Source organism: Heterocephalus glaber, unplaced genomic scaffold (genome assembly GCF_053883595.1).
Source record: "Heterocephalus glaber isolate CG9 unplaced genomic scaffold, H.glaber_assembly_v1.0 deba00001504, whole genome shotgun sequence".
Classification (NCBI taxonomy): domain Eukaryota; kingdom Metazoa; phylum Chordata; class Mammalia; order Rodentia; family Bathyergidae; genus Heterocephalus; species Heterocephalus glaber.
The window spans coordinates 26,637,192-26,925,549 of NW_028258324.1; the positions used below are offsets into that span (position 1 = coordinate 26,637,192).

The 288,358-nt window shown below is 37.0% G+C and overlaps 2 protein-coding genes across 9 annotated transcripts; one reads left to right on the forward strand and one right to left on the reverse strand.

The window, feature by feature from the left end:
* The first annotated feature begins 16,118 nt into the window (after positions 1-16,118).
* On the forward strand, positions 16,119-168,010 carry Rnf13 (ring finger protein 13). Of its 7 annotated transcripts, XM_087186329.1 has the most exons (12): positions 16,144-16,274; positions 19,362-19,469; positions 63,761-63,890; positions 71,978-72,058; positions 79,268-79,393; positions 98,756-98,843; positions 101,918-102,064; positions 115,898-115,988; positions 128,781-128,886; positions 134,603-134,696; positions 162,882-162,962; positions 163,253-168,010. In XM_087186329.1, the coding sequence occupies exons 3-12, from the start codon at positions 63,777-63,779 to the stop codon at positions 163,615-163,617; spliced, it is 1,293 nt and encodes a 430-aa protein (XP_087042455.1). In that variant the 5' UTR covers positions 16,144-16,274; positions 19,362-19,469; positions 63,761-63,776; the 3' UTR covers positions 163,618-168,010. The 7 variants fall into 7 exon arrangements, with proteins under 7 accessions (XP_021108673.1, XP_004834497.1, XP_087042459.1 ...); XM_021253014.2 differs by lacking the exon at positions 19,362-19,469 and having other exon boundaries at positions 16,119-16,274; XM_087186330.1 differs by lacking the exon at positions 101,918-102,064.
* Positions 167,238-175,080, reverse strand: Pfn2 (profilin 2). 2 transcript variants are annotated; one of them, XM_004834444.4, is made up of 3 exons: positions 172,820-175,080; positions 170,653-170,845; positions 167,238-168,600 (listed from the first exon to the last, which is right to left on the reverse strand). In XM_004834444.4, the coding sequence occupies exons 1-3, from the start codon at positions 172,949-172,951 to the stop codon at positions 168,503-168,505; spliced, it is 423 nt and encodes a 140-aa protein (XP_004834501.1). In that variant the 5' UTR covers positions 172,952-175,080; the 3' UTR covers positions 167,238-168,502. The 2 variants fall into 2 exon arrangements, with proteins under 2 accessions (XP_004834501.1, XP_004834502.1); XM_004834445.4 differs by having other exon boundaries at positions 167,238-168,922.
* Positions 175,081-288,358: the final 113,278 nt, after the last annotated feature.

The following is a 288,358-nucleotide window of genomic DNA, read 5'->3' on the forward strand; positions in this document are numbered from 1 at the left end:
GTATTGGTTTTGTATCCTGCAACTTTACTGACTTTGTTTATTAGTTATAAGTTTCTCAGTAGAGTCTCTAAGGTTTTCCATGTGTAAGATCATGTTATCTGCAAACAAAAGTAATTTTACTCATTTGTTTCTGATGTAGAGGTCTTGTATTTCTTTTTCTTGCCTAGTTTTTCTGACTAGAACTGTCAGTACTATATGTTGAATAGAAGTGGTGTATTAGTCACTTTCCCATGGCTGGAACAGGATACCTGACATGCACAATAAGGAGGAGAGGTTTATTTTGGCTCATGGTTTCAGAGAGCTCAGTTATGGTTGGATGGTTCTGGGCAAAAACAGTGTGGAAAAAGGCCATGACAGAGGGAAGCTGCTCAACCCATGGCATCCAGGAACCAGAGAGTGGGAGAAAGAAGGTGAGAGGCACACAAGAATGCACCCTTTCAGATCACAACCCTAGTGACCCACCTTCTCTAACTAGGCCCCACCTTCTAAAGCACATGCGGCTATGAACTCATCAATGGATTACTAATGATTATACCATCCTCATGATCCAGTTACTTTCCAGAAGTCCCTCTCTGAACATATGAGACTTTTAAGGCCCATTTTAGATCTAAACCATAACAAATGGTGAGAATGAGAATCCTTGTCTTATTCTTGACATTTCAGGAAAAGCTTTCAGTTTTTCAGCATTGAATATGATGTTAGCTGTGGCAGCTTATCATGTAATATCTTTATTGCATTGAAGTACATTACTTCTATACTTACTTTGTTGAGAGGATTTTTAATCATGAAAGGTTGTTGAATTTTGTTAAATTCTTTTTCTGCATCTGCTGAAATGATTTTGTCCTGTTAATGTGGTGTGTCACATTTACTGAATGGTGAACCATCCTTGCATCCAAGGGGTAAATCTCCCTTGATCATGGTGTATGATGCTTTTAATGTGCTGTTGAATTGGATTTGCTAGTATTTTGTAGAGTTTCTGCATTTATATTCATCAGAGATATCAGCCTGTCATTTTTCTTTTCTTGTCGTGTCTTTGTCTGGCTTTGGTATCATGGTAAGATGGGCTTTGTAAAATGAGTTTGGAAATGTTCCTTTCTCTTTTATTTTTTAAAAAGAATTAGAGGATTGATATTTATTCTTTTAAAAATATTTAGTAGAATTTACCAGTGAAGCTACCAGGTCCCGGGCTTCTCTTTGATGGGAGAGTTTTGGTTACTGATTTCAGTCTTCTTACTTGCTATTGGTCTGTTTCAATTTTCTAATCCTTCATAATTCAGTTCTGGTAGGTTATATATTTCTAGGAATTGATTCCTTTTCCTGGGTTATCCAATTTGATGGTAATTTTTCATAGTGGTTTATTATGATGCTTTGTATTTCTGTGGTATAATTTGTGATGTCCTTTCTGATTTCATTTGAGTCTTCTCTCTTTTTTTTAAGTATAGCTACAAAGATTGATCAATTTTGTGTATCTTTCAAAAAAACAGCTCTTTATTTCCTTGGGCTTTTCTATTATTTTTCTAGTCCCTATTTTATTTATTTTTGCTATCATCTGGTAATTTTCTGGTTTCTACTCTTTAGGCTTTTCTTTTTCTTTTCTCATTCCTTGAGTGTAAAATCAGGTTGCTGAGATTTTTCTTTTTTCTTCAGTAGGTATTTGTCTCTATATCCCATATATTTTGGTATATTATATTTCCATTTTTGTTTGTACAAAGACATTTCTTGATTTCGCTACTTTTTTTTTTTTTGCTTTATTTGCTTAGGAGCACATTGGTATTTTTTTTGCAAGATACTTAAATGATTTTTATTAGAGATGATAACCAATGAACTATTAGGTTTTCACAGGTAATCTACATTATAATGTTAGAATAAAAGGAAAGTGCAACAGCAAGACTTGATTTACCATGATTTAATGTGTATGCAGCATTTTCGAAACATCTATTCATAATGCAATATAAAAAAATTAAGAGAAAAAAATTTCCTCATGAAATGAAGTTTAAAAGTTTTTGTCCTTGTTTTTTTTTTAGGTAAGTAGGAAGTTATCTTCTGAAGTATTCTACAGTTTAATTTTTCACATATTTGTGAAGTTCTTAGTTTTCTTCCTGTTTTGGTTTCTAGTTCCATATGGCAGGAAAAGATGCTCAATAGGATTTCAATCTATTGAGACTCTTTTTGTAGCCTTACATGTGAACAGTCCTTAAGAATGTGTCATGTGAACTTTAGAAAAATGTGCATTCTGTTAATGTTGATGGTTGCTCTGTATATGTCTATTAGGTCTCTGTGGTCTGAAGTGCTCATTCTCTAAGTTTTCACTCTTTGCTATAGGGGAAATCACACCCAGGGAGTCTCTCTGGACCCAAAGCTATGCCTTGTATAGGGAGGGGTGATCTGGGTGAAAAGTAATAATTATTCTTTGTAGTGCATTGATTCTTTTTCTCCCCCCCCCCCGCCCCCAGTAGCATGCTGGAACTTCTCTGCTGGACTCTTGGACTCCCACATGGTACTCTTTTGTGAAAGTAGTTTTCAAAAGAACTGTGTCTGCAGGGTGATGACAGCAGAAAGCTTGTATTCTGCCCCATTGCTTAAATTCTTTTATTGGTACATTTTAGGTAAACAATACATTTACATTTATCATTGGGTGCTTGTACCTGTACATGCTGTATCTTGGTTCTTATTTTTTCCCCATTCCCTGTGCTCCCTTCCCTATTTACAAAGACTTTGTTTCCATTTTTTCCTTTTCTCATAATTTTTCCTTTCCCTTCTTTTCTTTCCTTTTCCCCTCCCACTTCCCCTACCCCTTTGGACCTTTTCTTCCTATTTCAAATTATAAATTATTCATTTTAATTATTTTAATCCTTCTTTACACTTTCAGTTTCTCACACTAGAGAAACTATTCGGTATTTACACGTGTGTCCTATTTATTTCACTTAAGCATATGGCCTCAATATGCATCCATTTAGCTTCTCATTCTTTATGGCTGAGTAGTACTCCATTTTATAAAAAAATCACATCTTCTTTATCCAGTTTCCAGTTGATGGGCGCTTGGGCTGTTTCCAAGCTTTAGCTATTACAAAGTGTGCCTCTCTAAACATAGGTGCACATATATCACTGTCATATGATTCTTTTAATTCTTTTGGGAAGATCCCCAGCAGGGGAATAGCTGGGTGAAATGGGACCTCTAGTTCTAGTTCTTTGAGGTATCTCCATACTGATTTCCACAGTGATTGCACCAGTTGGCACTTCCACCAGCAGTGGAGCAGGGTTCCTTTCTCCCTACACCCCCTCCAGCATTTGTTATTGGTTGATTACTTGATAGCAGCCATTCTTTCTGGGGTGAGGTGCAATTTCAGTATTGTTTTCATCTGCATCTCTTGAATGACCAGTGTTGTTGAACATTTTTTCATGTTTATTTGCTGCTTTTACTTCTTTGTCTGAGAAATGCCTGTTCATTTCAGATGTCCATTTTTGAAGTGGGTCTTTGAATTTGGGGGTCTGATTTTTTTGAGTTCTTTATATATTCTAGATAGTAGTCCTTTGTCTGAGATACAGCTGCTAAATTTTTTTTTCCACATTGTAGGTAGACTCTTAGCTCTGTTGGTGGTTTCTCTTGCAGTGCTGAAACTTTTTAATGAGAAGAGATCCCAGTTATTGATTCTTATTTCTTTTTTTTTTTTTTGGTACCGGGGATCGAACTCAGGTCCTTGCCCTTGCACACCAGGCGACAAAACCACTGAGCTAAATCCCCGGCCCCCCCCAGTTGTTGATTCTTTGTGTCAGTTCCCGTGCTACTGAGGTTTTGTTCATAAAGTCTTTTCCTATGCTGATGTCTTCAAGAGTTCTATCTAACTTATCTTCCAGCAAGTTTAGTGTTTCTGTTTTAATATTTAGATCTTTAATCCACTTTGATCTTAGTTTAGTGCATGGTGATAGATATGGGTCTAGTTTTAATTTTTGGCAGGTTGTAATCCAATTTTTCCAACACCATTTATTAAGTAGGCTATCTTTCCTCCAATGAGGGTGGTTGCCTCCTTTGTCAAAGATGAGGTGGCTGAGTATGTCTGGAGTTGTTTCTGCATCTTGTAATCTATTCCACTGATCCTCAGGTCTGTTTCTTTGCCAGTACCATGCTGTTTTTAATCACAGTAGCTTTGTGGTATGGTTTCAAGTTGGGGATTGTGATACCCTTGCCATGCCACTGTTGCCTAGAATTGCTTTTGCTATTCTAGGTCTCTTCTGGTTCCAAATAAATTTTTGGATTGTTTTCTCTAGTTCTGTGAAATATATTGTTGGAATTTCAATTGGCATTGCATTAAATCTATATAGCAGTTTTGGAAGTATGGCCATTTTCACTATATTGGTTCTTCCTACCCAGGAACAAGGGATGCTTTCCATTTTCTTATATCCTCTTTGATCTCTTTTTTCAGAGTGCTGTAGTTGTCAGTGTAGAGGTCTTTTGCTTCTTTTGTTAGATTGATTCCTAGATATTTCATTTTTTGGATGCTATTGTAAAAAGGAATTGTTTCCCTAATTTCTCTCTTAGTGAATCTGCTATTTGTGTATAAGAAGGCTATTGTTTTTTGAGTGTTGACCTTGTATGCAGCTACTCTACTGAATCTGTCAATTAAGTCTAGAAGTCTTTTGGCAGAGCTTTTTGGGTCTTCTATGTAAAGTATCATATCATCAGCAAATAATGACCATTTAACTTCTTTCTTTCCTATCTTAATTCCTTTTATTTCTTTCTCTTTTCTAATTGCTGTGGCTAATGTTTCCAGAACTATATTGAACAGGAGTGGTGATAGTGGGCATCCTTGTCTTGTTCCTGATTTTAGCATGAAAGTTTTCAGTTTTTGACCATTTAGTATGATGTTGGCTGTTGGTTTTTCATAGATAGCCTTAATCAGGTTGAGATAAAGACCTTCTATTCCAATTTTCTGTAGGGTTTTTTATCATGAATGGGTGTTGGACTTTGTCAAATGCTTTTTCTGCATCTATTAAGATGATCATATGATGTTTGTTCTTGGCTCTGTTAATATAGTGTATTACATTTATTGATTTATGTATGTTGAACCATCCTTGCATCCCTGGGATAAATCTGACTTGGTCAGGCTGTATGATCTTCTTGATGACCCTCTGTATTCTGTTTCCCAGTATCTTGTTGAGGACTTTGGATCTATGTTCATTAGGGAGATTGGCCTGTAGTTCTCTTTTGGGGTTGGATCTTCCCCTGGTTTTGGAATCAAAGTAACACTTGCTTCCAGGAATGAATTTGGAATCCTTGCTTCTCTTTCAATTTCCTTGATGAGTTTAAAGAGTAATGACATTAGTTCTTCTTTAAATGTCTTGTAGAATTCAGCAATGAAGCCATCAGGACCTGGGCTTTTCTTTGTTGATAAATTTTTTATTACATTTTCAATTTCACTCATTGTAATTGGGGTGTTTAGAATTTCTATATCTTCTTCATTTAACTTTGGCAATTCGTATGTATCTAGGAATCTGTCCATTTCTTCTGTGTTTTCCATTTTATTAGAGTACAGGTTCTCGAAGTGTGTATTGATGATCCTCTGGATTTCTGCTGGATCTGTTGTAATTTCATCCTTTTCATTCCTAATTGCATGGATTTGGGCCTTTTCTTTCATTTTTCTGATAAGGTTGGCTAAAGGTTTATCGATTTTATTTATTCTTTTGAAAAACCAACTCTTTGTTGAATCTATTATTTTTAATACCTTTTATTTCCTTCCTATCACTGTCACTGCTTTTTATTGAGCAATTATGTTTTCTTTATTCACTTTTTATGTCTACTGGTTTGGAAATTGTACTCAATTTCTTTGTTCTCTCTGCCATCTCATTCTTTTTTTCTCAGTTTGATTTACATCTTCCTAAACATATCCTTTATGAATTTTTTTTTTTTTTTTTTTTTTTTGCAATAGTGGGGATTGAACTGAGGACCTTGGGCTTGCAAGGCAGGTGTGGTGCCACTGAGCTAAATCCCCAACCCTCCTTTATGAATTCTTTCAGTAGAAATTCTTTAGTGATAAATGCTGATTTCCCCCAAAAATCTTTATTTTGCCCTCACTTTTAAATGCTTGATTAGGTATACAATTCAAAATTGATAATTTTAATGATTTTTAGCACTTGAACATATTATTTCATTGAATTATAGTTTCTTTTATTGCTATTGAAAAGCCAACTGTCATTCCTTTGTATTTTACCTTTTTCTTTCTGCTTGAGAAATTCTTATTCTTTTATCTTCTTTCAATTTAACTACAACATGCTAAGATATGAATGTATTCAAACCTCAGTTGTTGAACACCCAGGGGAACTGTTGAAATAAAAAATATGACCAGGAAACTGTTATTTTTTTCAATCATGGTTGTCTTAGAAGTTGAATCCATGTAGAATGTTAACAGATAACAATTATAAAGTTTCACAAACAAAACCTGATATCAAGATTTTAGCATAACAATCATGATGATATTAATATAACTTTTAGGTTTTGTTATTATCTCTGAGATACATTTAATTATTCATTTTAGTGTAGAATAACTTTTTAGTCAGTTATCTTTATCTAATTACAAAATAGTAGGGCTGGGAATTTACCTCAGTGGTGCCATGCCTGCCTCTCAAAGTGCAAGGTCGTGAGTTCCATCCCCAGTAAAAAAGAAAAAAAAAATTAAATGGCATAAAGAAATATTTACTTAAATTTGTTATCTTTTGTTAGTGCCATTTAAAAAGAATGTACTTGTCTAAAGATGTACTTTAGAGGTTATTAATGTCTAACCTTTAATTTCTAGAGTGGCATTACCTGGACTGCAGAGTGTTTGAACATCTCTAAGTGTTTTTTTTTTTTTTTTTGTACCGGAGATTGAACTTAGGTCCTTGCGCTTGCGCAGCAGGCGGTGAAACCACTGAGCTAAATCCCCGGCCCCAGCTCTAAGTGTTATAACACATATATGATATACACATAACAAACAAAAAGCACAAACCTTGAAACAGTGTCTGCATCATCTGGCTGGCTGTCTCAGGTTGGACTGGCATGCACATTTCATCACAAATAGCTGGAACACAAGTAAGGAATAGCCAGATACTTGAACCCAAAAAGATTATCATCATAAATAGCTTTAGCTAGAAGTCAGCAGTATGTGTTTTTAGTTTTGTATCTTTGAAGGCCTGTACATTTGGGAAACACAAATACAGTGTTATCTTATTTCATGAACTTAATTTGTTCCATGATTCTGGGGAAAGATGGCTCCATTCATATTCATGCAGGGGAGATGTCTGTAGTCGTGTTTGTTACCCAATGTGGAGTTCATGAATGGAAGCAAAATTTTGCTGAACGCTTCTATTTGTGAACCTAACTGTTCACAAACTGAAGTGTTTGTGAACTGAGGTATTATTGTATAACATTTAATATACTGTGAGGTTAGCAATAATTGGTATCACAGCTATATAGAAATCTTTATATATATTTAGTTTCAACTCAATACAAAATTTAGATTCCTTTAACAGGTTTTATAAGGTATTAACAAGATTAAGGACATCTTTATGGCTCTGATATGTTTAGGAAGTAGTGTTAATGACTGCAAATACATTTATTACTCAATATGCAAGTGCACCTCATTTATACAATAACAAAATGTTTGTTTAATCAAAACCAATAGATGTAGATCAGGTTTAAATGTCAGGACCAAATTTAGAGATGTCAAATTTTGATCATTTTATATGTTTAAGGTCTAAACATATATTGTATAAATAGAGCATTTATTAGTTACTTTGTATGTAAATTTATGTAGTCTTAACTCTACAAACTTAACTTTAAAGTTTAGAGTCACAGTATAGCTTGTTTTAGATATATACATATATATGTCCAAATATATGTTATGTCATAAATTAAGATAATAGTTGTTTATGTAACCAATCATGAACTGATTGCTGAAAAGATGTTGTAGGTCAACATATGAATGCTCTTTAACTTTTAAAACTCACTTTTTTTTTTTTGGTACTGGGGATCAAACTCAGGACCTTCTGCTTGTGAGCCAGGCAGTGGAACCACTGAACTAAATCCCCAGCCCTAAAGCTCACTTTTTAGTAAGCAAAAGTCTAATAATGAGAACACAAGAAACTTATTTTAGTAAAATATAGAAACTTTTGTTTTTAAATCTAGCTTTGTAGGCTTAACCAAGAGCATTTCAATATGTTATGAAAACCTTCTTGTTGGACCGGGGATTTAGCTCAGTGGTTTTGCCACCTGCTATGCAAGCATAAGGACTCCAATCCCCAGTACCAAAAAAAAAAAAAAAGAAAACCTTATTGCTTTAGACATAGAATGCTTAACGTTTTAATTATAGCCAACTTAAACATATCTTAATGATTGCTTTAGATGACTTATGAGAATCAAATCATAACACTTAAACACTTTACACAATACATATGATCTTTAACCAAGGAAAAATTCTGAAATTATTGTAGACAATAATAGACATTGCATTTATAAAACCAATCTTTTGATATTATCTCAATCAGCTAACAAACTGGATGGAAATATGTTACCAACTTTAAAGACATATTTATATCTATTTTGTTAACTTACTGGTAACCCTGTGAACAAAGGCATTTGGGCGATGAGTGTCTACTTATGTATATACCAATTAAAATAGAATATATACTTGAAAATTGACACACAGAAACAACATATACAACAACTCAATCTTATATAATCTTTTTTTTTTTTTTTTTGGTACTGGGGATTGAACTCAGGTCCTTGCACTTGTGCAGCAGGCGGTGAAACCACTGAGCTAAATCCCCTGCCCCAATCTTATATAATCTTTATGCTATCAAACTTAAAATCTTTTATTTGTAAGTCCTATGTAAGTCTCGACACTATCAGTCCTGATCTGTTAATGTTTTAAATAAGCTTGGCTACCTTGAAAACCTATATAGATGTTTTTTCCATGGAAATCTCAAAAAGACCCCCCCCCAAAAATTGTTGAGCTAAAAAAATTTTTCTTAAATGAACCAGCTACACGTGCTTTAGCTGGTTATTAACACACATTAAACAGAGAGATGGACAATCACATAAACACACAAAATAATTATTTTAAATCAGAGTGCACTCTCAGATGTATTTGACCAAGTTGAACTACATTAACACTTACAGTTTTTAGGTTTGTGACTATAAATGGACTAGTCAGAACTTTTCTTATAGGTCAGTTAACAGAGATCTCTTGTAATAAAAATCAGAAAGAAAGTAAGAACCTTTTTACACCTGTGAAAGCAAAGACTGTTTTTAGGAAGGACCCTAGGCTGATGATTTATCTGACTGGAATAGCCAGCTATACAGGCTTCTCATTTTTGTTTCAATAACCACAGTTGTTTGATAGCCACAGCTGATGGCCAAAATGGCTATTTTGATAGCCACATGTAACTGTTTCTTATAAAGGGACAGACTGTGAAAGGTAATTTCAACTATTTTATTTTCAGGGGCATCCTCAGGCCAGGTTGGGCGCAGAAAGAGACTAGGTGACACTCTTTGGAGCTAAGTGTGTATTCCAAACAGTAGGGAAAGAAGGCCTGCCAGGGCTCCAATTTGCTCTGCTGCAGACAACAGTTTCTTCCTATTTTGAAAACAAGACAAAAGAAGGCATCCCTGGCTATCCCTCCTGCTCTGTGCCCAATCTAAAGACCTTAGATTTAACCCTATCCAGTGCCAGTGATGATAAACTACAGATGCAAGGAAGTGGCCAAAACTGGGTTAGCCTCTCTTACTGTACACCTGGGCCCCCTTCCTTGTGAATCTGTGACCCTTGGACCATACTTAGCCAAAGGCTTTCCTTTTTCAGAACCTTGGTTAGCATATCTTTGAGAATGGTAGCTGACCTGGCAAGATGTTCTGGGAGAGAAATCATGGCAAGAGAGAGGCAGTCCTCTAGGGAGTAAAGTTGTGGCCATCCTTTACTACCTGTTTCTGTTCAAATTTGTAAGGGTGCCTAGATGTTTTTTATTCTATCTAGGAATTTTTTTCTTTTTAAATCTGTGTTGTAAAACCAGTCAGTTTGATTCATGGAGCTGCATTCTTGAAGGGAGAGGTAAGTAAAAGGAGTTAATTTCCAATTCCAAATTCCAATTCCAATTCCAATAAATTTGGACTAAAACTTTTACATTTATTCTTTAAGAGTTTGAGGAGTAAATCTAGACCAGTTTTTAAGAACATGCCCCAGATATATGTGAAGATCAGCTTCACTCTGGAAGGGCCGCAGGGAGGAGGAAACACCCCATTCCAGAAACTTGGTCTTGGGATTCAGCAGCCACGGAGAATTGCTATGGACAAAACACTGTTGTGATAAATTGTGTTATTTCTCAGAGGCAGAGCAGTGGAGAAGGGACAGACGAATGACTTTATGCACAATGCAAGAACTAACTCCTACTCACCTCAAGGGCAGAAAGACAATCAAGACCAAAAGCTTTCCCAGGATGGATCTCCAGTCCTTAGCAAAACATCCCTCCAAAGACAAAAGTTAGGATTGACTCCAACTGCATTGCCAAGCAGAAAATTAAGCAATAATCAAAGAACCCGAGCGAAGTTCTCTTCTGCCTGTCACACGAGAAGGCTCTGCCTAGGTACCAGGTCAACCAGAATCCTCATCTGTGCCTTCCTGGATGAGCATGAATTCCGATTCCCTTCTAAATAAGGGAATGGGGCTATGTAGTCTATAAAGGAATGCCTACCTTTATTTCTCTCTCTTTTTTTTTTTTTTTTTTTGGTACTGGGGATTGAACTCAGGTCCTTGCGCTTGTGAAGCAGGCAGAGGAACCACTGAGCTAAATCCCTGGCCCCCCCTTACTTCTCTTTCTAGGGGTTCAGGAGTTTCCAATTGGAAAGGAAAAAAGGATTTTCAGGATTGCAGAGAGAAGCACATTATCATTTCATGACACACTAATAACCATCCCTTACAGAGGGGAACTTCCAAAACCTGTCCCATAGCCTCTGGTTGAATCCTCAGACATACCTGCGCAAGCTGCAAAACAATTAGAAAATTTAAAAAGCCATTCCACTGAGCTGTCTAAAATAGGACAACAAGCTATTTCACAACTGCCAAATAAGTCAAGAAAGGAATACAAGCAAATTCAGCAACCAGTGTAGAAGTAAGCCTAAATGAAGTATGCACCAAAGCCATACAAAGCCTTGACAACAAAAATAAAAATGTCTTGTCAAAGAAACCTAAATATGGAGATATCACAATCTTCCTTGCTCTCAACTTTTAATGCAGTTCAAGCAACCAACAAAAGGTATAAGCAATCAGCAAACAATGGATCACAATTTTTGATTATCTAAATAAATCACAATCCAGAATTCAGTCAAAATATTTAGGGGTGCCATGAAACAAAATCAAACTCTTTCCTCCTTCCAGTTATCACAGTGGGACCTCCAAAATGATAAAGGAGAAATATAACTCTCAACCTGCCAGATGTCAGACATGCCCTTTGTGTCTTCTGAAAACAGAGAATGAATTCCAAGGGACAAAGGAGGTTAAGAGTAGGAAAGGTTTATTGAGAGAGAGCTCCTAAGAGATAGGTGGGGTCCCTAGTAGGTTGTCACAGAGGCCCTTTGTCAGGGGTAATTTATACAGCAAAGTCACAATGTGGGTACAATGTGGGTCAAACTATAATCAACCTATAGCATTACAAGTATAGCCACTTAGCTAATGTTGATCCAGCTGGGAAGTGGGGCACATAGCAAGGGTATATGGCTGACATCATTAACCTTGGCCCATCTATGACTTCTAAACAGGAACACTTTGGGAAGGGATGGGTCCAGGTGTTCTGGTGCCCCATCTGGGTGCCCTAATGCATATCCGGGCTTAATGAGCTGGGTGGTACTAATTATAGTATGGTCTCAAGTTCTGCTTATCCCTTAGGAAGTATGCAAGCCTAGCCATTGTGACTTTATCTTGAGACCTTGCCTTCTTCAGTGAGCCTCCAGTCACAATCTTTTTCACTGACTTCCTTGAGAGCCCAAGGAAGCCCCCCTCTTGACTGTATATTAATTTCTATCTACCTTAGCTGCCTATAATACTTGAAAGTATGAGACTCTATAATTACTTTTTTAAAAAAAGTTTTGAGACAGTGTCTCAGTATGTAGTTCAGGCTGGCTTTGAACTCATGGCGATCCTCCTGCCTCAGCCCCACCCCCAGGTCCTGGGACTACAGGTGTTTGCCACTATACCTGGCTTTTATAATTAGTTTTAAAAAAAGTGCAATGCACTGCTATCTGTACTTTTAAGGAAGATTTAAAAAATTCTTAGATACAAAGCTCAAAAACCTTTTCTCCTTTTATTTGTTTTTATTTTTCTGGTACTGGGTATTGAACTCAGGTTGTTTTTTTTTTTTTTTTTTGTGCCAGGAACTGAACTCTGGACCTTTAGCTTGTGAGGCAGGCCAGGCTGTGGAACCACTGAGCTAAATCCCCGGCCCAGGTTATTTGTTTTGACAAGGAGATAACTGATGTTATATTAGTAGCATGTGATCTATTGGCCCTTCGTGTTCTTTTTGTTTGCTTTTTTTTTTTTTTTTTTTTTGGTACCGGGGATTGAACTCAGGACCTTGCGCTTTCGAGGCAAGGACAGTGCCACTGAGCTAAATCCCCTGTGGCCTTTCATGTTCTTGAAAACCATAAGCAAGTATGTGTCAATCTCACTGCCTAACCCAAGTTTAAAAGATTAGTACATTTTTCCAATCTTTCTTCTTCCAATTTACCTTCACTTGATATAGTTGGAGAGAATAAATGTTTCTCCAAGGTGTACCAAAATTAGTCTGCCTACCTGCAGTATGCATTGTCCTCATTTTAACTGACAAAACTATACCTATTATGAGCTGAAGAGCAGATTGAAAGCTGAGGTAGTCTTCTGTACTCAAGGGTGGCTTTATTTAAGGAAGTAAGTGATTCTTTGTGCTCTTTTTTTAACCTGTAAAATGAGGACCTTTATAAAAACCTTTTTGACATCACGCAAAAAACCTGGTTTAATATAGAAACCAATTTGAGATAATTTAATAAAGAAAATGCTTTTAGAGGGCCGGGGATTTAGTTCAGTGGTTCTGTCTCCTGCCTTGCAAGTGGAAGGACCTGAGTTTGATCCCTGGTACCAAAAAAAAAAATGCTTTTAGAGACAGTATGTTTATATTAATTATAGTAGCCTTCATAGTAATAGTCCCAACCCTGATTTTTATTTATGAACTTCTTAAAGGCAGAACTATACAATATTTAAGTATTGAATATCTTAATGAAAATTTAAGAATACATAGAATATATATTCATATGATACATAGAAAATGAAAGTACTTTTGATGGCACAGAAAAATGCATTTTTCAAATTTGATTTAAAATTTTTTTTTGTATGGTGCTTCAACTTTATTTGAATAGATTCAAATTTTAAACAACACAAAAGAAAAACAATAGGGAGAGTCTTTTTCCCATTCCTGTGTCCCATCTACTCTGATCTCTAGAAGCAAAGTTAAAAGCTACATTTAATGGTATTCTGATATTCCATGTTATAATATAATTCTGTCTTTTTAAAAAATGATGTTGGAGGGGCTGGGGATTTAGCTCAGTGGTTTCACTGCCTGCTGCACAAGCGCAAGGAACCGAGTTTGATCCCCGGTACTGTGGGACTACATAACCTTTGTTCCTTTTTCTCCAGCCCCATTGTGATTAAAATGTGAGTTAATGGATGGAGATGCTTGTTAGTCTAGGGACGCTAGATAGGGATCTGTAACAGACCTAGAGTCCCAGATAGTCTAGGGACGCTAGATAGGGATCTGTAACAGACCTAGAGTCGCAGAGTAAACTACTCAAGTCTTTGTTTACCCGGAACTGATATTCCAGGCACCACAATTGTTAGAACAAGCTGCAGATGTCTGCTGACCATCAATATGTGACAGTCGACCACTAACCTTTGTCCCCTTTTCTTTAATATGTTAACTTCCCCCTCAACCCCCTATAAAAACAGCCTCGGATTCTGAGCCAGTTGCCTCTCTAAGCTATTTTGCTTCGGGAGTGCCGTCTGGCCAGACTAATAAAGGTCTGTTTCCCAACTTGTCCGGTGTGTTCCTTCCCGGGTGTTTTTCTGCTGTAGTCAGCTCCTTGGAGCGTTTGGTAAGACTCCTGGTCTTACATTCTGAAGGCACCGCTGGGATTCCTGGGTGTGCTTCACTAGTCAGCTCCTCGGAGCGTTTGGTAAGGGCCCCGGTCTTACAGCACCAAAAAAAAAAAAAGGTGTTGGAAGACCTGAAGCCAGAAAAGGCCTATGAAAAACTACTTAGTACTTGGAAAAGGGCAAAATAACCCCACTCTTGTTAGATGTCAGATGTTTCAAGTTCATGATCTCCCAACATTGAGGAATGAAGTAAAAAATCAAAGAAGGAAGTTTGGAGAATTTTATTGGAAATAAGAAGAAGAAAAACTCCTGCACTTCCAGGAGGGGTCCCGAGTAGGTTGCTACCAAGGCTCTTTGTCATGGGTAATTTACCTTATTTCCAATAAGCAAAATCACAGCATGGTACAATGTGGGTCAAACTACAATCAACCTTTAGGATTATAAGTACAGCTGCTTAGCTGATATTGATCCAATAGGGCAATGAGTTGTGCAGCAAGGGTACCTGGAAAGAACAAAGGCATTTTTTGTAGGACTTGGTGGTACACTCCTGTAATCCTAGATTGGGGAGGCTGAGGCAGGAAGAATGCCACAAGTTTGAGGCAAGCTTGGGCTACATAGTGAGTTCAAGGCCAGGCTGTACTACCTACCCAGACACTGTCTCAAAAAAAACCAACAAAAAATAATTAATGCAACAAAACAAAACAAAAAAACCCCCAAAACAAACTAAAACAAAAACAATCGCCCCCCCCCCCAAAACAAAAAGAACAAAGGCATTTTTGGAAAGGGAGGGGAGTATGAATCCAGATGTGTCTATGGCTATCTATGTGTCACCCATTTACGTGTCTGATGCTTATCTGGGCCCACTTGACCAGGTGGTGCTAATTATAGTATAATCTCAAATTGTTGTTTATCTCTAGAGAGGCAAAAGACCTCCGTCTCTTCTGATTTGCCTCCAAACACAACTCTGATATCTTTTTTTGTGCTGACTTCCTGGAAGGCCCAATCTCTCTCTGACTGCGTTTCTATCTAATTTAGCTGACTACAATAATAAGGCCAGAACCTGTGTCTCCTGCCATTTCAGTTCAGGACCTCGAAGTTTTTTGTTCTAAGCCACACTGACTTTGTAAACTGGCAAGTGTGGTTAATCCAATTGGTAATTTAAAATTCAAAGTAGTATGATTTAAGATTCGGACAAGGAAGAAGGCTGCTGACCAGAAGAGCGATAGGGGATAAGGTTTTTGGTTCATCAAAAAGAGGTAAGGGTTTTGAAAGAGACTGAATCATAAAGTCTGACTTGTTCTGAGCCCTGGGGATAGCGAGTGTCAGGCCCAGAGTGCTGATGTCAGCATCATAACGAGTCAGGCCTTAGGGCATTGGCTTTCAGACCTAGGGAGGCTCGAACCTCTCCTCGCGCGACCAGGACTTCGAGGCGGCGTTCGCCTTGGTCTCACCCATCCGGATCTCAACCCGGACACTGTGCAGAAGGAACGAGACCTCGCTTTCACCTCTGTAGTCCTCCGTAGCCCGCGGAGTGTGGTGCAAAGAAGAGGCGAGTGGGCGCCAGAATTAAGCACGCCTAGTGGAGCGAAAAGGGTCTCAGGATATTTGGGTCCAACAACCGGAGCTGATCAGGACCACTGGCCCTGGCCTTCGGTCCCTAGCTCTAAGGTCCACGTCCTCCGCTTCTGGGGCACAAGGCCAGCAGCAGGGGCCACAGCCAATCTTCTCTGCTAATCAGCCCAGTTGATATTAGCTCACTCAGCTGCGCTCCAGTTCCCCAGCAGGCCGCCACACCCTGCTCTTCCAGTCCCTTCCAGCGAAGACTGATCACGCGGCCAAGAACGAGACTCGCAAACTGGGCAAATCTCCCAGCCCTGCTGGAACAAGCAGGGAGACTCTGCGTGAGAGTGGGAAGGAGCCTGACAGGCAGGGCTTCGGCCCAATGGATCGTCTCTGCCTTCTTGTGCGGACCAATGAGGCCCGTGGGGCGGGACTTCCGCCTCGCCTTCGTGTTGTTCTCAGACTCGGGCTGTGGGGGTCGGTGCAGATATTCAATCATGAAGTCAGGCTAGGGTCTTCTTCCGCAGCAACGAGGCGGGCGAGCCTGTGTCCTGGGGCCCAGCCCTCCAGGTAAGAGCCTGTCAGGCTCCGCGGCGGCTGGGCAGGGGTTGTCCCCGGGGGGCCTGGCCCGGGAACACACCCCCCTTGCTGGCTCTGGAGCTCGCAGTCTGAGATCTGTGGTGCTCCTCTCCAGTGTAGAGCGGAGTGAATTAGGCTTTTTTTGCAAAAGAAGCAAAATGCCCTGCTCTCGGATGACCGAGTCTCCCCCACACCCGCATTCCGTCAGTCTGTATGTGACCGAAGTTGCCGAGTTATCTGTTTCGCTTCTCACTTTCTCATTTTGAGATGTCAGGAGTCTGGGAAGATGGTTTGTAAGCTTTCTCTTAGACCAGTACTTGCCTCAAAGTCCTCGGTTCAAGTCACTTGACTTTAGTTGTGGGGGTTGTTTTGTCTTTGGGGGTAAAAAACAGAGCAGTCGCTTCCTTCTTGCTTACCCCACCCCCTTTTTCTTCCTCTCAAAGCTCAGATTGCCTCCTGGGACGTGACCCTGCAGGGGGCCAGATACCAGGTCCCTGCCCTCCAAAAGTCAGCACCTCTGCCAGGAGGCTAACTGGGTTGACCTGCATTGATGAAAAAACTCAGTCCCAGGGAGAGAGTGGGCAGACACCAAGCGATGGTATTCTAGAAGCAATCACACAACTTTGGGGGCAGCCACTGCATGTTATCTGGGTGCTTTTGTAAATTCCTCTATTTCGTCCTAATCTGGCAGTAGTAAATTCCTGATACTATCTTTTCATCCTCAGTTTCAGCACCGAGGGCAGCTGCTGCAATCCTTTATTTTTGCCACAAACCTGCCTGGCTCTGCCAGTGATGCAGCAGGACTCGTGAAAACTAATGCATTGCTTTCAACCGTGATGTGTGGTTCTCCAAGGAGAATTTGTGCACTTTTTGATACAATGTAAAGTGAGTGCGCCTCCAAGGAGTTCCAGTAGAGAAGCAAATCAATTCAGGATTTAAGGAAGGACTTTCAAGGGTTTAATCTGTTTTAAGGGCAGTTTTTAATGGCTCGAGAGATAGCTCCTTGTTAAGGTAACAAAATTAGACTGTGGTGGTTAAAAAGGAGTTAAGTATGCTGTGCTGGGCTCTGTAGGGATTCATAAATGGATTTTGGAATCAACTTAGTGCATTGAGAAACATTAAAAAGAAAAACTATCAGGATGTATTTTTACTAATGGTGTAAAAATACATTTCATTTCATGAAGCTTTTGTATCAGGTTTTAAAAAATATATGTATCAAGAGGAAGATGTGAAGCTTATTATGTATTATGGCAAAGACAGATGTTTCAAAACACTAGATCCCAAATTTGAGAATCTGGCTAGGGTCAGCTGTGCCACTTAGGAATTCTGTAATCTTATCTGTAAGGGAAGAGTTGTGAAAATTAAACAAAATAAAATATGTTTGTTGCATAATTAAGCCTCAAAGTTTTTTGTTTGTTGTTGGTTTCCAAGTGGTTGGACAGAAGCAGTCATTTCTGTGTAAAGAATGGCAACTTTGGTGTCATTGTCAACTCACAATTTCTGTGTAAGGAATGACAACATAAATATATGTAGCATTTATTTACTTCTCTAGTGTGAAGTCACCTTGATGTCTTCATGTGTAATGTAAATCATGTGGACAAAATCTTGATTTGGAAAGTTTAATACTGAAGGGTTTGGGATAAATTCTCATTTGTTCTTGTTATTTATTCCAAGCAGTTTGGAGAGCCGTAAATTTTTGCTACCATTCAGATTCTTTCCCTTGATATTTTCTGCATTCCAAAGTAACATAGTTTTTATCAGTTCTCAAGACATTTAATTTTACTTTCTTTTTTTTGTTATGGGGGATCCAACTCTGGACCTTGTGCTTGTGAGGCAGGCAGCAGAACCACTGGTCTAAATCCCTGGCCCTAAGACACTTAATTTTACTAGATGATTTTTTTTTTTTTCTTTTTGGTACTGGGGATCGAACTCGGGACCTTGTGCTTGCGAGGCAGGCGTCGGAACCACTGAGCTAAATCCCCAGCCCAAGACACTTAATTTTAGCAAAGTGAGGGTAGGACTAGAAATATGACTAAAGGGGTAGGTTTTTGTCTCTGAGTTAAGCTGGGTAGCAAGGCACTTTATGTTTGATAGTTCTTGCCATAGAGATGTATGAAGTGAATTTGGTTTTGTCAAATATTATGGTATGCATACTTCATGTTAGTGTGACCTAAAAATGGTTGGCTTTTAAATAAAAAGTACAATTTTGAACATTTTAAGATGTGGAAGGTACAATGAGTTTAAGTCAAAGTATTGTTTTGTACCTTTTGACATGTTATTACCATATGGTATTGCATAGTTTCACATGACATAAAAAGGGGAAGAAACTTGGTAAGCATTGTTAGTTTTCTCAAAAGGAAGGACACAGAATTAGTAGACAAGTGAATTTCTTTTAAGAAAGCATAGGGCCAGGGATTTAGCTCAGTGGTTCCGGTGCCTGCCTTGCAAGCGCAAGGTCCCAAGTTCAATCCCTAGTACCAAAAAAATAAAGAAAGCATGATAGTAAATCATAGTTTAAAAATTCATGTGTTCTGTAGGTATTGAGTGCATATAAAAGGATAGTGTTAAGCTTTTGAACAGCTTTTACACTGCATAAAATTGATTTGAGAACAATGACAGAATGATTGGTATTGTCAAAGTTTATCATAGCATATAAATAACAACAAAACATTGATAATAGCTAACATCATGATCCAAATACATTTCTAAGTACTTTATATTATCATAATTCTCGTAGTCATTAATGTGGTAGATGGTAAGGGATCTCACATACATAGCTTGCTGAGTTCTCACAGGTATTTAGTGGAGTAGTTGGAATTCAGACCTATGTACCTTAACTATATAAAGCCCATCCCTCTTCTGTTATATTTTACTTAAAAATACAGAGCACTGTTGGGCTATTTTGTATTCTTTACTTGCTGGGTCACGTTAATGACTTCGCCTGCTTGATTTTGGGTAAACACTTCCTCAATTGACTGTTTCCTCATAAGTGTTTGGAGATTAGAGTAATTTGTAAAGCACTACACGGAATACGGAATATGTTCAGTACATGATATACCCTAGCCTTTATCTTTTCAGTGAGGAGGTGGCCATTTGAAAGACTGTTAGCAAATGGAAGATAGAAGAAGAAAGTTCCACATAAGAACAGTGCCCAAGCAAAGGTATAGAAAGGTACAGAAAACAAAGGTAAGAAAAGCAGAGTACATTTGCCAAGGTTATGTTTCAGGAACAGGCTGGTAAAGATAAATGGATACAGATTATGGGGAAATTTAATTGCCATACAGAGTATTTTGTATAAGATTTTTAGTTGAGAAGAACCTCTTTTTATGAATGTTAACCTATGAACAAAAGTTCAGTGAAGAAGTAAAAGCCCGGAGGTAGGAATTCTATGGAGTTTAGTTACAACAGTTGAGACAAGATGTGATGATTGTAATGAAGGATACAGATTACATTGATAGTGACACTGGGAACTGACATGAGTATGGGCTTAAGACAAATTTTTTGGAGGATAAAGATGCTCTTAACAGAAGTATGAATACATGATGAACAGATTTTGGTGGAAGGGGATTTAGGAGATGAGAGAATGAGAGGAAATTTAGTTTTGGAGTTATTCAGATGTTCACCAGGGTAAAATGAAAAATGGAAGCTCTGGCTATTCTATCAAAAGGGAAGAGACCATCTGCTCACACTGTGAGGAAATGGTCTACAGTAGTCATGCCCCTGTGACTCCTGAAATTTCTCAAAACTGAAAATCCTTTAATAAGGACGCACTATTATTTTTCCCGATAGTATATTTTGTACTGAGGGAACCAGTACAATAGGGCACCATATGAGGGAATAGGGGATATGTGGGATGATAGTGGGAAGGGAAAATTGTGTAAACCTACAAGGCTCCCAATTATTATTTCAGAAGAGAAATGGTAAATTGGAGGCTAGACATATTTACTTTTTTTTTTTTTTTGCGGGGGGTCTGGGCGGGTACCAGGGATCGAACTCAGGACCTTGTACTTGCGAGGCAGGCATGGCACCACTGAACTAAACCCCCAGTCTCAGATTTATTTTTTTATCTCCTGTTCATTACCCTGAATTGATTAATAGCAAAACTTTTAAAATCAAACTGTGTGAGATTGTTATGGTGGTGACATTGTGGGGGTACACACCAGGAAAGACTGTATTCCCGTTATAGCCAAGACTGGGATAAAAGGAGAAGGTACATGGTTTGGTGGGAAGAGTAGAGATTCTTTTGTCAAATGATGATGATACCAATTTTGAGAGTTGTTTTGAAAGTTATAATTAATATATGAAAAAAATTCCAGGAATGGGGTAGCTAGTAATTGAAATGTTTTTATTATCATCATTATCTTAACAAATGGGTATGAACACAGGATCCTAGGACCTATGGTAAGAAAGAAAGAAAAACAGCTGGAGACCCCTGATACTTGAAAAAGGGCTCAGGACTAAGGAGAAGAAAAGCTTGTAGCCTTCTTTTTTTGCTAGATTTTTTAGGGCTTTATGTAATTGGATAGGACCTGATATTAAATTAAACAGCAAAATCTACCCATTTCTGAGTTATTTTTATTTCTTTGTCATGTTAGGCCTAAATAACTGGCCAGTCAAACAAAATACTGTGTTGAACAACAAGGAAACGTCTATGTATTCTGTAATACTACAATTGGAAATATTACTTGGATCCTACTACTTATGTGTATTTCTATAGCATTAATTTACCAACAAATATTTATTAAGTCCTTTCCCTGTTGGGGCACTGTTCTAGGCACTTAATGGTACATCAGTGAACTGAAGAGACACTGGAGTTTAGAGGAAGAAATAAGGCATGTTTTCATTGTAGAAAGTAATTAGATATTCTTGTTCTATTATTTAGAAAGTCATACTAAGCAGTTACTAAGAGCAGATACCAGATTGTGACTAATTGTGTAGAGCACTTGGAAGGAAGGGACTATGGCTTTCTTATTCATATTTATCTCCTCCTCTCCCCCTTCCTCTCAGTGGAATGGCTTATTTTTGCATACTGCCATTCAGTATAATAGGTTGAATGTTATATTGTTCTGATATCTTCAGATTTATTTTTATTTCCTCTTTATCACCCCAAATTGATGAATAGGAAAACCTTCAAAATCATTTGCTCAGTAACTGTAGATACACATTAAATGTTTATGATGCAGAGGACAGAGTTATGTTATTCCAAGGGCTAGATCTTGAAGGATTCTGTTTAACTGCAGCAAGTGTTTAGGATCCATGTACTCACTAAATTGAGGGTAGAGAAAAAGTGAAGGGTGCTATGAACTGCATTATTTGGTAGTCTATGAAGTTGGAATGGAAATAAGGTTATATTGTTGTCCAGAGCATTAATATTAGGGAATCTGGGTGTTACCCAACCTGCCTATTACTAAACTAGGTTACTTTGCATAAATAACTTCACCTCTTTGTGTTCATTTCCTCATCTGTAAATGAGGTGGTTAGAGTTTTCCAATTAAAAAAAAATCCACTTTTAAGATTACTCATAAAATAACTGTTATACTAAGGTTTCACTTAGGAATATACAGTAGAGCTGATTATGAACTTCTATTGAATAAGCATTAAGTTAACTTTACACTTTTAGTTATTAAACTTAGATGTTTAAAAAGCACACAAAATTAGAGTTATGCTTGATGCTATTTACTTATAAGACTGCTTTGTAATTTTTTTTTCTTCCCGGTACTAGGGATTGAACCCAGAGCCTTAGCACTGAGCCACATTCCCAGCCCTTTTTATTTATTTATTTTGGGGTAGGGTCTTGCTAAGTTACCCTGACTGGGCTCCAATTTACAATCTTCTAACCTCAGCCTTCCAGAGTGCTGGAATTATAGGGATAATTTTTTTAATAGGAAAAAATTTTAAAAACAGAGCAAAATATGTAGTTTCATTCTTTCCGTTAGGTAGTGGAAAAATAAAACATAGTATTTTAGGTGTGAGCAGTGAATAGTTAGTTATTCATACTTCCGTGTACACCACAGTCATTTATCTCTTACTATTTTACTAGCAGCTAGTTATACAAATTAGGAAATGTATTTGCTCATTAATATAAGAGAACTTCTGGTCAGCCACAAAAATTTTATTTTAAGGAGTTAGAAATTTGGTGACATTTAACTGATTGAGTGTGACTATAGTCAGGTTCAGTTGCAAATGATCAAGATACTCAGTTAAATTTTACAGAGGAAATGAGTTTTCACTGGGAAATAATCCCAGTAGGAACTGGTGATAGAAGAATATTTTTGAGTGAAGTTATCAGAGAGAAAGTAGGAGTTGAACTTCTTTACTTAGATATAAAACACTAAAAATTGAGGACTAATTTATCTAAATCACGTTTTTGTAATTCACACATTTTTGTAATTTACATTTTTGATCTTTAGAAAGGAGGAATTTTGTAATTTATGCATTTGTCCAACATAAATTATAGGGCCGGGGATTTAGCTTAGGGATTCTGTCACCCACCTCACAAGTGCAAGTTCCTGAGTTCGATCCCCAGTACCACCAAAAAAAAAAAAAAAAAAAAAAAATCCCCAACATAAATTTTAAATATTTCTTTTTTTTGAAAAAAATTTTTTGAGTTGAATTCACATAACATAAAAGTAACCATTTAAAGTAAATAATTCAGCAGCATTTAGTACATTCTCAGTGTTGTGCAGCTACCACTCCTGTCTAGTTTCAAAATATTTTTATCACTCTCAAATAAAATCTCATACCCATTAAGCAGTTACTGTTCATTCCCCAATGCCAGCAGTCATATCAGTCACTTATCTGCTGTTTCTATGGATTTATTTATTCTGGGTATTTCATATAAATGGAATGGTACAGGATATGGCCTTTACTGCCTGGCTTCTTTCATTTAGCAAAATGTTTTCAGGGTTCACTCATGTTGTAGTGGGTATCAGTGCTTCTTTCCCTTTTATAGCTAAATAATACTACAATAGGTATACTGTTTGTTTATTCATTCATCCATTAATGGATGTTTAGGTTGTTTCCACCATTTAGCTATTGTGAATGGCATTGCTATAAACATTCTTGCACGATAATTTGAGTACCTGTTATGATTTGGGTCTAGATGTCCCTCCAGAAGCCTCATGTGGTCATATAGCCTTGATCTAGAGTGTGTGAAGGTGAAATTGATTCATGATGCAATGCTAGGCTCAAGGTGCTAGGATTAAGGATGTGACTGCTACCCCCCCTAAGTAGTCTGAATAAGATAAAAGGGGCAGGGAGATGCTGTGAAGGTTCTCTTGTTACCTTTGCTACCTTGTGCTCCGCTGGTGGCTGTGTTTCTCCTCTGTGATGCCTGTTTGCCATCCCACCCTTGGAGCCAGCTGATTATGGACCAAAACCTCTAGGAACTGTAAGCCAGAAAAACCCCTTCCCCTCCAACTTTGGGTGTTGAGTATTTTGTCTCAGCAACAATAGAAAAGTAACTAACACAGTGCCTGTTTTCAGTTATTTTGGGTATATAGCAAAGTAGAATTGCTGAGTTTTAAGATACTCTATTTTAGGATTTTGAGAACCTGCCAAGCTACTTTCCACAGGGGCTAACCCATTTTATATTCACTAGGCAATGTGTGAGGGTTTTAATTTCCTCACATCTTTGGTAACACTCATTATTTTCTATTTTTTTTTTTCTGGTACCGGAGATCGAACTCGGGACCTTGTGCTTGCGAGGCAGGCGGCAGAACCACTGAGCTAAATCCCCAGCCCCTATTTTCTATTTTTTAAAAAAAATTATTATTTCCATCCTTGTAGCTATGAAGTGATATCTCTCTGGTTTTGATTTGTATTTCTCTGTCAACTGATGATAGTCTTTACTTGCCGGTTACTTGTATATCTTTCTTGAGAAGATAGCTATCCAAGTTCTTTGCCCCTTCTTAAAATTGTGTGGCTTGTCTTTTTGTTATTGAGTCATAAGTGTTTTTATGTACTTTAGATGCTAGAGCCTTAGCAGATATTTGTGTTTTCTATCATTTTTATTAATTTTTTTAACCTTCTTAGGATGTTTATTTATTTATTTATTATTTTTTTCCGCTACCAAGGATTGAACTCAGGACCCTTTGCTTGCAAGGCAGGAGTGGGCGGCACCACTGAGCTACATCCCCAGCCCTTTTACCTTCTTGTTAATGTCTTTTTTTAAATTTTTGTACCAGGGATTGAACTCAGAACCTTGCACTTTTGAGGCAGGCAGCAGAACCACTGAGCTAAATCCTTGGTCCCTTGTTAATGTCTTTTGATGCATAAAGTTTTTAGTTTTGATGAAGTCTAATTTATTTTTATTCATGATTTTGGTGTTATACTTGAGAATTCATTGCTCAGTCCAAGGCCATGAAGATTTAACCCTGTGTTTTTTTTCCAAGTTTTCTAATTTTAGTTCTTATATTTAGGTCGCTGAACCACTTTTTTGTGTGGTGTAAGCTAGGGTTATAGCTTTATTGTCTTGTATATGAATATCCAGTTGGTCCTCGTATACTTGTTAGAGACTATTTGGTCTTGGCAGCTTTATTGAAAACCAGTTGGCCATAGATATATGGGCATATTTCTAGATTCTCAGTTCTGCTCCTAGTTATCAGTCTTTTTGGTGGTGCCATACTGTCTTGATTATTGTATATTTGTAGTAAGGAAATTCTGAGATCAAGAAATGTAAATTCGATGGGTGTGGTGGTGCATGCCTGTAATCTCAGCACTCTGGAGGCTGAGGCAGGAGAATCATCCTTAGTTCTAGGCCAGCCCCGGCTATATTGTGAGTTCAAAGACAGCCTGAACTAAATAGTGAGACCCTGTCTCCGAAAAAAAAGTAAATTCTTTAGCTCTACTCTTCATTTTAAAAATTGTTTTGCTTATTTAAAGACCCTTTCAATTTTGTATGAATTTGAGGATTGACTTTTCTATTTCTGCATTAAAAGCCATTGGAATTTGGTAGGTAATAGATGAATCTGTGGGGGTTCTTAACAATATTAAGTCTTAACAATATTGAGTTTTCTAATATGTGGCTTTGTGCAAAGGCTGTTGCCTCAATCCTCAGCATTGCAAAACAAAACAAAAACAAACCATATAATTGATTTTTGTATGTAACATTAATTGTTTTTAACTGTCAGTTACTTTCTTTTTTTTTTAACCTATGTGAGCTGGATCACATAGGTAAATAATAAAGTAGAACTAGGTGTGGTGGTGCATGCCTTTAGACCTAGCACTGGAGAGGCTGAGTCAGGAGGATCACTGTGAGTTCAAGGCCAACCTAGGCTACATAGTGAGTTCAAAGTCAGTCTGAACTACATAGGGAAACCCTGTCAAAAAAAAAAAAAGTAGAAAGTGAAATACTAACCAGTTTGATATGTATAATATCTAATTATCTTGAATACAAAGAGTTCTGAGGTGTCCTTGTAATATAGTGCTGAATGATGATCTTACTATACTTGTATCATGTTACCTTACATAGTATGTTATAAAAGAAGATAGGTCATTTTGTTTTCTTTAAGCTTGGAGAAATGTTCTGATCCATACTTTAAAACTGTATTTATTCTTTTGTGATCCAGTTCTGAAGTTATGGAAAAAGACTTAGGGATAAACAGTAGTTATCACAGAGTCTGATTCAAATGTCCATGAATAATAAAGAGAAGATAGGAGCAGAAGCTGATCTGAACCTATAAATGATCATTATTTACCTTTCTTAGTTTTCTTTGAATTAAGTTTTCAAATATTTAGCCTTAACATTTCATCATCATAGATGTGAACAACCTTGTAAGTAAGTAAAGAAGCTCAAATTTGTATAATACTTGATCTGGGAAGGATGGGATCTCCTGACACAGACTTTTTTAAAATTGTACTTCCACTATTTAAGTGGTATTGTAAAGCAAGTTACCTGAAAATAAGAGCAAATACTTTAAAGTGCTTGATATGTTTTAAACACTCTCGGAAGCACTTTATTGATCTAGATCTTATTATTTTTATGAAAAGACAGTGGAGTCTACTTCACAGAGTTGTGAAGAAGAAAAGAAATAATATATTAAGTACTTACAACTGTAGTGGAATAAGCATTTGATAAACAATAGCCATTTTTATTCTTTGCAACTTCACCTAACATCAACAAAGATGAGAAAAGGATAATCAGTGCAATGAAAATCACACTTATGTGGAAATGTAAACAGGAACAGTCTTTCTGGAAAACAATTTGGTGATTATGTATAAAGCCTTAAAATGTTCCTTTGGTATTGTGATTTCATACCTAGGAATCTATCCTTAGAAGATAATCACAAAGGTAGAAAGAGACCTGTATTTATTATAGAACTATGTGTGGTTGCAATAGTTAATTACTATTGTATAGTAAGAGAATAAACAGTCATGATTTAGCCAAATAATTGAGTACTATGTAATTATTAACATGGTGCTTAAGAATTTTAATGACAAGGGATAATGTTTGATAATTTCAAGTTAAAAAAGCATATAAATCATAATATACAAATGATGTAAAATGTGCATGGACAAAAAACTATCAGTTATGATTGGGTCAGGGAAGCGGAATCATTGTGAATTGTGTGAGTTATATGGAAAAGGGTTTAGACTTTTAAGAAATTATGCCAATCCATTAAGATAGATCTGTCAGACCTGGTGTGTTGGGTGAACTTGGCCATTACAGGGGAGTTAGATGGAAGGAGAGCTGAAAGGGAGACAGAACAAAGATATAGTAGAACCTGTGAGAATAAAATGCAACACACAAGGACAAAGACTTATGTTGTGTTTAAATGTGAAAATTGTGAATAATCAATGTTTTCTATATACCTTCCAAACAGCGTTATTTTTAGTATTAGAAAAAAATCATAAAAATTTTATTAGATAGCAACATAATAATATAGAAGAGGCTACTTAAAATAGCATTAAGTCAGTGAAATAATAGAACCAGGATTAGAACTCCAATCCTGATATTATAGCTCTCCTTAAAGCCATTGCAATTAAATTTTGAAAGCTAAATTCAGTTTGGTTCTGAGAGAAACCACAGTAACTTTTAAATCTGGTAAATTTTCAGTCATCTGCACTACCTAGACTCATAATTTATTTTAAATGTTGGATGATATTTTATAATTGATCTAAAAAAAATCAGTTAAAAATACTGCAAAGCTTTTTTTCTGAGTCACTTGAGAGTAAATTGTTGTCCCAGTGCTCTATAATGTCCAAATACTTTACTGTAAGATTCCTACAAACAAAAATATTCTTCTTAGAGAGATGGGTGATTTCAGGGAAAGGAAAAGAAAAGTACAAGATGGGACTGGGAAATCTTGTTCATAAAATAAAGTTTTGAAGAGTGATGGAAACATGTAAAGAAAAGACACAGAAGCCAGCTTTAGTGAGCCCCCACTGGTCAAACTGAGGACAGTTGGATTTCTGGCCTTGAATTCCTGGCCTACATGATTGTCCTGCCTCAGCTTCCTGAGTAGCTAGAACTATAGGCGTGCACCACTATGCTAGTCTTTCATGGAATTTTTTTTTTTTTTTGTACCGGGGATCGAACTTGGGTCCTTGCGCTTGTGAGGCAGATGGTAGAACCATTGAGCTAAATCCCCAGCCCCATAGAAATTTTTTTAGGGGGGACAAACCTAGGTCTTTACACATGCTAGGTAAGTACTCTGCTACTGAGGAACATCCTCAGCCCTGCATAAAACATTTAATGTTAGTCTTTTTTAAAAAATTAATTTTATTGGTACATTTTAGGTATACAGTATGACATTCATCATTGGAAACTTGTACCTTTACAAAATCTGTCTTGGTTCTTATTTTTTCCCCATTCCCCTGCCCTCCCTTCAACTGTTCCATCCCTCTGTATTTACAAAGACTTTGTTTCCATTTTTTCATTTTCTCACATTAATTCCATTCCCTTCTTTCCTTTCCCCTATCCCTCCTGCTTCCCCTTCCCCTTTGCCCCTTTAAATCCTATTTCACATTATCTATCTTTTCGTCCTTATTTACACTTTCAGTTTCTCACTCTAGAGACACTATTTGGTATTTACACATGTGTGTCCTATTTATTTCATTTAAGAGTATGGCCTCAATGTGCATCCATTTAGCTATAAATGTCTAATTTCTCATTTTTTATGGCTGAGTAGTACTCCCTTTTATAAAAAAACCACATTTTCTTTATCCAGTCTCTAGTTGATGGGCAATTGGGCTGCTTCCAAGTTTTAGCTATTACAAATTGTGCTGCTATGAACGTGGGTGCACATATATCACTGTGGTATGATTCCTTTAATTCTTTGGGAAGATACCCAGCAGGGGAATAGCTGGGTCAAATGGGACTTCCAGTCTTAGTTCTTTGAGGTATCTCCATACTGATTTCTACTGTGGTTGTACCAATCTACACTCCTATCAGCAGTGGAGCAGGGTTCCTCTTTCTTCACAATCCCACTAGCATATGTTATTGGTTGATTTCATGACAGCAGCTATTCTTTCTGGGGTGACATGGAATCTCAGCATTGTTTTCATTTGCATCTCTCGAATGACCAGTGATGTTGAACATTTATTCATATATTTATTTGCTTTTCCTACTTCTTTGTCTGAGAAATGTCTGTTCATTTCAGATGCCCATTTTTGGATTGGGTCTTTAAATTTGGGAGGTCTGATTTTTTAAAGTTTTTTATGGATTCTAGATAGTAGACCCTTGTCTGAGGAACAGCAGGTGAAAATTTTTTCCCACATTGTGGATTGTCTCTCCACCCTGCTGGTGGTTTCTCTTGGTGTGCAGAAGCTTTTTAATAAGAAGAGATCCCACTTGTTAATTGTTTGTTCTAGTTCACGGGCAACTGGGGTTTTGTTCATAAAATCTTTTCCTACACCAGTGTCTTTAAGAATTCTACCTAACCTCTGTTCCAGCTGGTTCAGCATTTCTGTTTTAATATTTAGATCTATAATCCATTTTGATTTTAGTTTAGTGCATGGTGAGAGATATAGGTCTAGTTTTAATCTTTGTCAAGTTGAAGCCCAATTTTTCCAGCACCATTTATTAAAGAGGCTATCTTTCTTCCAGTGAGGGTGTTTGGCTCCTTTGTCAAAGATGAGGTGGCTGAGTGTTTCTGGAGTTGTTTCTTCATCTTCTAATCTGTTCCACTGGTCCTCAGATCTGTATCTTTGCCAGTACCATGCTGTTTTTATCACAGTAGCTTTGTAGTATAGTTTCAAGTTGGGGATTTTGATACCCCCTGCCATGTCTCTGTTGCCTAGAATTGCTTTTGCTATTCTAGGTCTCTTCTTGTTCCAAATGAATTTTTGGATTGTTTTCTCAAGTTCTGTGAAGAATACTGCTGGGATTTCAGTTGGGATTGCATTGAATCTATATAGCAGTTTTGGAAGTATGGCCATTTCCACTATGTTGATTCTTCCCAGGAGCAAAGGATGTCTTTCATTTTCTGATGTCATCTTCAATCTCTTTTCAGAGTGCTATAGTTTTCAGGGAAGAGGTCTTTGATTTCTTTGTTAGGTTGATTCCTAGGTATTTCAGTTTTTTGGATGCTATTGTGAAAGGAATTGTTTGCCCTATTTCTGTCTCAGTCAGTCTGTTGTTTGTGAGGAGGAAAGCTACTGATATTTGCGTGTTGACCTTGTATCCAGCTACTCTACTGAATTTGGTTATTAAGTCGAGAAGACTTTTTGTGGCATTCTTGGGGTCTTCTATATAGAGTATTATGTCATCTTCAAATAATGACAATTTGACTTCTTCATTTCCTGTCTTTATTCCTTTTATTACTTCTTGTCTAATTGCTGTGGCTAATGTTTCCAAAACTATATTTAATGGGAGTGGTGATAATGGACATCCTTGTCTTGTTCCTGATTTTAGTGTGAAGGATTTCAGTTTTTGACCATTTAGTATGATATTGGCTGTAGGTTTTTCATAGATGTCTTTTATCAGATTGAGGTAGAGACCATCTATTCCAATTTTTATAGGGTTTTTTAAAATCATAAATTCATGTTGGATTTTGTCAGATGCTTTTTCTGCATCTATTGAAATGATCATATGGTTTTTGTCCTTGGCTGTATTGATAGAGTGTATTACATTTATTGATTTGCATATATTGAACCATCCCTGCATCCCTGGGATGAATCCCACTTGATCAGGGTGTATGATCTTCTTGATGATCTTCTGCATTCTGTTTGCCAGTATCTTATTAAGGATTTTTGCATCTATGTTCATTAGTGAGATTGGCCTATAGTTCTCTGTTTCAGTTGGGTCTTTCTCTGCTTTGGGGATCAAGGTGATGCTTGCTTCCAGGAATGAATTTGGGAGTATTGCTTCCCTTTCAATTTCACTGAAGAGATTGAACAGTGGTGGCAGTAGTTCCTCTCTAAATGTCTTGTAGAATTCAGCAGTGAAGCCATCAGGACCCGGGGTTTTCTTAGTTGGTAAGTTTTTAAATACATTTTCAATTTCCTTGATTGATTTTGGGTTGTTTAGAATTTTTAGGTCTTCTTTGTTCAACTTTGGTAATTCATACTTATCTAGGAATCTGTTCGATTCTTCTGTGTTTTCCATCGTATTAGTGTGTAGGTTCTGCAAGTAGGTATTGATGGTCCTCTGGATTTCTACTGGGTTCATTGTAATTTCATCCACTTCATTCCTAATTGCATGGATTTGGGCCTTTTTGTTCCTTTTTCTGATAAGTTTGGCTAAGGGTTTGTCAATTTTGTTTATTCTTTTAAAGAACCAACTCTTGGCTTCGTTGATTTTTTTGTATCATTCTCTTAGCCTCCATTGCACTGATTTCTGCTCTGATCTTTCAAATTTCCTACCTTGTATCAGCTTTGGGTTTGTCCTGCTCTTCTTTTTCTAGAAGCTTGAGGTTCAGCATTAGGTTGTTTAATTGGGCTGGCTCTGTTTTCCTAATATGAGTATTCACTGCTATGAATTTCCCTCGTAAGACTATTTTCATTGTGTCCTATAGATTCCGATATGTTGTATTGTCATTGTCATTTAATTGTTGGAACTGTCTGATTTCTTCTTTAATATCCTCTGTGACCCAATGGTTATTCAGAAGTGTGTTGTTCAGTTTCCATATGTTTATGAAATTCTTGCGATTTCTTTTGCTATTGATCTCCAATTACATCGCACTATGGTCTGATAATATACAGGAGATAAGTTCAATTCCTTTGCACTTACTTAAACATGTTCTGTGAGTGACTGTGTGGTATTTTGGAGAATGACCCATGTGCAGCTGAAAAGAATGTATATTCCTGATTTTGTGGGGTGGAACACTCTGTAAACATATGTTAAGTTCATTTGTTCAAGAGTTGCTTGAATCCTAGTATTTCGTTACTTATTTTTTGTCTATTTGATCTATCTTTTTGTGACAGTGGGGTATTGAGGTCCCTCACTACTATTGCATTAGTGCTTATTTGATTTTTCATGTCCTTTAGTATTTGTTTTATATAGTTGGGCATACTAGTGCTTGGTGCATATATATTTATGATTGTCATCTCTTCCTCTTGGATTGTTGCCTTTACAAGGATGTAGTGTCCTACTTTGTCTCTCTTAATCAGTGTTGGTTTGAAATCTACTTGATCTGCAAAGAGGATAGCTACTCTTGCTTTTTTTTTTTTTTTGGTTCCTGTCACATGGAGTATTGTTTTCTATCCTTTAACTTTCAGTCTATGAGTTTCTTTTTGAATTAAGAGTTTTTCTTATATGTGGCATATTGTTTGATCTTGCTTCTTGACCCATTCTGCCAGTCTATTTCTTTTGAGTGGTGAATTGAGACTGTTAATATTGGTGGTTATAACTGATATGTATTGACTTATCATTGTTGTGACTTTTTCTTTTTGTTGGATTCTCCCCCTTTGCATTTAATTTCTTGTCATGCCTGATGGATTCATTCTGCTGGGTTTCCTAGGGCTGTGATCCTCGTTGTGTTTTCCTAGGATATTGTCTAAAATTTTTTGGAGTGCTGGTTTGGTATTCATGAAGTTCCTAAGGTGCTCTTTGTCATGAAAGTATCTTAGGTCTTCATCAAGTTTGAAAGATAGTTTTGCAGAGTACATCAATCTGCGTTGGAGGCTGTTTTCTTTTAGGGCTTGGAATATGCCACTCCAAGCTCTTCTTTCCTTGAGGGTTTGCATTGAGAAGTCTGCTGTGATTCTGATGGGCTTTCCTTTGATTGTGATTTGTTTCTTTTCTCTCACTGCTTGTAGAATTTTGTTCTTCTGTCGGGTTTCTGGAATTTTAACTACGTGTATATTTATTTTTATACTATGTGTATATTTATATATATGTGTATATTTATATATACTACGTGTATATTTTATACTATGTGTATATATTTTTTTTTATCAAGGCTAGTTGGAGTCCTATATGCCTCACTTATCTGTATGTCAAGTTCTCTTCCCCTCCTTGGGAAGTTTTCTGCCATCACTTCTGTGAACAGTTTTTTTATGTCATCTTCACTCTCTCCTCTTTCTTCATTGACTCTGATCAGTCTTATGTTGTTCTTCTGTGCATCATCTCGCAGCTGCTAGGTTGATTTCTTGTGGTTCTTTACTGTTTTATTTTTTTGGTCCCAGGGATTGAACTTGGGACCTTGAGCTTGTGAGGTAGGCAACAGAACCACTGAGCTAAATCCCTGGCACCCCCTTACTATTTTAAAGAAATTTTTCTTTACTGGTCACTAATTGCAATCTTAACTTCTATATCTGAAATTCTGTCCTCACATTCACTCATTCTGCTTCATAAACTTTCAGTGGAGCTTTTAATCTCCTGGAAATCTGTTTGCATCTGTTTTATGGATTCCATTTGTTTCCTATGTTGGGATTCCGTCATGTTCCTCAGCTCCTCTATTTTTTCATCTGTGTCCTCTCTAGATTTATTAATCATGTCTTGCACTGTGGGCACAATTTCTGCTGTTACATGAGAAATTATTTCTGATTTCATTTTTTCCAGATCCGTTTTTGTTGCCAATTCAGGGAGTCCAGATGGTGGAGTATTAGATTGTTCCATCTCATTTCCCTTTGGGGTTGCTTTAGGTGATCTGGGAGTCTGGTTTTGAGAGTTGTTTAAGTTTTTTCTCATTTCAGTGGGGTGGGGGATGTGTGCTGCTGACCCCTCCCTGCGAGGCTCACCTGGTGGGCACTAGGGGTGGTAGTATGGCAGCCCAGAAAGTTCACCTCTTCGGCACTGGGGCGGTGGCACGGAGGCCCAGAAAGTTCACCTCCTCTCATTTAATGTTACTCTTAATTTTTTTAAACTTAGTTAACCAGTGGCTGTATTCAGAGCTTCCATAGAAGCTGTTATCAAGAGACTATATGTATTTATTCTAAAACCTAAATCTCTTAATACAGGTCTGGAACTGTTTATACATTCATAAAATAAAGATCTGTGTCTTTGAGGAATACATATGGTTGTGGCAAATATGGAGACTAAACAGTCATAACAATTAAAATTATAGTATGATAGAAAGTAATGAGTATTTTGATAAAAGCAGCAGAGAAAGTAAAGAAGAGTGAGGCATGGTATGTATATATATATAAGTTATGAACACTTGGCCAGAGGAAAGAGTGGTGTATTGAAAAGAAGGCCAAAAATATTGCCATGGGTGATGTTTTAAAGAAACAGTGGTTATATTCAGTGGTAATTAATGGTATAACTTGATCTGTAGCTCTCTAGTCCTTTTTTTTTCCTGTGCTGAGTTTAAAAAAAAGTTGTCTATCATTACATAATAGACCTAATTTTATGCATATACACCCACATTTTTTGTGGGTCATGGCAGTGCTTAGCTTTTTTTCAGGAACTGTACATAAATTAAGAATAAGTAATGGGGTATGAAGATGATGAATAAAGGAATTGGTTCATTTAGTCAGTTAGACTTTAGTATTCATATATAGAAATTGAGTCCCCTTTAAATAGGGAAACTGAAATGATTGTACAAACTATTTTTCCTTGCATTGCTTTGTTGTATTTTAGCCATTGTTTTAAGGAATGGAAGGGAAAACGTTCACATCAGATGCTTAAAGGAGTGCCTGATACAAAATCAGTTTTTCTAGCAATGTTGTGTTATAGTGATGGGGGTGATTTGTGTGAAGCATCATAAAGTAAAATATTCTGAATCCAGGAGATTGATACTTTAAAGTGCACTGGGCAGAACATTTTTTTTTTTTTTTTTGGCCAGAACATTCTTGATAACCCATAAAACCAAAATTTTCTACCATGTTTCCCTAAACAGAACTTAATATTCTGATAGCCATGAAAGCAATTTCTTTGTCAATTGTCTTTTTCTTATTTGCCATGTGGCTAACTGCTGGGATTAGCAATCTGTAGCACTGATGACAATAGTAGTTTTTAAACAATTATGAAGTGCGTTTTTGTTAGGAATTTCCCTTCCTTCCTTCCTTCCTTCCTTCCTTCCTCCTCTAGTTTTTCACTCTGTCACTATCCATTGACTTGTAAGACGTTTGTAAGTAATGACTTGGTATGCCACTTAACCAATCTTTAGTTGAGAACAGTGTTTTCCAAATTGGACTTGATCATAAAGATTAACTAAAGGACATTAAAAAAAAATCAGTAGGCTCTCCCAGGGGAGTGACCTGGGAATATTTATTTTTGTCTGAGGCCTTAGGTGATTTGTAATACCCTGGAGTAAAGTATATTTTCCAAACTTCCTTGGTGATAAGAACTATCTGGAGTACCTTTTAATTAAAAAACAGTACATTTTTTAAAAATACAGGTTACCAGATCCCATTTCTTATTTAGTGGATGAGAAGCTATAAATTTGGGGTTGAGTCAGAGTCTGGCTTTTAATATTTATTTATTTATTTATTTATTTATTTATTTATTTATTTATTTTTGGTACCAGGGATGGGAATCGAACTTGAGACCTTGTTCTTGGGAGGCAGGCAGTGGCACCTCTGAGCTAAATCCCTAACGCATTATTTACTTATTTGTTGATGCACTTTGTTTATGTGATCTTGGTGGAATTCTGTTTGGCAGCTTTCCAAATCGTTTCTAGGTTGTCATAAAAACAAAATAAAACACTGACTGGTTGAATTATTCTTAAATATTTTTCTTTTAAAAATGACTAGATATCATAGATACAAGGAAGTGCATAAAAGATTTGTATAAGTTTAAAAAATAGTTGTAAAGGAAACTTCCATCTCACCAGAGCCTGGATCAAGGAATAGAATATTGCTTTCATCCTAGAAGTGCCATTTGCCTGATCATACTCGTCTTTCTTTTATATATTCACTATCTTGATTTCAAGATGATTACGTACTTCTTTCTTTGGTTTTTGTCTTTTAAATTTGAATATTTATGTCACTATAATTTGTTTGAGTTTTTATATATTTTATTTATTTATTCGTTCATTTATCTATTTTTTTGAAACAAGGTCTCACTTTGTAATGCAGGCTGGCCTTAAGCTCACTATGTTGCCCAGCCTGGCTTTGTACTCTCAGTAATCCTGCCTCAGCCACTCGAGTGCTGGGGCTGTAGGCATGTACCACCATGCCTGGCCTGTTTTAATTTTTTTTTTCTTTTTTTTTTTTTGGTACCAGGGATTGAACTCAGGACCTCACGATTGCCAAGCAGACACTGTGCCGCTGAGCCACATCCCCGGCCCTGGCCTGTTTTAATTTTTAAAGAGCTTTACTTGAGGTGGATTATATTGTTTGCAGTCTTTGTGACTTCTTTGATTAGTTTTATTTTTGTGAAATTCATTCATGTTAGTCATTCAGCTGTTACTCAGTGTCATTGGTGTAGAGAATTCTATTATATGCATGTGCCATAATATATAATTCCATTTTAATAGATAATGCTCAGTAATGTTTACTATCGAAAAAGATACCTATTGCCTATTTCCGAGAAAAGGCATACATTTTTTTGAAAAACAGGATATGAGTCCTGTTACTTAACAGTAGAAATATTCTTGATTCTATTTTTTTTTGGTACCAGGGATTGAACTCAAAACCTTGCAATTGCAAGGCAGGCAGGGTCACCACTAAGCTAAATCCCCGGCCTCTTGATTTTATTTTTGATGGAAATAGTGAAATACTGTTTCCGTGGCAGATAAAAGGCAACTTGACTTTACACCAAATGTTAGAAGTAGTTAATATGAGTCCCCTGAGGTAGGAAAGAATTTTATGTTTTGGAGAAACCTATTTTTCAATCATTTAAAATTAAAAATTTGTTTATTTTATTTATTGAAAAAACCCAATTTGTAAAATAGTCATGTAGCAGAAAAAAATTTTCTTTGGTTGATTGCAGTAATAATAGTAAAAATTTTTTTTTTTGTACTGGGATTGAACTTAGGACCTTATGCTCGCAAGACAGGCGGCAGTACCACTGAGCTAGATCCCTGGCCCAGTAGTAAAAATCTTAAAGCTTAGTTTTAGAGTGATTTCATGGGAGAGGAATTAACTGGGCATCTTGTTTTTGGTTAGAAAGTTAAGCCTTGTTTTTGTTTTATTTTGTTTTTTCATGCAGTACTCCTACTGATGACGACTTTTAATCACTCTTAATAAAAGCTTTAAAAATTATGCTTTATAGGAATTTAAATATAGTATGTGTTAGTAGTTCTAGTTGTCAGGACTACTGGAAATCATGATGCTTTATAATGAATAACATGAAATTAATGACATTCTGGTATTGTATGAATTGAGAACAATATTCTGGAGGAAATTTTGTAGTACCATATATGTGTAATATACTGTGACTATGATCACAGTTGTAGGAAAATAGCCTGTTTAATAAAATATGGCTGGCTGTTACGGATTTTCTACTAAAATAGTTAATGAATTATTCATTTATTTTTTCTGTCAGTAGTTAATACAGTATACATTTTTTGATGCTTATTGTAGTATAACATACATTTATTGAGAAATTAAAATTGATATCCATTAAATATTTTTGTAAGTTAAGAAAATATAATTATTTTAGTGGAGTATTTTGGTCCAGTTTTTGAAAGCCAGTGATGCTCTGGCATGTAGCTTTCTTGTAGACATGGTTGACTGTTTCATGAATGTTAATTGGCACTGAGACAGTTGACATCAGACTGTCATCTTTGGAATTTAATGTTATTTAGAAATGAATTTTCTGAATGGAATGTCAGTGAAGTTATTAAATGCTTTTGCCATTTTAAAATGAAGCTTGAAAATGTAATTTTGTTACATGAGTTTAGTACTATTGCCATAGATTTAAATGTAAAGTTAGGATTTACTGTAATGCTTGGGGAGTTTTTTAAATTTTGCAATTATCACACCAGAATTAGATGAAGAACTGTCATCTGTGCTGATAAAGCCAGGCAAATAATCACATGTGCCAGCCCGGGTGTTTGTGTTCTCACGAATGAGTCCAAGAGAAAAATCAAAACCACAGGTTTGTTTCTGTTGAAAAAAATTAGTAAAACTAAGAGATGTTTAGTTAGGCTATTTTAAGAAAAAAGAGAGGGATGGGTGTGTAGCTGAGCAGTAGAGCTCTTACCTAGCTTGTAAAAGGCCCTGGGTTCCACCAGCACTGCAGAGGGTGGGGTGGGGGATAGGGGAGGGGGAGGGAGAGGGAATACTGTTGAAAAACAAGTTGGTTTTATTTGTGATTCTAGAGTAGGATAGCAGCCTGGGCCAAAATGATTCAGAATGCCCACACCACCACATTTGTACGTTATATCCATAACCAGAGAAAAGGAAGTGACACACAGAAAACAGAAGTATAGAAGGCAATTCAGTTGGTTACGGCTTACCACATACCTTATGGTTTGAACAGTTGGCCACCTGAGATTAGCTGAAACATTACTTTTTATAAGGCTAGTCTATTTTACATATCAAGTTAGGTAAATTCTCACTGTATAGAAAAACCTATAGGCAAGACTTGAAATAGGTAGCTTTGATGAGGCTCAACTAAAATCAGAAATGAACTATCAACTTTAAAGATTATTGAAGAGTGGGCCAGGGATTTAGTTCAGTGGTTCTACTGCCTGCCTCACAAGCGTGATGTTCAGAGTTTGATCCCTGGTACCAAAAAAAAAAAAAATTATGGAAGAATATTATGAACTCTTGTATGCCAAGAAACTAGATAACCTTGAGAAAATGAACAAATTCAAAGAAATACACAATCTACCAAGACTAAATCATGAAGAAATAGAAACTCTGCTTATATTTTTAAGTAGTAAAGAGATTGAATCAGCAATTAAAAGGGAAAGAAAAAGCCCAGGACCAGATGGCTTTCTAGCGAATTCTACCAAACATCTAAATGATACCCATCCTTCTTAAGGATGGTCCTTTTCTTCTGGAGCTTAAAAGGAGCAAAAATTATCCTGATACCAAATCATACAATGATACTGCAAACAAAAACAAAAGCAAAAAACACTTATAGACCAGTATCTATGACAGTTGATGCAGAAGTCCTCAACAAATTACTAGCAAATTGAATTCAACAGCATGTTAAAGGTATTGTACATCATAGCCAAGCAGGACTTAATCCTGGAATATAAGGATAGTTAAAAAAAAACCAAAACAAACAACAAACTAGCTTAATGTAATGAAAAGGGAAAAGCATATGACCATTAAGATTGATGAAGAAAAGACATTTGACAAAATTCTTGTATAACATAACACACTCAACAAACTGAAAAGGGAAGGAAAATTACCTCAATATAATAAAGACCATCTGTGAGAAAATCATACCTAACATAATTAGTGGTGAAAGATTGGAAGTTTTCCTTTAAGATCAAGAGCAAAAGGAGGATGCCCACTTTTGCTACTTCTGTCATCACTGTATTGAAATCCTAGCTAGAATAGGCAGGAAAAAGAAAGCCATCCATATTGAAAAGGAAGCTTTGAAAATTAGATGACATTATCTTACATGTTGAAAACCCTAACGATTACACACACACACACACACACACACACACACACACACACAGAAAGGAACAGAATTCAGGTAAGTTGTGGGATACAAAATCCACAAAAATCAGTTGCATTTCTGTACACTAACAATTGAAAAAGGAAATTAAGAAAACAATTCTATTTACAATAGCAACAAAAAGAACACTTAGAAATAAGTTCAGCCAAAGAGGTAAAAGAGTTTTATATTGAAAATTATACACCTTTCCTGAAAGAATTTAAAGAAGACATATATAAATGGATAGATATCCTGTGTTCATGGATTAATAGACTTAATATTGTCAAGATACCCATATTACCCATTATAGTTTCTATATTCGTTATAGTTCCTGTTAAAATCCCAGTGATTTTGTTTTTGCAGAAATAGAAAAATCCATCAAAAATTTCACATGGAATCTCAACAGACACCAAATAGGCAAAACAATATTGCAAAGAAGAACAAAGAAAACATAGGAAAGCCAGGCGTGATAGCGCATGCCTGTAATCCCAGGCTTGGGAGGCTGAGGCAGGAGGATTGCCATGGGTTCGAGGGCAACCTGGGCTACATAGTGAGTCCAAGGCCACCCTGAGCTACACAATGAGATCCTGTCTCCAAAAAAAAAAAAAAAAGAAAGAAAGAAAACAGGAAAAATCTTTGCAGCATTGGATTCTGCAATAATTTCTTGCATAGATAAGTTGGATTTCATGAAAATTAAAAGCTTCTGTACATTGAAAGGCAGTATTCATCTGTAAAATCAAGACAGTCTACAGAATATTTCCTGCAAAATGTATTTTGCAGTCATGTATCAGTTAAGGGATGGATATTCAAAATGTATAAAGAACTCCTCTGATTCAGCAACAACAAAAGCAACCTGATTAAAAATGAACCCAGGACCTGAAGAGACATTTCTCCAAAAAGACGATACAAATGGCCTGAAAGCACATGAAAAGGTGCTCATCATCAGTAATCATAAGGGAAATCTAAATCAAAATCCTAATGAGATACCACTTTACACCCATCAGAATGGCTGTATCAAAAATAGCAAATGACATGTAGGGAGAAGGGTGTGAAGAAATTGAAACTCTTATGCGTTGCTCGTGGGAATGTAAAATGGTACAGGCTCTATGAAAATGGTGTAGCAGTTATTAAGATAATATTAAACATAATTACTATATGATCTAGCAGTTCTACTTCTGGGTGTATATTCAAAGAATGAAAAACAGGAACTCAAGCAAATATTTGTTTATAATAAGTGAAAGGTGAAAGCAACTCAAATGTCTATTGATGGATGAGTAAATAAACAACATGTGGCATACACATTCAATGTAATATTATTTGGTCTAAAAAGGAAAGAAATTCTGACATATGCTATGACATAGGTGAATCTTTAGGACATTATACTAATGAAATAAGGAAGTCACAAAAGGACATACTGTATGATTCCAGTTATATTAGGTACTTACAATAGTCAAATTTTTAGAGACATAAAGAATAGTGATTGCCAGGGCCCGGAGGAGGGGGAATAGGTAATTAGTGCTTAAGGAGTACCAAGTTTCAGTTTGAAAGATAGGAAAATTCTAGACGTTGATAATTGATGGTTGAATGGCAATGAAAATGTGATTAATGTCATGAACTGTACAGTTTTAAATGCTTAAATTTGTCAATTTCATGTTATGTATATTATACCACATTAAAAAATGAGGATGAAGCCCTTCAGAAAATACCTTGAAGAGTTAAAATTATTTATTCACTGCATTAAAAACAATATGCAAATTCTCATTTATAGAAGAGTAGTGAAATAGCATAATGTATCATAATGTAATCTTCACATAGACTTAATATGTATTATTTTTTCTGAAGTACTGTGAATTACAGTTATCATGACACTTTGTTCATACTTTATTAGGCATCTCCAAAAATAAGGACTTTTCATATAACCAGAATATGGTCATTATACCTAGGAAAATTAATAGTTGTTTTATTAAAAGGTATAATATCCAGACTATTGCATTGTTCCTGTTGTTCCCAAACTGTCTTTTTATTGTTGGTTTGTTTGAACTGTATGTTGCATTTAAATTTAATGTTTCTTTTTTTTTTTTCCAGTACTGGGGATTGAACTCAGGACCTTGCACTTGCGAGGCAGGTGTGGGGCCACTGAGCTAAAACCCGGGCTAAATTTAATCTTTCTTATCTCTCAACTTCTAACAGTTTCATACTATTTCCCCATTTATTCCCCTTTACTGTTTTTGTTTTTTCTGTTGAATTTTATAGAAGCTATGGCATTGCCCTTAAGCAAAACACTTACCTTATGGTGTCTTATAACTTATTTTTCCATTCCATTAATTCCTACAAGCCTAAAGTTAGAATAAAGTTAAAACAAATTTGCAAGAAAACATCTTAGGTGAGTTATAGTATAGACTGAAAAGAAGGTAGAATGAGAATTTGACAGTTGAAAAATTCTTTTACAGGGCAGGAAGCTGGTTTCATGTAAAATGTTAAATAATTAGAATTCTGTCAAATAGTACAGAAAATTAAATGTGATTAAGGATGGTGATAATGAATGGTCTTTAGAAATATACTTGGTTTTTCTTTTTTTTTTCTTTTTTTTTTTTTTTTTGATACCGGGGATTGAACTCAGGACGTTGTGCTTGCAAGGCAGCGACTTGAGCTAAATCCCTGGCCCTACTTGGTTGTTCTTAAAGATTTCTTGCATGTTCTCTACTTTGACCTCCTTTGAAAATAGTATAACTTTCTTTTGATTATAGGCATATTCAGAATGAATATGTTCTATCTTTCGTAATATGAGGGTGACAGAAAGGGAAGGGGAAGTGGAATAACCTGGAGAAAGAAAAAAGAGGAAGGAAAGTAGGAAAAGAAGTAGGTTTTGTAATCAACAGTATTCTGTAGGTTTTTTGTGTTCTCATTTTCTAAGAACAATTCTTTTTTTTTTTATTGTCTGAAATCCTTTTTTTTTCCCCATTAAGTTTATTGGTACATTTTAGGTATAAAATACATTTACATACATCATTGGAATCTTGTACCTTTACATGAGTATCTTGATTCTTATTTTTTTTCCCCTTCCCCTGCCCTCCCTTTCACCCCCTCCACCCTTCCCTATTTGCCAAGACTTTGTTTCTGTTTTTCTCCTTTTCTCATATTTTTTCTTTTCCCTTCTTTCCTTTCCTCTACCCCTCCCACTTCCCTTGCTCCTTTAGACCTTTACTTCCTATTACACAATATCAGTTATACATTTTTAAAATTAAAATATCAAGACCTAGGAGACATTACCACAGATTTTACAGAATTTAAAAGGATATAGAAAGCATATTCAAAAATCTGTTTTGAAATAAATTTGACAACTTCTAAGAAGTACCTTGGAAGACAAATTAATGAAACTAACTCTGGAAGAAATATAAAATTTGAATAGCACCTATTAAAGAAAGTATATTCCTAGCTTGGAAACCTACCTGTATGACAACAGCAGGCTTGTATACATTTTAACTGATAAATTATATCTAACATTTAAAGCAGAAAAAAAAAGGAACACTTCTGCCCTCATTTTAGGAACTCAACATTGTGCTAATCCTAAAACTGGATAAAGGTAATAGAAGAAAAAAGTATGAACATAGATAGAAATTTGTTTAACAAAACAAACTATTGGAAGTCAGATCTGGCAGGATGTAGAAAGTGGTTTTCTTATAGGGATGGCAGTGTTGGTTCAGCATTGGAAGATCCACCCCTAAAAGTCATCATTTTAACAGAGGAAAGGAAAAAGCCATATGATCTTGTCAGTAGTTGGAGAAAAAGTATTGAACTAAATTCTACAGCTGTTCATGGTAAAAGCTATCAGGAGACTAGAAGTAGAACAGAACCTCAGCAGATTAAGACATGTACTCCATACTTCCAGTGAGAACGCCTTATATGAATGGAAGAGATACAATGCTTTCTCCTTAAGGTGGGGAACAAGGGCAGATATGCTTACTCTTCATCTGTCTATTAAACTTTGAAACCTAGGCCCAAACCAAAATAGTCTAGCAATAAAATGACACAATTAGGATGGGATTGGCAAGGTAGAAGCAAAATCTTTGTATGTAGATGAAATGATCACCTACAGAGAAAATACTAGGAAATCTCTAGGAGCCCCTAGAACTTGTATTTGAATTTAGCAGAATTAGAAAACACAAGGTATATATAAAAATTCAGTTTTATGTATACTTACTATAAATGAAGAATTGGATATTGAAATTTAAGTTATGTAGGAGTACAAAGGACCTAGAAAAGTAAAAAACAACAACAACAAAAACAGTGTTGGAAGACGTTTAGTACCTAATTTTAAGACTTCTTCTAAAGCTACAGTAATCAAGGCAGTGTTGATGTAAGGAAAGACATAGATCATTGAAATAAAACAGAGAATCTAGAAATAGAACCACACATATGGTCCACTGAGTTTTGAAAGATTATTTAACATTAACATTTTATAGAATATAAACTCAATTCAGGAGCCAAGGAAAAGAGTGTTTTCAGCAAATGGCACTAGAATACTTGGTATTTGTATGTAAAAAATTAACCTCAGCCCTTTATTTCCATACATGAAAATAACTTGAAGGGATCTATGAACCTAAATATGAAAGCCTAAAAGTATAAAACTTTAAGAAGAAATTATAAGGGAAAATGTTTATGAATTTAGGGTAGGCAAGAACTACTTAGGATACAAAAAAATATGATGTATAAAAGAAAAAAATTGATAAATCAGATTCCATCAAAATTTAGAACTTTAAATGACATCATTGAAATGAAAAGTAGTCCTTAAACAGACCATATTTACAATGCATATAACCTATGACCAGAATATATAAAGAACTCTTACAGCTCATTAATAGATAACCCAATTAAAAAGTAGACATAAGATGATAAATAGCCAGTACAGCACAAGGAATGGTGTGCAACTCTAGAATCAGAAAAATACTAATCAGTACAATAACAAGATTGAATTATACACTCATTAGGGAGAATGAAGTTAAAAGTTTTAAAAGCCTTGTCATGACTTTTTCTTTTTGTTGGATTCTCTCTCTTTGCATTTAATTTGTCACTCCCAACGAATTCATTCTCCTGAGCTTCCTGGGGTTGTGATCCTCACTGTCTTTTCCTAGGATATTGTCTAAAATTTTTTGGATGCTGGTTTGGTATTTATGAAGTTCCTGAGGTGCTCTTTATCATGAAAGTATCTTATTTTTCCATCAATTTTGAAAGATAGTTTTGCAGGGTACATCAGTCTGGGTTGGAGGCTGTTTTCCTTTAGGGCTTGAAATACATCACTCCAAGCTCTTCTTGCCTTGAGGGTTTGCATTGAGAAGTCTGCTGTGATTCTGATGGGCTTTCCTTTGTATGTGATTTGTTTCTTTTCTCTCACTGCTTGTAGAATTTTATTCTTCTGTTGGGTTTCTGGAATCCTAACTATTATATGCCTCTGTGTAGATTTATTTTTTGATCAAGGCTAGCTGGAGTCCTATATGCCTCACTTATCTGTTTGTCAAGTTCTTTTCCCCTCCTTGGGAAGTTTTCTGCCATCACTTCTTTGAACAGTTTTTTTATGTTGTCTGCACTCTCCTGTTTCTTCATTGACTCCAATCAGTCTTATGTTATTCTTCTTTGCATTGTTTAGCAGTTGCTGGATTGATTTCTCATGTTCCCTTACAATTTTAAAGCAATTTTTCTTTTCCTGGTCACTAATTGCAATCTTTTCTTCTGTATCTGAAATTCTACTCTCACATTGGTTCATTCTGCTGCACAGACTTTCGATGGAGTTTTTAATCTCCTGGAAATCTGTTTGCATCTGTTTTATGGATTCCATTGTTTTCCTATGTTTGGTTTCCATCATGGTCCTCAGATCCTCTATTTTTTCATCTGTGTCCTCTCTAGATTTATTAATCATGTCTTGCAGTATGAGCACAATCTTTGCTGTTATCTGAGAAATTATTTCTGATTTCATTTTTCCCAGATCCTCTTTTGTTGCCAGTTCAGAGAGTCCAGGTGGTTTAGTATCAGATTGTTCCATCTCGTTTCCCTTTGGGGTTGCTGTAGGTGATTTGGAAGTCTGTTTTTGAGGCTTGTTTACATGTCTTCTCATTTCCATCGTGGGGGGGTACTTCAGGTGCCCGTGCGGCTCACCTTCTCTGCCCTAGGAGTGTGGAATGGCGGCGGGGGAGCCTTCTAGGTGATGGAACCGGCTCACCTTCTCTGCCCTAGGAGCATGGAATGGCCTTAAGAACAATTCTAAAAAAAATATCTTCATGATGAATATGTTCTGTTTGGGGATGATGAGGGTTACAAGAAAAAATATTTTATGGTATTCTTTTAAAGAGGTTACAACAGTTAAATGAAAGGCTAATAAGAATTATAATGAAGAAGAAAGGTACAACACTCTGTGTGAATATCAGTGATTAGGGGTTTTGATTGACATTCACACTCTCACTATCAGATAGGCCATAACCTGGCATCAGGTTCACTAGCTTTGTGGGAACACAGACTGGGAGCACAGCATTATACCTTCATTGAGAAGCATTACAGTCATTCAGGTTAAGTTTTCATAACTCAAGAAAGAGTGAAATGAATTGTAATGGACAAAATCAAATGTGTGGATTTGAGTCACCCCAGCCAAGAAAAAGCTGACAGGGTGTCTGAAAGGCATTTCTTCCTGTAATAATCATGAGTAGTTTTCTCATTCACTTTCCTCAATCACATCTACTTTACTCAATGGTCATGCTTATTCTGAAGGAAATACACAGCACAGGGAATCAGAGGCATTTTTTTTTTTTTTTTTTTGTACTGGGGATTGAACCCAGGGCCTTTTGCACTAAGCTACATTCTCAGCCCTTAAATAATTTTGAGATGGGTTTTGCTAAATTGACAACTTGCTTAGGCTGGGCTCAAACTTGAGATCCTACTGCCACATCTTTCCAGAGTGCTAGGATACAGGTATGTACTGCCATGTCCAGCTTTGTTTTTGTGACAAGCTTCTAAAATTTAGTTACATTCTTTTCAGTGTAAATGCTTTTACCAATTTGGAAATCACTTCTACAGACTAATGTTGCCTACACAGTTGACAGGTCTGCATTTATCTTAACATTGTGGATAAAATTCTAAGAGAAGATACCAAAGGATTTAAGCTTCTTAACCTTTTTCCTCAGAAGGCTTCTTGGAGAAGGAAACCAACTAAAAAAAGAAAAAAGCAACAATAAATAGCTTTATGCTTTTTCGAGAATGTGTTAACAACTGTGGCCCTTTTTCATAGAAATTGCATATATTTATACATACGTAAAATTTTGTATGCAGTTTCATAGAACCTGTAACTTTTCCCCAAATTCTTCTTTGAAGGTAAAGGAGAGTGTGTTTTAGGTTCTGGATAACACGAGTGAAGTTAAAGAGGCAGCAGGGTACATTCTTGGAAATAGGTGATCAGAACAAGAGTGGATATAGCAAAATGAAATTGTTTGGGTTGGACAGACTTTTTTTTTTAATTGGTGCCTATTAATGACTCATACAAAATATTGGGTTTCAATGTGATATTTTCATATATGTATATAACATATTTTGATTATGTCCATCTCTCTCATTATCTGCCCCCCCCCACTTATTCCCTTTTTCTTTCTGATTGTCTCCTTTCTACTTTCATGCCTTTTTCTTTGAATCCATGTGGTACTGCATGATGGATCTGACAGGATAGATTCCAGGCTCTTGTGTACGGCAAGCTAAGCATTTCAAGTGTACATCCAATGTTAAAAAGCAGCTACATTTCTTGAAGATAACAGGAAGATGTGCTCAGGGAGGGTCTGAACAGAAAAGTAGAGCTAAAGTAACAGGGAAATAAAAAACACATCACGCAGATAAATCAGGATTTTGAATTTTAAAGGATGTGCAACCCCACTCCCCCACCTCTCATTGGGTCTCTGGATATGATCGACACGGTGCTGAGTCATCGCAGGGGCATAATACACACATGTGTCTCAGAGTTCACCCTGATTAAATTATATACATGAGTTAAAGTCCATGTTTGTGAACTTTTTTTTTGGTGCCGGGGATTGAACTTGGGACCTTGCACTTGCGAGGCATTTATGAACTCTTAACAAAGGAAGTTCTGGTGGGGAAAAGGTTACTGAAGGTCAGGCCACAAGATGTTACAGGCATGTGCTCTGGACTGGAGCTTTAGAGATTTCCTGGGTCATTATTATTTTATTTTTTATTTTTCTTAGAACAGTGGAAAGAAGAATGGCCCTGGGATGTTCCCCAAATTTAAGTGGGTGGATGTGAGTAGTCTCCCAGTCCCGATGGTGCTACTTGTACTACATGTACTAGGGAAACAAGTGATACTTATCTTTCAGTGTCTGCTTTATTTCATTTAACATGATGATCTCTGGTTCAAATGAAATAATTTTGTTTTTCTTTACAGCTGAATGCTACTTAATTATGTATATATTCACATTTTCTTTATCCATTTGACTGTTCATGTGAATTGTGCCACAATAAACATGTAGTATGCAAGCATTCCTATAGTAGGTTGGTTTTAATTCCTTTTGGTATGTACCAAGAAGTGGTATAGTTGGATCATGTGGTAGTTCTGTATTTAGATTTTTTTTTTTTCAGTGCTGGGACCTTGTGCATGTTAGGCAAGTACTCTACTACTGAGCCAAATCTTCAGCCTACTAATTTAGGTTTTTGACCAACCTCTATACTGATTTCCATTGTGGCTATACTAATTCACATCCTCACCAGCAGTGTGGAAGTGCATCTTTGCCAGCATTTATTGATTTTTGGTGTTCTTTTGAAATATTTTAATTTTTTTTCTGCACTTTGAGACGAGGTCTTGTTTTGTAGCCCAGTATAATCTGAAACTCACTATGTAGCCCAGCCTTGCCTGGAATTCATGATCCTCCTGCTTCACTGAGCCTCCTGAGTGCTGGGATTACAGGGGTATGCCACTATGAATGGCTAAATATTTTGAACATTTTTGCATGTATTTATTGGCCATTTGTACTTTTTGAGAAGTATCAGTTCAATTAATTTATTTGTCCATTTATTGATTGGGCTATTTGTTTTTTGGTATGAAAATTTTTAAGTTCTTTACCTATTCCTGTTTTTGAGGAATATATGGAATGCAGGATCTCTGCATCAAGTTTAAATTTTTTTTTTAGACAGGGTCTTGCTAAGTTGTTCAGGCCAGGCTCAAACTTTCGATCCTTCTACTTCAGCCTCCCAGAGTGCTGGGATTATAGGTTGATGCCAACATGTCCAGTTACATGTCCTAGACTTTAGCCCTTTATTGGAAAAGCAGGTGGAAAAGATTTTCTCCCAGTCTGAAGGCTGTTCCTTCACTTTGGTTTTTTTTTTAATTTTTAAAAATTTTTTTTATTTTTTGTTTTTCCTTCACTTTGTTGATTGTTTCTTTTGCTGTGCAGAAACTTTAATTTGAGGTAGTCCCATTTGCTGATTCTTTGTATTATTTCCTGTGCTATTAGGAGCTCTAATCAGGAAGTCTGCCTGTGCCTATGACTTTAAAGTGTTTTCCCTATGTTTTTTTCTAGCAGTTTCAGTTTCAGGTCTTAGAGCTAGGTCTTTGACCATAGGTCTTTGATCCACTGATATTTGTACAGTGTCAGATAATATTTAGTTTCTCTCTTCTACATATGAGTATCCAATTTTCCCAGCAGTATTTGTTAAAGAGGCTGCCTTTTCTCCAACATATGTTTTTGATCCCTTTCCTTAAGAATCAGATGGCTGTAGTTGTGTGAGTTTGTCTTCTCTTCTATTCCATTGGTTTCCATGTTTATTTTTATGCCAGTACCATATTGTTTTTTTTTTTTTTTTTTTTTTGAGACAGGGTCTCACTATGTAATTCAGGCTGACTTGAACTCATTATGTAGCCAAGGCTGTCCCTGAATTTGCTGCAATCCTCCTGACTCAGCCTCCCAAGTGCTGGGATTACAGGCATGTGCCACCACACCCACCTCATACTGTGTTTTATTACTGTAGCTTTCTAATGTATTTTGAAATTGTGTATTGTGGTACCTCTAGGCATGCTCTTTATGCTTAGGGTTTCTGTGGCCATTCTGGACCTTTTGTGTTTCATATAAATTTTAGGATTTTTTTCTACTTCTGTAAAGAATATCATTGGAATTTTGATGTGGATTGCATTGAAACTGTAGATTGCTTTTGTTAATTCTGCCAATCCATGCACATAAATCTTTCCATCTTCTAGTGACTTCTTCAGTTTCTTTCTTCAGTGTTGTATAATTTTCATTGTAAAGGTTTTTTCACCACCCAGTTAGGTTGATTCGTAGGTATTTTATTGTGAATAGAATTATTTTCCTGTTTTCTTTCTCAGTAGTTCATTACTGATATATAAAAAAGCTATTGATTTTTTAATGGTTATTTTGTATCCTACTATTTTCTGTATTTGTTTACCAACTAAAAGTCTTCTGGTAGAGTCTAAATATAGGATCATATTATCTGCAAATAAGGATAATTTGATTTCCTTCTTTTTTAATTTTTTTGGTATTGGGAATTTCACTCAGGAACTTGCACTTGCCAGGCAGGCCCTGTGCTGCCGAGCTGCATCCCTGCCCACTTTCCTTCTTATTTGTATTACTTTTGTTTGTTTCTCTTGCCTGATCATTCTGGGTAAAAATTCAAGTTCTGTATTGAATAGGAGTAGTGAAAGTAGATATCCTTGTTTTTTTCTTGGTTGAGGAGGAAGTGCTTTCAGATTTCCCTGTTTGGTATGATTATGACTATGTATTTGTTGTAAATTTTATTTAATGAGGTGTTATCCTTCAATACCTAGTTTCTTCAGGGCTATTATTATGAAATGATGTTGAACTTTGTTGAAGGCTTTTTCTGTGCCAACTGAGATAGATGATTATGTCATTTTTATCCCTGATTTATGTGGTGTATTACATTTATTGACTTGCATATATATATGCATATATATATATATATATATATATATATTTTTTTTTTTTTTGGCACCGGGGATCAAACTCAGGACTTTGCATTTGTGAGGCAGGCGCCAGAACCACTAAGCTAAATCTCTGGCTGATTTGCATATGTTGAACTGTCTTTGCATCCCTGGAATGAAACCAACTTGCTCATAGTGTATAATCTTTTTAATGTGTTGTTGAATTTGGTTTGCAGGTATTTTATTAAGGATTTTTATGTCTATTTTCATCAAGGATCTTGGTCTATAGTTTTTGTTGTGTCCTTTTTGATTTTGGTATCAGGGTGATACTGGCCTTGTAGAATGAGTTTAGAACCATTCCTTAACTTTCTGTTTCATGGAATAGTTTGAGGAACATTGGCATTAGTTCTTTAAGGGACTGGAAAATTCAGCAGTGAACCATCTAGCCCTGGACTTTTTTGTTGGGAGGCTTTTTATTGGTCCTTTAATCTCATTGCTTATTGTTGATTTTTTTTTTTTTAATATCTTCTTGGCCCAATTTTGGTAGGTCATACGTGTCTTGAAATTTATTCATTTCTTTTTGATTCTCCAATTTACTAGAATATAAGTTTTCAAAAGCCTTCTCAGTGATCCTTTGGATTTCATTGATATCTGTTGTAACATCCTCTTTTTCATCTCTAACTAGGTATTGACTTGGGTTTTCTCTCTCTTTTGGTTAGTTTTGCCAAAAGCTGGTTAGTTTGGCTGAGAGCTTATTAATCTTGTTTATCTTTTCAAGAAATAGCCAAATCATTGTTTCATTGGTCCTTTGTTTTGTTCTTTTAGTGTCATTTCATTAATTTTAGCTTATATTTATTATTTCTTTGCTTTTGTTGGATTTGGTTTTGGTTTGTTCCTGTTTTTGTGAGCCCTTGAAATGCATCAGTAGGTTCTTTATATGAGAACTCTTATTTTTTTCACGTAGGTATTCACAGGTATAAACTTCTCTTTTAGAACTGTCTTTGCTGTACCTCAGAATTCTGGTATGTTTTGTTTCTGTTGGTCCTAGGAATTTTAAAATTTTCTCTCTTGATTTCTTCAGTGATCTGATTGTTCAAAAGTAAATTGTTCAATATCTGTGTGAATTTGTATAATTTTTATAATTTCTCTCCTTACTGATTTCTAGTTTCATTCCATTATTATCTGATAAGATGTAAAAAATTACTTTAATTTTTTTGTATCCAGTGGGACTTGATTTATGGTCTAAAATATGATCCATTTTGGAGAATGTTACATGAGCTGCTGAAAAGAATGTGCATTTTATAATTGTTGGATGGAATGTTCTATAGATGTCTGTTAAATTCATTTGATCTCTGTAGATTATGACTGTTGATCTTTTTTGTTTCTAAATGATTTATCTATTCTTGAGAGTGGAATATTGAATTCACTCACTGTTGTTGTATTGGGGCCTATGTGTCCTTTTTATATTGACTAATGTTTGTTTTATGAAATTTCAAGCACTGAAATTTGGTGCATATATATATTTACAGTTGTTTATCTTCTTGATGGATTGTTACCCTTACAAATGTGTAATGACCTTGTCTTTTATAAATAACTTTGTTTTGAAATCTTTGTTGGATATGAGTATACTTACTCCTGCTTGCTTTTGGATTCTATTTGCACAGAATATTGTTTTCCATCCTTTCACTTTCAGTCGGTATGTGTTTTGCTGGTGAGATATGTTTTTTGCAGTTAGCAAAGAGTTGGGTCTTATTTTGTAATCCAATCTGCCAATCTGTGTCTTTTAATTGGAGAATTAAGGCTATTTATATTTAGAATTATTACAGAAAGGTATATGTGAATTCCTGTCATTTTGTTATTTACTAATATTTGATCCTTTCCCATTTCGGAATAGCTTATCCATTCTTCCTCTTTAGTGTATAAGATTACTTTATATATCTTCTGCAATACTTATTTTGAAGTCATGGATTTCTTTATTTTATGCTTATCTTAGAAGGTCTTTATTTCTCCTTTAATTTTGAGGGATAGCTTTGCTGGATATAGCAGTCTAGGTTGGCAATTATTTTCTTTCAGGGCTTGAAATACATTGTTCCATGTTTTCTTTGGCCTTTGGAATTTGGGCAGAGAAGTCTGTAGTTTTTCTGATAGGTTTGCTTATAAAACTGATTTGGCTTTTTGCTCTTACAGATTTCAATATTCTTTCCTTGTTCTGTGCTCTTGGCATTTTAACTATAATGTGGCATGTGGAGGTTCTTTTCTGGTGATGTTTTTTGGGGTTGTAAGTGCTTCTTGTACCTGGATTGGACAGATTCGTTTGTTTTTTTGTTTGTTTTTGTACCAGGGATCGAACTTGGGTCCTTGCACTTGCACAGCAGGAGGCGAAACCGCTGAGCTAAATCCCTGGCCGATTCTTTTGTTTTTTGAGGCAAGGTCCTACTGTGTAGCCTAAGCTGGCTTTGAACTCACAGAGATCCTCCTGCCTCAGCCTTCCTAATGCTGGTATTACAAGTATGTGCTACCATGCCAGGCTTAGACAGATTCCTTTTTTTGTTTTGTTTTTTGGTATCAGGGATCGAACTAGACAGATTCTTAAATGTAAAAATTTTACAGCTTCTTGCCTCTTTTCCAACATTTACTTCTGTTGGCCAATTTCCTTCCCTTCCTCAATACTCATTTATTTTGCCTCTTGACTTTTATGAAATCAGACTCTATTTTCTCTCTACTTTGTCTCTCTGCCCCTTAAATATATTCTTTAGAATTCTCTCTCATTTTCCTCTCTTTTTGATGTTTACTCTTACATTAAGGTGAAAACCATTTTAGTTATCGTGTATTTGTTACATGATCCTCCATCTCTCTTTGCTTTATGTGGAGCACCAGAGTATTTAATACTGACTGTTTAAAAGTTGTGATCAAAATATACAGTGAATGTTTAAATTAAATTTATTACAGAAAAAACACATTGTCGTCCCCTTCAGAATACTCCCCCTTTTCAAACATACTTATCCCATTATTCTTGCCACTTTCTGAAGCAGTTCTGAAAGTCCTTTTTCATGCGCGTCTTTATGAGGTCTAACAAAAACTATGATAAATGCTGCTGCCAAGTATCAGCACAACTAGACACTCATGCATGTCCATTGGATCTTTTCACAAATACTGAGTTAAAATTAACCAGATTGTACTCACTCTTGTTCCTATGATCCTGTATTTCCTGTTCCATCTATTGGCATCCCCATCTAAAATCTTCTTCTTCTATATTCCAGTGTTATTTGAGCCCTTACTTGCATAATTGTATTTATTGCATGGAATTGTCTTTTTGGTCCTGTGATTCTCCTTGTAAAGATAAAGGAGTATATGTACCTAAAACATTTTGCCTCAAAATCACACTGTTAGTATATGACAGTCCTGGTACATAAACCTGGCTCTATCCTGTATTTCTTACTGAAGTTAACTATAGTATCACCCACTTTGACGACTTTAAGTTAAAAAATAAACCTAAGTGTATATCTGTAGGTTTAACTGAAAGTATATTAATTATGATGTTTATAATAGACACAAGTGAAATATCTACAATTGGGATTTCCATTCAATGCATCATAGAATATCCACAAGGAATACCATGTGGCTACTATACATTAATTCTCATCTGTTGTTTTTATTTTCTATAAACTGATCATATATGGAAACTCAATGTATGAAAGAGATTAAGAAAGAAATAGTGTTTGAAAGTTATGGAAGCTTCTGAGTGTTTTATGGGCAGCTAGCTGTCTAGTGTGGGTCTTGGGGGGATGCTGTGGTACAGAATTTGAAATTAAAAATTTTTTCAAATATACTATATAAAATAAAGTAGGAAATATTAATAATGCATTATATGGAAAGAATACAGTTAGCACAATAATATGTACTGTGCACCCCTGATTTTTGTTAAAGTTGCTGAATTCATACTTGAATATATGTAGTAAAAAGACTGGAAAATTAGACATCTATTCCTCATTTGAAGATTATGGGTGATTTATTTTTCCCACATTTCCTATAATAAACATGAATTAGTATTGTTAAGAGTAACTATAAAAACAGAACTCCAAACCAAACACCATAGCACATGCCAGTAATCTCAGTACTTTGCGAGGTTGGGGCAGGAGGATTGCAAATTTGAGCCCAGCCTGGGGAACTTAGTGGTTTACACTGTCACAAACAAGTGAACGAATGAACAAAGAAACAAAGGGATGGGGATATAGCTTAGTGCAAGGGCCCTGGATTCAATGCCCAGTCCCAAAAAACAAAACCAAACCACCTCCAGAATGTTATTTTAAAAGGTAGGGTTGAGGATGTGGCTTACTGGTGCTGCACCTGCCTGGAAAGCGCAAGGTCCTGAGTTCGATCCCTGGCATGAGGGGGAAAAAAAAGCAGTAAGTTCCAAAGAAGTTTAACCAAAGCATACTTCATATTCTTAACTGCCCGCCCCTCATACACAAGGCAAAAGAAAGAAATAATCCATTTACTGTTGTGCTATAATCATTGGTTTGGAACCCTGAATACCCAAATAGGCAGAGACCATATTCTGTTGTTTGAACATAAACCTTGGATATTCATTGTATTCAGTTAGGCTTAATGGTATGACCTTTAGAGATGCTCTGCTGAGTTTGAATTCTGGCTTTGCTGTTATTCATTGTTTGATTTTGGGCAAAATCAGTGTCTGTGTTTTCTCCATTTATAGAAGTTGTTAGGATTACATGAGTTAAGTCAGTAACATGCTTACAGCAAACATGCCTGCCATTTACTAAATGATTAATATTAGTTGTTTTGGTTATTATTTGTCTTTAGAGTCATATTCCTCCCAACTCTCTCTTGCCCTTTACTACCTCAAAGTTGCCTGGCAATTTCAGAAATTTAGAAGGAAAGTCACAATTCTTGTTAAGATTCAGACTCCCAAACAGGTCGCTGGTCAACCTGATAGATATTTATTCTTTATAGTAAAATAATAATAATAATAATAATAAATAATAATAGTAACAATATATTATTTTGTAAGATTTTGTATATTTTTATGATTTCTAGCTAGATATTGTCCATATTTAGGGATTCACTCAGAGTGATTTACATACAGGTCTGAGCATATGGCTTTACTCATGACAGTGATTTATTATAGCAGAGGGAAACAAAGCAAAATCAGGAAAGGGAAACGTCATGTGGGATAAAGTCCAGAATAAATCTAAGCCCCCAGGCATCCTGTCCCAGTGGAATCATACTGGATGTGCTTAATTCCTCCAACAGTGAGTTGAGTTAATACATACAGGGTGTCTACCAGCAAAGCTCATTAGAGATTTAGTGCCCAGGGTTTATACTGGAAGCTATTCATGTCTAAACCCCTTTGCCTAGCATGTACCAAAATTCCAGACTCCCAGAAGGAAAATAGATGTTCAACATAAGTCATATTGTTTACAAAATTTATAACAAAATGATGGGAGCCATCCTGAAATCTAAATTCACAGATGCCAGCCAAAGACCAACTTTACAAATGTAAATAGGTCTTTCTAAGGATAGCAGTCTTAGGCTTGCTTTATTAACTCTTTTTTGCACAGTGGAATGTTATATGTATTGTATTTCAAAAAACTAATGTCAACAAATTTATAGTATTAAAACAATTTTATTGCAATACTGTTTACACACTAAAAAATTCAAAGTGTACAGTGCTGTGGTTTTCAGGATACTTATAAAGTTTTACAACCATAGCCACAATCTAATTTTAGAACCTTTTTATCATCCTTCCTCCAAACCTGTACCAATTAGTAGTTATTCCTCATTCCTACCTATCCCCTTTCTCTCCTTCAGCCCCCAGTCAGCTGCTAATCTATAATTTATTTCTGTCAAACACATCTATACTTTAATACTATCTTTGATATTAATGACCATGTCAGATGTCACTTCAAAAATTATTCACAGATATTTCACTTTCAGTGTGTGAGTCAAAGATTCAGAGTTTGAGTCTACATGGTAGCTTCTAACAGAACAATTATCAACTGCAACAGAACATTTATCAACTGTAATCACTGTCAAAATTGATATTGCAAATTGGTGGTATTTAGTGAAATAATTCAAATATCACTATTCATCGATAAACTCAATCAGTTGTGTCTTATACTTTCAAACAAATGAGAACAAAGTTTGCAAAGACAAGAGACTTTACCAGTTAAGCATCCTTAATAAAAAAAAAATCAGTAATTTGGAATGCTCCAAAACTAGAAACTTTTTGAGTGCCATAAACTCATAAACAAGTTTCAGTTTTTGGAGAATTTTGGATTTTGGATTAGAAAGGGCTAAATGTTAACCTAGCAAATACCAAGTTGTTTTGGACTTTGGAGTTTTGAATTAGAGATGTTCAACCTCTATAATAACGAGTAGCTATTTTTTTCATCCTTTAGTGTGGATATAATATGCATGTGTAAATTTACGTGTGTATTCATGTTAAATCCCAAAGGCTAACATTTTTACAAATTATAGAAATTTTTAAATTTTATAGATGTTTCTATGTGTTTTTAAACATTATTTTGATTGAAATTTTGTTTTTCTGAAAATTGGCTGGTTAGTCTGAGTACTGTGGGAGATTGTTTGCTTTGTGGTTAAAACATGGAGCTTATTGTCACCATGAGTTATGTAGGTACTTTTGAAAAATTTTTATAGTACATGTTCACAATACATAATGATTACATTTACCATGGGGAGTTGGTACATGTACATGACACATCATAACATATAACTCCCTCCCAAGTTATGTAAATACTTACATTGAATAATCTCTGATGTTTACCTAATATCCAAATCTATATAAATTCTTAGGCTTTTAAAAAAATTTATATATATATTTATTGGTACATTTTAGGTATAAAATACATTTACATTTATCATTGGGTGTTTGTACCAGAACATGATGTATCTTAGTTCTTATTTTTTCTCCCATTACCTGTGCACCCTTCATCCCCCTCCACCCTTCCTTATTTACACAGAGTTTGATTCCATATTTTTTTCTTTCTCATAATTTTTTCCTTTCCCTTCTTCCCTTTCCCCTTCCCCTCCCACCATCTCCAAACCCTTGGACCTTTTCTTATTTCAAATTATCAGTTATTCATTTTAATAATTTTCATCCTTATTTACACTTTCAATTGCACACACTAGAGAAACTATTCTGTATTTACACATGTGTGTCCTATTTATTTCACTTAAGAGTATGGCCTCAGTATGCATCCATTTAGCTATAAATGTCTCTAGTTTCTCATTCTTTATGGCTGAGTAGTACTCCATTTTATTAAAAAACCACATCTTCTTTATCCAGTTTCCAGTCAATGGGCACTTGGGCTGTTTCCAAGCTTCAGCTATTACAAACTGTGTCGCTATAAACATAGGCACACATATATCGCTGTGGTATGATTCTTTTAATTCTTTGGGGAAGATTCCCAGTATGGGAATAGCTGGGTGGTCAAATGGGACCTGTAGTCCTAATTCTTTGAGGTATCTCCATACTGATTTCCACAGTGGTTGCACCACTCTACACTCCCACCAACAATGGACAAGGGTTCCTTTCTCTCCACAACCCTGCCAGCATTTGTTATTGGTTGATTTCTTGATAGCAGCCATTCTTTGTGGGGTGAGGTGGAATCTCAGTGTTGTTTTCATCTGCATCTCTCGAATGACCAGTGATGTTGAACATTTTTTCATATATTTATTTGCTGGTTTTACCTCTTTGAGAAATGTGTATTCATTTCAGATGCCCATTTTTGAATTGGGTCTTTGAATTTGGGAGGTCTGATTTTTTAAGTTCTTTATATATTCTTGATAGTAGACCTTTGTCTGAGGTATAGTTGCTAAATATTTCTTCCCACATTGTAGATTGTCTCTTAGCTCTGTTGGTAGTTTCTCTTGCAGTGCTGAAGCTTTTTAATACAATGAGATCCCAGTTGTTGATTCTTTGTGCTAGCTCCCGTGCTACTGAAGATTTGTTCATAAAGTCTTTTCCCATGCCAATATCATCGAGAGTTCTACCTAACTTATCTTCCAGCAAGTTTAGTGTTTCTGACTTAATATTTAGAACTTTAATCCACTTTGATCTTAGTTTAGTGTGCAATGATAGGTTTTGGTCTAGTTTTAATCTTTGGCAGGTTGAAATCCAGTTTTTCCAACACCATTTATTAAGTAGGCTATCTTTCCTCCATTGAGGGTGGTTGGCTCCTTTGTCAAAGATGAGGTGGCTGAGTATGTCTGGAGTTGTTTCTGCATCTTCTAATCTATTCCACTGATCTTGAGGTCTGTTTCTTTGCCTGTACCATGCTGTTTTTATCACAGTAGCTTTGTAGTATAGTTTCAAGTTGGGGATTTTGATACCCCCTGCCATGTCTCTGTTGCCTAAAATTGCTTTTGCTATTCTAGGTTTCTTCTGCTTCCAAATGAATTTTTGGATTGTTTTCTCTAGTTCTGTGAAGTATATTGTTGAAATTTCAATCAGCATTGCATTGAATCTATATAGTAGTTTTGGAAGTATGGCCATTTTCACTATATTGGTTCTTCCTGCCCAGGAACAAGGGATATCTTTCCATTTTCTTATATCCTCTTTGATCTCCTTTTTCAAAGAGCTGTAGTTGTCAGTGTAGAGCTCTTTGGCCTCCTTTGTTAGGTTGATTCCTAGATATTTCATTTTTTTAGATGCTATTATAAAAGGAATTATTTCCCGAATTTCTCTCTCAATGAGTCTGCTATTTGCATATAAGAAGGATATTGGTTTTTTGAGTGTTGACCTTGTATGCAGCTACTCTACTGAATCTGTCAATTAGGTCTAGAAGACTTTTGACTGAGTTTTTTGGATCTGGTATGTAAAGAATCATATCATCAGCAAATAATGACAGTTTCTCGTCTTCCTTTCCTATCTTTATTCCTTTTCTTTCTCTTTTCTAATTGCTATGGCTAATGTTTCCAGAACAGTATTGAACAGGAGTGGTGATAGTGGGCATCCTTGTCTTGTTCCTGATTTTAGCGTGAAAGTTTTCAGTTTTTGACCATTTAGTATGATGTTGGCTGTTAGTTTTTCATAGATAGCCTTTATCAGGTTGAGATAAAGACCTTCTATTCCAATTTTCTGTAGGGTTTTTATCATGAATGAGTGTTGGATTTTGTCAAATGCTTTTTCTGCATCTATTGAGATGATCATGTGGTTTTTGTCCTTGACTCTGTTAATAGAGTGTATTGCATTTATTGATTTTATGAATGTTGAACCATCCTTGCATCCCTGGGATAAATCCGACTTGGTCTGGCTGTAAGATCTTCTTGATGACCCTCTGTATTCTGTTTCCCAGTATCTTGTTGAGGACTTTGGATCTATGTTCATTAGGGAGATTGGTCTGTAGTTCTCTTTTTGGGTTGGGTCTTTCCCTGGTTTTGGGATCAAAGTAACACTTGCTTCCAGGATGAATTTGGAAGCCTTGCTTCCCTTTCAATTTCCTTGATGAGTTTAAAGAGTAATGGCATTAGTTCTTCTTTAAATGTCTTGTAGAATTCAGCAATGAAGCCATCAGGACCTGAGCTTTTCTTTGTTGGTAATTTTTTATTACATTTTCAATTTCACTCATTGTTATTGGAGTGTTTAGAATTTCTATATCCTCTTCATTTAATTTTGGCAATTCGTATGTATGTAGGAATCTGTCCATTTTTTCTGTTTTCCATCTTATTGTCATATAGGTTCTTGAAGTAGGTATTAATGATTCTCTGGATTTCTGCTGGATTTGTTGTGGTTTCACCTTTTTCATTCTTAATTGCATGGATTTGAGCCTTTTCTTTCCTTTTTTTGATAAGGTTGGCTAAAGGTTTATGGATTTTATTTATTCTTTCAAAAAACCCACTCTTTGATTCAGTGATTTTTTTGTATCATTCTCTTAGTCTCCATTGCATTGATTTCTGCTTGGATCTTTATAATTTCCTTTCTTGTATGAGCTTTGCGTTTGTTATTCTCTTCTTTTTCTAGGAGCTTGAGGTTCTGCATTAGGTTATTTAACTGAGTTCTCTCTGTTGTCCTAATATGGGCATTCACTGCTATGAATTTCCCACATAGAACTGCTTTCATTGTGTCCCATAGATTCCTGTATGTTGTACTGGCATTATCAGTTACTTGTAGAAACTCTCTAATTTCTTCTTTAATTTCCTCTGTCACCCATTGGTTGTTCAGGAGGGTGTTGTTCAATTTGCATGTGTTTGTGGCAGTTTTGCAGTTTCTTATGTTATTGATCTCCAATTGTATTGCAGTATGGTCTGATAATATACAGGGGATAACTTTGATTCTTTTACATTTACTTAGATATGTCCTATGAGCTAGCATGTGATCTGTTTTGGAGAATGACCCTTGTGCAGCTGAAAAGAATGTATATTCTAATTTTGTGGGGTGGAACACTCTGTAAACATCTATTAAGTCCATTTGTTCAATAGCTTGGTTCAGTTCTAGAATTTCATTGTTAATTTTGTTTCTAGTTGATCTATTTGTGATAGAGGGGTGTTGAGGTCCCCCACTACAATTGTATTAGTGCTTATTTGGTTTTTCATGTCCATTAATATTTGTTTTGTATAGTTGGCAGCATTTGTATTTGGAGCATATATATTTAGGATTGTCATCTCTTCCTCTTGGAATGTTCCCTTCACAAGTATGTAGTGACCATCTTTGTCTCTCTTAATTAGTTTTGGTTTGAAATGTACTTTGTCTGCAAATAAGATTGCTACGCCTGCTTTTTTCTGGGTTCCTGTCATGTGGAGAACTGTTTTCCATCCTTTTACTTTCAGTCTATGGATTTCCTTTTGAGTTAGGTGTGTTTCTTGTATACAGCGTATTGCTGGGTTTTGCTTCTTAATCCATTCTGTCAGTCTATTTCTTTTGATTTGTGAATTGAGGTCATTAACATTGATAGTTATAATTGAGAGATATTGACTCATCCTTATCATGATGTTTTACTGTTGTTGGCTCTTTTATTTCTTATTTTCCCCCCTTTTGCTTTAGTGTCTTACCTTGCATGGTGCCTTCTCTCTGCTGGGCCTCACGGAGTTGTGCCCTTCATTGTCTTTTTCCAGGATATTGCTTAAAATTGTTTGGAGTGCTGGTTTGGTGTTCATGAAATTTCTCAGGTGTTCTTTGTCGTGAAAGTATCTAATTTCCCCATTGATTTTGAAAGATAATTTTGCCAGATACAACAGTCTAGGTTGGAAGTTATTTTCTTTTAGGGCTTGAAATACTTCACTCCAGGCTGTCCTTGATTTGAGGGTTTGTGTTGAGAAATCTGCCATGATTTTGATTTGCTTTCCTTTGTAGGTGATTTGTTTCTTTTCTCTAACTGCCTGTAGAATTTTGTTCTTCTGTTGGGTTTCTGAGATCTTGACTATTATATGTCAAGGTGTAGATTTTTTTTGGTGATGGCTGGTTGGAGTTCTATATGCCTCACTTATCTGTATGTCCAATTCTCTACCTCTATCTCGGAAGTTTTCTACTATTACTTCCGTGAACAGTTTTTTAATGTCAATTATACTTTCTCCTGTTTTTTTGTGGACTCCTATTAGTCTTATGTTATTCTTCTTTGCATCATCTAGCAGCTGTTGGATTGATTTCTCATGGCCCCTTAGTATCTTTAAGAAATCTTTGTTTTCATGGTCCTTAACCACAATCCTGTCTTCTATATCTGATATTCTGTCTTCAGATTCTCTTAGTCTTCTCTGCATGCTTTCATTGGAGTTTTTAATCTCCTGAATATCTGTTTGAATCTGTTTCATGGATTCCATTTCTGTCTTATGTTGGGCAATCATGTTTTCCATTTCTTTCTTATGCTGGGCATTCATGGCTTCCAGCATGTTTCTGATCTCATCTATTTTCTTATCTGATTCTGCTCTAGAGCTTCTAATCATGTCTTGCACTCTGCTCACCATGTCTGTATTTATCTGGGAGATTATTTCTGCTTTGAATTTTTCTAGAGCCTCATGCATGTGCTTTGTTACTTTCTGTGCTATCAGTTCAGGGTGTCCAAGTGGTTGCTTATCAGACTTTTCCACCTCATTTCCCCCAGAATTTCCTTTTTGTTGCGTGGAAGCCTGCGTTTGTGCCTTGCTTAAGTGTCTTCTCATTTTTGTTTTTGGTACTGTCCTTGGTTTAATTCCTGGGTTGATATTTCAAAATTGCTTAACGTAGGTATCTTTGTTGCTTGTGTTTAAAAACCCCTGTGGAATGATTGCTTTTCAGAGGTGTCTTCCAGATATAGCTTGTGTTTGGGTTTTGAGACTCTAATGACTCTGAGTCTATTTTATTTTCCTTATACCAGGAAGGAAAACTACTTAGATCAATCACAATATGTTAGCCCAAATGACATAGTCAGCAATACCATAGCATCAAGCACAGCTTAGAAAATGACAATTTGTGGTAGTTATTAATCTATCACTTTTAACTATGTGAGTTAAATTAAAACCGAGGACCAACCCAATATAAGTTTATAATGAGTAAACTCTTCAATATAGCATCTTTCCCCTTCGGGGTGGGGAGTTAAAAGGAGTTGGGGAGGGAGGGACAGGTAGAAAGAACAGTTAAGATTAGTAGTGAGTCCAGAAGACACAGAAAGATCACACAAACTCTAAGAAGTTGTTAAAGGCAAGAGAAAAAGGCAGAATGAAAGAACAAAGATGTGAATAGAATCGACTAACAGCAACAGGGAGGCTAGATACCAACTTACTTTCCTTTAAACCTAATGATAATCAAGAGAAGGAAAAAGAGAAGAAAAAAACAATAAGGGAGAAATCTGAATTCAGTGCAGAAAGGAGCAAATGGGGAGATGAGGAGCAATGTTGGACAGCGAGAGAATGAGTGAGTGAGAAAGAAAAGATAAAAGAAAAGAAAGAAAAGTAAAACTTTGAAGAGTAGAAAAAATGTAAAAATTAAGAATTAAAAATAAGAGAAAATTTTTTTTTCTTTTTTGCAAATAGCAATAGAAATTATGGGGCTCCTTCAGGGTATGTCTCTGCTGTCACGGTAGGCACCGTAGGAATCCCTGTGCATATACGAGTCAATGAGTTTCAGCAAGCCTGCTGCAGACCAAGTACAGTGGTCTGATGTGCCTTTACTGTAGAGATTCTCTTTACTTTTCCACCGAGCTTCCGTTTTCATCGAGGAGCCTGAGAAGCCCTCTTTCTGTTACTAACTTCTGCTCTATTTTGTGTCGCTCAGGACAAGGGTCTTTATAATCGCCTGTGCCTCTGTAGTATGGGACCAGGTAGCTGCCTTGGAGGCGCCCGCGCGGCTAAGCGGACCTCATTGTGGCGCGGCGGGGTGGGGCCCAGGACGGCCTGCAGAGCTTCAAGCAGCTTGTCTCACCTGGCGGGTTGGTCGCAGCTTAGAGAGGGTCAGATGGGGGTGGGGCTGCAATACGCCCCTAGGACCTCACCGTGCCGAGGGCGGGGCCCGGGACTACCGAGGAGCTTCAAGCTGCTTGTCTTACCTTTCTTAGGCTTTTGAAATAAGTTTTAATCTCACTGTTAACACATATTTGTAATTAAAAAGGGTATTTTTGAACATTAGGGAATCAAGGAAGCAAGTGACTTATTCTCAGGAAGAAGCTGCCATTTCTCATTGTTATTCATATTCTTGTCTCCCAGGTGACTTTCCAACAAGATGCTGCTCTCCATAGGGATGCTTATGCTGTCGGCCACACAAGTCTACACCATCTTGACTGTCCAGCTCTTTGCATTCTTAAACTTACTGCCTGTAGAAGCAGACATTTTAGCAGTGAGTACAGTAAAATTTATTCATGTCAAAAATTCTGTAAAGAACAACTTTAAAAAGTCCTGAATGATGGAATCCTATGGGACACTTACTTATAAACATATCAAAGAATATACACACAATTACTAGAAAGTGGGGTACCTTATTCACTTTTTTCTTGCTTAATAGCCAGTGTAAGATCTCATGCACAATAAGTACCTGATTAATGATGTTGTTTTTGAGAGTGTGCATGCACACAAGTGCTCGTTTACAGATGCTTACATGCTTGTGTATTTAATATAGAATCCTAGTTTTTCATAGTGTTGACTATTTCTAATGACTGTAAGATCTCAGTAGTATCTCTATTGGTAATAATAATTTAGAAATTCCACAAGATGTCCATAGAAAATTTCAGTTTAAGATTAATGAGTGAGATGAGCAGTAGTGTGTTATCTTAGGTTTGACAGTGAATAGAAAAGTTTTTAAGAAGATTGCCATCCAAAATCCTAATAGATTTCTCTTGGCTATGTCTTACCCTCCTTTACTACAAGAAGTGTATTTCCTATTTCTTGTTCTATGAAGGTACAAAAGGAGGAATTAACTTTGTGTGTGTGTGTGTGTTTGTGTGTGTGCATGTGTGTGCAACTTCCTTATATTCCAGGTCTTAGCTAAAGATTTATTGTTTTTACTGTCTGAGTGTTGCTGCTTTGCTTGGTGATATTAGGTAAGAAATAGAAGGACCATATTATTGCTGATCGAAGCATGATGTGGTCCTTAGATGTGCTTCTGCATAGTACAGTACAACATTCCTGGCAGATTCTGGGATAATTGTAGAGCTTGGGAGAGCAGTTTTTATACTATAGCTTTTGAAGGCGCAGAAGTTCTGTTAGTCCATGTGAGAGTTTTCCCTCTGTCACCGTCTTTAGTAGAGAACTGGTCAATTAGGTTTTAAAATTGATTTCCTAGTGTAGTCTGGTTCTTTTTGAGGTAGAGTGGATATAGTTGAACCTTTAAGGACTGAGTCTGTTGCTACTTAAATCTCTCCTCTAACTTGGTCTGCAAATGTAATAGTCTCATAATAACTTGTGAAATGAGTTAAAAGACTTATGAACTGAACGGGAATTAAAGTTCTCCTTGTCTCCCTTCTCTCCTGTGACTTCTCTCTCTCTCTCTGTCATTTTTAATGCTTTTCACTCTTTTGTCTTCTTTCTTTGATACCTGAGGTAGATTGTTATTCTGTGGTCCAGCTATCAGGTGGATTAAGTGATTGTTAGTGATCTGCTTTGGGGTTCTAACCAGTTGTATGATTTTGATAAAATTGCTTTAACTGTATATCGGTGACAAACCGGTGGCACACATTTGTTTTTAAGACAAAAAAATGTTAATATATGAGTTTTTTTCTAAACTAAAACCTCAGTATTCAGGTTTAATTATAGCTTTGGCACATCGCAACAAATAAGTAGGTTTTGGTTTGCAGTTTGGGCACTCATCTCTAAAAGGTTCACTATCACTAATAAATGCCTTAGCTTCTTTATTTGTAAACTAGAGTGTTGTGATAATGAAATAAGATAAACTATTTAAAATGGTATCTGACATATAGTAAATATCTTACATATCATTTTTATCTGCATTATAATTATTATTCTGATCATCTTGTGCTCATCCCCTCAAGAAAGTATGAGACCACTCAAGCTGTTGTTTTTTTTTTTTTGGTACCAGGGATCAAACTTGGGACCTTGTGCTTGTGAGGCTAAACACTGAGCTAAATCCCCGGCCCCCAAGCTGTGTTTTTTAAGACAAAACAAATGTTAAGTACTGTATAGAGGAAAGTCAATTCTGTTTGCCAGCAGTGTTCCCTGGGCCTCATGCAGATAAGTGTGAAATGTATTGAGTTGATATTGTCTAGTGAAGGGACCATCAGCATAGGAGGTGCTTGCATCCGGTCTCTGTTCTGACACTAAAAGAGAGAAAGCTAACATGAATGCAGAAATAGCTAGAGGAGAGTGGGCTGTGAAAACATAAAAAGAGGAACTAAAAACCAAGACAGAGGAACTGAATACGACACAGTCATTCACTGGAAGTGAGTCAAGAGGTAGAAAATATTAACTCTTCCTTTTAATTGAGTAAAAGAATTCTGAAATCTGAGTTTACAGTAATATAGATTTAAGTAAGTTGGACATTAGGTTGATTCTATTTCCAGTTAGATCAGAATTGGGATGCTACTTTTAAAAATACAAGCCAGTTTTTATTGTGCTATTTGTGTGCCAGATTCTTTTCTTTTTCTCTTTTTTGTTGGCCATTAAGTTCTTCCATTTATTAATTTCCAGTGTTTTTCCAGTTAGTTTGTGATTTCGAAGAGGCTATGGAGCTGGTAATATAGTGTGTTACTGACTAGTCAATAGAGCAGGGGTCTCCAACATCCAGTACTGTAGTCTGTTGGGAACTGGACCACATAGCAGGAGGTGAATGGCAGGTGAACAAGTAAAGCTTCAGTCATATTTACAGCTGCTCCCTCTTGCTTCCATTACTTCCTGAGCTCCACCTCTTGTCAAATCAGCAGCAGAATTAGATTTTCACGAGTCGGAACTCTGCTGGGAACTGTGCATGCTAGGGATAGAGATTGCATATTCCTTATGAGAACCTAATATATAATCTGAGGTGGAGCTGAAGCACTGATGCTAGCTTTGGGGAGTAGCTGCAAATACAGGTTAACATTAGCAGAGGGGTTTGACTACACAGACAATAATAAATTAGTTGCTTGCAGACTCATGAAAATCCTATCAGTGAATGGCAAGTGGTGATTAAGCTGCATAGGGTGGCAGGTTTTATAGTGGCAAGTGACTTGTAATTTGTTGTATAGCTTCATCTGTTGGCAAGCTTGAAGTCAGAATCTGACACTTTTTTTAGTTCACACATGGCCCGCATGTTATTTTATCACTTTGATCTGTACCTCTTTTCTTAATTGTCCAATTGTTTTGGTCACTGTGTTCATAAGCCCACAAGCTAACCCAAGGCAAAATGAGTAAAAAACAAATGTCACTGGAGAACTTCTTTGAAAAGGTGGACAGACCCAATGATGAGACAGCAGAAAACTCTGAGACTGCCAAGAAAGACAAAGGTGACTTTAAAAGAACATACCAAGAGTCCTACTTAAATTATAGTTTCATTGCAACAGGTGACTCACATTCTCAAAGCCTGCTTGTATAATATGTGGTGACCAGTTATCCAACAAAGACATGAAACCTTCAATTCTTATCCATATGGAGACCAGACATCCTGCATTAAAACAGAAGGCTTTGGATTTTTTTAAAAACATGAACGTGAAGATAATGTTTTACATGAAGTAATTGTTGAAGGCCACCACCACTTGATGAAATGTGTCTGTACTGACAGCATCATTCTTAGCGGTTAGCTCCAATGATAAAGCTTAGAAGCCTTTTACTGTTGGTAAAGAGTTGATCTCGCTGGCTGCCAAGGACATTTGTCATGAACTTATAGAAAAGGGTGCAGTTCAAAAGGTGGCTCGTGTTCTTCTTTCAGCTAGTACCATAACTAGATGAATTGATGAAATTTCAGAAGATATTGAGGCACAGTTGTTAGGATCAGTGAGTCATCATGATAGATAATCCAGGCTGACAATTCTGCTGATGTTGACAACAAGGCAACAATGCTTGTTTTATTGTGATATATTTTTCAGGAAGATGTGCATGAGGATATGTTATGTGCACCTTTTTGCTAACCAATACCACAGGTGCAAAACTATTCAATTCTTTGAATGATTCCATGCCAGGAAAACATAACTGGTCATTTTGTATCAGTATATGCACAGATGGAGCAGTTGCCATGACTGGACAGCTTTCTAGTTTCATTACTAGGGTCAAAGAGGTTGCTCCAGAATGTGAGTTTACACAATATATTATCCATAGAGAACTGCTGGCTAGCGAAAAATATCACCTGAACTTAGCAGTGTTTTGCAGGATTTGATTAAAATTACCAACCACATTAAAGTACATGCCTTTAACTCCCATTTATTCATGTAGCTCTGTGAGGAGATAGATGCAGAGCACACATGCCTTCTTTTATACATGGAAGTGAGATGGCTTTCTAAAGATAGATTACCAGAGTTTTTGAGTTATGAGATCCACTCTAGAGATTTCTTTTAGGAAAACTACTGCCAACACATTCCATTGACAGAATGGGTTGCAAAACTTGGTTACTAGTTTGACTTATTCAAACTGCTCAGTGAATTCAGTCTGTCACTTTAGAAGAAATGATAACTATATTCAAGTCAGCAGATAAAGTGGCTGCATTCAAAGCCAAAATGGAATTACAGGATGATGGAATGATCATGGAGTATTTTGACATGTTTCAAACATTAACAGATTTTGCAAGAGACTGAGCCAGGCCTTTCTTTCTCCCACCTGGTGAATGATCACCTATCTCATCTTTCAAAAGAGTTTGAACATTACTTCCTAACCACAAAAGATCTCCAGAGTGGGAAGGAATGAATTTTTGACCCATTTGTGAATAAGCCTGGTGAATCAACTTTGTACATGGTTAAAGAGTATCAAATTCTTGAGAGTGCAAATGCTGGTGACCTTGAAAGCATATTTGATACAACTTCATATCTCCATACATTCTAGATGAAAGTCAGAATAGAATATCCTGAGATTGCCACTAAAGTACAGAAAAGCCTGGTTCCATTTTCTTCATCTTATTTTTATGAAGCAGAGTGACATCAACCAAAATGAGATTATGGAGTAGATTGGACCTAAGCAACATACTTCAGGTGTCACTGTCTCCTAGCACTCCCAGATAGGACTGTCTAGTTGCAGGAAAGCAAGCTCAGGGTTCCTATTGATTCTGCATTATAATGAGTTGTGTAATTATTTCATTACATATTACAATTTAGTAATAATAATAGAAATAAAGTACACAGTAAACAAAATGTGCTTGACTTATCCTAAAACAATCTTCTACCACTCCCTCTCGCTCCATGGAAAACTTAACTTCCATGAAACTATGTATATGCCATAAAGGCTGGGGACACTGCTGTGGTAGATCCTGAGTAACTGGGAGGTAAGACTGTGTCTTATTAAACTATGTTTCTAGTGGTTGCTATCCATTATACAATAGAATATCAGTAGATGTTTGAGCTGATTAATAGCCTTTCCTTAGAGATTTAGTTCTCTCATATTTTCTCCTAATAGCATTTGTTCCTTGGTTCTTTCAGATTTACTCTTTTTTTCTTATCTCATTGTTTTTCTTTCCTTTGACCCCCAAATAAATGTGACATTATTAATTATATAGATTTATAACTAGAAAAATAGATTTTTAGAATTGGCAGGGGAGCCAGGCACATATCTATAATCCCAACACTATTGGAGGCTAAGGTAGGAAGAGTACAAGTTCAAGAGCAACCTGGGTAACTTAGTGACTTAGCAAGAGCCTATGTCAAAATTAAAAAAATAAATAAAGGGCTGAAGATGTAGTTCAGTATAAAGGCTCTGGGTTTAATCCCCAGTACCATAAACAGAACAAAATAAACAAAGAACCACAAAACTTAGAGGCCCTTAGGTTATAAGTGACTAGTTAACTGAATTGTGTCCATGATCTTATTGGGAAGTATATCTCAGTATTTTTTTTTTTTGGGTACTGGGGATCGAACTCAGGACCGTGTGCTTGTGAGGCAGGTGCCTGAACCACTGAGCTAAATCCCTGGCCTTATCTCAGTACTTTTTACTTTGTTTTATAGCGCCAACCCAATTTTGGTTGATGCTATATCTGCTTTTTGATATTATTGCCTGGATTTTTCAGAGAGATTTGTTTCTAGATAGTGGTTGTAAGGTCAGCAAGCTGAGCCACAGAGAAGCACCTTGTGGTAGTGGTATGAATAGACTGGATTATAAATGATAGTAGTCAAGAAGTCCAGTAATGGATTTACAGAGTTTCAGCTCTACTACTACTACGTAGTTTTATGGCCTTGGTCAAATTACCTAGCATCTCAAATTACAGTTAATTTCTTATAAAAGTTGGAGGGTATGGAAGACAGTGTAGTCTCCGTGTGTGTGTTTTGTTTTTTTTTGGTGCAGAGGATTGAACTCAGGATCTTGTGCTTGCAAGGCAGATGCCGTGCCACCGAGCTAAATCCTTGGCCACAGTGTAGTCTCCTTGTCCTTCCAGTTTACTAGAGAAAATTATTTTCAATATTCTGTGGTCAGTTTGTAAAATGAAGATGATAGTAATAGTGGTATACATTAGCAGTCCCCAACCTTTTTGGCACCAGGGACCAGTTTTATAGAAGACAGATTTTCTATGCATTGGGGCAGGGAGATGGTTTTGCGATGATTCAACTGGATTAGATTTATTGTGCACTTTATTTTTTCCTTAGTTTGTCTCCATATATCTAGATCAGTTTATTTTATGGTGATGTCTTTGAATGGAAGGAGTAAAATAACCTCACTTTCAATATGAAGCTGATCATAGTTAATTGAATCCATTCACTTTAATTGAAAGATACTTTAATTGAGATTAAATGTTAAATTGTAGTGATAGATTTAAAAGCGCTTGATGACTGTAAAGCACTTTCTAAACAATAGAACACACTGCAAATATGAATTGTTTTTGCAGTGAGAAATTAGCCTGAAGCAATTCCCACATACACTTGATGGTGTTCAAGTGTGTTGCCCTACTGATTATCACAGAATGGATAGGTTCAGGGTCAAATTCAGATGCTGAATCACAGCTTTTTTGAATTAATTGCAATCATACAGTGAGAAACAAAGATACAGGAGGTTATGTGAAGACAGTAGAGGGTTTCATTGTGATGCAAGATGGTGCTACCTGAATCTTGTGTGTAGTTTGTCGAATTTCTGCTGCTTCCTCTGCTTAAGTATGGTTACCAGGACCTGAGTTGAGGGTGAACCAGGAAGACTTGCTCTGTTAAGAGATTTAGACATTTGTTGTTAAATTGTGGTGCTCTTTATCTTGATCCTTTTGGCAGATGCTGTGAGATTCTACAATGGGACTCAGCAGTAGGTGTTTAGGGATGACACAACTATTAATTTGGAAGTGTTACCTAATCCATGCTTTGTGAATATTTAATGTTTACTTGATCAGTCCATCCTTTTCTATCAATATTATGGTTAGTATTGGGTAATAGTCTTATTTTGTTACATCCTTTTTATCTATATTCAAAAAATTTTTTGGTTTTTCTGTTTATGGTCTACAGGTTATGCACAGCTATCTTACCTCCTAGTATATCACAATTTTCATCTGTGCTTCAAAAGTTAGTTGGTTACTATCAATGCTTGGTTTCATCTATCTTCCTTATTTCTTTTGTTCTCTATGTAGCAGATTGAACATTATTAAATGATGCAGTGAACTCCCCTCATAATTATATCATTAGTTTTATCTTCTAAAAGCACAGGGAATGTTTATTTGCTTTAAGCAAAATACTGATAAATACTACAGGATTAAAATCAATGTGTGGAAGGAGGAAAGTTGTTAGAGTTTGAATATCTACGGGTTTCTCTGTGTATGTATTTAATTGAGTTTAGACTTTTCATTGTTCTATTGTGGATAAAAATATTTAGTTTATATCAAAATCAGTAAAGCCTTAAAAGTATGATTTGATGGTGCTTCTTCTCCTGTGAAAAAGTAATTTTTCATAGCTAGAGACAGAAATCCTATAAATCTTTTGTATTAAATCAAACCCTTAAAATACAGAGAAAATACAGTAGAACTCTTCTGCTGAAAAAAAGGTATGTATGGAAAATGCCTGGTTAGGAAATTATTTGTGTTAAACTCAGACAAACAGTAGGTTGTTTAGTGTTACAGAATTACTGTTGCTGTTTGATAATAACATATGAAATAAAAATCAAATTTAAACATTTGTATGTGTTATAAATTGTATATAGTTCTTGCTGTTTTACTGGATACACATTTATAAATGGGTTTATTATGATAAACTACATTAATAAATCAGGATTATGAAAATGATAATTTATATAATTTAATACATTTTAATGTTTTAAACATTTTAAATTTTTAAATGTTTTTAATGTCATGTAAATTGGCTTTAACTTGATTATTTTTAATTTTACATTTAGTATAATTTTGAAAATGCATCTCAGACATTTGATGATCTTCCAGCAAGATTTGGTTATAGACTTCCAGCTGAAGGTTTAAAGGTAAGAAAATAGTAATATGGTAAAGGCACAAGGTATTTAATAAGATTTTTCTTTACTTATAGAGTGAAAACACTTCTTACCATTTTATTATTTATTATCATAAAACTCATGTGTCGTCATTTGAAAGAGGTAAAGAGTACTCAGAAGGTATGCATGTGACCCTCCAGCACATACACACAAAAAGGTATGAAGAAGAAAGTGAAAACCACAGATGGTTGTATTTTTCTGGCCTAGCCATTGTTAAAATATTGGTATATAATATTTCAGACCCGTTTTCTGGGATATGTGGTTTACATTTTGTAGATGGATGTTCATAAATATCTTTATGTAAATTTTACATTTACAATAAATCTGTATTTAACACTAATAGGAACTTTCTACTTTATTTCAAATGTTTAAGGTTAATTTTGTTCACTTCCCTTTTGAGGGCTTACTAGATGCTCTGTGTATTGGGAAGTTTTTCAACTCTGGTTGGATCATGAACTATACCCAGCCTTGTGTGAGCTCCAGGTATTGTCTGTGTATTCCTTTCCAGTGGTTCCTTCCTTAGTTTTGGTAGTTTCTTTACATACACATACATATCACTATTCATTCAAAGATTTGAGTGGATCCCTTTACATCTATCTGGAGTGCCCTTTCTCCTCTTTACAACTCTATCTCTCTCAGTATTCTGCCCCACAAAACCTAGTTACCTTGACCTCCACAGCCTCTGAACTTTGTCTCCTCAACTCAGTGAGACTACCAGTCTGTTTTGGGTTCCTCTGCCTGATAGTAAGACTTGGGATCTTTCAGCAGTAAATTGAAGTACTTGTAAGGTTCATGTCATTTGTTTTTCTCTTCATAGAAATCTTTGTACTGCTTGCACTATTGCCCAGTGTTTGAAAACTAATGTTACATATGTTTTTGTTTGGTTTTCTAGTTGTTTAAGGCAAGAGGGTAAAACAAGTCTCTGTTATTCCATCATGACCCCAAAGTATAAGTTATCTTAGTAATAGATAAATCCTAATTAATTATCAAATCCTTTTAAAACAAATTACTGAAAAACTTTCACTTGAGGAAATTATTAAAGTGAATGATTTTAGAGTTGCCTATTGATGATGTGAATATTTTTCCACTTTTTTCTTTTTTTTTTTTTGGTACCGGGGATCGAACTCGGGTCCTTGGGCTTGCATAGCAGACATCGAAACCACTGAGCTAAATCCCCGGCCCAAACTTAATTTTTTTTTTTTTGTTTGGTAGTGGAGATTGAACTCGGATCCTTCCGCTTGCAAGGCAGGCGGCGGAACCACTGAGCTAAATCCCCGGCCCCCACTTTTTTCTCTTTTAATTTCAGTGAACTTAAGTATAATAGTCTGGGATTTTTTTTATTGTAAGCTTTTGCATTCTTGGAATATTAATATGAAACAAATTTATTTCTAGTGCTTTTTTGACTTTTTCAGAAATAATTTAAAAAATTATGTAGTTGGCCTAACTTACACTACTGACTCTGTAAACGTTTTAAAGTTACCTTTTAATGCTTTTGAATTATTAGTAGGCTTTTAAGAATTATATTTTTAAATAATCTTTTATTAAAATGTGACATTTAACTTACTATGAAAAATATATAGCCAGAAATTACTGGGAGAAATCTAACAGAGTACACGAAGTGAGATGTAACTTTGAGACACTACACATGTATGGTCTAATCTGTGAAGAAATGAAAACAATCTTTTAATCCCATTAAAGACTTTTTTTTTTTGGTATCGGAGATCGAACTCAGGACCTTGCACTTGCAAGGCAGGTGGCAGCACCATTGAGCTAAATCCCCGGCCGTAAAGACTTATTTTTAAGCTATTATGTACTTTCAAATTTCTATCCTATTCATTGTTCAGTGATGTACAGAAAGGCGTGGAAAATATAGCTATAAAATTTGCAGGTGGATATGAAGTTTGAAATAATTCATATACTAATTTTTGCTGTTAGATCTTAAAATATAGGAGAATTATAGTTAGCAGCATATGTCAAAGTGCATCAAAATAACTGTGGTGTGTTTGCTAGAAACCTGATTCAGTTCTACAATGTATCAATAGACATGTGATGTCTAGAACAGGTTAAAAAGTGATAGTTCTCCTTTCAATTAACAATAGTTGTGTTTAGTTTTTGTTACTAAACTGAAATATATAGTAAAGTGTTAATAACCAAGTCATATACCACTTTTTCTCTTACTGCCTCCATAGTCAGAATTACTGCATTCTCTACAGATGTATCATATGTAGTTTGTACTGTATCATATTAGGTCTGTTAATTCTTAACAGGTATAAATTGCTTAGGAAGGAACTCGATCTTATTCACCCATCCTGCTACTTAAGCGAGACCCTCATGAAATGATCAAGTGTATTCAGAAAGACAGTGTTAAAGCAACTTAATATTATCTGAGTAAAGTTTAAAAGATTATTTTTTCTTTTTGGTGCTGGGATCAAACCTAGGGGCTCAGCCATACAAACCACATACTCTACTACTGAATTACACCCTCAGTTCCCAAAGGATTTTAAAAAATGCATAAAAGAAGCAACATCCACAAATATTTGTAGAAAAGGAATTAAATGTGATTTGTGTATGAAAGTTATTGGCAGGTTTGTAAGAATGATCTAGTAAATAAGAGAAAGGAAAGGGGCTGAGGATGTAGCTCAGTGGTGCTGTGTCTGCCTGGCAAGCACAAGGTCCCGAGTTTGATCCCCGGTACCAGGGGGAAAAAAAAGAATGTACACAGGTTGTGGGTATTTTATTTACTTACTTATTTTTTGGTACCAGGGATTGAACTCAGGACCTTCTGCTTAGGAGGCAGGCAGTGGCACCACTGAGCTAAATCCCCAGCCCCTGGTTGGGGGTATTTTTAATATTCCAGAAAGCTGTTGAAATAAATAATTTGTCTGGGCCATGTGTGGTGATTTTTCACCTGTAATCCCAGCTACATAGGAGGCTTAAACAGGAGAATTGCAAGTTTGAAGTCAGCCTAGGTAATTTAGCAAGATCCATCACAAAAATAAATAAAAAGGGCTGGAGTTTATGTAGTTTAGTGCTCCCTGGGTTCAATCTCCAGTGCCACAGTCCATTAGTCAGTCAGTCTCATATTAGAAAACCTTAGTTGATAACAAAGACTGCTTACTTTAACTCTTTTTGATCTGTTTGAAGGTAAAAATTATGACAAAAAGGTCCTACTGACATCATCATTTGAATTACTGTATCTCAAATTTTGGAATCAACTTTGATTGTCTTTTAGACAAACATTTGGGTTTATTTTTATATTTATTTATTTGTTTTTTTGGTACCAGAGATCGAACTCAGGACCTTGCACTTGCGAGGCAGGCAGCGGAAACACTGAGCTAAATCCCCGGTCTGGTTTATTTTTATAAATATTCACTTCTCTTCTTGTTGCTCATTTTGTTCCTCACCTAGTTTTTTTTTTTTTTCTTTTTTCTTTTCCTTTTGTCTTGAGGCAGTACAGCATAGTGATTGAGAATATATGGAGGTTGACTTCTAGGATTGCATGCTAGCTGTGTGTAACCTTGGAAAGTTACCTTTTTGTGACTTAGTTTCTCACCTGTAAAATGGGAATGATAATAGTATTAGTTCATATTAGTTCATAGTTGCTGCAAAGATGAATTCAATTAGTATATTGAAAGGGCATAATGCCTGACTCACGACTCTGAGTGCCATACTCAATAAATGTGGGATTATTGCTTGCTATTACTACAGTTATTATCATTTAATAATTTCAGTTATTTACTCATAAAACGGGTTAGCACTTTTCTCACTGTCTTCCCATTTGTACTTTTAAACTTTTACTTTCAGCTTTTTTCTTGACAGTATTGGTGTAGTTTAGTTTAGTTATGACGTGTAGGCAGTCAGAGCAGCCTATCAGTAGGTAGGGTCTAGGGTCCATAGAGTTGTTAGGGTCAATAAAAGAAAATAGCCCATAAAAGAAAATAGCTCATCGGGGTTAAGAGGTGATTCAAGCAGATAGCTAGGCTTCTCAATGTAAAGGAAAACACAAGAACGAAGGATAAAAATTAAAATAAAAGGTGAGATAAGGGCCTTTCCTTCTGGGAAAAAGCTATACTAAGTTATTTGACAGCTCCTCTGGGGCTGGACTTGGAAACATTTAGAAATTCAGAATAACAGGTTTCATTTGAACTCAGTCTCTTATGAACCAGCTAAATAACTAATTTTCTTCAGACCTTAAACCCACAAAGCCACCCTTTTAAAACAAGTCTCCACTGCTCTGCTCATCAGTATGAGGCCAGAAGAGAGCCAGTTGCCCTTCTGGAAATCCCTTGTGCTGGATGCCCACCACAAGTTTGCTTTTTCTTTTAATTTCCAATAAACATCCTCCTAACTCCGTCCTTTTGCCTGCAATTTTATTCTTCAACTGTGTGAGACAAAGAATTTGGATTTATACAAAATTGACTGTTTCATTATCACTATATATATATATATATATATATACATATATCATGTTATTGAATTATCTCTTTATGACCTTCTTAACTAGTGTAATTTAACAACACAAGTAATTGTTTTGTAACATTTACCTTGAACTAAATATTTTCTAGAGCACTAAAGCAAGATTATGTTAAATGTGATTTTATGTTATGTTAAATGTGATTTTTATGTTTAGGTCATTTGACTATTCAGTTAAAAATAGATAACCTGAATCACTTTGGAAAACTGCTTAGCAGTATTTATCAAAGCTTGATAGCCTGTCAGTTAGCTTGAGAGCCTGTGATTCCAATCTGTGTATGTCTTCAGTAGATATGTACATGGGTTTACAAAAAGGCTTATACTAGAATGTTTATAGTAACACTATTTATAATTGCAACAAACTAGTGCTTATTGACAATGGATTAAATTGTGATATAGTCACAAATTGGAATATTGCTATATAGAAATGAAAATGAATGTTCTACAGGGGCTATCTATCTATCTATCTCTAGTATTATGGATACTCAAGAGTAGGGAAGCCTCACAAATCCAGCACTGAGAGAAAGAAGTCTAAAAGAGCATTTACTACACTGTATAGTTCTGTTTGTGTCAAGTGTAAAATTAGGTAAAACCAAATTTAAGTGATCAGAAATCCAGGTAGTGTCATTGGGGATGGAATGGGAATAATGACTGGCAAGGAAAATAGAGGAAGTTTCTGGATCATTATTGTGGTGGATTAACTAATGGTCAACTTAGAATGCCCAAGTGGACTGAGTCAGCGTAGTTCTGGACGTGTAAGACCCACCTGAGAATTGGTGCCAAAGGCATAAAAAGAGAACTGGAGGGGAAATTTGTATGCTGTTAATTTTCCTGGAGGAGCTTGCTGCAGCTGGTTTTCATGATACGAACTCGGCTGTTCTCATTGTCAGAAGAGCTCTAGGCCTCCCTGTCACTGGGGATGGCTGCTGTTTTCTCCAGAGGAGCTCTGTTCTTCACCTTGGGTGTTGCTTCCTGGCTCCAGTGCAGATCTCTCAGCCTGGTGGCATGGAGCCTTCACCTCACAGGTGCAGGCTTTCTAGCTATCACCACTGGTCTTTGGGCCTTCCTGGTGCAGATCCTTGATGCAGACAAGCATGAAACATTGCCGTGGGCTCTAGGCCTCTGGCTAAACTTAGGAAGGACGTTGCCATGGGCTTTAGGCCTTCAGCTGGACTAGAGGGGGGCATTGTTGTGGGATCCAGGCCCTTGGCTGGATTCTTCAGGTGTCTAGTGCGTGGAAAGATCTCTTGCACTCCTCTGCATTTGACTTTTGGGGTGAATATTATAAACTAATCCTATAAAGTATGTGTCCTGTATTAAATCTATTCCCTTGCAAACTCTTAACTACAACAATTATTAATGTTTTATTGCCTGATAAAGATGTGCTCAGTTTGTGAAAACTCACCAAGCTCAAAATTATGTTTTGTGCTCTTTGCTTTATGTGTATTAGAGCCCTAAAAGCTTTTCAAGGAAAATCAGCGTGTTTATATATCATAAACGTATTATACATTTAACTGTATGGCTGATCATGTTGAGACACCATCCTGCCGGCACTATTATTTTTCAGTGTCCCTGCTTAATTATCAGGATTACAACAACAAAGACGAGAAAGTTGGTCCCTGAGTCTCCTAGACATTTGTAGTTTTCTTAGAGTTTTTACATATTAGAATAAAGAGCCTGTCAAAAGCATGGATGAAGAAGATCCTTGATTGTAGAATAAGCATCGTAGAATAAGGAAGGACTGCCCCCAGGAGTGACAGGGCAACACCGTCTTGGGTACTTTTAGTTTAGAGACCAGAGAGTTTTGCCAAATTAATTGACAAAGTTCATCATGCTGCTTGGCAAGCTTTGTGGATGAAATAAAAAAAATTTGTGTTTAGTTTTAAGTAACTCACATCTGAGGGAAGGATAGGAATTAGTAAGCTACTTTAGCAAGTTATTTATTTTAGAATCATTCATAGGAAAGATAATATTTAATACTTTAGGACCTTATAAAATTCAATCAATTTAGGGCAAAAAGTTTGTTTTGAGGATTTGTAGCTTATCTGGATTTGATTTTTATGTTTTCTTAAGTTTAAAAATAATATATGCTTGTTATAATAGATTCAACAGTACAGAAATGACTAAAAAAGAGAAATTATCTCCCATTCTCACTTGTAGGTTCTTTTTGTTTGTACCATATTTCATTGGCTCCAATCTGTGTTTTATTATGCCACAGTTTAACATCTCTGAAATGGGGATGCATCTTTTTTGTTTTTGTTTTTTGAAGCAGGGCCTCACTATGTAGTTCAGGCTGGCAAGACCCTTGTCTCATTATAAAATATAGAAAAGGATTGGGGCTCTAGCTCAGTGTGAAGGCCCTGTGTTCAGTCTCCTGTGCTGTGGAAAAAAAGATTTTCTTGGTTTAGGAATGTCAATCATTGTGGAGAAATACATCACAATGTTAATAGTGGTTGTCTTTTTGCATGATTTTCCCATGTGTGATTAAAAAGAAAAACAAACATTAATATTAAAACAACTTATTTTAAAGAACTGAATGCTTATGAAATCAAATACTACTTTAGAAGTTCTGAGATTGTGAACAATTATAACTGCCAGATAATGCATCTAGCATAATGTGAAACACATAAAGCAAAGATGTATACAGTAGTAAATTGATTGATTCATTAAGTGAACAGAGTGATAACTTCATTACTAATTCTTTTTCAGGGTTTTTTGATTAATTCAAAACCAGAGAATGCTTGTGAACCCATAGTGCCTCCACCAGTAAAAGACAATTCATCTGGCACTTTCATCGTGTTAATTAGAAGACTTGATTGTAATTTTGATATAAAGGTACTACTTTTTTTATTTTTAAAATTATTTGTTTAATTTTAATTTTCCTTTGTTTCAGAAAAGATTTAAGGTAGTGTACAGAATTATTCAGGTGAAAAATGAAAAAAATGAGAAAGCGATGGTGAAGGCAGAAAAGATAGGAGCAAGTTTACTTAAGTCTTACACATTTGCTGTTTGCTACACATTTACTTTAAACTACTAAAGTATCCAGTATAAAGAGAATCAGAACCATCACTTTTATGATTTTTCCTAAGAGTAAAATAAACAAGTTGGGAGTAGGATATAAATCATCACTATTGATTCTAAGAATTTTCAGGTATTTGTTGGGTAAGATGCCCAACTTGATGAAAATTTACATAATCTAATCTAGGAATGGAAGCTTCAATGGTCAGTTTTATTTTAATGCCTTAACCTTTCCAGTCCCAATACAACAACTAATCCTTACCTATATCTATGCTGACATTGTAATCTCTCTTTTGTAATATGTTTATTTTGTCACTGCATCGAGTTTTGTCTTCCTGAAGTGGGCTAAACTGCCATTTCAAATAGTAAGCAAAGTTCACCAAGCCAGATGTGGTGGTGCATGCCTGTAATTCCAGGGTGGGAACTCAGGAAGTGAGGCAGGAGGATTGCGGTGAGTTCAAGGTCAGACTGAACTATGTAGTGAGACTCTGTCTTAAACAGTGATAACAACAAAGTTCTCATAGAATCTCCCTTACTGTTATTAATAGGAAAATTTCTTAGGCCAATTATGTCAAGTAGAGTTTGAATAAAGAAAAATCAATACAAAGTAAAACAAAAATGATTTGTGGATCAGGCATCTCCTAGGACCAGAGCTGATTCTGAGCACTCTACTCAACGACATACCAACATGATCAATTAGCATTTATAGAAAAATGCAAGTAAGGGATAGACAAAAACTTCATTAGATATAGTCAGTCAACCGGGCAGTTGCTTATAGCTTAGTTAATGGGTTACAGGGCCTCCTGCCATTCTCAAAAGCTCAGTACTGTGTGTAAACTGCAGATTAGTTGGTCTTTTGGGCCCAGTGCAAGAGCTTAGTTGAAATCAATTACAGTTTTATTTAACTCTGTTTATTATCAGTGCTACTCTAAAGGGATGGTTTTTACAAATCTGCTTTTGGGCTGGTCTTGGCAGAAGAGCCACACTGGGTCTTGCATAGAACAAGCTTTGATGGTACTTTTTGTAGACTACCTCAGTGCAGTGTCTGACACATATCTGTCAGAGTAGACATGGGATATTATGTCATGTACTTTCCATAGCTTGATCATAGTTGATTACTCTCTTCAATAGGAAAGGTTGCCCTCATTCTTGCTGTGCGTGAATTTGTCTTTGTTACTTTCATTACATGGAATAAATGATACTTCCACAATAAACTCATTAAAAAAATAGTGAATGTTAAGGGGTTTGAAACTGTAGAGCACTGTGAATGATAATATCATTACTGTGGTATACTAATCCCAAATCTAAACTCTCAATAACCTTTAAATGGGAAATAGAGTTTGAAATAAAATTTAGTTAAGATTTCCTGCTCCTTAGAGTTGTTTATATAGTTTGAATTAAACTTCTATATTTGATCCAGAACTGAACTATAATGATTACAGGTTATTCCAACCGAAATAAAATATTATCCTAATATTTCATTAATTTCTTACTGCTAAGAAATTTAAAATATAGTAATTCTTTTGATTCTGAGATTTATTTCTCTATTATGCTGTGTAATTTCTGGCTCAATATAGTATTTGGTCACAAGAGATTAGATACTTGGTTGTTACTTGGTTGTTATTGTTGGGGACCAGCCACAATATACATAGATTGGTGGGGGTCCTGCAGTTCAGGCCCTGGTGTTAACTTGTCTCAGGAACAGAGAAGTACACAAAAGACCACATACTTCCTGGCTATGTGAGAAAGCCAAAATCATAGCTCCTGAGGCAAGATAACATCTACTGAGGACAATATAAAATTCAGGGGGGAAGGACCTTAACTTGTTCCCTTTGAGATGCTAAACTTGCTCCCTGTTTTACTACCCTAATCTTATTGCAGTTGCTGTTCTTGGTAGAGTATACTACCCTGTCCCCTGTGCTTCTTGCTGGCTAAATAAAAGTGGGCCCACCGTGGAGTCATTGAGCCTGTTCAGTAGAGGCAGATTCCTCCCAGTCCCCCTTGCATCTTGAATATTGTTTCTGTCTCTTTTATTCATTATCTTTCTCCCTACAGGTATTTGGGGGGTTTGATCAGCTCCTTACAGTTATAACTTTGCTTTTTATGTGAGGACAGAAGGTGGTTCTCTTTGAAAGTTAGGGAAATAACTGTTATTAAATATTTATTCATTTAGCAGTATTAGGATTGAACCTAGAGCCTTTCCACTGAACTACATGCCCAGTCCTTTTTGAAAATTTTGGGACAGGGTTTCATTAAATTACTAAGTTGTCCAGGCTGGGCTTGAATTTACAGTCCTCCTGCTTTAGCCTCCTAGAGTGATGGGATTACAGGTGTGTAAGACCATACCCAGCTCATTGAATATTTATTTTTGAGGATGAACACACAGGAATGAATAGGTAGGCTTGATCTTTCCTATGTTTTTAGTGTGTCATAATCATAAGTCTGAGGACTTCTAATGGAGTTTTTTAAAATTTAACCATTACCGTACCTCATGTCTTTCCATGTCCTGCCTTAAATTTCATGCTACAGCCACATCATCTACTTGAAGTATGCCAGGTTGCTGGGCTATGCTGACTATTCCTTTGTGCCTTTACATTATTTTCTCTGTCCAAGATAATTTTTACCAGCCATTTATCTGATTGCTTCATTATTTACATGCTGCCTGAACATATCTGCAGCTCTGAAGCCTTTACTTTTCTCTCCTCCCCCTCTTTGGTAGAGTGAATTATTTCATCAACACAGCACACTTTCACTTTGCATATAATTCCTTCATTGGTCTTTATCACTTTGTTATTTTATTATATATTTAACTTATTTGTGAGCATATGGTATTTAGAGTTCAAGTCTTAATAACATTTATATATCCATTTTGTCTCATAGTATATAAGGGGTGATCAATAAAGGTTTATTAATCTATATAAGAGTAAGCTTTCTGCTTATGTGCATTATGTATAAAAATCAAATAACAGTAAGGAATCTAGATATAATATACTCCACTGTAAAGAACAAATAACAAAGTTAAAAAACATACAACAGATTACAATTTTATCCATTAAGACTGTGCCTGTACAGTGAATAGTCTTTTTGTTTGTTTTTGTTTTTATCAGCACTGGAGATTAAACCCAGGGCCTCATGTAGGCCAGGCAAGCACTTTTAACACTGAGTTACATCCCCAGCCTCACAGTGAAGTTTAATTGGAAATTTTTTAACATTTTCCTTTCTTACTTGAGAATGGCCTGATTTAAACTTGTTTACATGTGTTTTTTTGAAGGAAAACATTTATTGGTACATTTTAGATATACATAATGATATTTTTTGTTTCTTGTTTTGTTTTGTTTTTTTGAGACAGAGTCTACAGTCTGGACTCCAGGTTTGCCTAGAACTCATTGTGTACTCCAGGCTGGGCTCAAACTTGTGATTCTCCTGCCTCAAACACCTGAGTAGGGCTATTTCAGGCATGCACCACCGTACCAGGCTCACCTGTACATATTTTTAAAGAATACATAATGCACATAAGCAGAAAGCTTACTCTTACATAGTTTAATAAACCTTTATTGAAGCATTTTTATGCACAGTGATTCTAATGAAGGTCTGGAAATAGACTGCATACATTAGCGTTCCATATTTACAATTTATTAGCAATGTGATCTGGGACAAGCTATGTTAATTCTGTGTGCTCAGTTTCTTTATCTGTAAAACAAGAATTACAGTATTCTCTACATCATAGGATTCTTTTTATTTTTCATTTTATTGGTACATTTTAGGTATACAATATAATGACATTCATCATTGGAAATTTGCACCTTTACATAAACTCTCTTGGTTCTTATTTTTTCCCCATTCCCCTGCCCTCCCTTCAACCCCTCCATCCCTCCCTATTTACAAAGACTTTGTTTCCATTTTTTCATTTTCTCATATTAATTCCATTCCCTTCTTTCTTTTTCCCTACCCCTCCCACTTCCCCTTTGCCCTTTTTCTTCCTATTTCACATTATCTATTATACCTTTTAGTCCTTATTTACACTTTCAGTTTCTTACACTAGAGAAACTATTCAGTATTTACACATACATCATAAGATTCTTGTGAGGAACAAATAAAATAATAATAATTATAGGCCTGTGCCACCATGCCCAGCAACTATAATCTTTAGTTAAAAATCTTTGCATTTTCCAAGCTTCCTAATTAATTATTCCATACATTTTAATATTAGGTATATTATAGAATCTAATAATTTGCAATGTATATACAATACTTTTTCAGAATTACAAATAATTATAACTTTGTAGATAACTCATAGTGGTTCATGAAGATATCTCTATAGTTTTGTATGAATATGTGACCTAAACAAATAGAAAATGACGTATTTGCTTATTCCTTATGTAGCTCATTAGAATTGAGTACCGAGGAAAGCTTAATTCAGCACTGTACGTAATGCTACTATTGATAATAGTTGCAGTGTTATTTTTTTGTGCTTTCTCTTATACAAAGAAACAACTAAATTATTTTACACAAACAAGAACTGGCTGTTTCTTTCAAAGTTTTCCCTGGAAAAAGGTACCCTTTGCACTATAGACAGTAAACAGAAAAGAAGGAATAAAAATTAGTCAAAATTTTTTGGATGATTAATGGTGTTGTCTATTTCAGAATTTACCTTTTGCTTTTCTTTAGATATTTTTCAAAGATAAATATACTGGAATTTAAGAAACCTGATTTTTCTTACTTCTTCCTTAAAAGTTAATGATGGAGTAAAATTTGTTTGCTTCTATAAGGGAAATGGTAGATTTTCTCTATACAAACACTCAAGTGGTTTGACTCAAAGATAGCCATTAAGACAGCACAAATGCAATTAGCAATTCTTGGAGGTTAGAGAATTGCATCGCAATAAAGAGAGCATTGTTAAAACTTTTTCTCTCTTGTTGAGAGAAACACATTTGAATCTTTTAATCTATCTTGCCCTGAAAATATGTGGAAAAACTTATATTCATATTCAGCCTTTAGATATGTAGAATATTCAGAAGGGCTTTTACTAACACTGACAAAAATTGTGTCCTCTGAAAATTTAAGCTTTTAGAGGAAAAGCAAAACAATGCTATTTTGTTTGTCTTTATACAGTGCTGTTCTTTACTGTGACAGAAACGTAATTGTTTAGAAATGTTAGTTTTTGGTGAGGGTGAGCATTTGAGGTTAAAAAACATTGTTGGATCTTTGATAATACATTAAAGCAATGTTAAATCTTTAAATTAGAAATATGACTGTGAGGAATTATGAGGAAGAGATCTAAAATGAAGTATCTTCTATTTGAAACAGTTCCTGATTTCCTCTAACACAGAATTGATTACTTCTTTTGTATGCTGTGTACTTATTTAATTCCATGTTGGTCTCTGTAATCTCTGTAAGAGAAAAGATACTGTTATAGATTGTATAGCTCTAGTAATACATATATGCAGATCAAAGGATTTTCAACATAATTTTAGTACATTAGGAAATAATATCATTGGAATCTTTCATTAACTTTATGTTCATTTTATTTAAGGTCCTTTGAAGTATTTCTAAATCTATGTGTTAATTATCCCATTTTTCTCAGGGTCCAAATATTTCATAAGAATTGAAAAAATTTCCACAAACATGTTGTAGATTATTTTTGTGTGTGAAATTTAATATTCCAAACTAGTCCTCCAGTTTTTCTTTGTAAGCATGCCTTTCATTGTCCCCTCTCAGGCCTCAAGGCAAAGACATTAGTGGACATTCTAAAACCATGCACTCTACTTCCATTTCAGTATTACTAAGCAAGTATATGTCACTTCAGTAGAAATTACAGTGGACCCTTGACTTACGAACTTGGTCAGTTTCTGAGGACTGGTTGTAACTCAAGATAGTTGTAAGTCAATACAGCTGATATCTGGATGTTTACCTGGGTATGCACTATAGGTAATAGGCAGATGAACCTTCCATTAACCTAATTGACTCGTTCATATGTCAGGCTGGTTATAACTTGAGGGTCTTCTGTAAACTAAATTACTATCTCAAGTCATTTAATATCATTATTTAATATTTCCTACTCTCTTCTGAATATTCCTACAAAGTGATTTATAATCTTTGCTATTAATCTATTTCAGAATTATGTTTTTTAAATGTAGTAAAAGAAATGTGTTCAAGGGCCGGGGATTTAGCTCAGTGGCACCACGTCTGCCTTGCAAGTGCAAGGTCCTGAGATTGATCCCTGGTCCCGGGAAAAAAAAAATGTGCTCAAGAATTCTCAAAAGATGGAAGCTGGGCATATTGGCACTTGCCTGTAATCCCAGTGCTCTGGGAGACTGAGATAGGAGGTTTGCAAGTTCAAGCCTATCTTGGACAGTTTAGTAATTTAGTGAGCTCTTGTCTCAGAAAGTACAAAAAAGAATGAGAATGGAAGCTCGATGCGAAGGCCCTGTGTTTACTCCTTAGTACCATGTGCACATGTGTGTGCATCCCCCCCACACCCCAGAATTCCCAAAGGATGGAAACATTTCTACCCATATAGGGTTCATTCAAACAGCTTTGTGTACTAGTTCATTCATTTAGTTATCAGAGTACATTTTCTGGAGGGAATCTATGGAGGTCTATATAAATGTAAGTTGGAAGCTGGTTGCAGTGGGGCACACCTGTAATTCCAGCACTCTGGAGACAAGGCAGGAGGATTGAAGTTTGAGCCCAGCCTGAGCAATATAGTGACTTAGCAAAACCGTGTCTCAAAAAGGGGGAAGTTGGGATCGTTGTTCAGTGCAAAGACTGGATTCAATCCCCAGAACTGGGGGCAGGGCGATTAAGTTGGACAGTAAAGTGAAGTTCCATCATCTGATACTGCTAAAACTGCCAAAATCCAGCATATAGCTAGATGATTAGAAGAGGCTAGGCTCCAAAACTACCCAGTATCTGTATTATTCCATGTTTTTGTTGTTTCCACTGGTTATCTTTCTGAGTTCTGAAACATACTATTCAAAAAAGTATACAAAAGTATATACTGTATATTCAATTTAAAGAATAATAAAATGAATATCTGCATATTACTACTCAGTTTGAGAGATTTGTTAGTTTCTAATATGTAAACCTGTCCCCCACCCCATGGTATTAGAGATTAAAGCCAGGGCCTTGCACTGTGCTACATCTCCAGCCCTTTTTTTTATTTTAGTTGCTAAATTGCCCAGGCTGGAGTTGAACTTGAGATTTTTCTGCCTCAGGCTCCCGTAGTGCTGGAATTACAGGCATGGTAGCCCATACCTGTAATTATTTTAATCAGACTTCATTAGACATTGTTATCAAGTAATTCCTTTAGCTTTAGATCTTTTAGATATTATTAGATCTACCGATCATGTTAAACTACTATCAATATTTGATTTTCATAATGAAAGGGCTTTCTATTTGAACTACTTCTGTATTGATTTCAAATGCTTTAAATAAAGTGATGTTACATTTACTATACAGTAATTACAGTGATTGCATATTAAAACTACTCAATGTAGTTATTAAAACTACCTTGCGATGGGAAGATTCTTTGCTGAGGCCAGATCAAACTCTAGCAAGTACTGTGTATTTTATGTTTCTTTACTGTGGATTCTTTCTTTTTCTCCAGAATTCTGTTTTCTTTCTCATTTACTTGATTATAGCTTAAAATCTGTAGGTATCTCTTTTCTAACTTAAGCTTCTTGGGAATATTGGTTACATTTTGTGCAGTTCTGTGTATTGAGTTTTAAGTTCAGTGCCTAGAACACCAGGAAAAGTGAACCAGCGGTAGAGGAGACGTGTACTACTTAGATCTGTCGCTGGGTGGCTCTGAGCATTAAAATTCTCATCATCGCTGCTCCATTACAGTTATTTTTCAAGTGCAATTTGAGTTGCTGTCATCGCTGGAATTTCATAGTAGGCAGATAGCGAGTACAAAGAGTTACCCTTTTGTTGCACACAAAGTTCTTCCGAAAGCTTATTTTCAGTGTGAGTGGGTTGAAATGGAGACTTACAGTGTTAGGTTGAGAAATAAGATTTGACTAGAATATGAATTCTGTCAGTATCCAAAAATACACATACTTTGATCAGAGCCTTCACTTTAATATATACTTTAGTATACATAGATTAAAACAGAATATTTTACAAATATTCTTTTTAGACTTAATTGACATTCTAATATTTAGGCATCTTATTAGAGTCACTAATAATAACTGGTGAACTTCATTACAAAGTGCATTTTTTTTCCTATTTAGAGCATCTTTACCTTTACTTCAGGATAAACAGGTATCAGAAATAGATGCATATACAGATTATTCAGGTTTTCTTAGTGTTACCAGCAAAAAAGTTTTATGAACCTAATTTTTCTTTAAGTAGAATAATTCTTATCAGGTTTAGTCCTTTGTTTTTGTACTGCAAAACAGAACGTGGCTGTAATGATTGTAGTCTACCAGTTATTAAGCATAGTGAGAAACAGGAAGTAATATGTGACACTTAACATTAAGGACACAAAGGCAGTGACAGCCTATTGAAACATGTTCATGATGATTGAGTAACTGGAAAAGGTCATTTCATATTTGGTGCCCTCTGCTTGAGAAAGCTAGGAAAATGCAAAATGTATTAATAATGTTTTTTCCACAAGGACTGAAGTAAAACTGTTAAGGTATTTTTTTTAAAGGGGAACTAATAAAGAAATTTTGTTTTGTGGCTTACATCTTTCTGCATAGGGCTGGATAAACATTTAACTTAATTTCAGGTTAATTTAAACAATTCTTTATGTGAGAAATATTTTCCTGGGATTGAGATATATACCAATAAGCAACATTGTTTCTTTCCTTAGGGAGCGTAAGGTCTGACATTCAGGATGCTTAAAATATTACTTTATTAGTTTTCTTTTATTTTTCAAAATAGAATAGTAGTTTTTCTAGTAATTAATGTTTTATAAAAAAGTATAAAAGAAACAATCTCATTAACTTTAAAGTACTCTTTTAAAATCTGAATTATCACAAATTAATTTTTTCCTATTGTGGTTTCCACTTAACGGTAAGTCCAGCAGGATTTTATCTTTTTGAGAACATTGTGAAATTAATTTATATTATTTCATTCATGAACTATGCCTATTGAAAATTATTCTGTTTAAAGTTAATTATGTGAAGCTGACCTAATTGAAATGTATCAGGTTGTCAAAGGTACTTGCTAGATATTAAAAAATAATGCCCTTAAAACAAAAATTTGTGGTTTAATTTATAAGGATAGAAACATAGGTATCCTACTGAAATTAATCCATTACTTTTTTGTTTTAAATTATTTTAAAATCCCATATTTTGTCTCTACTACAGCAACATTCTCTTACGTGTCCACAACTGCTACTAAGGAAATTTAATATTGATAACTATTTTTACATAATGATTTTAGCACATTTAAACTTTCTAATTGTCTCCAAAATACTCCTTCCTTACAGATGTTTTTTTAAACCATTTCAATATTGAAACATGAAATACACATTGAATTTAGTTGTCATGTCTCTTTTACTCTGCTCTTGATCCTTTCTCTCCCCTTTTATACTTTTGTGTTTATGTTTAGTAATTTCTGTTGTTTTGTCTTTAGAGTAACTGATTTTTTCTTCTACAATGTCTCTTTTAAGCTCATCCAGTAAACTTGTCATATTGTAATAGTTTTTATAGAACTTTCATTATCTATTCATATATGTTTATCTCCCATTTCTCTGAGCATTAATGTTTATAATTTCCTTCCGTTCTTTGAAGGATTTATAATTTGATATATTCATATATTATGATTACAAATTATACTTTATCATAGCTGCTTTAAAGTCCTTGTCTACAATTCCATATCTATGCCATTTCTGTTTAAAGTTGTTTGTTTGTTTTGTTTTTTGGTTCCGGAAATCGAACTCGGGTCCTTGTGCTTGCAAGGTAGGCGGCAGAACCACTGAGCTAAATCCCCGGCTCTATGGCATTTCTGGATTGTTTTTGTTGACTGATTTTTTTCTTCTGATTATGGGTCACATTTTCCTACATCTTTGTAATTTTCTAGTAAATTTTGATTGGTTGCTGGATATTATGTTGTTCTAAGTCTGTGTTTTGTTGTCTTTAAAGAGCACTACATTTTGTTTTGGCTGACAGTGAAGTTACAGGTGAGCTGAGTATCTTTTGAGGCTTGTTTTAGAAGTTTATTTAGTTGATCGAGAGTAGTCTTCATTCGAGGAATATCACTGTAGCTACTCTCCTGATCTGTGATCTTTCCAGTGTGTCCTCTGAATGCTGTGAATGTTGAAGGAAGTTTCTCTCTTTGGCTGGTGAAGACTTTAACTTTTCTTGACTGAGTTCTAGGAGTTGTTTATTTTAATCCCCCAATAACTTTCTTCCCCTGGTGGCATTGTTTGTCCAGCCTCACAGAATCTCATTGTATGCATGCATGTCTTTGTATTTAGCCAAAGACTCGGGGACTCTATCCAGATTTCTGAAGTAACGTTTCAGCATTTTATCCTCCTCTGTGGTACTTAAGCTATTCTGAAAATTCAAATTTAAGCCACCTGAGCTTTCCTGAATTCATTGCCTTTGTATATGTGCTGCTGAAGCAAGCACATGAACTCATTGCCTTTGTGTAAACTGTTGTGCTCAGTCTTGCTCTGCTGGGCTGTGATCCAGTCAAAAAAGACAATTTTGGAGATCACCTTGTTTTCATTATTTCAGGGAGCCTAGTCTTGTGCTGATTGTTCAGTCTTTAAAAACAGTTTCATTAAATTTGTCCAGTTTTCTAGTTGTTTATAAAGGGAAGAGAAATCTGTATCAATTGCTGGGTCATGATCTAATGCAAAAGTTTCCCCACTCTTTGTCTTTTAGGACATTGATATTTTGGAAGAATCCAGGCCAATTATTGTTTTATAAAATGTCCCCTTGTATTTATCTGATTTTTTTTCTCCATATTACATTCAAGTTAAACACTTTTTCCAGGAATGTTAAGTTTATTCCTAGATACTGTTTTTGTGGCTATATATATGGGATCTTTTCTCTAATTTTATTTTGGATTGTTCATTGCTAGGATGTAGAAAAGCAATTGATTTTTGTACATTGTCCTTGTGTGTTGCCACATTGCTGAACTTATTTTAGTTTATATGTAGATTCTTTAAGATACTGTATAGAAAAGATGGTGTCATTTGCCCACAGAGATAATTTTATCTTTCAACCTAAATACCTTCTATTTCATTTTCTTGCCTAATTTTCCTAGCTAGAAGCTTTATTCAATATTGAATAGGAATGTGAAAGTGACTTCCTTGTCTTTTTGATTTTTTTTTTTTTTTTTTGAGATAGGGTCTGACTGTGTAGATCAGGTTGGCCTTGAACTCTCTGTGTAGCCTGGGCTGGCCTCAAATTTGGAGCAATCCTCTTGCCTCAGCCTCCTGTGTGCTGGGATCACAGGCCTGTGCCACCATGTCTGACTCTAATTTTGAAGAGACGTATTCAATCTTTTACCCTCAAGTATGGTATTAGTTGGGGATGTTTTTGTGATGCTCTTTATCATTTTGAGGAACCCTCCTTTGGTTTCTAGGGCTTTTTTGTGTTTTTTTTTTTAAATCATGAAAGGATATTGATTTTCTCAGATGTACAATGTTAGCTGCATTCTGTGAGGATTTTTTTTTTTTTCCTGTTACTGAGAATCAGACCCAGGAACTCTCTACCACTGAGCTACAGGCCTAGTCCCTTTAATTTTTTAAATTTAAGACAGGGTCTCATTAAGTTACCTGGTTGGGACTCAAACTTGCAGTGCTCCTCCCTCAGCTTGCATTAAGGCATTATTATAGGTATGTGCCGCCACAGTCAGCTATCCTGTAAGCTTTTGTCTTCATCTCAAAGTATTCAAAATTTCTTTGTGCTTTTTTAAAAATCATTTGTTATTTAGGAATGTGTTGCTTAATTTTAACATACTTGTGAAGGTCTCAGTGATGTTGATTTTAATTTCATTCCATTATACTTGAGAAATATACTTTGTGTGATTTTAATACTTTTAAAATTTTAAAGTATTGTTTTATGGCCCCAATGTGTTTCATCTTAAAGAATGTGCACTTAAGAAGAATGTTTATTTTGCTGTTGTTTGGTGGAATGTTCTATAGATGTCTGTTATGTGTAAATGATTTACATGTGGCTCAAATAATCCTGTTTCAGTATCGATCTTCTGATGAGTTGTTCCATTTTTGAGAATGGAGCATTGTAGTTTCCAGCTATTATTGTTGAATTGTGCATTTCTCCCTTTAATTCCCTGTTTCTGCTTCAGGTATTTTAGAGGTGTATCATTAGGTGTATATAGTTCCTATGTCTCTTTGTCTTATTACTAAGTCTTTGTCTTAAAGTTCATTGTTGTAATATTTGTGCGGTGTATTTTTTTTTTCTTTTACTTTCAGCCTATTTGTGTCTTTGAATTGGGTAAGATCACTTACAGACAACATGTATAGATCATTCTGCCAGTTTTTGGCTTTTGATTGAGATGCTTAATCTATTCACATTCAATGTAGTTTCAAGATAAGTTCTCTGTGTTGTTTTCTATGTATTTTATGTTAATTTTTTTTGTTGTTATTGTTCTTTTGAGACAAGGTCTTGCTATGTAGTTCAGGCTGGCCTTGAATTCACTGTGTAGCCCAGGTTGGCTTCAATTTGTGGCTATCTTCCTGTCTCAGCCTCCCAAGTACTGAGATTACAGGCATGTGCCACCACACCCGGCTTACTTTTTATTTTCTTTATTTCTGCCTTCTTATGTGTTAAGTAGGTATTTTCTAGCATACCTTTAAACTTTATTTGTTTCTTCTAGTATGTTTGTAAGTTATTTTCAGAACGGTTCCCCTGGGTATTATAATTCTCATTTTTATTTGAACAATGTAAGTAGGCTTAATACTAATTCAATTTAAATAATACACAAAAACTTTATTCCAATACACTGAATGCACTTTCTCTTTGGTTGTTCTGTTATTTTCTGTAAAATGCATCTTTAAATGTTATAAGCCAATCAACACATTATTATTTTATGTGAGTGTTTTTTGAATCAGATAGAAGAAAAGAGTTATAAGCCAAAATGTCTTTATACTGTTTTCATAATAACTATGTAGTTATATTTACTAATGTTTGTTTCTGTTGATTCAGATTATTTTCTCCCCTCCATTCATTTCATCCTCTAATATTACTTGTAGGGCCATTGACAAATTCGGTCTCTCTTTTTTTTATCCACCAGTGCCTTAATTTCACCTGCATTCTTTGAAGGAATGTCTAATTGGATATGGAATTCCAGACAATTATTTCTTCTACTAGTTTTTTTGTAGATTCATCTAAGTAGATGATGATGTCAGCTCACAAATTCTGTTTTACTTCTGTGTTATTTTATCTGTGTGCTTGTGCACACTTCCCTTCCCTCCCTCTGTCCTTCCTCACACACCTTATTGCATTGGCCGAGTGATGAATACAGTGTTAAATAGAGGCAGTGAGAGTGAATATACCATGTTGTAATTATGAAGAAGATAACAGTCAGTCTTTTACTAGCAAATAGAAACTTATCTGTAGGATATTTTGTAGATAACAGTATTAATGGAAAATATTTTAGAATAGCAATTTAAGATATGAACCTGATTTCATACTTGGCCAGGAAAGTAGATATGGAGCAAAAATACTTTAGTCACTGAAGGCATCCTATGTCTAAATTCAAGTTTAAGAAAATTTAGTCATTCTCTTAGTGATGTTTAAGATTCAAAATACATCTTAAGATAGTTGTATTTTTAAAATTTATACTTAAGCCAAAGTACAGTAGGTGAATTTCCCTAATACTTATTATTTTTTTCTACTTCTATTTTTGTTACTTGTTTTAATAAAGAAAATTAAAACTTATAACTAAAATTTTAACTAATATTTTAGCTTTGTTAAAAAAAATTTCAGCAACAATGAAAACTAATCACAATGACCATAACTGTAATTAACACTTATTTGGTGTGTGCCAGGCACTAAGTGCTACTTTAAGTACTTTATGTGCATTAAATTACTTAATCCTAAGAACAACCTTTAAATTGAGTATATTATACTAATTTTATAGAAGATTTTTTGCCTAAGTTTATAACAAAAGCAAGATTGTTTTGAACATCTTTTAATATATCATGTGTCTTTTTCTTGCTCCCTTCTCTGCATATGAAAAATTTCTTCCACCTGTTTCCACTGTTAAGCCTTATTTCCTCACTATGTTGAGGTATAATTTAAGTCTCATAAAATATGCCATAAGTATTTTACCCCACGGCTTTTTCATCCTCTAAGTTTCTACAAACTCTATCCCAATATTTTAACAACTTTCTTCTTGATATGTACAGTTTTGTTTATAAGTTTATTTTTTCCAAAGGATTTTAGGATTAATATTATCTGAGTCTTAATGCTTTCTTAATTTTACTTTTCAGACATTTGTAAAATACTGACTAAGACTATGTATCCTCAAAAATAAGACCTAACTGGAAAATAAATAATCAGCTTTGAAAATTAGAGATCAAAAGTGCCAGCTCTAATCACCTTCCCCTACCTGCCATTACAGAGTGGCCAGGGAGCAAGAGAGTAGTGAGGTATAATCTTCTGCAGGACACTGGGCATCACCATGGTAACCACCAGCACCTGTTTTCCAGTTAGGTCTTATTTGGGAGAAACATGGGATCAGTAATCCTGGATCTCATCCTGCTCCTTTGGGAAACGCTGTTGTGTTAGCTTTTCACCACTATTACAAATACCCGAGATAATTAGCTTATTAACAGAAAAGGTTTATTTTTACTCACTGTTTCAAAGACTTCCGTCCATGGTCTTTTAGCCCCTTTTCTTCTGAGCCAGTGCTGAAGAAGTAAATCATGGCAGGGATGTTTGGTGGCGCAAGCTCATGGTGGCTGGGAAACAGAGAGGAAGAGGAAGAGGAAGAGACCAGTGTCCCCAGACCTCTTTTGAGGGCACCTCCCACCCCAGCAACCTAAGACCTCCCTCTAGGCCCCACTTCTTATTCAAGTTTCTGCCACCTTCTAATAGTGCCAAACTAAGAAACAAGTGTTTATTTAATACATGGGCCTTTGAGGGACGTTCCAATCATAGCACCAGTGCTTCTCTGCTTAACCAGGTAGTCTTCAAACCTCAGTTCTGCCTAAGTGTGACTTTAGGCACACTTGTTTTTAAACAAGTGTGAAAAGAAAATCCACATTGTAGAGTTATATTGAATATTGGAGTATAAGTGTCTATTAGATGGAGGGTTTTGTTACATAGCTTTTGTTTCAGGAGCTTTGTTATATTATGTTTTATCAATGGTTTCTGATGGCCATAGTGGCACACACCTGTAATCCCAGCACTTGGGAGGGTGAGGCAGAAGTATTGCAGTGAGTTTGAGGCCAGCCTGGCTACATAGGGAGTTCAGAGCCAGCCTGAACTGCAAAGTGAGGCCCTGTCTCAAAAAAACCAACCAATATATATCATATACAGATACAATTTCCCAATGATGAATGTGATCACAATGTATACCTAAATTGTATCAATAAACCTAATGAATAATAATAATAATAATAATAAACAACCAAACCAAACAACCAAACAAGAAAATAGTTTCTCCAACTCCTCATGTTGACGTGTTTTTTAATAGATCTTTGTTCATCCTGGGTGTGGTGGCATGTGTAAACCCAGCACTCTGGGAGGCTGAAGCAGGAGAATCACAAGTTCAAAACCAGCCTGGGCAACTTTGTGACTTAGCAAGACCCTGTTTCAAAAAATAAAAACAAACAAAAAACAGGCTGGGGATATAGCTCAGTGTGAAGGCTGTGGGTTTGATTCCCAGTAACCCCCACCCCAAATCTCTGTTTATGATCATCTTGCTAGCAAAGTTTCTTCTTTCTTCTTATAAAGTGTGTTTTGTTAGTGTCAGTATTATGAATTTGTTCAGACTAGAAATAAGATGAACTGTTGTGTCATTGTGCCTTTCAGAACCTGTCTTATTGACTCTTCTGTTAGCAGCCACTATTTACTGACAGACTGGCTGCTTATAATAACAAGCTAACCATTCCCTATTTCTTAAAAGTCTTGGTTAGATGCCACCTGGTCTTCATAATTCAGTTGCATCTGATTTGCCGATTAGATGTAAAATATTCAGCACATTTAGTATAATTTGAACTAATAGCTCTGATCAGTCTCCTTAAAAAGACAGATTGGCAATACATTTCAGAAGGCTTTTTAATGCAGTTTTCAGTTTTGATGGCTGTTTTGGATTTAGGTTTTTGTTCACAGTGCATGCTTTTTATTCATGAATCTTTGAGTTCTTTGCATCTCTCTGACACCATGTATTTGAGGTTGCATTCTATGAATGTGAATCCTTGCACATGATTACTAGATGATTTAGGTTTTATTTCTGCCTCATGTGTTCTTAAAAATACCAGCTGCTGCTTAGTTGAAAATGTAATTTAATTTGACTGACACATGAGTTTTATAGTTCTTAAACATGAATATCCTTTCCTTGTTTGTATTCATAAGACTATTGGTCCATATGTTAATGTGTTCCTTGATTTAATTTTATTTCTTTATTTTAAAAATCAATAAAAACAACAACAAAAACCTTGCAGAAAGCCATGCTTGTTAAGTTTTGAAAACATGCTTCTATTTTTTTTTGAGTTCACACTTAAGCTTACAGAATTCCTTCCTATTTTAGTAGATTCTCAAATCTTCTATTTTAGAAATTTTGTTATTTTGTTAGCAGAGACTAGCTTTGATAGTGATATAATTTTATATTACATTTATGAAACAGTTGTGTTTTGGATATATAAAAGAAATATTTCTCCTCAGTTGCTTGGTACAGTTTTAAGAGCCCAGTGACCCAGCTTGTGGTGGAAGATGCCTGTATCCCTAGCACTCTAGGAGGCTGAGGGAGGAAGATAACAAATTTGAGCCCAGCCTGGGCAATTTAGGGACTTAGCAAGACCCAGTCTCAAAATAAAAATAAACAAAGGACTAGAGATGTTGAATGTCTTGGGTGTAATCCCAATCCCCAAAACAAAAACAAAAACCCAAACCTAATGGTCAGATTCAGTTACACATAGCATATTGTTGTAAATTCATTCACTTATATTAATCATCTGTGAGTGGGAAAACATCTTATGAAATTGGTGATTACTTTGTCTCTTCTTGCTGGAAAACTTCACAAACAACTACAGGAGATTTAAGGACCTTCTGAAGACCATATGGCATAATACAGTATACATAAATAAATGACACTATATAAGATCTTGAAAAAAAAATTTATAAATAAAGATTGATATATTCTAAGCAAGGAGCAGTTACTATGGCTAGAAACACCATGTGGAATAGGGCATGGGAGAGTTCAGGCTGTATTCATTCAGATGATGTGGAATTAGAAGGCCTGGTAGGCATTCAGAAGCCAAACCTGTTTCAAGCAGAGACCATAGTATGAGTAGATGCATGGAAGCAAGAAAGCATTTGACCAGATCGGACATCCATGAGCATGGAGAGCTCCTAAACGATAATGATAGTTTCCAGTTCCTCTGTGAGTTCTGCATTGTGCCCAACACACAATATCTTACTCATAATGCAAACTCAACAAATATTTGTAGAATTGAACTACAGTTTTAACTCTTATGGTTCCTGAGACCACTTCCCTCTGTGTCCTAACATGTTACTTTTGTGTTCTCATATATGTCCCTCTACAGTGAAAAAAAAGTTAAATGGTATACTTTCAGTAAAGATGTGCTTTAAAATAGTTAGCTTTAAAATGAAATTTAAAACTTAAGTTTTCTATTACCAGGAAATAGCTTTTAATACTAATCTCATCATATTTCTTAAGTTGTGTCTGTGACAGAATACGCTATGGAAATGTGCTTGGCTATGGAAAGGAACGTTTCTCTTCAGTTACTTGTTTAGCTTTTTGGGAATAGTTAAAAATGATCGTTAAGCTGGGCCTGGTGGCTCACCCCTGTTATCCCAGCACTCAAGAGGCTGAGGCAGCAGGATTGCTGTGAGTTCAAGGCTGCCTGGGTGACATGGTGAGTTCAGAGTAGTTCATAGTGAGTTCAGTGTATTCAGCCTGAACTGCATAGCGAGACCCTGTCTCAAAAAAAGCTAAGTGAAGTCTTTACTGCTATGGTAATATAATGAATAGGTAAGTTTATATGTAATAAATAAGAAATAAAGGCTAGAAACTATAATATTCTTTTAAAATGTATTTTTCTTAATGCCTATTAATTTTACAAAATATTGTGTGATGCTTTCATACATGCAAAATAAGTGTGGTGCTTTCATACATGCACATATTTTAATCGTATTCATCCCCTCATTCCTTTACATTCTTCTCCCACCTCCACCTTATTCCCTTCCCCATATCCAGCTATATTCTTATGGTGCAAAGGTTATTATTTTGCAGAAATAGAAAAGGTTAAAGAGCTATATAGAAGCACAGTAACAAACTTCAGGCTGGAGGTATTTTTAATTTCTTCAAAGCTTTCAAAAGGAATTTAGAGAAACCCTGCTGATCAAGCTAATAATAAATTGTTTGTATTTGACACATTTCTATGTGTTAGGAATAATTTTAAGCATTTTAAAGTATTCTTTATATGTGACTAAAACATTGTTGTCATTTCCATTTTAAATTTAGGAAACTGAAGATTAAAAATAATTTTCCTGAGTTTATTCCATTAATAAATAGCAGAGGTTGCATTTGAATCCCCAGAGTCTGATGACTCCTGAGCCTGATCACAGCAAGCCTCTATTTTTGAGCTAGACAGATTTTGTTTTGTGTTTTTGTTTTTGAGACAGGGTCTCACTATACAGTTCAGGCTGGCCTTGGACTCACTATGTAGCCCAGGCTGTTATTCCTGCCTCAGCCTCCTGAGTGCTGAGATTACAGGTGTGCAACACCACACCTGGCCTAAACAGATTTTTAATGTTTGAGCTTGTGTCCCTGTCCTTCATTGGCTTCTGATTTGACTTAACACCATGAATGAAATCAGGAATATATCTAAAGAAATCTTTGATAATGAATTGTAAACATCTGTGTGAAGAACACCTGAAAGTTACGTCTATTATGTACAAAATCTAGTTCCAGGTAAATACTATACACTCATTGATATTTATTGAGGTTGAGGGGTATTATGATGAACCACTGTCTTCTTTATAAGTATTTTCTGATTTGTAGGTTTTAAATGCACAGAGAGCCGGATACAAAGCCGCTATTGTTCACAATGTTGATTCTGACGACCTCATTAGCATGGGATCCAACGACAGTAAGTACAGGTATCACTTTTCTTCTCTCCTGTTCGTCAGATCATTTGAAACTAAAAATGAACAACAGTTTCCTTCTCTCATTGTCTGTTTAAACAGCAAAATTTCTTCTCTACCAAATACTTCCGAATTCTTAATTCTCTTGGGATGATTTTATTTAAAATATAGGCATGATTGACTGGTTCTTTTCTGAACACTTAAGGTTTTTTTTGTTTTGCCAATGTGTTTTATTTATTGATATCTTGTTAAAAAAACAAAGGAAAACCAAAGCTTTAGAAATAATCTGAGTTAAGAATGATACAGAAAAAATTTGTAATTGATTTACAGATTCACAATATTAAATTTTAGAATACACAAATATGCTAAGTAGCTACTGTGATCTCGTGGAATTTCAAAGCCATGTAACTTGTGCTGTCTCATATAAGTTGTTTATTGACATTAATGTCATTGATATTAAATTGATATGTCTATAATTTTTCCTTTGAAATGACAATATCTTTCCTTGGTCTCTACTTTTGTTTTTCTTTTAATACATATTATAGTATCACTTGCTACTAAATTCCATCAATTTATATATCCAAGGTAGTGGCTGGAACAAAGAGTAGCCATAAAACTATGAAATGATGTACACTGAAATGTATTTAGGATCCTAAATAACTATGTCCTTGATAACAGATATTTTATATTTCTTGACAAAATGTCTTCTTAGGCCTGAGGAAATTTTTAAAAATTATTTGTTCTTTTTATCCTTAAGATAATGAAGCAAAATTATATTAAATGAAATGAGTTCCTTAATTATTTCTTTATTTATTAAATTATTAGTACCTATTAATCAGCTTTTCCCAATCTCTCCTCCTCCCTACTCTCCCCAGCCTCTGCTAAAAACCATTCTATTCTCAGGGCCGGGGATTTAGCTCAGTGGTTCCGGCGCCTGCCTCGCAAGCGCAAGGTCCCGAGTTCAATCCCCGGTACCAAAAAAAATAAATAAATAAACAACACACACCATTCTATTCTCAACTTCTATGAGATTTGTCTTTTTTGTGCCTGAGTAATTTCACTTAATGTAATGATCTCCAGTTCATCTATGTTATTAGAAATTGATAGGATTTTATTTTTTATATGGCTGAATAGGATTTCATTATGTCTATGAATCACATTTTCTTTATTCATTCATCAGTTAATGGGCACTAGGTTGTTTTGATTTCTTGGCTATTATGAATAGTGCTGTAATCAATATGGAAGGGCCAATGGTTTGTCAATACATTGATTTCATTTCTTTTGGATATAACCCAGTAATGCAATTGCTAATTCTATTTTAACTTTTTGAGGAACCTCCATACTGTTTTCCATCATGGCTGTATTAATTTACATTCCCACCTACAGTATGCACTGATTCCCTTTTTTCCATACCTTCTCTAGCACTTGTCTTCTTGTCTTTTTGCTATTAGCCATTCTGACTGAGGTGAGGTGATACCTTATTGTGATTTTGATGTACATTTCCTCAATGATTAGTGATACTGAGCATTTGTAATATACCTGGTTGGCCATTTGTATGTCTTTTTTGAGAAATGTCTCTTGGATTTATTGTATATTTTTAAATCTTTTTTTTTTTTTTGCTGTTTTTGAAGTTTTTGATATATTGTCAATATCAGTACTTTGCATATCAAAGATATTGATATCCAGAAGGGCATTGATATTTAGAATGTATTTATATATGTTCACTCTGTTAGATTGTTCCTTTTGGTATGCAGAAGGTAGTGTAAATTTGATATTTTTCTTCTCTTTAAATATTATCCTTTAAAAAATTATCTTAGTTTATACGTCAGAAGTGGGGCTGATTCAGTGAGTACCTGATTATGTGGTTCAGAAGGCTTTGGAACTGGTTCACTGAAGGAGTTCAGAAAGTTTGGAGATGCTAGCTGTAGAAGCAGCCCCAGAATGCTATAAACTGAGCTTAATGAGAGACTCTGGTGAGAGCTCAGAAGATCAGAATGCTGACAGTAATGCAGCTGGCAAAGATCAGAGAAAAGACTACTTTTCTCTCATTGTTGAGACAAAATACCCAATTCCCAAAGTAGAGGGGAAGGGGTTTATTTGGCTTACAGTTCATAGAGGTTTCAGTCTATAGTAGACTGCCTCCAAGACAGGGGTGGCAAACAGACATCACAGAGGAGAAACAACATGGCATGCACAAGGTAGCAAAGGCAACAAGAGGGTTTGACAGCATCTTTCTTCCCCTTTTATCTTATTCAGACTACTGGGATTAGGGCAGTGCCAAACTAATCACTCATCACGTGTAATGGTTTAGTAATCAGACATCCTTAACCCCAGCATCACATATTCCAGATTCAACTACTTCTGAAAAAGAAAGTCCCATCTCATTTGCGTGAGGTTTTGCGGGGACATCTAAACACAAACCATAACAATCAGTAACAAGGATCCCAATTGACAATTGAACTCTAGACTATGTTTGTTATAAATTTGTTGGCATTTTGCTCATGTTCTGAAATTTTTTGGGAAAATGAGGTTAAGAATGGTAGACTAATTAATCTGGCAGAGGAAATTTCAAGACAGCCTAATGTTGAGGCTGTGGCATGGGTACTGTTGGGGCTTTTAGAGAGCTCTATGTTGAAAAATCCTTAAGAGAAAATGGCACAGATGAATGATTTAAAAAGTTTTAAATTTGGCTAGAAAGTTAGAGCCTGCAAAGTTGGAGCAGAGGAGAGCCTGATTGCTGAAAAGAGTAGCATTAAAAAGAAACCAAGTACTTTGGATTGGGACAATAGGAAAAATGGCTTAAGGGCATGGGCAGCAAGAATGCATCTATCAAGATTTAGCTTTTAGAAGAGAGAGCCCCAGGGCATAGTGGTTGAGAAAGGTGACCTAGGAAATTGGCTTCCTGGGATTCTGTTCACAGTGGCCAGCCATCCAGGAACTCAGAGGCCCCTGTAGCCATAATGCAATAGGGCCTGTCAACTGCTGGAATCATCAGGAAACCTTGGTGCCATACGTATGGTACTGCTTTTATAGAAATACAGTATGCAAGAGCTGTACAATCATGGAGGCTTCTTCCTAGATTTCAGAAGAAGGCCTATGAGGCCAGGCAGTGTGCTCCTGGAGAGTGAAGTGCATGAAGCTGTGAGAGTGAAGCCAAAAGTACGGAGGAGACCTCAAGAAGTTGTGGAAGCCAGGAACATGGAACATCTGAAGGAAGTCACAAGGAGTAAGCAAAGCTAGCCAAAGGGAGAGGCCAGGAGGGCTACATCCAGCAGCAATGCAATAGGGGCAGGGCTTCCCAAGCCCTTTAGAGCTCATATTGATAGGGAAAAGCTTTAGATAACTTAGTAGATTGAATATTAAGTTAGTTGTAGAAGCAAAATAAGTAATGTATTCCTTTAAGATTTGCTTTTCCCCTAACTCTTGTTGTTTAAGGTGATGGTTATCTGACTCTTTAACCTGTAACTTCATTATAGATAACATTTTAACCTAGAGAAACAAAGTTGCAATGCCTGGGTAAATTTACAGTGTAAATGTTTTAACTGTCATGTGTTTGTGACTATAATCATTAACAGGAACTACTTGTAAATAGGAACTGGAATTATATTTACTCATCAAAGACCACCAGGAATGAGATCATGGGTAAAAAGGATATAAAAAGGAGAAACTGAACAAAGAGGGGTGTAGACACTGACCAGACCAGTTTCTGGCAGTCCTGCCTGCTTGCAAGTAGAACTTTTATTATTTTACGTGACTTCTGTGTCTCTGTATATTTCTTTCTGTGATTTTCTGGAACATTTGGTTCCCTAACCAAGAATCGGGAATGAAATAGTCCTTTTGGGCATCGCCCCAAGCCCCCCTGGAGGGAGCGACTCTCTGTCTCCTTGAGAGGAAAGGCGCACCCCTGGGACCAATTTCCCAGGCTCCCCAACAGGACACGGAGACCCGCTCCCCAGTTGTGGATCACCTGAACCTGAGATGGAGGACAACAGAAGGAGGGCTGATGCTGTTGGTGTCTCATCTGTCTCTTTCCTTTGCTGGGTGAGAAACCCCAGGAAACCCCCTAGTCATTAACTTTCGGTTTAACTTTGGGCAAATACAGTGCAGGGGCCTGATCACCCCTTGTGCTTTGCCATTTGGGGAGGTAGCTCCTCCCATTTGTTTTGGCTCACGTTGTGAATTTTGGGCAAATACAGCACAGGGCTCTAATCACGCCTTGTGCTCTGCCATTTGGAAAGGTAGCTCCTTCCATTTGTTTTGGTTCACTTTGTGAACTTTGGGCAAAAATAGTTCAGGGGCCCAATCACTCCTTGTGCTTTGCCATTTGGGGAAGTAGCTCCTTTCATTTGTTTTGGTTACAGTTAGGGGGTCACCGGGAGGGAATGTAATAGCCTCTGAGTGAATGTGTGAGTGAAAGAGTTATGGTAGGAGAGTGGAACGAGCTGCGAAACCTTATAGGCAGACTCATCTGTGGCACCAAGACAGAGAGAGGAAGCATTTACGCTTAAAGAGTCCTCCCTGAGTTGCGGAGCCTGAGTGTGGTCTGTCCTGCGATTCTGTGGTTGTGTTTAACAAAGGCACAACGGTGAGCTTACACAACACCCCACCTTAGCCTGAATGGACCTTAAAGTGGCTGAGAGGCTTGTAGCCAGGCAGGTGAGCGAGTGATCACTTCTCATAAGTGGTTCCCACCTTTGTTTGTCTTGCATCTCTGTACAAGGATATCCATACACACACCAACACTCTGATTGGCCAATCCTGGGGACAGAAACATCTCATCCTACTGTTTTGGAATGCATGCTTAAGAATTTTAAGAAAGATCTTACTGGAAATTATGGTATTAAGGTGAAACTCACAAAACTTAGAACCTTTTGTGAGTTAGAATGGCCCCTGTTTTGCTCAGCTTGACCAACTGAGAGATCCCTAGATGAGGGTCTTGTCTGGTCCGTCTGGCTAACAGTCACCGCCCCTGGACGGGAACATCCAGATCAATTTCCCTATATTGATTTATGGCTCAAATTGTGCCACAGAAAGCCTCCTTGGCTTCATATGTGCTCCCTGGAAGCAAAAAGCAATATCCTGGTCCTCCGTCAGAAAGGGGATGATGCTAGAAAGAAACCAGTCCTTTCAGTCCTGGACCGAGAGAATTTAGACTTTCCCCCTCCTTTTGAGTTGCTAAATTCACAGGTGCAGAGGAGGTGGGGACAAAAGCATGAGAATTGCTTGGCTTTAGAGCACCAGAGGGTGCATGCTGTGGTCAGACTCAGGATTAAATGGGGCTTACACTCAAATTGGAAAAACTAGAAAGAGAAAATAAGTAATGGATTGAAAACAGATAAGAAAGCTCTGAAGATCATAAAACAAAGCTAGAGAAAGTATAACTGTGCTTTACTAGACATAAAGAAATTTTACAAGAGAAATCAAGCAACAAATTTTGCTAGTTGATAAATGTATCTGTGTTTCAGTTTGAGTTGATGTTTAATTGGTGTGCTTAAAATATTTCTTGTACATTGCAAATTCTTCAATTGTAATTATAGGGTTAACTTGCTCTTTTCTGTACTTTGTTGATAAAAAGTGAAGGTTACTGCTTAGCCAACCAAATTTAAAGTGTAACAATCTGAGAACAGAAAAAAGGGACACTTTAAAATTTTAACAGCTAAAGACAAGTTTGCGATAAAAGGTCTATAGTAAGTGAGATAAAAAATATATACATTAAAAAGCTATAAGTAAAAGAGATACAATTTTGATATAAAAAATTTTGTGTTTGTCTTATTAGAAAGATAAAAAGAGATATATAAGACCAGAAGGCCTAGGTATGTCAAAAAGATGTGCAAAAGTGATTTATCAAGAAAATATGTATGTTTGCTTGTTGGTTTCAAGTTTGTTATGAAAAGTTTAAATATGTTTACATTGGTTGTTGTCAAAGGGTTAAATTCTAAATACGTTACTATAATATGTATACATTGGTTGTCTTCAAAGGGTTTAAGAGCCAACAGGTTATAAAAGACCTCCTCTTTTATAGTGAGTTAAAAGACTGTTGGGAAGGGCCAAGGCCCTCCTTGAGTTCCTGCAAGACATGGGGTATAAAGTCTCATGAAAAAAGCACAAATTTGTCAGACCAAAGTGCAGTGTTTGAGATTTGACTTAAAAAAAGGACAAAGGAAGCTAGGTCATTTATTCTCTGCCAAGACCCCTCCAAAATGCTTCAGTTATTTGATTCCATCTTTGCTACCCATCGTTCTAATTGGGAGAACTGTAAAGAACTTTGTAAAACTTTGTTAACCTCTGAAGAAATGCAGAGAATTTTAGGAGAAATTAAAAAGATCAATGCTCTTAAAATGCTGGCAGGCACACAAAATCCAGACGCTTGGCATGAACAGCAATTTCCAGTGAATGAGAAGCCCAATTGAAACCCCAACACCCCAGGAGGCCAGGACAGCTTAAGCAATTATCAGACGATGGCCCTCCTGGCAGGGATACGAGCTGCGAATAAAAACCCTACAAACATGATTAAAGTGCTAGAAACACAGCAGGAGCCCAATGAGAGCCCTGAGAGATTTTATGAGTGGCTCTGTGAAGTTTACAGAATGTACACACCTTTGATCCTGGTGCTCCTGATAACCATCCGTTAATCAATACAACTTTTGTGACCCAGTCAGCTCCAGATATTAGAAGGAAAATTCAAAAAGCAAGAAACTTGGGAGGGTTTGAATATAACACAATTGCTGCAATTGGCTAGGAAAGTGTATGTGAACAGAGAGTCAGTGTGAGAGAAGGAACCAGTTAAAAGGGAAGATGAATGAGATAAGAGGCAGGCCAAATACATAGGAGCCAAGATAGAGAAAGAAGAAGAAAGACAGGGAATGAAATCAGAAGAAAAGCAAAAGAAAGGCTTTAAACGTAAGGACTTAGATTTTGACCAATGTACATATTGCAGAGAGAAAGGACATTATAAGAACAAGTGCCCAAAGCTCAAAGAAAAGAAAAAGCAGGAATTAAAGGAAAGAAAAGATACTGGCACACTGTTACCTGTGATAAAAGACAGTGACTGACACAGACCGTGCTTAATGCAGTTAGGCCCCCATGAGCCCATGGTCAATATAATGATTGGGCGCCAAAATATGTCCTTTATGGTAGACAGTGGAACAGAGCTCTGTGATTTACTGTTATGCAGCCCGACCCAAAAACAGTGCTGGGAAGGCACAAAAGGATTGTTGTTACACTTACAGGAAACTGGATATAAAGTATGGAAGAAAGCCCAGATTTGCATACAACATGTTAAATGTGTAAGTTTTCAAATAACGCAGGGCATGCGTTATCTAGGAAATAGAAGAAAACAGGCTATTAGTGCCATTCCTGAACTCCAAATAAAGAAACAACTGAGGGAGTTTCTTGGGGCAACAGGCTTCTTTAGAATTTGGATTCCTGGTTTTGCAGAGATCACTAAACCTCTTTATGAAGCCCTAAAGGGAAAAGAAGAAAATCATTTACTTTGGGCTATAGAACAAAAAGATTTTAAGTAACTAAAACTGACCTTAGGAGCCACCCCTGCTTTAGGCATACCACATGTAAAGCAGCCTTTGGTTCTATATATGACTGAAAAGAACCATGTGGCCCTTGAAGTATTAACCCAAGAAGGAGGCCCATGGAACCAACCAGTGGCATACTTGTCTAAGAATTTAGATCCAGTAGCAAAAGTGTGGCCTCCTTGCCTTCAGGCCTTAGTGGCCTCAGTTTTATTAATCCAACAAGCAGACAAGCTAACTCTAGGTCAGGAACTGACTGGGCAGGTTCCACACACAGTCTTGGAACTGTTGAACACAAGAGGGCATCAGTGGCTCTCAAATAATAGAGTTACCCAGTACCAAGCCCTTCTCTTTGAGAACCTCCGTTTATTGTTTATTCCTATAAAAGCTTTAAATCCTGCTACCTTCTTGCCCATGCAGACAGGCCCTCCTGATCATAACTGCTTGAGTGTCACAGATGAGCTCTTTTTCAGTCGCCCTGACCTAAAAATGACACCCTTGTCCAATGCTGACCTCGTTCTGTTCATGGATGGGAGCAGCTTCGTGGAAGATGGGGTTCATCATGCTGGATATGTGATAACCATGAAGGATGAGGTGATCCTAGCTGGTGCTTCTTCCTATTGGCTCGGTCAGCACAACGTCCTGAGCTCTGGGGACTCATACAGGCACTCTGATGGGCAAAGGATAAGAAGGTAAATATATACACAGATTCTCGCTATGCATTTGCTACATTGCACATCCATGGCATGATTTATCAAGAACAAGGTCTCACAGCAGAAGGGAAACAAATCAAGAATAAACAGGAAATTGTACAGTTGCTAGAGACAGTGTGGGAACCTAGCAAAGTCGCAGTAATACATTGTTCAGGACATCAAAAAGGCAAAGATTTCATTGCACAAGGTAATAATGAAGCAGACATGGAAGCCAGGAAAGACAATGCACTCAAAGCGCTGCTCCCACCATTCTGGAGGCTGGTGATGTAGTGCACGGCTGAAGAATGGGAGCACCGACAAAGATAATATGAACTATTGTGCTATGCCAGATCACCACTCCTCTAAGTTTCTTTGTTTTCAAACTGCGGGTATTTAAGCCTAGTGATGAAAAATTTGATGAGCAATATGTGACTTTTAAAACAGTAAAATGGGAACTGGAAGGCTATTCATTTACAATGTTCTTTGATGCCTGCCCAAAAGAACATTATGGGGGACCTGGGGTAGCTTCTGACTGTGAGGGCTATTCTAATGAGAAATTATATTGCAAAGAGAAAACAAAAATTTGGATCAATGGCTCCCATGTAGGATGAGCCACTGGCAATTGTGACAGTTGTGAACAAGGTCAATGTAATCCTATATCTGTGTATATGCCAGCCCCATGGGACTCTATGTGGCTACAAGGAGTAATGTATCAAATTTATATAGGAGATAAATCCACCGCTAGGCATGGACCCCAAAGGACAAAATGGTGGACATTACAAATTAAAAATATATGGAAAATTGTTCCTCCTGAAATAGAAAAAGCCCCTGCTCTCCAAGAAATTCAAACTATATTACAAAAAGGAACCCAGTAGTGATGCCCATCCTAGCTGGTCTTGCAATTGCAGGAAGTGTCACTCTAGGAGCAACTGCCATTGGCCTAGGACAAAAACAATATATTTCATTGGGATAAGAAATTAGAAAAGATCTTGAGGAAATTCGAGATGCACTTTAGAAACCCAACTAGATTCACTGGCCAATGTCATATTACAGAATAGGCGAGCTCTCGATTTGCTCACAGCCCAGAAAGGAGGGACTTGCTTATTTCTTGTTGAAGAGTGTTGTTATTATGCTAATAAACCTGGTGGGTAAAAGAATCACTAGACAGACCAAAAGATCGGATCAAGGCTCTTGATAATGAATTTGGTACAGAAGAGCTGTCCTATGGAATTAATTTTACTTGGGCAGGATGGAAAATTTGGATAGGACCTCTTCTGAGTCCCCTTCTTATTATAATATTAATATTAATATTTGGTCCTTGTGTCATCCAGTGGATTTCAAAATTTATACAGTAGTGCATTGCTGCAGCTCAACACTACCAAATGCTAGTGTTAAGAAATGTAGATAAACTGGATAGAACTTATAATGGATAGAAGAATTATCCCGAAGTAAACAGAGGGAGGAATGATAGGGAAAAGCTTTAGATAACTTAGTAGATTGAATATTAAGTTAGTTGTAGAAGCAAAATAAGTAATGTATTCCTTTAAGATTTGCTTTTCCCCTAACTCTTATTGTTTAAGGTGATGGTTATCTGACTCTTTAACTTGTAACTTCATTATGGCTAACATTTCAACCTAGAGAAACAGACTTGCAATGCCTGGGTAAATTTACAGTGTAGATGTTTTAACTGTCATATGCTTATGTGTGTTTGTGACTATAATCATTAACAGGATCTACTTGTAAATAGGAGCTGGAATTGTATTTACTCACCAGGAATGAGATAATGGATATAAAGGATATAAAAAGGAGAAACTGAACAAAGAGGGGCGTGGACACTGACCAGACCGGTTTCTGGCAGTCCTGCCTGCTTGCAAGTAGAACTTTTATTATTTTACCCGAATTCTGTGTCTCTGTGTATTTCTTTCTGTGATTTTCCAGAACAATGTTTCACACCAGCTTGCCTCAGGTGCTGGGTATGGAATTACAAGATTTAATGTTTGCCCTGTTGGTTTTTGGTCTTGATTTGGTCTGATTTCTTTTTTTTTTTTTTGGTACTGGGGATCAAACTCGGGACCTTCCTGTGAGGCAGGAGGCGGCACCACTGAGCTAAATCCCTGGCCCTGGTCTGATTTCTTTCTACCCTAGGTTCCTCCCTTTTGAATGGGGATATTTATTTGGTGCCATTATATGTTGGAAGTGTTTAACTTTCTTTTGAGTTTTACAGGGGCTCACAGCTAAGAGTTTGCCTTTGCATCTCAGAGGAGACTTTGGACTGGACTTCTTAGCAGTGCTGGCACTATTAAAACTCTGGCAACTCTTAGAGATAGACTAAATACATTTTATATAAAGGGATATGCGTGAATCTTTTGGGAGCCAGAGGTGGAATGTTATGGTTTATTTGTAGATGTCCCCAAGAGCGTCATGTGTTCATAGGCATGGCTTTTAAAAGGTGATTGAATTATAGGGGCTTGATAGCTAGTTGCTCTTAGGAGGTGGGGCCTGGTTGGTAGAAGCGGGTCACTTCTTTTGACTCTGCTTCCTGTCTGCCATGCCATAAGCAGCTTTCCTCTGCTCATGCCATCATCCTGCCTTGAGCCAGCTGACCATGCACTGTAAACATGAGCCAAAATAAACCTCTGCTTCCTTAAGTTCAGGTGTTGTTTCTCAGTGATAAGAGAAGTGAGTAAGACAACATGCTAGGCCAATAACTTTTGTCATCTCTATACACTACAGCTAAATGGAAAACACACATACTCTGGCCTGAATTCTAATTCAACTTCCACTTAAATTAGCTATGTAAGTTTAAGTGTTACTTACTCTTCATGTGTTTTGCTGAAGGCCTGAGCCCAGGGTTTAGTAAACCCTCAAGACCTTCTCAAAGGCTAAGTAGGTGTTGGGTTGACCAAATTGATAATCACTTACATACTGTTATTATTTTGACATATTTTCAATGGAACTTTTTTAAAGGTGAAAATGTCACTTCCTTTTAGCACATACTTTGTGGTACCAGAAAAACTTTTTGTGATAATCATGTCAGCTCCTAAGGAGAATGTACTAAATATTAAAAGTAGCACATAACCTTATAATTGTGCTGTTGCCATGGAAATGTTCCAACTAAGTTGTTGTATTTCAAAAATTACTGAGAATTTTGGCTCTTGACTTTTAGTCCTTGGATTACTTTCTGTGATATTTTGCTTTGTCCTGGTGTATGTATGTAGTTAAATATTTCATATATCCAAAGCCAAATACTGTGAAGATCTTTACCATTTTAATTTTTGCTGTTACTTAGTAGGGGAAAGGGTTGCATAAATTCACTAGAAGGGAGTTTATCTATTCCTCTTTTCAGGACTTAGTTCCTCCCTATAAAGGAGTGATGGTGAATCTTTTAGAGATCGAGTACCAAACTGTAACCTAAAACTCACTTATTTATCACTAAGTGCTAACACTCCAGTTAAGCTGAATACCAATTAAATCTCATACATTAACATCTTTAGGGGGCTGGGGATTTAGCTCAGTGGTTCCAGCACCTGCCTCGCAAGCACAAGGTCCCAAGTTGGATCCCTGGTACCAAAAAACAAAAACAAAAACGAACAAAAAACATATTTTGTTTTAAAAGAAAAACACAATAACACACATGCCATAGGTTTGCCACCACTGCTATAAGGAATATCATTGTTTTCCTGAGTGGAGATTCTATGTCTAGAAACAAAAGGAATTTTTAAAAACCCCTTGCTGCCAACAGTTCACACAATAAATGTGCCCATTTTTATTTCAGTTTGGGCACAGAATAGGTTATTTCTATGAGCCATTAACATTATTTTAAGGAGGCAAGAGAATATAGTAGGTAAAACACTAATTTCAGAACCGGGTAATGTAGTTTTATTCCAGATTAGTGAACTAGGCCCAGTCCTTGAGAAGGTTTATTAAGCTTCCTAAATCCATTATTTTCATCTCTAAATATGGGAGTCATTTAATTTTTTTTGGTACTGGGGATCGAACTCGGGTCCTTGTGCTTGTGAGACAGGCGCCAGAACCACTGAGCTAAATCCCCGGCCCCCAGAGTCATTTAATTTTTTATCAGGGCTGACAAGGGTATAAATAGCAAATAAGAGAATTTGGGTGAGAAAACCCATGGCCCAGTAGGAGGATCCTAGCTATGGAGCCAGATGATGCGAGTTTGATTCCTGGCAGGGCAGATCCTTAACTGTATAACCAAAACAGGTTATCAGTATCTTGGGATTTGTTTCTCCTCTTTCCCCCTTGCTTTCTTCTCTTAGCAAATAGCTTTTGATAGCCTATTCTGTATTAACAATGTGTAGGTACTGTAACTCTACCAAAGAAGGATATAGTCATAGGCTTTGCCTTCATATTTTTCATTAAGGGAATAGAACACAACAGTTAAGAGAGTTCTTTCTAGAAGCTGCTTACTATGGTTTGAGTCTCAGCTCCATCACCTAGTAGCCATGTGATCTGGTAGCTGGGTGTACATTGCTTAACACCTCTGGGGCTCCATTTTCTCATTTGTGAAATGCACATAATAATAGTACTTACCTTACTGGGTTCCTGTGAGGTTTGAATGATTTAAGACCTGTGAACATTTTAACTGCCTAGTTCTTAGTGATCATTTAAAAGTGGTTCTGTAGCTGGATGTGGTGGGGCATGCCTGTAATCTCAGCACTTTGGAGGCTGAGGCAGGAGGATCCTTTGAGTTTGAGGCCAGTCTGGGCTACATAGTGAGTTCAGGGCCAGCTTGAATTGTGACCCTGTCTCAAAAAACAAAAACAAAAAAAAGTATTTCAGCTGTTATTATTTTTTATCATTATTATTATTGTTACATTCTAGAGTGGGAGAGAAGAAATGAACACATAGTCAAATAATTGCACTACTACGTGAAGTAGTAATGAGTGCTATGAAGAAAAATATTTGAGGCTAAGGGACTATACAGTGACAGGAATGTGGGACATGTGGCTATTTTAGATAGGGTGGTCAGAAATGGCTTTCTGTAAGGCACTGAGATTTGAGCGTAGGTTCAAAGTGAGAGACTGTGTCATAATGATTTCTGGAGTGTTCAAGGAGAGGCAACTGCATGTGGAAAGGTTTTAAGATAAAGCAAACATGATGGTTACCAAGGCATGGCAGAAAGCCAGAACCTGGAGTAGAATGAGCAAGGGAGAGAGAGTGGCAAGGGATGACGTTGGAGAAGGAGCCAGGTGTCAGATCATGTTGTGCCTTGTAGGACATGATAAGGACTTTGGAATTTATTCTAAATATTTTTTAAACAGTGGTGTAAGGGATTGCTTTGGCAGCTCTTTGGAGTAGATTGAATGTGAAACATGGGCAAGAGAACAGCAGACTGTTAAGAAAGTTGCTGCAGTACCTGGCAAGAGTGGTTGATGTCTTGGAGTCTCAGCGGTAAAAGTGATAAATGGTAGGATTCTAGATATATTTTGTAGTAGACAGAATTTAATATAGGAGGTGAAGGAAAGGGAGAAGTCAGGAACGATTTCAGGTTGCTTATCATGAGAAACCAGGTCAGAGATGAGGAAGAGTAGAGTTGGTTTAGGGAAAAAAGATATTTAGAGTTTTGTTTAACAAACAGTAAGTTTGAAGCACTGTTAATCAAATTGAGATATTGAACAAGCAGCTGGACATTTGGATCTGGAGAAATTTGAGCTGGCCATTGAAATTATCATTTATCTGTAATATGATAGTACTGTTTGGTAGTATATGTTTCACAGAATTGTTTTATCAGAATTAAAATTTAGTGTTTATAAAAGTTTTTTGTGAATTAGAACATCTTCATTTTTTATTAGTGTATGGTTATAATACATGTTTACAATCCTTGTGGAGAATTGGTACATGTACATCTCAGTTCCTTTTTCAGCCCCTTTCTCTTCCCTTCTTACTCATCCTCCATTCATCTCTTGATTCCCTTTCCTTTTTTTGTACTTGTTTGCAGTACACGATATTTGCATTCCTTGTGTGGAGTTGGTATATGTACATAATACATCTTAACTCCTTTTTTCAGCCCCTTTCCCTCCTTCTATCTATCTCTCTTTTTTTTTCGTACTGGGGATCGAACTCAGGACTGTGCTAAATCCCCAGGCCCCTACCTCTATCTCTTGATCCCCTTCCCCTTTGAGAAAAATCTACTTCCATACTTCCTACTATCTGTCTTTATTTTGCTCTTTATTTATACTTTGGGCTTCTCATATAAGACAAATGATGCAATATTTATGTTGTGTGTCTGATTTATTTCACTTAACATTATTGTCCAAGGTGCATCCATTTTTCCACAAATGACTCAAGTTTATCATTCTTTATGGCAGAGCAGTACTCCATGGTGTAGAGTTAAAGACATCATTCTATAAGGATACATGCATCCCTATGTCTATAGCAGCACAATTCATAATAGCTAATTCTTAGAGGTGGAGGTAGCCTGTATGTCCATCAATAGATTAATGGACAAAGAACATCTTTTTTTGTGGGGAGAATCAAACTCAGGACCTTGCACTTGCGAAGCAGGGATGGCACCACTGAGCTAAATCACCCAGCCCTGAACATCTTTTGTTTTTAGTACATAAATAATGTTGCAGTTTCCAAGGTGGCTGTTCATATTTGCACATATATAGTGTTTTCCCCTTTCCATTTTAATCTTTTTACTAGCATGAGGAGTTTTCTACATCTCTTTAGCTATCATAATTTGAAAGAGGTTATGTTATTTCCAAAAATTATAAGCCAATAGTAATAAGCCAAAAGTTTCTCCTTGAATTTATCAGAGTGTCTTGAAAGAAGAAAGTATCTTACAAAGAGTATGTAATTTCAAGTTTTATTGTCAAAGTAAAACTTATATATTATAAAGAAAAATCTTTCAACAAGATAAAAATATCTCCCTAGAATATAAATAGTCCTATAACAATACCTCAGTTGCTACTACAGATGATGGTTTTTATTGACATGACAGGATATCTGAAGTGTATCCTGAGTGGGAAAAATTTTTTTGTTTTTCTATTATTATATCATTGATCCAAAAATAAAATGTTTACTGATCCCATTGACATAAAAAGTGATTAAGTATTCCTTGACTAGCCATTTTTGTTCCTGCCCTCCTGGGGTGTGTGTGTGTGTGTGTGTGTGTGTGTGTGTGTGTGTGTGTGTGTGTGTCTGTCTGTCTGTCTGGTGAGGGGAGGGCCTTATGTTTGTGAGAATGAATATTTAGATTTGTGTAAAAAAAAAAGGTGAATGAAAAAAAATTTACTGTAATATATACCAAGGATATCAGGATTTAAAACTTGTCTTTTTAAAGACTAACAAAACAAAACAGATCAGTGGTTTAGGGAAAAAGATCAGTGGTTGATGAGGTTAGCAGGAGGAGTTGACTGTAAAAGGAAATGAGGTTTTAGGGGATGCTGTACTAACCTACATTCCCAGCAACAGTGTATTAAGTGTTCCTTTTCCAACAAATCCTTACCAGCAATTGTTGTTTTTATATTCTTGGTAATAATAGCCATTCTCACTGGGTGAGATGGAATTTCAATATAGTTTTGATTTCCATTTCTCTGATGGCTAAAGAAAATTGAATATTTTTCATATACTTACTAGTTATTTGTGTTTCTTCTCTTGAGAAGTATCTGTTCAGTTCATGTATTAATTGATTATAGATTATATGATGAGTTTTTTTGTTTTGAGTTCTTTATATACAACATTCTAGATAACCCTCTGTCAGAAGAGCATCTGGCAAAGATTCTCTCTCATTTTGTAGCCTGTCCCTTAAGAAGCAGAAGGTTTTTAATGTATTCTCTTATGCAGAATAAAAAAACCCCAGAGAAATGAAAGTAGAAGAGTGACTATTAGAGAAGAGAAAGGGAACAAGGGAGAGGGAGGAGGGAAGGTCAAGGGGAGGTGGAGTGTTGGGAATTATTAAAATATGTTACATGCATGTACAAATCTGCCAAAATGAAACCCATTAATTTGTAAAAGTAATATGCACTAATTAAATTTTTTTAAAAAGAATTTACATTGAAGGAAAAAATGTAGAATAAATTAGTTGTGCACTAGCAGTTGGTTAAGTAATGAACTATGAAGTCATACATTTGAAAGAAAAAAACCCTGTTTTTATTTCTGTTCCTGAATAATACTGAGTAATGGGTAATTTTTACAAAATTCTTTTTTGGCGGCCTTTGATTTGGGTTTTAATTATGGGAATAAGAGTTGAATTTCTTGAGATTACAGTCAAAACAGAAAGTTCTACCATGAACTCCTAGTCTAGGGGGAAGTAGAAGTTTACACAGCTATGTTATCTCTTGCCTTTTAACAACTCCTGTTAGCCTTTCTCTTTGGGAAGCCAGAGAGGTGTGGTGTTATTTTTTAGACTGGTATAAACTGGTCTTACGTTCTTGGCTTATATTTCTCCTGGAAATGGGTATGTAAAAGAAGCTTTTTTTCTTTTTTATTTAGGAATTATGTGTGGGAAGAAAATCTAAAATTTCTTCCTCAGCTTCCTTTTCTAACAGTTATATCTATAGAGGAATAAATCAAATGGAAACATTAAATATAATTATGTCTCAATCTTTTAGGACTATTGAGGAAATGGAGTGAGATAATGTATACATGTAAAATATTACCTTTTAAAAATCATAAACGTTAAAGAAAAATCATAAGTGTTATATTTCCAAACTATTTTGATTAATATAAATCTGTAATCTAAAAAAATAAACTAGTAGACAATGAATGCCAATTGTAATTGTTTCCAGTTGCATTTGCTGTTATTATGAAGAAAGATAAGTTGATTGTACATTAAGAATTGGGTTTTACAAATAATTTTATTATTCTTTTATATAGTTGATGTGTTAAAGAAAATTGACATTCCATCTGTCTTTATTGGTGAATCATCAGCTAATTCCCTGAAAGATGAATTCACATATGAAAAAGGGTAAGTAATGAATATCAAAAATCATCATGTAATTTAAAATTTATTATATTTGGGTATATTTGGTATGTTAGTTGTAATCAAGATTATGTTTTAGAATGAACTATTGTTCTAAATTATCTCTTTAAGTCATTATGATTTTAAGAGTTACTAAATTATATGGTTTCTTCTATGTATGATTATCTAAAATATATTCATGCTGGAAAGAGTTGCTAATGTTGGCTCCAGTGTTGTTAAAAAAGACAAAACTTCCCATTTTATAATTTAAGAACAATGAAATTTATATTTTGTTTTTATTGTATTTACAAGAAATTTATTTTATAAACACAGAATCCAAAATGCAATTTAAGTAACTTTTACAATGACAAAAAGTCAGTTTTTGGTACAGGGCATACCTGAGGCCCTGATTCAGTCCCTAATTGATTGGCAAAACCAATCAATTTTAAATTTTATTTGCATTAAGAACTTCTGTATGACACTTCCCTATGCCTAATCTCATTAAAGACATAAAAAATAGACTAAAATTAAGGCACAGCTTTCTCATCAGCAATGCAGCGAACATTTCAGAGCTTCTTCCATGAAACAGATTCACAAAACATAGGAATAATAACAAAATTAAAATAGAAGCAGCTAATATTTGTTAAGCATTTAGCAAAAAGAGAGCAAAATTTTTTTTGTTTTTGGTATCAGGGATCAAACTTGGGACCTTGCGCTTGCGAGGCAGGCAGCGGAACCACTGAGCTAAATCCCCAGTCCGAGAGCAAGACTTTTGTATTTGTTATCTGTTTAATTCTTATAACCCTCTAGAGGTTATTACTGTTATCATTTATTATCTACATTTACCAAAAGAAGAAACTGGCATTATTAATCCAATTCTAATTATTTAGTGAGGGCAGAGGCCATGAATATTTGAGTTTAAAAATGCATAAAGAGGCAAAAATTTTTTACTTATTTTTATCTTTCTCCTCATACAGTATTGATAATTTAAAATAACTTTTCACATACTATATGCTCAGACCATCTTTATTAAGTTAGGGAATATAATTTTGGATGTTGTATTAAAAACCAGTTATACAAGATAGTATTTTGTCAACTGCGTTTGCATACTTAGTAGATAGGAAAACTAATCCTTGATTTTATCTCAATATTGTTCTTTTATTAGAAAAAAATCTATATTTTATAAAGAATCTTTTTGATTTTAACTGTAAAATCATACCTTTTTACATTAAAAAGTAATACATGCTGGTAAAATATCTAAAACTTCAGAAATAGAAAACATTTGAAGTGAAAGTCCCAGTGATTCCATTCTCCAGTGCAGCTATTGTAAGTCTTTAGTTTTCCCATGTTTGATTACTCACATTAATTAACAGTGATTGTACACAAAATGGAATGATATAATATATATTATTTTGTAAGTTGGTTTATTTACTTTATATGGCTCTTTCCACATTAGTACAGGTTCACAAAATCTTCTATCCCATTTTGGGGATACATATATTAAAGAACTGGAAAAATGACACTTTTGGGATTTCATTTTTCTGACACCAGTCTCAATGTTTTTTTAAGATACGATCACCAGAAATTGTCCTTTTTCTTTTGTAAGTTGAATTATATCAAGATGGCTCAGGGTGCTGGATGAGGTACCTGCTCAAAACTCTGCAACCAGCGCCTCTGACGAACTTGCTTCTTCCCTGTAGAATTAGTGATGACCTGGCCACTCCCTATTGTAAGGCTCCACAGATTTGTGCAGTGACTTCTACGAAGAAACCATCCCTTTTGGTGTCTTTTGGTGGAAGCTGCTACTTGCCCTGTGGGGGTGTTTGTTGTAGCACACAGAGATTTGGGGTGTCGGGGGCCCTTGCTTAATGATGCTGACCACTGCCGTGAGTGCATTAAGAATAGGATTACCAAGGCCCACCAGCCCACGGCTCGGCGGAACGGAGCTGGGCGGGGCCGAGAGGGGCCGAGCGGTTGCAGGCTGACTGGGACCTGCTTGCTCCAGCTTGTTGCACCAGCTTGCCACCCGGACAGGGTGAGGAGGACCCCCCCCCGCCCTCGGGCAGGCCCACCAGCTGACGGCCGCACGGGCGCCTCCAACAACGCCCCCCGACCCCCGACCCTGGCCTCTGGCCTTTTAGCTGTGCAGCTACTTGGTTACACACTGCAGAGGCACAGGGGGACATAAAAGCCATTGTCCTAAGCGGCAGAAGTGAACAACAGAGAGAGCACCCATCTCAGGCTCCCTAATGATAACAAGCCCACTGGAAAAGTAAAGGGAATCTCTGCAATAAACGCACACCTGTGATTGGTAAGTTGGAGGGATCACCAGCTCCCATTGGAAACTGGACTTTCTTCAGGGAAAAGCAGCTGAAACCTGTAGTAGAAACTTACAGAGTGCAACCCTGCAGGAGGACAGGGAGCTCAACTTGGAACTTGCAACCAGAAATCTGCCTGAATCTCATGGGTCTGGGACTAGCTTACTGAGACTCATTGGCTTTTAACTGCACACTGCTGCCCATGTTGTCTATTGTAACAGCAGAGACATACCCTGAAGGAGGCCCTTTATTTTTTAAAGGTGATAGATTAATAACTACCACAAATTGTCATTCTCTAAGAGGTATTTGATGCTATGGTGTTGCTGATTGTATGACTTGGGCTAAGGTGTCGTGATTGATCTAAACAGTTTTCCTTCCTGGTATAATGAAAATGAGATAGCCTCAGAGTCATTAGAGACTCAAAACTTAAAGACCAGGTATATCTGGGAGACACCTCTTAGAAGAAATCATTCCATAAGAGTTTTAAATACATCAACAAAGATACAATAAACAACTTCAAAATATCAACCCAGGAACTAAACCAAGGACAGTACCAAAAACAAAAATGAGAAGACATTTAAGCAAGTCACAAACCCAGACCTCCACCCCACAAAAGGCAATTTCTGGGGGAAATGAGATGCAAAAGCCTGATAATCAACCACCAGGACACCCTGAACTGATAGCACAGGAAGTAACAAAACAGATGAACGAGGCTCTAGAAAAATTCAAAGCAGAAATAATCTCCCAGATAACTACAGCCATGGTGAGCAGAGTAAAAGACATGATTAGAGGCTCTAGAACAGAAACTGATAAAAAAAATGGATAAGCTCAGAAACATGCTGGAAGCCAGGAATGCCCAACATAAAAAAAAAAAAAATGGAAATCATGATCACCCAACATAAGAAAGAAATGGAATCCATGAAACAGATTCAGACTGATATTCAGGAGATTAAAAACTCCATTGAAAGCATGCAGAGCAGATTAAGAGAATCTTAAGATAGAATATCAGATATAGAAGACAGGATTGCAGCGAAGGGCCGTGAAAACAGAGATTTCTTAAAAATAGTAAGGGAACATGAGAAATCAATTCAACAGCTGCTAGATGATGCAAAGCAGAATAACATAAGACTGATAGGAGTCCACAAAAAAAACAGGAGAAAGTACAATTGACATAAAAAAACTGTTCACAGAAGTAATAGTAGAAAACTTCCCAGACAGAGGTGGAGAATTGGACATACAGATAAGTGAGGCATATAGAACTCCACCCAGCCATGATCAAAAAAAATCTACACCTAGACATACAATAGTCAAGATCCCAGAAACCCAACAGAAGAACAAAATCCTACAGGCAGTTAGAGAAAAGAAATAAATCACCTATAAAGGAAAGCCCATCAGAATCACAGCAGACTTCTCAACACAAACCCTCAAATCAAGGAGAGCCTGGAGTGGAGTATTTCGAGCCCTAAAAGAAAATAACTTCCAATCTAGACTGTTGTATCCTGCAAAATTATCTTTCAGAATTGATGGGGAACTTAGATACTTCCATGACAAAGAACACCTGAGAAATTTCATGAACACCAAACCAGCACTCCAAACAATTCTAAGCAATATCCTAGAAAAAGGCAACGAAGGTCACAACTCCATGAGGCTCAACAGAGGGAAGCCACCAGACAAGGTAAGAAACTAAAGGGAAAGGGGGAAAAAGAAATAAGAGCCAACAAAAGTAAAACATCATGACAAGGATGAGTCAATATCTATCAATTATAACTATCAATGTTAATGGCCTCAATTCACCAATAAAAATACGTAGACTAACAGAATGGATTAAGAAGCAAAATCCAGCAATATCCTGTATACAAGAAACACACCTAACGCAAAAAGAATTTCATAGACTGAAAGTAAAAGGATGGAAAACAGTTCTCCACACCACAGGAACCCAGAAGAAAGCAGGGGTAGCAATCTTATTTGCAGGCAAAGTAGATTTCAAACCAAAACTAATTAAGAGAGACAAAGATGGTCACTACATCCTTGTGAAGGGGAGAATCCGAGAGGAAGGAATGACAGTCCTAAATATATATGCGCCAAATACAAATGCTCCCAACTATACAAAACAAATATTAATGGACATGACAGACCAAATAAGCACTAATATAATTGTAGTGGGGGACCTCAGTACCCCACTATCACGAATAGACAGATCATCTCATTGAAAAATTAATGGTGAAATTCTAGAACTGAACCAAGCTATTGAACAAATGGACTTAATAGATATTTACAGAGTGTTCCACCCAACAAAATCAGAATACACATTCTTTTCAGCTGCATAAGGGTCATTCTCCAAAATAGACCACATGCTAGCTCACAGGACATGTCTAAGTCAATGTAAAAGAATTGAAATTACCCCCTGTATATTATCAGACCATAGTGCAAAAAAATTGGAGATCAATAACATGAGAAACTGCAAAACTCCCACAAACACCGGGAAATTGAATAGCACCCTCCTGAACAACCAATGGGTGACAGAGGAAATTAAAGAAGAAATTTGACAGTTTCTACAAGTAAATGATAATGCTAGTACAATATACAGGAATCTATGGGACACAATGAAAGTAGTTCTACACGGCAAATTCATAGCAGTGAATGCCCATATTAGGAAAACAGAGAGAACTCAGATAAATAACCTAATGTGGAACCTCAAACTCCTAGAAAAAGAAGAGAATAACAAACCCAAAGCCTGCACAAGAGAGGAAATTATAAAGATCAGAGCAGAAATCAATGCAATGGAGACTAAGAGAATGATACAAAAAATTAATGAATCAAAGAGTTGGTTTTTTGAAAGAATAAATAAAATCCATAAACCTGTAGCCAACCTTATCAAAAAAAGGAAAGAAAAGGCACAAATCCATGCAATTAAGAATGAAAAAGGGGAAGTCACAACAGAACCAGCAGAAATCCAAAGGATCATCAATACCTACTTCAAGAACCTGTACTCTAATAAAATGGAAAACACAAGAAATGGACAGATTCCTAGATACATATGAATTGCCAAAGTTAAATGAAGAAGATATAGAAATTCTAAACGCCTCAATTACAATGAGTGAAATTGAAAATGTAATAAAAAAATTACCAACAAAGAAAAGCCCAGGTCCTGATGGCTTCATTGCTGAATTCTACAAGACATTTAAAGAAGAACTAATGCCATTACTCTTTAAACTCATCAAGGAAATTGAAAGGGAAGCAAGGATTCCAAATTCATTCTTGGAAGCAAATGTGACTTTGATTCCAAAACCAGGGGAAGACCCAACCCAAAAAGAGAACTACAGGCCAATCTCCCTAATGAACATAGATGCAAAACTCCTCAACAAGATAGTGGCAAACAGAATACAGAGGGTCATCAAGAAGATCTTACAGCCAGACCAAGTCAGATTTATCCCAGGGATGCAAGGATGGTTCAACATACATAAATCAATAAATGTAATACACTATATTAACAGAGTCAAGGACAAAAACCATATGATCATCTCAATAGATGCAGAAAAGGCACTTGACAAAATCCAACACCCATTCATGATAAAAAAAAAAAACCCTACAGAAAATTGGAATAGAAGGTCTTTATCTCAACCTGATTAAGGCTATCTATGAAAAACCAACAGCCAACATCATACTAAATGGTCAAAAACTGAAAACTTTCACGCTAAAATCAGGAACAAGACAAGGATGCCCACTATCACCACTCCTTTTCAATGTAGTTCTGTAAACATTAGCCACAGCAATTAGAAAAGAGAAAGAAATAAAAGGAATATTATTTGCTGATGATATGATAACTTTACATAGATGATACTTATGATACTTTACCCAAAAAACTCTACCAAAAGACTTCTAGATTTAATTGAGAGATTCAGTATAGTATTCCTTTTACAGTAGCATCCAAAAAAATGAAACATCTAGAAATCAGTCTAACAAAGGAAGCAAAAGACCTCTACACTAAAAACTACAGCACCCTGAAAAAGGAGATCGAAGAGGATATAAGAAAATGGAAAGACATCCCTTGTTCCTGGGTAGGAAGAATCAATATAGTGAAAATGGTCATACTTCTAAAACTGCTTTATAGACTTAATGCAATGCTGATTGAAATTCCAACAATATACTTCACAGAGCTAGAGAAAACAATCCAAAAATTCATTTGGAACCAGAAGAGACCTAGAATAGCAAGAGCAATTCTGGGCAACAGAGACATGGCTCGGGGTATCACAATACCCAACTTGAAGCTATACTACACAAAGCTACTGTGATAAAAACAGCATGGTACTGGCAAAGGAGCAGACCTGAGGATCAGTGGAATAGATTAGAAGAAGCAGAAACAACTTCAGACATACTCAGCCACCTCATCTTTGACAAAGGAGCCAACCACCCTCTTAACCTCAGTAGCACGGAAACTAGCAGAAAGAATCAACAACTGGGATTTCATCTTATTAAAAAGCTTGTGCACTGCAAAAGAAACCACCAACAGAGCTAACAGACAACCTACAATGTGGGAAAAAATTTTTAGCAGCTGTAACTCAGACAAAGGGCTACTATCTAGAATATATAAAGAACTGAAAAAAATCAGATCCCCCAAATTCAAAGACCCAATTCAAAAATGGGCATCTGAAATGCACAAACATTTCTCAGACAAAGAAGTAAAAGCAGCAAATAAACATATGAAAAAATGTTCAACATCACTGGTCATTCGAGAGATGCAGATGAAAACAACACTGAGATTCCACCTCACCCTACAAAGAATGGCTGCTATCAAGAAATCAACCAATAACAAATGCTGGCAGGGTTGTGGGGAGAAAGGAACCCTTCTCCATTGTTGGTTGGAGTGCAGACTGGTGCAACCACTATGGAAATCAGTGTGGAGATACTTCAGAGAACTAGGGCTGGAGGTCCCATTTGACCCAGCTATTCCCCTGCTGGGTATTTTCCCAAAAGAATTAAAAGAATCATACCACAGTGATATATGTGCACCCATGTTTATTGCGGCACAGTTTGTAATAGCTAAAGCTTGGAAACAGCCCAAGTGCCCAGCAACTGGAAACTGGATAAAGAAAATGTGGTTTTTTAATAAAATGGAGTACTACTCAGCCATAAAGAATGAGAAACTAGAGTCATTTATAGCTAAATGGATGCATATTGAGGCCATACTCTTAAGTGAAATAAATAAGACACACATGTGTAAATCCCGAATAGTTTCTCTAGTGTGAGAAACTGAGAGTGTAAATAAGGATTAAAAGGATTAATAACTAATTATTGATACTTTGAAATAGGAAAAGGTCCAAAGGAGTAGGGGTGGTGGGAGGAGACGGGGAAAGGAAAGAATGGAAAGGAAAAATTATGAGAAAAGAAAAAAAAATGGAAACGAAGTATGTAAATAGGGAAGGGCGCACAGGGAATGGGGAAAAAATAAGAACCAATGTATATCATGTACAGGTACAAGCACCCAAGGATAAATGTAAACGTATTGTATATCTAAAATGTACCAATAAAAGAATGAAAAAAAAAAGAAAAGAAAAGTTGATGTCCTTCCTAATTTTTGTGCTTCTAATTGCTTTTTTAAAAAATCTGTTTTCATTGGTAATACCTTCAATATCATGTTAAATATTAGTATAGGTAGCAGGTATATGGTAGTGGATATGTTTATCTTATTCCTCGGATGAGTGAGAAATCTTGTTTCTTCTTTAATATTCTGGCTTTTTATTCACAAATTCCTGCTTTTTTTTTTTAACTTCATTCTTTTTAAGCTACTGCCCTGTCTTTTAGCAACCATTAAAATAATAGCACAGCAATCCATTATTTAGGTATCCCTTAATTTACTTAATTTATAAAACCACTAGTCACAAACACAGTCTATAATCCTGGCTTCCATCATTTTTTTAGTCCATCATTTTTTAGGCACATGACCTTAACAAAAATTTATCATCTCTGAGTCTTAGCCCCCTCCTTCTTTAAAAATAGTAATAATAATAGTATCTACTCCATATAGCATTGCTGTGAGAATAAGCACATTAATAAAATTCTTGAGAATAATACCCAGTATGCAGTAAATGCTTTATAACTGTCCTTATCCTTCTTCAAGTTTTTTTATACTGCAGAGTGCTCTGTGGTAATAATTTTGACTATATGTTGGGTGTTGTACAAATACTTCTTTAGTAAAAGCATCTGAAAGTGGAATTTATAGATTAAAGATAAATGGTTTTAAGTTTCAGTAAACAACTGTCACATTGCCCTCCTGAAAAAAAGGGTAATTATTGGTAATTTTAATTACTTGCTAGTCTAATAAGAAGAAAACTTGTTGGCTATGTTAGCATTTCTTTATTCAAAGGCAATATTTTTGTAAGTTATTTTGTGTCCTTTGTCTACTTTGGTCTTTTAGAAGCTTGAACTCTGTATTTTGCAACTTTTTAACTAAGAAAGGTAAATATGGATGACATACAACTTTTCCAGATTATAGCCAACGGGAAGAACTGTTCTGATCACACCGAGTAGTGAAGTGCACAGGAGAGATTGCTGTAGTATGCCCTTTAGGAGATCATTTTATCTTCATGGACAGGGAGATAATTTTATGGAGATGGGAAGGGAATCGGTGATGGAAGAAATGGGAGGTTGGAAAGGGGAAATAAAAATTATTAATATGAGATATCTATATGTACCAATTCCCCAAGATGAATATAATAATGTATTGGAAATATATATGAATAAAAAAAAAAGCGAAGAAATAGAACAAAGAACCTTGAGGTTTCCTACAATTCAAAAGTCTTTATGTTCTTTCTCATGGTGAAGGACTCTTAGTTTTTCATATTCCATCCCTAACACTGGGCACCATGGTTTATCATAATAAATATTCAGTAAATGGTGGTGAAATTAAACTGATTTTATGTTACTTTGTGACTCCTTAATAAGACACAGCCGTATACAGGCAGGAAAACAGGGTGTGCCACAAGTGGGAACACAGGGCTGAGCACTATGTCTATCTAGTGGGAAGTATAGGATGTTTGGTGAGATAGCTATGAGCTTTGTCTCAGAGGGGCAAGTGAAGTAGTCAGTTGAAATAGTTCTGGTATCCCCAACAGTTGGGCTGATCAGTTTGTTGCTTCCGAAGTTGTTCTGTAGGATTGTTATGGTTTAGATCTAAAATGGCCTCAGAAGCCTCATGTGTTTGGGAGGTGACTGGGTCATGGGGACACTATGCTCATGGATAGTTTAGTCCACTAATGAGTTTACAGCTAAATGTGCAGTTAGGAAATGGGGCCTGGTTGCAAGAGGTATGGGTGTGGCCTGGAAGCGTATACAATATATCTCTTTCCCCAGCTCCTCCCTTCACTCTCTGCTTCCTGTCTGCCTTGCCTCGAGCAGCTCAGCTCTCCTCTGCCATGCCCTTCTGCTGTGCCATCTGTCTTGGAGCTAGTCAAGTATGGGCTAAAAACATGAGCCAAAATAAACCTCTCCTCCTTAAAGTTGCAGGTGTCAGGTGTTATGTCTCACCACCCAGAAAGTGACCAAGACAAGGACAGAAGACTGTCTGGTGTGTGGCTGTACATCCACTGAAGTGCAGTAGTTTGATTGGTAGGGGTTGATTGCCAGAACAGACAAGAAGGCCGAACTTCATGTATGAATAGAAGAATTGAGAAATTAGATGGGTTATTTTCATAAAGCTTAGACCTAGATACTTGGTTTGAAATTAGTGTGGGAACTCATGCAAAGGAGATTAAAACCTTATTTCCTGGGTTACTTAAGACTGCTTCAATGATCAAATCTTAATTGCGGAGCTCATGTAGTATACTGTATTTAAGGGTGGACATGGAGGAAGTATGTTAAAATACTAAAGTTGTTCAAATACCTCTGTTTTAATTTTTTTTTTTTTTGGTACCATAGATTGAACTCAGTACCTTGCACTTGCTAGGGAGGCATTGACACCACTGAGCTAAATCCCTGGCAACCTCTGTTTTAAATACTGATTAATCTGGGACTAGACAAGGGTGAATCTGCATGCTCAGCTGTGGGAGACCTCACCAGACAGAGGAAATAGAAATGAATCCAGAGGAAATAGAAATGAATCCAAAGGACTGATATTTTTCTGTAGTCCTCCGCCCTGGCCCTGTTATCAGCACTCTCACTATCTCTGTCTACCTTACCACTAGCAATTTGGTTAAGAAAAAGTACTGAGCTTTTAATTCAAGATACTTAAAATCTTTTAATCACTTGTAAGCCATTTACTGTCCTGATAATATATCTTGACAGTAAACTAAAATGATTTGAAATAAGGTAGGCAAGTCAGACAAGCATTAATAGGTCATGTAGAACATTTGATTTATAAACCAGGCCAGTGAATTCTAACAGTGCTTCTGAAAAATTCTGAAATTGATGCCACTTTTATAATAATAAACACACAGGAGATTTCTACTAAACTGTTAATTTCTAATTCATGGGGACTTCCTGATTTGTTCTTTTAGCTTGTTTTTTCTCACCAAGCCGTTCTGTTCATTTCTGAGCAACCCTGGATTTGTTTCATAGGATAGTGTTTGTTTAACTTGTATAGACTGAATGTATTTTAGGAAGTCTTAAACATAAAAAGAGCAGGAAAAAACAATATAAGAGATACAAGCTTTTCTACTTCTGAGATATTATGAATCTACAATTTATTAAATTCAGGTTATGCAGTAATCTGGCTCCTAAATCTCAGCAATGTTAATTTATAACACTGGTTGGAATGAAGTAGGGAATTTTCAGAGAATTAGCATCTCATAGAATGGCCTTTATACTTTAGAAGGGTGATTTAACAGTGGTTTCAGAGAGTTTGTGCTAGGAACTGGGACATATTTACAGAGCTGGCCTCTTGCTGGATGAGACAGTATCAAATAGATAAGCCCAGGCCCGCTGCTACTTTACCTTTTGTACATTGATGATGTATCAGTCACTTTAGTATTTTAAACAAAACTGTAAAAACTGCTTGTGAAATCCTTTATTATCTATCATTCTGCTAGAAAGCCACTGATGTAAAAGGATCATTTATATTCAAGCAGTCCTGTCAGTTTGGGGAAAATATTTAAATTACTGGAGAGAAGTTGCTGGTATTATCTTGCGGTTTTTTGGGGGTTTTTTTGGTACCAGGGATTGAGCTTGGGACCTTATGCTTGCAAGGCAGGCAACGACACAGCTGAGCTAAATCCCCAGCCCGGGTACTTTTGATGAAGATTAATAGAGCTCCTTGGATTAAGATTAACAAATAATAGCATGAACATTTAAAAACAGCTTGGGAAGGGCCAGGGATATAGCACAGTAGTGCCACCACCTGCCTCGCAATCGTGCAAGATCCCGAGTTCAATCTCCGGTAGCCCCCGCCCCCGCCGCCGCCGCCGCCCAAAAAACAGTTGGGAATAGAAATAATTTACTTTTGTGTTTCTTAAGTACTGTGGGATTGTAAGCACCTCTATGATGGGAGGAGTCATATGATTCTATTTTGCTTTACCCTCAAAATTATTATTTTACCTTGAATCTTTGTATTATGAAATACCTGGCTTTACTATGTTAAAAAAATCACCACCAGCGGATATAATAGGGTTGCTGATATCTTACTAGTCTTGTAGAACAGTAGGCTTAATAGATCAGTCATATTACTGAACATTTTACAGATTCTCCCTTAGATTATAGAGATTATGAAAATAAAATTTAATACCATGTAAAATTTGACCATGCAGCACAGTTTACTTATTTTGATAGCGCAGTTTTTATTTTATAGATTTCCATCAATTTTTGTAATAATAACGTTACAATTACTAATGAATGGTTAGTAACAAATGGAATAAGGCATTCCTTCCCACCTTCACAATGTACATATTCCTGTAGTTTATTTCAGGGAAGCAGTAGAGAGCCTAGAGAATAGAGAAAAAAACAACTCTCGTGAATTCCTTGACCAGTTTTTAATTCCCCATCTCATAGATGAATGCAGAATAAGAGGCTATTGTTTATTGGTACATCAAGTACATGTAAAACACATAGGAAAAAAGGATTTTTTTTTTATCAGTAATGGCTCTAGAGTTTTTCTCTAGAAGGAAGAGATAAACAATAATTTGGTTGAGGTGGGGGTTCTTGTTGACATGCTACCATGGTATTACCATTGTTTTATGCTAATGTTGCATATACAATATAATTTTTCCTAGATTATGTGATTCAGTAAATAACCTCTAAGATAGACATAGTAATATTTGGTCTTCTTTACCACTTTGAAGAATATCTTTTAATTATATTTGCAAGTTATTTTGAAATAAACTTGATATAAAGAACATATCTTAAATTATTAGAAGGTACATATTAGAAACTGAGATATATATAGTGTATAATGTTTGCATATCTTTTTTAAAAAATTATTTTTGTATTTAGTGAATATCATAATTGGACCACTCTTACTGGTTCTCAGTTACTAATTTTTGTTCTCTTCTAGGGGCCACATTATCTTAGTTCCAGAATTTAATCTTCCTCTGGAATACTATCTAATCCCCTTCCTCATTATAGTGGGCATCTGTCTCATCCTAATAGTCATTTTTATGGTAAGTAAATTAACTTTTATAGTTGGAAGAAAAAAGCATGGCTAGATCTAAAAATCAATGTATTGGGTGAGAGAAGCCTTATAGGAAAGAGTACATATTGTATGAGTCCATTTATATGAAGTTCTGGAAAAAGCAAAAATGATAGAGTAGAAAATAAATTCGAACAATAATTGCCTCTGTGGAGCTGGGAGGAGGTGAGGGATTTTTCTAGGAGGGGATGAGAGAACTTTTGGGGGTGACACTCATGTTCTGTATCATGGTAGAGTTTGGAGTTGTACAAATGTATGCCATTTGTCTGAATCCATCAAATTGTATACTTAAGTTTTATGTATTTATTACCTCAAAAGACAACAAAAGAACTGTTTTAAAAAAACCCCACTGAACTCTTGACTAATGATACACATGGTGTAGCATTTTGAGGAAGTATACTATTGGTGGCAATTTTGTGTTTGTTTTTGTCTATTTGTTTCATTTAAAAAATTTCACAGGAATTTATTAATTCTAAGTAAGTAATGTTCAGGGCATTTGCATTTGTTTAATTGATACAAAACCTTGCAATTCAAAATAATTAATGAAGAGCCTAAAATTCTGCAATAACTAGATTTTTTAAAAAAGGAATATTGCTTTTTAAGTTATTTGATTTAACATTTATTTATTTTTTATTAGTACATGTTTGCAATACGTACTAAATACATTCACTGTAGGGAACGGGTACTTGTACACATGGCATATTCATTTTACTTACCCATCCTCTCCCTTCTGTCTCCTCTCCTTCAATCTCTAGATCCTTTTCCCTTCTAGCACCCTGTTTCTTATCATATTTAATTTTACTCTTCACACTATTTATACTTTGAGTTTCTCACGTAAGAGAAATCACGTAATGTGTCATTTATTTCACTTAGCATTCTGGTCTCAAGGTGCATCAATTTTCCTACAAATGACTTAAGTTTATCTTTCTTTTTTTCTTTTTTTTTTTTACTGATCAGTTAAGCTTCTTTATTGAGAAGATATGATTGACATAAAAACTGTACATATTTAATGCATACACCTTAATATGTTTAGGGATAAATACAATTCCGCAGAGATAGTTTATCCCAAGACCCTAATTGCTGATTATTTACTGACTGCCTGTAAATATGACAATAAATTTGTTTTTGAAGTACCGTTGTCTTTTTTTTTTTTTCTGTTTCCAATGTATTATTTATTTTGTGTGGTACCAGGGATTGAGCCCAGGGCCTTTGCACTGAGCTAGACCTTAGCCTTTCTTTCATTTTTCAATTTTTTTTTCCATTAAGTTTATTGGTACATTTTAGGTATACAGTACAGTTACATCATCATTGGGAGCTTGTACCTTTACATGATGTATCTTGGTTCTTATTTTTTCCCCATTCCCCTTCAAGTTTATCTTCCTGTGTGAATGAGTAGTACTCCATTGTGTATAAATACCATATTTTCTTTATCCATTCATCTTTTGATGGGCATATGGTCATTTCCAAGATTTAGCTATTATGAGTTGTACTGCTATAAACATGGGTATGTGTGTATTGTTATAATATGATATCTTTAGCTCTTTTGAGAAGATACCTAGTATAGGTATTGCTGGATCCAGTGGAATTACTACTCTTAGTTTTTTGAGGAATCTCCAACGGATTTCCATAATGGTTGTACTAGTTTACATTCCCACCAACAATGTAGAAGGGTTCCTTTTTCTCCACAGCCTTGACAACATGTATTATTATTTGATTTCTTGATGGTGGCCATTCTTTATGGAGTAAGATGAAAACTCAGTGTTGTTTTAATTAGCATTTCTCTAATGGTCAAAGATGCTGAACATTTTTTCATGTACTTATTGGCTGTTTGTACTTCTAAGAAATGTCTATTCATTTTACTTGACCAGTTTTTGATTGGGTCTTTTATTTTTGGAGATCTAATTTTTGTGAGCTCTTTATATATTATAGGTTCTAGTCATCTGTTGGAGGAACAGCTGGCAATTTTTTTCCCCATTCTGTAGGTTGTATTTTCATTCTGTTGATTTTCTTTGCTGTGTAGAAGCTTTTTAACTTGATGTAATCCCATTTGTTGATTCTTGGTGTTATTTCTTGTACAATTGGGGTTCTATTCAGAAGGTCCTTGCTTATGCCTGTGTCTTCAGGAGTTTTGCCTATTTTGTATTCCAGCAGATTCAGTACTTCTGTTTTAATATCTAGGTCTTTGATCTATTTTGATTTTATTATAGTTTAGGGTAAGATGTATGGGTCTAGATTCAATCTTCTGCAGGTGGATAACCAGTTTTCCCAGTCTTCTAACTAGAGAGATTTATATAGTAGAGACAGAGTTTCTGTAACTTAACTGATCTTCAACATGCAGCACAAAAACAATAGACATATGAGAAACCATAGCAACAAGATGCCTCCAAAAACCCTCAGCTCCTCAAAAGCTAATCCCACAGACAGTGAAGTAGAGGAATTTACAGATAAAGAACTAAAAAACCAAATCGTCAAAGTGTTTGAAGAGCTTAAAGAAGAAACACATAAGAAATTTCACCAGGTATTTAGTGAGATTAAAGGGAATTTCATTAAACAGATAAAAGATTTTACTAATAAAATGTTTGATGAGCTTAAAAAAGAAACAGTAAACTAGAGCTTATGAAAACAAAGCAAGCAGAAATGGAAGATATGAAAAATTCAATAGAAAGCATGGCTAGCAGATTTGACCAGTATGAAGACAGTATGTCATAAATTGAAGACCAGGTGGATGTAGTAGATTATAAACTCAATGATACTCTAAGAATGAGAAAAAAACATGCAAGCTAGATCCAACAGTTACTAGATGACACAAAAAGCAATATCAAAATTATAGGAATGAATGAAAAATTAGAAGACAGTTCAAAGGTATAAAAAATTCATTCATTGAAATCATTGCAGGGGGCTGGGGATTTAGCTCAGTGGTTCCGGCGCCTGCCTTGCAAGCACAAGATCCCGAGTTCAATCCCTGGTACCAAAAAAAAAAAAAAAAAAATCATTGCAGGAACTGGTGAGAGATGCGGTTCAGCTTTATTTTTATGCATATAGTTCCCCAATTTTCCCAACTCCATCTGTTGAAAAGACTACCCTTTCTCCAGTGCATGTTCTTAGCAACACTGTTGAAAAATGGTTGTATATGCCTGGATTTACTTCTAGGTTCTTTATTCTGTTTAGGTGGTCCAATGTCTATTTTTAGGCCAAATACCATGCTATTTTGATTGCAAACAGCTTTTGTTTCATTTTTGAAGTCAAATAATGTGTCTTACTTTGTTAGTTTTGCTCCAAATGGTTTTAACTATTTAAGTGGTTTTAAGGTTCCGTATAAGTCTTAGAATTGTTTTTTCTAGTTCTGTGAAGAATGCCATTGGTAGTGATAGGTAGGGACTGCATTGAACCTGTAAGTTTCTTTGAGTAGTATGGACATTTTAACAATATTAATTCTTCCAATCTCTGTCTTTGTTGTCATTATCACAGCTGTCTCCTAATTTTTGCTTTAAATTCTGTTTTATTTGATACACCAGATTTTCTTGTGCTTAATATGTTTATGCTATATCTTTATCCATCTCTATTTTTTACTTTATCTTGGCCTTAATGTGTCAGTTTTAATCTTTTTAAGTAGCATAAAATTGGATTTTTTCTTTTTAAAATATGATACACTCTTGTAATACACTGGTGAGCTTAATCAGTTTACATTAATTGTAACATATATTTGGGTTAATTTATATTATTTGCATTTTATTGATTGTTTTTGTCTTCTGTGAAATTTGTACTAACTTTTACTTTCTTTTTCTTATATTTATGCTTATGTTATATTGCTATTCTTTAATGGTTACTGTTAAGCTTCTAAAAATCTATTATTGAGATATGATTGACATATAAACTATACATATTTAAATTGTACAATAGAAGTTTTGACATGTATATATATATACACACACATACTGATGAAACTTCCTACCATAGTAAACATAATTTAATGTCCATCACCTCCAAATGTTTCCTTATGTTCCTTAGTAATCCCTCCCCTTTTGTCTTTCCAATTTCTCTTCTATGTCCCTCTTTCCCCCATCCCCAGTTACAAATCTGATTTTGTTCATTGTAGATTAGCTTGCATTTTCTACAGCTTTTTATAAGTAGAATTGTAAAGTATGCACTCTTTTGTGTCTGACTTCTTAGCAGAATTGAAATTCATATAAATCATTGAGTATATTGATTATTCAATCCTTTTATTCCTGAATTGTATTCCACTGTATGATTATATCATAGTTTGTCCATTAACCTGTTGATGGACATTTGTGGTTTTTTTGAGCTGGATAAGTATATCTAGGAGTGGGATGTGCCAAATGATGTATTTTAAATTGTGTAATAAACTGCCAAAGTGATTTTCAAAGTGGTTGTACCAGTTTTACAGTATTACCTTAGTAGTGCATGGAAGTTCCAGTTCCTCCATTTCCATGTTCACACTTGGTATAGTCAGTCTTTTAAATATAATTATTCTAATAGGTATGTAGTATGTAATTATTATTTCAATTTGTGTTTTCCTCTTCACTAATGATGTTGAGCATCTCTTTATGTGCTTATTTGCTATTTTTATGTCTGCTGTGGTGAAGTTACCTGTTCAGTTTTTTTTTAATAGGATTGCTTTTTTTTTAAATTGAGTTCTGAGCATTCTTCATTCTGGATCCCTTATGAGCTATGCAATTTGGCAATATTTTCTCTGAATTTATGGCTTGTCTTTTTTTTTTTTTTTTTGGTACTGTGGATCGAACTCAGGACCTTGCGCTTGCCAGGCAAGTGCTGGAACCATTGAGCTAAATCCCCGGCCCTGTGGCTTGTCTTTTAACAATGTCTTTTTCAAAATAAGGTATTCTTAGTTGTGTTTTTATTTTCATATATTTTTCATAATAGTATCTTGTGAGGATAGAAGTTCTTACCTTTTTTTTTTTTTTTTTTCAATTCAGTACTGGACTTTGAACCTAGGACATTAATACTAAGCTACATCCTACCTCCTGCCTTCTTTTTTGAGGCAGGTTCTTTCTACTAAGTTTCTCAGGTTAGGCTTGAACTTGAAATCCTCTTGCCAAAGCCTCTGAGAGTGTGAGATAGTTCTTAACTATGACATAATCAACTTTGTTAATTTTTTTCTTTTATGGATGATATTTTTGGTATTTGGTTCAGGTGCTTTGGACTTTTCCCTTTCATTCTTTCAAGCCTGGCAATTTATACTTTAAAGTGTTTTTTATATTTTATTTGACATTTATTTGAATATTTATAGTAGAAGTATTTTGCCTTAGCTCTGTCTGTTATGCTGCTAAAACTGAAAGCACAATAAATATTATGTGTGTTTGAAAATTTTATTAGTTTTTAACTTAAATCTCAACTTCCTGTTCTCTTTGTCCCATTGGAGTCTTGGCAACCGTAACCTACTATTTTTATTTTACAAACAGTTATATGAAATTTATAATGTCTTCTATCAGTAAATTATAGGTAATCAACGTCATTGAATTAAAAATTCAAAGGATAATATCTGTTAACTAATCACTTTTAATTTAATGCTTTAATAACCTAATTGTGATTAGGATTTAAATTAAATTGGTTTACAGCAGCGATCTAGAAACTTAAGATATTTGATAATAGCTCTTTTTTATTTACATGTTCAATATCTAATACCTTTTTTTCTCTTTTATTTTTAGATCACAAAATTTGTCCAGGACAGACACAGAGCTAGAAGAAATAGACTTGGTAAAGATCAACTTAAGAAACTCCCAGTACATAAATTTAAGAAAGGTAAGTAAATATTTTTGTTTTCCAAATAATCACGGTTAGTTTATTTCATACTACATGATGATCATACTCTAATACTGTCTTCTGAGTTCCTGTCATACACTATGCCTAATAAGTCAGTTAATATGAATGAATGTCCATGGGAAATGGCCTTTTGCTGTAGCCTTGATAAGGCAGGAAAAAGGTGCATAGTCTGCAGCAAATTTAAAAGCAGCAATGCAAATAACAAAAAGCTTTCTATTATCACTGAAATAAAAAGTTTTAAATAAGGTAAGATAAATACTTCTCTACACGAGGGTAGTCTGCTCCTACTGACATTTTTCCTATTCTGTCTTGCACCATGTACTATTACATTTTATTGCATTAACTAAAATCATAGGTAGCTATTATGGGTCTGTGTGGTATAGGTGTCATCTCATTTAATTTTCATACTTTTATGAAATGGCCACTATTGTTATAGGAAATAGAGGATTAGAGAGTCTTAGAAGTTTAGTGTCATAGCCAGTATTGATATTGAGGAATGTGGGTCTAATACTATAGCCAATATAAATTCCTTTCTCCGTGCTTACTGAGCTTTTAATATAGGTACATGCTTATCAAATCCTTCTAGGTAGTACTTCCCAGACTTTGTAATTTCTTTTTTAGTTTTTTTTCAGACATGGTCTTGCTATGTAGTTCAGGCTGGCCTTGAACTCACTGTGTAGCCCAGGCTGGCTTCAAACTCATGGTGATCTTCCTGCCTCAGCCTCTTGAGTGCTGGGACTACAGGTATGGGCTACCACACCCAGCTTGTAATTTTCTTATACCAGTAAAAATGTTTGGTTTTCTAATTCAGCAGAGAAAGAGTATAGGGATTGGGGAAAGAATATCATGGTAAACAAATAGACAAAGACGTATAAAACTGTATTGTGCTGTTATTTTATAGTGCAACTTGTTAAAATTTACTCACAGATCAGAACTAATAGGAAGATGAACTGTAGGAATCAGTTTCTTTTTTTTGAGACATGATGTCGCTATGCAGTCCAGGCAGGCCTTGAACTCAGTATGTAACCCTGGCTGGCCTCAAATGCATGGCAGTCCTCCTGCCTCAGCATCTTGAGTGGTGAGGTTACAAGTGTATGCCACCATGCCTGGTTTAGGAATCAGTTTCTGATGCTTTATTTAGTGTGTGTTTGTTTTCAAATTTCTTAAACACAGAAAAAAAATGTTTTAAATGATGTTGAGATTGCATTGGATTAAAAAGTATAAGTAAAGTTGGCTTTTCCTTTGAGTTAGATGAGTTTTCATTATAGGATTTTGAACAGGAGAGATAGCATCTAAATTAACCATCAAAAGAATCTTTCTATTGCTGCATTTAGAATAGGTTATAGGGGGTTAAAGATACAAGCAGAGAGACCAGAGAGAAAGTTATTGTAGTAATCCAAATGTGGTATAAATTTGGTTTGGGTCAGAGTAGTAGTGCTGAGGGAAGTGAAGAAATCTTGAAATTCTACCTACATCTGGAGGATGCAGTACACTGAATTTATTGATGGACCAAATGTATGGAGAGGAAGCAAAGATGATTTCATATTTTTTGATCTGAACAATAGGAAGGATGGACCTTCTGCTTAAGAAAGGACCTTAACCAGAAATAACAGGTAATTGTGGTAGAGAAAGCTTGGAGGGATAATATGAGATTGGTTTTGAACCTTGGAATTTTGTATGTCTACTAGATATTATAAGTGAACCTGGAAATTTAAGAGGGGTGTCTGAAATAAGAAGTATTGGCATAAATATGTATTTCAATTATGAGACTGAGTAAGATCACCAAGGGCATGAATATAGATAGAAGAATACCAAAAATACCCTTGGGTATTATCAGTATTAAGTAGAAAGAGAGAAATCAAGTGGCAGCAATAGGGACTGAGCAGAAATAACTAGATAGGAGAAAATCCTAAGGAGTATGGTTTACCACACTAAGCAATAAACTAAGCAATAAAGATGTATCAAGGAATAAAGAGTGAAAACCTGCATCAGTTCTCCTGAAAGATGAGTAAAATAAGACCTGAGAATTGTTTACATTTTGCCCATGTCATGAGACTTTGCAGGAGACTGATATTAAGGGCAGTGGACTAATTAATCTGGTGGAAGCAATTTCAAGGTAGCCCAATGTTTAGGCTGTGGCATGAGTACTGCTGGCTGCTTTTAGCCAAATGTATGGTAAAAATCAGGAGAAAGGAAAAGAACTGAATGATTTTAAAAGTTTGCTGTCTCACCAGAAAGGAAGCACTTGCAAAATTGGGGAATAGAAAAACATGGCTGATGAAAAGATTTGCAATGAAAAGAAGCCACACGATTTGCATTATGACAGTAGGAAAAATGGTCTGAAGGCATTTTAGGAGTCAGCAAGACCTTATCCATCATAGCTTTAAAGATGCAAAAGTATAAATCTTGTATTTGAAGAGAATCCTTAGACCCCCTGCTGTAGAAGAACTGACTGAGAAATTGGTTCTCTGGGATTCATTTCACCATAATCAGCCATCCAAGAACTCAGAGGCTACTGCAGCCATAGACCATGGTCCCTGCCTACTGTCAAGCTGGTGGCCGACCTTGATGTCATCAACCATTGGTGCAGGTTTTATAGGTATGCAGAATGCAAGAGTTACAGGGTCATAGAGGATTCCACCCAGGTATCAAAAGAAGACCTGGTAGGCCAGGCATAGTACACATGAGAGGATGATATATGAAACTCTGAGAGTAAAGTTGAAAACGTGATGGAGCCCTCAGGAAGTTGAAGGTGCCAGGAACATAGAACATCTGCTAAGAAAAGTCATAGGCAGCAAGGGGAGCCAGACCAAAAGAGAGAAGCCATCTGGGATACAATAGCAAGCCCATGGGCCAAGCCTGCCCAAGCCCTTTACAGCTCACTTTCACCACAACCTGCCTTAGATCTTGGAGAGGGAGCTAAAGGATGTATTGTTTGTCCTGCTGGAGTTTGTTCTTGCTTTGGCCCAGTTTCTGTCTTTCTTTCTTTTTTTTTTTTTTTGGTACCAGGGATTGAACTCAGGACCTTGTGCTTGTGAGGCAGGCAGCAGCACCACTGAGCTAAATCCCTTTGGTCCAGTTTCTTTGTACCCCCATTTTCTTCCCTTTTGGAATGGGAATGTTTACCTTGTACCAGTGCATGCTGGAAGTGTTTAACTTTCTTTGTAATTTTTATAGGGGCTCACAGCTAAGAGTTTACCTTGAGTCTCAGAGGAGACTTTGGACTTGGACTTTTCAGCAAATGCTGAAATTGTTAAGACTTTTGCAACTTTTAGAGATTGACTGAATGCATTTTGCATAAAGAGATGTGCATAAGTCTTTTTATGGCCCAAGGGGTGGAATTTATGGCTTTGATCAAGAATGTCCTCCAAAGGCCTTGTATGCTCACAAGTAGGACTTGTGGAAGGTGATTGGATCTTGGGGCACTGTACTTATCTGTAGATAAATTCATAGCTGACTGTGCTATTTAGAGGTTGGGCCTGGTTAGAGGATGTAGGTCATTGGGGGCATGGCCTGGAAGGGTGTATTACTGTCCCCAGTTCCTTCTCTTGCTCTCTGCTTCCTAACTGCCACGGGGTAAGCAAATTCCAGCACTGTGCTATTCCACCATGTCATTTCTACCATGGAGCTATTGAGGCCCTGGCCAAGAGTCTAGATCACCTGCAAGGCAATACAACACAAGATAAAAGAAAGACACAGAAACAAGACTTAAACAGATAGTGGGGAACTGGGATGGGCCCTACTGAACCTGTGGCAATGAGGCCAAACGTGGCAAAGACCACAAGCAACCAGATCCATCAGTACTTATTGATTATACAGGTATGGGTAAGAATAGGATAGAGGGACTTATATGGCATCTGGTAATATCAGCTGACATAGGCAAAGTTTGTAGAAAGGAAGATTGGGCATACTTGCAGAAGGAGCAGAACTGACCAAAGGTCAGTTATAGTTATCTAGTAAGTTACCAAAAACAAGAGATGGGCAGCTCTGGGGATGGAATTTGAATTGGAGCCATGTGGTCCTCGACTACAGTGTTATCTCACTAGGATCCATGCAGCTTCACAGAACAGGACTTAGATCTTCATGGCAACCGTTGGTGCAGAAGCTGTACTTGCCTGTGGTGCCATCTGATGTGCTCCTGTAAGTCATGTAGGCGTCAGTCCACCTCCGAATACATTATAGGCAATTATGAGGGGAAAATGCTTGCTCCATATTACAGTTTTCTCTGACTTTGATCACCATGGTCTGCCACATGGAGCCAGCCAGCCACGGATTGAACCCCCTGAAACTGTGAGCTGAAATAAACTTCTCTTACTTTAAGTTATGGGTGTTAGGCATTTTGTCCCAGTAATGTGAAATAATTAATATAGAGATATTAATATTTTTCTTTTCTTGTAATATCTTCACCTTGTTATGGGATTAGGGTAATATTGGTCTGATAAATGAATTATGGAAGTATTATTCCCTTTCCTCCTATTCTCTGGAAGAGATATTAGAGAATCATTTCCTCCTTTAGAGACTGCACCTGGAGCTAATGTTTCTCTTTTACATGGTTATTAATTATTGATTCAAGTTCTTTTGGAAAATTGTATCTTTCTAGGATTGGTCTGTTTAATCTGTGATATCAAACTTATAAAAATGAAGTTGTTCACAATACCATGGTACCTCGGTTCACAAACTTAATTTGTTCTATGATTTTTTGAAAAGATGGCCATGTTTATGTATGTGTGGGAAAGATGGCTGTGGTATGTTTGTCACCTGATGTAGAATTTTCAAACACAAACAATTTTGCCAAACGCTTTTGTTTGCAAACCAGATTGTTCACAAATAAAAGCATTCATGAACCAAGGTACCATTATATTCCTTTATTATCCTTTCAATGTCCATAGGATCAGTAATGATGTGGTCCCTTTTTCATTTTTGATATTCGTAACTTGTATCTTCTCTTTCTTAATCTGGCTAGAGGCTTATTTATTGATTGATATTTTAAAGAATCAGCTTTTGGGCTTATTGATTATCTTTATTCCTGTTTATACTTGCATTTTCTATTCTAATTTTCATTATCTTCTTTTGCTTACTTTGGATTTAATTTTCTTTTTTTCTCTACTTTCTTGAAGTTGAAAATTTGATTATTGATTTTGACCCACCTTCCTTCCTTCCTCCCTTCCTTCCTTCCCTCCTTCCTTCCCTCCAAACCAGCGATGTTGTACCATTCAACTACATCCTCAGTCCTTTTATTATTTTGGGACTGGATCTTTCTGAGTCACAAAGTTGCCCATCCTGGGCTTGAACTTGCTATCCTCCTCCCTCAGCCTTCCAGAGTGCTGGGATTATAGGCTTGTGCCATCATGCTTGGTAACTTTAAATCATATATTGTAGGAAACAGGGAAAGGGGATGTTACTAGAACCTCTGCAGTAAGTCCTAGTCTCCTGAAAGCCATGACAGCACAGCGAATTAATTTATTAGACAGAAAAGATAGAAAAAATGAGACTTAGAGAAGAAGCTGAGCTCTGGGCCTTATCAATGCTGCTTGCGGTACCTTTATTCAGTACATCAGGAGAAGCAAATGTAACAGATGGCTCAGGGCAGAGAGTTCAGTACATCCGGAGAGTAACAAATGTAAAAGGTCACCCAGAGGGCAGCTGTGGCAGTGGTGGCAAAAATCCTAGAACAATGAGGAACTATGCAGATGAAGATTTTATTCCTCCTAGGATATTTTTGGCTGGTGTAATCTTGTCCTGGAGCATCACATTGCTGGACCATTGAGGTTTTAGCTGTGACCAGAGGCCAAAATGGAGTTATGTCTCGAAATGCTATAGCTGGCCTGTAGACAGGAGAACTAGGCCTAATCAAATGATTTTCCCCCAAAATTATGTAGAATTGCTCCCAACAATATATATTCGTATGATTCATATTAAATCATATATATGAATTTATATATATTCAATGCTTTTAAATTTCCCTCTAAGCACTACTTTCATTGTATTTAGCAAATTTTGATATGCTGTATTTTCATTTTCATGCAGCTCAAAAGATTTAAAAATTTCTCAAGATTTTTTTCTTTCACTCATTTGCTATTGAGAAGTGTAGGCCCCCCCGCCGCCCCACCCAGAAGTATATTTTTAAATTTTCAAGTGTTTTAGGATTTTCCAACTATCCTTCTTCATTGTTTCTACTTTAGTTCCATTGTGGCCTGAGAGTTGACATTGTATAATTCCTGTGCTTCTAAATTTGTTCAGGTGGCTTCATGCCCCAAAATGTGGTTTCTCTTTGTGATTGTTACATATGAATTTGAGAAGATGTATGTTCTGCTTCTTGTTCAATGAAAGAGAGTATGTCCCAGTTATATTCAGTTGACTGATGGTGCTCTTCAGTTCATGTAGGTCCTTACTGATTTTATGCTTCCTGGATCTATATAGCCATTTCAGATAGAGGGACACTTGACATTTCCAGTGATAATGATGTACTTGTCTATTTCTCCTTTCAGTTCTATCATTTTGCCTTATATATGTCAGCATTTTGTTATTAGGTGTATATACATTGAAAATTTTTGTATCTTCTTGGAGAATTGACCCTTTCCTTCATCATTATGTAATGCCTCTTTTTATCCCTGATGATTTTTTTTTAATCTAAAATCTGTTCTGTGTGAAATTAACATAGTTACTTGGGGGGGTGTTAATGTTAGCATGATATTTTGTGATCCCTTTAATTTTAATCTATATATGTCTTTATCCTTAAAGAGACTTTCTTTAGATAACAAATAGTTTGTTCTTATTTTTTGATCCATTTTGACAATCTGTCATTTAATTTGTGTTTTTAGAGCATTGGCATTTGAAAAGACTATTGATATAGTTGCATTAATAATACTATTACATTTGTTACTATTTTATATTTGACACCCTGTTCCTATTTTTGTCCTCCACTCTTTTTCTGCCATTGCATGCTTTTTCAGTTTTAATTCAGCATTTTGTGATTCTGTTCTCATGTCATTTATATTTTAGGGGGTTGCTTTTATTACTTCTTTAGTGTTTACTTGAGTTTGTACTATATATTTACAGCTAATCTGAGTCTACTTTCAAACAACACTGCATTGATTCATGGGTATTACAAGTATCTAATAATAACGAAACATTCCTAATTCTTACCCCCATCCCTTGTATCATTGTTGTCATTTATTTCACTTGTACTCAGGCATATACATATGCAAGTATAAATGATTGAGTATATTCTTGTTATTATTATCTTGAATTATTATTTTTAATGCAGAAGATCAGTTAAGAAAAAATAAAAGATTTTAAAATCTTACCTTAATTTATTATTTCTCCAGAGTTGCTCTTTTCTTGATGTAGATGCAGATTTTTAACTCACATCATTTCTCCTTAAAGAACTTTTGACACATAATGGAAGTGAGCTCTGTTGACAGTTTCCTCTATTTTTTGTGAAAAAGTTTTTATATAGTTTTTGTTTCACCTTTTTGCTTAATATTTTGTGATTAAAAACACATTAAATCACCATCTTAATGATTTTTAAGTGTACAGTTTATTAGTGTTAAATATATTCACATTATTGTGCAACAGATTTCTAGAATTTATCATCTTATAACACTAAAGTTTATATACCAACTAAAGATTGATTATTCTCTCTCCTCCTGCCACCCTGGGTAACCACGTTTTCACTTCCTGTGTCTGTGATCTGAGTACTGTAACTATTTTAGATGAGTGGAATCATATAGTATTTGTCATTGTACAACGTTTTTTTTTACACAGCATAATGCCCTCAAGGTGACAACATTTCCTTATTTTCTAAAGTTATATAATAGTTCATTATATGTACATACTACATTTTATCTGTCTATTCATTTGCCAGTAGACATTGGGGTTACCTCTTGTCAATTATAAATAAAGCTGAAATGAAAATATCTCTTTGAGATCCCACTTTGAATCTTGTTGGAGAATTGCTGGAACATATTATAATTGTATTTAAAATTTTTTTAGTAACCTTCTTACTGCTTTACATAATGGGCTCACCACTTTATAGTCCCACCAACAGTGCTCAAGAACTCCAAACATCTCCATATTCTCATTAACAATTGTTATTTTCTGTTCTTTTGACAGTAGCCAGCCTGATAGGTCAGAAGTAACTATCTCATTGTTATTTTGATTGGCTTTTCATAATGATCAATGATGATGAGTATATTTGAGGTGCTTATTGGCCATTTATATATTTTCTTTGAGGAAGTCTATGCTAGTCACTTTCCCATTTTTATTTTTTTAAAATTTTTAATTTTTTGGTACCAGGGATAGAGCTTGGGACCTTGCGCTTGCGAGGCAGGCAGCGGAACTACTGAACTAAATCCCCAGCTACTTTCCCATTTTCAAATTGGGGTTTTTGTTGTTGTTGTTGTTGTTGTTGTTTTTGGTAGTGGGGTTTGAACTCAGAACTTTGCGCTTGTGAGGCAGGCGGCGGCAGCACTGAGCTAAATCCCCGGCCCTGTTTTGTTTTTTGAGACAGGGTCTTGCTATATTGTTTGTGCTGCCCTTGAACTCACTATGTATTCCAGGCTGGCCTCAAACTCATGGCAATCCTCCTGCCTCATTAGCCCTTGAGTACTGGGACTATAGGCATGTGCTACCACACTGACCCTGGGCTACTTTTTATTTTTAAGTTATACAAGTCCCTTATATATTTTGTACATTAACTCCCTATCAGACATATTATTTGCAATTATTTTCTCCCATTCCTTACATGCCTTTTCATTGTTGTGTCTTTTGGTGCATAAAAAATAAGTTTGACATAGGCTTACAGTATTTGTCTGGTTTTTTTCTTTTCTTGGCTAGTGTTTTTGGTAGTATAGTTGGATCATATGGTGGTTCTTTTTTTTTTTTAAGGGACGTCCATACCGATTCCATAATGGTTATACTAATTTTATCTCCACCGGCAGTATAGAAGGGTTCCTTCTTCCTCTCCTATATCCTTGCTAGCATTTATTGTTATTTGTATTCTTGATGATAGTCATTCTGACTTGGGTGAAATGGAATCTCAATGTAGTTTTGATTTGCATTTCCCTGATAGTTAAAGATGTTGAACATTTTTTTTCATATACGTATTGGCCATTTGTTCTTCTCTTGAGAAATGTCTGTTCAATTTATTTGCTCATTTGTTGATTGGGCTATTTTTTGGAGTTTTTCAGTTCTTTCTGTATTCTAGATATTAAGCATCTGTTGGAAGAGTAGCTGGGAAAGATTGTCCCCAATTCTGTAGGCTCTCTCTTCACTCTGTTAGTTGTTTCCCTTGCTGTGCACACTTTTTAAGTTGTAGTCCCAATAGCTGATCTTGCTATCATTTCAGTCCCATTAGTTGATCTTGCTATCACAGGACTCCTGTGCTATTGGAGTTCTAATAAGGAAGTCTTTACCTGTGCCTGTGACTTCAAATGCTTCCCTTTTGTCTTCTTAGAGCAGTTTCAAAGTTTCAGGGAGTATACCTACATCTTCAATCCATAATTGATTTTTGTACAAGGTTAGAGATAGAGATCTAATTTTAATATTCTACATATGGATATCCAATTTTCTGAGCACCATTTGTTAGAGACTGTCTTTGCTCCTGTGTATGCTTTTTGCTCCTTTATCTAGAATCAGATAGCTACAATTGTGTGGGTTTGTTTCTGTGTACTCTGTTTTATTCCATTGGATTACATGTCTGTTTTTGTACCGGTACCATGCTATTTTTGTTACTATGGCTTGGAACTCAGGAATTGTTATACCTTTATCATTGCTCATTTTGTTCAGGATTGCTTTAGCTAATCTGGGGCTTTTGTGCATCCATATGAATTTTAGGATTGTTTTTCCAGTTCTGTAAAGAATATTATAGGTATTTTGATGGAGACTGCATTGAACCTGCAGATTTCTTTTGGTAATGTAACTGTCTTAACAGTATTCTGCTGATCCACGAACACAGGAAGACTTGCTATCTTCTAGTGTCTTTTTCAGTTTCTTTCTTCAGTGTTCTGTAATCTTTAACCTCCTTGATTAGTTCGATTCCTAGGTATTTTGTTTTTTTAAGCTATTTTGACTGGAATTGTTCCCTGATTTCTTTCTCAAGTAGTTCATTATTGGTGTATTGAAAAGCTAGTGATTTCTTAGTGTTAATTTTATATCTTGCTACTTTGCTGAAGATCTAGAACTCTTCTGATGGAATCTGGTGGGTTTTCTAAGTGTAGGATCATATCTGCAAATAAGGATAATTTGACTTCTTTTTCTGTTTATATCCCTTTTGTTTCTTCCTTTTGCCTAATTTACCTGACTAAAATTTCAAGAACTATATTGAATAGGAGTGGTGGGAGTGGACATCCTTGTCTTGTTCCTGATGGTAGAAGAAATGCTTTCCATTTTTCCCCATTCAATACTATGTTTGCTATGGTTTTGTTGTATAGTCTTTATTGTGTCAATAAAGGTCTAGGTCTGTGTCAACTAAGTCTTCAATACCTAAGCTTTTATCATGAAAGGATGTTGAATTTTTTCAAAGGCTTCTTTTGTATCAATTGAGATGGTCGTATGATTTTTGTCCTCTATTCTGTTAGTGTGATGTGTTACATTCTTTGATTTGCATATATTGAACCATCTTATAGCCCTGTAATGAAACCAACTTGATCATAATGTTTGACCTTTTTAATGTATTATTGAATTTGATTTGCAAGAATTTTATTAAGGAGTTTTTGCAACTGTATTTCCCAAGGATGTGGGTATATCATTTTCTTTTTATGTGGGATCCGTCTTACTTTTAGTATCAGAGTGACATTGTCCTTAAAGAATGAGTTTGGAAGCATTTATCCTATTTCATGTTGACGTTCCTTAAAGGTCTGGTAAAATTCATCAGTGAATTCATACGTTCCTGGCTTTTTTTGGTTGGAAGACTTGTTCTTACTGCTTCAATTTCATTTCTTATTATTGTTTTTATATCCTCCTGGTTCAACTTTGGTATGCAATATGTATCTTAAAATTTATGTATGAATTCTCTAATTTATTGAAATAAGGTTTTGAAAATAGCCCCTGATGATCCTCTGTATTTCAGTGGTGTCTTTTATAATACATGTTTTATTATTGTCTTGGTTCTTTTTCTCATTGCTAAGACAAAATACCCAACACCCAAAATTAAAGGAGGAAAGGTTTATTTAGTTCTTAGTTTGTAGAGGTTTCAGTCCATAGTCAGTTGGCTCCAAGGCAGGGTGGCATGGCAGAGGGGCATCACAGAGGAGATACAGTTCCTGGCAAAGCAGGGTAGGCAGAAGGCAGCAAAGCAGGGAAGTAGCAGAAGCAGCAGCAGCAGTGAGGCAGAAGCCTCTCCTTTTTATCCTTTCCAGGCTACCCACGTTTTGGGTGGTGCCACCCACACCCAGGTTAGGCCTTCCCATTATCCACACCCAGAACTATGCTTAACGAATCAGTGGACTAATTTAGTAATTAGGCACTCTTAATCCCACCATTGCACAATTTAATCCCTGCATCACACACTTTAGAACACAGCCACCTCTGAAAAGCCCCACTAGTGAGTGCATGAGGCTTTGTGGGGACATCTAGGCACAAGCCATAACAATTATTTCTAAATATATTTATTTGAATCTAGTTTCTTTTGGTTAGTTTGGCAAAAAGATCATCAAACTTACTTATCTTTTCAAAGAACTCTATTGAGCCCTTGTTCTTTTAGTATCTATTTCATTAATTTCATCTCTGATCTCTATTACTTCTTTACTCCTATTGGGTTTCATTTTGGTTTGCTTATTCCTATATTTTTCTTTCTTTCTTTTTAGTTTTACTTTTTATTTTACTGGTACATTTTAGACATACATGATGATAACATTCATCATTGGGAATTTTTAACTGTACATGATGTATCTTGCTTCTTTTTTTTTCATTCCCCTCCCCTCTTTATCTACAAAAGCCTTGTTGCCATTTTTTTTCCTTCCATTCTTTTTTTTTTTCTTGTCTTATTCCTTTTTTTCTAAAACCTTGAGATATGATTGGGTTATTTATTTGAGCCCTCTGTGATTTTTTTATGTAGGCACTTACAGCTATAAACTTTTTTCTTGCAACTGCCTTTGCTGTATCACAGAGATTCTGATATGTTTTATTTTCATTTTCATTTGATTCTTGGAATTTTTTAATTTCCCCATTCATTTCTTCAGTGACCCACAGATCATTAAAAAATGAACTGTTCAAATCCATGTTTTTTATAGTTTGTCATTTCTCTTGCTGTTCATTTCTAGTTCCATTGCATTGAGATGCAAGAAATTATTTCAATTTTTTTTTGTATTTGTTAAGACTTGCTTTATAGCCTAAAATATGATCTATTGTATCAGTCAGTGTTTATTAGAGAAACAGATATAATATGCAGTATAAAAATATATAAGAATTTACAAGATTGGCTTACAATGGCCACCCACAGAGTTGGATGTAAAAGAGTGCAGAGGGTCTGTCTACATACCGGAGACCGAAGGATACAGTCAGAGGTCTGGAATTCACTGCAGTGTCTCATGTTAATCTGGATCAGGAGGCCCATGGGGTCTGGGATGGAAGGCTGAAGGGTCAGTGCTTGAAGCTGAAGAGTCTTTGCTGAAAGACAGGAGATAACATCCCAAGGTGAAGACAAAGACTGGAGCTCCTCAAAAGAAACAGAAGCAGATCTATCCTTCTTCATTTCTCTTTTATATCATTCAAAGGATAAGTTTCCCTAGGGTGAATCTTCTATACCTTAAGGTATGGAATTGCCGAGCCAATCTAGTTGAGCTTCTCTTACTCAAATTGACACAGTCAGTGATCATATCTATTTTGTTGAATGTTACATGAGCTGCTGCTGCAAAAAAAGTATATTCTGTAGTTGTTGAAGAGAATGTACAATAGATGTCTGTTAAGCTCGCCTTGACCTATGGTATAATTTAACAGTGTGTTTCTTTGTTGTTGTTGTTGTTTGTGGTGTATGTGTGGGGGTCTGGATAGTATATCTCTTGGTGGAAATGAAATATTGAAGACACCCACTATTGCTCTATTGGAGTCTGTGTTCCTTTTGTGAAGTAGTGTTTTATGAAATTGGATACTGCATATATATATGCATATATATATATTTAGAATTGTTATATTTTCTTAGTGGACTATTCCACTTACCAATATGTATTAGCCTTTTCTTCTGAATAATTTTGTCTTTAAGCTCTGCTTTGGTAGATAATTGTCTTTAAGTCTGCTTGCTTTTAGATTCCATTTGCATGGAATATCATTTTCCATAATGCCAATTTTGTCATAAAGGAGCATTGTTGTGAGTATACAATACCCACATATATTCTTTAGAATATTTCTATTGATGAAATATTTAATTTTATGAGTTTTGTTTTGTTTTGTTTCATTTTGTTTTTTTGGTACCAGGGATCAAACTCGGGACCTTGCACTTGAGAGGCAGGTGCCGGAGCCACTGAGCTAAATCCCCAGCCCTTTATGAGTTTTATTATATTAAACAATGAGTACTTAACAGGAAAAATATCAAAAAATAAAGTATTGAATTTTTAATATTGAGTGTCTATAAAAAGCATCAAAATTTTCAACATTGACTGTTTTTTGGTGTTCAAATTCTTAAAAATAACAGTTATAAATTCCTATATGAATTACAATGAAAATATCAATAGAAATCTAGAAAAAAAAATCTTTCATTATCACACCTAAAGCAGTCTTCACACATGACGACGGCATGTTCCATACGCATATCACTTACACTGACAGCACATATGTTTTGCTTTCTTGGCCTTTTTATAGGACATACTTGACGTCTTGCTGTCAGGAAGTTCTTTTTATGTTGTACAATGTGTAGTTAATAGGAACATAAAATATCAATAAAATAAAGTCCTAAATTCTTAATGTGTATTGTGCATTTAGAATAAGCACAACATTTTCACATTAGCTGTGTAGCTGCTTACAAAACCTAAAAGATAACATCAGAAATAAATTCCTATACAAACCACAATGAAAATATCAATAGAACTCTACAACAAAAATAATCTTTGCTTGAGTTGTCACACCCAAGGCAGTCTTCACACATGACAACTGCATGTTCCATGCACATGTGTCACTTACACTGACAGTAGATGTGCTCACTTTCCTTTCCTGTGTGGCAGGCTGTTCTTGTCACCTTTCTTGTCTTCCTGTTTTGTCAGGAGCTTTCTACTATATTATCCAGTGTGCACTTAGCAGGAAAATAAGATATCAATAAAATAAAATAAATATGTAATGAATGCTGAGAATAGACATCAACATTTGCACATCAGCTGTTTACTTGCTTACAAAACCTAAAAGATAACATCAGAAATAAAAACTTATGTGAACTACAATGTAAATAAAAACAAAAGTCTACCACAGAAATAATCTTTGCTTCAACTGTCACACCCAAGGCAGTCTTTGCACATGAAAACTGCATGTTCTATTCACAAGAATCACTTACACTGATAGCACATATGTTTTATTTTCCTGACCTTTTCTGCAGGGCACAGTTGACATCTTTTTGATTTTTCTATTGCCATAGTAAGTCTTTGTGATGCCGAGCCTGCCTTTTCAACTGTCAGCTCACCAGTGTGATCCACAATTTTTTTACATAGTTTCCTGGGCAGAAACATTTTGTTTTTCCTCTGCTGTAAATGATGTCTTATAAGTTCCAGTCCCAAACCTCTTAAGAAAACTTCTCTATCATATTTTGTACTTACTATTTTCTTTGTAAACTATAAAACTATTTATGTGTGAATATGTTTAGGATTGAGTAAAATACAACTATTGGCCAACACTTTGTGTTTTGAGTGACATCATAATTGTTGCATAACTCATCAACAACAACTACTTGGCCTTTGGTTTTGTTGTAGAAAGTTACCATCTCAGGCTTCTGTTTTGTGAAGGTTTCCCTATCTGTATTTTCATTGTGGTGCAATATTAGCAGTACCAGTTTGTTTTTCTTTGCCATATACAAGGCCAGTGTTATATCTTCCTGAAATTCAAAGATTGTACTATACAGGGGCTGGGGATTTAGCTCAGTGGTTCTGGAGCCTGCCTCACAAGTACAAGGTCCTGCGTTTGATCCCTAGTACCAAAAAAAAAAAAGATTGTATTGTACAATTCTCTGTTTTGAAAGTGCAACATTTCATTTGGAAATTCTGCTTTGTTCTTACCCTGGTCAACTTGTGCTCTGTAAGCAAATGTAACATCAATTAGAAACTGGTAAACCAATTGTTGAAGTCACATTCTGATTAGTTTGGGAGATGGGAGCAAGAAGTCTATCCGCAACATCATTTGCTTTATTGCTATATGAATAAGGACCTGGTGGCTGAGTTCCAGGATAAATTTCTAAATTGAAAGCATAATAAATCTTCACACCTACATGGGCATAAATTTTTATGCCATATTTTGAAGAGAGTTTTTGGCATATCCTGCCTGAGCCACAGTGTCTATGAAATGCTTCAAGGTGTTCATAAATAGTCATAAATTCAGATGATGTGTAAATTGACAGTGACCCACAAATCTCTCAAACAATGAGTGGATAGCAGCCAGATTATCAGTTCTTTTTCTTTCTTGGCAGTGGTTTTGTTATAAAACCTCAGGCAGATTTGAAGGAAACCAAATCTCCTCAGTGTCATTGTTATTCTACATACCTCAAGCCCACACACATTGCTTTTCCGTAAGTCTTTTACATTCCTGTGATTATCAAGAGAAAGACCTGCTCAGTACAACGGAACTATGAATGCTTTTAGTTCAGCTAGTGAGTTGTCATAATCAATATTTCTTTCTTTTTTTTTTTTTTTTTTGGTTCCTGGGGATCGAACTGAGGACCTTGCACTTGTGAGGCAGGTACGGTGCCACTGAGCTAAATCCCCGGCCCTCAATAAATACATTTTTGTATTTATTACAAAATGTATGGCTGTTGGTGCACACAGAATGTTTCACTTGTATTTCAGCATTTATGTATTTCACAACATCTTGTACCATTTCATCTGTTACAATTTCCAACATCGAAAGGCAGTGTTAGCATTCCATCCAATAGGTTTCACCCCTGCTAAGATCTTCACTATATTTTCAGTCCTAGTTCTAACATTGGATCATTCCATTTGGTCATGTGACCATTTTGTACCATTTCAACCAGTCAAATATGTACTCACATTACTGTTTTCTTTGTTATCTGAATCTAGGAGGTCTGCGTTCCTTGTGTCTGTATCAGTTGGTTCTTGCTCCATTTCACTGTCACAGGAACTTTGGCTTACACAGCCAACATCAAAGTCATTATCACCTTCACCACCCATGCATGAATAACCTGATAATTCACTTTTTTGATCTCCTCCAAAACTTGCAAACCTGGTTTTACATGTGACATTGTCCCCATTTCACTGAATTGGGCTACTTCTGCCAGAAAAATCAAAAGAAAACTTTTTTAAAAAAAAAAAATCTTAAATGCACAGAAATTTAGCAATGAGCGTTTCATGGGTAAAACTCACCTGTTGTTGCTTTGGAGCTCCTGTATATACCTTGCTCTTCATCTGCCAAGTGGGTGAATGCACAGATGGGTTTTTGCTTTCCCCAGGGACAGCTACTGTGAGTCACACCCACATTCTATTATGATAAATACATGCTTTCATAACAGAAGAATGAATGGGTGTATTTTACCCACTGTGATGCTCAGGTAAACATACACAAAACCTGTTAGATGCAGCACTATATGGGTAAAAATCCCAGTTGGACCCTTTTTTTTTTTTTTGATGCTCGGAACCTTGCGCTTGCCAGGAAGGTGGTGGAACCACTGAGCTAAATCCTCAGCCAGTTTGACCCTTTTGCACATGTGCATACACCTTCCCAATGGTTGTACCAAGTAGATAAACACAAAGATTGCTTCCTGTATCCCCCAGGTGGAGCTACTCAGACACATAGCCACTATTATGGTAAAGTACAAATTTACAGTAGAAAAGTATGGAATGCATTATTGTAACCTAATGTTATGCCTGTAGGGTTTAAATCCATTATGATGAATGTAATCATTATGTATTGCAAACATATATTAATAAAAAGAAATTTTTAAAAATTTCTTACTATGGGAGTGTGATAATTTCATCAGCCTTGTCATTCTATTGGGGAAGATTTCCAAGATTTCTGTTCAGTCCTTTTTCAGAATCTCTTTCTCTTGAATAACTCCTTTATACCTTGCATTGTCTTCCTTAATTTATTTAGTTGTTTATTTGTATGCTCTTTGAAATCATTAATCATTGTTAAAAAATCAGTCTTTTGAATTCTTTGCGAATTTATCCATTTTGTATCTTTGCATTCAGTTAGTGATGAGTTATAAATCCTTGAAGGAGTCATGTTGTCTTGATTTTTCATTACTTCTTGTGGTTTTTTTAATGTTGAGATTTGTGCATCAGGTGGAATAGAATCTCTTACACTCTTACATGAGGGTCTTCTTAGTGTCCAGCCTTCTTTTGAGGGCTTGATCCCTAGTTCTACTCAAAGAAAACAAGTGGAGTAATGTTAACACAAAGACAAACTAGGTGTTAAAATATAGTAAAAACTGAAAGCAACAACTATATCACTGTTAACAATAGAAAAGAAAGGAGCAATAATAATAAAGTTAAGTAAAAGGCTAAGTATTGATAAAGTTTAAAAGTAATGCAGTAATAATACATGGAAGGGACAGGGATAGGGAAAATGAGTGAAAAGGCAAAATTTAAAATAAGAAAACAAAAATAAAATGAGAAAAAGGAGAAAAGATACCTAACCATCCAATTAAAGAACAAAAATCCTAAATAAAGTTAGATAAAAGAAAAAATAACAAGTAAAAGAGAGAAAAAGAAAAAAAGTAAAAGAAAAGTAAGTCCAAAAAATTCTACACCAACACGTTTAGAGTGGTAACGTTTCTTTCTAGGATCCATAACATTGGAATCCACCAGGTATAGGGGAGGGGTAATGGGCCACAATGGGTCTTGTTTTTTTGGCTGTGCTATATGAATGCAGAGTTCTGTCTGTGCCTTTCCCACCAGGCTTGGCCAATATCTTGTCTGCCTCCGGGCTTCATTCATTCCACAGGCTTTTTATTATGTTTCCAACTGTTCACTGGGAGCCACTGTTGTCCCCAACTACCTTTGGGCCACATGGGCTGGTTAAGGCCCCTCTTCTTACACTTGGGGGATTGGCAAATGTTCAAGCAGTAACATATTCCCAAATATCTTAAGGGCAGAAAGCAAACATATCACTAGGTTCCATGTTGGAGGGAGCAATAGCGAAAATCAACAGTTTACTGTGCTTAATCTTGGTACTTTCAGACTCAGTCCCCTTAGAAAAATCACATGTGACATGCCTTTTTCCTCACCACAGAGTTGTTGCCAATCCTGATGCCCTCCACAGCTTGAGCTCTTCCCTACTATAACTTTTCAAGTCTGAAACTGACCCTCTCCCTCTCTATACCCCTCTCTTGTGGCTGTCTCTAATCCAATCACTGTGGCAGAGTTTCACCAGGAACCTTGAAGTGTGGTGGTTTTGATCCCTAGAGTAACTCTGCCTCAAACAATAAGCCACCTCTGAAGATGGCTCCTGGTTACATCCCTCAGTGATACTGTAAGAACTGCTGTGGCTTTCTTCTCCAAAGTTAGTATGCTGTGACTATTAATCATGATTGTAATTTGACTGGATTAAGATGCTTATCAGATTAGTAAAGTGAACTTGGTATGTCTATGGGGGAGATGTGACCTTGAGGACTATATCTGTTCTCTAGTCCCTTCCTCTCTTGCGCTTTCCCCTTGTGCTGGTTCCTGGCCACCAGGAAGAGAGACGATTTCCCTGATCACGCCCTTCCACCATGATGTTTCTGCTTTGTTGCCAGCTGATCATGGGTTAAATCTCTGAAACTCTGAACCAAATTAAACCTTTCCTCCTTAAGTTGCAGGTTTCAGATATTTTGTCCACCAAGAAAACTAAGCAATACACCTACCATACAGGAGGGGTCACTTTTAGATCAAATCCTCACACTGGATTTACAGCTTGCAATATCCATGGGTTTCTCCTATGTCTGGGGCTGCTGGTCTGCTCTTCATCACTGGGTCTGCTGGCCTGTTCTGGGCTTAACTTGTGCTTGCAGAGTTATCTGCCATCTACCTTTGTTTCTTAATATCATTTTTTAATGTTATTGTTTATTTTGCTGTTAGTATTGCTTTCACTGCATCTCATAAGTTTTGGTATGTTTATCTCTACAGATATTTTCTAAATTCCCTTCTGATTTCTTTGAGCCATTGTTTGTTTTAGTCTGTGTTATTTAGATGTTAATGGATTTTCTTGGTTTCCTTCTGTCTTTGATTTATAGGTTCATTTCACTGTGGTTGGAGAACATACTTGTATGATTTCAGTCTTCTTAAATTTGTTAGGAGTATTTCATGACCTAACATACGGTCAATCTCAGAGAATATTTCATATACACTTGAGAAAAATACTTATTTTGTTGTAATTGGGTGAAATGTTTTGTGTGGTGGTTCTATTGTATTTTTTCCCCTTTTGGTATTGAGGATCACTCCTGGGCCTTTGCAGTGAGTTACATCTCTACCCACCGCTTTTTGTTTGTTTGTTTTTGGTGTTTTTTTTGTTCTGGGGATTGAACTCGGGACCTTGTGCTTTCAAGGCCCGTTTTGCTTTTTGAGACAGGATTTCTCTAAAGTTGCTAAGTTGCCCAGGCTGGGTTTGGACTTGTGATCCTCCCTCACCCTTCAAGAGTGCTGGGATTACAGACATGCACCTTCATGTCTATTCAATTCTTGAAAGTGAGGTGTTAAAGTCATCCATTATAAATATGTTGCTTCCTATTTCTACCTTCAGTTCTTTCAGTGTTTGCTTCATATATTTGGGTGTTCTGAGGTTAGGTGTGTATATATTTATCACTGTTATATTTTCCTGGTGAATCGTTCATTTTATCATTATGTAATATCCTTCTTTGTCCATCATACAGTTTTTGCCTTCAAGTCTATTTTATCTGACTAGTAATAGCCACGTGCCCTGCCCTTTGTTTTCCATTTGCATAGAATGTCCTTTTTGACCCTTGCACTTTTAGATTATATGTGTTCTTAAATATAAAGCATTTCTTGTAGGTACTATATATTGGGTGTTGTACTTTAGTCTCTTCAACCAGTTTGTCTTTTAGTTACTGTATTTAATACATTTACCTTTAAAATTATTACTGATAGGGAAGGGCTTGCTGTTCTGTTAAATTTTTTCCATCTGTAATTTTTCTCTATTTTCTTCTTGATGTATTTGGAATTTATTAGTTATTTTTTCATATTTATTTTGTTTTTGTTTTTTGTTTGTTTGGGGTTTTTTTGGTACCAGGGATCGAACTCACGACCTTGCACTTGCGGGGCAGGCAGCGGAACCACTGAGCTAAATCCCCGGCCCTGTTGGTTATTTTTTGTAGTGATATGTGTTGATTCACTTCTCATTTCCTTTCATGTATACTTCCTTGCTGTTACCCTCATAAAACATTACATAAAACATGTTAAAGCTCTAACAAAACTATGTTAAATTGATAAAGTAACTTGATTCACAAAAACTCAACTATATTACTGTCTGCCTCTCATTTTATGTTATTGATGATGCAAATTGCAAATTACCTCATTTTACATTGTATCCATTGCCATAAATTCATTATTTTTCAGCCTTTTAAATATTTTTATACCAGATTTATATGTGGTTTACTCACCTACATCACAACGGTATGGATTCTGTATTTGTCTTTATATTTACCATTATCAAGGACATCATTTTGTCATGTGGTTTTGTCCTCCTGTTTGTCATCTTTTCATTTCAACTTGTAAGACTTCTTTCGGCCTTTCTTGTAGCGCAGGATTGATGGTGATAAATTCCTTTAGCTGTTATTTATCTGGGGAAGCCAGTTTTTTTTCTTTTTTGAGAGATAATTTTGCCAAATAGTGTTTTTGATTGGTATCACTGTCCCCCTTTCATTACTTTAAATATATAACACCACAGCCTTATAACCTGCAAGGTTTCTTGCTAAGTCAGCTCATAATGTAGTAGGAGCTCTCTTGTATGTGGTGAGATGCTTTTCTTGCTCTTTTCAAGAATCTTAATCTGTCACTTTTGACAGTTAATTATGATGTGTTTTAGTATCAGTCTCTAGACTTTCTACTAGTTGGAGTTCTCTGAGATTCTTGAATCCATTTATTTCCTTAGATGTGGAAACTCTTCAACCAGTATTTATTCAGAAAGTTTCTCTGCTCTTTGCGTTTTTCTCCTTCTGAGATTCCCATAATTTTCATGTTTCTCTGTTTGATGTTCTCCCTAAAGTCCATCAGGTTTCTCTCTGTTTTCCCTAATTCATTTTTCTTTATGTTCCTCTGCCTCAGTAATTTTGAAAGTCTCACCTTCAAGCTGATTCTTCTTCTCAAATCCCTCCAAATTTTTTTCTTTTTTTGTTACTGGGGATCGAACTCAGGTCCTTGCTCTTGCGAGGCAGGCGGTGGAACCACTGAGCTAAATCCCTGGCCCCTCCAAATTTTTTTTTTCAATTTATTCATTGCATTTTTGAGTTCCAAAATTTATTTGGTTCTCTTTGTTTCTTTTTTACTTTTTTTTTTTTTTTTCTGGTTCTGGGGATCAAACTCAAGACGTTGCGCTTGCGAGACAGGTGGTAGAACCACTGAGCTAAATCCCTGGCCCTACATTTTCATTTTTAAAGTGCATCGCTTTCTGAATTTTTTTTTTTTTTTTTTTTGGTACCGGGGATCAAACTCAGGACCTTGCGTTTACGAGGCAAGTGACGGAACCATTGAGCTAAATCTCCAGCCCCGTTTTCTTAATTTTTTTGGCTTTGTTCTCTTTTAACTTTATAAACATACACTTTTCAGTAAAAAATACATTTGACTTGGTTGTATTTTTGTTTTGTAACTTTGGGGTTCTTAGGATAGTTGACATCTAAAGTAAAAAAAAAAAAAGTACATTTGTTATGCATATTTTGGTATACTCTAATGATTTTGACAAAGTATACATAGATGTTAGAAAACACTTCCAATTTAGTTGTTGCACTTTTCTCATTGTTGCATCTAACTGAAACTTGCTGGGAACTGTAGAACACTTCTGTGGGTATTCATTACTTCAGTTGGAGTCATGGTACCAACCCATGGAAGCCTTTAAAACAAAGAAAGGGAAAACAACAACAAAAAGCTCCTGTAGGCTTAGAACATAGGGAATCTGTAACATTTGTATTATAATCAAATCCGCATCACTGCCACCCCGCAAAGAATAAAAGAAACTAATGACTGACTACTTCATTATCTTAAAAAGAATTTGTCAATATTTGCCAATGAACCAAAAAGAATCTGACATTTGTGAATATATTCTGTAGTCGTAGCCTACAATCAAATCCACAGAACCTTTAAGAACTAGCAACTTTATGCTCTTACACAACTTTAAAATCTGCAAAAATTAGCATTCTAATGTTTACTCCTCTTTGGAGATATGATAATTTAAAATTTCCTCTTGCTGATCTTCACTTTTACATCTCATTCATAAATGTTTGTGATCAATACTTAAATGATTTCAAGTATTATTGACTTATCTATTGCTACCACAAAGTAGTACAGCATTTTAGTTGTTTTCTTGCTTATGAAACAGCCAATTTCCTTATAAGTTTCATCATTACTCATTATTCTTTTCAAAAACAGCTCAAATGAAACTATGGTTTCCTGAGTTTTCCTGCATCATTCTATTAATGTATTTCTCCAAATCTAGCCATAAGGACCGGTTATCACACAGCATTTCCTAACAGATTGAAATCCTTATGTTTTCAGTTAACAGCCCTCTATGAAGGCACTCTTTCTGGGAACTATCTCATCCTATCAGTATGTGAAGCAGTTGGCCCTCCAAAATATAAATGATAAAAAATAGGTTTCATATCTGATATTTTGTTACCAGGCATTTTTCCTTTGTAGCTTAATTATTGAGATTTTATAAGATAACACATATAGGAGAAAGATTTTTCAATTCAGAGGCTGGAAAAAAACAATGTAGCATTTTATAGTAAATGATACTTAATTTTTATCTTTAAGGTAGTTGTTAAAAACTTTTTTTATAACTACACTTAATTGCCTTTCTTCTAACCTTGAAAGTTTGTCTAGAGTTTGAAATTAATCAAGAATTCTCAAGCATTTGACTTTAGAAATATTTTATCCTGTTGCCTTTTATTCATATTCTTTGGGAACCAGTATGGGGGGATGGATGATAATACTCATTTATTTTTATTTGCTTGAAAATACTGCTATTGTTTCTACCACTGGCAGATTCAGTGAATAAGTGGCAAGGCACTTTTTCAACAAAGACAGTAATTTTTGCTTTGAAGTTCATTGAATCCAATAATACACAATCCCTGGGCATATGTTCCTTGTGAAATCTGTATTTAGTCCTGAATGTTCAATCTATTTTGTCTTTTATTTTGAGGAAATTTATTCTTGGTTGACTTAAATGTTTGGGTTACCTTATTATAAAATTGAATAATTAAGTTCTGCATCAGTTTTGTCTGCACTATGACATTATTTCAGACTACCTCACTTTTTGAGTCTGTAGAAATGATTCCTCTTTCTATATCTAATTTTGTGTTCAAATGTTATTACAGCTTGGCCAAATGCAAGCCTCCACCTAAATTATTTTCATATTTGTTAAATGATGGGCAAAAAGTAGACTGGTAAGAGATGAGGTGAGAGAGGAGGTTACATCATAGGCAGGTATAAGAAGGACATAATGAATTCAGATTTTATTCTTAGTGAGATGGGGAGCTGTTTAAATGGGAATGACATGATGTGATATACAATTTTGATTATTCTGGGTACAAGAGAAAAATGTGGAGCAGGAATAGGAGACTAGAGAAAAGGCTCTTAGAGTAATCCAGATAGGAATGAGTAACTGAGGAGACAGATTCAGATATATTTTGCAGAAAATGTTTAGAAGACTTCAGAAACTGAACATAGATGCTAAAGAAGCATCAAAAATAAGCCTGGGCTCAATACTCACTTTATGCTACTGCTGTGGCTGCCTAGGACTTTGTGTGACTCCTGTTATGAGGAGCCTGTGCTTTTGCTATAACTGATAAGCCAGGTTTTAAGGCTTGAAATGTATGAGGTGAAAACGGGAGAAACAGGTTTAGAGGGGAAATTCAAAGTTCTGTCCAGCTACATGACATAATTGTAACATTTTCACATTTATGAGACGTTAAAAGTACTTTCAGGAAATTATTCTGAAACTTTTAGTAGTAACAATGCCAATACAGTCCACAAAATATTTCCACATTGCTTCACATAGCAGACATGAATCTCCCTCCTCCCTCAACTTCTACCCATCATATCCACTAGTGAATTAGCAGTTTGGTTAGCCAAGAGGGGTTTCTAAACTCAGTGCTATTGACATTTAGATGGGATAATTCTTTTGGGGAGGGCTTGTCCAGTATAGGATGTTTGGCCCACTACATGCCAGCAACATGACCTCCCAGTTGTGAAAACCAAAAATACCTGTAGTTATCGCCAAATGTCTTTGGGTGACAAAATCATTTCTATTTATTTGAGAACCACTGTCTTACACTAACCAACAGAACTTTTTAGCACAGTGCTATTAGGAACAACTATCACTGTGCACTAGTTAGAGCCTTTTGTATTACCAGAACAAGCAGAAAATAAATTTCAAAAACCTAAGGTTATAAAAAGAATATATAAATGTTTTTAAATTATCTTTAAGTTAAAGTAAACATAATCTACTCAATAGTCATTTGATGCTAGACCAGCCTTTTGAGTATCTACTGAATGGATGTCCAACTTTTTACAATGCATGATTCATTTTCTACCATTTTTAGTTTCAGGTACTTCAAAGTGGGACAAAAAATGGATTTTGCCATCATTCTTATTTTTTAGTGAAATGTTTATCCAATCTTCTAATTTCCTCACTCATGCCTAATTTAATCGTATTTTGGCTGGAAGTGAGTTATTGGGGGAGCAACTAGCTTTTAGTGTTTCTAATGCATTCAGCTTAGCTTTAAAAACAAACCAACCCTTCTCTTTTATACTCACAATTCAGGGCTGCTGAATATTTAACTAAAGTACATAACTTCCCTAAGAACAAAGGTTCTATAAAGACTGCCACTAGCTAATTGTAAACCATTTCATCTGGTGAACAGGAGAGAAATGGGGTATTAGAGAGATACCACAGGCTTCCCTATACCATGTTATAAGCCAGTATACCCTGTCAGGCTAGTTTTACCAGGTGGAAACTGGTTAAAAGATACTCTGTGTGCCAAACACTGTGTAGTCTACTTTTGCATTATCTCTTTTAATCCTCACAACTGTAAGACATAGGTATGTCAACATTTTTGCTTTCCCTCTAAAAAAACATTCCCTGAAACATAAAGACAAGTATCTTACAGAAGGTTACATAGGTAATTAAAGAAACAAGACATAAACCCCAAGCATTCCTTATTTTAAAATTTTTATTAGTACATGTTTACAGAACATGATTACATTCATTGTAAGGAATTGGTAAATGTACATAGCACTTCTGAATTCTTTTTTCCCCCTTGCCCTCCAACCACCCCTTTTTAAAAACTATTTTTGCCAGGATCAGATTCATTTATTTTTATAAGTCTTTATCAAGTTAATTAGCATAAGCACAGATTAACAGCTAGACTAACAGCAAAAGAAAAAAATCAAACAGATAAGACAGTAATAGTAAAGCAAGGTACACTTTTAGATACACTGGCCATCCTGGATCACAATAACATTTTTTTTTTTGCTTTTTTTCCCACTGTCTTTTATTTTGCATTATATTTATATATTGGATTTCTCTTATAAGAAAAGCCATGGAATAGTTAAACTTGTTTGATTTACTGAACATTATGGTCTCAAGGTGCACACATTTTCCTACAAATGACTTATTTATTCTTCTTTATGGCATAGTACTCCATTGTGTATAAATACCATAATTCCTTTATCCATTCATCTGATGGATTTATAGGCCTGCTTCCAAGATTTAGCTATTATGAACTGTGCTCCTATAAACATGGGTATGCATGCATTACTGTAATATTATGACTTTGGGAATACACTGTACCTAGAAGGGGGATAGCTGGGTCAAACGGAATTTCTATTTTTGGTGTTTTGAGGATTCGCCATACTGATTTCCATAGTGTTTGTACCAGAGAACCCCAAGCACTCTAACATGTGCTTTACCATTTCATCACTAGCCCAAGGTGATCAGGGTTAATTTTCTACAGAGTAATGGGTTCTGGTCTAGTCCATGATCACATACTGTATCTTTGAATTTTGACTTGTCTTCTTCAAAGTGAATACTGTACCAAGAATTATGAGAGACCAATATAAATCTATTACTTGGAACAATTCAAAAGACTGATAAGAAACTCAGTGACTCAAAAGTCTTGATTACACACATTTAAAGATAAGCCAGGCAAGTATTATTTATAGTTTCCTATTTTCTGTAGTAACAAATTATCACAAACTCAGTGCCTTAAGAAGTACAAATTTATTGTTTGTGCACAGGTTAGAAGCCTGACGCAGGTCTCAGAAGGCAAAATTCAAGGAGTTGGCAGGGCTATATTACTTGCTGGAGACTATCCGAGAATCCATTTCCTTTATGTTTTCCAGCTTTTATAGGCCACCTCCATTTCCTGGCTTGTGACTTCCTTCTGACACCAACACCATTCATCTAGTCACCTCTCTGATGGTGAAAAAGACCCTGTGACTACACTTGGGCCCATGTGTATAATCCAGGCTAATCTCCCTACCTTAACTCCTATTAACCATCTATTTTTAGTAGACATTTTTACAAAGTGATGAGACTGAAAGTTCGATTTCTGAGAACAAATGAATCACCTGTGTAATTATAGATCACTATAGATATATGTAGTTTAGTATTCTAGTAGTCGAATCAGTCTTACCACTTTCCACACAAGATCATAACATATATGTTTTGTTACTGCATGTGTTTAATGATTGATACTGTGTAATCCAAGATGCTGAACAAAAATTAATAATTTTTATTAAAGTTTTCTATTTAGGACTCTTCCTGAATGTGTTTTAAATGACTAGTGTTCATTAAAGGGATTATTTCAAAAGAACTATCATTCCCATCTTCTTATGTCTCTCTATCCAGACAGTGGCTTTATTTCTGACATATCTGGGTGGGACAGGCAATGAATTTAACTCACTTTTGTTCCTTGGCATTTTTGTAAGTTTTTACCTAACACTGATTTAATGGAAAACACTTAATTGAAAGCAGTCATGGAGGTATCTAAGCCACTATTAAGTAAAAGAACTGCTGTATTTAAAACTGTCATGTCCTGTAAAAACTTAATTCCAGAAACTATGAGTTAATAAGCCTCTATGATAATAAAGGTGATAAATTCAATAAGACAATTAAAATGGCAGATATTAGTAATAAATATCATTTACTGACTACTGTACCTGTGTGCCCCACCCTTTGTATTATTTCATCTTTAGAACCCTGTATAGTCGTCACAAATGAAGAATGAATAACAAAGGCACAGTAACTTGCCAAGTACCACAGAACTCTCTAAGACCAATGTGTTTCAGTTCAAATGTTTTTTTATTCATTAATATATTAAAAACATTTAAGTATGATCTAACATCCTTACTTATTTGAAAAAAATGACCCAGAGCTGGGGGTGTAGCTTAGTAGTAATGCCCTTGCCTATTACGAAGGAAACCCCGGGTTATCCCATGCTGGGTCATCCCCAGCATCACAAAATAATAATGATGAAATAAATGCTTTGAAAAATTTAAGTGATTAAATTTTCAAAACTAGCATTTGAGTACAATTATGTAAAACATGAACATAATTATGATTATTCTTAAAATATTTTGCAGAGTAAAAATTTGATATCCACTTTTAAATGCTTTAGATAGTTACTTAAAACTTCAGGTCTTTGAACTTAAAACAGTTGCATAGCTCACTGAAATCCAAGAGAAAACAAAAGGCAGCATTTAAAGATAAATAATCAAGAGATTTAAGTAACTGAAGAAATGTAAACAAAATACTTGACAAGTTGAAAACCTTTTCTACAGATTTTTATTTATGCTTTTGTTATAGGAGATGAGTATGATGTATGTGCCATTTGTTTGGATGAATATGAAGATGGAGACAAACTCAGAATCCTTCCCTGTTCCCATGGTATGAGTAATTACATACTGCTTTGAATTTACAAATATAGTAATTTATATTTAGGTTCAGTATTACAAGGGAAGAGAGAAAATAGTCATTAGCACACCATAAGCTAGACTCTGTGCTAATTAATAGTCTCATTAAAGGGCAGGGGTGTTATTTATAAAAATGTACAAACTTTTCTTCTCTTGTCCCTACATGATGTATACAGATCACAGCACTGAATAAATGTAAGAGATTAAATAGAATGTTGTCAACAGTTTACTAACTGAAGATGTATACTTACTTTGCTTCAACAGCTTATCACTGCAAGTGTGTAGACCCCTGGCTAACTAAAACCAAGAAAACCTGTCCAGTCTGCAAGCAGAAAGTTGTTCCTTCTCAAGGTGATTCTGACTCTGACACAGACAGTAGTCAAGAAGAAAACGAAGTGTCAGAACACACCCCTTTGCTTAGACCTTTAGCCTCTGTCAGTGCCCAGTCATTTGGGGCTTTGTCAGAGTCCCACTCACATCAGAACATGACAGAATCTTCAGACTTTGAGGACGATGACAATGAAGATACTGACAGCAGTGAGGCAGAAAATGAATTGAATGAACACAGTGTTGTGGTCCAGTTGCAGCCTAATGGTGAGCAGGACTGCAACATAGCAAATACCGTGTGACTTTCAGGAGACAGGTTTATTTCCCTTTGAAACATTTATTTAGGTATATAATGATTTTTTGCTCCTTTTAGAGACTTCTGTAGAAATACTTATTTTTTAGTGTTCTAATTTAATCAGATTATGAAAACAGGCTTTTATCTGGTACTTATATGCAGGACTATACTTCATTTACTAATAAGTAATAACAGACTGGTGCTGTAACTCAGGCATCAAGGATGAAAATATAACCAAAACATTTTTTAAAAATCTCCATATAGCTCACGATTAAGACTTAGATTACAGTATGCAAATGTTTTGTTGTTTTACACATGAAATCAGCACCGTGGCTATCTAGCATGAGCTAAAGCCAATGCTCACAGATCCCTACAGTCACCTAAAAATGAGTTGGAATATGTTCTGGTATTTCCCCAAGTTGCCTTCATTAGTGAGAAGCAACAAGGTATTTTACCATTTCTCCTCCTATCAGCACCACATAGAAAACTCTGTCTTCATTTCTCTTCCCAGTCTTAATCCTGATATGAAAGATCTGTAACTGGTGCAGATTTCAAAGGGTTTTATTACTAGTGTTAAGTATGAGTATGATTCAACAGGTAATGTCTTTGGACTTACCAGATTTCAGTATCCTTAAGGGTTTTGTGTTGTGATCAAAGCAAAAAGAAAATGCTGCATAAAAATACCAAACTTCAGCAACTGTTAATACTCAGATCATATACCTCTTAATAAGGAGCATCTTGTGCTAATCAGCCCTGCTAACCTATGTACAGAGAAACTGTTCGAAGTATTGGATTTGAAAATAAGTGCTTCTGTTTAACAGAATTAATGTACAGAAATGATGTATTATGAAAAGCTAAATTATACACCATTTTAACTATGTAGAAATTATAGAAATGTATACTCAAACTAAGAATTTTTATATGGCCTTGTATGAGGGGAGTCTGAATGTTAATAAAAATTTTCCATTTAAAAAACTAGTAAATGTTCTACTGTACTGTTACCACATAGCTTTATATGCAGACTGTAAAGGTGTAATGATTGTGGTAAGATAAACACGCCACCTCACAATTTTATACACAGTAACCACTCACAAGATTTAGGTTATCTATGGAAAGAAACTACAAAAAACAAAGTCAAGGCTGTAGCCAAAATATTCCAAAAATAAACATGTGTTATAGTACCTTGTTGTACATCTTTAGTCAATATATATGCTGACATGGAAAACTGAATAAAATCACAATACAGAACAGTAAGCATAAGTGGTATATAATCCTGTTAAAAAAAAATAAGTACATGTACCCATGCCCTAAGGTGAATGTAAACATATACTAAAAACATGTACTGATAAAATTTTTTTTAAATAATGCAGTTTTTAAAATGTAACATTAAAAGAGGAAATTGCACCTTCTAGACTTTCTTTTTAAAAATTTTAATAGTCAGGGGAAAAAAGGTATTTCCAGTTTGGAAAATAAAGTTGAATTCAACATGACACTCGTCCTCCCACCCCAGCCCCACTTTTTAAGATAAAACACTGGCATTAGAAAAATACCAGTTTACCATAGTATTAAGCAGAAGTTGGAATGTCACAGAACTGTATGGCCCAAACCTTTTTGGTCATTTGCATAATTTCATTTAACCTAAGGATATAAAGACAAAACACTGAGTTCAGTGCCTAGGGTATAAATATAATAAATACTAGCTTTTTAAAGTAACTTTTATAAAAAGGAAAAGTGAAAAGTCACTATGTGTAGCTATATATTAAATGTATTCCTTTAGTCCTCAGTCCACATTTCAGGTTAAGGATTTGGTTAAGTTTTTTATTGATCAAAAATTATTTTGAGTTGTAAAAACTTTTGTGAAGTATCTTAACTGCACTGGCTAGTATTATCTGTTCTCAGTATGCACTTAAAATCTGTAATTTCATTGTAAAATTAAGTTTTGAAAAGGACAGTAAAATTAAAATCCAATAGTTGAAACTCTTAATTTAAAATTGTTCTGATTATGAAAGTAACACTGTTTAAAACACTGGAAATCAAAATATAGTTACCTGGAAACAGCCCAGAAATAAACTTCCGGCTATACTGCCTTTACACTATCCTCATCTACAACTCATTAGTGAGCATTTTCTTGTGACATTCTTCAGAGGCTAGTTTTGACCTATGGACAAAATCAGTATTCAACTCACTTCCCTTAAAGTTTAGCCCTGCAGAAGTTTTCCAATATTACTTAAGTAATGTTGTATGATGGGACACTCTAGTTAGTATACAAGTTTGTATAACTTCATATCCTTAGAAAGCAAAGTATGCATCCATGTATTTGTTTTTCTATTAAAATTGTGTGGGGATGTCTCGATTACTTTCACTGTTTATTATTTTGGTGATACAATAACCCTCTATAGTATACTCTAACCAACTCTCAACATACATCTCTTACTAATAATAAGTTCATTCATTTAATGAATGACCATTTTGGTCACTGCTTAATTATCACCTTAATAGTTCATTATAACTAATGTGTGAATGTATCCATTACTGCAAAATTGAAATCAAAACTGCATCAACAAATTTTTATTTGTCCAACCTTTTGTCCTTAACACAAATCTTTTAACAGGACAAAAAGCTGGTACCAGTTTTCTATTGTTTAAAAGTTTCTAGGGTATGTTCAAATAAAGTAGCCCTAAATCTCTTATCTTAATATAGTTTAGTAGCCTATATGTACAATCAAATAGAATACACTCAAAGAAAACAACTTTCGTTACATACAGTGTATTTTATAATTTTTTTTTTGGTACCAGGGATTGAACTCGGGTCCTTGTGCTTGCAAGGCAGGTGGCGGAACCACTGAGCTAAATCCCCAGCTCTCATACAGTGTATTTTAAATAAGAAAAAGAGTAATTCCTATTCCCTAACCCACTCTTTCTCAAGGGTAGCATGCAGCCCACTTAAAATGAACCAGACTGACTTAGTGATTGTTTCTAAAAAGGGATTTCCTGGTTATAGACTCATCTCACAGAGTGGAAGTCAAGTCTAGAATTTGTATTGTAACCAGTTCTGAGTTTCTTCTTGACAATTCATGGTAATGATTTGCCTAAATAGCCCTAAATTTACGTATTTAGTAACCTTTACTACATACTAAGGTATTTATGAACACCAGTAGTAAACTAGTCATGCTCAACATGTTATTCCAAAAGCCAGAATATGTAAAAGCAACCAAATTCCCTTAAATGCTGCCTAAGCAATGTCTTCTGCTCTTATATGGGTGAATCCCAGCAGGCTGACCGAAGCCTGCCAACACAGACTCCAAATCTAAAGCCATATAAACAGTTCAACACTGAAGAATCCACAGTAGTACAGAAACTCTTCCTAGTATTAGGGCCTCTTACTGCTCACTACATTTCAAGATCTCACATGTAGAGACCAACAGAGGAAAATATTTTCTAGCAGTGAAGTCAGTTTTCCTCACATGAGCCTAAAATAACTAAATGCTACTTTTAGTAGATCAAAGCCTATTTTAAAAATTCCCAGGTTCTTAATTTTATGCTTGAGATTTCTGACCTACTCTTTACCTCCTCTCTGGATCAACTTAACAGTAAGCAGACAATTTACATAAACAACAGGAGTCTAGAGTATTTGGTTGGAATAAATTTATTTCATCTGTCTGTAAACAAGGTGTTTAATAGTTATGGCATTTTTTTAAATGCATATTAAATCAGATGAGTTAGACTGTATCCCAGATGTAACAAAGTGCAGGGAAAGAAATGGACAAATCAGCAACAAGATTTGTTTTTAAATCTGTACATTATCCACAAGGCCCAAACAATAGAAGCAAATACTAGAATGTCCCTAAAGTAGTGCCATTCGAAAGAAACCCTTAATAGGTCAGTTAAAATCCATCTCACAATAGCAACAGTTCATTTTAACAATAGTATGGCACAGAATACATATGAAAAAAATTCATTACAAGACAGCCAAGTCCACAATAATGCAACTTCATATAAAAACTTAAGCTGCAAATAAAAATTGGTCCTATGAAGAACAAACTGGACACACTCCAGTATGGTTATGTTGGGATACCTAATGTCCATAATGGCAGCCTTTATAATTTTACTAAAGAGTAGAGCTGGTGTGCAAAGAAAAAGACAGGAACAAAAATCTGAGCTGTTGCAATGATGGAATGTCCCTGGGGATTCAATCAGTATGGTTACTACAAGGTCATGGGAGGAAGTGTCTTTTGCTCTTGTTTTGTAGTTGCACTCTTCATATGTCCTATAGACGCTATTAAAGAATGTAAAGTGCAACCACAATACTAAAAGCAAACTACTGCAGCTCTCAATAACTCATCAGCAGAAGGGGTATTAATTGGTTAAATAAACCAGGCACTGCATAAAAAAAAAAAAAAAGGAGGATGGAAGCAAACCAAATACCTTATATGCAAAGGAAGGGTTGAGAAAAGAGCAAAGGAAAGATGCATGCACTTTTTCCTCCCAACCATGCGCTACAAAAGGAAGACTAAATGAGCCAAGTAAATGCTCAAAGTGCTGAAAAAGACACTGATCAAATTAGAGATTGTACAACTGGCACCTTGCTTAATATTAACTTATTTTAGTAATCAATATCCCATTAATTGCTAAGACAAAGTGATGCCCAACTTGGCATGCCCCCTCCCCCTAATTTCAAGGTATCATGCAAATCATTATTGTGCTCCAATTATGTTGCCAAATAAAGGTTGGTTACATACAGTGGTTAACATACAAATGATCCATTGGGCAAACAGGAATCATGACATTAGAAAATAGGTAAAGAAAACTAGCTACCATCTATAGTCTGGTAGCACTGTGACCAGAATTGGGGTGGTGATGAAGACAGTTGCTAGGTAGATGGGGAGAGGCTGCTTACACATCAGACCTCCTCAGGTATAAAGCGAGTTCAAATGCTTTCTTGTTAAGTGTGCCTCCGTGGACACCTTCCTTTCCCATGACTATAACCAATGCTGGAGTACACAAGGAAACAAAACAAAAATGAACAGAATTATTTAAGGGGGGGAGGGCAGAAAGAAAGATACCTTTCCCCACCAACAGAGGGATACAAAGGAGACACAGGTTCATACCCCATCACCCTGCATTGCTAATAAAGTTTCCAGAATTAAGACTTAAGCTTACAGCTAGGAAAGTTTAAGAGCAATTTTCCCCTAATACTTAACAGTCTGCCTAGCAGCTAGAACCCAGAGTCTCTCAAGTATTTTGCCATTGAGTATGCCTTCTTATTCAATCCGCCTCCATGGACCCCTTCTTTTCCCATTACAAAGACCAAGACTGAAAGAGAAAGAAGAAAAGTGTTTCAAAAGAAGTGTTAATCAAGAAAGTCACATAAGTTTTAGCAGACAGATCCCTGATTAATAAGTTAACATTAAGTTAGTTTTCCATGAACTGTCAAGCACTGAAGTCAATTAAGTCTCCAAATTGGAGAACTTCTAAATTAGTAATACACTAAAAACAATACAGTTAACTATTGCAAATTGGAAGCTCTGTCATGCAGGAGCAAAGTTCCACACAATTATTTTTTATGCTAGCTATGGGGAAAAAAAGCAATAATTTAAAATTTTAGGGGAAAAATTCTAATTGATATGAAATGGATTATTTATCCCAAAAATATGCTTTAAAACAAGGCCCTAATTTACATATTCTCCCCAAATTTAGTATGCTTGATAAGTATAAAATAAGTCTTATCAATGAGACTATAAATATGCTTGTTACTTTCAAAGGAAAATGAAAATCAAATTTAAACATCATTTGAGAAAAGGCCAAGTTAGAAGTATTTAAGTAAAAATAAATTTAAAAAAAAGTATTTAAGTCTCACACATACTGCTATTTTCACTTTGCTAAATCTTGCTTTTCAATTGAGTCTAAAATCCTGAAATGGGCTATTTCTAATGCCAGGTTCTTTTATGATGCAATTCAAAATCCTCAAATGTATGTACAAGTGTATATTAGATTTTGTGTTCACTGCCACTAGATGTCAGTAGTGCTCTATGACATGAAAATCAGTCTGGTTTCACATCATGTGGTTAATGCATTTTTTTAGCATAGGTATCTCTGAGAACAGCTAATGTTTGAGACTTTTCTACTATTCCAAGAAGTCATCTAATTTTGCTATAAATATCCATAAACATCCACTCACACTAGAATAAAAGTAGCCTTTACAATAATCACAGGGAATTGGTAAAACCAGAGCATGAAACTGCAGCTTCAAGTCCCTTCACATAGTACCTCTTAAAATTAGAGGTACCAAGTTTGCCAAGTGAGGGTACAGAAGCCCTATTTTTAAAATATTTATACAAGTTAATACATTAAATATACTGACAGGTCAATTAGCATAATAAACCTCAGCCTCAAGTTTCTTTTGAAAAAATGAGAGGTCTTTGGTGGAGTAAGAATTTCCATAATGCCGACACCAGACTTTTTGAACCAACTATGTATAAACTAAATGTAATTTCCTACTTCTCAAATCTACATATTAGACAGTCTTTGAAAATACTGTAATAAATGGACAACTTACTCCAAAACAATAATCTTATTATCCATCTCATCTCTAGCAATATTCCTAATAGAAAAAAAATGAATCAACTTAGTTTTCCATTATGATGAGCAATTAATTGGTTTAAAACCTAAGCAAGAAAGGGGGAAAAATCCAAAAGTAAAGACTAACAAAGGACAAAAATAAACAATTTAAATTTAACAGTCCTATAAACCACAGAATTATCATTTGACAAATCAAGCAGCCTGAGACAACTTTTTAGTTCACTAAGGCTGAAAATAAAGAGTTGATATCAATGTTCTATGAAGTCCAGATGAAAGGCACTAGGCTGTGTGCAACTAGTGTGAAGTAGGTAAATCTGAAGCAGTGCTTCCCTTCAGTGCTAGGCAGTTCACAAAAACCACCTTCACAGCCATTATGGACCAACTTCTATTCCAAATGTTAAAGAAACTGATTATTAAGTTGTAATATGGCATGCAACTTTTAATCACAAAAATACCTTGCTTACCTCTACCAGCTCTGCCCACGGCAACATTGTACGTTGGCTCCCCACCTTGACTCTTTGTCCGGATGTCCATTGTGCAGTCACCATCAACATATAGACTATCTCTGATCACTGAACACTTCTTTGCGCCAAGAGTCAAACCGTTGGTAAAGAAACCTTCCCGGTCTTTTCCTACAATCATGTCTATTTCTATTGGCTGTTCCCCCACCAAAAAAGAAAAAAAGAAACATTAAGTTGTTGTTGATTCTTTCAGAGCTTGATAGAACACAAAAGACTATTGAGTTTGTACTATAAGACAGCCAATTTTTGCTAATGTAAAAATCAAGATTCGGTCTTTTCTGAAGGACTATCTAATCCTACATGATTTACACGCTTTACATCAGTTAATTTGCTTTCACAGTTAACTGTGGTCTGCTAAAACCTGTGCATACAAGGCTCTAAATAGTAGTTGACACTGGATAAACCACAAACTTAAGTTATTTATAAACTGTATCAAGTCAGATGGTGCTTTTGAGGGTGCTTATATAAAGATTCAGCCATAAATTCAACAGCTTGTCTATCATACTCAGAGTCACATTGTAGTCATGCTGCATCAAATTTAAAGTTGATTCACAGTCTCCTAAAATAAATCATGTACTTAGCAGGTCTGTTTTCTCTTCATGGAATAACAAGAAATACACTTGATGATACGAACTTCAATCCTCAGATCTCAGCACATTTTCAAATTCGTATTTCCCTCCTACTTTTCTAGCCACTACTCCTTTTTGTCTCCAACTTTCCTTCCCCTCCCATCTCAGTAATCAGTTTTCTCTCTGGGCAAATGCAAAACGGTTTCTCTACAGCACTGCTGTAGGCAATGGTAAAAGGTGAGAGAAAATGGAGGGAGACTGGGAAAGAAACTGAGGTTCAGCCACCAGAACAGGAAAGTAACCGTGAATTCTAACATTTCATGAATAAGGAAGGCGTCGCCCCCATCAGAACTGCAGAGTCATAGCAGGCCCCAGCCATTTCCAAGCACACTTCCGCAATCTTCCTAGCCAGACAGCGGGAACTCTCACACAAAGACAGGAGGACTGCAGAAAAAAAGTTGATCACCAGATGCCAATTCTCTGTAACTGTAGTCCACTGCAGGTATAGATGATCTTAAAGTATCAAGGACTAAGTTCAACAGTTAGAGATAGTATACCATGTTAAGTAGTAAAAGAATAATTAGCACCCATAATGGGAAGACGTGAATGTTGGAGTTTGATAGTAAGGGGACGTAAGGCTAAAAAAATTAAAGGAATGGTCTCATAGTCCATATTTCAACATTTTAGAAACAGCTTTGGGAAGAAACAAGCCAAACAATAAGCAGTTCTGGCAGCTCAGTGTCAAATACTCCCCAAACATGTGGCAACCAAGTCAAAAGCAGCAAGTCACAAGAAAATCAGGTAATAAGTCTGTATTAGTTCCTTTACTTCCATTAGTAAAGGGGGAAAGACTTGGAGAAGTGCCCTCCACTCCCAGTTTTTGCCGATTATTGAAAGCCCCCTAACATCACCCTCTTTTAAGAGGTATGTTTCGTAACTGGGGAAAACGGTATATCGATGAATCTCCATAGAAAAATCAATGGCAGTTCGCCATCTTGGAGAATTTAAAAAAACCTATAGAGCCAGAGCTCAAGTCGAGATTCAAGAATCCACCTACGTGGTTGGCGTACATTTCTCGCAAGCCCCGGAGGCCTGGACACCGGCAAACCTACGCAAAGTCGCTTCCAGAATCCCAGGGGCCGGGCCGCCACCGCCTCCCACAGCCTGCGCTGCCCGCGAAGCCAGGGACAGCCCGCCGCCGGGGACCGCGGCCCGGACCCCCGAACCTCCTGACACCCCGGGACGTGCACAGCAAGCCTCAAGGCTTCCTGGGGACCTGGTGAATCACACCAGGAGATAAAAACACACCCCCCCCGCCGGCCCCCGCCGCGCGTACCCTCCCCCACTCAGGCCCCCGGGCCCGGCTGGCAGGGATTCGGCCGCCGCCCCCGGGCCTCGGCCTCCCAGCCCGCCCGGCAGCCGCATCCTCGGGGCCCGCCGCCTCGCACACCTGCCGGCCCGGCCCTCCGTGCCCGCCCCGCGCTGCGGCGCCCGCGGCCAGACATCCCGAGAAGCCGGTCCCGGTCGCCACCGGTCCTCACCGTAATGCTCTGGAAGACGCCCCCGGCCGTGGCTGCCCAGACGTATTTGGCGTCGCAGTAGCCGACAATGGCGGCCTCCTGGCAGCAGCCATCGCACATCAGGTTATCCACGTAGCTCTGCCAACCGGCCATCTTCGAGCCCTTCGCACTGCAGCGGGACGGCGAGGAGCAGCAGGCGCAGCGGCGGCGGCAGCGGGCGGCGGCGACACGGGGGGAGGCGGGGCGGGGGCGGGGAGGAGGCGGCTCTGCGCAGGCACCGACCGCCCCCCTCCCCGAGGAGCTGCGGAGGGAGGACGCGGGGACAGCGGTGAGGGACAAGCCGCGGGGTGCGCCCGGCCCGGCTGCCCGCTCGGCCGCAGCCGCGGGGCTGACTAACCAGAGGCTGGAGGCTGCGGAGCAGCTGCGTTAGCGTCGGCAGCTGCTCCTCACCGCGGCGCCCTCAGCTCTCCGCCGCCGCGGCGGGACGTGCGCGCGCGCGTGCGTGCGTGCGATCCTTCCGCGGCGGTGCTCCGATACCGAGGGTCCCGGGAAGGGCGGGGGAGTCTGAGGTGGGGCGCGGAGGGATACGGCCCGGGACAATCACGGCTGCCACGTGCGAGAGGCGCCGGCCGGGTGCCGCAGGGTCGCCGGGTGTGGCGGCACCTAGGGCCGGGGCCGGTGGAGCGGGTATCTCCGGCGTCTCACCTGGCGCCTCAGGGGCAGCGGCGGCAGGGCAGGGACACCGCGGAGTCGCCGGAGCCAGTCATTGATGCGCTTGTCTTCATCGCGGGGTGGCCTTGGATGCGGAATCTTGAGACTCGGTGTCGGGTTACAGCGTTGCCCTAGTGACGGGATGCTGAGCATTGACTCTTTGTGGTGGGAACTGCGGGTAGCGGGTCGCCCAGGCTCATCTGAGGCGTCCCGGACCTGTGAGACGTCTGTTCCCTGAACCCCTTTTTGCTTATCGGCCTTAAAGTTGCCAGGCTGGTGCGCTCCTGAAATCAAGGCAGGCGTCGGTTACTCTCAGAAACATTGCTGAGTTTTGCAGATCTTTCATTGTTGCCTCGTTTGTATACTAGAGGCCTCACATTTTGTGGATTCGTTCCCTGGAAGAGTCCCCTGAATGTTACAAGTCCATGTGTGGCTAAATTGCGAGCAAATTGCGAGCAAAACAAGTAGAGACCTGTGTAAACTGTTGGTAAACCGGGAAAGTTACTACTGGGTCCAAGACACTGCTGAATATACAAAGAATGCAACTGTAGGAAAAGGTTCACTGAGTCAACATAATGACATTTCTGATCTGCAAGGCTAAAAATAATCCAGGACCCCGAGCTAGGAAAGGCTTGTATTTACCAGGTAAATAGTGATTAGCTCCCCTGTGATCCATACCGTCTGAGTAACTTCTAGGTATTTGCACTAGACACAGAATTAGATATCTCAAGAAAAATTTAAATTTTAAGATAACAAAAAGCAATCTGCCAATTCAAGGAAAGAGGAAAGCACCGAAACATTGAAAAGTTGACTTTCAACTTTAAAGTTATTGTGTAAGGTCATGATTTGTAGAATTATAGGAATGTAGCTCTGGAAAAGAAACAACAACGTTGCTAAGCAATCTAGCTGGTTCTGAAGTTTTGTGTTTTTTCCTGGTGCTTTTTTTGAAATGTAGGACCACTGCCGGGAGAGGATGGAGGAGTACAGTAGAAGAGGTTTAGACCCATCAGATGGAGACCCTGTATTTTCTTAGGCTCTAAAGATACAGAATACCTATGTGGTATTTCCCACTTGATGTAGTTACACTTATTCGTGTTTGCTAGTCTCTTTGCTTGTGGTGGTTGTTGACCATTTTAATCTTTATTTCTTAGCTGTTACCACCTTAAAAGTTAATGATGCCTGTAGGGGCCCAGGGATTTAGCTCAGTGGTTCTGCCGCTTGCAAGCGCAAGGACCTGAGTTCGATCCCCCATACCCCCACCCAAAAAAGTTAATGATGCCCACATTGTGGTGATAACATGGATATATTCACTTTGTGAGACTTCATCAAGCTTGTATTCAGAGTTTGTGCTCTTTGTTTACGCGTGTTACAATCCAATAATCTTAAAGGGTAAACAAAAAATAGTGATAGAAAAGAAAAAGTGGCACTAATCCTAGCGCTCTGGGAGGCTGAGGCAGGAGGATATCTTGAGCCCTACCCAGACAATTTATCAAGACCCTGTTTCAAAATAAAATAAATAGAAAAGGACTGGCTATATTGCTCAGTGCAAAGGCCTCAGATTCAATCGCCAGTAACACCAAAAAAAAAAAAAAAAAAGTCAAGAAAAGAAAGGGTTAATAACTGTTTAAAGAAATTGAGTTTTATGCATTGATCTACTCGAAGTTAAGATTTATTTCTGGACTTCATTATATTTTTATAGCACAGAGTTTGAAATAACTGCATTCCATTCTTCCTCTTTTTTGTTGGCTTTAAACAGTGAAAGGATTAGACAAGCTGAATATGTTGGAAATTCAAATCTCAAGAGATTCTAAAATGTCTATTGAGTAAAAACATAAGAATTTACAATTTGTCATTTTCTAATTTTTTTCTAAAATATAACAATGCACTTTAGTTCTACTTTTCCAACATGGTCTTATTTTTCTGGAATTCCATACAATAAAATTTAAATATCTTGAAAAATATATTTTGGGTAATAGATTAGGTAGACTTCACAGCTTAGAGTTTTAGGTTATATATTCAAAGAGTCTGCTCTGTTTTCAATACCATGCTGCAGTCATCCTGTACCAGCTTCCTAGCATGTTGCCTGATTTTCCATTTTTATACCATGATCTGTTCCTATTTATATACTTATTGCATATCATAGATGCTAAAAAGTATAAATGGAGGTAGAATATTGAGTTTTAGGAATGACAATATGGTAATTTAAGTCCAAAAGGAATATCCATATGAGAAAAAGAAGAATTACCAACTTGTATCTTTCTTTACTCTTTTATCAGGGTAGCAGATACCTGACTAGCAGTGTCTGAGCAGAAGTCTAGAAATGTAGCTCTTCTGTTGCTACAAATATTCCGAATGATGCAGCTGTTTACAACCAGAATATTTAAATTTGGAGTACATTTTCCCCAAATTATTCTCTTCATACTGAACAAAACAAACTCTGGCAAACCATATTCTTTAATGTATAAGTCAGGTAATGTCTGGGGTATTTAATCCCATAAATAAATCATTTGACATTTTAGCAAAAGTCCAATAAGTTGTGCTAGTTAAAACGTTCTCAATTTGATAAACATTGGGATAGAAACTGAAGTTATAGACTATAATTATCCAATTATAAAACCATAATTAACACCATCAAAACCCTCAATTATCCAAACTCTACCTCCAGACTTCCTTTTTGGAAAAATTGCATTAATTATAAAAGTAATGTCACAACAATCAAAGGAAATTTAGAAAACAGAAAAATTACCCTTAGTTCCACAAGTTAATATGAATGTCATCTTTTTGGATGTATTTAATCATTTTATTTATGACTTTTTACACCGAAGAACAGGAATGCCTATAATTCTGGATTTGTCCATTTTTCCTTGAGATCTATAAATTTTCGCTTTTTGTACTTTGAGGCTAGTTAAAAAAGAGAAATTTGATTGCTGTATGTCCCTTCTGATGATTTAGCTTTTATCATTAAATACTTGCCCCCTTTATCACCAGTAGTGCTTTTTGTCTTAAAATCTATTTTGTCAAGTATTAAGATTGCTATCACAGTTCTTTTTTTATTGATGTCTACCTTATATAGACTTTTCTCTCCTCCCAATTCATTTCAGACTTTCTCGGTCCTTGCATTTTAGATGTATCTGTTATAAACTTTACATAGCTGGATTTTGGTATTTTATCTAATGGGCCGATATAGCCTTTAATTGGCAAGTTTAGTTCCTTTGCATTCATTGTAATTACTGGCATGTGTTTGGACTTGTTTGAACGAATTACTTCAATTTTTTGTATGTTCTCTATTATGAAACTTGTCAGGTTTCTATTCTTGTTACCCTTTTTCTATTTCATTTTGTTTTCATCATTGTTGTTTTTCCTGTATAGATGACCCTATACTGAGGATTGGACGCAGTGTTTTTGCACTAAGCTACACCCCCAGCCGCTTTAGTATTAATTTTGGGGAGGACAGGTTCTCACTAAGTCATTTTGTTGCCCAGGCTGGGGTTGAACTTGCAGTCTTCCTACCTCAGCCTCCCGGATTGCAGGAAGTACAAGTGTGTGCCACCCACCATGCCTGGTGCAATGTTGAGAAAATTCGACATCACTCACGTAATCTATTTTTCTTCAATTCTCTCTCTTTTCTTCTTCAAGGGGTCTGAATAAATATGATTCTGCTCTTCTATTTTATGTATCTCTTCATTTTTTCCATGTTCTAACTCTCTGAACTGCATTTTGGGTAATTTCTTCAGCTGTATATTCCAGTTCACTCTTCAATTGTGTTTCACCTGTTAAAGCCCTACAATATGGTTTGTTTTGTTTTTGTTTGTAGTTCTGCAAATTTACTTGTCATTTTGAAAGTTTCATTTTTATTATGTTTATCTTTCTCATTATTCCTTATTTCATTCTCATCTTTGGAATTCCTTATGTCATTTCTTTAAATATTTCTTATTGAGTTATTGTGTACTTTGTATCTATCTGATAGTTCCTCTGTGTATTATTTTTATTTCTTTTCACACACAGTGGCTTGCTTCCTTATATACTTGGTGATCTTAGATTTTGATTTCATATTTCCTTGGTCTTAATATGTGGAAATGCTAACAGTGTGAATAGAAGACACCTTCAAAGCTCTTTGCATCTACTTCTGCTGTGTGCCCAGTGATTCTAGCTCCCTGGGGCTACTCTACCCTTTCTGTGATGTTCCCATAAATTAGAAGTATCTGGCTTAGCTTTTTCACATATTTTGCACTCCAGCCCCATTCTTCCAGCCTGCATGGAGACTGAAGCTCCAGTTTATGCTCAAAATTTCTTTCTTTTCAGTTGGTAGGAGGAATGGGTTTATGAAAAGTTTTCTAATTTCTGTATGAGGGTTTCATTTGCTTTACATTCCTCACCAATGCTTGATGTCATGTCTTTTAAAAAATTTGTCTTTTCTGAATGCATAATATTTCCTTATGGTTTTATTTTGCATGTTTCCAGTGACAAAGATGAACATCTTTTTCATTTTTGTTAATCACTTGGATGTATTTTTTTATGAAGACCTTCTGAAAATATTTTGCCATATATTTATCTTTTTAAAATTTGGTACGTTTTAGGTATACAATATAATGACATTCATCATTGGAAATTTGCACCTTTACATAGTCTCTCTTGGTTCTTATTTTTCACCCTTGCCCAGTCCTCCCTTCAACCCCTCCAGTCCTCCCTATTTACAAAGATTTTATTCCTAGTTTTCTATTTTCTCATATTAATCTCATTCCCTTCTATCCCTAGCCCTCCCACTTCCTTCCCCTTTGCCCCTTTTCTTCCTATTTCACATTATGTCTTTATTTACACTTTCAGTTTCTCACACCAGAGAAACTATTTGCTATTTATTCATGTGTGTCCTATTTATTTCACTTAAGAGTATCACCTCAATGTGCATCCACTTAGCTATAAATGTCTCTAATTTCTCATTTTTTATGGCTGAGTAGTACTCTATTTTATAAAAAAAACACATTTTCTTTATCCAGTCTCCAGTTGATGGGCATTTGGGCTGTTTCCCAGTTTTAGCTATTACAAACTGCGCTGCTATGAACATGGGTGCACATATATCACTGTGGTATGATTCTTTTAATTCTTAGGGGAAGATACCCAGCAGGGGAATAGCTGGGTCAGATGGGACTTCCAGTTCTAGTTCTTTGAGGTATCTCCATACTGATTTCCACAGTGGTTGCACCAATAGACTCTCCCACCAGCAGTGGAGCAGTGCTCCTCTTTCCCCACAGCCCCCCCCCCTCAGCATTTGTTATTGGTTGATTTCATGATAGCAGCCATTCTTTCAGGGGTGAGGTGGAATCTCAGTGTTGTTTTCATTTGCATCTCTCGAATGACCAGTGATGTTGAACAGTTTTTCATATGTTTCTTTGCTATTTCTACTTCTTTGTCTGAGAAATGTCTGTTCATTTCAGATGCCCATTTTTGGATTCGGTCTTTAAATTTGGGAGGTCTGATTTTTTTAAGTTCTTTATAGATTTTAGATAGTACTCCTTTGAGGAACAGCAGGTGAAAATTTTTTCTCACATTGTAGGTTGTCTCTTCACACTGTTGGTGGTTTCTCTTGCTGTGCAGAAGCTTTTTAATAAGAAGAGATCCCACTTGTTGATTGTTTGTGCTAGTTCACAGGCAGCTGAGGTTTTGTTCATAAAATCTTCCTACAACAGTGTCTTCAAAGGTTCTACCTAACCTCTGTTCCAGCCGATCAGCATTTCTGTTTTAATATATAGATCCTTAATCCATTTCAATTTTAGTTTAGTGCATGGTGAGAGATATAGGTCTAGTTTTAGTCTTTGGCAAGTTGAAACACAATTTTTCCAGCACCATTTATTAAAGAGGCTATCTTTCCCCCAGTGAGGGTGTTTGGGTCCTTTATCGAAGATGACATGTCTGAGTGTGTCTGGAGTTGTTTCGGCATCTTCTAATCTGTTCCACTGGTCCTCAGGTCTGTTTCTTTGCCAGTACCATGCTGTTTTTATCACCATAGCTTTGTAGTATAGTTTCAGGTTGGGGATTGTGATACCCCCTGCCATATCTCTGTTACCTAGAATTGCTTTTGTTATTCTAGGTCTCTTCTTGTCCCAAGTGAATTTTTGGATTGTTTTCTCAAAGTCCATGAAGTATGCTGCTGGGATTTCAATTCAGATTGCATTGAATCTATATAGCGGTTTTGGTAGTATGACCATTTTCACTATGTTGATTCTTCCTACCCAGGAGCAAGGGATGTCTTTCCATTTTCTGATATCGTCTTCAATCTCTCTTTTCAGAGTGCTATAGTTTTCAGAGAAGAGGTCTTTGATTTCCTTTGTTAGGTTGATTCCTAGGTATTTCAGTTTTTTGGATACTATTGCAAAAGGAATTGTTTGCCCTGTTTCTCACTGAGTCTGTCATTCATGTAGAGGAAAGCTATTAATTTTTGTGTGTTGACCTTGTAGCCAGCTACTTTACTGAATTTGGTTATTAAGTTTAGAAGACTTTTGGTGGAGTTCTTGGGGTATTTGATATAGAGTGTCATGTCATTTGCAAATAATGACAATTTGACTTCTTCATTTTCGATCTTTATTCTTTTTATTACTTTCTCTTGTCTAATTGCCGTGGCTAATGTTTTCAAAGCTATATTGAACAGGAATGGTGATAGTGGACATCCTTGTCTTGTTCCTGATTTTAGTGTGAAGGATTTCAGTTTTTGACCATTTAGTATGACATTGGCTGTTGGTTTTTCATAAATGGCTTTTATCAGATTGAGGTAGAGACCATCTATTCCAATTTTTTGTAGGGTTTTTATCATAAATTCATGTTGGATTTTATCAAATGCTTTTTCTGTATCTATTGGAATGATCATATGGTTTTTGTCCTTGGTTCTATTGATATAGTGTATTACATTTATTGATTTGCATATGTTGGACCATCCCTGCATCCCTGAGATGAATCTGACTTGGTCAGGGTGTATGTTCTTGTTGGTCTTCTGCATTCTATTTGCCAGGATCTTATTAAGGATTTTTGCATCCATGTTCATTAGTGAGATTGGCCTATAGTTCTCTTTTTCAGTTGGGTCTTTCTCTGCTTTGGGGATCAAGGTGATGCTTGCTTCCAGGACTGAATTTGGGAGTATTGCTTCCCTTTCAATTTCACTGAAGAGTTTAAAGAGTAGTGGCAGTAGTTCCTCTCTAAATGTCTTGTAGAACTCAGCAGTGAAGCCATAAGGATCCAGGCTTTTCTTAGTTGGTAAATTTCTAATTACGTTTTCAATTTCATTGATTGATATTGGGTTGTTTAGAATATTTAGGTCTTTGTTCAACTTTGGTAATTCATATGTATCTAGGAATCTGTCCATTTCTTCTGTGCTTTCCATCTTATTGGCATATAAGTTCTCAAAATAGGTATTGATGATCCTCTGGATGTCTAGTGGGTCCATTGTAATTTCATCCTTTTCATTCCTAATTGCATGGATTTGGGCCTTTTCTTTTCTTTTTCTGGTAAGGTTGGCTAAGAGTTTCTCAATTTATTTTATTCTTCCGAAGAACCAACTCTTGGCTTCATTGATTTTTTTGGTACCCTTCTCTTAGTCTCCATTGCATTGATTTCTGCTCTGATCTTTATAATTTCCTCCCTTGTATGAGATTTGGTTTGTCCTGCTCTTCTTTTTCTAGAAACTTGAGGTTCAGCATCAGGTTGTTTAATTGGGCTCATTCTGTTTTCCTAATTTGAGAATTCACTACTATGAATTTCCCTTGTAAGACTACTTGCATTATGTCCCATAGATTCTGATATGTTGTATTTGGCATTGTCATTTAATTGTAGGAACTGTCTGATTTCTTCTTTAATTTCCTCTGTGACCCATTGGTTATTCAGAAGTTTGTTGTTCAATTTACATGTGTTTCTGAAATTCTTGCAGTTTCTTTTGCTATTGATCTCCAATTTCATCACACTATGGTCTGATAATATACAGGGGATAACTTCAGTTCCTTTGCACTTACCTAAATATGTTCTGTGAGCGAGTATGTGGTCTGTTTTGGAGAATGACCTGTGTGCAGCTGAAAAGAATGTGTATTCTGATTTTGAGGGGTGGAACACTGTAAACATCTGTTAAGTTCATTTGTTCAAGAGTTCAATTAAGTTCTAGTATTTTGTTGCTTATTTTTTGTCTAGTTGATCTGTCTATGATATTGGGGTATTGAGGTCCCCCACTACTATTTTAGTGCTTATTTGATTTTTCATGTCCATTAGTATTTGTTTTATATAGTTGAGCACACTAGTGTTTGGTGCATAAATATTCATGCTTGCCATCTCTTCCTCTTGGATTGTTCCCTTTATAAGGATGTAGTGTCCCTCTTTGTCTCTCAGTGTTGGTTTGAAATCCACTTCCATCTGCAATGATGGTAGCTACTCCTGCTTTGTTTTGGGTTCCTGTTGCATGGAGTATTGTTTTCCACCCTTTAACTTTCAGTCTGTGAGTTTCTTTTTGAATTAAGTGTGTTTCTTGTATGCAGCGTATTGTTGGATCTTGCTTCTTGACCCATTCTGTTAGTCTATTTCTTTTGATTGGTGAATTGAAACCATTAACATTGATGGTTATAACTGATATGTATTGACTTATCATTGTCATAACTTTTTCTTTTGGTTGGATTCTCCCCCTTTGCATTTAATTTCTTGTCATGCCCGATGGATTCATTCTGCTGTGTTTCCTAAGGGTTGTGATCCTCATTGTCTTTTCCTAGGATATTGTCTAAAATTTTTTGGAGTGCTGGTTTGATATTCATGAAGCTCCTAATGTGCTCTTTGTCATGAAAGTATCTTATTTGTCCATCAATTTTGAAAGATAGTTTTGGAGGGTACATCAATCTGGGTTGGAGGCTGTTTTCCTTTAGGGCTTGAAATACATCACTCCAAGCTCTTCTTGCCTTGAGGGTTTGCATTGAGAAGTCTGCAGTGATTCTGATGGGCTTTCCTTTGTATGTGATTTGTTTCTTTTCTCTCACTGCTTGTAGAATTTTGTTCTTTTGTTGGGTTTCTGAAATTTTAACTATTATATGGCTCTGTGTAGATTTTTTTGATCCAGGCTATTTGGAGTCCTATATGCCTCGCTTATCTGTATGTCAAGTTCTTTTCCCCTACTTGGGAAGTTTTCTGCCTTCACTTTAGTGAACAGTTTTTTTATGTCATCTTCACTCTCTCCTCTTTCTTCACTGACTTCGATCAGTCTTATGTTTTTCTTTGCATTGTCTAGCAGCTACTGGATTGATTTCTCATGATCCCTTACTATTTTAAAGCAATTTTTCTTTTCCTGGTCACTAATTGCAATCTTATCTTCTGTATCTGAAATTCTGTCCTCACATCGGATCATTCTGCTGCATAAACTTTCAATGGAGCTTTTAATCTCCTGGAAATCTGTTTGCATTTGTTTCCTATGTTGGGATTCCATCATGTTCCTCAGCGCCTCTATTTTTTTTAATCTGTGTCCTCTCTAAATTTATTAATCATGTCTTGCACTATGGGCACAATCTCTGCAGTTATCTGAGAAATTATTTCTGATCTCATTTCTTCCGGATCCTCTTTTGTTGCCAGTTTAGGGAGTCCAGGTAGTGAAGTGTCAGATTGTTCCATCTTGTTTCCCTTTGGGGTTCCTTTGGGTGATCTGGAAGTCTGGTTTTGAAACTTGTTTACCTGTCTTCTCATTTCAATGGGGTGTGGAGTGGGGTGTGGGGTATGTGTGTGTTACTGGCGCCTGTGTAGCTCACCTCCTTGGTGCTGGGGGCAGTGGTATGGCAGCCTGGAAAGTTCACCTCCTCTGCCCTGGGGGCAGCTCTGCTTCTCGGCACTTGGGGCAGTGGTACGGCAGCCTAGAATGTTCTCTTTATCATTTTTGATTCAGTAGTCCACTGAATGGACATGCCATAAGTTGTCCTTTCTCATTGAAATATCAGATAAGTTGAAAAACAACAGTCAAAAGAATATTTAGTTATTCCCTTTGTTGTGGTGAACTTACAAAGGAATAAAAACAAATACATTTTTAGAAAACTGTAACAGTAAGATTTAAAAATATAAAGTATGACAATGTAATTAATCAAACATAATAGAAATGGCTCGTTTACTTGCCTAGTATATTCTTCATCTTTGCTAACAAAATTGTACCTTTTTCATAGCAATAACATCTGATTTAATTCCAGCAAGGGTAGTAATCGGATTCATTGCCAATGCACTATAACAAAAGTTAATTCATGGAAAGCTATTTTTTCCTGTTACCTAAATAAAGATAGAGACGTAAAGGGCAGTAGGTATACACTTTCTGCCATTAACCTGTTTTTCCTCTTGTCTAGATTGTGATTCAGTGTTGAGGTAGAACAAACAGCCTCTGTTGAGTACACCCAAACTGCCCTATCTAGATCACTCATTTTCCCACCTATCTCAGGTCCCTAAGCATACTGTGTATTCAATGTTGCTTTTCCATAATGAGTTAAACACCTGAGGAAATGCTTCATATTTATTACATTCCTGTTGTAATAATGACTGAATTGACCGTATCATAGCAAATTGCTGTGTCAGTTTTGTGGCAGTAATATAATAGTGCCCTAGAGGCTTAGAGGGATTCTTGTACCTTCCTAAATACCATGCTAGCTGATGGAGAATTCCCTAAGATGTTTGACTCATTTTTCTCTGATTTACCGAATCCGAAAGAGGATTTTAGAGTAACATGTGGAGCGTTTTATTCAACGAAAGTTAACTCTTGGACTTAAGAGATATTTGTTGTAGAATTCCAGTGGGAAGGGCAGAAAGCCTATAAAAACACAGGTTGTCTTGTTATCTGATACTGTAAGCGAAATGCAGGCATTCCTTCAGAACACCCTGAAGAGAACACATCTAATTTTTCCTCATCTCAGTCCAGGAAGATAAACAATAACATTTAATTTAATTAGGTAGTCATTTCCCCCAAAATGTATTACAATGAAGATTTTTTTAAAAAATGTTTTATTTTTCTCCAAAAATGCTCAAATAGCACTTCTAGAGTTCTTTCTGGGTCCAAAAATACACTGATGATTGGAGAACTGAAAGTGCAAATTGTTGAATGGATGTGTTGCATTTAAAAACTATTTTAAAAGTTAAATATAAATGTTTAAATATTTGATATTTGAAGAATATTAACACCACCACCACCATCTGTAGTGCCCTCATCTTTATTGAGAAATTTAGATAGTTAATTATAACAAAATGCTCAAACACCATATAGATGCCATACTCTGCCTTACCATTCTAGGCCAATGCAGATTTACATTTAAATGGTTATACATTTACCCAAGAGACCAAATGCAGGTTAAAAGCATGAGAGTAGTGTAATTTTACCAATTCTAGGTCAAAAGTAAGTGTTTTATGTAGTAGAGATTATTTGAGGACTTTGTGGCTTTTCTTTCAAGACCTCTTTAACAAAATGGATTTAATTTGAACAGCTTATTTGGTATCAGTACTTAGTGGATAGTAGATATTCCTTGTAATAGTAACATTTTTCCAAGTCATATTGCAGGTGTTAGGCTCTTGCTACTACCCTACATGTTGGTGTATACCAAGGATAATATAAAGAAGGTCCTTGCCCTCTGATCTAAAGTCAAGGTGGGGAAATAATGCATACAAAGTACTTAGGCAATATGGTCTTGGCTGTAAGAGATATAAGAGAAAGACAAGAATTCAGTCTTACTGCATTACATATTGTATGGTAAATACTCTAAAGGGGCAGAGATAAAGAAAATGGAGGCTGGAGTTAAAAGAAAGTAATAAAAGGATGTTTCATAGAAAAAAACTTGCTATTAGGTCTTTTTTTTCCCCCACCATTAAGTTTATTGGTACATTTTAGGTATAAAATACATTTATATATATCACTGGGATCTTGTACCATTACATGAGTATCTTGGTTCTTATTTTTTCCCCCCTTCCCCTGCCCTCCTCTCACCCCCTCCACCCCTTCCCATTTGCAAAGATCCCGTTTCCATTTTTTTCCCCTTTCTCATATATTTTCCCCCCTCTTTCCTCTCCCCCCCATCCCACCTCCCACTATTAGATCTTAAGGAATGAATGGAACTGAAGTTTGATTTTGAAAATCATGAACAGAGAATAAGCTATAGACCCCCTTCTACTAGAACACATCCCATAGAATAAGAGAATATATTTGCAAATCATAAATCTAACAATCATGCAGAATGATAAGTAAATTTCAATAAGAAAAAGCAACAGCTTGTAAGCAAAGACATGAATAAGCACTTTACAAAAGAGTTTTCAAGGCCAATACCACAGAATATTCAGCTGTATTCATCAGGAGAAAAAGGGAAATTAATGGTGCAGTGTAGCATCTTACACCCATTAGATGACTTAGTTTAAAAATAATAAGTGTAGTCAAAGATGTAGAAAATTGGAACCCTTGTATTCCACCATACTAGAAATCAATACAGTGGTACCTTAAAAAATTTAAAGTGGAATTACTATGTAATAAATTCCTTTTCTGGAAATATACCCAAAGGAATTAAAAGTAAGAACTCAAATATTGTGCATCCCTGTTCATAGCAGCATTATTTTCAGTAGCCAAAAGGTGGAAGTAGTCCAAGTGTCCAATGCCAAATAAATACAGAATTATATATACACATAATGGAATGTCATTTAGCTTTAAAAGAAAGAAGTTATGACATACACTAAAACATGGATAGTACTTAAGGACATTATGCTAAGTGATACAATCCAGTCACAGAAAGACAAATACTGGATGATTCCACTTTAGATAAGGTATTTAGAGTAGTCAGAATTATAGAGACGGCTGGAGGGAGGGGGAAATGCAGGTATTATTGTTTAATGTTTACTGAGTTTCAGTTTGAGAAGATGAAGAGTTCTGTGTATGGATAGTGGTAAAGGTTGCACAATAATTTGAATGGACTTAATGCTACTGAACATAAAAATAATTGCGATGGTAAATTTTATATATATTTTACCACAATTTTAAAAAAATTAAGCCAAATGCAGTACCACTACGTATCAGAATTGCAAAAATTAAAAATAAAGAAAATATTAACTTATCAACTAGAACAACACACTTATTAGGAGGGTAAAATGGTATAATCATTTTGGAATGCTATTTGCAATATCTGCTAAAACATAAGACATGAAAAGCAAAATAAAATATAAATAATAGGAAATATGCAGATCTTTTGCAAATGGGAAGGGGATCAACAGATAGGAGGGGGGAAGGAAGGGGATGAAGAAAGAATTATGATGTTTTATGTATATGTACCAGCTCCCCAGGAGGAATGTAATTGTTATATACTGCAAACATCTACTAGTAAAACATAAAAATTGAAAGAAACGAGATACAAACATTAATACCCCACAATTCCACTCCTATGTATAATCCAAGTAAAAATGCTTATATGTCTTCCCCCAAAGGTTATGAGATTGTTCACAGCACATTAATAATAGCCCAAACCTAGAAATGACCCTGTTGCTTATCAATAGTAGGATGGATGAATAAACTACGTTATGTTCACAAAGTGGGATCATATACAATGAACAAAAATATTTTCAACAGTATGAGTGATCCTCATACATTTAAGCAAAAGAAGCTAGATAAACTTCCTTTTGGGGTGGATTGTTTGAAGGGTGCCCTAGGGTACTAGTGTAGCCCTATTTCTTGATCTGGGTGTCAGTTATATAGGTTTCTATGGAAATCCAAGAAGTTACAGATTTATGATTGACATCTTCTTCTGTATTTCACCATACTTTAAAAGATAAAAATTTAAAACAGCATTTTTGTTTGCACAAGGGAGAGAATTAACAACTGATTCTAAAATATGTATAGAAATTTGAAGCACCAATAAAAACCAAGATAATTTTGATTATGAGACTGACGTGCTGCCTGCTACACTAAGAAGGCACTTAAACCAAGATAATTTTGAAGAGCAAAATTACAGAATATTCATTGTCAAGACTTAAGTATAGATAATATTGACACAAAACTAAACATATAAGTCAACAGAAAAGAATAGGGAATCCAAAAGTAGACCTATGTATGGTCAATAACTTTTCAACTTGGATGTCAAGGTAATTAAATGTATGTGTTGAGGGGAGAAAGCCGTGATGTTTAAGCCTAATTGTTAACCTGATTGGCTTGGAAGCTGGCTAGTGATTATTAATAAAGCACACTCCTGGGTATACTGGGAAGGTCATAGTGGGTCATACATATATCATGACTTTGAGTACCTTGTATTGTCCTTGGCACCTTCCTCTCTGGCACTGTTTCCCTATTCTGTCATGAACTAAGCAGCTTTGCTGTGCAAGACCCTTCCACCATGTTTGCCTTGGAGCCAACTGATTTTGCACTGAAAACCCTGAAGTCATAAGCCAAATAAACCTCTCCTCCTTTTAATTGTGGTGCCAGGTAATTTGTCCCAGTAATGAAAAAGCTAACTGATACAGATCTTTTTTTTAAAAAAATTGCTGGACCAATTGGACATTTATGCAAAAAGAAAACAAAAACCCTACCTCTACCCTTATATCTTACTCTCTGAGAAAATTAACTCATAAGGGATGCCAAACCTTAATGTAAGTGCCAAGAATGTAAAATGTTTAGGAGAAGATCTTTTTGACTTTTATTTAAGCAAAGAATTTTTAAATAGGACAAAAAATTATGAACCACATGAGAAAAATTGATATTAAAAAGAACTTTATCAAAAGGTTTTTAAGTTCTCTTCCTTAAACAGGAGCTCTCATACTGAAAATGGAAAAGTACATGAAATGAAATAGTACAACCTTTTGGAAAACAACTTGAAAGTTTCTTAAAACTTTAAACATACACCTACATATAACCCTGATTTTCTAAGTATTTATCCAAGAAATTTAAAAATCACATATCTAAACAAAGACTTGGAAAAAATGTTCTTAGGAGATTATTTCTATTAGCCCAAATCTGGAAAAACCCCATTAGACAGCATGTGTATGGAAGAACAGATTGTGCAGTGTCCATATAATGGAATACTATTCATCAATAAAAGAGAACACCTTTTTGATATATTCAACAGTGTATCTCAAAATGATGTTACATGCAATGAGACCTCTTCTGCCACAACCCCCTTCCTTCTCCATAAAAGCATAAAAATAGAGTCCATACTCATGGAACTGACCCAGGTAGTTCCAGAAACTGTTTTGACTGGATACTAAAAAACAAGATGAGCGGTACACGAACACTGTGCTCAGCTTGGTGAATATGTTTCTTAAAGGACTGTGGTGAGCAATTCTAAACTCTTGAACATGTTGTTTTAGTTTCCTGGGGCTGCCATAACAAATTGCCACAGATTTTGTGGCTTAAAACAAGAAAGTGTGTTCTCTCATCATCCTGAAAAGCAGAAGTCAAAAAGGAAGATAATTTTCTTGGGCTATAGTCTTTCTGAAATCCCTAAGGAAGGATTTTTGTCTTTCCTCTTTCAATGACTCCAAGTATAGCTTGACTTGTGTTTGCATCATTTTAGTCTGTGTTGTATTTTGCTTAGCTTTTTGCTCTCCTCTGCGAGTCTCCTCTATGTGTCTCCTAGAAGGACAACTGCATTGAATTTAGTTGGACCACCTAGAATAAGGATTTTGAGATCCTTATGTCAGAAAAGAGACATTTTGCATATTGTTTACATTTATAGCTTTCATTGGCTAAGACATGAACTTATATTTGAGTATCATTAATCTAATGTACGTGTATATGAAAATTGAATCAACATATATTTAAATAATGAGAGTTGTATTTCTCAGTGTTAAAAAGTTACATATAAACAAGGGGAAAAACTTGAATGAACTCTGATATGCCAGATGAGAGTCATAGATAATCAGCATGAATGTATATCAATATACAGACAGGAGAGAAATAAATGCACATATAAGTGTACACATGGGTCAGTACACATACATTTATTTCCTACCTCTGTCCACTAACAGAAGCTAGAAGCAGTGGCACTCATGTAGCAACAAGCAGCCCTAGCACCAGATCTTGGTTTCTAAATACCGTTCTCCAACAAACAGAGCTAGTGCCTCTTGAGGAAATGGTTGTTTGCAGGGTAAAGGCACTTAAAATACAATACGAGCCTGGAGTATGTTACAGTGCCAGAAAACAAGGAAGTGTCCAGTAAAAAAAATATAAAGACAAAGATAAGTGGTTGACTTGGTCTGAGGTTGGGAATGAAGAATGACACCAAAAGGAGGTGAATTTTCTTTTGGGGTGGTAGAAATATTTTATAGTCAGTTGTAGGACTCTGTAAATATTCAAAAAATGAAACTGAGGGCCGGGGATTTAGCTCAGTGGTTTCACTGCCTGCTGCCCGAGCACAAGGACCCGAGTTCGATCACTGGTACAAAAAAAAAAAAAAACCAAAAAATGAAACTGATATCATGTACCTCCCAATTTGATGTGATGAGCGTGAAAGTTTATCATGTGTATTCTTAGGTAAATTTTATAATATATAAATCATACCTTAATAAAGTTGATGAAGAGGAACAACAACAATAAAAACCAGTGCTCTATGTCAAAGGCACACAGGAATCAAAGAGCTTCCAGTGGCTAAAGTGAATAATTTGAGCAAGAAATTAAATGATGATATTGAAGAATAACTCCTCAAATAAACATTCATGACTATGTGCTGGCATGCATACATAAATGTAGAAGGGACAAATCTTTCTTACAAAGGAATTATAAGTATTAATGTTGAAGGAATGAGGGAAATAGAAAATCCAACTTTAGAATCTCACAATAGTAACTATTATAAACAAGATTCACTAATGAGTACTAAAATTACTGAGTGAAACTTGTTGGACAAGTAGTATATTTGCATGATTTTAAGGTATCTCCCCTGAAATATTTATGAATTACAGTGCTTGTTTAACATGAGCATATATAGTCTTCCATGTTTCTTCCTCTAGGAGGCAGAGCTTAATTCCTTTCTCCCTTGAATGTGGGCTGGAGTTAATGACTTGCTTCTAATGAATAGAGTATGGAAAGGAAAAAAAACCCAGGAACTTCACAGAAGAGAAAAGTGATGGGCATGACCTTACAAGATGGTCAAATCTAGTTTCACTAATAGTAAGTCATGTTGACATTATATGCCTGCTAATTTGAGGTAATGTATATGAAATCTCCTAAAGCTGAATATGCCCATACCTTATGACCTATCCATTCTGTCCATAGGCATACATACAACAAAAGCATGTTTATATTTTTGTATCAAAATACCTTCAAAAGAGTGTACATAGCAGCATTATTTATAAAAGATTCTGTGTGTCTATCAATAGTAGAATGAAAAGTGCATTATATTCAGGCAATGGAATACTATACAGTAATGAAAATAAATGTACTGTTGCTACACAATAAATCAGCAAAGAATCTTACAAACAATGTTTAATGAGAGAAGTTAGGCATGAAAATGTGTATACTATGTGTTATATAAGGTAATACAAGCAAACCTAATATATGGTGTTAGAAGTCATGGTGGTGGCTAGTTTGGAGCAGCAAGAGTTGGTGACCAAGAGTAGACATGAGGAAGGCTTCTGGGATGTTGGTGACATTCTATTTCCTGATCTGTCTAGTGATTATACAAATTGTTTGCTTCTTGACAACTCACCAAGCTGTACCTTTATGATAAATGCACTTTTCAGCATGTATATTTTACTAATGACCACATTTACTTAGTAAAAAACAGAGAACTTTGGCATTTAGTTAGATACTTTTGCATTAAAATTTCTACCATACTACTCACTGGATATTACCTAATCTCACTAAGCTGTAGGTCCCTGATCCATATAGTAAGGGTAAACAATACTTAGCTCAAAAGATTATTTTGAGGGCTAAATTAAATGAAGCAGCATATATAATGTATACAAAATCAGAGCACAAGGTCTGGTGCAAGTAAATAGTCAAAGGCTTTTGTTTCATCATTATCATTATAAGGGCAAAAAGACCCTTCAACCAACTTTGAGTCAGATTTTGTTGTGTATTCCCCCAGAGCAGCTCAGCTCGGGCTGGACTCATAGTCTGGCTTGACTGTGTCTGCTGTTAGACTCGCCAAAGGTGTTCAAAATCAGCCAAGAGAGAAGGGATAACATCCCATCTCTTTCAGCTAATCTGCTCAACATGAATGGCCCCATGCATGGGTGGCCAAGACTGCCAAAAGATAATATTAAATTTAATTGAAACAAGTAGAATCTGTGAAGGGGTACAAGCTTCTGATTAAAGAGTTAACAGAAAGCATAGATTACTGAGTAACCTGTGTCAGGAGTTTGTTGCAATATCCAAATATAAGAAGGTTCAGCAGTGTATTCCTAGGTGATAAATTTTCTAAATGTCCAACAGGGTGTTGCAAAGGACATACATTCAACTCCTAGGTAATGAAACACTGGAGTTTCCGCTACTGGTAATAAAACACTAATATGGACATAGATACACAATGTGAAGACAGAAGCCAATAAAATTGTATTAGGGATTTTTTTGGTAACATAAGTGAATTTTAGCTACTCTTGTCACAAGAAAAGTAACTATATAAGTTGATGGATATATTAATCTACTATAGCAACCACTTTATTATCTATAATTATCCTTTAAGATGTAAATATATACAATAACACAATAACATTTATTTTTAAAAGTCGTGAATCTATACTGATATGAGTAATAATTGAATAAATAAATACAATGTAGGAAAAGACCTTTCTTACAGAAAAATTTATATATGTATGAAATATATGTGTGTGTATATATATATATAAACACCCATATGTGTTGTTTATAACCCTAATAAACCACTCTATCACAAAATAGGGAAATTGCATAATTCTGGGCAAGCGCGACTTAAAAATACATTATTTCTGGAGGCAAACACTAAATTCTGGAGGCAAACTAAGACCTAGAGAAAGGACTGGCCTTAAAAAGAGTAAGTAACCTTATAACAAAACAATACAAAAAAGAGGCTTGACATCCTGACTATTGGCCTGCTTTGAGTTACTTCAGAAGAAAAAAACTCGTTTTGTATCTCAATCAAAAAATAGTTAGAAATACAGAATTAAAGTGAATGATGAGAATGTTGCCTAGAGGGTATCAATTCACTAAAATATTAGGAAGAAATCAAAATAAGTTCATTTGTATCTCAGGAAAGTATGAAACAACTTTAAGGAACAAATAAAGTTCAAATACTATAAACATCTTATCTGATTATTAGAATAGTGTGGTAGTTAGGGTGGAGTGTCAACTTGATTGGCTTTGGGAACCATTCAGGGGATTATTGAAGCACACTTATGGCAATGTCTGGGTAGGTAATGGAGGTGTGACTTTAAGGGCTGTGTCTGTTCCTTCTCCCTTCCTCTCTGGTACTCTTCCCCTCCTCTGCTTCCCAGCAACCATGAACTATGCAGCTTTACTCCACCATGCCCTTCTGCCATGATGTTTCTGCCTTGGAGCCAGCTAACCATGGACTGATTTCCCTGAAAATGTAAGCCAAATCAAACCTGTCTTCTTTCAAGTTGTGAGTGTTGGGTATTGTGTCCAGCAACAGGAAAACTAATACAAATAGTTTAAGGTTAAGTGGTAGGTATGTTTTAAAATAATATTTGTATATTTTATCTGCTTTTTAAGGTGTTAGACTACACTAAAGATTCAATTGTTTGTAATTATGGTTTAAATGAAAGGGATTTCATCAAATTTTATATCAATGCCTGAAACTCAATCCATTAGTATCACAGTTCATATCTTTGTGATGTTCCTCTCTGTGCAGATGTCCCTTAGATACTAAAAACAAATCTTTACTCCAGCAGATTCACTTCTAGGGAAAGAGGGACCATGGCTCACAATGCATCCTATGCAGTAGAAACATTTCTTAGTCCACTCGGACTACTAGGTAAAGTACCACAAACTCGGTGGTTTAAACAATAGAAATTTACTTCCTCACAACCTGAAAGTCTAAGAGCAAGGTGTTGACTGGATGGATTTCTTCTGAGGCCTCTCCCCTTGGGTTATAGATAACTGTATCTCTCTGTTTGCAAATGGTTTTCCTTATATGTATATTTATATTCTAATCTTTTTTTTTTAAATTTAAATTTTTTTTAACTGATCATTAGTGCTGTGAAAAAGAAAAAACAAGCCATGAAAATTGTATGTATTAATGGGATACCATGTAAGGTTTTGGTATATATTACCCAGTGTTTAAATTGGGTTAAACATATTAGTTTTCTGAAACATTTGTCTTTTCTTTATGGTCAGAACTTTCTAAATCCTTTCTTCTACGTTTTTTTTTGGTACCGGGGATCAAACTTGGGACCTTCCATTTATGAGGCAGGTGGTGGCACCACTGAGCCAAATCCCCAGCCCCCCTTTCTTCTAGTTATTTGAAATGTATAGTACATTATTGTTATCTGTAGTCAATGTCCTGTGCAATAGCTCACCAGAACTTCTTGTTGCTATCGAATTGTGACTTAGTTCCCATTGATCTCTTCTTACAAAAACACTATTCATGTTCGATTAGGGGCACTCACACAAATGCATTTTACCTTAATTACTTCTAAAGGACCTTATCTCTAAGTACAATCACATACTGAGTTACTGTGTGTTAGGACTTCTACGTGAATTTTGGGGAATACAATGTATCCCATAACAATTTCTAAGATCCAAGAGACTGGAGACTGACTGGGAGCAAAAGGACTCAGCTTGAAAAGGAACTGAGATAGGGACTCTGGGGAGAAAGAAGGAATTGAGTGATCAGAGAAGCCAGGATTAGGGAGAAGGATTATTTTGAGGAAGGGAGAGAAGAGCCCCAAGAGTTGTGGCACAAACTGACTGCACAGTGACCACCAAGGGCACTTTAAGTCATTTCAATGCCCAGATCATACCTGTGATAGGTTCAGTCAAAATGGCTGGGGTTGAGAAATGGACATCACTACCTTTTAAAGCTCCTAGGTAATTCCAGTTGTGGAGCCAAGGTTGGAAACCCCTAGGTTTGATATAAGGCCTTGGGCTCTAGTATTCTGCACAAAGAATGTTAGACTTGAGGGTGTGAAGTTTTGACCTCCTTGCTATACAAAGCTAGTGACTGGAGGGCCATTCACCCCACACCAAAGTCAGCGGCAGATATCTTGGTCATCTTCACCTTGACATGGAAGATTATCTAAAAGAACCACTGATGGTAATGGGCCCTCCTGAAAGATACTAAGTTCAATATTCCTGGTTGCTTTGACTCCCAGGCACTTCACCCCCAATCTGGAGCCTTTAGGATGTTTCTATAGCTATGTCCCACACCCCCTTGAAACACTCCATACACTCCAACACCAAAAAGAAAAAGAAGAAATAAGGAAGTCCATTTTACGTATTTTCAGATGTACATGTTCCCAACTATGTTGGGAATGTTTGAGCCATCTTAAGGGGGTGAATACTTCTACCCAATCCTTGAGGAATACGACATCATGGAAATACTGTACTTAGAACAACACAATATTGCCATGGGCCTGCCTGCCCTGGGAAAATATTAGTCTTTTACTGGAAATGACCAAAAACAGATGTTTCATATCTAGAATGTTTTCTCATAGACAGTTTCAATAGAAATATTTTAGCTCTTCAGATACATCCAAATAAAATATTTGGTCTTAAAATACTCTATTTTAAAAGTCAGTGAGCTGTGGCTTCATTATAACAGAAGTATGAATCAGAGACCTGTTTTCATTTTTCATTTCTCATCTTCAGATGAAGCAATAGCAAACAGCAAAAAGTGATGAAATTCTGAACCCTAATGATTAAGAATTTTTAAAAAATGTGTTCCTCACATAATAAAACTGAGAAACGCCAGTGACATTTGCTGTTAAGACCTACTTGATGGTTCCTCTCACACTGATTTACATTATAAAACTAGAAGTGACTTAAATTTTTTTTTGTATTCTATTAGTACATGTTTGCAATTCCTGAAGTTTACAGTCATCTTGGGGAGTGGTTACACATACATACTACAGCTTGTTTGTTTGTTTTTTAAATCCCTTCTCCTTTTCTCTGTTCCCTCCCTCTCCAATTCCATTATCCCATTTTTCATTCTTCTTGATATTATTAATCTTAGATCATATTATAGCATATAATGTTTACATTAATTGAGGTTATCAGGTTCCTATACATGGCATATCTTTATTTTACTTATTTCCCCTTCCCTTCTTCCTCACCTCTCACACTTTTCCCCTTGGTTCACTTCCATATTGCAAAAGATTCATCTCCTAGTCCTCTTCTACCTATCCTTTATTATTTGTTTAGGCTTTACTTCACTCACATGAGAGATACTGTATGGTATTTAAGCTTGTGTGTCTGGTTTATTTCACTCAACATTATATTTTCCAGGTGCATCCATTTTCCTACAAATGTCTCAAATCTATCATTCTTTATAGTAAAGTAGTATTCTATTATATATAGATACCACATTTTCTTTATCCAATCATCTATTGATGGGTATACAGGCTGCTTCCAGATTTAGCAATTATGAGTTGTGCTGCTATAAACATTGGTATGCATGTATTGCTGTAGTACAATGTCTTAAGCTCTTTGGAGAAGAAACCTAGCAGGGGGATCACTGGGTCGTATGAAATTTGAATTTCAGTTCTTTGAGAAATCTCCATACTGATTTCCATAATAGTTGTACTAGTTTATATTCCCACCAACAATGAGGAAGTGTTCCTTTTTCACCACAGCCTCACCAGCACTTGTTATTATTTGATTTCTTAATGATTGCCATTCTCTCTGGAGTAAGATGGAATCTTAGCATTGTTTTAATTTGCATTTCTCTAATGGCCAGAGATTTTGAGCAATTTTTCATAATTTGTTGACCATTTGTACTTCTTCCTCTGTGAAGTGTCTGTTCATTTCTTTTGCCTATTTCGTGACTGGATCTTTAATTTTAGGTGGTTTAATTTTTTTTTTTTTTGGTACCGGGGATCAAACTCGGACCTTGTGCTTGCGAGGCAGGCAGCAGAACCACTGAGCTAAATCCCCAGCCCTGGTTTAATTTTTTAAAGTTCTTTGTATACCCTAATTATTAGTTCTCTGTCTGAGGAGTAGCTGGAATATTTTTTTTCATTCTGTAGGCTGTCTCTTCACTCTACTGGTTGTCTTTTGCTGTTCAGAAGCTTTTTAATCTGATGTCCCATTTGTTAATTCTTGTACCACATTTTGTGACATTATTGTCATATAATTTACATTTGTGTAGATTATAAATTTCAGAATTCAATGTTATAAATTTTGCTTTCAACAGTTGCCTTTTAAATGAAGAGGTAGAAAAGCCTTTAATATTTGTATTTATCCAAATATTTACTATTTCTAGTGTTCCTAATTCCTTCCTATAGGTGAAATTTTCCATGTAATGCTGCATCCCATCAACCAGAACTCCCTTTAATTTTCCTTGTACAACAAGCCTATTATAGTGACAAGTTCCGTTTTTGTATATCTGAACATGTCTGTATTAATAGGTTTTTAAAAGGACTTTCATTGTCTTGTGGATTCTGTTTTTTCCTTTTTGTGTGTGATGAAAAGATGTCATTTGTGTTGTTCTCCCATATGTAATACATTTTCTCTATCTCCTCCCTCCCTCCTTCCCTCCCTCCTTTATCTCCATCTCTTTCTCCATCTCCATCTCCATCTCCATCTCCTAGTCCAGGGGTGAAATCCTGGCCCTCTCACCTGATAGGTAAGCACTCTTAAACCGAACTAAATTCATAGCCCTTTCAAAAATTCTTTTATTTCGAGACAGTGTCTCACTAAGATTTCTCAGGCTGCCCTTGACCCTGAGTAGCTGAGATTACAAGAGGAAACCCTTGAACCATGTGTACAATACACATGGTTCAAGCGTTTCCTCTCTCTTTAGTTTTCATTGGTTTGGTTATGATGTCTCTGTACCTACCTGCTTGTAGTTTTTTTGAAATGAATCTCTAAATTCATATTTCTAACCATTGTTTCTTTAGGTATATTTTTATGTTCCATTCTCTATCTCCTTGCTTCCTGAGACTCTAATTACATATGTATTTGACCCCTTGATATTGTCCAAAAGATCACTGAGGCTTTTAAAATTGTGTTTGATTTTTTTCTTTCTGTTCTTCCAGTTGGATCATTTCTATTTATCTGTCTTCACTTCTGTTTACCTTTTCGTTTGTATTGGTAGTATGCTATTGAATAAGTTTTCATTTCTGATATTTATTTTTCCTGTTCTAGAATTTTCATTTGGTCCTTATTTAGATTGTTTATTTATTTATTTATTTATTTTGGGTACCAGGAATCAAACTCAGGTCCTTGAGCCTGTGAGGCAGGCGGCAGAACCACTGAGCTAAATCCCCAGCCCCTAGATTGTCTATTTCTTTACAGTATTTCCCAACTATTTAACAATTATGAAGTTTTTAAACACATTTATGACAACAACAAAGTTCTTATTTACTAATTCTAACATTTAGTTCTATAGCTTGTTTCTGTTGACAGTTTTTCTTTTTACTTTAGATCCTATTTTCTGTGTCTTTGTATATGTGTCTATTATCAATAGATTGCCTCTATTCCAAATTGCTCTTCAGTACTTGCTCTTTAAAAATGGATTAGATTCCTTCTAGATAACATTTCTTCTATAGCATTTATTCTATATAGAGAATGGTATTAAATTTTATTAGTAGAGGAAGCTGAATTCCAACATTAACCATAGAAATCCTTTGTTCCAAGGTCTGCCTGAAAACTGCACTCCTAATGTAAGATTGTCTCTGGTTACATGGTCTCTAATGAATTAAAAGTGTCCCATCCAGGGTGGCCTCTCAAGGCAATACGTAACATTTTATGATTTTCAAAAGCACCATAAAGGTCTTCTCTAAAAGATACTAACCTACAATCCATGATTTTAATCCTTTCTTGCCTCACAGACTTCTTAGTATATATTCCACATGCATAGAAAGCTTAAGAAGATATACTATATCAAATTCTACAGCATTTTATTCACTGCAGTAAATAAGAAACTATTTCAATTATTTAATTATTTTTTCCACGTATGAAAAGCATTAGTCTTTTTTTTTTCTTCTTTGCCAGTTGTATGGATCAGCTTCCCTACAGCTAGGACACAGTAACTGACACCCACCACTTAGAGGAGGAAATTTTATGTTGCCTCATGGTTTCAGAGGGCTCAATATGTAGTTAGCTGGCTCCAACCAGGAACGTCATGGCAGAAGGATGTGATGGAGCAAAGCTATTTAGTTCATGTTGGCTGGGAAGCAGAGGGAACAGTGCCAGTGAAAGATACCCTCCAAAGGTGTGCCCCAGTGACCCACCTCCAACTGGACCCACCTCCTAACAATAATTTCATCTATGCAAATCAGTAGATTAATCCACCAGTGAATATATCACCCTATGTTCCAATCACATCTCTGAAAGTCTCTTAATTCAGTCAAGTTGACAATAAAGGTTAACTGGCATACTAGTTTTATAGCCTCTTTATCCCTCACACAGCCCTCAAATGCAGCTGAGTGCTCTTGTTTTAACCCAAGTGTAGCCCATTCTCAGGCTACATTCTTGTTGGACCCATTTTGACCCTGGGAGTGCCTGTGCTCTTTTCAGTTTGAGCTCCCTGATAGCTTTGTGGGCTTTAGGTCAACTCTGTTCTTTCAGAGACCTTGATGCACTGTCCTTAGACTTTGATAGTCCAGGAATGCTTTGGAGTCTCTTCTGGGGCTGTTGCTGCCTGGTTCCATCAGTAAATCCAGAGTTTTTATAAAATAGTCTAATCTAGGTGACTTTTGTGTGAGAATTATGCACATTAGTACCTATTTCTTTCCTCTTTACCTTTCTGTTTTATCCAATGAGGAGTAAAGAGCATGAGTGTATAATTCTCATGTTAGTTCATCTCTGTGAGTGGGATGGGGAATCTCCATTCAAAAACATATGAGAGGCTGAGTCAGCAAATGCGAATCACCCCAGTGATACATCCCTTGTCAATGGGAGTCCTTGATGGGAAGGAGAGGCTACATGAAGAAATGCCAGAGAGGATTTCTCTAGGTCTCTGCTAAGTCCTATCTCAGACTTGGTAAGACATTGATATTACTGAGAGTGCTGACTGATCACAGAGAATTAAATAGAAAGCAAAAGAAGAGCTAGACTAGAGCAGTGGTAGTGAATCTCTGCCATGCACAGAAGGCTGTTTGTATCATTGAAAGCTCTAAAATGTTTGCCATCACTGGACAAGAGTGAACAAAAGTTTGGGTTAGCTCTTGTACTGAGACATTTGATATATGCTTCAATTAGTTTACCTTTGCTCTACAATATAGAAAGAGATCTCACCAGGCTTGTGATTATCTTGGTGGCTTTAGTGTCTATTAGGAATCATTGCACATTGTTAACATCATCATCATCTTTTTATTCCTAACTATTCAGAAGAGGTGAAACATAGTGGAATCACATTACATATGTATTCTCAGTTGAATTCAGTTGTCCTCATGGAAGTAAAATACTCCAAACATATTTGACATGTGCATTCTTTATATTTGGTACATCCTGCACACACTGAAGTTGTAAGTACAAAGCTGTGAACACTGGGTCTGAGCCTTTTTGAGATTACATTAGATCATATGTGGTTTTCATATTACGTATTGATTTTAGAATCTGTGCTAGGTCAGACAAGTTTCTACTCTAAATATTTTCTAGATAAGAAAATAACCAGCACTCAGGTGGCTGAGGCAGGAAGATTGCTGAAGTTCGAGCCCAACCTGGGCTATGTAGTGAGTTCAAGGACAGCCTGAACTGTATAGTGAGACCCTGTCTCAAAAAGACAAAAAGAAAAAAGAAGAAAATGAACAGTGTTCTGTTTATATCTTTGCACGTGGCTTTGTTATATTCATTTACTGTAATCAGTATAGAAACTACAGCAATGTCCTATTAATTTTCACAGTTTATGTTTGTTCTATTGAAGCAATAGGGATCCATTTCTCTTTGCTTCCCTCAAGGCCATGGGAATTTAGAAGGACTTGGGACAGTGTGATTCTCACCTTGGCTGAGGATGGATACCCAGCAAATTGACAGAGGTGCCATACACTTGGTATCCCTTATCATAAAAATACTTTCTTGGCTTTGATTCTGTATATTTCTCACCTTAGCTTTCTAAAAAAACCAAACCAAACCAAAAATCAAATATAGGACAGGATGTTTTGAGTAGTGAAAGTGGATGAATTTTTCATTAGGTTTTCCAAAGGAAAGTTGAGAGAAGTTAGTACATAAGAAGCTAGCTGACTGGACTTCATAAGCACGAATATTTTAGAAAGGAGAGGTAATGAAACACATTGAAGAAAACTTTGAAAAAGTCACATAAATGTCCAGAAAATGCTTCATTAATAGAATGTTTTATTTTAGAGAGAAACTGCTACACAGAAATTACAGTTTTTTTCCACTTAGGTTGATAATCTTGAGGTATGCAGCCCATGAAAGTGATTATCACCGAGAACCTAGATATGTACGTCAGAAACTCTGTCAGGGCTAACCCCCAACCCTTCATCCCAGTTGATAATTACACTGAGCTAACATGAAATTTTAAACATGGCAGAAATATATTTTGGAAAAGTATATTTAATAATACAAGTATAGATTTTTTTTTTCTTTCCTTTGAAAGAAGCAGAAGCCATTAAAAAGATCTGTGTTGTCCACACTGCTCAGATAGTAGATACTCTCATCCCTCGGAAGTGACGATCTGATTGTTAAAAGATGTTATCTACATGTGACTACGTAGTCATCACAATCACTGGAACTTTCTGCAGACTTGGAATTCAGAGGTTAGATCTCATCTGGTATTCTTGGGAGGATGTTTGGAAGTACTAGTTCCTTCGAATGAATGTAGGTCTTCCTTGCCTCATTGAATACCCATTCCTGGTGCAGGGACCGCCCCCCCCCGCCTACACACACACACACACACACACATACACACACACACACGCAACACTTGTACTGTACCTTTCTCTCCATAATGAGAACTAAAATCTTTAAGCTTTGCAGGAAAATGATATTCAAACTATTCAGAAAAAACTAATGTGAGCAATATCATATGATCTTTGTGTCTGAGGAAAGTTATGTTCCAGGAATATGATTAGGAAGCCATCATAAGCCGAAAACTGTCTGTTTTGCTTCTGTAGGCTTAAGAAGATAAAGTAGAATAATACCAAAATGCTGTGAATCATTAAGACAGACATGTGATATGAAAATAAAGATTGTCCTGCTAGTTTATTGAACTGTGGAGAATCATGTATTGTTGTGGTCATTGCTATCAAAGAAATCAAATCAAGCAAGACCATAGCGGACTTGAAGAGGAAATTTCCATGTATAAACAGCAGAGGCATGCCATCTCCCCTCAAAAAAGCCTTAGAAGGGGACAGGTCTGAAATACAACAGGGGAAGCTATAACTGAATTAACACAGGTTCACTGAGAATAAGTTTACTAGACCAAGAACTTCTGCATGAAGCTAGACAAGTTGCAAATTTAGAAGAAATAAAAGCAAGCCTTACTTTGCATAGTAGTTAGTATGTGTAATAGACTGAATGTTTGTATCCCTGTAAAATTCAAGTGTTAAAGCCTAAATCCCCAAAGTATTTGGAGATGGGGCTTGTGAGGGGTAATTAAATCATGAGGGTGGAGCTTTTAGGGTGGGATTAGCCAGTGCCTTTATAAAAAAGAGAATGGGAAAAGAAGAAGCAAGATCTATCATATACAGGTACAAATTCCCTATGATGAATGTTATCATTATGCATATTTAAAATGTTCCAATAAATATTTTGCTTAAAAATTTTTTTAAAAGATGGAAGAGAGCTGCTTCCTTTCTCTCTATAATGAGGACACAGTAAGAAGACTGCAAAACTGTCTGCAAACCTCACCAGACACCAGGTCTGACAATGCCTTGATTTTGGACTTCCCAGTCTTCATAACTGTGAGAAACAAATTCCTGTTGCTAAAGTCACCCATTATGTGGAATAGCAGCCTAAACTGATTAAGATAGTAAATTTTACAGTCTTTACTCACGGAGGAATGCTAATGGCAAACATTCATAATGCCAAGAATGCCTTGGGAGGTCTCAATGGCAGCATGGTTAAGCATATAAACTTTGACATTAGATGGTCTTAGGTTTGTATCCCAATTCACCCACTTGCTAAGAGTGACTTTGGGCAAGTTAGTTAATCTCCCTGAGCTTCATTTTACTTATCTATAAAATAAAAGGGAAGGGGATCAAGAGACCAAGGGAGGAGAGAGGGAAGAGAAAGGGGATGAAAAAAAGGAATGAAGATGTGTTATGTACATGCACTAACTCCACACGAATGTAACTATTATGTACTGCAAACATGTACTAATAAAGGAAATGATCATGGAAGAAAAAAACAAGTTGTGACATTATCTGCCTGGCTAGGTTGTGAGAATTAAGGGAGACAATGGATGCAAACCTCTAGCATAGAGCCTAGTATATAGCACAAGATCAACAGAAGTTAGCTGGTAATATCATTCATGAAAAGGAGTTCCTGTAATAGGGGCTGGTAAAAGAAACTTGGCTCTGATCCTGTGTGGGAATTCTTAGGCTCTAAAGACAGAGGTCAAACATCTTCTCTAAAGTTCCAGAGAGTAAATGTTTTCATTTTTGGGGATCAAATCATCTCTACTGTAAATACTCAACTCTGCTGTTTACCATGAAAGCAGTCATAGGCAACCCATAAATGAACTGGCATAGTTTTGTTCCAAATCGAAATTTATTTGTGGGCATCAGAATTTGAATTTCACATAATTTTCAGATATCACTAAATATTCTTACACTAGAATTTGAATTTGCATAATTCATAGACTTTCATGTCACTAAATATTATTCACCCTTTTTTTCAACAACTTAAAAATATAAAAACAATTTTTATCTCCTGTGCCATTCAAAAAAAAAAACAAAAAGGGTAATAGACCAGATTTGGCCCACTGATTGATTGTAGTTTGCCTGCAAATGCTCCGAGGTAAGAATTCAGTTCACTTAGTCCTGAAGATATTAAAAAAATTTCAATTTCTCTAGTTTTCCAGCATCCAATCCTCATTTGGGGACATACAATCTACTGCTAATTGTGCTGCTTGGCACTTCTGTGTTAGGTTAAAGTGAAATAAAAATATATTTTGAAAAGCCTTTTAGAATTCCATCTTAGATTCTGGTCATCTGTAGAACAAAATGGGGGAAAGTGAATTAGACCAGCACTGAAAAAGAATGTCATAGTATAATGTCTTTTGTTGATAACTTCAATGATGACAGATGCAAAACGTTGTAGAAGCAATTGCGAATGTTACAAGTTTACATTTGTGACTTAGTGTATCACGAGGCTGTATACTCGATCAATAGCTAAAAAGCATCATGACAGCTTTGTCCCGAGTTGTGTCTTAACTTTTCCCACTGCTGGGACAAAATACTTGACACTCACAAGTTGAAAGAGGAAAGGCTTATTTCAGCTCACAGTTTATAGAGGTTTCAGTCCATAGTGGCCTGGCTCTAAGGCAGGGCAGCATGGCACAGAAACATGGCAGAGGAGAAACAGTTCACAGCAAGACAGGCAGGAAGCAGCAAGCAGCAGTGAAAAACCAGCAGAAGCAGCAGCCAGTGACGCAAACTTCCCTTTCCCCTTTATCCCATCCAGACTACAAGACCTGGGTGGTGCCACCCACACCCAGGGTGGGCTTTCCCATCATCCACACCCGGAATTATGCTAAACCAATTTGTGGATTAATTTAGTACCACAAATCCTTAATCCCAGTGTCAAGCACTCTAGATCCAGCCAGCTCTGAAAAGCCCCACCCATGAGCACATGAGGCTTTGGGAGGACATTTTGATACAAGCCATAACACTTTGTAAACACTTTTAAAGATGATATTTAATGACTAATGCTAGGACATCTGTAATAATGTTTGTATAGAGGATAAAATTTATTCTTGATATTTCTGTTTGTGTGTTTAAATAAATTTCCCTTTAAAATTGGAAACGGCAGTCCTCTATTACTACAGAGTTGTGGTGACTCATGTATAAGGAATGATGCCTCCCTTCACATAAATACTATCATTTTTCAAAGTGAATTATAGATCCAGACATCAATATGGCTGAGAACAGAGAGCTCAAAACAGTGTGAATAGATAGCAGGAAACAGCGAAGGATTTTCTCAAACCTCCATCTCCTCGATATCATGTTGTTGCCCTTAAAATTAACTTTTTATAATACCCATCCACGAACAGGTACTCAACAGGTATTTCTTAACAAAGCCAATATTCGTTAGGTACAATAGGTTTAGCAGCTAGGATCCACACTATTTTTAGGGATTCATGAAAATGTTTTAATTTCTTTTAAAATTAGAAGAAAAAACTTTTAGGTTCAAGAAAATGTTTTAATGCTAGTTTTATTTGTCTTTATAGCAATATGAAGCAGTAGCAAAACAACTTTTTAAATTTTTCTATGGAGGAAAGAGCCCATGGCATAAAAGTGCCTACAGTCATAGGAAGTCATATTGTGACCCTGACTCTTAGGTCTCAACTCTTTGTCCTAAGCTGCAAGGAAAATGAGAAAATAAAAGTTACAATCTCTGATAGCTCTGTGTTAGCCTGTTTTCTGTTGCTATAAAAAAAATACTAGATACTGGGTACTTCATAAAGAATGGAAGTTTATTTGGCTTATGATTCTGGAAGCCCAAGAGCAGGCACTAACATCTGCTCAGCATTTGCACGGGCCCTGAGGCTGCATCTCATAGAGGAAGTAATCACATAGCAAGACAGCAAGTATGTTAGCTGAGTCTCTTTACAAAGCCACTAATACCATCAGGAGGGATGTACCTCATGACCTCATCCAATCCCCATTACTTCCCAAAGGCTCCACTTTCAAACACCATTAATTTGAATTTGGGGACTAAGTGTACAACACATGAACTTTTGGTAGACACACTGAAATCACAGCCCCTTCTGAGGCTTACTCCTTTGGTTTTAGCCATTTTGTATCCAGCAAAACAAGGAAAAGGTGTATTGGACCTTGGCTCTTAGGTGCCAGCAACCCACTGAGTAGAATATCCCCTCATAACTGAACTTCAAGGATCCTTCACAGAGTGCCTGCCAGCATCCTGACATTGCGGAGCAGATGGTGCGGATTCGGTAAAGCAGTTCTCTTGGTAGCGCAGCCCCTCAGATAACAGGGAAATGGCAGAGCCCCTTGGAAACTGTGGATCTGATCCTTGGGAAAATGTCTGACCTAGGCTGGGTGCATTCATATTGAGTCAGATTTGCCCAGGGCCACCAGACTGCTTTAGATTAAGAGTGTCTACTTCCTCATGGATTTATAGGCTGGGTGCAATTAAACTTAAAAAAATAGTAATTTAAGCTTCCATGGACAATTTCTCAGAAAATGTGAATTCATTCTAGAAAAGAAAAAAACAGAGGTAGATATCAGAGGATAGGCAGTGTAAGCATATAAGTAGTTCAGGGGATCCCTATGCCCTGCCATTCAGAGCTGTGCACCCAACTCCGTGGGATCATCTGGCAACACCACTTGGCAAGTGTCCACCGTAGAGACACAAAAATCTGATAGTGGAGCTTCCTGAACCCTGAATGTAGGCCCAGAGCCCCAACTCTCCCTGTGGTAGCAAGAGACCCCAGAATCCAGGCACCTGACCCCAGAAAAGCTGGAGGAGTATGCAATTAGGAGCAAAAGTAGAAGCCATGTCACAGCTTGTAAAAGCAGCTTCCTGAGTGTGTGGATTTTTTCAAAGTCTTAACCTTCAGAGTCACTGTGAGTGAGTCAGTCTTTCTCTGAACTGCTGAGGAAACAGAAGCTCCATGAGGATTCTGCAACTGAGGAGAATCTAAGGGATCTGGTGGTAACTAAATGACAGATGGAAAAATAGGTTCTTGGAGGGAACTGCAGAAAATAAAATAAGAGAATTTATTCCCCTTCCACTATGTATTGAAGAAGATAGTCACAAGAATCAGTGTGCAAGTTAATTAAAGAGAATATCAGCAACTCTTTAATGGTACACTCTATGGGAATGGGGATGGTTTTAATGTTTTCCAGGAGGTAATCTAAAATTTTATAAGCCATATATCTCCTTCTGCAATCTTAAGTAGTAACATAATTTAGTAATATGTCTAGAGGCCTTTTTTCTATGGGTCTGTTTAGGATTCAAAGGACTCAGGTTTGGGGATTTTGTTAATGGTTTCCGGGGAAGATGCTGCTGGAATTGCAGGCTAGTTCCTGCTCAGCTTATATAACGGGTCTGCAGGTTCATTGCTAGGAGTCACAGGGATCTCCTGAGGCAGGTGTAGCAATACCCAGTCAGTGAATTTCAGAAGAGCTGGGGTGGTGGAGTCACTCTCAGGATGAGGGTTATGGCCACTGATCCAGGTAGCATGCACATGGAATTGAAATCTGTGCTACAGATGATAAACCACCCTTCCTCCCTCAACAAAGAGGTAGCCTTTTCATAAAAGTAACACCAATAATGGAGATCAGATCCCAAGTGGCTGGCAACTTGGTCTCAAATATAAACTTTATAAAGCATCCCTGGAGGGCCAACTAGTGAGTACAACTGACACAGTATTTCCAGTAAAACTCACTGTCATGTCCAAATGGGATGCAATGATCACCTCCTTCATTGTCCACTCAAAACAGACACCAGGAAAAACTTGGCTAATTTCATTTTCTCATTACATTTTCCTTTCTCTCACCATACTAATCTTTCATCCATACAGATATGCATAGCCTTTGGATCCATTGAGAATTGGTCTACTGAGGTGGTTCAGTAAGGTTTGGAGACCATAAGCAGTGATTATTTGGTGTTGGAAACTAGAGAAATTGTTGGCAGAGTAGTGAAGAGAGGTTGGAGTCAGAAGGTGATGAGCCTCTGGAGGGGAGAAGTATGGGCCTGCTGAGCTAGTATTGTGGATGCAAGACCTGAGAGAAGGCCTGTATTTTTGTGTCAGAACTGCTTCAGCTGGTAAAATTTTCTCACTAAACTAGCTTTTGTGTATAGAGGTTGTAGCTACCCAGCACAGGGGGTGGGGAAATGATCTGCACATACTTCCAGACACAGGGGCCTGCTGCAGCAACCACTTGGCACTAGAGTAGTGGAGGGTTTTGAGAAGCAAAGTTGAGGCTAGTCCAGCACCTGTGACCACGTGATATGGAACGACCTTAATGTGGCCAGGTACCAAAGAGCTGTCTGAACTCTCACTTTGGTAAAACTAAGTAGAAAGAAAGAAGAGACCATTGAGGTCCTCAGAGAACACCAGGGGAGTACCTCATGAACCAGAGGTGGTGATTTTGTGCCACGTTTAAAATAATAACTGAGGCTCTATGGGGTTTTGGACACAGAAAGCATCTTTTTTTTTTTTGGTATTGGGGATCAAACTCAGGACCTTGCACTTGTGAGGCAGGTGCGGTGCCACTGAGCTAAATCCCTGGCCCAGAAAGCATCTTTTAATGTTCTTGCAGGGTTGGTCATAGCTAGGCTTGTTGTGACCCCTAGACTCAAGTTCCCTGATGTCTAGGAAATCTCAGTTCATGAAAAACTAACTTGAACCTTGGTGAATGGCGATCACTTCTGTATCTGTTTCAGTTTCTATCAGAAGGACATCTGATACACAATTGTATATCAGTTACATTGGAGGAAGAAATATCTTACCACTCAACCCTGGGAAAAATAGAGCTTGCTTGGGTCGAGGATTTAGCTCAGTGGTTTTGCTGCCTGCTGCACAAGTGCAAAGACCCGAGTTCCATTCCGGGTACCGAAAAACAAACAAATAAACAAAAAATAGACCTGGCTTGGGAGTGAAAGCAAGGGAAAATATTAAACTTAGATGTTTTCCTGAATCTAGTTTCAAATTTCCAAACTCCTAGATTTCTAGAAGGTATTTTACAAATTATAGTTCTTGGCCTATTAGTGGCTTAGGACATCAGTTCTGTGGGGGCATGACCAATATTTCTGTTTTATTTTAAAATGTTTCTTATATGATATCAAATATTAGAGAAAATACTGTAACAAATCCTCAAGGGCTTATCACCCTGCTTCAATGATATTCAACTCATGGCCAGGGCCAGCCTCATTTCATTTACACTTCAGTTCTTTGTCTCAATTATTTTCAAGCAAGTTCTAGACCTCATATCATTTCATCTGTAGATAGTGTGGTATGTATCACTGAAAGAGGACTTATTCCATTTTAAATGGCATACATAGACCAGAAAATATCAAACAGTCAGGATAAAGTAATATTTAAACATCTGTTTCAGTTACATGAGTGTGTGTACATATACAGCTGGCTGTGATGTAAAATGTATTTCTTCCACTAAGTTTCAAAAACATTCAAAAGTACTGTCTTAAAGAAACTGTAGGGACCCAGGCCTCACTGGTAACCTCAACACCCCTCACCCCAGCCCCACTCCATGCCTAGTGTCAGAGACAAAACTGGCTCAACCCAACAGGAGAAAAAAGTTGGTAGAGAAAGCTTGTGTGTGTTTATGTGTGTGTGTGTGTGTGTGTGTGTGTGTGTGTGTGTAGGGGGTAATGAGTTTGGAAGGTGGCTTGGATGGTATGATGCCCACTTTTTAAAGGAAAACAAAGATTTTCCTAGGGACAATTTGTGACCTTGGTAAAGAGGGGAAAAAGGCACAAAATAACAAATGATTGCAGCTTCCCTCTTCCTTTACAATGAGGTCATGGAGCCTGGCATTGTGGAGATTGACTTGGAATAAAAGAGGACTAGAAAAGCTAAATGTGTCTTCTTAGGAACTGAGCAAAAGGGAGAGAAGAGGGGAGGAGTTTAGAGGACAGTCTATGAAGAAAGAGTGGGGAAAAGAGACGGGGGCAGGGTGGGGGTCAGGTTTCTGAGTGGCTGCTGGGGAGATGGGCATGAATGGCTAAGGGAGGGTTTTAGGATACGCTGTTAGGAGTTATGCTGTTGTGAGTTGTGTTGTGTGTCTTGCTTTAGGCCTGGTAAAAATAAAAACCGGAAGTTTTCAGAATCATTTTCAATGCTTTTAAATGTTTAGTGCTTTCATTGAGCCACCCTAAAAAGAGAAGCCTCAGGCTTTGTGGGTCAGAATAGAAATAGGCAGGCAAGTTAGGAAGGTTGATATTTCAGCAACTCAGTAAGAGGATGTGGTTGGGACCCAGGGTGATATGCTGATGCTGAAGAGGAATGGGTAGATTCAGGGTAGGTTTTGAAGACATAGTCAATAGACTGCCTACTGGACTGAGTGTAGGGGTGAGAGAGAAGAGTCAAGGATCATTTCTCTATTTTAGGAAGAAAATTGGTGAGGAGGAAATTTATTGGGATAGGGAAGATTATGAGAGGGGGTAGGATGCAGGTGAGACATCTAGAATTCTGTTTGAATCATGTTGAGATGACTCTTAAGATACCTAAGTCAAGGAGTGTTAGCCTATTTTCTATTGCTGTAACAAAATGTCCAAAACTGCAAAATTTATAAATGAAAGAGATTTATTTAGCTCATGGTTTTGGTGACTGAAAGTCCAAGACCAGTGATCATATCTTGCTGGTCTCTGGTGAGGGCCTTTGACTATATCACAACATGGCAGTTGCATTGTATAGTGTGACTGCAGGCAAGAGTGGAACTGACATGTTTGGAAGAGAGCAAATACATGGGCTGGCTTTGTTTTATGGCAACCAGCTCTTATGGTTCCTCATCCAGTCCAAGGAGACCTAACCCACTCGTGAGAGGTGAGCATTAATATCTTCTGAGGTTAGTGGCCCTGTGACCTAATACAACCTACTAGGTTCCATTCTCTTAAAGGTTCTGCCACTTCTCAATTTCATTATAATAAAGATAAAGCTTCTAGCACCTGAACTGTGAGGAAGAAACTATTTCTAAGCCAAGTAGGTGGCTGAATACACACACACACACACACACACACACACACACACACACACACACATAGACTTGTGTATATATACACAAGTCTATGGTTCCAGGGAGAAATTCAGGCTGGAGATGTGCACTCTTGAAATGTTGGGCCAAAGAGGTTATGTCAAGCTAAGGGCCCAGTTGAGATTATCTTTACATTCTATGAAAGTCATGAAGATATCATTGTGAAGTAGTTGGGATCCAGAATGTCAGCTTCTGGGGACACTTCATCCAGAGATACATGAGAGAAGGTGGAGAAGTCTACATAAATGCTAGTTTAGAAGAGTAAATCACAGGTCAATGAAGGAATTCTTCTTTGATTATTTCTATTTTCTCACTTAAAAATGAGAAAAGCCATCAGCTTGGAGTGAGTGCTGAAGAGAGGCATTAGAAATTTGAAATGTTTTATCAATTATTTGTTCAATATCTTCTTTAAAAACTCAGCTCCAGCCGGGAATTCAGCTCAGTGGTTCCACCGCCTTCCTCGAAAGCGCAAGGTCCCAAGCTCAATCCCTGGTACCAAAAAAAAATAAAATAAAAGGTAAAAGCTCAACTACGTAAAAACAGAGTCTGGATCGGTCTTTTTCATCATTTATTCCTAGTGTCTTAAAGGTTGCTGTACGTGTAAGAAGTGTTCAATACGCAATTGGTAAATGAAAAAGAGAGGGAATGAATGAAAGTTAGACATCTTTACTAGTGATTTATTACTGTATAGCATATCACCTAAGACCTTGCAACCTAAAACAACCATTTATTATCTCCCTCTATTCCATGGTTTGATGAGCTCAGTGAGGTAGTTTTCAGGGTTCCTTAGATGGTTGCAGTCAGATCACATCTGAGGCTAGAATTATCTGATAGCTTCTGTACTCTTATGGCTGGTGGTTGGGCTGTTATTTCTGAGACAGTGGTGACCAATGCGCATTTCTTTCACCATGTGACTCTTCCTTGTTTGCTAGCTGGATCTTCATTACAGCACAGTGGCCTTGGTGTGATTGGATTTCTTTCATGATGGCTGGCTTCCCCCTGCCTGGTTATTCTCAGATTAGTGTTCCAAGAGATCTAGGCAGAAGCCTTAAGGCTTCTCAAAACCTTGCTTTAGACATCTCATAGTGTCATAGCTACAATATTCTGTTGGTCACAACAGTCACACATTAGTCTAGATTCACGGGGGTGAAGGGATAGACTCCACTTCTCAGTGGGAAAGGAAGTGATACAGCATTCTTGGATATAAGCTACAACAGCACCAATATGTAAAAGGGAGAAAGAAGATAGGGGAGGGAGAGGGAAAGATGGACAGAGCCAGAACTGAGGTAAAGGAGGGGAAGAAAGAAAGGACGAATTTTAAAAGATTTGGTGCTTATCTTATGGTATAAATAAGAAACTAATATCTGAATGGTAAAATCAAATTCTCAAATCTGCCTATTTTTAGAGACTATTAATTTTACTGAAAAAAAATGATTGCAATTGCTGCTGTAGCTCTACATGGAGCAGAACCTTAAACTTTTCTGCTTGAGTTTTAGTTTTTTCACTAGTTATACCTGAGGCTCTTCCAGCTTAGTTAGGTGCAAGGCAGTAACAATACAGGTTGGTACAATTGATTTTTGTGGTAAATATCACCATTCACCTATCCTTCTGTGTTGCATGATTGTATTTCACAGACCCTTCGAAACTAGGGACTTTGGTGCAAAGAAATGAATGCACAAAATGATGATAATTATGCTGGATGTAAAGTTGGGGTCAGTCATTGACTCATTCAATCATCTTTTTTCTTAGCCAATTAAGCCAATTCCTGGGTCTACTTTATATCTGTCTTAATTTTCATTGAAAAATGAGATTTTTATCTTTGCAGAATCAGAAGGGAGAAGATAAAGCAGCAGATCCTGACAGAAGAAAAGGTGAATTCAGTGTCAAATGGTGGAACTGCACAATTAGAGAGCCAAAGGCACTAATGAGGAGGCACTCAAAGGACAGAGAATAAAAGGGAGCAGAGACAGATTGAAGGAGAGGAAGTCAAATTGTTTCAGCTGATCTATACTTTCCCTTAGAAACCTTTCCAGGATCTAACAGTTTTCTATCCTGGCATCCAAGAAAAACACATCACTTACTTGCTTTATTTATGGTAGAATCACATGAGGCATGTGATTTTCAGTCAGCTCTCAGCCTGTGAACTGTTTATTAAAACCAGTTACCCCACTAGGCACAGTGGAGCATGCCTATAATCCCAGGACTTTGGGAGGCTGAGACAGAAGGATTACAACTTCGAGTCCTACCTGAGCAACTTAGTGAAAACCTGTCTCAAGATAAAAAATAAAATGGGGTGGGGATGTAGCTCAGTGTGAATGACCTGTGTTCAATCCCCAGTACTGAAAAAAAAAGCAAAAAACAAAAGCAATTACTCCTAGTTTAAGTGAAATTTCCTCTGTCGAGACAGCTGAGAACATTGACAAATATCTACTCTTCATTAAGTAGATGAGAACACACAGGCACCAGGATAGAATTTACTCATTTTATTTAAAAGCTAGTGAATTTCACAAAACATTTTGTAAATTAAATTGTATAGATAACTTAGAAGATCCTTAATAGTCAATATATTATTCCCCCACGTCACTGAAATAAATTCATCTTGTCATAAATGTTTTGAACTAAGCCACATCAAAATGTGAGATGTCTTTTGAACCTCTTCCATGTCTTTGAAGTCTCTATTTTGGACTTTGCAAATTCCATGGCAAAATCAGTCTTTTAAATCAGAACAGAGACTATCTACAAAGCAAGGTAGGACCACCTCACTGCTATAGAAATCCCCTAATTAGTGGCCTCACAAGATATTTGTGCCTTTGGGATTTAGCCTTTTTGTGTGTCAGCCCCTCATCTGTAAAATGGAGGTAATATCAGCACATGTCTCAAAATGTCATTTTTTTGTATTAAATGAATTAATCTATGTAAAGCCCTTAGAATAGTCACTGGCATGTGGTGAACTATATAAGTATTTGTCTAATGAATGAATGAGTGAATGAGTGAATGAATGAGCAAAAATTCTTTTCTTGTTCACTCACAGTCCAGAGCTGGCCTGCTGATTTTTCTGGACTCATTTATCCTCCTTCCCTCTTGGGCTTCCACTCCCCTTGAAATGCTCATGGGTCACTCTTCCCTCCAGTAGCCCAACCTCAGACCCTTTCTTGTTTTCCTAGCATCACAGCTGAGAATGATCTAAAGTTGCCCAGTGAGGAAAGATCCTGATTCCACAGCCACTCCAGGAAAAAGGCCTTATCTGAGGGATATAGATAATGACACCCACCTCCTTGGGCTTTTTGAGCAATATGAAGAACCTGCCACACTGTACCAACACGTGGTAGCCACTGTTGTTTTGGTGCTGCTTGTTTGTATTTGTCTTCTGTGTTTTAGTTGTTCAGTTGCTTTTCTTCTTTCTTCTTCCAGCCTTTCCAAATAGATACAACAAGTATTTGACATTATTTTTGTTGATATTCAATGGCAATTTCCATAGTGTTATGTCTTATCTGTGTCTTCTCAACAGTTTCGACCTCTGGAAGAAATCTTCCACATAAGAATGGATGTAAGCCAGAGGCACTGACGCAGAGCAGTGTTCAGGATGAATTCTCCTTCATTACTTTCTTTCTTTTGGTTTTTTTCCTTCATTACTTTCTAAGCCAGCAGCATGTTTGCTGGTAAAGGTTGAGAAGCAGTGAAAGAGAAAAGAAAGAAACCTTGAGGGTAGAATAATATAATGTCTTTTACTCATAGGCCATTTTTCCTTTTATATAAACACTGTGACCCTTGTTGTTGCTGTTTATATCTTTTGGGGTTGGAAAGGCAAAAGTGACACAGATGTCCTCTAGGATGTCCACTAGCTGCCAAGTTGAGCCATTCACTATGGCTCCATCAGTTTAAGTCACCTCAGGATAAGGCTTGGTCTTCAGCCTTGCTGTGAAAAAACTAAGTTATATCAGATCACTCATAGATGGTCAGACAAGTGAAATAAACCACTCACAAAAAGATCCTTTTGTACATGGTTTCTAAAATAATAACAGGGACAATATAATAGAGGATATCAGGGGCTAGGGAAATAGGCAAAGACAACAATAACAACAAAAAAATGAAACCCTAAATCGATAAGCACCAGAGGACTGATTTTCTCTAACTGGCTCCCAAAGGGTAAAACACCTAAACCAGAATGTGATACCCATAGAAAAGTGCAAGGCTTGTGGTCATGGTTTCAGGCCTCAGTCAGAACTGCTTCCTTCTCTTGACTCCGCCATTGTCTGGAACAATGTGATCTTGGATAAGCTGCCTAACTTCACTGAGCCTTGGTTTCCTCCTCTGGAAAATGGAGATAATCCTAGTTACTCCTGAGAATAATTGTGAAGACTAAATTAGATAGCAGACCAAAGTGCTGAGTGACTTTTAGAGGAAACCAAGAGAGGAGAACCCCATGTTGATCTACTACTATGCTCCGAAAGTGGTTGTTTTGTTGGGAGATGCCTTCTGAAATGCCTGCAAGATTCGTGTATAATATACAAATATCAGACCATTGACTTCCAAGTTTCTTGATAAAGATAGAATCTGACCAACAGACCATGGAGAAGAGCAATAGATCAGCAGTGTCTCCCCAGGAGACAGAACCTTTCTGGGCCATACTCCTATTTGTCGGAGTCACGGCCTCACTCTTTTGCATGTGCCTGCTCCATAATATATAATAAATACAGTATTATTTAGAGTACTGGGCAACAACAATTGATTGGATTAACCTTTTCTATATTTTATTCTCACTCATGCTTAACTTTCATTTACTAAATTCAATTGCTTTCCAGTTTTGCCTCATGAAAATTAAACTACGGTTACCTTGACTGACCCATAAGTTAAGCGAGAGTGGTGGAGAAAACCCAGAATCAGCCTATTTAAAAAGTTACAGTTACGCATGCAGCATGCCATGCACAGAAGCGGTCTGGAAGGAAAGGAGCTAGAGCTAGTCTTGGCTCCCTATCAGGAGGGAGGAGTTGGGCACTGGTAGGGGCAATGATGGGAAAAGAAAGAAGGTGTGGACATGAAAATTTTATGTGCTCACTTCATATAACCTTTCAAATATTTTATTTTTAGAAGTATTTATTGTTCTATGACCCTCTTCAGCCAGAAATAGCCAGACTGGTCTTTGCCCTTTGCCCCCTCAATTAGGGGTGCTTCTTCAGTTAGGGGTGCTTCTTCACAGGGGGGAATATTGAAGATAGGTAAGTTAATTAGATATCTTATAGGCAGTTAGACAAGGCCTCCCTTAGGGAGCCAGACCTCCAGGAGCCAAAGCTGCAAGGAGCCAGCATGGAGAACAATTGAGGCACATTCACTGGTTAGCATTATAGAAAGACGAGGCACTACTTCCCCTGGGGATAGATAGCAGTGATTGATATTCTAAATGGAAAATTTTGTATGTGACTTGTTTTTCCATTTGATCCCCATTTAATCAATATTACCTGGGTGACTGTATTTGTAATCTTATTGGTTGGTCATGGTTTTGTCCCACCGCATGCCCGCCTTGTAAATTTCCACTGAGTCTTATAGTTTTGTCCCACTTTATACCCGCCTCACCACATGGCTTTGCTGTATAAAACATCTTTGAAAAGTGGGATGGGTGGGCAACCCACTTTCCAGTCACCTTTCTGTCTCTCTTAGGCAGAAAGTTTCTTTCTCCCAATAAATTTTCCTACTCTTAAAAAAAAGAAGTATTTATTGTTTTCATAATAAAAATATTTTATTAAAACATCACATATTTATAATTTCTTGATTACTTAATTATATCCTTTATGTATAGATTTTATCAGCGTCATTCTCAAGTGAAACATTTTTTCTCTTATTTCCAGAGGCTTTGGGAAGTGTCACTTCAAGTCCAGGATTCACATTACCCACATCAGATCTTCAGTAGCACCTAGCATTTCCTCTTGAAAAGCAGTTCTAATATATTCATGCTATAAATTACAGAGAATTAAAACTTCTTTGTTTGAAATTTTGCAATGCTCCTAAAATGATTAGAGATAGCTTAGTCTTAATGTGTTTGCAGGGATGATTGAAGCAGTCGATGCTCAACAACTCCCTATTTACTTCATGGCGGTGTGGTTAATGTTATTTCCCTCATATTTGTAGTGCAATATTAAAAATATTATTGTCCAGGTCCTATCTCAGACTAATCATAACAGACTGTCTGGAAGTGAGACTCAGGCATAAATACTACATATTTCCATGCAAATTCCAAATTCTAATGAGCCTTCCAGCTTGGGAACCACTAAGGTAGAGACTTAAAATTCACACAAGGGCTGCATGACTTTTGTTTTTCTAGTAGTTGAGAGTTTACTTCCTGTTAACACATATAGGCAAATGAAGAAGGATGCTCTGAGACAACAGAAACTGGAAACTAAGTTTGTGCCTGGGTTAGACATCCACAAAGTGTTTTCTACACTATCTCCAATTCACTTCTCCGAAGCCTAAGATTGCCTAATTGTCTGCATGGCCTTTGGGGAATGAAGTTGAGCAATGCTGTTGGTGTTGGTCACCTTCCCACTGAGAGTCTTGGGTGGGGCACCTGTTGAGAGATCACAGCCAGTGTAGGTGGCTTAGTTTTGACATTCTATCTGACTGTGTTCTTCTGTCATTGAACTTGCTCCCATATTCCCTCAGCCTCTTCACTATTCTCTCATTTACTAGGTCATTATGATAGACAAGGTCTATTAGTTGGGCCCCCACCTCAAATCAGATCATCTGTATTACCATGTATATATTGAGAAAATATATACATTTCTAAGAACCTATATTTTCCAAGTGCAGGCTTTGTGCTCAGACTAAGGCCAGCAGTGTCTACTAACAATTCCAAATTTTAGGTCCCTCCTCAGACCTAGTAAATCCTCATCTGATTTGGATACACATTAAATTTTGAAAAACATTGAACTAGTGCACAAAGATGCTTAAGGTAGAGTTCTGCGTGCTGGGAGTTCATAGCATCTGTCAAAAATACCTTTTTTTTTTTTTTTTAAAAAAAGGTAAAAATACGGTGTCAGAAAAATACATAGTGAGCATATGTAAAAGATGGTCTCTTTAATTCAGTAGAGAAGGCACCAGAAAAATGGCAAAACTGGATCAAGAGTATAGGATAAACTGATGCATGTAATCAATGGAACAAAAGAAAATGCTACAGCGAGAGTGCAAATTTAGGTACACATCTCATTAATGCTTTCCAAAGCCCTAAAACCTTAACCTTTGAGTTTATTCTTCTTTTTTTGGACCGGGGATCAAATTCAGGACTTTGCACTTGCAAGGCAGGCGGCAGAACCACTGAGCTAAATCCCCAGCCCCCTGGGTTTATTCTTTTAGTATATGTGCTGCCGAAGCGAGCACGAGGGTTTATTTTTTTGATAGGAAAGATATAGTTTTCCTTTTTCCCAGATAGTTTTCTGCAATTTATCAATTTTCTATAAATTAATATCTTATAAACTTTCCAGAATCTGGCTTCCAGGCAACAAATATAAAAGTTGTTTTCCCATTAGGCCTGTGCTTGAGTATGATCTGAAAAGCTTATGGCATCTTCAGTTTTTTATAATTTTCCATAACAATTCAGAGAGGAGGCAGATTTGAAAATAAATAATTGCAATAAGATATTGCAGTGTAATCATAAAAATAGATACCATTTTTATGGAAGGTGAGGCACTCTTCTAAGTGTTTATTAGCTCTTTTAGTCACTATCACAAACTTGTGAGGAAAAGGCTATTACTATCCCCATTTTATAGAGAAGGAAAGTGTGGTACAATGGGGTGAAGTAATTGCTCACAGCACTATGTGATTGACCTGAGGTCTTGACCCTGACAGACTGGCTCCAAAGCCTCTGTACTTAATTGTCTTCCCTGGGAAAAAAATAGCTAAAGATATAATAGGACGTGTGTGTGTGTGTGTGTGTGTGTGTGTGTGTGTGTGTGTGTTGAATATAACTGAAGTGGGGATACAGGCTAATGGTGGACTTAGATGCACTCTCATTTCCTACATCTAATCTAAAATTTGGACCAAGCACTGAGATGTGGTATGACAGTTGTCCATTATGTATGCTGCCTGGAAACTCTGAAACGGTTTGTATGGAAGACCTGCTACATTTTGCCAAGTGGAAGTGCTGCTTGTGGGACTCAGACATCACGCCAGCTCATCACACCATTGTTCCTCTTCCTAGGCCTTTGGAGTTAGGTGGGCATATCTAGCAGAGAAAAGGGGCAGGAGACTTGTGTGTGTGTGTTCTTTGCAAAAACAAAATAAAATTTTATTAATATCTGGCATTTTCAGAAAGTCTGGCTGTTAACTAAAGGGACACGTCACTTGATTTGTTATCTACAAAACACTTTAGCAAAAGGTAAATGAGTAGCCAACATGAACTATACTCTCTCTCTCTTTTTTTAATAAGTTCACAAGTTAATCCTCTAAAAATACATTAGAAACCAGTAGCGCCATCTCATAACACTCAAGGTAGGTATCACTGCCCTGTCTCACTGTTCTGCCTTCTTGTGGCTGGTGTGTACATGAAGTTGGAGTTATGTCTTGATGAGCCAGATTGTTCTCCTCAGCCTCCTTTTGTTTTGTCACAATTAGTTGCACGTGCAGAACTGTTTTCATGTGTAATTGTTCCCACAAGAGAGTAATTGCACCCAAAAGTGGCTGGTTACACCAATGGCAGGAGCAGTTAGTAGCAAAAATACAAATAATTGTAGGCCCCTAAATTGTAGTCTCAAAAAAGAAACACCCAGGAGAGGCTTGGCTAAAGATTTGGTCTGTTCTTTTTCCCACGGAGAGTATATTTGTAATTTGAAATCAATATTGTAATGTCATAATCTGCCTTGATGATCTATACTTGTAGGGACCTCTTGGACATGGTCTATATTTCAGGACCAACCAAACATAAAAGATTGATTCCAAACTCAACTCATTCACAAAATAGAAAATGGAGTAACTTAGAGTCAAAATTTTGTTTTGAGGAGAAAAACCCCCAAGACAGTTAAATGAATGTATTTTTATCATAATGGTGACTCTCATATCTTCCTACATCCAACCTAAGGGAAAACAGTGACATAGAATTATTAATAAAATATTTTTGCAACTTGGCTTCTAGTTAAAGAATTACAGGATCTGCAGCTACACCTCTTTCCTGCCTTCTTCCCTCTGGCCAAATCATTCTCAGAGTCAAGCAGATTGCAACCTTGGTGGAACATGATTATAACTTGTGTCTATGGCTTTGCACACATTCCCTGTGACCTCCTCCTATCCTTCCTCAGTCAGACAGCACTGGGTTGTGCCTGGTGGTTTTGGTGCTCTGGTACTTTGGACAGTAACGTTAGGCTCACAGATTGCCCTTCGAGTTCCACTCTGTAACATGGACCACAAGGGAGTATATCTTCTTGCTCTTAAAGCCTTACAGAGGTTTTAGTGAATGGCCTCTCCTTTGGCTTCAAACTCCCTCTCCACTCTAGGCAGAAACCTGGAGGGAGATGGTGCGTGGGGAGCTGGTCCAGAGACAATGTGAGTCTCACATTGTCCATCACACTCAGAATCACCCCTCTATTCACAGCTATGCACACCCCCCATTCTTGCTTTATTTACAAGTTTCCTCACATAAGCTTATTGCACCCTTGTGCAAAGAGATCTCCAAATGGGCTCCTTTTATTGTTCCACAGTGGAACAGAGGTACCCAGACATACCTGAATGTTACTGGAAAGACAGCTTAGCTATCCTTGGGACCCTAGTTACAATGGCTTTGGTTGACAGAGAGGCATTGCTCTAAGGAAGACGAGGAAGAGAAGAGAGTACAGTAACTTATAGCAGAGTGTTTTACAGCAAAGAAATAGTGAGCTCCTATTGATTAGTGACCCAAAGGGAACAATGTCAGCAATAGGATGAAGAAAATTAGCTCTGGCGATGTGTGTATTGCTTAAGATGCCTGTATTAGCAAAGTCTCATCCTTGGGGAATAAATCTGTTACACTAATCAATGCCAATATACCCAGAAAAATGTAGAAGAAATAAAAGAATATATAGCACACTTCTTGTTACAAGTAATACCACACTTTTGTTTTGCTTGCAGAGTAGAAACAGAACTTGCATTATTTTTGGAGTGAAAAGCAAGGGTGGGAGGTGAGTTCATTTGTTGACAAGAAACAATTTGGAGAAAATATTGAGCCAACTGTGGGCACAATGTAAAACCAAAGGTTGGCCCAGCAGTAGAGATCTCACAGCCACTGCTCTAGGTGTGAGCTCTTAGTGGATTTAATAATAGCTTCCTCCACACAGTGCTGGGGAAGAAATGTCACCTTCCATTTGCTCCTGCTGTTTGTGGCATCTGGGTAGCTGCTCCATCATCCTGCCAATGTACTTCTCTCCTCTTTTATGGCTGTAGGCAGTCCCTACCTAAAAGATTTACTTAGAAGATCAAAGAAGAAAAGTAGTCAAGAATAACTAAGGGTGAGGGGCTATAAAATGTTTTTGCTGAGACTGTGAGGAAGTATAAAAAATAGAAATGTGCAAGAATATTGAAGAGGGCTGCTCCGACATGGTGACATCAATGTAAATGTGGTTGAGTCAATTGTTGGGTTTAGGTAACCAAAGAGAGTAAGATCATTCTGAGTCCTCCTAAGTCCCCTAAGGTGAAGTGGCTGCCCATGTGTCCCATGCCTAAAAGAAACCCTGTGACTGTCTGTGGAAAGAATTCTCTGGGTTCAGGCTACATCCAGGCTCTGTTCTCCGGCCTTGATGATCTGTGCAAGCAGTGGAAGGTCTTGGCCTTGGTGATTCTGTGCCAATGCCTTGCATAGAGGAAAACACACATCTACCAGCCTTTCATTTATTGCAGAGAGATTGCTCCCTCCCTCTCTGCTTGCCAATGCTAGAGTTAATTTAAGCTAGAAATAAATGACTTAACTGCTCACTTAGGGCTTAAATTCAAATGTTATTGGTAGACGTAACATTATAAAAAAATTAAATTAAAATGTAAATGATTGACACATAATTCTAAATCAGGAGATGGTGGAGAGGGGAGTAGCCAAGCAGAAATCTGGTGAGAGCTCTGGGAGAACTGACATAGAGGTCTGCATGTGGAATGGCAGTTTCTGAATAGCGTGGATGAGATGACTTCTGGGTCAGCAGAGGGAAGGAGAAGTGTGTTTCTGGATTTCATTGATATTTTGGTTTCATCTGATTCATTTTTTTCCCTTTTGTTAGAGAAGAGTGTGCTCCTTGCTTCTCATTCTCCATGTAGTTCTGAAAAGACTAAGTTTCCCCATGACTTGGCCAGCCCTGTGTGTCCTATCAGACCAATCAGAGGCTCCAGAATCCTGGGGCACTAGCCTCCTCTAAGGCATGATATATAGATACTGGGAGAGAGAAGGTGTCTATTTTACCTTGAGATTTCTAGTTGTAGGGATTATGTGAGCCTGGAGCTGCTGGGAGCAATTTTCCCCAGCAGCATGAAAGAAATTGCTGATAAAACAAAGCCTTCACACAAAGAAAGAAGAGGCAAAAGGTACAGAAGTAAATACATTCAAAGCTAGATGGCATCATGAAAGGCCCTGCATTTAGCCATACCTGCAGGGAGAACACCCCTCCTTGCAAGAGTCTCAATAGAACCACTGTTGACTTGAGGAATTTGAATTGGATTTTTGTCATTTGAGAGAAAAGGCAAAAGGAATTCGTGAATAAGTAAGGCCAAAGGATCACAATAAGAGCACATATAGCTCTGTTTAGATCTTGAGTCTTTCAAAGATCTATACAAAAAAACAAAAAGCCTTTTGTGTTCCTTTGAATGTGACTTTGCTGGGGAATGGAAATATGTCTGTTTTGGCTTTACCTGGGCAAGTTATTTATTTGTTTAGTTTTTGCTTATAACATAAGAATGAAGGAGCCCCTGCCTCAGGTAGCTTAATACATGTTAAGGGTACAGGAGTAATTCTAAGATCTCTGCACCCACATGTGCATGTTAAGTGCTCTCTCTACACTTCCTCTTTATACATTCCTTACATCTTTCTCTCCTTTTTTTCCCTTCACCTACCTCACATCTGGATCAGCAAAGATGGAAGCACCAGTCTGGTTAAGGCAAAACTTGCCTTGAAGGGTGAAGGCTGGGAAGTAACTGAGCTGTTAAAGGCAGACGCCTCATAAGGGAGATAGAAGAGACTCTAGCAAGAACATTAAAACAGGTTAGCCTGTCAAACATGGATTACACAAAGAAGAATCATTTTCTTCACATTGGGCTTAATGTCTTCTTTCCAGTGAAAATTCAATGCTTGCACAAATTCCTGGTATAAGATGGTAAAGACGATTTGGAAGGCTATTGACAATTCATTCAAATGAATCATTCATATTCATGACATGGATCAGTGAGCAGAGTGACCCTAACATGATTCAAAATATCAGATAATTTAAAATCCTAGGTATTTAGGTTGGTGATATATTATTTAGCTTGGAAGTGAAGATGTTTTTCGTACAGAATGTTTGAGACTAAAAATTAACAGAGACCCTTTCATTCATGGCTCCTTCCAATATCACTGAAGAATGGAGCATTCTCATGTTCATGTATTTGTGTAAGATTTCCAAAATAAAATATATTCATATTTTTTAAAAAAACCATGATACTGATATGGTATAAGCTCCAGCCCCACAGGAGATACTCCCTTCAATCGAAGGTATTGAAAGTATTACTATAAGTTTTCTATTATATTGGTTAGAAAAATAATCAACTAAAACTTGGAAATAAGACTAAGAAAGAAAATGTAAGAGGAGGAGATACTTCCTAATGCATTTTATAATGCTGTATTATTCTGAATTTAAACACAGTCAGAGATACTATAAGAAAACTGTGGCCCAAAATTGCTTTAGCCCAATTTTCCTATATACAACATCATTAACAAAGTACTAGGAAATGGAATCCAGTGATGCAAAAACATACTGTATCACGACAAAGTGGAGTTTATTATAGAAATGCAAGGTGGGCTCATCATTTGGAAAATCAACCAATAATAATTCACTATATCAACAAACTAAAAAAGAAAAGCCTAAGATCATCTGAACAGATACAGAAAGGCAATTGACAAAAACCAACATATATTCATAATACAAACTCTCAGCTAAAAATAGAAGGGAAAGTCCTCAGGACAGTAAAGGGCATCTTTGTCCTTTTGACTTAATTAATATTTACAGAATATTCCACCCAGCAGCAGAATACACATGCCTGGCTCGAGCACATGGAGCTTTCCCTGCAACTACCACTTACCTGCAGCTGTCATCACTCGTAATGGTGTAAGACTGAATGATTTTTCCCCAAGTTAAAAAATAAGGCAAGAATGTTTCTTTTTCTCCACTTCTAGTCAACATAGTACTAGAGGCACTAGGTAGAAAATAAGGCAAGAACAGAGGTTAGGTAGAACTCTTCAAGACATTGGTGTAGGAAAAGATTTTATGAGCAAAACCTCAATTGCCCGTGAACTAGCACAAACAATCAACAAGTGGGATCTCTTCTTATTAAAAAGCTTCTGTGGGCCGGGGATTTAGCTCAGTGGTTTTGCCCCTTGCTGCTCAAGTGCAAGGATCCGAGTTCAATCCCCAGTACCAAAAATGAAATAAAATAAAATAAAAAAAAAGCTTCTGCACAGCAATAGAAACCACCAACAGTATGAAGAGAAAACCCACAATGTGGGTAAAAATTTTCACCTGCTGTTCCTCAGACAAAGGTCTACTATCTAGAATCTACAAAGAACTTAAAAAAGTCAGACCTCCCAAATTTAAAGACCCAATCCAAAAATGGGCATCTGAAATGAACAGACATTTCTCAAAGAAGTAGAAATAGCAAATAAGCATATAAAAAAATGTTCAACATCACTGGTCATTCAAGAGATGGAGATGAAAACAATGCTGAGATTCCACCTCACCCGTGAAAGAATGGCTGCTATCATGAAATCAACCAATAACAAATGCCGCGGGATGGAGGTGGGGGTGGAGTGGGGAAAGAGGAACCCTGCTCCACTGCTGGTGGAAGTATGGACTGGTGCAACCACTGTGGAAATCAGTATGGAGATACCTCAAAGAACTAGGACTGGAAGTCCCATTTGACCCAGCTATTCCCCTGCTGGGGATCTTCCCCTAAGAATTAAAAGAATCATACCACAGTGATATATGTGCACTCATGTTCACAGCAGCACAATTTATAATAGCTAAAACTTGGAAGTGGACCAATTACCCATAAACTGGAGACTGGATAAAGAAAATGTGGGGTTTTTAAATAAAATGGAGTACTACTCAGCCATAAAAAATGAGAAATTAGAGACATTTATAGCTAAATGGATGCACATTGAGGTGATACTCTTAAGTGAAATAAGTAGGACACAGATGTGTAAATACCAAATAGTTTCTCTAGTGTGAGAAACTGAAAGTGTAAATAAGGACTGAAAGGTATGTGAAATAGGAAGAAAAGGGGCAAAGGGGAAGGGGAAGTGGGAGGGGTAGGGGAAAGGAAAGAAGAGAATGTAATTAATATGAGAAAATGAAAAAATGGAAACAAAGTCTTTGTAAATAGAGAGGGATGGAGGGGTTGAAGGGAGAGCAGGAGAATGGGGAAAAAATAAGAATCAAGAGAGATTATGTAAAGGTGCAAATTTCCAATGATGAATGTCATTATATTGTATACCTAAAACATACCAATAAAATTCATTAGAAAAAAGAAGGCAATAAAAAGAAACAATATGGAAACAAACTTGAAAAAAAGAAATAAAACCATCTCTCTTTATAGATGTTATGATTGCCTAAGTAAAAATGTGGGGCCGATCTGATCTTCATTGGAGTGTTTGCCTTCCAGTTGCTCAGGCTGGAATCTTTTCCCATTTTTTCACTCTCTTTTGTTAAGGGCCAGCCTGATCTTTGTCAGCTCCTTGAGCTAAAATTTCTTACCATTTTCTCTTACTTTCTAATTAAAACATTTTCTTATATTAAAAATGCTCAAAAAACTATTAAAAAACTATTCTAGGGCCGGGGATGTAGATCAGTGGTGTTGCGCCTGCCTGGCCAGTGCAAGGTCCTGAGTTCGATCCCCAGTACTGAAAAAAAAAAAGAAAATAAAAAACTATTCAAAGTAAAAAGTGAGATGAGAACTTTGTAAGATACAATGTAAAAAAATGGAAAAATTGATCCTACTTCTTATGCTATTAACAAATAATTATAAATTAAAATATGAAAATATCATTTATATTATCATAAAAATCATTAAAACCTTAAGTATAAATCTGTGAGATCTGTATGATGAAAATTCAAAACACTGATGAGGAAAATCAAAGCCCTAACACAAGAGGATATACACTGTGTTGGTGTTTTGAAAGTCAGTGTTGTTATGTTAATGCTTCCTAATTGGTCTGTAGATTCAATGCAATCTGAATAAATAAAAATTTTAGAAAGCTTTGTTTTGGAAATTGACAAGTTGATTAAAAATTTTATATGGAAATGTAAGGACTTAGAAGAGTGAAAACAATTTAAAAATATATATTATAAAATAAAACAACAACAACGAAAAGCAAAACTAATGGACTAATGCTACCTGATAGCAAGATTCACCATAAAGCTACAGTAAGGGAAACTATAGTTTTGTCCTAAGGCTAGACATAGAGATCAATTAGGTGAAATAGAAGATCTAAAAGTAGACTACGTATATGTGGTTAATTGCTTCTCAGTGAGGAAGTTAAAGCATGTTTAATGTGCAAATGGAAAGTCTTCAAAAACTAGAGCCCAGGGTTTTTCAAAAATAAGACTGATGATCATTTCATCTCTGTGTTAGTCAATTTTCTGTTACTGTAACAAATGAGATAGCTAACTTATAAAGAGGAAAAAGGTTTTAAAAAGGATGGTCTTTATTTTTTTTTCCAGTACCAGGGATTGAACTCAGGACCTTGTGCTTGCCAGCCAGGCACAGTGCCACTGAGCTGCATCCCGGGCCCAGGATGGTCTTTTTAATAAATGGTTTATTTATTATTTATTATTATTATTATTATTATTATTATTAGATTGTTTGGGTATTCATGTGCAAAAATGAACCTTAATCTTTACCTCACATTAAATATGAAATTAATTGGAAGTGACTCATTAGAGCCAAATATTACAAAAGTTCTAGAAGAAATCACAGGAGAGTCTTTATAGATGTGCCATCAGCCAACTTCTTTGATAGACCTCAAAAAGGCATGAATCATTAAAAATAGAAGTTAAACTTCGTAAAAATTAAAACATTTTTCTCTTCAAGAGACATCACTGAAAAAGTGAAAAAGGCAAGCTGCGGAATGGAGGGAAAATATTTGCAAAACATAAATATGATAAAGGACTCTATCAAGAATATATGAAGAACTACCACAACTAAGTAATAATACAAACTATCTGATTTTAAAATGTACAAAAGCTTTGAATATATACTATATACAATAACCAAAAAGAAGATGAGAAAACTCTCAACATCATTAATCACTAAATAAAAATAAATTTAAATGCTACTCATTATTTTTAAAACTTCAACACACCAGATATGGTAAGAGTATGGAGTAGCTGGAATTCTTACATGTTGTTAGTGGGAATGCAAAATGATAGAGACAGATTGGATAAGTTAAGTGTACAATTATGATATGACCCCAAAATTCCATTTGTAGATATATACCCCAAAGTAAAAAAGCTTATAGTCACAAAAATACCTGTTACTTGAATACTGTAGAAACCATCTGTATAAAGCCTCAAACTGAAAACAACTCAAAAGGTGCATCATTTCTGGAATAGATGAACAAATGATGATATATCAATATACCAATAAACTTCTAGTCAGCAGTAAGAGAGGAATAAATAACTGATACATGGAGCAGCTTGGATAGCTCTCAGAAACATTTTGCTTAGTGAAAGAAGTTGGACATCAAAGACCTTTTACAGAAAGTTCTAAAAAGACAAAGCTGTAGTGACTGAAAGCAGATTAGTTAATGGTCACCTAGATACATGTGTGGGAGATTACCTATGAAGAAGGATGAAAGAATTTTTTTTGGTGCAATGGAAATATTCTATAATCTTTATTGTAATGATAGCTATACAACCACATACATTTGTCAAAATTAAAAGAACTGTATACATATAAATAGTGTGGTGAGTTTTATTACATATTAATTATATCTTAATAAAGCTGTGTTTAAAAACAGAGAGAAAGAGCCCTCTGATTGCCACAAAGAGAATAAAAGATGAGGGTGATTGACGAAAGAGTTAGATATTAATTTTTCAGAAATAAAAGCTAGAATTTTTCAAAAAGAAACTTGACTGAGAAATAAGGAGAAAGCACAAGAAGACCAAAAAAGGAAAGAACAAAACCACAGAAACAGATGAGCTTCCCAAGCACAGATTTTGTGCCCCCGATTAGCATGCCAGACACTTCCTGGTACACGGGCCCTCGTTCCTTTTTTCTGCCCCCTTTGGTCTCATTTGGATGCAATGCCAAGCTGTTCAGGCTAATTCCAAAACAGGCTTGTGCCAGCAGCACAGTTTCAGTTTACCAGAAGTGCTGTTAGGGTCCCCCTGTGAACCCATCCTACTATTCGTAAAATTGGTTCTACCAACTACTTTTTGTTCATTTATCAACCTCAGGGCTTTGCACTTGCCAGGCAGGTGTGGCACCACTGAGCTACATCCCCGGCCCTACCAACAACTTTTTGAGGCTGGAATGCCCAGTGACCAAGTAGCTCTTTGGTTGGTAAGCTTGTGTTCCTATCGGCCATTTCCTATCTTCACATGACTCTACCTTGGTAGGTAAAATCCAATATTTGGGGCACATACTATTTATCTGAAATTTAAATTTAATCAAGTATATATTTTTACTTGCTAAATTTGACAGCCCTATACCTTGGGTCATTTTCTTCAGGATTCTGCCTATTGTTCCTCCCAGTCCCTGAGAAATTGTTTTCCCTGAAAACAGTAGGAAAAGTATGTTTTAGTATTTTACATATCCGGGAGCAAAAGCAGATCCGCAGCCAACAACCTGGAAGAAGATTATGGTCCTCTCAAGATTCAGGCTAGCCAGAGGAAGAACACACACACACACACACACACACACACACACACACACACAGTTGTTCATACATACATAACGATTTTTACTTACACCTATGTAGTATATTTTTATGTATTTGTATTAAATGCATTCTCTTTTAGGTTTCTAGCTTGTGTGGGGAAGTTTTGCTGGATGTGGATAATTCAGAGAGTGAGTTTTTCTTGCCCATCCATGATGGAGACTCATGAGAGTAAAGAGAAAATGAATACTTTGGTGGCTAAGATAGTGTGGTATTTGTATACATATAGACACATACATACTAACATAGGTGGCTAGGCAGGTAGGTAGATAATAAGCTACTATCTTACTGTCTGGAACAATTATTTTAACTAAAACCTTCATGTATACACGAGTAATGAATTTCCTGGATTGTCCAATTCACTTCCTCTCAGCTGTGCAGCTAATCTTGTGATCTCTTGTGCCCTCATAGTGGGAAGGGAGAATTCCTGCTTTAAATCCAGTGCTGGATTCATGTTTTTGAAACAGTTAGAGAGTGAGAGGGAAACATATTGGCTTAATTTTATCCAGCAAGGCTTTTTCTCCATTAATGAGGACAGCATGAATAAATCAAAGATCCTATCAAACAGCCTTTCTGAGATAAAGCACTTATCTTGGGTTTCCATTTTCAGCAAGAAGAAAATGATCACATTTACTTATAAAATAATGAGAGAAAGAGAAAAAATGTTTTTGTTTCTCTGCACATATCTCTTAAACCAAAAAAGAAGTAGACTTGTGAATAACAACCCAGGCAGAGATTTTGATTATGAGAGAAGCAAAATGGTGAAGTGGCTGAAAGCAGAGAGGGCTTCAGATCTCAGTTTTGCCTCTGTCCAGCCGGTATTGAACCTCCATCCTCAGTTTCCCAAGTGAAAAGTAGGGTTTAAAGCAGGATCTCCTTCATGGGATTGTTGTAAGGATTACATGAGTAATTTGTAAAGAACCTAAATTAGTAAGTACTATGTATGTTACTTGTCATTGTTATTTATTTTAAAAGTTTAATGTGCTGAGTGAAGCCATCAGTTTAGTCTTTAACACATAGGCCAGAATTCGAGGGCATAATTTAGAAAGCACTTTAAGGGATTTAAGTTAGCAAGAAGGAAGAACCTGAAAAAAGAATTTTTTAAGTCCTAGGATGGTCTACCAAAGAAGTGCTAAGTGCTTGAAAAGTACATACTTTAAAAATCAGGATTGTTGATTACCCAGTTAACCAGGACGATGGGAGTGAAGATCTGTAAGCTACAGCTATCTCACGACCAGTGCCAACCGTTTTGTTCTGAGTGGCCTAGAATTTGTCACGTTCCTGCCTGACTGTAAGTTGCCTGTGTCAGTAGTGACGATGGTGGATGATTTTTCATTTCTTAAATGTCCATTTGCCCTGGTGCTGGCCCAACTGCATGTTATATCCCTAGTGAAGAAACTGGCACTAGAATTGTGTCAAAGTTGTTTTAATATTCAAAATGCTGAAGGTTTACAAATAACATTTTAACATGCATACTGACTATTCAGGATGATTTTCCACACCAGTTGATGCTATTAAACAAAACAGAAAGTGCCTTCAGGTATCCCCAAACTCACTTATGTGACTTAATAATATGCTTCTCTGTTTTTTGAAAAAAAAAAAAAAAGCCAAGACACAATGCAAAAAAAGTTTAAAATATAGGTCCCTAGAGCTGGGGATTTAGCTCAGTGGTGCTACTGCCTGCCTTGCAAGCACATGGTCCTGAGTTTGATCCCCGGTACCAGAAAAAAAAAAAGTAGTTTCCTAGAAACATTCATGACTTGCTACAAAGAGCTGTTTTTTACCACAAGGAACCAAAACCAATCTGTGGCTGGCTGATCATTTGGTTCCAAATACGAAAGATTCTTTGAGTTAAGAATAAAATGTTCCATATTTTAAGGCCACAGTTTTACTGGTAACATTTTCTTAAAGAGCAATATATTTACAAACAAAACTAGGTAAGCTATAGAGTCATTTACCACCAATATTGTTGTCATAGAAAAAGTAATCGTGCACTCAATCTATATTAAAAGTCAAGGTTGAAAAGACCTTAACAATGATCAAAGTCAATTCTTTCTCCCATTTTCCAGATAATAAAATTGAACCAAACTCCAAGGACTTAAGAACTTTATGCAAAGCTAGTAGCAGAGCTGAGTTGGAACTCAGAACTTCTGCCCAGTCCTCCACCACCCCTCAAGATACTCCCTCTCTCCCTCATTATACCCCAGGTCCCAGGGTCTTCACTCTGTCCTCCTAACAGGCCAGTTCTTATCCCATCTCAGGCCTTGGCATTTGCTGTTTTGTCTACCTTTCTCCTCCATGGTCCTATGGTCCTCCTCTGACAAGCATCACTCCAATGATCATCTTATCAGAGAGGCCTTCCCTAACAATCCACTGGTCACTTCTCTCACACCACCCTGTTTAATTTCCTTTTCCAAAACTTATGGCTATCTATCTGAAGTTGTCTTTCTTATTGACAGTGTAGTGTCCTCTTTCCAAGGCTTCCCCTGTGTCTGCTCTACTTCCTGAATCTAGAATGGTGTCTGCTACAGAAGAGGTGCTCAAGGAATAATGTTGAATGCATAAAGGAAGAAAATAAGAGTTTTTAAAGAGTCCTTCTGTTTATCTTGTCTTCTGATTATGTTGTACTGTGACTTTAATGTACTATTTTAATGATAACTACTATTTATTGAGGAAGTACTATATTTTGAAATATTATCTTAGGCCTCTTACAAACTTTACCTTATTTAATCTTCACAACACACCTAGGTGGTAGGTATAATTATCCTTGCTTTACTGATGTAAAAGTTGAGCTCAAAGAAATGAAGTGGCTCAACTAGGTAGTAAAGCCATATTCAACCCATGCATGTCTGACTTGAAAGTAATCATATCTAATATTTGACACATCTTTTATTTATTTTATCTGTTCCCAAGTGCTCAGTCTCAGGGCAATATTAGTAAATAGAATTATAGGACACTTACCAGATTGTAAGGGCTCAGAATGGGTTTTAATTTCACATTAATAATGAAGGAGTCAGTTGGAAGTACAGAGATGCTTATAATTGCATTGACCCTTAAATGTTCACATGAGTGTTGGCATCCTCACTTGCTTAGGTTTTGATTTGTTTATTGTACCTGCCAGGGCTCAGGAGAAAAGGAGAATGAGTATTCCATGAGAGGGCGGCTGACTGTGGCTGGAGAGCCCAGAGGGCCTGATGTATAAAGTTCTACAGGAGGCCTTGACCCATAGGAGGAGGGGTTTGTGTTTCTTCATTCAGGATCTTGAGTTACGATATTAGGAAGAATTGAATGCAGGGCCCACAGCCTTTGTTCTCTGTTCTGATATTAAAGACCGACTAGGCTCAGCTCAGCTCCCAGCCTGTGAATGTAGAGCACAGGGTCAGTGCAGACTGACAAGCATTTGGGGAACAGTTAAACACTGCTTGGAGAATCACAGCCTTTTGGGACTATTTCCAAAGCTATTATAACTTTTGCCTTGATTCTTACATCCTGGCCATTATCAGAGGGGAGGTGGGATGCCTGAGAATGCTCAAACAGTTGTTCACTTCAGATTCAAGGGTGTTTCCAACATACCCAGATAGCCCCAGAAGAGTAGGCTCAAGAGTGGGTCACTGATCTAGCAAGCTGGTGCTAATCCTGGCCCTTGTCATGGGTGTTGGGTCATCACAGAACACACTGTCAGGACACACTTTTCGACCATGCCTGGTGAGCAAGCAAGTTCTCCCCAAGCTCACTCAGGCCTGTGCTGTCTCCCCACCCACCCCAACATCTCAGCATTTAATGTCTTCTGGTCACCCCTTCCTGCTAGCTTGCCTTTAGGGGAATGGTGTGACTCTTGAAGTTCTTAGGCAAGAGCCCAAGGCTATGACTTAACTCAGAAAACACGATGTATGCTACACGTATGCTTATCCAAATATTTCTTTCACAAAATACCTACCTTAATGTTCACCCATAGAAAACAAATATGTGAAAACAATATCCAAGAACTCAATGAGAAGGAAGAAAAATGACTTGTTAAACCTCTGTGACGTCTAGAACGCCTTTTGTGCAGGATAGAAGTCCTATGGAGAATAGATCAGGAGCTGGCCTTACACCATGTAGGCTGCTTGGGGACCCCAGAACAGTCAGCTGCAAGTAAAGAAATATAAAGCTGAATTTTTAAATATGTTAATTATAAGAGAAAAGGATGGTTGCTAGTTGGACGTTAAAAGTAAAGATGGAGGGGAAAACGCTTTTCTTTATTCAACTTCCTTGTACCTTTAGGGTGGTAATATGGAAGATGAAGGTAAAACGAGGTTTTAATGAAACTTTGTGCCTTTTAGGAGAAAAAACCCTTGAAGCAAGGGAGGATGTGTTGATTGGAGGAGCAGTGTAGGGTTAGAAGAGACAGGAGGCTGGTTTAGGGAATTTTGGCTGCCAGACTCCTAGGGTATCAAAAGAGGGCATGTGTAGGAAAGAACTCATATATGTTAGCCTAGGAATCCACGATCAGGGCCAGGGGTGGGTAGACAGATTTAGTGGCTGGTACACAGAACATCCACACCTGGGGTGACAAATCAGTCCTACACTCACAGAAACAGTGCACACAAGGCCAGCTATGTGCAGGTTACCAAGGAACAGAAGAAGCCTTCCCTGTGAGCATGGCAGGCTGAGCTCTCTGTGGCCAAGGAACACAGTTGGGGTGAAGTAGTGCCCAAAGTGGGCTGCTCCCAGGCATAGGCAGACAGACCTCGCAGTCAGGCAGAAGGTCCTGAGTTTGGATGCCTCCAAGGAAGAAAGGAATTTATGTAAGTCTCCAGCAGAACCTGAATACCAAACAGACTGTTGCCATTCTTTCAGGGGCTGGTTCCCAACCTACCCTGGCTAGAGCTCATCTCTGTTGGGTGACGTAGAGAGAACTGTGAGCAGCTGGTAGTGTGGAGAGGCCCTTAATGTAACAGAGAGTATTTGCTGTCACTGTTTCAGGTCATCATTGGCTAGAGCCAGAAGTGAGGCAGTTGGCTGGAGGGAATGTAAGGGAGGCTGGTCTGAGATAGACTGGGCTGATTTGTGTTTATACTATGCTGTCAGAGTAATGGAGCCTGTGGACCTGTCACTCACCTGACCACTTCCTGTAGAAAGCTTACTGACTTTGAAGTTTTGTGACAGGCAAAAAGCTCCACAGAAATAAGAAGAGAGAACTACCTTAAAACCAAGTTCTAACACAATGGGATAGGCAATAGAAGCAATAATTTGACATCTGTGAACTGTACCGGATACAGAAGAGACGGTTATAGAGAAGCCAAGGTATCTATCAGGAGACACAAAGGAGGGGCACTGTCTTGAATTTTACAGCAGGACAAAAGTAAAAAAAAAAATCAGTCCATATAATGTTTGTCACCAAAATTATCCTATTTAGCAAGGAATTGGTTTTGGGTGGAGAAGGAACTGGGTCTACCTATGGTTTGAGTGGAGCCTACTCTATCCTTACAACAGAGATCAGGTCTGGTTGACTTAATCCAGTAACTAGTTCACAGAAACATTCCCTCAGTCTTGAACAACAAGAAACAAGATGTATACTAGTGCTGCTAGGAAAGAAACTTTTCCTTTTCTATGGGTAGTGGAGCATGAGACTTACCATTGCTGTAGTCATAGGTGGATGGCATGGAGCCAGGCAGGCTGCAGCCCCACATGATGTGGAGCCTAAGGATGGAGCATATGCTGTGGCAAAGTGGAAGTGAGAACTTTGATGGGATTATCCGAGATGCTGGATCAAACCCAACTCAACACAACAAATATTACTGGATCAAAATATTTATTACTGGACTGGGGATTTAGCTCAGTAGTACCACACCTGCCTCACAAGTACAAGGTCCTGAGTTTGATCCCTGGTATCAAACCCCCCCCCCCAAAACAACAACAACATATATATATATATATATATATATATACACACATATATATATATATACACACACACACACATATATATATAACTATTTTTACTATCATAATTATTACCATTTGAGTCAATTTGAATGGGATTTTGTTTTTATTTTTCAACATAGTCTTTAGTGCTACCTTGAGGGAAGAGTGAAAGGGTAAAGCCTATGGGAATTATGCTAGGATGTGAAGGTCTTTCATATTAGGAAACAGGTCATCTAGGAAATAACTCCTCCTGGCTTCCCTAGGAATGATGGTTTGGGATGTCACCTGAGAGCAGTCCCCGTAGGCAGAAACTTCTCTTTGGAAGAAGCAGCCCCTACCAAAAACTGAGTACCAGGCTTTGGAGGCCAGTGAATATGCTCAGAAGGTGAATAGTGAGAATGTCATCCCCTTGGTTTGATTTGTTATCTGCATTTTCCCAATAGGGTGGGAAATGGGTCCAAATTTTTTATGTTCTACTAAACATGTTGCTGAACTCATCTGTGAAGCTGGAGAAGACTCACAAAGTTGGTCCTTCCAGATTGTTCCCTAACTTCTGAGAAAGAAAGACACCCCAAATGCCTCAAGCAGGCTGGATGTGGGTGGTGCTGGGAGGAGGCCCAGTGTTCTTGGTAGAGCATCCCTCCCCTCTATGTGATCTTGAAGGAGTGCACTCCCTCCTGGGACCAAGAAGCCATGGTGCAGACTCAGCTTCCCTTCTCTAGGGTGAAGCCCCTTCCCTGGCTGGTCTTTGGAAGCCCTCTTTGTTTGTAGATCAGGAAGCACACACTCATTTTAATGAAAAGTCACCTGCAGAGGAAAGCTGCTCAAAGAGTAGAGAAGTAGCAAACCCTACCAGAGCTTCTCCACTGTCTTGTATTTTCTCCAGTGTTAAAATGCAAGCGCTGGGTAACAGATGAGCAAACATGCTAGATTAAGTCATCTCTTCATAGGAATTAATCCATCAAACCCTCTCCCGAGAGCTTGAATTTTTGGAGCAGAGACAAAGAACATGAATGCATTGATCAGACTGGCAGAGGAAGGAAGGAGGCCAGGAGGAGAGAATTGGCTGGTATTAAGTAGCTACTGTGTTGGGCCACTTGGTGAACTATGCGTAGACTTGTCTAATTTGGTGTTTCCCAGCACTGAGAAACTGCAAAAAACTTGTCTTCAAACTTTTTTTTCAACTACCTCCTAGGAGGATTTTGCAAAGTCACATGCCCTTTTATAAATTTTAAAGTTAATATCTCAAAGTCTTCATCATAAGTTTAAAGACCATTTTTTCAATTAATAGGAGTTGCACATATCACACATTTGATAACATGAAATCAGGTGGGGATCGATCATAATCAGCTTAAATATTGCCTCGTGATCTCATAAAATAAGTTATAACTAACTTTGAATAAAGTCTGCAAGAAAAATGAATTTTTTGACATGAGTTTTCTATCTGTCTTGAAAAATCTGGTTATTTCAGGAAGCATTCCAGTTGTAAGCTAAAGAATATGCATCACAAAGCTGCACCATTCTGGTATTCCAAATTCAGAGTCTCAGCATGCACCAAACACCTTATTAATGCAAAGCTTCAGGCTGAAGAAAACTCTGTGTAAGACAGGGGCCTCAGAACTTCATGATTTATCATTAAGGAAACAAGCAATCTAAAGTACTTGGACTACAGCAAAGGCTAGGATTTGGGATAGGTGAGGAGTCAGGCTCTATGTGATAAAAAGGAGAAGACAAAGTATTAGGAAGGGAGGTTTATTTTCAGGTGGACCTATTTTAGGAAAGAATACATATGGAATTAAGATCTGAAAACTGACTCCTTTTAAGCTATCTATATCCCTGGGAAGCCTTTGTGTATCCAGGAGGTACATGCATGTATGTATGAGGATAACTCTTGCACATTATTCCATGACAGTAGGGTTCTGAGGTTAAATTAATTTGGGAAAAGCACGCCAGATTACCTAATTGGCTTCTTAAAGGCTCTATGAGGGCCTACAGTAAAGGAACACACGCTTATTTAACCTACAGTCTTCTGCTGATTTTTTTTTTGGTACCGGAGATCGAACTCAGGACCTTGTGCTTGCGAGGCAGGCAGTGGAACCACTGAGCTAGATCCCCAGCCCTTAATCTAGAGTCTTCTAAATGTTCTTATTTTTATTTTGTTCAGCACCTGTTTATAGTACCACAAAACCTTTAGGAACAGTGTTATTTTTACCATTCTGTTGCATAACGAAATTGAGGTTAAGTCTCTTATTTGCTGTAGACTATGGGCCTGCAAATTCTTTCTGCAAAAGGTCAGGTAGAAAATGTTTTATACTTTGGGAGCCATGTGGTATCTATTGCATCTGCTCAATTCTGCATAGCCATAAATAATACCTTAATGAATGAACATGGCTGTGAGCCAATAAAACTTCTCTGCAAAATCAGATGATGGACTGTATTTGACCTCCATGTGGTAGTTTGACAATCCCTGTTCTAGGCCATATACTTTAATGGATTTAACCCAGGTCTAGTGATTTCACAGTGTTGACCCTGTTCTTATATCAACTCTGTAAGGTGTCAGAGAGAGCCCCCAGTGGGGAGGCTGCAGCCCAGGAGGCAAACCTTGTGTCCTTGGGCCTTTTGCCAAGGGCTGGCCCCTTCCTTCTTGGCTGGCTCTGAAGCCAGTGAGAGTCTCTTCCTCAGGAGAACTGGCCCACCATCAACTCCACTGGTCTCTAATAAGCAATTAATATGGATCTCAAAGTCCAAAGTGAAAACATGCCCTCATAGTCCTTGGTTACAAAGTACAAGGTACACAGAAATCTTTTAGCACAAATCAGCACCCCAGCGGTTGTGGGCTAATTGGGCCCAAGTGGAGTTCTTTCCCTTGTTTAACCGCCTTGTCCTCCACTCAACAGTTTCTCAACAGTGCTAGCAATTGGATTGGCTATTTCTATTTTAGTTCTTCAAAGCTTTCAGAATGCTAAAAAATATTCATAAACCTTTTCCTGCCCCCTAGTTAAAGATATTTACCTGGGAATGCCACGTGTAAACTGACCTGATTTGAAACCACACTCTCTTACTGTCCTTGGGAAGAGCCTAAGAGAGTTCATTTTTGGACAGAATCAAACCGTGGGTATTACTGAGCAGGTGGAGACTGCCCCTGGAAGCAGAAGTCATCTGGGGCAGCTGCCAAGTTCTGCAGTGTTCAGTAAGCCTAATCATAAAGACCCTTTACAAAGGCATACTTTGCATTGTTCACCTCTGCAATAACATTCTAAAAATGGTAAACAGGGATCATAAAAGCCTAGAGATGTCATGCTCAGGAAGTCAGACTGGATAATGCAGAAACAGCAAAGAAGGGGGATGACTCTCAAATCTACATTAAGAGAGTCCTTTGAGGCAACAAGAGGAATGGGAAGAAGGGTTGGAGGTTTTTACAATAGTTTAGGAGAGGGGGCTTGATTTTAGACTGGAATTATGGGGAATGGAGAGCAGTGGGTATTTTCAAAAAAGAGGAGTCAAAGAGAATTCATATTGCTATCAAAATTGTAGGTTGAGGTAAATGTTGATTTGAGAGTGAAATGCTGAAATGGGCTTTCCTTGGGAGGACTGAGAATCATGATGAAATTTAGGATTAAGCTAAACGCAGTGATGACTCAGAGGTAGGAGGGATGGAAGCTGTAGCCAGGGACTTCAATATTCATTCCGTTTTTGACAGTGACAACTGAGGTTTTCCAATATCATGAGAGGAGCATGCAAATGTAGCTTCCAATGTCTACCTCTGCTTCCAAACATATTGGCACCATAAGGCCCTTCAGTATAGAAATTCTGAAATTGCTCTTACCACTAACCATTAAATAAGATGCTACATGATTTGGGTACAAAGATGGATATTCTTAAAATGAAGATCAATGGCCTTTAGCTTCTTGCCTTAATAATCTTTCTACTTTATATCCATTGACACGTACACAGAATAGTATTCAGTTTGGCTACTTCTGGAAACAAAGAACAGAAAAGTGTCTTTTACAATATAGAATGTCAACTGCAAAAGAACAACATCCTAGAGAAGTGTTCATAATTTAGTTGCGACAGAGGATTTCTAAAATAGTACCTGAGACACCCGTCTTAATATAGAGATCTCTGTGCTTAGGCACGTGTCCTTTCTGCCCTCTCTAAACCTGCCAGCATTTAGTGGCTGTGGCACAGATTGGTGCCACCCACAGTGATGGGGCCAGTGACTTTTTGTAATTGTGATTTCACGAATTGTTTCCAAAGCTTCTTAGGTCTTGGCATTGAATGGCAGGTGCAACTCACTTTGAGTCCTCTCTCCTTTCACCCTGGCCAGTTCAGAAGCTGCCAGCCCAGCTGTAGCTTTGTCCTAGTGCAGCTACCTGATACCACTTTCAGCTTCATTCTTGAGCCACTGGACCTTGGCGGCAAAATCAGATCCAAGTCAGCATTATCATGGGTATTGCAGGAGCAGTCTGTTCTCAGGTTTTAGATGTTCCTCTGTATTTGGTTTCTCTTTCCCCTCAGCTCTCTCTGCCTGACTTGCTCTTTCTGCCCACAACTTCTCACCTCTTCAGTGAATACCTTCTACAAAGGACACTCTAAAATGCTCAGGGCATGGGCCCTATTTACAAGGACTTGGCAAACCATCTGGAGACAGAAATATGCATAAGAAGCACTAACACAATTCTTTTAGAGGCATATGATTTTTCTGTTTTCTACTCTCTGGTGTGCCTATGTTCTTTCACCTTTTTATGTACCCTTGTGCTTCTAGGTGACACATCAGGCACATGAGGTAAGAAAGTGAAATATTTCTTCTTGGAGGTTCTAGAGAGCCTTTTATTAGGTTGATAGGGAAAATGAAAACACATGTTGATAATGTCTGTGTGGCTGGGTGGCTAGGAAATACAAAAAACCCATATACCTTTCACTAAGGTCAGTCAGATTGGTTTTGTTTCATATAAATCTGTGGTCATTCTTTTCTTTTTTGGGTCTAGATAAGAAACCAGGTAAATGTAGGTGAGAGGTGGAACAAATGTATTATTTCAATAACAGTTGGGTCCCAACAAATCCTATTTGGAGCTAACAAAGGAGAAAACCCCTGAAATTTTGATGGTTTTTTTTTTCCCTATATGCACTGATCTGTCCACATTGAGAAAACTACCTTTAAGGTGCTGATGAAGCTTGGTCAAAAAAGCAGTCTGTCTAGACTTTTGCCTGTAAGGGGGAAAGAAGCAGTTGCAAAGGGCCCGCTTACTATATTTATTTATTTATTTATTTATTTGGGAGTTTTTGAGTTCTGTCTGTCCAAAGAACGTTCTGCTAATTAGACAGACGGTTCATTAGAGCTGCTTGATTTTTAAGGAAATAGGCATTGAACAAATTGTAAGTATCTTACTCTGACAGTTGGGACTTCTGCTTTTAGTTTGCTAACATTGGGTTCCCCTCAGTCTTGATTTTTTAAAAAACTGAGCTCTTCTCTGGTCCCCAGGAACATGAGCGTCTGAGTGGGGCAGGGAAGAAAAGCCTTGAAGAAATGGGTCAGGAGGCATGGCGGTAGAATGGACTTGGTCTTTCTGTACACCAAAGGGTGAATCAGAATTCCTTGGCTCATTTACTCATTATTTGGACCGACTTGCTCCATTGCCCTTGGTGGTGTTTAACTTTTTCCTGTCATTGTGTGACTTGTCATATACCAGTGAACTGCAGCACAGGGCTTTGGAATCCAACAGACATGAATTCCAATGCTGAACCTCCCTGCTGGGTTTGGGAGAGATTCTAAACTGGTGACCCCCAGTTTCTCATCTCTAGAATGGGGATGATAATAACATAAAGCATTACTGTGAAAACTAATCACCATCTAAGCATAATGAGAATGCAGCCCAAGACCTTATCTGGAATGGGTGCTAGAACTTCCCTGGTTCTGGCTTTGCTGCTGTGAGACTTTTAACAAGTCAAGAAAATGTTCCTGGTCTTGGTTTTCCTCATCTTTAAATTGGGTAGGAGAAGAATAAAACAATTATACCTCCTCATTGCGATGTCTTGAGATATGCTGGACATGTGTGCCTGTGACTATGGGTGAAGGCCACACCATGAGACCTGCCAATGTCTCAGTGGTCAGCTTCACAGTCTTCTCTTTGGGAGAGAAGAGTATGGGGTCCATGTCTGAAGGGGGGCGGCGCATGTCTCCTTGGAGTTGGACAAGCCTGTAGGAGGGCATCCTGAATCCAAATAGTAAATGGTTTATTTCCTTTCTCATCTTTTCCTCCCCCACTGCTGCCGTCTTAATGAGAAAGCTCATTAAGACAGACACAGACACAAAGAGTGGCAGTAAAATTGATGTTTTTGCATGCAGCTCCCAGATGAGACTTTCCAAAATTCCAATTACCTCTACTTATCTTGTTACCCAAAGAAAGACTCAATAGCCCCATCACTTCCTGGGTGAACTGAGCACCCCTCAGTATGATATTCAACATCCTTTCATCTGGCCTACTTTATATTCTTCTCGCTATTCCCCTCACACATTTTCTACTTGTCCACTGAGATCTCCTCACAGTCTTCCAAACACAGTGTGCATAACGTAAATCTCAGCCTTTATTTATGCTCTTCCCCTGCCTGGAATGCCTTTCCCCTCAGCTCATCTTAAATATAACCCCATGAGGTCATTTGAGCTGTTGTAACTTGGTTTGGGAAACAAGACCCTGAGTTCATAAGTTTCAGTTTAAGAAGGGTCACAACATGTTAAGCAGAGAAGCAATTTGGCTGGGGAAATTACTAGATAAATCTTGGAGATGTTAAATTTACAGCAATGGCATTCGTTTTGTTCCTCCTTTCAAAATAACACTGAATTTCAGTCAGAGAACTATTGTTCAGGGGAAATGTTTCCTACTTACAAAAGAATATATATGGGGAGGAGGGGCTAGAAAGAAAATTATAAGGAATAAAAATTTCTTGTATTTCCATCATCTCCAAATTACTTTTATTTTAAGTATATCCCTTCTAGCCTAATTTTATAAAAATGAAATTATATCATATATGCTCCTTTCTACATTTTATGTATTATATTCAATAATATATTATGAATATTTTTCACATCAATGAATACTAATCTAAATAATCTTAACCATTTAAGGACAGACTAAAATGTGTTTAATCAATCTTGCTAGACATTTAGCTTACTTCCACTTTTCCATTTTATAAACAACATCATGAGCCTATATATTTTTTTAAAGAATTCTTCTAAAAAAAGAGAAAAAAATTATTGTAATCAAAGTGGTCAATGTATCTAAAAATGTACCTTGATTTAGTATAGTTGTCTTATATGTTTTATATGTTTTTTGGCCTGTTAGTCTGGCTGTTAATTTGTCTTTATGAAAATTAACCTGGTAAAGACTTATAAAATAAATGAGTCTGATGCTGGAAAAAAGTTTTAAAAAAGGGAAGTGGAGGGAAAGGGTAAGAAAAAAGAATTGAAATGCATTATGTACATGTACCAATTCCTCATAATGAATATAATCATTATGTACTGTAAACATGTACTAATAAAAATAAAAACTTAAAAAAAAAGAAATTCCTCAATAAGTGGCATAATTTTTTTTTCCTTGCTTAGCAAATGCATTTCTTCTTCTTTTTTTTTTCACTTAAATTCTTTTATTGGTACATTTTAGGTATACAATGTTTACATTTATCATTGGGTGCTTATACCTGTACATGATGTATCTTGGTTCTTATTTTTTCCCCATTACCTGTGTGCCCTTCACCCGCTCCACCCTTCCCTATTTACAGAGACTTTGTTTCCATTTTTTTCTTTTTTCATAATTTTTCCTTTCCCTTCTTTCCTTTCCCCTTCCCCTCCCACTTCCCCTACACCTTTGGACTTTTTCTTCCTATTTCACATTATCAATTATTAGTTTTAAACATTTTAATCCTTATTTACACTTTCAGTTTCTCACACTAGAGGTACTATTTGGTATTTACACATGTGTCCTATTTATTTCACTTAAGAGTATGACCTCAATATGCATCCATTTAGCTATAAATGTCTCTAGTTTCTTGTTCTTTATGGCTGAGTAGTACTCCATTTTATAAAAAAACCACATCTTCTTTATCCAGCTTCCAGTTGATGGGCACTTGGGCTGTTTCCAAGCTTTAGCTATTACGAACTGTGCCACTATAAACATGGGTGCACATATATCACTGTGGTAGGATTCTATTAATTCTTTTGGGAAGATCCCCAGCAGGGGAATAGCTGGGTCAAATGGGACCTCTAGTCCTAGTTCTTTGAGGTATCTCCATACTGATTTCCACAGTGGTTGCACCAGTCTGCACTCGCACCAACAATGGAGAAGGGTACCTTTCTCCCCACACCCCCTCCAGCATTTATTATTGGTTGATTTCTTGATAGCAGCCATTCTTTCTGGGGTGAGGTGGAATCTCAGTGTTGTTTTCATCTGCATCTCTCAAATGACCAGTGATGTTGAACATTTTTTCATATGTTTATTTGCTGCTTTTACTTCTTTGTCTGAGAAATGTGTGTTCATTTCAGATGCCCATTTTTGAATTGGGTCTTTGAATTTTGGGGGTCTGATTTTTTTCAGTTCTTTATATATTCTAGATAGTAGTCCTTTGTCTGAGTTACAGCTGCTAAAATTTTTTTTCCCACATTGTAGGTTGTCTCTTAGCTCTGTTGGTGGTTTCTCTTGCAGTGCAGAAGCTTTTTAATAAGATGAGATCCCAGTTGTTGATTCTTTGTGCTAGTTCCCGTACTTTTGAGGTTTTGTTCATAAAGTCTTTTCCTATCACAATGAAGTGACATAATTTTTATGGTTCTGTTTCATAAATTACACTGACTTTTAGAGATATAATTTGCAGATGTTCATTATAAAAACAAAAGAAAGTAGAAAGATATAGAAAAGATAAAAATAATTAACAATTCCTTTTCCCCAAGATAAACTATAGCTGTATTGATGGCAATCCATCCCCAACTGACAGAATATTTATTACAGTATTTTATTAGTTTCCTCCTATCTTCCTTATTGCCCAAATGGCTGAAATTTTACCTAGACACTCATGTAGTAAAACTCACTATTGTCTTCACATTCTACACTTTATCACTATTTTTCTTTCAAAGCTTATATATAAGGTGTTTAAGCAAAATCAAGATTAATTTTGACCTGATACATTACAAATGTCAAGAACCTCTTCCACACCATGTCTTTCCATCTGTATATACTTGTATTAAAAAAAATTTTTTTTAGCCTCAGACCCCTGACTTGGAAAATTATGTGATGCCACAATGCCGTGTCACCCTCCTCTAGATACAGAGTTCATCTTGCGGTGATCATGTGCTAGGAAGCCCCCATTCACCTATATCACCAGCTGTTTGAGGAAACAGCATTTTTCTCTGGATTATTCTGTATCTTCATCCTCCTTCAGTGTTCTCCACTACCCAATACCATGGCAGGTGACAACCCCCTCACCGTCATTTAGATTTTGTTCTAAACAACATAGTTACTGACTTATAATAGCAGCTTAATGTACAGAGATTTGAATCAAATTATCCATTGGCAAAATAAATGATGAAAAAACATGAACACATTATAACTTTTGAGGGTCATAGGTAACTTTGCCTTCATGGGATTTTTTTCTCCATTTAAAAATGTTTTAAAATTATATTTTACAACTTTATTAGTATGAAGATGATTTTTAAATTATATATTACAACCATATTAGTATAAACTTGGAATATTTATTACATATTTATTATTATTATATTCCTTTTTCTTCTGATTTTAAAAGCAATAAAACATTTTCATAGGTCCTAGGCACTGTGCCTGATGGATAAGGTGTCCATCTGTATTTTAAACCCAAGGGGTAAAGAAATGTAATTCTAGGGGGAAATTCTTCGTGGAGAATTATCCAGACATTTTTCTTTTGCACTATTAATCAAGAATGTATTATGGTACAAGAATTGTATCGTCTTGCTGAAGGGAGCGGCTGATTCCCACTGTAGGAAGCAACCCCTGAGGTTTTGTTCTGTGCACCAGCAAAGAACGCCTAGAGAATAAATGTCGGAGAGTGGATCACTGAGGCAGTGCTGGAGCCACAGGCACAATCTGGTCGACAGGACTAGCAGGAAGGGCTGTGAGGACTTTGCCTAAGAGTTTGCCTCCATCCTGGGATTATGAAGGGTTGTCTGTGGGGAGCAGAAGTAGAACGCACAGGGTGTGGTAACCAGGTGGAATGGGGGTAAAGGAGAAAGTGGGTTAAATGTTCAAGCATTGATGGATGATCTCCATCCCCCTACTTCTCCTATGATCCCCTATGATTTCCTTCCCCTACATCTTTGTATTGGCTGCTTATTGCTTCTGGCTGGGCTCTTTACTTTTTCCCACCCATACAACTGTTTCTTATTCCACATTCAGTTCAGGCATCACTTCTCCTCGGAAATCTAGGATTAAAATGCAATAGGAAGAGGTATCACATTACTATTGGGTAACTAGGGAGAATTATTAAAGGAACTACTTATAAAGATGTGAATAGGGTGTAAGGAAACCAAAAACAATGGTACAGTTTCCCTTAGCTAGTGATGCTGCTACCACCTGGAGGCTGGAAAAGGCAAGACAAGGTTGCTAGAACTCAGGGTAAAGAGCTGTGTACAGAAGACATCAGAGCCTTCCAACCCCAAAAGCAGCTGCATCCTTCAGCAGGGGGATACATCCTTAGCCAGTCTTCAATGATCCAGAAAGGATCCAGAAAATTAGCACCTCAGCTTTATTCTCCTCCTTTGGGCTCATCTTCAGATGGAGCTCCCCTTTAGCTAAATTCAAGTAGAAGCAGCAGACACAGGGGGCTCATTGATGCAGTCCCCATAAATCAGCACCCAGGGCACAGAGTAGAGTAGAGGGTGCCCTGAAGAGAAATGAGGAAGGCATGCCAATACTGTCCTGACCATTGACAGCCCCTGCTAGGTCAGGAGCTTAGGTTTATCAACACTCCACGATTTTCACTAGCATAGCATTTCTCTGCCGCTTCCTACCCACTCTGCCAGTCTTCATATCCCCAAGGGCAAGTCTTGTCCATCTTTGATTCTTTCATGTCTAGTACAGAGCCCAGCCCATAGTAAAGGCGTCACGAACGTTAAATAAACAATGATTCTCCTACCAAATGTAAACTTCATATAAAAGCTTAATTTCTTACTCTAATATCAGCTGGTACCTTAGGGTGGTTTATGACAAGAAAGAACAAGTTTCTGCATTACAGGTTTGAAGTTTAAAAGCCCCCAGAGGACATGTACTTGCTGACATTATTCTTTTTTTGGTTGGATCAGTGTGTCATCAGTCAATAAGCATTTAACAGCTTCTTCCATGAAAAGCTAGAATTTCTACCAGAAATTAACACATGTTGGGAGCTCATATTCCTTTGGTAACAGAGGGAATGCAAAGCAACTGAAAGCAATGACATTATTTGATCCAAATAGATAGGATGAATCAAATAGAAAGGTGTGTTGGGAAATTAAATTTACCAAGTAAACACAGTAGCTCAGAGCTCACAGCTGTTTATAACTCTGCTGTGTTTACAGAATGCCAAAATCCAGTCATCAGGCATCAACAGGATGACTGAGTTGCGCATCCCAGCAGTCTGTCTTGTCTGCTCTGGTTTTCCATTTTCACAGCCATCCCAGGTCACCTCTTCCTCCAATCTGTGCTCAGTGAAGAAGTAGGGAAAATTATTGTGGCAGCAATTTTCAGCACATCATATAATTCTCTAGTTTAATGTTCCAATTCTTTTGACAAGTGGCTCCCACTCCACCTTTAGTAATGTAACATGTCCCCCTGTAACCAGTTGTCAATCATGCATTTACAACTCCTCTCATCTATTATTAAAGACAAGACTTTTGTCTTTACGTGGCTGTGAATTCTCCCCACTTCTCTTACCTAGTAGGTGTTTAAAGGGAATTTCTGATTAATAGTCCACTTAACTATATCGACTCCATACATGTCGCCATAGTAATTTCATACTTTGCTGAAAGTTGATGGCAGCAGTATGTAATTATTTAGTTCCTTCCCCATTCAGCTACTAATCCTGTAGATGGATGATTTTGTTGCTATCTCCACAAAGTGTGGATAGCTCTGCGCACCACGAAAAAAATGTGTTGCCAGCTTGTTACCTGATTCCTCTCTGTCTCCAAACACAATGCAAAACAAGCTCCTGTTTCCATGCTGCACATAAATAGACATTGTTCTTCAACTTCAGAAATGTCCTTGGCACAGAACATATAAGCCTGCCAGCCACAGGAATTCTCTTCCTCCATCTTACAGACCCATGGCTGAGATCTTGGAAACCCTACCCAGGAAACAAATTTTCATCTATCCTGATTACTTTGCATTAGCGAGGAAGTGAATGTTTTTTTCCCAAACAGTCCCCAGAAACTGGAGCCAAACTCATGGGAATTCATGGATTTATTCCATGCCTCCTGCTCTGAGATTTTACTGCCAAGCAAGGCCGCCATGTTGCACAAGTCTGGATGAATGTCCCTTCCTGCAGTTGTAAAATGTAGCTGATCTTGTTGAACTTTGTCTTGAGCCTAATGAAGAAAGCTATGCTCTTTATTATTTTCTCTTCTTTACCTTGCTCTGTGTCCCAGATCCCAAGACACAAATCTGGAAGGACTGAATTAATTTTTCTTTCTGCCCTATGACTTCCCACTAGAAAGCTCTATCAGAAGATCGGGAAGTTGGGAAGGACAGTGACCTGTGAACCTGCCTCATTGCTAGGTTGCTGTGGTTTTGCAACTAAAGGTCACATCCCCTGGCCAGCAGTCCATTTAGAGTTCTGGCAAACACCGCTCCCTGTAATGTCCCTAGTTCTGGGCATTGTGTTATCCTTTGTTGCCTTCATCTTTCTAAATGTTTCCTTTGAAAAGCTTTTAATTTAACTCATTTTCGGGGTGCCATCATTTCTTTCTTATAATCTTTACTAATACAGTGGTAAATCACATAAAGTCCTGGTTTCTTAGAGCTTATGTTAGTGTAGAGAAGAGAGAGAGACAACAAATATGGGCATGAATATAAATCTTAGATAAGATGAGGGCAAAACAAATAAACAAACAAACAAACAAATCCAAAATGTAAAAATAGTAATGGGATGGAAAGTGTTCAGGGAAGGAGAGCTTCTTAAAATGGGCAGGCAAGGTCCTAGTGAAAAGGTGACATCCAATCTTAGGTACCAGAATGAGAAAGCACAGTTTTGGCAACATTTGAGGAGGAACAGATGGGTGGAACAGCAGATGCAAATGGCCCCAAATGGGAAAATGCTGGAATACAGATGAACCTAGTGAACAAGAGCAGAGTAGTAGGATACCAAGTCAGGGAGCAAGGGTGTAAGGGAGTTTGGGATTTTACCTTAAGGATACTGAGAAGTCAATGCAGAATTTGGGTGAAAGAGTTGTAATGTTCATTATCCTAACAGAAATCCGATTAAACAACAAGGGTTTAATTTAGGAAAATGTAGCAAAAGGACTATTTACAAAGGTGTGGGTAAGATTAGAAAACCAGTGAAGGGAGGGGAAGCATCCAGGAGCCAGCAATAGAGAGAAGTTATCACTTTATACCTGGGGGTTAGCTGGCATCTAAGAGAAGACAGAGCCATGAAAAGGGGCCACCAGATAGGATGTGGCATCTGATGCTAACTTTTGGTGGCCTATTAGCAAGGTTTGGGAGGGTGGAGGTGAATATTTAGAATAGGGATGTGCAAAGCCATATAGGGTAAGAGTCCAAGGAGAAGCTGGAAAGAAAGAATTTCATGTTTTCTAATGAATACCCTTCATCCCAATATTTGCTAGAAAACCCAAACAGTTTTCATAAACTTTAACACCTCCTGGGCTCAATCTGGAACCTGAGAAGTTGGAGTGGAAGGCAATAACAAGCCGTGGGGGTGGTGGTAAAGGCTGAGGCTGGCCCCACTGGAGGGCATTCAGACGGAAGCGTTTCACAACCCTGAATTCAGGAGAGTGTCTGCCTCCCTGAGCCAAACCGCAGCTTCAGCGATGATTTATTCAGCCAGCCTCCCAGGCTTGCAGAACTTTCCAAAGTCCTTTTATCGCTGCCCTACCATTGCTGTTCAGGGGCCAATAAAGCCCAAAAGGTTCCTGTTTGGGATTAACCAAGGCAGCACTGACTCGCACCTGTTGTCACTGAGGGCCATCGTGTAGCCCTCGCAGACTGACCAATAGGTGGCTTCCAATCCCATGGTCCTCCATTGAGAGAACTTAGCATTCTTATTAAGACGAAATTCGAAGCAAAGAAAACCATTTGGGTATTACTCAGGGAAAGTAAATATGCATAGTCTTTTTTGTTTGTTTTCCCCTTCTGCTTTCTGTCTCTTAGTAAGACACATCTGAAAAAGAACAAAACACCCCAACTACCACGAAGACAGGCGTTGTCCTCCTAGTGAAGCTCAGCTGTTCCTCGCTGGCATTTGCCTTATCCTGTGGTTTCCAAATGTTTCTAACAGAACTCTTTTTCCAAACAAAACTTGCCACAGAATCTCAATGAGCAAGGCAGGCAAAATCCACATGATCTCATTAGATACAGGCCTCGACCCAACCTGCATGAGCAGAACCATGTCGTGTGTGTGTGTGTGTGTGTGTGTGTGTGTATGAAAGTATAATTTCCATACAGTAAAATTCACCCATTTTAGTTATACAGTTCAGTGAGTTTTGACAGTCTCATAATAACACCACAGTCAAAACACAGAACAGCTCTGTCTCCCCTCAAATTCCCTTATGCTCTTTTTAGGTCAACATTCCCCTTTCCCCTTACTCCTTAACCCTACAACCACTGATTTGATTTCTGCCTGATAGCTTTACCTTTCCCAGGATATTATATAAATGAAGTCACACAGTCCGTAACCTATTGTGTGTGGCTTCTTTCACAGTCTGATGGTGTTGGAGCCATGCATATTTTTGCATGAGTCAGCAATTTCTTCCTTTTTATTCAACTATTGTTCTTCAGTGGCTTCCACAGTTGTTCTTCAGCTTCCAATTTCTTTCTGTGCATAGACTATAAAGCCCTCCATTGAAATAGTTTCTTTTCTTCCTTAAAATAGGAAGGATGAAGCTGGGTGTGGTGGCACATGTCTATGATCCCAGCAGTCTGGGAGGCTGAGGCAGGAGGATTGCAAGTGTGAGATCAGCCTGGGCAACTTACTGACTTAACAATATCCTGTCTTGAAAATAAGGGAAACAATGACAACCACTGAGTTGGAAACCCTGGTGGTGCCACTGCAGAAGCACATGTTGAGCAGGGGTGTCTGATGAAAGAAATGCCCTCATGAGTGCATCAGGGTTGCCTCACAGAGCTGCTCCCTGCCCCCAGAGTGCCTCCCTCAGGTCCCAGGACTGAAATTCTTGTCATGTTATAATAATTTATAAGAATTTTATAATGAAAGGAAGAAACTCTTGTTTTCCTTTCCTTTATTTTATTTTTAATTGTTAAGAAGAAATCAATTCTTAAGCTGAAGAAAGAATACAGATGCTCCTCCACTTAGCATCGGCTTGCATCTCATAAACATATCATAAACTGAAAGTATCTTAACTGGAAAATGCACACCTAATCTGCTGATTATCACTGCTTAGCAAGATAGTACATGGTTCCGTGTGGTTGTTTACCATGGGATCACATGGCTGGAGGAGATCTGGGGCTCCCCACTCCTGCCCAGTGTCGAAAGGGAGCATCATCCTACATCTGGCTAGCCTGGGAAGGATGAAGATACAGAATTCAAGGCATTTTGAAGTATTGTTTTTACTAAATGCCTATTGATTTTGCACCATCTTTAAGTCAAAAGATTCTAAGTCAGACCATTGTAAATCATGAACCATCTGTACAAGGTAACAAATTGGTTCAAAACTAAACCTAGGCTGCCAAAACTCTTCCAAAAGTAAATTCTATGCCAAAACTTCAACCAAAAAGTTCAACTTTGTCCACTGCTTATCTGACCACCCACTTGCAAGAATCTTTTGGACTCTCAAATCTATCGTCTGATAAATAGCTTTAGCCCCTTCTCAAAAATCATGCTACTTGCTGACACTCTCCTTTAAAATATTTCTTTTCTAAAATTGATCATATCTTCACTATGCTTTAATAGTCACTACAGTTAATCTCAGCCAAAAGGCTGATAAGTGATTACTATGCTTGAATAGTTACAACTTGCTCTAGATACTTGTACTTTCATGAACTAGATGAAGTGCTGATAACATAAGTATTATAAGAATGAAGCCCTGTGTTTTATTTTGAGTTTCCTTGTTATTGTCTGTGCTTGAAATAATGGCTCCACACTGTTACGTTGGCTATAAACTGGACCAGATCCTTCAGTTTGAGATTTTTCCTGAAACCGAATTTAAATTAATGAAACCAGAAATGGATCTGAGGGAGTACAGTTGCCATTAAAAAGGAAGGGGATGTTTTAGGGGGCACTTTGGGAACATATCTTGAGCCCCCTTCCCTACACACCCACGTGGTAGACTGGGCTCATACAGACCACTGCTGCAACAGACAGAAGGCTGGGACAAGCTGGTGTACAATGAAATGAAAAGTGCCTCCTGGCCTTCTGGGGTCATGGGGCCGAAGTGAGTGTCCTGAGATCATTGCTGAGAGGCCCCCAGCTTGCGGGACCATATTCTATGACTTCAACTGGCTGCACGCTGCATGAGAAGGACTCTGGGAGACTCTGAAGCCATGCAGTGGGCAGAGAAGCTGAGCAGGTCCCAGTACCTGGAAGGAAGCTCCCCTGCCACCATCCCACGCTCCTAGGGCAGAGAAGGTAAGCCACGTGGGCTCCAGAAGCACCCCCCTCCCCTTGGAAATGAGAAGACACATAAACAAGCCTCAAAAACAGACTTCTGGATCACCTACAGCAATCAGAAAGGGAGACAAGATAGAAAAATCTGATATTCAACCACCTGGACTCTCTGAACTGGCAACAAAAGAGGATCTGGGAAAAATGAAATCAGAAATAATTACTCAGATAACAGCAAAGATTTTGCTCATGGTGCAAGACATGATTAATAAATCTAGAGAGGACACAGATAAAAAAATAGAGGATCTGAGGAACATGATGGAATCCCAACATAGGAAACAAATGGAATCCATAAAACAGATACAAACAGATTTCCAAGAGATTAAAAACTCCATCGAAAGTCTGTGCAGCAGAATGAACCAGTGTGAGGATAGAATTTCAGACATAGAAGATAAGATTGCAATTAGTGACCAGGAAAAGAAAAACTGCTTTAAAATTGTAAGGGAACACGAGAAATCAATCCAGCAGCTGCTAGAGGATGCAAAGAAGAAAAACATAAGACTGATTGGAGTCAATGAAGAAACAGGAGAGAGTGCAGACAACATAAAAAAACTGTTCAAAGAAGTGATGGCAGAAAACTTCCCAAGGAGGGGAAAAGAACTTGACAAACAGATAAGTGAGGCATATAGGACTCCAGCTAGCCTTGATCAAAAAATAAATCTACACAGAGGCATATAATAGGATTCCAGAAACCCAACAGAAGAATAAAATTCTACAAGCAGTGAGAGAAAAGAAACAAATCACATACAAAGGAAAGCCCATCAGAATCACAGCAGACTTCTCAATGCAAACCCTCAAGGCAAGAAGAGCTTGGAGTGATGTATTTCAAGCCCTAAAGGAAAACAGCCTCCAACCCAGATTGATGTACCCTGCAAAACTATCTTGCAAAATTGATGGAGAAATAAGATACTTTCATGATAAAGAGCACCTCAGGAACTTCACGAATACCAAACCGGCACTCCAAAAAATTTTAGACAATACCCTAGGAAAAGATAATGAGGATCACAACCCCAGGAAACCCAGCAGAATGAATCCATTGGGCATGACAAATTAAACGCAAAGGGAGAGAATCCAACAAAAAGAAAAAGTCATGACAAGGCTTTTAAAACTTTTAACTTCATCTCCCTAATGATTGCATAATTCAATTTTGTTATTGTACTGATTAGCATTTTTCTGATTCTAGAGTTGCACACCTTTCCTTGTGCTATACTGGCTATTTATCATCTTCTTATGTCTACTTTTTAATTGCATTGTCTATTAATGAGCTGTAAGAGTTCTTTATATATTCTGGTCATAGGTTATATGCATTGTAAATATGGTCTGTTTAAGGACTACTTTTCATTTTAATGATGTCATTTAAAGTTCTAAATTTTGATGGAATCTCATTTATCAATTTTTTTCTTTTATACATCATGTTTTTTGTATCCTAGGTAGTTCTTGCCTACCCTAAATTCATAAACATTTTCCCTTATAATTTCTTCTTAAAGGTTTATACTTTTAGGCTTTCCTATTTAGGTTCATAGGTCCCTTCAAGTTATTTTCATGTATGGAAATAAAGGGTTGAGGTTGATTTTTTATGTATGGATATCAGGTGTTCTAGTGCCATTTGCTGAAAACACTATCTCTTCCTCGGTTCTTGAATTGAGTTTATATTCTACAAAATGCTAATGTTAAATAATCTTTCAAAACTCAGTGAACCATATATGTATGGTTCTATTTCTAGATTCTCTGATTTTTTTCCAATGATGTATATGTCTTTCCTTACAGCAACACTGCCTTGATTACTGTAGCTTTAGAAGAAGTCTTAAAATTAGGTACTAAACGTCTTCCAACCCTGTTTTTTGTCTTTTTTTGTCCTTTTTTAAACTTTTCTATGTCCTTTATACTCCTACATAACTTTTAAATTTCAATATCCAATTATTCATGTATAGCAAGTATACACAGACCTGAATTTTATATATACCTTGTGTTTTCTAATCCTGCTAAATTCAAATACAAGTTCTAGGGGCTCCTAGAGATTTCTTAGTATTTTCTCTGTAGATGATCATTTCATCTACATATAAAGATTTTGCTTCTACCTTGCCAATCCTATTCTAATTGTGTCATTTTATTGCCAGACTATTTTGATGGGGCCTAGGTTTCAAAGTTTAATGGACAGATAAAGAGTAAGCATATCTGCCCTTGTTCCCCACCTTAAGGAGAAAGCATTGTATCTTCTCCATTCATATAAGGTGTTCTTGCTGGAAGTATAGAGTTCATGTCTTTAATCTGTTGAGAAGGTTCTGTTCTACTTCTAGTCTCCTGAGAGCTTTTACCATGAACAGCTGTAGAATTTAGTTCAATACTTTTTCTCCAACTAGTGACAGGATCATATGGCTTTTTCCTTTCCTCTGTTAAAATGATTACTTTTGGGGGTGGATCTTCCAGTGCTGAACCAACACTGCCATCCCTATAACAAAACCACTTTCTACATACTGCCAGATCTGACTTCTAATAGTTTGTTTTGTTAAACAAATTTCTATCTATGTTCACACTTTTTTCTTCTATTATCTTTATCCAGTTTTAGGATTAGCACAATGTTGAGTTCCTAAAATGAGGGGAGAAGTGTTCTTGTTTTTTTCTGCTTTAATTGTTTGATATAATTTATCAGTTAAAATGTATATGAGCCTGCTGTTGTCATACAGGTAGGTTTTCAAGCTAGGAATATACTTTCATTAATAGGTGCTATTCAAATTTTATATTCCCTCCAGAGTTAGTTTCATTAATTTGCCTTCCAAGGTACTTCATAGAAGTTGTCAAATTTCTTTCAAAAAAGATTTTTGTAATATGCTTTCTGTATCATTTTATATTCTGTAAAATCTGTGGTAATGTCTCCTAGATCTTGATATTGTAATTTAAAAAATGTATAATTGATATTGTGTAATAGGAAGATAAAGTCTATAGGTGCAGGGGAAGTGGGAGGGGTAGGGGAAAGGAAAGAAGGGAAAAGAAAAAATATGAGAAAAGGAAAAAAATGGAAACAAAGTCTTTGCAAATAGGGAAGGGTGGAGGGGGTGAAGGGAGGGCAGGGGAATGGGGAAAAAATAAGAACCAAGATACTCATGTAATGGTACAAGATCCCAATGACGAATGTAACTGTATTTTATACCTAAAATGTGCCAATAAACCTAATGGAAAAAAAAAAGAAAAGAAACGTGCCTCCTGGAAGTGATGAATGCTGTGCAAAGGGCGGGGGGCTCATGCTCCTGAGCAGAGAAGAGGTAATCTTCATGGAGGAAATGATGCCTGCACTGGGTCTTAAAGATCACAGGGGAATATTTTAGGTGGAAAGGAAAAAGTTGAGCCCTCCATGAAGAAAAAGGGAGCGGGCGGGGGGGCGGGGGAGAGCGCGAGAGAGCGCGAGAGAGCTCGCTCCTGGTGGGAAAGCAAGCACCGCAGTGTGCTATGTGAAGTGAGAAGCTGTGTGTGGGCACCGAGGTTGATGTGGAGGCCAGAGCTGGGGAGGACCTCAGGGTCACATCAGAGGGAACTCTTGCTCTCTCCTTGAATTTGGGCCTTAACCTACAGCCAGTATGGGTGAGCAAAGCACTTTGGGTGCAGGAGGGTCGGTGTATATTGTGGAAGATCCCTCTGGTGCCTGAGGTGGGGACACCTGGTGGAACTTCTGCCGTGGTCTGCCTGAGAGGTGATGTGTGAGTATGAAGAGATCCAGAGGAGATGGAGAAGGGAAGCCTTCCCAGAGACATATGGCCACTGAACTGGTAGATGTAGAAGAAGGGTGAGGAAATTGAAGGTACAAATGAGTTAACTTAGCAGCCCCAAGAACAATGAAATAGCTTTCTTTGCGTTCTTTCTACAGGTAACAAAATTGAGTTTCAAAGAAATTAAAACTTACATGAGTTTACACAGCTAATAAAATGGAGACCATACACCGTTCGATGTGTTGTATTCAGACATTATTCAAGCATGGGATATAGTGAGAAATACATTTAATCAATAATGGAAGCTGTCCTTAAAAAACCCTACCAAACTATGCTTTGGAAAGAGTACCTTCGGGCCTCAGAGAGCAGGGTTTGGTCAACATGCCGCCAGTGGCATTGTGGAGTGAAGAGAAAAAGGTTTGCCCTGATTTCATTCTCCTCACTCATCCTCTTTCACTTTCACCTTCTTCCTACATCAGGAGAAAAGAGATTTATATAATAATATGTTAGCATTTGAGAGCATTTCAGCAAAGCCTGCTGCCAGCTGCCTTTTCTGACGCTGACACATCCCCCTGGATCATTTTATTGCTTTTGGGTAAGTGGCCTCCTCCCTCTTCCTCAACTACTTCGAAGATAAAAGACAGCGGCGAGGGATTTATCCTTTTACTCATAATATTGTGGCTGTAATTTAGAGCTGCCATAACTCATGTATAGAACTGTGGCCATAATATCATGGAATGAGCCATCATTCAGTCTCCAAAGAAAGAAATGTAGAGCCCTGTTTCTTCCAGCTGTTAATTGCCTCAAAACCCACTGACAGCTGCTGATGTAGCCAGACAATGGAAACCAAGGTTTTCAAGCTATCCACAACAAGTAGATTTTTTTTCCTTTCTCACACTTTCCACATCTTCACTACTGTCAACATAGTTTTATGTACTAGAAGGTAGTCAGGACAAGATAACTGAACCATACATGCCAAATTTGAGTGATGCCCTGAAAGAATATTAGAATTGGGCTAAATTTGCAGATACTAGAACCTGGTCAAGTTAAGAAGGGTTAGTTAGACTAGTCCTGCAGTGATACCAGTCAGGAGTCTTCCAGGAAACATAGTATCTATTTTTCTGGTGTTCTTAGGATTAGCTGTAGCAAGCTAGTGATTCTTCCACCCTGGTCTGGCCTGTGATTCCCAGCCATGGGCAGGTGTGACAGCCTGTCCTGTGGTTAAACTCAGTGCTCTAAAATGACCCGTTGGGCTCATGGAGGAGATGATGAATCCCCTTGAGACCTGCTTGTGTCCTACTATGGCCAGCTGTGTTCAGTGTGTATTTGCACATAACTGTGAACACACAGGCATAGAGAACACTCTAGGTACTTTATGCTTCTTGTGTTCTCATTTAATTCTTACTGCAACCCTGCAAGTTAGAGACTATCATTCCAATTTTATAATTGAGAACATTAGGTCACAACAAATATGGAGAAGTGAAAATCTAACCCAGACCAAAAGAATTCATCCAGCTAGTACTCTTGCCTCTGTGATTTACATTTTTTAAGATGGGATCTCTCTTTGTAAAAAAGTACAAAATTCTCATACTGCTATTTCATGTGTAAATCCTCAAATCAAATACACCTAAACATTTCTGAGATATTATTTACTTCTTCAAGTTAATAATTTTCTATTTGTATGCTTGCAGCTTCAGATTTATAGCTCAGGTTCTGGGGTTAGATGGTTTGGATTCAATCCCAGCTCTACCAATTCTTACCAATGTAACTTCCATCAAATAACTTAACATCTCTGTGCCTAAGTTAATGAAGATTGAAGTGGTATCTTCATTATAGGATTGCTTTGGTTTATAAAAAAGATAAATGGATCTAATGTATGGCTATAGTGGTTGACTGTTACACTGGTGGCCCCAAATTCACCATGCCTCCCAGTATTTAGTCTTTCTGTGATCCTCTTGACTACTGATTCTGAATTTGACTGGATAACTTGCTTTGGCTTGCTTTGGTAGTGGTATGGAAGCAGAGTCTTAATATGTGCTTGTGTCAAGTGTTTATTCTCGTGGAGCCCTGAGCCACTACATAAAGAGGTTAAGCTGTCCTATTGGAGAGACCACCTGGAGAAATGAAAAATGCCCAGCAAAACCCCAGCTATTCCAGCTGAGGTAGCAGATAGCTATCTTGGTGATTCAAGGCCAGCAGAAGAACCATCCTCATTGTTTCTCAGCCTTTTGGCTAAGATCAAGTGCAGAAGAACGACCCAGCTGAGCTCAATCAACTCATAAAGCTGCAAGAAATAACAAAATACCTTATGCACCCAAATTTTGTGGTAGCTTGTAGAGTCCACTTAATAAATATTAGCCAGTTTAAAATTTTTATTCTTATTCAATGACTATTTTCTCTAAAATAATTAACATTATAACTTGACTAATAAAGAAAATAAATTATAGTGAATGTGTAATAGACATGGACTGTGTTCCTCAACAACTCATTTACTGAAGAAAGTGCTGTGTTCCTACAATGTGCACAGCAACAATGCATTGTCTCTAATTTTTATAGAATATCCTCTCCTCACTTATGCCTTTACAGCAAATTTGAACGCTTAGATTTGCAAAGCAGAAATTTAAAAATTTCTCTTTATGTTTGGATTACTATTACTTATTGAGTAGCCACATATTTATTCATTTCCCAAACCTTTTAAGCATGCCTGGGGGAATTAGCACAGAGCCAGATCTTGTTTCATATACTTGCTGACCCTTCTTAAGAGGAAGCTGAAAAATTCTCAACACTACATCAAAACCACAGACTCTCAAGGATAAAAGGGCCTTTGAAAGGTTAGCCAGTCTGTACTCTAGGTAGGTATTTCGTCTCAGCTTCCCAGAGAGCTGGTAAAGCTCCTGTCTATAAAGTTCTGCAAGTAACGTTCCCTGGGTAGCAGCCACCAAGGCCTTCATGTGTGCCATTGCTGTTTCTAGGGAAACCTGGAGGTGATGTTCACTTTGTGTCATTCTTGAGGCTGCTGCATGATGGTCTGCTGTAATTTAGGGTCAAGTTTCCAGGTGTGAAGTACCACTTGGTGGGAAACCATTAGTTCCTTGTTCATCTTATCCACAACTTCTACTGGGTATAGGGAAGTTAAAATGAAATTGTGAGGTAGGGGAATTATGCCTGTTCTCCCTCTTCTCTTTGTCAGCATGGGCAGGTCTTCATCTTAAGGACTGGTCTGCCTTTAGTTCTTTACAGGACACCAGCAGGTTAATTTTGTATTTTCTATTCTACATTTGCATCTTGAGCAGAATCTCTCTCTCTCTCTCTCTCTCTCTCTCTCTCTCTCTCTCTCTCTTATGTAAACATACAAATCATCCAATCATAGAAGTAAAGGCTTTATGCCCTTAATTTTGAAATCAGACAAGAAGTAGAGTCTAACTCCCTATATTTATCTGCACTAGTCATTTTAACATATGAATGTGGGAGGGAGCAAGAGTCAAGGAGGGGACCAGGAAAAATATTTGGCTTGGAAACAAACGTTCACAAAGGACCTCAAATTTACACTTTTAACACTGCTTCCAAAAAAGGTTATAAATTTATATCTAGACACAAATGCTTCTCACTAAACTCTAAATTCATGCCCCATGATTGGACCATGCCACTTCTAGGGTCATATGAATTAATTAACAAAAAAAAAAAAGAAAAGAAAAACCTAACTTCTGTAACTACCTATGAATCTTGCAGCTATATGCCATTGCATATTTTAAAATTAAAACTTATAATTTGTTAAATGTAAACATTAAAAACTACCACAATTTTGTAAGTCTATTCTGACAATTAAAAACAATAATAGCTAAGCATTTGTGACGGGCTTATCATATGCTCACAGATTCACAGGAAACTTTAGAGCAATTCAGTGAAAATAGGAACTACTTCCATCCCACTTGACAGCTGAGTAAACCAAGATACAGTCCAGGGAGAAATGTGCACAAGGTCACAGACAATTAAACCGCAAGGCTGGGATTTGACCAGGAGCAGTCTGGCTCCAGAGTCAACACACAGAACTCTCAAATTTGTTTCTCACTTTCAGATGTCTTTGTGTGTCAAGGCCCCATGTGATCTCTAAGAAATGCTAGTCAGATGGAGGACAGTAGGAAGACAAGGATGGGGACTATGTAAGAAAGCAAGAGCCCCGTGGCCAGTGTATGTTGAAACTTAAAACTGCAACACTGCTGGAACAGGGGTGGATGTGGCTGTCTTTCTGGAATCTTCTCATCTGTTTCCTGCCTTGATCTTCAACTATGCTCCAGAGGCCCTTATGTCTCCCCACTGTTCCCATGTTTGCCTCCATCCCTGCCCCAAGATTCCTTCCTCACACTGCTCTCTCTGGCCTGGCTCGTGTCTCACCCCTGGCTCCAGACTCTGGCTGTGGGTTTCTGAGTAAAGGCCATGCCTTTGCCCCAAGTCAGTCATGGAAAACCCAGGGCCCGGAATTCCTGCTCCCTCAGCCTCTGGAGTGATCCTTTGAGCCTCCATCTGGGGTGTGGAGGGGGAGTGTGGGAGTGGAGAGGAAGGCAGAAATACAGGAAGCCCTATCTGCTCCATCAGGGCCTGGTAACAAGTGGCGTATGGGAGAGATGTTTCACAGTCAGGTGGTGTCATGGAAACCTGCTGACACTGCAGTTCGTCCTGTGTGCAGTGAGGTGGAGATGATTTTATTCAGCAGAATGCCAGTGAGGCTAGGCCACACAGAGAGAGCTGGTCACGGCTGTTTGCGTCAGGCTCTACAGACCGGCATGGGAATTCACAATGCCTGAAAAATGTGTGAGGCCTGAAAACAAATGGATTTCAACAATAGAAAGATAAAGCATAAAATAAAATTAAATGTCTAATTAAATGCTTACAAACTATAACAGCATATCATCTAGTCAGTCACAAGTCAATGCATATAAATAATACATAATGTGGAATGTGAGTGTATTTCCATGTGGTTTAAAATGCTGGCAATGATCTTAAACTGGCAATGGGGACAGGATTACATGTAGATGAGGATCTGTAGAGGGGAGGGTCAAAGGTGGGCACCACAGATCCTTAATAGGGACACAGTGAGACAATGAAGGCTGTACTAAAGAAACTCACATGTTTCCCAGAATGAGCCCCTCCCATGCTCCACTAATCTTGAGTAAAATTCCAAAGATTGCGATCTTGGTACAATTGAATGCCTTACAGAAGTCAGCAAGGGGAGTAGGTGAGGGGTAGAGCTTGAAAGTTTGCCTCTCTCAGGAGCTCCAAACTGAACTTGCCTGGATCTACTTCTAGCCATGTTTCCATCATCTTGTAGTTCAGGGACCCACTTTGCTCCTGGACAACTGCCAGGGCTTCCTGACAGGTCCTCTGGTTCCAGTCCTACCTTTTCTACAGTCTTCTCTCCACAAAACAGAGACAGTGGTCATTTAAAATCAGAAATCAGATGCTTTCAGACTTCCACTTAGAAAAGGTTCCTACCTCCTCCCGGTTTACAAAGCCCTATGTAATCTGACTCCTATAGGACACCCATACCTCAGCACCAGCCCAACTGAGTGCAACCAACCCCAACCACTGGCATCTCCTTTGTCATCACTATGGTGCCCAACTCACCCTGGCCTCAAAGCCTTGGTCCTGGGAGCTCCTTTTGCCTGGAACCCCTCCCCCAGACAGCAGGCCAGAAGCTGGCCATTCAGGCCCTAGCCAGGGGCAGCCTTTCAGGGAGGACTCTCCTGATTCCCAGGGTACTCACTGTGTCTGAGGATTGATCGCATGTGACCTTGTTTCATATTTTGCATCAAACTTATTATCTGGAAATGTCTTTTCATGCATTTAATTCTTTTCTTCACTTTTATTTACTTGTTTGCCAGCCTCCCACTCACTAGAATGTAAGTTGCACCAGAACAGGAACTTGCCTGTGGTTTTCACATTGTGTTGCCTTTGTGTATAATAATGCCTGGGACTTAGTAGGTGGCCAGTAAGTACTTGTGGAAAGGATAAGTAAAATGATACATAGGTTTGAACTAACATGGCCTACAAGAGTGTAGAAATCATAGGGATTCTTTGAGGTTCTGGAGTTGGAAGTAAACTAATTTCTACCTAATTTCCAAGTAACATCTAGTTTTTGTATGTATTTAATTATACCCTACCTAACTGCAAAAGAATCTGTGGCCATTTTCAAAAGATACCTTTTATATACGTTTTGAAAAAGGAAATAGATACTGGGAGGAAATAGGCATTGAAAAATAAGATGAAATGGGGGTGAGATTAGTAATTAAAATAATACTACAAAGTTCTTCCTACCTTGCTGAAGGTAGACTGCAAATTCAACTTTGAACTTTTTTTTTTTTTTTTTTTTTAATAAGGCAGCATCTTGCTAAGTTGCCTAGGGTAGCCTCAAACTCTGGATCTTCCCTCAGTCTCCCTAGTAGCTGGTATTACAGGCATGTACCACCCCACTGGCATGAACTTTGAACTTCACAGTAGACCATGATACCTTATGTATGCTAAAGTCCTTTAAAAAGAGAAGACCATAAAATTTGTCTTTGTTGAATTTTTACCTGTTAGCTATTAGACATAATAATTATGCATGATAACTATATCGTGATGTGTTCCTGATTAGTGTGACTAATGCTATTTATAGCACTAAATTCAGTTATTGATTAGTATTTATTGAACATCTACACTCAAAAGGATTACACATGCCAACAAATTCTAGTGCCTTTCTCCAGTGCTGCTTTAACAAGCTGGCAGGGTTCTGATCACTCAAAACAATTAGAGGAACCAAACCTGTAGGAAGAAGAGACACAAGATGACATAGTTTACTTCTAATCGGTGAAAAATTCGTATCTGAGCTTCATTTTTAGACTCCTTAATAATATTGAGGTCCATTTTCTTCACATTGCCTTCTCAGCCCTGTTCTCTAGAAAAAAGCCCCATAATTGGTTTAATTTTTTTTCGACAATTTACGTGTTTTTCAAAGCTCTCTTTGGAGCTTTCTCATGTGGCAGTACATAATAAATTTCATACTTAAGCAATCTAGTATCTTGTTTGCTTTGTAGGCTGAGACTAAAAGAAGCCACTTAATTTTATTTTTTGTCACTTAAATAAATAAATAAATTCAGATCTAACTTTGTCATGGTAGAAGAGGATCTCCTAGTTCTCCTGCAAAAAAGTGGGAAAATGACATAAAGTGTCAGACAGTACCAGTTACTGGTCCCTGGATTTGAGCCTGACACCTGCTTCTAATAGTTATGAGATTTAGGGCAAATCTGTAAATCTTCTTGGGCTTTGATGTCCCCTTTTGTGAAGTAAGGCATTGTGGTACTTGCCTTATTTTCCTCTTACATTTCTTGTAACAACCAGACATGATGGTATGTGTAAATGTGCTTTTGGGATAGCATCACCCCTCTGCAGCTGCAAATTATAGATTAATAATGGAGAAATCTTGATACATAGAGCTAGGCTCCTATCCAAATAAAGGGTGGGAGACTATTATGGCTGCAAAGTTAACTGGAGATATCATTTTAAGATAAAAATTAAATTATAAAACAATTTGCACATTTATATTTTTGATCATATCATTTCTTTAGATGCTGAGAAATATCCCAATATTGTTTACATAAATAGCACTGCTTTGGTTCAGGGTGTGGCTGTACCTCATCCATGTAACTCTGCAGGGCTTGTTGAGGGAGAATATGGCTATGTAATTTCATCAAGGGAAGGTGGGGTAGGATGGTCAGTAGGGGAAAGGCCAGCTTGAGTCCTCCAAACACAGGGTCGTGTGAATTATGACTATTTTTACATGGCAAATGAGCCATGAAAATGTACACACATAACAATTTGCTGGCTAGAAGATGTCTACATGCTAGTCCTTTAATTTTTCTTTGCTGCTTTCTAATTTTACTGCGATGATAATAAAATGAAACCACAGCACTTCCATCAGAAATCAGAGCATGTCCATGAATAACTAACAGACTGCATAAAATTTTCCCAGTGAATTTTCAAAGCCAAACGTGGGTTGGCTTTTGTATATAAATTGCCAGTGTGCCTTTTCCACTCCAGTGGGAGCACTCTGAAGGGAACGTTACAGCTGTGATGAATAACAGTCCCTCCACAGAAGCTAGCAGGAGGTGCGCATTTCACCCCACCGGGTGGAACACCGTGCCTGTTGCCAAATGTTGCCAGATCTCCCACCATTAAATAAATATATACATGTTATTTGGCTTTGTTTCCAAGTATTAAGCTCTATAAAAATCCAGTATTTTATTACTATTAATGATACTAAAGATATAATAGATGCAGAGTCAAGGATGCCCTTAGTACTTTTGATTAAATTTCCATTGTTCACGCCTATCATACCTTTTACTCCTTTACACTATAATAAATGCTAACTTTTTCCTGATGTAAATTAGCTCTATGCAGCAATGTTTTAGTCAATGGATCTATACAAATAATGACATCTACCACATAGACAAAGTTAGTAATAGTTAACCTTTATTATGTGATAGCCATTTTTCTAATTATTATTATCCTCATAGTATAGATGAGGAAAGTGAGGATTAGGAGGTTAGGTGACTTCTCTAACATGGCCTAGCTACAATTTGAGCCCAAATCCATGGATTCTAATGCTTCTCCATGGAAATAAGGAATAGAAGCACTGTTCAATAAATCCTATTGTTCCATTTTTCCCCCATACAATGTCAGTCATAACATATTCTATTCCTGTGGATAGAAAGTATTTTAGAGAGAACACTTATAAGTGCCCATTAGTAATTAGTATTGTCAAGACACTTTATTTTTTGAAATACCGTTTAAAAAATAACTCAGGATATTATTTAGAAGCAAACAAGAGATTATAAAGGCAAATATCTGAGTTTTTGTTTCATTAAAACATTGTATTAGCTGTAAATCTTTATTTAAAGATAATATCACTTACTTCGTGGTTTGTCCTTTAAATTTTAATGTGTCATTCTGATTCCAGTCCCCCATCCTCATTACTAACCTGAAGACTATTACTGAACAGCAATCTACGGCCCAAGTCCCGCCTCCTTCCCCTCAGTTATCCTGGACCTGTTGCTGTGAAATCAGATCTGAATTCTTCGCATCATAGCCCCATTAACATGGCTTACCGTACTTACTCACCCTTATTTCCCTCGACTCATCAACATTCAGTTTTACTTTCAATTTAGAGCAATTCCTCTCTGGCCTGGTGGCACAGATTTTTTCTTCTCAATTCCACACCCTTGGTTACGCAGTCCTTATGCTGAGGGATGCTCACCCCAACGCGTAAAGGACCTTTAAGACCCACCTGTTTCTTGAAGTCAACAATTCTAGTTCACCCTCATCTTACTTCCCCTGTTTTCCTATTCCATGATTATACGAAGATATTTGAGTCCTCAGTTATTCCTTAATTACTAAGCAGGTGAAGTTTGAGGCTGCCAAATATACTGTAAGTTCCTTAAGGACACATGTCACCTCATGTATACTATATCCTCCCGAATATTTAGCAAACAATGTTGAAGAAACATTAAGAGCTCAATGCACACTTATTGGGTAAGGAAGACTGGAAAGAGCTGAGGGTGGATTTAAAAATTTTAGGTTTCTATTTTGTAATGCACTCATTAGTTTTGTAATTTTATTTAAATAATGTTCTAGAATCATCTGAGTGTGTAACAGTGTAGTTACATAACGGATGAAATATCCATGCAATAGAATACTATATAGCCATTTAAAATGTGTTCTTAGAGAAATATTATGATATCAAATGATTTGCATTAGGTTGGTAAGTTAAAATATTGTTTAAAAGTATCTACAGATGATTTCAATTGAAAATGAAAACTTCAACCTTAGCAGGATATTAGAAAGTACTAACTGTAAAGGAAAAGACTGATGAATTAGACTTTATAAAAGAGATTTGACTCATCAAAAATGTACCTTTAAGAGGACTGGGATGTAGCTCACTGGTTGAGAATTTGCTTAGCGCGGTCAAGGCATTGGGTGCAATCCCCAGTATCTCACACACACACACATGCACATGCATGCACACACACGAGCACACACACATTTTTAACTAAGTATAAAGAAAGCCTGACAGAACACTCATATTTAGAATATATAAAATAATTCCTACAAACCAGTAAGAAAAAGAAGACAACACCATTTATAAGATGGGGAAAAAGGCATAAAGAGGCAAAAAAGATGCCCTAACAGGTAATAAACAAATGAAAATGTGCCCATCATCATTAGTCATCTGAAAAAAATGCAAATAAAAGCCATAATGAGATATCAGATGGCTAAACTAAAAAGCAAAACAAGGAACCCAAAACTGACAAATGGGGTGTAGACAAGGAGGCAGAGCAACTCTCTGGGACTTCTCACCATTCTCTTAGGAGGAATTCCTTGTTTTTTTCATGCAAGACTTCCTATGTCTTAGTTCATTTTCTATTTTTGCTGGTATACGTATTTTTGATACTTTTCTAAGGAAGGTTGGTATGACTTAAATTTTTGAGTTGTCTTTGATGAACTGAAGCTATTTTGATTCTTGTTTCATAGGAAATTGAAGAAATGATCACCAAAAGCTTTAGGACATTCTCTTAACTGTTCCAGAATTTTTAAGTTATTCTCCTTAGTTTTGGTGGCTTTTCCTTTTTCCTCTTTTGATCGCTTCTCTAAGTGCCCAACCTTTTTCACTTGAAACTTCAGTTCTGGAAAATTTCTGTGTAATTTCTTCCATCCTCCTCCCCCATCCCTTGTTTATTTGTTCTGTATTAGAGGTAGTTGTTGGATTTTTTGAGTCATTTATTAACTTTTTCTCTTTTAAGTTTCATTTCCTTATTTATTTTTGTTTTGCTTGTAGTTGATTTCCTTGACTTAATTATTTTACCTTTGATTTTTTTCATTCCATATTCAGTAACAAAAATCACTGAAATTTACTCTAACGACTACAGTTTTAATTTGCATGAATTCTTCCATGTTGTTTGACTGTATCTTTTTTCCTAGGCTTGATTTGCTTTAATTCATGCAATAGCTTCTTTTCTCTTCCACAGGCTATGTGTTCCTTTTTTTTGTACTGGGAATTGAACTCGGGTCCTTGCGCTTGCAAGGCAGGCGGCGTAGGCTATGTGTTCTAATAGTTTCAATTTTTTCTTTTGCTCTTTCCATAATCTAGATTCTTTTGGTCTACATAATCTCATTCATCTACATTCTTTTGGTTGGTATATTTGTATATTTGTTTTTGAGTCATTTCTTTCCTATTGGAAGATCTTCTAATGTGGTGATCTTGGCCCTTATTCATAGTCTAGAGAGAGGAATTAAAATGTATAAAAGCTCTGGATGTACACACATCATGTGTCACCTGGTGGCCTCTAGAGAATAATAGAGAAGAAAGAATGGCAAATGTTATCATAAACAATATCCTGAAATGATTTCCAAGGGAAAAAAAGGAACCCATTCAATACCGAAGATTAATGGATAACAAAATTGTGCTCATAAAAAGAATGATTGATTAGTTACAGTAGGAAATTATTAAATTCTAGAATCTAGTTTAGTTGTATTCTGCAGAGAAAAAGTTGAAGCAACAGATCCTCAGTAAAGCAGCTTCAGGATTTACAACAAAGTAGAATTGCCCTCTTGGTTCTCAGCAGGTCAGGAGAGCTCTCTTTCAAAGAAAGTGTTAAGAAAACAAACCTGACAGAATCTTTAAAAACTCATTGATGCCTCATGGACCACTTTGAAAAGCAATACATTTGAGACAACTTTGTTAATATAATGTACAATTCCACATGGTTTCCTTTTCTTCTTTATTTTAAGCATCTTACAAAGATTTGCACGTAAAAGCTCTTTGGCTGCTAGAGATTTCTGTGGATAGTTGGGTTTTTTTTTTCCTTTTTCACCTCATGGTTTCCTTTCACTAGTTGGGAAAACTGCAGTAAACCCAAAAGATACAAATAAAATACTATTTCTTGAGGCTTCTTTTCCCATCTTGTTAGCAGAAAGTATTCAAAAGCTTATTTTTAAGTTTTCCAGGAGATACTGAATTCATTGAGATACTCAAGGGAAATGGAACTTATAAATGTCATTAAAGCCTCATTAATTCACTTTCATGTACAGTATTTGCCATTTAATCATTTTGTCATGATAGCCTCATTAAATCATCATCCTTCTTTTTTGCCCCTTTTCCTATTCTGTCATTATTTGTTGGTGACCCCAAAACCTAAGAGCACCTCTGGTCTTTGTTGTGTGCTAGCTCTACTGTCTTATTTATTTGGGGGAAGGAAGCAGAATGTCATAAATGGTAATTATTTGTCTTCATGCAGGTGCTTGGAGATGGATTACTGATTAATGAAAATCTCATTTTAAAGGGAATTACTTGGCTGATATTTTTGCAGCTTGACTCTGCCCAATGAGGTAATGGTAGAAAGTTTTCACTTGCCTAAAGACATTTCCTTTTATATTTTGTTAGAAAGGAGATGAAAATTGCAATTTAACTCCTTAGATACAATTTAAAATATTAGAATAGAAAAAATATAGCCAGAAGACAAACTGAAATGGCTTGGGAAATGAAGCATAGCTGAGGACAAGTCATACCGGGTGATGTGGTGCAGTGGTTCTTGCTCTTAGCAGCATGTTGGATTCACCTGGGGAAACTTTGAGCAAGTGCCCATAGGTGGGCTCCATCTCGGACCAATCGAATTGTATCTCTGGAGCAGGCTTGAGAAATCAGCCTATTGAAGGTGCTTTAGATGATTCTGATACACTGTGAGGGTTAAGAACCACTGCTATAGGACAAGATTGTCTCCACAGTGAAAAGGAGTAATTAAGCTCCGTGTTCCCAACTTGGGTCAGACACATGGTGGGTGAAGATGTAGTCAGTTCTCAGGGAATTTTACAGTTTATCTAAGGGGCAAGATAAGCAGAAGAGCAACAAGAGGCAGTACGTAATCAGTGGATGTTATATCTACAAGGATTCTGAGAAGGGAAGGCCGACATGGGAAGAGATAAAGACACCTTATGGGGAAAGGGCTGACTTAGGGCTTCTTAGGGAGTGGGAGGAGGGTACTCACAGCAGGTGAGACAGAACAAGGGAGTTGTGTGCTTGAACATGTGGGGGAAAGTAAGTCCGCTGCCCTTGGCTGTGCTTTAGGATTGGCCTACTTTGCTACCATTGCTACCCTTCTCCAAGTGCTTTACACCAATCTTCTGGAACCCTCTGCAGAGTGTCATTACAGATGAAGACACTGGGTGTCAGAATTTTAAGGAAACTTTTCAGTGTCAGTCCCCTCTTCGGTCAGAAAATCCACCTGGGTTAACCAGGTGATTCTGATAAAGCAGAAAGGGGGACACTTAATCTGCCATGACATCATTGGGCAGGGAATGGCAGGATCAAGGGAGAGAAGCCTCAGGAAACTATCCTCTACTGTGAGAGAACCTGAAGCCCACAGAAGCCCAGGATCCAGAGCTTGGAAGCCTTCAGACATCAGACAGAACATCTGGAGTGGTCCTCGCCCATCACCCAAGTCAGAGACCACTCTTCCAGTCAGATTCTTCCATGCTCATAACGCAGGCTTGTGTGAAGCAGGAAGTTCTGACAGGGCTCTCTGGATGGCATAAATATTTCATAACCTTAAAAATAGTATTCATGATTTCTGTTTGTTCTATTATTATGTAAAATATTGTATAGTATTAAGCAACACACACTTCAGGCTGCCTCACCCATACCTGACCCCAAAGCTATAAAGGAGACATTCTGGCACCTGGAGCAAACAGCAGGAGATATTCTTTTTCAAATCAGTTTGATAATTCATGATATGGCTCACAGATGGGCATTATTAACAGTGCACACCATCTGGTGACTTCCCACTTTAAATCATTACTCTTGCTAAATAGATGCTAAGCTTTCAAAATCATTACTTAGGATTTCTGTGTCCTCTAAATCTCAGTGCCTTAGGTCTAAGCCCTTTCCCAGTCTTGACCCCTGTCCCAGCCTCCCTCCAGCCAGGGATGCTGCTCAGACATGGGGTGAGGGAGTATGGTGGGCACATGTACTAGAATGAGGACAATTGAGATTTGAATGGTTTCCTTCTTTGGGTTGTGAAATAATGTAAAAATGTTAATATTCATGCCACCCAAGAAGCCATGTCTGAACAATACAAACCTTTCTATGATGTGGTAAATTTGTTAAGGGACACAGGAAGGACAGGAGTGGTGGAATCATAGCTAGCAGGTGGCATGAATATGATTTGAATTTAGTTTGTGCAACTCTAAAGCTGAAAATTTCTTCCTGTCATATTATATCCTGGCTACCTCGACCACGTGTATTGCAGGCACATCACCAATGGTCCTTTTCTTCTAGGAGTTTTCAATTTAGCTGTACTGACAGAGCTGGAATATGAGAAGGTAAATAACAATCTATTATTGGCATCAGAATAAAGCCAAGCCAGATGAAGGAACATTAAAGCTGATGAAGTAGACCAATTCTCAAGTGGTTCTCTTTGGAACTTGTTGTTCTAGATTATTCAAGATTGAACTTTTCATTTTGATGATTATTTTTTAATATCTGCATTTTTGGACAGATTTTACAAGCACATGGTAAAATACTTAAATGTTACACAAGGATATATTGAATAGTAAATTTTCTACCTCTCTCGGAAATCTTGGCAGACAACAAAATTGGCCTCCAGAAGTTTCTAGTTCAGAGCCTTTAATGAAAGACTGCTTCCAGAGCTCTGGGCATGGTTAAGAGGACAAATAAGGGATGTGGAGACCTCAGAGGAGAAACCTGGAGAAGAAAGTAGTGTTAGAGGACCTGAGAGAGAGAGAGAGAGTTGTGGACTTATTTAACTACTGCCAGAGCCACAGCACCAAAGCAAGGGTGGGACATGGAAGAAAAGCCTCAGTCTTCCTACTGTGCTATTTTCTGACATCCAATAGGAAGCCAAGCATCTTCTAGGCAGACAGGGTGCTGGAGGCTTGGGGACACACCCAACCGAACAAAGCACAGAGGCAGAAAAATGATATGGGGTGCAGAACCCACAGAACCCACAGAACAACCAACACCACACCTCGGACTCTCAGTCCCCTAACGATTATTTTCATTAGATCCTTCCAGAAACACTGTTGTATAAACAAGCTGCAGGTGTGTAAGTCTATTTCTACACATATAATTATGAGCCGTCTCCCTGTCTTTTACTTGCTTTTTATTACTTAACAGTATACCTTGGATTTGGGTCTCTTCTTGAATCTGTGGAGCATCTTCTAATGGGAGGCCAGGGGTTTTTAAAGGATGATCCTCAGATGGACAGCATTAGCATCACCTGAGTATGTGCCAGAAAGCCAAAGAAATTAGAAATTCTGTTTTTGTTTTTTTTTGAGGCAGAGTCTCACTTTGTAATTCAGGCTGGCTCTGAACTCACTATGTAGCCTAAGCTGGCCTTGAACTCTTGGTGATCTTCCTCCTCAGCCTCCTGAGTGCTGGGATTACAGGCATGTGCTACCACACCCCACTGAAATTAGAAATTCTGAAGATGAAGCCCAGCAATTTGTGTTTAAACAAGCTCTCTGGGTCATTCTGACTCATATTCAAGTTTGAGAACCAGAGTTCCTGACTACGTGATCGAGGCTGGGGTCCCACTTGATGAAGGCTGCTGGCAGCTCACGGGTCAGTGTACCAGGGGAATCCATAAACAGACATACAGGACATCAGACTTCATGGCTGTGTCTTGTCACTGTGCACACTGGGTAAGAGAAATGCAAGCCAATGCGTAATGACTCAGGATCAGCTTTCAGTGCAAAGCAGAACCCAGAAACAGCGTAAAGAAAGGCTGACTCTCTTTCTCCCCACACATCTCTCTTTTTCTGTCACTTTGTATATTTAGTTCTTTGGATGGAGACACTGTGCTTTAGTATGTTTGGTTGAGTGTGTGATGCAATACAGGCTAAATATAATCATGAAGCACAATCACCACATGCTTAGAGCTGGCATCAGCTTGGAATTCACAACTATGAGATTTGCTACTTGTCTAAGTTCACTGACTCCCTCAGGAGGGCCCTGTCTGGCCCTACTTGCATTATTTACTGTGGCTCAAACATCTGCAACATTTAAGGCAATGTTCTTCACAGAAGATGGATACTTGCCAGGGATTTAGCTCAGTGGTTCCGTTGCTTGCCTTGCCAGCACAAGGACCTGAGTTCAATCCCTGGTACAAAAAAAAAAAAGAAGATGGATACCTTGCCCTCGGGAAGCTTGAAAAACAGACCAAACCTTAGGAGAAATACATTAGCTTTGTGAATCCAGAACAGTATATACTGCCTTGGTTTCCCCATCTGGGCCATGTCAAAGCCACTGGCTTGTACAGCGCTGATGAGCATATTCAGGTAGACTACAATGTGAGTAGCGCCCCCTAAAGGGTGAAGGTGGAATGACATATTTCCTGGGCGCTTGGAGTATACTGTACTGGGCAGAGCAGCCCTGCTGTGTGCCTGTCAGCGCACATTTTGAGAGAGTTCAGATTTCTTTTCTTTTTTTAATCCCTTATTTTTATTATACAAATTCGTGGGTTTCATTTTGGCAGATTTGTACATGTACATAACATTTTAATCCTTTCCTCATCACCTCCCACTCCCTTCCCTCCCCTTTGTTTGCTTCTTTCTTTTCTTTTCTTTTCTTTCTTTCTTTCTTTCTTTCTCTCTCTTTCTTTCTTTCTTTCTTTCTTTCTTTCTTTCTTTCTTTCTTCCTCTCTCTCTCTCTTTCTTTCTAACTTTCTCTCTCTCTCTCTTTCTTTCTTTCTTTCTAACTTTCTTTCTTAGGGGTTTCAATGTATATAATGTGTACTAATCGTATTCATGCCTCCTTTTTTTCATGACTTTGTGACTCAGGGAAGCTTATTCTCCTAGAGGTATGACTTTGATGTGTCCCCTAGAGCAGCGCCTAGTACATTATTGGCATGTAATAAATATTTGCTGAAAAATGAATGTACATTTATGAGTCTTGGTTTCTTACTCTGTAAAATGGGGACAATAATATAAATTGCCTCAGAAAAATAAATTGGGCTTAAGTGGAGACAACAACTTTAAAATCCTGGCACAATAGAAAGAACTTAGCATGTGGGAGTTAAAGTAAATGTTATCAGGGGACAACTTGAATACATCATAAATATTTGGACCAGATCTGAGTCAGAGTTCAGGTATGGAATCAGTTTAGGAATAGAATTCAGTCCCTATATAAACACACAATGAAAGGAAGAGAGGGAGAAACATTTATGGTAGTGGGAATGGAACTCTGGCTCTATGTTAGATTCCTGTGAACATTTTCAAGAAATTGATAATTAAGTCAAATCCCTAGGTTACAAAAGTTATTGAATTTTAGTATTTTCAAAAAGATGCAACCAGAAATAAGAACACTGATTTATAGGCACTTACTCCCTGCCAACTGCGTGAGATCCCAGACAAATACTATCTCTTTTAGTCCTCATGACAACTCTGTACGTTAGTTATTTCATCCCCACTTCAAATAAAGGAAATTAAGACTCAGAAAGTAAAGTAGTAGCTCCAAAGTCACAAACCAGTGTGATGAATCTTAGTACAGAAACCTAACCTAGGACCACCTCCCTTTGAAGCCATGCCTTGCACCACATCCCAGAAGCGTGCTGGAGAAAGGACCTCAGTAGAGTTAATTAGGCCAAGGGGAAGAGATGAAGAGATGAGGAGGACTCCAAGGTCCCGCAGAAGTCTGGCCATTGGAAGGGAGGCACAGCAACATCACCAAGCTGGAGGTATAGTCTAGAGCACCTACAGTGTTTCTGACTATTCTCAGATTGGCTAGGGCTGAATGGCTGTCTGAGTAGGTCCAAGATGCTTGGGCAGTATATGCCTGTGATTCTTTTCAGGCCTGTGTTTATGGGTCTTTTACAGCAGAAAAGCGTGGGAAGCATTTTCCTTCCAAAGCAGGTGCTATTTTCTGGTAAAATGCCACGGGAATAGCTGAAAGTGTCAGAAATGGAGTCCCCAAGCTAATTGCTAGCCAAGAAAGATTGTTTGGGGACAATAACTGACAGTTTCCAAAGTGGACCAAATCCACATGACTAATTATGAGGGAAATGCAAGTCAAAACCTCAGTGAGGTATCACCTCACATTTGTTAGGATGACTATAATAAAAAAGATTAAAGATAACAAGTGTTGGGCCAGGGATTTAGCTCAGTGGTGCTGCGTCTGCCTTGCAAGTATAAGGTCCTGAGTTTGGTCCCTGGTACCAAAAAAAAATGGAAAAAAGATAACAAGTATTAGCAACAATGTGGAGAAAGAACCTCTGGTATACTATTGATAGGAATGTAAATTAGTATAGCCATTATGGAAAACAATAGGGAAGTTCCTTAAAACTTAAAAATAGAAATGTATTATCCAGATTCCTCTTTGGAGTATATATTAAAAGGAAATGTAATCAGCGCCTCAAAGAGGTATCTGCATTCCTGTTTATTGCAGCATTATTCACAATAGCCAAAATACAGAAAAAACCTAATTTTGACAAATAGATATGCGTAAAGCAAGTGTGGTAATATAAACAGTGGAATATTAATTCAACCTTTAAAAAGAGGAAAATCCTATCATTTGTGACAATGTGAGTGACTCTGGAAAAGATTGGGCTAAGTGAAATAAGCCAAACACAGGAAGAAAAAACCTACATGATCTCACTTATGTAAGGGATCCATAAAATTTAAATTCATAGAAGGAGCAATCGGGTGTGGTTGTACATGCCTGTAATCCCAGCACTTGGGAGGCTGAGGCAGGAGAACTGCCATGAGTTTGAGGCCAGCCTGGGCTACGTACTAAGTTCAAGTTCAGCCTGGAAGACACAGCAAGAACCTGTCTCAAAAAGAAAAATTATAAAAGGAGCAAATAGAATAGTATTTAGAGAGGTGGAGGGTGGACAAAAAAATGGGGAGATGTTGGTCTAAGGATAGAAAGTTTCAGTTATGCAGAGTAAGTAAGTTCTAGAGATCTAATGTACAGCATGATGATTATAGTTAAGAATAAATTTGCTAAGAGGGATGATGTTAAGTGTTCTCTTCACACACACAAAGGTAACTATGTGACCAGATGGCTATGTTAATTAGCCTGATTATTGTAATCAGTTCCCATGTATGCATATCAAAATACCATGTTGTATGTCTTAAATATATACAATATATGCAATTTTATTTTATAAAAATTAATTTTTAAAGTATTTTTTAAATGATTGCAAAATGCCAGGGTTTGCATCTAAAATAAACTAACCCTCTTGCACACGTGATTCTGACATGGACTCAATTCTCTAAGTCTAGACACTGAATTTTAATTAACTGTAAACTTTGAAACCCAGTCTGGATAAAGGCAAACTCAATGTCTTCACTGTTCTGTAAGGAGTTATACTTTTCCCCCTTAAAATTTCCTTCAGAAGGAATGGACAGGAAAAACACTTCTTTTGGTTATAAAGTCAGTTTTTTGACTGTCCTGAGCCTAATTCATGCATTTGACTGTTTTGCTAGTGCATATTGCTGCCAGTGAGTAGCCAGATATCAAGATCTGTAGGAATCAAATTCCTGACAGTTAATTCAATAATAATGTAGGAAGTTTGGACTACCATTTCCATAGTTTTTATAAATTACTTTAAAAGTTTTGGAAACTGATTTAAACTCTCTGAGAGTTTACTCATCCATAAATGATGGGGGAATGGGGTGGGACCTGACAATATTTAAAGGCCTTTCCAGCCCAGAAACTGAATTGAAGACCCAGGTTAGAAGAAACTAAAATAAAAAGAATGCTCCAAAGTAGGACTTGAAATGTCATCTAATGTATTAGAATCTTGACTTCAGAGCCAGCCACACACATTCAAATCTTAGGTTCTCAGCTACTTTCCATGGGAACCACACTTTTGAGCCCCAGGTTCCTCCTCAATACAAAGGATGAATGGTGGTTAGTCATCAAGTTTCTTGAGAATTAAAAGAGACCTTGTAGCATGGCTGCACATACTAGATAACAGGATTGTTGAGATTAACGAGGTGGTCTGTGTTCTTGAACCACCTAGTCCCTCCCTCTGCATTTTTGATGGATGTATTAAAATATCATTAATGGTAGCATGGGGAAGTGATAGCTGAGGAAATGTTGAAGAAGATGGATTGTGAAAAACTAATGTAGCTTAACCTATATCTATGCTGAACCTATGCTACTTGTTGATATTTAGGGTGTGCTAATAAATAACACCCCTTCCTTCTGATATAGGAGGTATGGTGTGGCAAAGCTGGCTGGGGAAATAAGTGAGATCTGTCAATTACAAGATCCCAGAATAACACCAAATAATTCCCAGGACTCTTTATGTGAAACTTTTTGTGGACTCCTATGAGATGTGGATGGTGTAAAAGAGGAGATGCCAGCAGGATCCTGCTACCATGACTCCTCACAGTAGCCTACTCTGTGTTTCCTAGATGCAGAGTGCACTTTTTTCTTTTTTATCTTTTCCTCTCCTCTTTCAGCCCAAGTTCACTCTAAAAGCTATTTCTTTCCTTACCTGTTTACCCCTCACTTTTCAAATAAACTTTTGACACTGTTTTTCATTCATTTCTTTGAGGCAAGAAAGACCTGAAATACTTTTAATTGGAGAGCTATTCTAAAGGAATTACCTGACAACACTTCCTCTTTCAAATCTGGAACCAACTGAGAGTTGTTGACACAATATCACAAAGATGAAGATCAAAGTGACACTTTACTACTGATAAAAGTGACCTTGGAGACACTTTGCCTGTGGACACAAGATCCTAACACTGCCCCGCTTCTGTGGAGGGGTTGTTCGGCAGCAAGCCTTCTGCAGGCCTCTTCCCATCAGCTCATGTATGGAGTTGCAGAGTTAGCCTCCCTCTGTGGGGGGACTGGGCAGAGCAGTGTATGCTCGGTGCCTCCTTCCAAAGGCACCATTCGGGAAGGTCTGCTCTCTGAGATATGAGAAACTGAAGAGATATAAAGAAATTCCTGGAAGGAAAATGCCTGCTCACCCACCACAAGAAATGGAAGGGCTAATTCATCTCTTCCATAGAAATTTAAGGGCAAGAGGAAAGGATGTATTCCCTTTGCCAACATTTTTGTATGCTTTATGCCTTTTTGAAATTGTTGAAACACTTTATCAAATGAGAGTGAAAGAGAATTTTATTCCCTTCTTTTTATTATTTTCTACTAAGCTTAGAAAGAAATAATACAGTTTAAGAAAATTGTGTTGGGAAAGACTATACTATATATTTGGCTACCATAAGTAGGTATATTAATTATCTAATGCTGCTTAACGAGTTAGTGGGTGTTAGTTACTTTTCTCTCATTGCTGAGACAAAATACCTGACACTCACCAGTTACAGGTTTATTTGGCTTATAATTCATAGAGATTTCAGTTCATATTTGGCTGGCTCCAAGGCAGAGTGGCACATGGCAGAGGAGGATCACAGAGGAGAACAGTTCCTGGTGCCCACAAGGTAGCAAAAACAACAAGAGGGAACCTTAACAGCGTCTTTCTGCCCCTTTTACCTTATCTAGACTACTGGGAGTAGGGCTGTGCCAAACCAATCAGTGTAGTGGTTTAGTAATCACACTTGCTTAATCCCAACATCACACAGTCTAAATTCAACCACCTCTAGAAAAGCCACCTATGACTGCATGAGGCTTTGGGGGGACATCTAGACCCAAACAGCTCATAATGCAGTGACCTAAAACAATAGATATTTATTTCTCATAGTTTGTGTGGGTCAAGAATTCAGGAATGGCTTAGCCAGGAGGTTCTGGCTCAGGATCTCTCTTGAAGTTGTAGTGAAAACATCACCAGGGGCTGCAGTGCTGTAGTCATGAAGTTTGACTGGGGTGGCTCACATGCCTGGGCCACTGCTGCTGGTAGGAGGACTCAGTTCCTTGCCATGTGGACCTCTCCTTAGGGCTGCTTGAGTGTCCCCATGCCATGGTAGCTGGCTTCTCTCAGAAAGAGGAATTCAAGAACAAGAAAAGCAGAAGCAGCAATGTCTCTGGTGGCCTGCCCCGGGAAGTCTCCCTTCCTCATTTCTGCACATTATTAGTTATCCAGGTCAGTCTGTTACAGTTGAATGGGCCAATAATAGTCCAGGTTCTTGTGTGTGATGAGAAAAGAATTGTCCAGTGTACACACAGTAGTAAGTAGCTGTATTTATTGGAGGTCACAGGAAAGGTGGCAACAGCAACAGGAAAAAGGGAAAAGGGAAAAGAGAGGGCCAATAATTCAAGCTTTTAGAATTTAAAGGTCAGACATCTTCTGTTTACAGTTAAAGGGAGGGCAGGGAGTGACTCCCTCAGCCCCTTTGTTTCTAACAGTACTAAGCCGGCTTTCAGTAGGTGTGTGAAGCTTTGAGATAGGGATAATTAGGGCCAGCTCAGAGGCTGGCCATGACAGAGGGTAGCTCATTGAAACCTGATTTTTGTTCACTTCTAGCAAGAAAACAGTCACTGAATCCTGTTGGTGGTATTGGAGAGGTATACAAGTCATAACTCTCTGTGTCTTCGCCAGGTAAAGTAGTATTCATTGGCCTTTCATAAATGTAGGCTGAGAAAAGGAGATGTTAGCCATATTAAGACACTCTTAAGTGAAATAAATGAGACACACATGTGTAAATACTGAAGTTTCTCTGGTGTGAGAAACTGAAAGTGTAAATAAGGATCAAAATGTATAGTAGAGAATGTGAAATAGGAAGAAAAGGTGCAAAGGGGAAGGAGAAGTGGGAGGGGTAGGGGAAAGGAAAGAAGGGAATGGAATTAATATGAGAAACTGAAAAAATGGAAACAAAGTCTTTGTAAATGTAGAGGGGTGGAGAAGTTGGAGGAAGGGCAGAGGAATGGGGAAAAAACAAGAATCAAGATATATTATGTAAAGGTACAAATCTCCAGTGATGGATGTCATTATATTGCATACTTAAAATGTAACAATAAAATTAATTTTTTAAAAAAACACTTTTTAATGTACACATATAGGAATGCCAGCTTTCTGCAGGGGAGGGAGTTGACACATTACTGTTAGACTAGCATTTTTTGCACATTTATCTTGTGCCAGGTATTACAGTTTATTATACTGGATCATATGTGCTCCTTGGAACAGCCTGTGAGGTCATACCTATTTTTATTTCCATTTTAAAGATGTAGAGTCTCAGAGGAACAACTTGCCTGAAGTCATAGCAAGTGAGCAGTGGAGCTAGGATTTGACCTCAGATCAGTTAAAACTAAACTTCTCAAATAGCTCAGATCAATGTTTCACAAAGGAATACACAATCCAAACCACCTGAGAAGGTATTTAGCGTGCATATACAGTTTCAGTAGGCTTGTGGTTGGCCAGAGCTTCAGCATGGGTACAGTTCCTTAGGGGCTGCTGCCGCTACTGGAGACCTCACAAGTAGAAGACACTTTCAATGACTATACAATATAGTCAATATATATATATACACACACATATATATATACAATATATACTATATATGATATATATAATATATAGTATATATTGTATATATATATAAATAAAATAGGTGAGGGCTTCCAAGAACAGGACCTGGTGCAAGTAATTATCAAGGCCTAGTACCCACAATCCACTCTGGAGGCATCAAAGAAGGCCCAGAGGAAAGCATCTCATTCTTCTGAGAAAAGGGGAAGATTGGATTTAAGATGCTGCAATGGGAGACTGGGAGTCCACACCATGCCCTTTCTAAAGGTTGCCTCTGTCCTGGGACAGGTTCTCCTTTTGTGCCATCATTCCCTTTTGGGCACCTTGATGACAGACATCTGCTTTTGGGAGTGTATTTGGGAACAGGCAGGAAGCTGCATTTCCCTAATTCTCCACATACAACTTTCTCAATGGAGGCTTCCAACTTGAGGAAAAGGGTGGATAGGAGGAAATTTATGTGTGTTGGGGGTGCTGCAGGGCATCCCCAGTTGGGTTGATGGCTCTGGTGCCTCCCCCTTGTTTGTCCCCTAATACTGATGAGAATACAAAGCTTCTCTATATGTGCATATTACTTTGTACTATCTCTTAGAGAGACAAGATAATGAGTATTTTTCTTAGCTCATCCATGAAGTTAACATATAATACATTCTTAATTGCATTTAGAGCATTTATTCAACTGAATGTAACTAGTAATTTCAGAAAATGCCCAATAAAATCGATGTTACAGCACATTTAGAGAGCTCGGCTCCAGAAGCTCTGAACACTTCCTCAGTTTGGCTTCCGGGACAATGCGCACTTTGCTACAGAAGCAAATCTCCTTAATGTTTGTTGACTCTGTGTCCAGCCTTCATTGCCCTTTGGTTTTCCAAATGTAAGCCCTGGGCTGTTTCCTTTCATTCATTGTCAGATCACTTCAGTCCCCCACCAACGTGATTTCCAAAAGCTCTGAGTGGGAGACACTCTCTATTTCATGGCAAGATTCCCTTCCCTCCGCTTTCCTCCACCCTCACAAAGCCCAGAGCCAGAAACAAAAAGGAATGAGAAAGCACGTTTGCCTTCCCCACAACTTCTCAGCCAGGGCACAGAAAGAAAACAATGCTGCCTCCAAGCATCTCCTAATTTCTTTAGAAATGAAAATGCTATGCCCCCTCATACTGCAAGGAAGAGGTGTGAGGCTCTCAACCTACCCAGCTGGATGCCCACATCTTAAATGTTTGCAGAACGTATAGTTGGAAAAGTGATTGAAAATGCCAAGCAGCAAATGTAAAAATACAAGAAAACCACGAGCCCAACAAACTGAAAGTCTTTCCAACAAAAGGCTCCAAATCTTTCTCATTGTTACATATGTGTTTATCCGTGTCTCTGAGCTATAGTTTAAATGTTTGAGTCCCTTCCAAAATTCATGCTGAACTCAAACCCCAGTGCAACAGTAGTAAGAGGTAGGGTCTTTAGGAAGTGCTTATCCCATGAAGGCAGAGGAATCTGTACCCTATAAAAGGGTTAGAGGGAACTAGCAACACCCTTTCTGCTCTTCTACTTTCCACAATGTGAGGACACAGCATTAAGACACTTTATGAGAATCAGGATGAGGCCTTCACTAGACACTGATTTTGAACTTTCCAGCTTCTCCAACAATAAACAATAAATATATTCTACTTACAAACTATCCAGTCTGTGGTATTTTGTTATAGCAGCAGGAATGGACTAAGGCACTTTAATACATGTATGTTTATCCATTCATTAACTTGATATATACCCCTATATTTTATACACACACACACACACACACACACACACACACACGCATAAGACTGAGGGCCTTACCAAATGCTCCGAGGAGCTGACTGCAGGGAAGAACACCCGGGAAGGAACACACTGGACAAGTTGGAAAATAAAACAGACCTTTATTAGTCTGGCCAGATGGCACTCCCAAAGCAAAATAGCTTAGAGAGGCAACTGGCTCAGAGTCCGAGGCTGTTCTTATAGGGTATTGAGGGGGAAGTTAACATATAGAATTAAAGAAAAGGGACAAAGGTTAGTGGTCGACTGTCACGTATTGATGGTCAGCAGACATTTGCAGCTTGTTCTATAGATTGTGGTGTCCAGAACATCAGTTCCGGGCAAACAAGGAGTTGTGTAGTTTACTTTGGGACTTTAGGTCTGTTACAGATTTTATCTAGTGTCCCAAAACTAACAAGCATCTTTATCCATTAACTCATGTTTAATCACAATGGGGCTGGAGAAAAGGAACAAAGGTTATGCAGTCCCACAACACACACACACACACACACATACACACACCTTTCTTGGCTTATTTTATATATATATTAGTATATTACTATATATTAGTATATTGCTATAACACTATATATATATATTACTATATAATAAAGCCTATATAGAAGAGTAATTAGAGAGAACAAGAGTTTGAGTTATCCTCAAAGTTCTACTCACTTTTCCTTTACACTCTTGTGCCTCAGCTTACATTGCCTCTTGCAGAGACCACATCCCACGTGAATTTAAGTTTGGATTGGGCTGGTAGACATGTAGGCCTGAACCTGGACTGTGCCACTTCATCACCCATATAACCTTGGGGAAATGACATTTCTGAACCATATATTTCTCATCTGTAAATGTTATGATAATATCACTTCATATAATGATGTTGTAGCTCTTTTTTTTTTTGGTACCCAGGATCAAACTCAGGACCTTGCGCTTGTGAGGCAGGCGGCAGAACCACTGAGCTAAATCCTTGGCCCCTCTATTTTTAATCTTTGACCACTTCCATATTGTTTTCCATGGTAATTATATTGTTTTATATTCCCAGTAATAATACAAAAAGTTTCCAATTTCTCTACATACTTAAGAACATTTGTTTTGTGTTTTTAATAATAGCTATCCTAAAGGATATATGGTTTTGATTTTAATTTCTTTTATGGTTTGTGATGTTAAATGTTTTTCATATGTTATCCATCTGGTATCATATTTAGAGAAATGCCTATTCAAGCCCTTTGCCCATTTTCTAATAGGTTTGTTTGATTTTTGTTGTTGAGTTATAGTTCTTCAAATATTCTGCATATTAACTCTTCATTAGATATATGGTTTGCAAATATTTTATCTTATTCTATAGGTTGTTTTTTCCCAACTGTTGACTGTGACACAAAATTTTTAAAGTTTGTTGTAGTTCCCTTTGCTTATTTTTGTTTTTATTGCTTGTGGTTTTGTTGTTGCATCTAAGAAATCATTACAAAATCCAAAGTCATGATGGTTTTATCCTATGTTTTCTTCTAGGAATTTTATAGTTTCAGGTCTTATGTTAGTTCTTTAATATATTTTAAGGGTTTTTTTTTGTGTGTGTGTATGGTGTGAGGTAAGGGTTTAACTTCATTGTTTTGCATGTGGATACCCACTTTTCCAAACACCATTTGTTGAAGAGACTTTCTTTTTTCTACTGAGAGGTTTTGGTATCCTTGTTGGATTTCATTAGACCATATACATAAGGGTTTATTTTTAAATTCTGTTCTATTCCATTAGTTTATTTGTCTATCCTATGCCATTTCCACACTAATTTGATTATTGTAATTTTGATTACTCCTGTTTTGGAATCAGAAGATGGGAGGCTTCTAAGTTTTTCTTTATAAAAATAATTTTGGCTACTCAGGGTCCCTTGAGATTCCATATAAATTTTAAGGTAAATATTTCCATTTCTGCAAAAAAAAAATGCCATTGGGATTTTGATAGAGATTGTATTGAATCTGTAGACCTCTTTGAGTAATATGGCATCTTAATATTAAGTCTTCCAACTCATGAACATGGATTTTTCCATTTATTTGTGTCTTTAATTTATTACAGCAATGTTTTGTAGTTTTCAATGTACAGCTTTTCCACCTTCATAATTAGTTTTATTCCTAAGTATTTAATCATTTTGATACTACTATAAATGGAATTGTTTTTGTTAATTTCCTTTTAGGTCATTTATTGTTAGTGTATAGAAATGCAGCCAATTTTTGTGTATTGATTTTACATCTTGCAACTTTGCATGAATTAGTTTACTAGCTCTGAGTTTTTGTGTAATCTTTAAGATTTATAGAGATAAGATTACATTGTCCAGAAGCAGAGATAATTTTACTTCTTCCTTTCCAATTTGGATGGCTTTTATTTCATTTTCTTTCCTAATTGCTCTGGCTTTAATTCTTTCTTATTTTAAGGATTAGGATGTTAATGCTTAGAGAAGTTAATTAACTTGCCTGAGGCAATACAGCTAAGTGGTAGAGTCAGAGTAAAAATTCATCACTTTTGAACTATTCAGCCAAGAATTTAATCAACTATATTGAATAGAATCTTACCTGGTTGAGATAGGAAGGATGGCAGCATTCTGGGCAGATAAATTCTAACTTGTTTAAGTTTTCTTCTATATTGTTTAGAGATTGCCACAAATCACTAAACTCAAACATGCCTAAAGCAAAAGTATGCTGAGTATAATTTCATCTTTTTTATAATTTGGAAGACAGTATTCCCTTTAGGGTTAGTTGAATAGCTGCACTAATTGGAATAAATTGATGCCAACAATGAACATACTGTAAAAGATGCCTTTGCAATTATATCCTTAATAGCCATTTGTGTTCTTATAAGTTTGAGGGTTTCCTCTCAAAAAAAACCCCCAATACATAGATTCAAACTTTTAGAGCCTAAAGAGACCTTAGAGAGGAAACAGAAGGGAAAATAAAAAGCAAGTTAAATAATTCTTTTCTTTTGTCTCTCCTTTTCTCCCTTAGTTCCTTCTTTTCTTCCTTGGAGAAATAATGCATTGTGCTTGCTACCTGTTTATAAAGCAATATAATTTACGGGAACAATTGTCTCTTCTTTGATCTCTGCTCAGTCTGTACCATTCGTTTTTCTAGGATAGGGGTAAAAAACAAATTTAAAACAACAAAAAAGTAGTACCATACTATATCCAGGAGTCTACAACTTGGGCTCAGTCTACTCTGAAAAGGTAAAAATTCTGCGTGACCTGAGTGAATTTAATTTATTGAGAAGATAGCCCTAGACTCAACTGACCCTTTCAGATACCATTTGCTCTATCATAACTGAAACTCTATGGCAACATATAATATAATCAGTTATCAGAAAACAAATATTAGCACTGCACTACCAAAGACAATTAAACCTTCATTTTCTAAGATTCCCACTTTATGTACACACTTAATCCCCAAAAGAATAAATAGGAAAGCTGCTTTTATCATGATGTGGCTCAGAATCCTTTCCTAATACAGTCTTTGCAAGAGGACTTGGGCCAAGAAAAGAGCACAGCCCTGGGGAAAATCAAGTTTATTTGTGTTGAAAAACAAAAAAGTGTTCACCATTGTCCAAGCCCTTACGTATCTCCTCATCTTTCTTTGGAGGAGCTGCTCTTTGAAAGCCGTTGATACCTGAAGTAACACTCTCCCAGTTATTGCACTCCCCCCCCACCCTCTTGTTATAAAAAATCAATCTTAAGTATTTCATAATACCAAGAATAATGCTAAACATTTTTATAGATCATCTAACATCTCCACTATGTATACAATATGCAATATTATACAACATTACAAGTTGTCATATTCTGTAGATGAGAAAGAAAATAGGCTGATAGAACATTTGTGTCTCAGCCAAAGTCAAAGAATTTGTGAGTGATGGAGCCAGGCAACCTGGCTCTTACGTTGTAAGTGACCCTAAAAATGAATTCCCAATGTATGATCAGGATAGAGATGCAGTTGTCCACATTGCTGGAATTTCTTTTTATCTGGTTCCTTCAGAGAGGCATATTCAGTTATTTGGAAGTCAATTGGTTTTGAAACATGAACAAACCCCTTGATAGCCATATGGAGATTTGCTATTCTGCCTACACTTTAAATTAACCTTATTGATGGGTTTCCTGCCAAGCTTAGTTTCATTTATTATGCATGTTCTTTTTGGTGGGTGGAAGAAAAAATGTGTCAGAATTATCCTTTAAATAAAACAATATATAAGGCAGGCTTATAAATTTTCTTAAATTTATTTTTACTTGCCAAGCTTTTCTGTACGTAGGTAAATGTGTTTATTAAATAAAAAGAAAAGTGATATCTTGAAATAAAGATATTTTAGTAGTATACAACCAGGCAACCAGAAGTGGATATTTTTTTCTCTTTCATTCATCATTGTCAGCCGAGGACATTCCCAGCCAGCAGCTAGGGGTGAAGTGGTGTCAAGATGGGTGAGCCAGTTCTTTGTTTCTGAGCCTAAATAAATTTCAGATTGAAATCCCATCCTTTCTGGAATCTAAAACGTGGCATTATATATATGTACTATAATAGTTTGTCTTAAGACTCACTACAGGGCTGCAAGTCAGGGTCAGGATTCTCTGACATGACATGGAAAATGAGTGCTCTGTGGGGTGCTCTCATCTTGGGCTAAAAGATGATTCGAAGCAGGGGAATAAGGGAAAATGTCTTCATTTAATCTTTTTTGATATCACCTAAGATGGCCAGACAGTGAGTGCAGTTTGTCTAGAATAGTCTTAGCTTTTGGTGATCTGGGAGAAAATTTTGAAAAAAGAACTTTGGGTCAGAGATTCTCATAAATAGCTATTTTGTAATTGTTCTGGTTGAACTATACGGGAGTTGAGAGAAAGGGGAGTGGTTTCCAAAACAATTGACATCTTAGTGGTTTCCCTAAATAGCATGAAGCTCTGAAACTTTTCATTCTGACTGAGAAAAATAATGATTCAGTTCATCAGTAACATATGTGGGTTTGTTCAGAGAATTTCTGATCCCAAACCTTATCAGACCTCACACTCCCTTTTATAACAAACATTTGGACACCCTTTTGCTACCTTGAAATGAAACCTATACGTGACACATTTTAAAAATCCTGTTCTAAAAAAGGAACTATAAGAAAAGCAATTCTCAATAAGATATGTATCTCAATTTGCAAATGTCCAGATAAGACTACTGTAAAAAAATGATCTTTTAAAAAGATAAAATCGTGACTGTCAGCCAGATAAAAATATGAGCACATTTTGTGTATTTTAATTTATTTGACATGAGAAACCAGGCAAATGTTATGACCTTTTCAAGAGAGAAGCCACAGAATGGACACATTTATAGATCAGGAATATTGAAATGAAAGTATAAAAAGAGGAAAAATGAACTTCTCTAACAGTGAAGAAGAGAAGCTAATTGAACTAACCACACAGGGCAGAACTTGCATGTATACAGGTAAAAATTATTTTGCAGTACTCTCAATTGTCTACATATAATAGAGTTGAAGAATAGCTTTGATGGAATCAGAACCATAACCCAAAGGAGTGTATTATAGACAGAGTAGTTTCCATTGAGGCACAGATTTTTTCCTAAATTACACTGAACAAACTGATTAGGTATTTCCAATTATAGATAAAAACATCCCAAATGAAGTGTCTACACAGGCCAACTAACAACCAGTTGAATTGTCACTCTCCAGTACATTGAACAGTGCTGCTTCAGATAGTTTCTGAAATGGAAACCAACTTGATATAAATTAAATCTAAAATCTCCCTCAAATGTCTCTTGTGTTCAGAGGTGGGGTTTCAGAGGTGATTGAATCATGAGGGGTGCAATACTCATCAGTGGATTAATCCACTGTAAATTGTCTAGCCGAATGTGTTGTAAGGAGATGAGGCCTGGTTGGAGGAGATGGGTCACTGGTGGGGATGATTTGGAAGGATGTGTTCTTGCCTTGGTCCCTTCTACTCTCTTGGGCACATCCATCTCTCTGCTTCCTGGCTGCCAAGAGTTGAGTAGCCCAGTAAACCTCTTCTGGTGTACACTGTGGTTATCAGGTATTTTGCTCCAGCAATGGGAAAACTGACTAATACATCACTCTTGGTAAATTTCTGAACAAGGAAAATAAACTTTTTTCTTATAACATGCCTAAACTGTGGAATATTCAATGTTTATTAAAATTATTTGAAAACAATTTGTGTGTATAAGAGTTGGATCCTTAGTGAAGATAAATGTGAAAAGTATTTCTGATAATTATAAATAATATGAATATCTGGCAGGATATTTAAAAGTTGTGGAGGATACAGCAAATCCTTTATGGTGAGGAATGTTCTTGCATGTTGAAGGGAATGTACCACCCTGGTCTTAATCACTAAATGTAAATGATCCCCACCCTCAACTCAATCATTGTGATGACCAAAAAATAGTCTCACAAATTAAGTCCCTAGAAGTGGAGGTGCCCTCATGGAAAAGCACTATCATACTGTCCTAGATGAAGTATGCCTTGGGACCCATTGCATTACCCCCACCTCAAACAACATCATTTGCTCAGCTAGGCAACTGTAAAGGTGAGGCTATGCCAAATACATCTACAACTTGTAGAAATCACTTCTGAGTGCCCGCTTCGGCAGCACATATACTTATGTTCTCTGAACCTCTTTCTTCCAAATCTAAATCCCCAACAGAGTGAGATAAAAAGGAGGTCCCTCACTGAATGAGACTACCCTCCTACACATACCCAGTGTATTTGAACAGGAATTTGCTTTTGCTTTTCTGAAGAGTTCTGGCCATAAGACCATGGTATAGGGTAGGATGTGGATGGAGGCAGGGGTGTTGTGCACAGAAAATGGCACAGTCAGATGACTAAAAGAGATAGGCTGGTGATGAAATAAGTGAAGTGGTCCCAGAAGTAATGGAACTGTGAGCATTTTCCATGACTTAAGGGGCAGTTGCTACCAAAATTCAGCTCAGTGTTGCCAGATATTATGATTTGTTTTCAATAGAAACTGTAAATCTGAAATTTATTTGCATTTTTTTATAATATGATTTGTTTCTCTTTTTTTGCAGTACTGGGGATCAAACCCAGGCCTTTGTGCACACTAGGCAAGTGATCTACCACTGACCTAGAACTCAGCCTTCAATTTTACAGTTCTTTAATTTTAGCTCATGTATTTATTTTTTTATTTATTTTTTTATTCTTTTTTTTTTATTAAATTCTTTTATTGGTAAATTGTAGGTATACAACACAATTACGTTTCTCATTGGGAATTGTACCTTTACATGATGCATCATGGTTCTTATTTTTTCCCCATTCCTAGCCTTCCCTTCACCCCCTCCACCCTTCCCTGTTTACAAAGACCTTATTTCCATTTTTTCCATTTCTCAGCATTTTTTCTTTCCCTTCTTTCCTTTCCCCTGCCCCTCCCACTACCCTTACCTATTTGGACCTTTTCTTCCTATATTACATTATCGATTATTCATTCTAATCATTGGTACATTTTAGGTAATACAATATAATGACATTCATCATTGGAAATTTGCACCTTTACATAGTCTCTCTTGGTTCTTATTTTTCACCCTTGCCCAGCCCTCCCTTCAACCTCTCCATTCCTCCCTATTTACAAAGATTTTGTTCCTATTTTTCCATTTTCTCATATTAATCCCATTCCTTTCTATCTTTTCCCCTAGACCTCCCACCTCCTTCCCCTTTGCCCCTTTTCTTCCTATTTCACATAACCTATTATACATTTAGTCTTTATTTACACTTTCAGTTTCTCACACCAGAGAAACTATTTGGTATTTATACATACATGTGTGTCCTGTTTATTTCACTTAAGAGTATCACCTCAATGTGCATCCACTTAGCTATAAATGTCTCTAATTTCTCATTTTTTATGGCTGAGTAGTACTCCATTTTATAAAAAAACCACATTTTCTTGATCCAGTCTCCAGTTGATGGGCATTTGGGCTGTTTCCAGGTTTTAGCTATTACAAACTGTGCTGCTATGAACATGGGCACACATATATCACTGTGGTATGATTCTTTTAATTCTTAG

What these genes read in the sequence shown, in the direction of transcription:
- Pfn2 (XM_004834444.4), bottom strand. Translation starts at nt 172,951, where the DNA reads ATGGCCGGTTGGCAGAGCTACGTGGATAACCTGATGTGCGATGGCTGC. An exon ending in GCGTCTTCCAGAGCATTACG is followed by an intron (nt 170,846 to 172,819) that starts GTGAGGACCGGT and finishes GTGGGGGAACAG; the next exon opens with CCAATAGAAATAGACATGAT. An exon ending in CGTGGGCAGAGCTGGTAGAG is followed by an intron (nt 168,601 to 170,652) that starts GTAAGCAAGGTA and finishes TGTGTACTCCAG; the next exon opens with CATTGGTTATAGTCATGGGA.
- Rnf13 (XM_021253014.2), top strand. Translation starts at nt 63,777, where the DNA reads ATGCTGCTCTCCATAGGGATGCTTATGCTGTCGGCCACACAAGTCTAC. An exon ending in TCTGAAGGAAGTCACAAGGA is followed by an intron (nt 102,065 to 115,897) that starts GTAAGCAAAGCT and finishes TCTTTTATATAG; the next exon opens with TTGATGTGTTAAAGAAAATT. An exon ending in GAATTCACATATGAAAAAGG is followed by an intron (nt 115,989 to 128,780) that starts GTAAGTAATGAA and finishes GTTCTCTTCTAG; the next exon opens with GGGCCACATTATCTTAGTTC.